This window comes from Pelodiscus sinensis, chromosome 20, assembly GCF_049634645.1.
Source record: "Pelodiscus sinensis isolate JC-2024 chromosome 20, ASM4963464v1, whole genome shotgun sequence".
In the NCBI taxonomy this organism is placed as follows: domain Eukaryota; kingdom Metazoa; phylum Chordata; order Testudines; family Trionychidae; genus Pelodiscus; species Pelodiscus sinensis.
Window position 1 is genome coordinate 25819405 of NC_134730.1, and position 261795 is coordinate 26081199.

The 261795-nt window shown below is 49.3% G+C and overlaps 1 protein-coding gene and 1 long non-coding RNA gene across 4 annotated transcripts; one reads left to right on the forward strand and one right to left on the reverse strand.

The window, feature by feature from the left end:
* Positions 1-12836: 12836 nt before the first annotated feature.
* On the reverse strand, positions 12837-208560 carry LOC112544943 (uncharacterized). Of its 3 annotated transcripts, XR_012896921.1 has the most exons (5): positions 207070-208560; positions 174975-175070; positions 172675-172847; positions 37331-37432; positions 12837-13085 (listed from the first exon to the last, which is right to left on the reverse strand). It is a non-coding gene; the product is annotated as an uncharacterized LOC112544943 (long non-coding RNA). The 3 variants fall into 3 exon arrangements; XR_012896923.1 differs by lacking the exons at positions 12837-13085; positions 37331-37432 and adding an exon at positions 153589-157711 and having other exon boundaries at positions 207070-208554; XR_012896922.1 differs by lacking the exons at positions 12837-13085; positions 37331-37432 and adding an exon at positions 168955-170473 and having other exon boundaries at positions 207070-208554.
* SOX9 (SRY-box transcription factor 9) lies at positions 62961-69383 on the forward strand. The gene is made up of 3 exons (XM_075904007.1): positions 62961-63930; positions 65681-65934; positions 66606-69383. Exons 1-3 carry the CDS (start codon positions 63500-63502, stop codon positions 67382-67384), a joined length of 1464 nt encoding a protein of 487 aa, XP_075760122.1. The 5' UTR covers positions 62961-63499; the 3' UTR covers positions 67385-69383.
* Positions 208561-261795: the final 53235 nt, after the last annotated feature.

A 261795-nucleotide genomic window follows, 5' to 3' on the forward strand; every position in this document is an offset into this window, starting at 1 on the left:
GGACGCTCTCAAAGGTAAGCACTGATTGGTACGCACAGAATGGCCACCAGTGCTTTTTCCTCTGTCCTCTTTTTGTGCAAACCTCCCCCCCCTTGCCCGTCCACACACGCCTTTTTGCAAAAGAACTCTCTTGCCAATGTAGACACAGCCTAGGTGTGTGGGTTACAGATGTGCTACCTTGGATTTAGAGCCACAGGAAGCACTGGGGAGTAATTACTCTGCGGCGTAATTATTTCAAAATAGCACCAGAGCGTCCATGCTATCGTTATTTCGAAATAACTATTTCGGAACCAGCATTACTCCTGATGCAAAGCAGGAGTGCAGGTTTTGAATTAAGCGAGCTGTTGATTTGAAGTAACAGGCTTGGTCGTGTGGATGCTTTGCTTATAAATTCGACCTAACGGGAGTTGTTACGAAATAAAGTTCTAGTGTGGACCAGGGCTCACAAAGCAAAACGTTTCACATTGAACGCTGCTGCAGTGCCTTGTGGGAGTTGTAGTTGGCCTCCAATGGGCACCTCATGTGCCCGGTCTTCTCTCCAGCCTGGCCCCATGGTATGGCTCCATAGTGAGGGGAGATATTCACATTGCAGGAGTCACTGGTCTTGATGACTCATGGGAGAAGTAGAGAGACAAGGCGGGTGAGGGAATAGCTTTTATCGGACCCAAAGTTTCTCTTGCTCATGAATAGAAGTGGGTCCAATAAAAGATATTACCTCACCCAACTTGCCTCTAATATCATGGAACCCTCTCCGCTACAGCTACTTGGCACAGATGGGAGACGTAGTCTAACAGGGCAGTTTCGTCCATAGAGGACAATGAGAACATGAGGACAGCAGACTACAACTCCCAGGAGGCACTGGGGGCAGTATAGGCGAGTCAATATATTTTAGCATTTGGAGGAAATATTTTGATATTTAGTCTACATTTTTAAAAAAAAAAGTCTTTTTTTTTCCCCAAAGAATCAAAATGTTCATTTGGCAAGAGGACACCTAGCGAAATCCCATTTTAACCAATAATTGAGACGCCAGAATTTTTCTTAGCACACCGCAGGCCAAGTAGCATTTTAACACATTGCCAATAAAGAAACAGCAGCCTTCTGCCATACATGGCTGGTATATTTTTCCTTTGGAAGTTGGCCACCCTAAGCACACACAGAGCTCTGTGTGAGCCAACCTTACCTTCCAAGAAACTCCAGAGGAGAAAAACGCAATGTGACTTGGATGGATTTTGTATGGGGGGGAGGGGTGAAATGGGCTGGGGCAGGCCTGCTGGGGTGGCGGGGGGGGGGGGGGAGGAAGGGAAGGAAGGGAGGCCCAGTTTTGAACTAGGTTCCTTTTTCTATTTTATTTAGATTAGGTTCTGCTCAGCAGGGTGATTTCTTAATTAGACCAGCCCAGTCTTACAGGCCTGTCGCCCTTGCCCCCTGCTCTGCCTTCTAAGGTTTCACGAGGGAAGTTGTCATGCCTTATTTCCTGAGTCCTAATATTTGAGCAGTGTGCGGTGATTTCAATGGGAGGAAAAGACATGTAATTTAATCATCTTTATTAGATTTTAGGTGAGGGAGGGGGCGGGGGAGTGGGAATTGTCTTTGGACTTTCTCTTCTCCTTCTAGTGGTCAGAGAGGAGATTTCATGGGTCCCTTGAAAAGAAAAAAAGGGGGGGGGGGGGCGCTGGAAACGTAAAGACTATTTAGTGAAGGATTCTCTGTCCCAAGTTCAGGTTGAATATGAGCTAATAACTAACAGCCCTTATCTCTGTCTCTGGAGAACGAAGATTTGTCTAAAATAAAGGTGAGGCGCAGACAAACATAACTAAGGGTACGTCCACACTGCGGGCTAAAGTCAAATTACAATATGCAACTTCCGCTACGTTAATTGCGCCGCTGAAGTCGAAGTACCTTAACTCAGCTTTTGGCGCTGTCTGCGCAGTAGGAAGTCGAAGGAAAAGCACTCTGCCTTGGACTTCCCTTCCTCCTCAAGACATGAGAGTTACAGAAGTCAGAGTAAGAAGCCCATTCTTTCGAAATTGTTTCAAAATAACAGGCTGGCTACGTCGACGCGCGCGCTGTGATTTCGAAATAACGGGAGTTACGTTGAAATACGCATGCAGCGTAGACGTCGCCTAAGACAGAATGAGTGATTTTTGCTGCACCAGACCTTGGAATTTTGCAAATTTTAGCAGCTTTCCAGAACAGGAGGGAAGGGCAGAAATTAGTTTTCTCATGGAGTAGGCCACTTTGCCTCCTGTCAAGGGAGTTTTAAAACTGTGTCACATTATGGAAGCTAAGGTTGTTTGCTTGGCAGCTACAAAAAAAATTAATAAGGCAACACACATTCCAAAGGGCAATGTTCTTTGTTTTTTTGGTGTGGGCGTGTGTTGGGTCAGGGGGTACTTTGAACCCAAAATCCAAACCAAAACTCAGAGAGCAAGAACCCCACAATGGTGAGAAATAAAAAAGGAGGTGGAAGTGAATGCCGGTGAACTGAAACACCGAATGGCATACCACAGCCATGGAATAGACTAACACATTTATTAGGGCATAAACTTTCGTGAGATCCCACTCTCTTCCTCAGACACTCCAAGAGAACCGATCGATGGTACTTGAACCGTCTCTTCTAGCACCTGAGGAAGTGCATGGATTCTTACAAAAGTTTATGCCTTAGTAAATGCGCTCGTTTTTTCAGGTGCTACCGGACTCCTGGATGTTCTAATCTGTGTGGTTTTTTGGGGACAGAGATGCAGCAGTTTGGAGACCCTTTCTCGCAGACCTGTCCGTGAGAGGCAGATCTCTCCGGCGAGCTGTGTGTGCAATTAAAGCTGTAGAACTTTGGCAGAATGGGAAGGCGAAGGAGGAGGCAGTCAGTGCACCCTGATGCGGTCACAAGCAAAAAAAGGCGTGGAGGTCACTTCCTCAAAGACACTGGTCTGCGTCAGTAAACCTCCGGAAAGGCACCAGGGACAAGCTTTGTGCAGGAGTGACTCTGGACCAGGAATAGCCGGGGTCATGCAGATCAAGGCTAAGGTGCTTTGGCAGAGACGTGTGTGTCCCCCATGGGACTGGGAGAGTGCAATGTGGCTGAGGCAAGGGAACAGGGCTTCGTGGGCCTCCCAAAGCTAGTGGAGTAGGAGATGATTCCCACCAGGAAGTGTTCCCTGTAAGCTGAGCAAGAAATTCGGGTGCCACCTAGCTGATTAGTAGAGAGCCCACAACTGCCCATAACTGGCAGCATGTGTTTGTAGGGGTGGTGCACATTCACACATGCCTTGGTGCACATAACAAAATTTATTCTGCACACAAATAGAAAAATCTTGCGGGAATGTTGCTGCCAGGTTTGGGATAGATGGGCAGTACTGTGTGGCGCACCTTATACAAATCCTGTTGAGGAAGGGCCTGCTTTTAAAAAGTCCTGCTGAGAACCTGTCCTCCATCCTTTCTTTGTCTCTGTCTTTCTCATGCAGATGCCCAGGAGACAGACACCATAACACAGAAGCACTTTAGACTGAAACATCTCCTCAAACGATACAGCCGTCACCAAACAACCTGGCGGTGGAACAGACCAGGTACCCAGCAGAACTCTGCAAAGGGATCCCCTACTTATACACACATACATATACATATACATATACATATACATATACATATACATATACATATACATATACATATACATATACATATACAGTGCTTTTTTTGTACTAGATCTTCAAAAAATTTGTTGAGCAAAAAAACAAAAAAGCTCCAAGAGTAACCAGAGAGACCTGGGAGGTTAGGGCCGAAAGCCAAAATGCAGTCACGGCCCCTTTAATTGCCACATGTCCCAAGCGGGCTTCCGTGCTCCCAGGCCCAGTTGCGAGCTGTGCCGGGGGAAAGCAGCGAGTGCTCCCACAAAAGGGTGCCATACCAGTGCAATCGTCACAAAAAAAGCACTGCATATACATATACATCTGAGCAGACTGAGGGGCAGAAAGGTGAGTCACGTACATAATGCCATACCTATAATCTGTGTGAAGAGGTAGCTGTGTGAGTTTGTTTCAGCAAAAACAAGGAGCCCAGTGGCACTTGAAACATATTCATTAGGGCATAAACTTCCGAGAGATACCACTCACTTCCGCAGACCCTCCGAGAGGCCCGATCAGTGATGCTTGAACTGTCTCTTCTAGCACCTGAGGAAGTGCATGGATTCTCACGAAAGTTTATGCCCTAGTACATGTGTTCGTTTTTCGGGTGCCACCGGACTCCTGGGTGTTCTAATCTGTCTGGGTTTTGGGGACAAAGCTGCAGCAGTTTGGAGGCCGGGTTCCGAGAAGCAGTTTGACTTGACAGAGGGACAAAGGGAATGTAAATTAAAACCAGCATGTTCTCTCTTCCCCCCCCCATCCCCGCTCAACTCCAGAGATGCATAATTATTATTTATGAAGGGGGAAAAGAGGGGGCCCATATAGTCCGTCTTCTTACCTCCGACTGCAGACATGACACCAAAGAGGAAATGTTATTGGCTGCTGTCAAGCCAGTTTGAGAACATTATCCCTGCCCTCCTCCCTTTCCTGAGCTGCAGGGGTAGGAAAGGAAAAGAAGGGAGCGAGGAAGGTCGCCTGACGCTGCCCTAGGAAGGTAACAAACCCCATGCAAAAGCCCAGCTCATGCTCTCTAGAGTCATTATCACCACAGTCTGCAAAAGGTTAGGGAGGAAAGAGCTTTTCGGAAGTCTTTGCCTGCTAATTGATTGCGAGGGGTGGAAGGAAGGATGTATCAAAAAAAAAAAGAAAGAAAAAAGAAAGAACCCCCTGCCATTTTTAATCCTTCTCCCCCCTGAAATGTACAATATTAGAAGGCAACAGGTTGTAGCTTGAACTGTAGCAGGGTAGAAAGGAAATCAGATAAAACAGGAGTGGGGTTTCCTTTCATCCTTACGGAGGAGCTAGAAAATATGTTCCCTGAAGCCTAGGAAGGATGAAATGTGCAGCAAAGAAAAGCACCAAGGCCAGATTGTGCCGGGTCCCTGCTTAACAATGATTCTCCGCTTCAGGGCCTTGATTTAGTAGCACTCAGGAAAGTCTATGGGCTTGTCCCAGGTCTGGCCCACAAGGCCTCCACGTGCTCTCACTAGGGCTGTGAGGTTTTAGCCTGACGTACTGGCCGACCAGCCCATGATCTGTTATGCTCTGGCAAGAGGAACAGGTGTGTTTCCAGAGGGAGGGGCTGCGTTTGGAAACCACAGCCCGCTGATCTGTGCGTGCAAACAGGTGTCTGGTGCACACGTTTGGCACGTTTCATCCTCAGTGTGCACACGCATCGGGCTTCTGAAACTCCAAAGCCAGAGTGCTTTATGGACCAGGCTTCGGCTCTGAGGCGTGTCTGAGGTCTGCAGCTCTGGGCTTGGTTGCGATTTCATTTCAGAACATGCAGAGACCTGGGCCTTTCCCTGGGAACCTGCATCAGGGGATAAAACACAGCCCTACTTCCCCTCCTCCCCCTGTGGTCCGGGAGGTTTTGAAGAGGCAGGGAGAGATCTGAGGAGCGATGTCTCTTCCTGGTTCCAACCCCAAGAACCTGTTGAACAGCATACGTGAATGTGCAGGAGGTCCATGAAATTATCCCTGCTGACTGCAGCCAAAATCAAAAAAGCAAACAAAATGTGGGGAAACGTTAAGAAAGGGACAGAAAACAAGACAGAGACGAGCTTATTGCTTCTATAAATCCACAAGATGCCCCCATCTAGAATACTGCATGAAATGTGGTCTCCTCATCTCAAAAAAGATATCTCAGCATTGGAAAAAGTTCAGCAAAGGGTAACAAATGATTAGGGATATGGGATCATAAAATCATGGAATGCAGGCAGTCCCCGGGTTACGTACAAGATAGGGACTGTAGGTTTGTTCTTAAGTTGAATTTGTATGTAAGTCGGAACTGGTGCATATTGTAGGGGAAACTCTAGCCAAACATTTCTCCAGAGCTCAGTTTTATTCTCCCACACCTCACTTCCCTCAGTCCTTTATTCTCAAGCTGAGGTGTCTGCTGAGAAAAGCCGCTCCGTGTCTCCCTGGTCTGCTGGGGAGAAGCAGCTAGTGCGGGGTTGCCTCACCCCGTTTGTAAGTAGGGATCCGATGTAAGTCGGATTCATGTAACCCGGGGACTGCTTGTACTAGAATTGGAAGAGACCTCGAGAGGTCATCGAGTCCAGTCCCCTGTCCTTACTGCAGTACTGTCTAAGTAAGGGCTTCCTTATGAAAGGAGATTAATAAGTCTGGGATTTTTCAGCTAAGGTAAGAGATGACTAAGGGGGGATATAAGTGAGGTCTATAAAATCATAACTGGTATAGAGAAAGTGAATAAAGGAAAGTTATTTACTTCTTCCCATAACACAAGAACTAGAGGCCATCAAATGAACTTAACAGGTAGCAGGTTTAAAGCCAACAAAAGCCAACCTGTGGAACTCCTTGCCAGAGGATGTTGTGAAAGCCAAGACTATAACAAGATTCAAAAAGAGCTAGATAAAGGTATGGAGGATAGGTCCATCAATGGTTATTATCCAGGATTAGCCAGGATGGTGTCGCTAGCCTCTGTCAGAAGCTGAGAAAGGGCAACAGAGGATGGACCCGGTTGATGATTACCTTTCTGTTCACTCCCGCTTGGGCTTCTGGCTTTGGCCACTAACAGAAGACAAAATAGTGGGCTAGATGGACCCATAAGGCCATTCTTATTTTCTTATGTCCGCCCAAGTGGCTGGAAAAGAAATGCTGCTACAAATTTGTCTCTTCTCTGGACCTGAAGCACATCAAAATGAAACAATTAATTAATTGTTTAATCCCCTTGAGTGACACCTAAGAATTTTATTCATGATGAATCGCTACTAGACTAACATTGCATCAGTTTCTTAACCAAACAAACAGCGCTGTTTTTCCTCTTTAGGTTCTCAGATAATTAATTCTTTGAAAAGAAAACAGACACTTCATACCATTCTCTCACCCACACGTTTCCTTAACCTTTTGATAAGATTTTTTTAGATGAAGAAGGAAATACATGCAAGAGATCAGCTGCTCTTAGCACACTTATGATTAGAGTCCTGCCTGGATACAAAATTTACATCGGCATCTGCATCTCTATCCGCAACAATGAGCCGCATTGACCTCCGCAGATGCAGATACCCACTGATATAACATGGATATCCGCGGATTTGCAGGGCTCTACTTATAACTACTTTAACTAGAAGATCTCAAAGCACGTTGCTTATGCTAATTAGTGGATCCTTCCAACAGTCTTGTGACATATATAACTATGAGGGAAGACTGAAAAAATTGGGCTTGTTTAGTTTAGAAAAGAGAAGACTGAGGCTACGTCGATACTGCAGCCTTCTTCCACAAAAGCTTATGCAAATGAAGCGTGGAGTAGAATATCGCCACACTTCATTTGCATAATTAATTAGCAACCATTTTTGCCCAAGAGGCTTTTGCGCAAGAAGGAGCTGTGTAGATGGCTCCTTTTTGGGCAAAAACCCACTCTTGCACAAGAGCCGTTCTTCCTAATTTTTTTAGGAAGAACGGCTCTTGTGCAAGAAGGGGTTTTTGCGCAAAAAGGAGTCATCTTCACAGCTCCTTTTGGCACAAAAGCCTCTTGTGCAAAAACAGCTGCTAATTAATTATGCAAATGAAGCATGGTGATAAACTACTCGGCGCTTCATTTGCATGAGCTTTTGCAGAAGAAGGCTGCAGTATAGACATAGCCTGAGAGGGGACATGACAGCAGTTTTCAAGTACCTAAGAGAGTGAGTGGTACAAGGAGGAGGGAGAAAAATTGTTCTCCTTGGCCTCTGAGGTTAGGAAAAGAAGCAATGGGCTTAAACTGCAGCAAGAGAGGTTGAGGTTGGACATTAGGAAAAAGTTCGTAACTGTCAGGGTGGTTAAACACTGGAATAAATTACCTAAAGAGTTGTGGAATCTCCATCTCTGGAGATATTTAAGAGCAGATTAGATAGACATCTATCAGGGATGGTCAAGACAGGGCTTGGTCCTGCCATGAGGGCAGGGGACTGGACTCGATGACCTCTTGAGGTCCCTTCCAGTTTTAGTGCTCTATGATTCTATGATCATCATTATTGTATAGAAAAGTGAACAAAGTGGTCAGAATCCAGGTGTCGAGTTACCTTGCTCTTACAACTGACCAACACACTCTGCTCGAGAAAACAGAATAAAAAGGTGAAGGCAAATATAAAATCAAACCCTCACTTTAAAAATGTGTCCTGCATAGAACCTGAATGTTCGGGGGGGGGGGGGGGGGGAGGAAGGATACAGTCCAAATTTTGACTTCCAGGCAAACATTTGAAAATTGACTTATAATGTACCCTTTCAGTTAGATTTTATATGAAGGTTTTACTTGAGGTTGTAATGAAGATGGAAAAATCTTAGGTTGCCATGGCTACTGGCACATTGCCTAACACACTCAAATCTTTTCCCCTAATAAAATAGATTTTAGAAACCCACCTATAAAAGGGGAAGAGTTAAAAATTCTATATATTTATGGAGGGGAAAGAATATTATTCAGTGTAAAGCAGCTTCTAAACAGCATTGCAGTGTAATTTTTTCAGGATTTTCTCCACATCACCCTACATCCATACTCCTGATGGACATGATTCTTTTGCTGATACCCGCAATACCACAAAACCACTAGACGTAAAACAGAAACACTAGCCAATGAGAATGGCTCTCTGCTATATCTAATCCCGCCTCCAGTTTTTGACAGTCACTGGGATCAAACATGTATGTGAGATATCCTACCACAGAGAAAGTTCTTTCCTCACTCACATTTGCTAGAGGTTGGCTCATGCTCTAAAGCAGGGCTGGACAAGATGGCGGCCTGGAGTCCGGATCCGGCCCCCCTCACATTTTGATCTGGCGTGTGGACTGCATCTGGCTGCTTTCTATTTATATCCTGCTGCCTGTGCCACCAAATTTCCAGGGGGTGACTCAGGCAGCAAGATCCTATTTACATGGTCGCAGTGTTACCCTGGCAGGAGCCAGAGACTCGAGCCCTTTAAATAGCTGCAGAAAGCCGGGGGCTCCCTAGGTAGTGGTAGAGCCATGAGTCTCTGCTGTGTTTTCAAGTCAAAGCCTCTAGCTCCAGAGAACTCTGGGGGAGGCTAGTCCTCAGCCCCGCCCCTTCCACCCCAAACTCCGCCCCTTCCAGGGATGGAGCTGACCGGTGACCATGTACCAAAATTAATTAAGTGGCCCCCTCTGTGAAAATTATTGCCCACCCCTGCTCTGGAGCGAGAGGGCTTACATGCCCTTCAAAACTCTCACCTTTTAAATGTGTTTACTCTCGTAACTCTGGATGTTCTCGTTCTTATACATCCTGCTAATGTCTGAGCCTCCGCAAAGACATCATAGCTAGTGGCAATGAGTTCCAAAGTTTAATTTGATTGCCATCCTTTTATTGGTTTTAAACGCTCTGTCATTCAGTTTCACTGAATGATGCATCACTAGAGAGGCTACTGGGCTGTGGGACTGGGTATTTGCAGGCTCACCTGACGGCAACTGGTGCGTGTTAGACTCCCACTGCCTTTTGGAGCAGGCCCTAAAAGGGCACTTCCAGTCAAGAGCAATATCTCGTGATCATTGCAAAGGGTTAAAACCAGAGGTTTGCTTCAGAACCATCCCATCTCCAAACAGGTCCTTGCTGTCCCTTGAACGCACTGCCCGGACAGGGAAGAAAGAACAAAACATATCAAGGGGAAATCGGGGGGGAAACCAGCTATTTAATTCAACTAAGCTTTGCAGATGCACAGCAGGTGAGTTTTTCCAAAGAGCCTGCATGGCTTAGGAGCATAAATCACAATGAAAGTTAATGGGACTTGTGCCCTTTAGTCACTTAGGTACTTTTGGAAATCTTGGCCTTTGCATCCTGCAGAGAGTGGGAAGGCAAGGGGGAGGAAGAAAATATTAGAGGATGCTGGTCCAACAAGTGTCACTAATGGGGTCATGTTTCTTGCAGAGGTAGGAGATGTGAGGGGTCAAAAATGCCTCGACAGTGATTCTCTAAGAAGCCCGAAAGGAAAAAGAAAGGAAAGAGGAAATGTGGTTAATTGAAAGCAACAAATCACATTCGTTTCCTCTCAAAGTCTCCGCGGCTTCTGCTTTTTGCCCTCACATGCTGTACAGACGCCTCTGAACCACCCCTGTTCAGCAGCTCCATCTAATCTGATTTCTGATTCTCATCTACATGAGAACATAAGAAAGGCCACACTGGGTCCAGCCAAAGGTCCAGCTAGCCCATTATTCTGTTTTCCAATGCCAGATGCCCAAGAGGGAGTGAACAGAGCAGGGAATCATCACGTGATCCCTCTCCTGTCATCCATTTCCAGCCTCTGTCAAATAGAGGTTAGGGACACCATTCCTACCCATTCTGGCTAATAGCCACTGATGGACCTATCTTCCATGAATGTATCTAGCTCTTTTTTGAACCTTGTTAAAATCCTGGCCTTCACAACATCCTCTGGCAAGGAGTTCCACAGGTTGACTGTGCATTGCATGAAGAAATACTTCCTTTTGTTTGCTTTAAACCTGCTACCTATTCATTTCATTTGGTGATCTCTAGTTCTTATGTTACAGGAACAAGTAAATAACTTTTACTTATCTACTTTCTCCACCCCAATCATGATTTTACAGACCTCTATCATATCTCTCCTTAGTCTCCTCTTTTCTAAGATGAAAAGTCCCAGTCTTTTTAATCTCTCCTCATATGGCAGGCATTCCAAATCCCTAATCATTTTTGTTGCCCTTTTCTGAACTTTTTCCAATGCCAAGAAATCTTTTTTGAGATGAGGAGACGACACCTGTACGCAGTATGTGGGTGTACCATGGAGGCAATAAGATATTTTCTGGCTTGTTCTCTATCCCCCTTTCTTCCCCCCCTCCCCCCCACCAGGAATGGAATTTTTTTCTTAAAAGGTTGGTAGTTGTTATTTTCAGCCTCTTCTTTATCTTAAAAAGATCAGGAAGGTGAAGTTTGGCCAATCCTGGTTTTGTCTGGAGAACTCCCAGGAGGCCTCTGAGGTAGGCTTAGTCTAAACTTGAACGCAGCCACGGCAGCCTGTTAACGCGGTCAAATGGGCATGGTGAGAGCGTTGGGACAGTTCTTCCAGCATAGTAGGTAAACCACCTCAGTGTGTGGAGTAGCTAACAACACTGGGAACATGATTCTCAGCACTGTAGTCCGGTTTACACTGATGCTTCACAGCAGGGCGCGTTGTTCCATTCAGGGTGGAGTGCGGTGTTCTTTCACACACCCCTCAGCCAGAAAGATGCAGCACAGTAACATGTCTGTGTAGCCGTAGACTGACCTACCTCAAACCCTTAAATGAAATGGTGGTAGCACCACATCTTTAACATCTTTCTTCCAGCTGTTTGCAAGGTGTTTGAGTTAAATGGCTCTTAATACAATCAGGCAAGAAAATGTGAAGCCTGGACTGGGTTGGGCTACACATGAACCTAAAGTTACTCCCCTGATATTGCACCTTATGGCTACGTCTACACTGGCCCCTAAAAACGGAAAAGCGATGCAAAGCAGGTAAGTCAGCATAGGGAAATCCGCGGGGGATTTAAATATCCCCCGCGGATTTAAATAAACATGTCCGCCGCTTTTTTTCCGGCTTTTCCCCAAGCCGGAAAAAAAGCAGCGGACATGTTTATTTAAATCCGCGGGGGATATTTAAATCCCCCGCGGATTTCCCTATGCTGACTTACCTGCTTTGCATCGCTTTTCCGTTTTTAGGGGCCAGTGTAGACGTAGCCATTATGTGTATAACTCTAGGTATATAAACAACGAGAAGTCTTGTGGCACCTTCTAGACTAAGGGTACGTCTACACTTGCTCCCTAGTTCGAACTAGGGATGCAAATGTAGGCGACCGAAATTGCTAATGAAGCGGGGATTTAAATATCCCGCGCTTCATTAGCATGATCTCGCCGGCGCGTTATTCCTCTCAACAGCTGTTTCAAAGGTGAAAGTGCGCGCCGGGACGCGTTAGTTCGAACCAAACCCCTTGGTTCGAACTAACCTTACTCCTCAAAAAATGAGGAGTAACGTTAGTTCAAACCAAGGGATTTGGTTCCAACTAACGCGTCCAGATGCGCACTTCCTGGTTCGAATCAGCTGTGATTCGAACTAGCGTGCCGGCGAGATAATGCTAATGAAGTGCGGGATATTTAAATCCCTTCTTCATTCGCAATTTCGGTCGCCTACATTTGCATCCCTACTTCGAACTAGGGAGCAAGTGTAGACATACCCTAACTGATTTATTGGATCATAAGCTTTCATGGGCCAAGACCCTCTTCGTCAGATGCATGTCGTAGAAATTCCAGAGGCAGGTATAAATACACAAACATATTAAAAGAAAGGAGTACCAATCTACGTATATAATCACCTCACTGGGTTTTTTTAAAACATACTTGTCGGAGCAAGTGGAAAATTGCTGCAGTTTGAGGGAAATACGGCCAGACCTGAAAAGCAAAGCAAACAATATAGATTTTTACCTATTAATAATATCCGATAGATTATTTCAAAGGTGATTTTAACTTCAGTGGACTGCAAATTTTTCAGGGACATTTGGATTTTAAGACCAAAATCCCGAATCCTAACATGCCTGAAAAGTTTGCATCCATTTCCATACTCCACTTTGGGCCCATGTTAGCGGGTAATACAGGAGTCGAGATGAGAGACAACGCTATAATCCAGAAAACTTTTCTTCCTCCGAGCCAAAAGTGGACTCTAGTAATCTAGAAGACCTTGCCAAGTTTCTAAAGCTTCATTAACACAGATTTCACCCTTGAAGGATTCTTGTTATCTCTCTTTATTCTTTATTATTATTACCACAGTAGGTTGTATTTCACATGCCATAACAGACTCCCGGGTTACGCACGGGAGAGAGAGCCGCAGAAGGACAGACACATCCACCGGATTGAAATGTCAGGCCAGTTGATTGCTGGGTCTGAATCAGGTATTCCGGGGTCTCAGAAGACGGGACTTCCGTGAGTGTGATGGGACAGACACAGTCTCAGGGATGTCACAGGCAGCATTTCCAGGTTGAAGCCTGAAAGAGAGGCCATAACTGTAGAAGTAGCCAGTCAGAGCCCGGGGCTCTCCCTCCCGGCTGATTTTCACACCAAAGACAGATCAAGTGCATTCAGAATTTACACCCCACCCGTCGAGGACCCAGCGGGAGGCGCTCGCTGCTGTCGTGCGGTTCGGTGGGCGGCCGGGATGCCGGCACACCTGGGTCCTTTCCCCAGCAGATTTGCCAGTGGTTCAGAATGTGTCAGTACGGTGAGGTGCTGCCCTTTTCTCCACTTCATATGCACGGGGACAGCAAAGTATCTGATTTGCCCCATAGGAAAATCTTAAAGCAAGAGACGGACAAACCCCATCTCACCCCACCTGGGGGTCTCTACACCAGAGGTGGGGAACCTCAGGCCCGGGGGCCAGAAGCAGCCCTTAGCTTGCCTGGATCCAGCCCCTGAGGCTCAGGGGTCCCTCCCTCCCCAGGACCGGGGAGCCTGAGCTGGTGTTCCAGCCCCCTTGCTGCCCCACTGCAGAGGTGGAGCACACAAAATCTACTCTCCTGGGCCCCCGTAGGCTGTGTTGAGCGAGGGGAATGTGGGGAGTGTCTTTCTCCTCAGTTGGGGGCTACGTCCGTTTTTTTGCTGCTTTGGTTTTGGGGGGATTGCTTCTCACTTGTGTGCGACTGATTTTTCTGTGGGCCAGCAGCCCCCAACCCCCAAAAAGGTCCCCCCCTCCTCCTCTGCACACTCACACACCCCGCTTGCTCTCCCAAATAACCTTGGCAGCCTTCTACTTGCGCCAAAGATCCCCAGACGGCCGGGCAGTCCAGTCCCAGCCATTTCAGTTTCTTCTCCGGCCGTAAAACCATTTCACTCTATCCCAGCTGAAGCATTAACACTCTGGTTTCAGTTTCTTTTATGACAGCCTAAGGCTACTGCTAATTAGGGCCCCCCCCAGTCACCCTGCCCCCCTCAGTAGCAACTCCCTGAACTGTCTTATAGTACGACCCAGACACATAACTCTCCTGTTCTCTGATGAAAAAATATAAAATAATAATAAACACGCCATAGAAAAGATTATTGGAGGTATTTGCCAACAGAAAATGGCTAGGGGCCAATCTCTGTTCCCACCACCCCTCTCTCCTCACCAAGTATCAACGGCCTCCCCCGAGCAGTTTCAACCACCGTCGTTTCTTAAAGTGAAAGACCCACAATTTGGGGCATGCTAGGAATGGCCATTCTTCTGTTGTTTCGGGCTACCGTATCTCTTCTTAGTCCTTTCAGTTACAGAGGGGAATAGATACGTTAATTGACCTGGGCTCAGAAGACCTTGTCTTCACTACCTGCCTCAGCCAGACTCTTCCAGTATGACTTTGGACCAGTCACATGACTGACCCCGTGCCTCAGTTTCCCATGCCTAAAATGGGGCTGGTGCATTTGTACCTGGCCAGAGCTATAAAGCTGACCAAATTCTTTATTATTCCTATCTCCCCAGCATGAAGATGCCGAATCTTATATGTGCCAGCAATGAGTAAAAGACAGGTGTAATGCATTGACTGCAGCTGACAGCTACGTTAACTGCTGGCATTTGCATGAGATGTTATTATAATGTATCCAGTGTGCAGTGCATATGCAATTGTAATGCTTTATCACCAGCGAGCAGCTCCAAACATACACCATGGTTCTGCCCCCAAAGAGCATACAAGCAGAATATATTTTAACTAGGAGCATAACAACAGCGTACTGCTTCACTTTCCAAACACAAAATGTTCAATCAGATACTATGTTAAAAGAAATTCCTTTTCAACAGCTTCTGACTGGTTTTTAGTATAGCTGCTTGGAAAATTTCCCCCAAATATTTTTTCAGGGATATAACTATATTTCCTCCCCCCAACTGTATTTTTTCACTATCAAAATTTTCTCCATTCTCTTGCTCAGAACAGCCATTTTAGAGAGGTTTCTCTCTTTTCAGCAGGTTGCAGGTCCAGATTTTTAACAACTATAACTTATCTCACATGTAATTCCATACACATTTTGTTGCAGGGACTCCAAAGTCTTTTGGCATCAGACCATTAATTCATGAAGATTTTCATCATTGTCCCATACTCAGTACTATCCTTATACCAAGGGGGAAACTGAGGCATGGGGCAAATTAAGTGTCTTGCCCAGTTAAGATTGAAAAGCAGGCCTATAGTACTGGCAGGAATGGAAACTGGGGATTTTGTTTCCAATGACTGTGTGTTAACCACTAGACAATGCTTGTGTATCTGGGCATATTAACCCTTCTATTTCTCATATGGAGACATATCCTCCCAATCTTTATAAACTGACTTCATTCTGCTCTTAGGGAATTGGTGAAGCAAAAACAAAGTTCCTGGTGGTGTGAACAGCTCTTCAAATTTGTTTCCACTTGAAGCCCTGCATGCTCGATACACACTCAAACACATGCACACCAATATGTTCATCAAACCACTAGCACGGACTCAACAGAATTCTATCATGAACCACACAAACATTATTAGATGAGATCACTATGCAAATGCTATTATACATATATACACATTGTATGTTTGTTCCCTCCTTTGCATCTACGTCAATATCGCAGACACGCACATACATACAAGCTGTGCATTATGGTCGTAGATAATACTTTGCTCGTTTCTTTCATGAATGTATTGAGTCTTAGCCAGGCTTCTTGAAAGAAATCAAAACATTAAGAGAAAATTGAGAGGGGGTAAAAAAAACCACTAAGGACATGAAAGCATAAGGTAATAACCTGGGAAACACTCAGCCCAATAAACATCTCTCAGCCATGGCCTATTTTGACTCAATTCACAGAAGCTGAGTTTCAACAGTTTTTAGCCAATCACATTGGGCGTGGATGTGTGGAGGGGGGAGGAAGGTGGATCCTGGGTCCTTTGTTGCTAAGAGCACTCGAGGCTAATTATTCGCCTTACCTTTCAGTCCTGTAAGCCCTCCACACATCCTGGTTTGATTCCTTTTTCACTGATCCTGAAGGCAGCTGATGGGGGGAGAAGGGTGGTAAGGAGCGGGCGTAAGAGTTTGCCACTCTAGATCCAGGCCAGGAGGAGGAGAAAGGAATGTTATTATGATATATTGCCAGCGGGGAGCCATTCCGTAATCAGAATCCTCACTTTCATCCTCTTCGTTACGTTGTAGTTTGGTACCCGAGCGGCACGTGACGAGCTATCTAGTCTCTCTGGAATAGCATGACAGCATCATAGAGACCGTGTTCTCGTTCTTTCAAAGGCAGACTCAGGGAAGCCATCTTGTTGCAGCTGCAGAATTCAGACCCAGCCTTGCCTTCAACAGAGAGAGCCAGACAAGCGTCGCCGTGAGGTGCAGGGACAGCCTTTTCCACGGGGCAGCTTCTTAACTAACATGTGGCTTTAGATATTTCAGACAAGGACACGTTACCCAAATCCCAGCTCCCAGTAAAGAGCCACCTTGACCAACCTAACCCACCCCGATTGCTCTGTCCAACATCCCGTTTCCAGTTGCTTTTCTGGGCTGGAAACCAGAAAGCGCCGCTAACCCAGCAGTGGGAGACGTACCCCGAGCTAAGAGAGGGCAGCCGGGTCCCCAGCCAGCCTCCATGGCTGCAAGCAGGGACCGCGGTCGGTGAGCAGCTTGGGTGGCTGCTGGCAGCAATGAAATGCGGCAGCCGCGTCCACCCAATCGGATCTTTTATAGGGCTTTGTTTATTAGCCGAGTGCCCTTATTTCATAAGGCAGCGCTAGCCTGGGAAGGATGAAGATGATGACTGTGAGCGGGAGAACAAGGGCACCTTTTCTTCAGCCTCTTTCAGAGCGGCAGACATGGACAAACAGCCTCCCAATTGTTCTCTCAAATATCACCATTCTAGGTAGGCCGCGGCGCCGGCGAAACCCGGCTCGTGGTGGGTTTTTTTTTCCTTCCCTCCCCCGCCTTTAAAAAAAAAATAACCGTATTCGCCTTTAACTATCACCAAAGGAATTCGGCCATCCGGGGGACGTTTTTTTCCTCTTGTAGGCCTCCCCGCCCCCACCCTTTTCTTTTTCTTCCCCTCCCTCCTTCACGCCGCTCGAACAATCTGCCTCTGTTCTGGGCACATTCTTGTGGCCTATTCTTTGGGTTGCTCACGCAGGGTTCACTCTTGGCGGACGGGGAAAGGGGGGGTGGGGGTAACACAAGTTCTGCATTCAGGTAGGGGAGGGCAGGAAAGTGAATCTAAGGTAGCTGGGGATTGTTGTGCCATCAGCTTAATACCTGAGCAGGGGAAACAAAGAGCCTTTAGAGAACATGCATCTCGGCTGTGACCCTCCCCCGCCCCCACCCGAAGGAACGCAAAAGATAACAAGGACTGAAAGAAATGGCACCGACATAATTAAAGCTCTCCAAGCAATTTCGGGGGGTATTAGATATGATGATAGAGAATCAAGACGTTAATAGTATTCCTGGTATTATTAACGATCCACCAGTCTGAAGGGACAGGTGTTTTGTGAAAAGCGTGCCACAAAATGATTCCTCTGCGGAGCATCTCAAAGCAGGGCTCATGCTCCCAGGCCAGGAGGAGCACCCGGTCATTCCTAGATTGAGCCAAAATATGTAGGGAACGAGGTGTCTAGTGAGGCCGCATCCGGAGTACTGCGTCCAGTTCTGGGCCCCCCACTACAGAAAGGATGTGGACACACTGGAGAAAGTCCAGCGGAGGGCAACCAAAATGATGAGGGGGCTGGAGCACACGACTTACGAGGAGAGGCTGAGGGAACTGGGTGTGTTTAGTCTACAGAAGAGCAAGGGGAGATTGGAGAGCAGCCTTCAACTCCCTGAAGCGGGGTTCCAAAGAGGCTGGAGAGAGGCTGTTCTCAGTGGTGACGGATGGCAGAACGAGGTGCAATGGTCTCAAGTTGCAGAGGGGGAGGTCTAGGTTGGATATTAGGAAAAATTATTTTACAAAGAAGTGGTAAAGCCCTGGAATGGGTTCCTTAGGGAGGTGGAATGGGTTCCCGCAGGCCATGTTTTGAGTAGCCCTGATCTAGATGGTGCTTGGTTCTGCCGTGAGGGCAGGGGACTGGACTCAATGACCTCCTGAGGTTCCTTCCAGCTCTAGGGTTCTATGATCCTACGACACAATCTCTGTACAATGTGTATGGTAACGTCTGGAGGCTTCCTTACGCAACAGCCCTGGTATCCAAGGCTGTGATATGCCAAGTCAAGGATGGCACTTGGTCCTGCTGTGAAGGCAGGGGACTGGACTTTGATGACCTTTCAAGGTCCCTTCCAGTTCTAGGAGATAGGCAATCTCCATTAATTTAATTTATTTATTTAAGTGGACTTAGAAGCATGATGAATGAGAAACATTCGCTGCTTTGGGAGTGTTATCCCCTGGTGGGTATCGTGTCCATCTGAAATGATCCAAGCCAGAGCAGAATGGCTTTGGGACAAAACAAAACAAGCGCAGGAGAGTAACAACACGGCCTATTCTTTTGCTCAAGTGAAAGGACGAATGAAGTCCGGAATCAAGCCATTCAACTCCTTATTAATCAGTGCCTCCATCAGTCCAATTTAATCTCAAACCAAGCTAGCAGCAAAAAGATCATCTACCTCTAGGTATCAACCCCCTCTACCTTCCTTTATATTCTGTAATGACGAGATGCCCTTGGATTGCATACCATTATAACAGGGTAGACACACGACCCTTAGAGCTGAGCACTGCCTGTGTCCCTCATTGAAACCACCTCTCCTGTGTGCTGTCAAACGCATTACAAGGTTTTTTCCCATAGGACCTGACCTTATTGGCTGGATCAGAGTTTAAAGGGATACCTCCATCTCTTTGGGAACTGCCTGTTGGCCACAGCATTCCTGGCCAAATGAAACTGTGCTCCGAGCCACTCACAAACCATCTGGCTACGTCTACACTGGCCCCTGTTCCGGAAGGGGCGTGTAAATTTCACCAGTCGTCGTAGGGAAATCCGCGGGGGATTTAAATATCCCCCGCGGCATTTAAATAAAAATGTCCGCCGCTTTTTTCCGGCTTTTAAAAAAGCCGGAAAAGAGCGCCTACACTGGCCCCGATCCTCCGGAAAAAGTGCCCTTTTCCGGAGGGTCTTATTCCTACTTTGAAGTAGGAATAAGACCCTCCGGGAAAGGGCACTTTTTCCGGAGGATCGGGGCCAGTGTAGGCGCTCTTTTCCGGCTTTTTTAAAAGCCGGAAAAAAGCGGCGGACATTTTTATTTAAATGCCGCGGGGGATATTTAAATCCCCCGCGGATTTCCCTACGACGACTGGTGAAATTTACACGCCCCTTCCGGAACAGGGGCCAGTGTAGACGTAGCCTCTGTGATTTTGTTTAGTGATTAAACAAATCTCAGCTTGAACATGGGCTTTTCTGCAAGTATCTCCTAGCTCTTGCAATTGTATCAGAAGCCTCATGGTTGTATCTTGGCCTTAACGCCCCTGTCGATGGAATTGGATAGGACGAGACTCTTTGTTTTCCATTTGAAAGAAAACAAGAAGATTGCTAGCCCTCTGGATCTCAGAGAAAAGCTTGAAAGCATGAAGCAAATGCAGCCTAAAGGCAAAGAAAAATAACCCAACGTGTATTCTATCTTTTTTAATCATGATTTTAAGTGAATCTCATGCATTGATGGAGGGTGAAAAGAGATTAAATAGGATGGGACTTTTCAGCTTAGAAAAGAGGAAACTCGGGGGGAGGGGATATGATCCAGGTATAAACGAGCGCAGGAGAGTAACGACACGGGTGTGGAGAAAGTTAATATGGAAAAGTGATTTACTTATTCCCATAACATAAGAACTAGGGGTTACCAAATGAAATGAATAAGTAGCACATTTAAAACAAACCAAAGAAAGCTTTTGTTCACGCAATGCACAGTCAACATGTGGAACTCCTTGCCAGAGGATGCTGTGAATACCAGAATGTTAACAAAAAAGGAGTTGTGAACAATGTGACGTGAAGTGAAATCCTACTTAGAATTGACCAAAATGTTTGGAAATAGTTTTCATCCTTATTCACCCAGCTCCCCAGCTACTAAAAGCCAAAAGCCATGCTGTTCCAGTTGCATAATGTAATTAATAGTCATTTAAGCTTACACTGTGATGCAAGAAAACTTGAGGTACTTTCTGCTCCAATTTCAGCTCTTCCTAATCAATGTTTTTCTGGACTGGAGTTCACACTGTTTGCCTTGCCCTGCACTCAGTGTATAACCACATTAAGCAAAAGCATAAAGTCTGTTATTTATTTTTGCTCCATGATAAAACCAGGATATTACTCACAGTGATAACACGGGTTAATTTTCAGTGAAGTCTCTTTTGGCAGGAGGTGGTAAACTTTTAATACAACGAATAACACCGCTATCAGATCCAAGATAAAAGGCTGTCATAATGTAAACTCATTCTGCTCTTTGGGCCAGGAACAGTCAACTTCAAGGGGCTGTAATTATCTTCCGTGGATTTTTTTATTTATTTATTTTGTTATTATTACTCATAAAAAAATCCGAAGCATAAAATTCAATTAGTGCAACAAGATTTGGCGTGAGCTTGGATGCAAAGGCATAAAAGGTGTCTACGCCAGTGTTTCTCAACTAGTGGTACGAGTACCTTTAGGGGTACTCCAGAGACGTCTGGGGGGTACGTCAACACAACTGAAAGTTGGGGAAAACTAAATTTTTGTTTTAAGTTTGACAGTGCTTTATTGTTTTTGTACTTTTTACACCCAAAAATGTCATTGTCCACCCGGCTACGATTAAGTTGTTTAAACAAATGTGTTGCAATGGTAGAAAAAAATTGTGTGTGTCTGAAAACTGTAGGTACTGGGGGTACTTATATTTTTTTTAAAGGGGTACTTTATAAAAAAAAGCTTGAGAAACACTGGTCTACATCATGTATATGAAGGACACCATCATGCCAGCTGGCTACTATGTGAATTTGACAGAGCGATTTAAGCCGAGAGAAAAAGTTCTTTGTGGAAGCTCTGACTGATGATGTTTATAACAGGAGCAACGTTCCCACCAAACCAGCAGGACAGAACATCTTGAAGAGCACCGGAACAGCAGCTGACAAGATCCATTGACAACCCATCTGTCCTGGTGGAAACCACTGGTGATATAGGACAGGTATATAATCCCTCCCAAATGTTTCCTCCAATCATAACCGTTTATGGCAGAACAAAATATGGAGGCATCGATTCAGGGCCAAATTGCACTGGACTGGGACTCAAAACAACTGGGTTCTGGGCCTGGCTGTGACACTGGATCACTCACCTCCCCTTTCTATGCCTCAGTTTCCCCCCACTGCCAAATGGAAAAAATGACCCTTCCTGGGTAAAACACTTGCTTATATGGGCTATGTCTACGCAGACGGGTTCTTGCATAAGAACAGCCGTTCCGCAGAGCATCCATACTGCCCGCCCGCTCTTGCGCAAGAAGTGTTACAGTAAAGTGTGGTAAGAGAGGGCTTCTTGCACAAGAGCTACACTCTTTTCTAACAAGTGTAAGCTCTCTTGTGCACTAGCTCTTGCACAAGAGGGCAGTGTGGACGTGCGGCAGGGATTTCTTGTGCAAGAAAGCCCTATTGCTAAAATGGCCATCAGAGCTCTCTTGCACAAGAGAGCGTCCACACTGCCATAGATGCTCGTGCGCAAAAGCACATGGCAGTGTGGACGTGTTCTTGCGCAAGGGTTCTTGTGCAAGAACCCGCCAATGTAGACAGAGCCATGATGTTTTTCATTAGTAGCTCTCAACAGTGTATTATATTATGGCTATCCCTCATCTATCAAGGGAAACCACTAGAAAAGGGCTCAGTACTACAGGCAACCCCCACACTTACGACCTAATTCGTGCCAGGAGAATCGTCGTAAGTCAAATCATAGAATCATAGACTACTAGGACTGGAAGGGACCTTGAGAGGTCATCAAGTCCAATCCCCTGCTCTCATGGCAGGACCAAATATTGTCTAGTCCATCCCTGATAGACATTTATCTAACCTACTCTTAAATATCTCCAGAGATGGAGATTCCACAACCTCCCTGGGCAATTTATTCCAGTGTTTGACTATCCTGACAGTTAGGAATTTTTTCCTAATGTCCAACCTAAACCTCCCTTGCTGCAGTTTAAGCCCATTGCTACTTGTTCATCTTGGCCTCTGAGGATCGAACAAATTTTCTCCCTCCTCCTTATGACACCCTTTTAGATACCTGAAAACTGCTATCATGTCCCCCCTCAGTCTTCTCTTTTCTAAACTAAACAAACCCAATTCTTTCAGCCTTCCTTCATAGATCATGTTCTCTAGACCTTTAATCATTCTTGTAGCTCTTCTGTGGACCCTCTCCAATTTCTCCACATCCTTCTTGAAATGCGGTGCCCAGAACTGGACACAGTACTCCAACTGAGGCCTAACCAGCGCAGAGTAGAGCGGAAGAATGACTTCTCGTGTATTGCTCACAACACACCTGTTAATGCAGCCCAGAATCATGTTTGCTTTTTTAGCAACAGCATCACACTGCTGACTCATATTCAGCTTGTGGTCCACTATAACCCCTAGATTCCTTTCTGCCGTACTCCTTCCTAGACAGTCGTTTCCCATTCTGTGTGTGTGAAACTGATTGTTCCTTCCTAAGTGGAGCACTTTGCATTTGTCTTTATTAAACTTCATCCTGTTTACCTCAGACCATTTCTCCAATTTGTCCAGATTATTTTGAATTATGAACCTATCCTCCAGAGCAGTCGCAACCCCTCCCAGTTTGGTATCATCTGCAAACTTAATAAGCATACTTTCTATGCCAATACCTAAATCGTTGATGAAGATATTGAACTGAGCCAGTCCCAAAACAGACCCCTGCAGAACCCCACTTGTTCTACCTTTCCAGCAGGATTGTGAACCATTAATAACTTCTCTCTGAGTCCAGCCAGGTATGCACTCACTTTGTAGTAGCCCCATCTAAGTTGTATTTGCCTAGTTTATTGATAAGAATATCATGCGAGACCGTATCAAGTGCCTTACTAAAGTCTAGGTATACCACATCCACCGCTTCTCCCTTATCCACAAGACTCGTTATCCTATCAAAGAAAGCTATCAGATTGATTGGACGTGATTTGTTCTTTACAAATCCATGCTGGCTGTTCCCTGTCACCTTGCCATCTTCCAAGTGTTTGCAGATGATTTCTTTAATTACTTGTTCCATTATCTTCCCGGGCACAGAAGTTAAACTAACTGGTTTGTATTTTCCTGGGTTGTTCTTGTTTCTCTTTTTATAGATGTGCACTATATTTGCCCTTTTCCAGTCTTCTGGAATCTCTCCTGTCTCCCATGTCACCTCCATCTCTGTCCTCCGCTACCACAACTGCAGAAGCACTGTTGTGATGTCCATATCATGGCGAAGGAAGACTGGCAGGCTGTTCTCTGGAAGGACCCAAGCTTTAGAATACCCTACCACATGAGTCTGAAATAGCCTGGAATTGCCAAATTTAGAGCATGCTCCAGGACCTATTTGTTGTATCTAGCCTCAGATAGGAGAGCCTGCTCATATGCTACAGTGTTTGCATTTGCATTTAGAGGCGCTGCTTGTTAAAAGAAGTGAAACGGTGTTTGAGCTTGTAGTTTTCAGTCACAGACAGAGCCCTCAGAACTTGTGGAGAAAGTGTTTTCCATGTCTTAAGATGAAAGAAAATAAATAATTGTCTCAACGTTGGATTCCAACCTCCCTCAGATTTGGGGTTTAAATGCAGCCGGCTGGTGTGGTTTTCTGGGGTGGTAGGGAATGGTAAAATCAGAATCTGAAGAGTGAAAGGAGTTTAGAGCTGGAGTTTGAGTGCATTTTCCATACCCATGGTGGTGGAAGGAAGATAACCTGGTAGGTGAATTGCTGGAGCAGTACTCTAGCTATGTGACTTCACCTCTCAGCTCCACATTGGGCTTTCTGTGCAACCCTGGCCAAGCCACCAGATCTCGCTGGGTATGTCTACATTGAACACTAAGCCTGAGGCCTGACTGGTTGAGTCCCCTTTCCGTCCACACACAAATCAGTTTCAGCTCCACAAGTTGGTGGGACCCGTCTGCTAAGGCCCTGCTGAGGGGATGGGTCAGACCTTGAGTCCTGTTGTGTCTCCGGTCCGTCATTCTGTAGTGTGGACTCAGGGTCATTCTGCAGTGTGGACACAGGTCCGGCCACAGACCGAAGTCGGAAGGTCTACGCAGAGCAACGTGGATGCATTCGCACAACCGTGAGACCCAGCTCCAACAGTTGTCAGGCCAGGTTTGCAAACCTTGAGTACAATACAGTGTAGACAGCGTTTCTTTGACTCCATTCCCATCTTCTACATGCCTGTCCTTTTCTCCTACCATGGCCTGCCTTTTCTGTGAGATTGGGGGTTGGTGGTTCACTGAGGTTAGCTCCTGTCTGGCTCTGGTGTTTTATTTACCTACACACTTGCAGGGATGGCCGTTTGCAGCGCCCATTGTCTGCAGGAAGCAGCACGGGCCGGAACACCATTTCCCACAACCCATTTGGCCAGGAATGGGGATCTACGACCAACGGGAGCTGCAAGCAGCTGTACCTGTGGACAAGCAGGTAAATAAAGCGGCCTGCCAGGGACTAATTTGGTGAACCACCTCCAGCCTGAGAGTTCCCGTTCCAACTTTACTAAATGTGTGTACTGCACATAACAGGATTGTGTTGTTATTTCACCAGGTATCTCTGTAATAACAACAGTAAGAACTGGGCATATGCAAGAATGATTTGAGCCACGTAACCCTGCAAAAGACCCCTCAGAAATAGCTCTGCAAATGATACCTCCATTCGTTCCAAACGGCATTTTTAAAAAGAACTTTTTTTTCAATGTTTTCACATTATCCAAATTAAAATAATGTTTCATTCTTTTGGGCTTCCAGCTTTTTCACGTTTCCTGTCCCTCCTTTTTCGCTTCCTTCCATTTTGCCACAAGTTGGTAGGAAAGAAAGAGAGAAAAACAGAACACAAGCAATTTGTCAAGGATTTTTGTTTTGGGGGTTTTTTTAAGCAGCGTCCTTATTCTTACATGAATTCTTAATTAATGTAATTCATTCTTAATAAATTATTTGCAGAAAACATGGGCCATTTTTGACCATGTCTACTGAGACATTTCAAAAAACAAGCCTTCCTGTGCAATTTCTATAGTTATCGCCTTTTGATAAACCCAGAAGTGACACGAGAATGGCTTTTCTTTTATTATTTGGTTTTTCCAGGCGCTCTCAGGGAAAGAATGAAAAATTATATAAAATAAATTAACAGAAAATTTCCTAAAAAAGTCAACAAGGTTTGGTTAACAGACAAAGTTGGCCTGATTCCTTATAAAAGTCTCAGAGATTTAAAAAATGAGTAATCCTGTGGCATCCAAGAGACTAACAAAAAGAAATTATAATGAGCTTTGATGGGCAAAACCCACTCCTTGCCCACAAAAGCTCATGATACTCTCTCTCTCTCTCTCTTTATATATACCGTATATTCCGGCGTACAAGACGACCTCTGAAGTTAAAAAACATCCCCCAAAAATCGGGGGTCGTCTTGTACGCCGGATGCCCCGCCGCCGGAGCCCCTCCGCGGCTTTGAAAGCCTCGGGGGAAAGCGGCGGGGGGGCATCCCAGGCGCGCATGGGCTGCCCCCCCGCCGGTTTCCCCCGAGGCTTTCAAAGCCGCGGAGGGGCTCCGGAGGGGGGGGGGAGCCCAGGCGCTCCTGGCGGCTTTGCTCCCGGTGCCTCTGGTCTGCTGGGGACCATCTCCAGCAGACCAGGGACACCGGGAGCAAAGGAGGCGGAGGGGCGCTGGGGTATAAGATGAAACCCTATCTTTTAATTAAAAAGATAGGGGGTCGTCTTATACGCCCAGTCGCCCTATACGCCTGAAAATACGGTATATAAAAGAAGAAGTGGGTTATGTCCACGAAAGCTCATGACACCATCTGCTTGTTTTGTTAGTCTTTAAGGTGTTATGTGTTGTGTTTTAAGTTTTTCCTGTTACAAACTTAACTTGGCGAGTCCTCTGAAGCTTTTGATATTGTATATAGTTAGTCTCTAAGTCTCTAAGGTGCCACAGGACGACTAGTGGATACTTCATGACAGTTTTGTGTAATTCCATTGATTTTGGTGGAGGAGTTTCTGCTTTATATTTTATGGGTGTAAATAACATCTCAATACGCGGTGCAATGAGAAGGTTTTAAGATAGAAATGCATTTTGATAAAGGAGTTCCTTATTTTTCAGCGACCTTTGCATCATAAGAAACTGGAAGAGGGGGGGAAAAAAATCAAGCAAGCGGTGGCATGAAACATACTGTTAAACCAGCGTAGCCTTCCAAAGGCGTGAGAGCTGTGATAAGTCCTGTTTAAACTTTACCCAGAGCTAAATACCAAATGTCAACAGGCGCTCATGCCCAAACTCTCTGATCGGGCCAATCAGGAGCATCAATCAAAGCTGAGACATAGTCGAAGGGAGGTGGGAATATTTAACTTCCCAGCAGGTTAGCCTCTGCCAGTTCTTTCCCCTGCATCTGTTTATACAAGACACCCTGCCGCATGCATCTTTTTTCCCCCTTCGGGTAAACATGGACAGGGCGTAATAGCTTCTAAATGGACATCATGTACCAAAGCTGCGCCAGTGCAAAAGGGCATCTCCCACATGCCTCATGCCTGTTCACCTGTCCTCCAGGCCCCGTCTACCTAGCAAGCATTAAGCCAGGCTCAGGAACTGATGTCTATTCAGCCACAGGTTTGAATACTAAGAGGAAAAACATCCCCAGCCGAAACCCCTCAGCTAGAAGAGGGTAACGGTTCAGGAGGAGGCCGAATGTTATAAACAGATGATGCTGCCTGACCTCACAACTTCAGGTCCTGCCTCTGTCTCGGCATATATGGCTGATATGATTAAATGTGGTTGTGAAAGGATCATATTACCGAGGGTGACCTCTTGTGTTTTGTGACAACACCCAATACATTTCAGATCTGTTCACAATGGCAAAAGCGCCGTCTGGTTTATAACCTGCTTCCCCTTCATTGGAAGCCTCTAATCAGGTTAGGACAATATAGAATCATAGAACACTAGAACTGGAAGGGACATCAAGTCCAGGCCCCTGCCCTCACGGCAGGACCAAGCACCATCTAGATCATCCCTGATAGATGTCTGTCCAATCTGCTCTTAAATATCTCCAGAGATGGAGATTCCACATCCTCCCTAGGCAACTTATTCCAGTGTTTAAGCAACCTGACAAGCAGGAAGTTTTTCCTAATGTCCAACCTAAACCTCCCTTGCTGCAGTTTAAGATGCTCATATATTCATGAGCATCTTATGACAACATGTTCTTTGATCTGATCCAAAGTCTTTTGACGTTAATGAAAATCTTTGCATCAATTTCGATGAGCTTCCAATCAGATCCTTCAGTCCTTAAGTGACTGAATATATTACACTCCTCTGGCAACACCTCTAAGGTTTTGTTTATTGTTGGGCTAAAGACAAATTAGAAAACACCATCTGTCACGGTAACATCCTGATTTTTATATTTCTTCTCCCCCTCCTCCTCCCGTTAGAAAGTGTGTGTCCGTTCAAAGCAAGCAACGAGCTTTATTAATTGAAGGCAAATGATTCAAAGATAAAATGGGCAATAAACTTTTTAATGAGAACATATGGTGGGGAAAACTGATAGGGCTGAGCCTTCGAAGGGCAAACATTCCTGGGGAGAGAGAAGGCCGTGGGCAGAGAAACCGGTGTGCTCCAAGATGAGATGAAAGTGGGAATTGGTTGGATCTATGTTCAGGAAGTAGGCTAGATGTATTAATGGCATAGCAGGATGGGCATCGGCACAGCCAGGCTGAGACACGGCCGAGGGGCAAGCTCTTGGGACTATCTGAGACGCGAGCCCTTTTATGCTCATTCAGGTGGGGCACACAAAAATGGAGGCACCTGCTTTGGCGAGTTTTTCCAGTCATTGTCATATGGGCCACAGGAAAGAGCTGAGGAAGGCCTGTCCATTTCAGCCCTTTCTTTCCCCTGCCTCAGGCAGTGTCACGGAACCCCCCCGACAGCGTCAGAAAGAAGCACAGGCCCCCTCTCGCCATGGGCCTGCAAACCTCCCCGCTCCCAGCCTCATTTATCACCTCAGCGAAGGTCCTGTGGCATTCCGCTCATTCTTCACGAGGACTTTCACCGTTCAGATCAAACACCGGAGTGACATTCCCTGCCAGCCTGGGTAGGCGGGGGGCGGGGAGGAGGCTCAATCAATCCAGCAGACTTTCCCACACTTTATTATCAGGATTTTGACAAACAGGTCAAGGACTTTCTAATGGTGCCAAAGGTGCTTTTCTGGCCTAACAGGCATCGGCATCGCGGGTGGAGATTTTTAACCTTGCCGCAGGTGGTCCTTCATAATTTCCCTGAGCAGCTCACAGGAATACTCAAGTATTATTTTAAGGGGCAAAATATGCCCGTTTGTTAGAATTCAGCTCTGAGAGCAAAGAAAAGCCACTTTTTATCTCACCTGCCACCATGAAACATCCTTCTGCTTTCCGTGCATAGACGCACAGAGACCCTGGAGCATTCTACTGAAAAGCAGTGAGTTCATGCAGACAAGACATACTTTCAGGAAGATGGGAGGAAATTAAAGAGGTCCAGTTTTCCTGTGAGTTACTGTCCCTTTATGTCACAGAATCATAGAATCCCAGGGCTGGCAGAGACCTCAGGAGGTCATCGAGTCCAGCCCCCTGCCCAAAGCAGGACCAACCCCAACTAAATCGTCCCAGCCAGGGCTTTGTTAAGCCAGGACTTAAAACCTCTAAGGATGGAGATTCCATCCCGTCCCCAGGGAACCCATCCCAGCGCTTCACCATCCTCCTAGGGAAATAGTTTTTCCTAATATCTAACCTAGACCTTCCCCACTGTAACTTGAGATTATTGCTCCTCATTCTGCCATCCGTCACCACTGAGAACAGCCTCTCTCCATCCTCTTTGGAACCTCCCTTCAGTAGTTAAAGGCGGGTATCAAATCCCCCCTCACTCTTCTGCAGACTAAACAAGGCCAAATCCCTCAGCCTCTCCTCTTAAGTCATGTGCTCCAGCGCCCCATCATTTTTGTTGCCCTCCGCTGGACTTTTTCCAACGTGTCCACTTTCTGTAACGGGAGGCTCAGAATTGGATGCAATGCTCCAGATGTGGCCTCACCAGTGTCGAATAAAGGGGAATAATCCCTTCCCTAGATCCACTGACAACACTCCTACTGATGCACCCCAACATGGCGGCAGCCTTCTTGTCCCTTGTAACACCGCTGATTAATATGGAGTTCCTCCGGCTGTACGAACCATAACCCTAAACCCAAATCTAACTGGAAAACAGTCATATTTATATGTTCCAGTTATGTTACAAAGCACCGGCTTAAGAATCGCAGCACATCTGTGGAACTCAAACGGCACTCTGGTTTCAAAGACAGGCAGCGTGGTTTTCTTGTGAAACAGGACATTTGAGAGTAGACTAGGACAGCTTGTTATGCCCAGATACCATGGTGAGGGGTTGACTAAGATGACAGATAGAGATGGGAAAGCTCTTGGATGCATAATATCATCTCATTATGATCAAAATAACTGATGGGGAACCCTTGCAAAGGTCAGGGCGAGGTTCTGGTTCAGACACACTTCTAAAAAACCCAAGCGAATCAACCTCCGAGTCTGCACACCTCAGCTAGGAAATTTGTTACAACCAGGCTACGTCTAGACTGGCATGATTTTCCGGAAATGCTTTTAACGGAAAAGTTTTCCGTTAAAAACATTTTCGGAAAAGAGCGTCTAGATTGGCATGGACACTTTTCTGCAAAAGCACTTTTTGCAGAAAAGCGTCCGTGGCCAATCTAGACACACTTTTCTGCAAAAAAGCCCCGATCACCATTTTCGCAATCGGGGCTTTTTTGCGGAAAACAAATCTCAGCTGTCTACACTGGCCCTTTTGCACAAAAGTTTTGCACAAAAGGACTTTTGCCCTAGCGGGAGCAGCACAGTATTTCCGCAAGAACACTGACAATCTTACATGAGATCGTCAGTGCTTTTACGGAAATTCAAGCGGCCAGTGTAGACAGCTGGCAAGTTTTTCCGGAAAAGCGGCTGATTTTCCAGAAAAACTGGCCAGTCTAGACACAGCCCCAGATTTCTCACCCACTTTCTTGGGCTGGAGATAAATTGGAAATGGTTCTACTCGCAGGTCATTTTAGCATCCCCGCTGGAATAAGGAGGCTCGGAGGGAAGATGAAAAATAACTCCTAGCAGGGGGAAGCGACTCCAACGTTTTTATGAACGTCCCCAAACTTTGGTTTCAGTTTTGGGCGGGCAGTTCTACTGTGATTCTTATTTTCCCCACCTTTCCCTAAAACTAAATGCCTATCAGGGACCTGACCCTTGAGTGGGACATCTAGCTGCACGACTAATAATAAATGGCTTCTTGGAACTTAAAGGAGAAAATTTACTCCAGCAGCCGGAAAAGGCTGTTTTGCAAGAAGACTCAATTAGAAACACTTTGCTTATTTCATACTGCCGGGTTGTGCAAGGTGCCACGTTCCTTCAATTTCCATGTATTAAAGGAGGCGCTGAGGGGGCCCGGCAGCTCTACGAAGCACTCAGTTCCTCACAGGATTGGGCCGCAGGATCTGAATGCGCTCCCTGGGGTAGAAACGCAGTACAGAGTGTTCTGTATCTTTTGGCATGGTCTCACTGTTTCTTTAGTTGGGGTTAAGGATACTTATCCTCTTCGTTGGCTGGAATGGCAAAGAAAATTCATAAATCTTATGTAATTTTCAGGACGTGTGTCTCTGCAAGGAGACTGGAACTGCAACTTGCAGGCCGGTCGTGTTTTGTTAGCAGCTTGGGCAGTAGCCTGCCTCAAAGTCGCTCTGCCAGGCTGAAAAAAACGTGACGCGCTCGGACGTCAAATGAATGTGAGCCTTTTGAGTGTCCAGGAGAGCCGCCAATACCATTGATTTCACGAGTTGCAGGCCTACACTAAAAAAACCACGTTCGCTTCACGATTGCAGGCCCATCTCCTCACGCTGAGCAGATTCAGCACAGGGCAGTGACATACACGGGTCTGCAGCTCCTTGAATGATAAAGCTGGAGGGGCCTTAGAAAATGTCACTTCATGGCTCGCTTGCAAGACAGCTTCACCGGCCACAATGAGAACAAGTCCCATTTCTAATGGCTAACGGAGGGGTGGGCCCCTTTCCCAGCCTTGCCACCTCATCAGTGCGTGTCCCTGGACAGGTTAGTCAACTTCTCTGGGCCTTTGTTTGCAAAGGGGATAAAGCAGGGGTGGGGAACCTACAGCCCAGAGGCCGGATCTGGCCCTTGACTTGCCTGGATTCAGACCTTGAGGCTGGTGCTCCAGCCCCGTGGCTCCCCTCATGCCTAGACCAACCCCGCTCTGCTCCTGCACCCGCCCAGACCCCACACCCCCAGTCTGCTTCCCAGCAGACCCCTCCCTCACACCGAACTCCTCATTTTTGGCCCCACCTCAGAGCGTAGGGGGGGCCCACAAAATCTACTAGCCCGAACCCTACTAGGCTCTGATGTGTGAGTGGAACATGGGAGGGTCTTCCTGTCTGCTTCTCAGTCAGGGTTTTGTTGTTGGTTTGGGTGGTTGCTGTTTTGCATGGGGGGGGGGGGTTGTGGTTGTTTTTGTTTGGTTTTTGTTGTTGTTGTTTTGTGTTGTTTTCACTTCTCACTTTTGTGCATCCCTCAACTGTTTTTTCTGCCGGCAGCAGTCCCCAACCCCCAAAACAGTTCCCCACCCCAGGGGACTAGTGGCGCCTACTCCGGTGAATGTGTCTCTCCCTCTCGATGTGCCCATAAAGGGAGAGCAAGAGAGCCACTACTCCCCTCACCCTCGCAAACACAGAGGGGAGCAGGGAGAGGGCAAACAACCAGCAAGGCCTTGGATAAACACCTCCACTGTCAAGGCACCCGTCTGAGGCCAGCACTCCTCAGCCAGCCCAGAGTGTGAAATTACTGGCGACTGCTCTGTCAATCCCACAATACCGCCCTCTGCAAGCAGAGCAGGAGCCAGAGACAGAAATGATTCTAATATCTCCCGGCTCTGTTCCTGGGGCGACGCAGCCGCATGCTGCTCCTTAGTTCTGGCCCTGAACAAAGTCACAATGTTGCCCTTTAGCGGTGGGCAATCCCTAGTCCTCGGGCCAGATGCGATTCACCAGGCTTTGACTCTGGCGGGCCGCCGGTGCTGTATTTACTTGCGTCTTCACGGGTATGGGCACTTGCAGTGCCCGTCAGCCACTGATCACTCTTCCCGGCCAATGGGAGTTGCAGGAAGCAGAGTCCCGGTCAACGCAGCTTCCCCATTGGCCAGGAATGGTGATTCGTAGCTAACGGGAGCTGCAAACATCCGTACCTCCGGAAGTGCAAGTAAATAAAGAAGTGGGGGTCTAATGCTAGCAAACCGCCTCCATCTTACTGCCCACCCCTGCCTTAACCAAAAGTTTTCTAAGTGCACTGGAATGTTCCGATAAAAGATGCAACGTAAGTGGTACTGTTCTGTCAGGAGCTTTCTGGTTTACATGGGCAGACAGCCTGTGATCTAAGTAACAAGTCCAAATTGTAGTCCACCCTGACAAATGTCCCCATAAAGCTGTTATTTCAGGCAGTGGATTTTCCAAGCGTGGCACTGTGCACTTTTGGCCATTGCCTTTAATAGCGCCTTTAAAAAAAATTACTACTGTTTTTAGAATAATCACCCCAAACAGCACAGTCCTGCTATTCTAAGAGGCAGCATTCAGTTCTGGCCTTATGTTTTCAGAACAAGGATGCCCGGCCTGGCTAATTATCTCAGTCTGTCTCCACTGGGTTTCGCCGACTTCTCATGAAAATACTCGTAAGGTTTTGAATAGATTTGTTTTTCCGTAGCTCTTTTCAGACTTGATGTTTCCCAAAGTGACTTACAAAGTAATGGACTTGCGCTATGCACTGGGAGCTCAGAAATAGCTCACCCGGGGCTCTGGAAATAGGAGACGGATCGAGGGGTCGAAGAATACTTGGCATTCTCCCAAGGAATGGAAACCCAGTGGAGCATTTCATTGGCAAGTGGATGACTCCAAGCGCACCATTCCGTTCCTGCACTCTGGGCACGTCTAAACTACGGGGGGGTTTCGAAAGAGGATATGCAAATTCTCTGGGATTCTGCATATCTTCTTCCGATCTCACTTTCAAAAGGGGATCTTTCGACAGTGAAAGTAGTCAGGATGTGATTTTTTCAGGAAAAAAAACCTTTTTTGGAAAAAAACACGCAAACCTCATTTTTTAAGGAAGAGCGGTTTTTTCCGAAAAAGGGTTTTTTTTCCCCAAAAAACCGCAGCCAGACTACTTTCACTTTCGAAAGAGCCTCTTTCGAAAGTGAGATCAGAAGAAGACATGCAAATTCCTGCAGAATTTGCATATTCTCTTTCAAAAATAGAACATAGTCTAGACATAGCCTCCGATCACTCTCAGGGCATTCCTACCCTTATTTTGAAAGCAAGTGTCCAGACTTCCAAGCCCATTATTTCGAAATAAAGGGGTTGTTATTTTGAAATAACAACTCCTGCTTGTGAAGAGGAATAGCTTATTTCTAAATAGTTATTTCGGGAGTTATTATTTCAAAATAACTTTCTTGTGGAGACAGCCACACTGGGCTGCAGCAAGAGATGGGAGACCATCATCAGATTCAGGCAGATAAGCACATCAGCTTAGAAACGTATCAGAACCTCCTGGGACAGAGCTAGTGCAACTCTCACGAGATTAGGTTTTTCCTCGCAAGATTTGCAGTGGGCAAGTTGATGAAAAAATCATAGAAACCACCTTTCCAGATGGGAGCTGTTCTCTCCTCTTCCAAGACCCAAGCACGTCTGCCCAGATCCACAAAGCAATCTCGGTGGAAGCTAGGTGCCTAAATACCGTTAAGTCTCAGGAAAGCATCTGACTAAAACTGTTATTCGGTAAAGTACTTAAGTGTGTGATAAACTTTAAGCCTCTGAGTTTTCCCATTGAAGTCAGTGGGAATAGTCATGTACCTGAAGTTAAGCACTAGTGGTCCAAAACAAAGCACTGTCCACCAGGAGTCAGGAAAGACTTTGTCGTATGACCCCGCCCCGTCCAACTAAGGCCCCTCCCCTTTGACTGGCTCCAGCGCCCCCAGAAGGGGCCTTAGTTGGACGGGGCGGGGCCTTAGTTGGAAGGGCGGGGCCTTGGGCAGAAGGGGCAGGCTCCCCCAGCTAGCCCTTCATTGCTGTTGCGGGAAGCAGGGTGCATGCTGCCGAGGGCTTCAGCAATTATTTAAAGAGCCGTAGGCTCTGGCCACACTAGCTGCCACCATGGAGCTGTGGGTCCTGGAGCAGCTGTCGCTTCCTCTCCCCCTCCCTCCCCACCAGCCCTGCTGTCCACCCACTCCAGATATTGAACACTGCAGCATACAGACCATCATCAAAAATAACAACCTGGCCTTGCACCTTGGGTTTAAATCTGCATTTAGGCCGTCGGAGCTGTGGCAACATGTAGAACATACATTTCAGCCTGGCTAACCCCATAGCTGCCTAAACTTCCACACCAGAGGAATCTTTAGGGCACTAGTAACTTGCCTTTTCTTGTCTGTGGTACCATTCTTTTGCCGTTCTGTAATAACGTCAGTAATAATAATTTATGCAGCACCTCTCATCTTGGAGGACCCCAAGCACTTGCCCTAAGGGTACCATTTTTCAGTAAGTGGCTAGTGATTTTGGGGGCCCGAGTTGTTGGGTGCCCAACATGAGACCTCTTAAAAGGGCCTTATTTCCTCATGGGTAAGGGCTCCGAAGTGCCTGAAAAACCAGGCCATGTGTCTGAAGCTTCCTCAGGTTCAGTGCCCCACTCACTTTGGAAAATCATGGCCAGTTTATCTGCCCCCTAGATCCCTTTGTCCACTTGGGAAATGACGCCAACTCTGGAGTGGAATACGGCTCCTGTAACCCCACACAGCCATGCAAGGCACCTGTTAGGAGGAGAAGTTTAAAAGGGCACCGTGTCCACCCGTAGCTGCCGGGGGAATGCCGGCAGAAAGAAAGTGATTAGCAAAACTAGCATACACAGGCCCCTGAATTCAACCAAACCCTGGTCTTTCAAAAAGTGCCAGTGTGAAACTTTAAAAGACAAGAAGGCAGGTCTAGTCGTTAGTGTTAGCCTGGGAGTTGCTACATCTGGGGCAGAACACGCAATTGAACCTGTGTGTCCTATGTAACGTGGAGCAAGCCAATTAGACCTAGATCCTCAAAGGAATTTAGGCTCCTAACTCCTACTGAAAGTCCTTAAGTCTCTCTGTGGTTCATTCCCCGCCTGTAAAATAGCACCGCCCTGCCTCACAGGAGGGCTATGAGGGTAATGCAGGAATAATTGTGACTTGCTCAGATACCATGATCATGCGGGCTATGTAATTCCCTACGATAGATACCAATTAGGACATTGTTTTATTGTTTATTGGAGTGTAGCAATGCTCAGTCAGACCAGAACAATCCCATGGAAGGTAGGGAATTCACAGGTAAAACCCGGGATGTAGGGTGTTGCCGAATATATAGCAATACCCATGCCTGGGACAAACCTGCACCAGCTGTGCAAAAGGGGTTGGGGATTGGAGGAAGCGCCGATTTGTCTGCAAAATGCCTGCTTAACATGTGGCAATGGTGCAGGGCTGACTCAGAGACAGACGCCTACTGAACCACCAGGACTGCTCCTTCCAATGCTGCTCATGTACCTTCCTTTCCTCCTTAGCTGACAACCACATCCATATTGCTGAAAGAGTCAAAGAACCAGGAAATAGAACCCATCCCTCATCCCCCCAACCCTGAAGTATTAAAGGGACGGTGAGGAGGTGAATTTTCAAAGTGATAGGTAGCAGGTTTACAACAAACGAAAGGACATTTTTCCTCATGCAGAGCATAGTCAACCTGTGGAACTCCTTGCCAGAGGATGTTGTGAAGACCAAGACTTTAACAGGGTTCAAAAAAGAACTAGATACATTAATGGAGGATAGGTCCATCAATACTTATTAGCCAGGATGGGTAGGAATGGTGTCCCTAGCCTCCGTTTGTCAGAAGCTGGGAATGGGTGACAGGGAGTAGATTACTTGATGATTTGCTGTTCTGTTCACTCCCTCTGAGGGCACCTGGCATCAGCTTCTGTCAGAGGACAGGACACTGGGCTAGCTGGACCTTTGGTCTGACACAGTATGGCCGTTCTTATGTGCCCTCATCATTGGCTTCACTGGTGTCCCCAATATAAAACCACGTCTGAGGCTGTAGAAGAATTAGGAAAAGGACTGACCAACCCAAAATTTGCAGGGAGCTCCGTCCTTTCCCCTCCCCTTCTGCACACCTGTCGCAGGTCTGTCCCAGACATAGGGCTTACTGTATATTCTGCATTACTCCACATTCTGGTCTTAACTCTGAATTCCCTCCCTTCCATTGGACTGTCCTGGTCTGATGAAGACCATTGCTACGCTCCAGCTTGATCACAGCTGGACATGATCACAGCTTGGACAGCTAAATTAGCTCTGATCCAGTCCATACAGCTAAACGTAGCGGTGAAGTTGAGGCCGTATGGAAGTACAGACCTCAGGTTCCGGGCTGGCTTGTATCTAGAGGTGGCCCATCCATATAGGCAAATTAGGTGGTCACCCAGGGTGCCAAGTTAAATGGGGCACCAAATGATGACGCAATATCGTTGAGGGGTTTGGAGGTGGGGGCACCGATTTCATGGTTCACCTAGGGCGCCAGTTGCTGGCAGCTAGTCTAGGGCCGCCCCTGCTTGTCCCACCCGCGTGGAAGCCCGTGTCACTGTCTTCCTAAAGTTAGCGTGGTTATGCCGAAACGATTTGTCACCCTACAGGCCAACAGCAGCGTACACACCTGAGGATCCACCTCCACGAGCTTCCAAAAGAGCAGCAGAACCATTGGACTGTCAACCCCATTGACAGCAGAGCCAGGTTTGTCCCCAAGAGCGGAATCTCTTTGCCACAAGAAAAAAGAATGACGGAAGGCTTGATCCTGTTCATAATAACGTACCCAACCCATTTATTCAAGATAAAGTTCTCCAAGTCCGTTGTTCTGATTTCTCCTACTACTAAAAGGGGAGTTAAACTGGTTCACGGTCATGCCGGAAGGCCATACCAAGTGGAGCCCTGCAGGGCTCTGTTCTGGTTCCATTCAATAGCGTCATACATGGCTTTGAAGAATGGCACAGAACTTACATGTACAACGTTTGCAGATGACGTCACGCTGGGAGGGGTTGCGAGCACTTTGAAGGACAGGATTCAAATTCAAAACGCTCCCAACAACCTGGAGAAAGCGATCTGAAAGAAACAGGATGAAAGTCGCGTAAGGACAAATGCAAAGAAGGAATAATCAGTTGCGCACGTACAAAATGGGAAATGACGGCGTAGGAAGGAGTACTGCAGAACAGAATCTGGGGACCACAAACTAACTATGATGAGTCATCCAGGTGGTAGCATTTAAAAAAACCCACCCATCACTCTAGGATATATTTGCAGGACTCTGGTAAATAAGACACACAGCTGTGTCTAGACTGGCCAGTTTTTCCGGAAAATCAGCAGCTTATTCCGGAAAAGTTGCCAGCTGTCTACACTGTTCGCTTGAAATTCCGCAAAAGCACTGACTTCCTACTGTCTGAAATCAGTGCTTTCTGCGGAAATACTATGCTGCTCCCGTTCGGGCAAAAGTATTTTTCCGAAAGACTTTTGCGCAAAAGGGCCAGTGGAGACAGCAGAGATTTCTTTTCCGCAAAAAAAGCCCTGATCACGAAAATGGCGATCGGGGCTTTTTTGCAGAAAAGCGCATCTAGATTGGCCACGATGCTTTTTCGCACAAAGTGCTTTTGAGGAAAAGTGTCCTGCCAATCTAGACTCTCTTTTCCGAAAATGCATTTAACGGAAAACTTTTCCGTTAAAAGCATTTCCGGAAAATCATGCCAGTGTAGACGTAGCCACAGAGTAATTCTTCCACTCAACACTAATAAGGTTTCAGACGCCCAAAATGTGGGCAAATTGGAGAACATCCAAAGAAGAGCAACACAAATGATTAAAGGTCTAATAATGACCTATAAGCAAAGATTGAAAATGCTGGGTTTGTTTAGTCTGGAGAAGAGAAGTCGGGTGTGGGGGAGACATGATAATAGTTTTCAAGTGCATAAAATGTTGTTTTAAAGAGAAGGGTGATAAATTGTTCTCCCTAAGCATTGAAGACAGGACAAGAAGCAATGAGCTTAAATTACATCAAGGGAGATTCAGGTTGGACATTAGGAAAAGCTTCCTAACGGGAAGTTAAGGTAGTTAAGCACTGGAAGAAAGCAGCTAAGGAGGTTGAGGTGTTTCTGAGTAAAAGCCTTCCGTGACAAATACTTCTCAGGGAGAGTCTAGAATACTTAGCCCTGCCTCGGTGCAACGGACTGGACTGGAACACCTATCGAGGTCCCTTCCAGTCCAACATCTCTATGATTCGTGCATGCAGTGGGTACGTCTAGACGACAGAGCTTTTCCGCTATACCTCCGCTATCCTGGAAAAGCTCTGCTGTATCCAAGGAATGCATCTGCTTTTCCGGAAAAAAAATTCAGACAAGCAGACTTTTTTTTCTGCATCCCTGTAAACCTCATTTGATGAGGAAGAAGGAATGTTCTGAAAGAGGGTTTTTTTCCAATACTTGGCCCCATGTAGATGGGCCAAATGGGTTTTTTTTTCCTGACATTTGGCCCCGTGTAGATGGGCCAAATGTCGGAAAAGTCTCGTTCGGAAGAAAAGCAGCCCTAAAATATGTCAAGTGTAAGAGGCCCCATAGCAGGGGTGAGCAATAATTTTTGCAGGGGCCCACTTCACAAACTTTGGTTCATGGTCACGGGCCAGCTCTGCCCCCCGGAAGGGGAGGGGCTTTGGGAGAAAGGGGAGGTATTCTGTAGGTGCCGCGCACCCTTGGAGGAGATTTCGGCTAGTCAGGGTCTGGGGGGAAGGGGAGCGGGAGGGTGGGCGCGGGCCAGATCAAATGGATTGGTGGGCCAAATCCAGCCTGCAGGCCATATCTTGCTCACCCTTGCCCCATAGCACTACCAAAAAAAAATGTGTAGCATTCTAACAAAGGGCAATGAAAATAGAAATAATAAAGCTTTATATTTGCATAAATACCAGTACATAGGTGAGGATGAAACTACAAACCAGTAATTTTTTAAATTTATTTAGAGGCCCCTCATAATCTGAGGCCTTAAACAGTAGCTTACTTAGGGGACGTGTACACTGAGCAGCTATTTTGGGATACCACAGGTATCCCGAAATAGCTACCCTGCTTCTTAACAAGCCGCCCGTTATTTTGAAATATGTTTCAAAGTAACAGGCGCGCTATTTCGGCATCCCTGTAACCCGCGTTCCATGAGGGCTAAGGGAGGTCTCGAAATAGTGCGTTATTTCAAAATTTGGTGCTGTGTAGATGTGCCAAATTTCAAAATAAGCTATTTCGAAATAGAATCGAAATAAGATACGCCATTTGAGCAGCGCAAATTGTGTATCTCGTTTCAAGTTTAGGGCACTGCGTAGACTCATTCTTAGTGTATAAATCTGGCACTGGCCAGCAGATAAACGTATGCCTGTATTAGTAGTTGCTGTAACTTATTCACATTTAGCACATCAATAAATGCTGCACCCCACCCCCCACTCTCAACGAGGTCCAATATTGGCTGAAGTGAGGCGGGGCAAAGGGGGTAGAATGAATTGCAGGTTTGGACACCCAGGTTCCAGCTGTTGTGGTCAAGCATCTGGGCGTGGAATCTGACTGGGGAGGAAAGGATTGCCGACCTGGGTTAGCAGTTTACCTCCAACATTTGTCCCGAATTTTTACGGAGAGGTTTGAAGTGGAGCTGAGAAGTTTCTCAAGCCCTTGTCCAAGCACAGAGGTCCGTCACACAAATGCCAACCCTGCTGTTTACCTCCACCAGATCAGGAGAGGAATTTTTCAGTCCCCCTCCCACGGCCAACACCACCGCCTCATTCCCTCCCCCAGCCTTTCTTGGCCACTGCTGCACAGTGCAGTTGGCGTGTCTTGGCAGTCAGCTGTCAAGGGATATGTACATAGTGATCAAAACGAATGGAGCTGTTGACCTCAGCGTCAACGCAAGACCCCTTCAAGAGGATAAAACACAGTCTACGATGCTAGAATTCTACAATTCTAGTTCAGGCCACATCTCTTCTCGATCCTGCCCAATCCTGGATCCAGGTTAGCCCTGGAAAGTTCCGGTCTCGGGACTAAAATAGGAGACGTCTGGGATGGGTGCATCGCTGAAGTAGCCGTTCGGACCCTTTCCTCTCCGTTCACCCTGAGCGGAATGGGTGAAAGAGGATCGGGATCATGAGTCCCCTTCCGTGGTCTTTTTCATTGGTTTCTAATTGCTCAGAATCAATAGGGCAGAATGACCCACGCACCAGCCCTATATGCAATAATTACCAAAAGCAAGTATTTTGATCTGAGGAAGTGGGTCTGGCCCACGAAAGCTCATCATCTAATAAACCATCTTGTTAGTCTTTAAAGTGCTACATTGTCCTGCATTTTACCAAAAACAAGGCACTGCATTGTGGGGGGAGAGGGGAGGGTGGCCCCAGACTGAGAACTAGGAGGATCCAGGCTCGTCGATTTTGTGTGATCCAGACCCGCCGGGGGGCAGTGGGGACTGGAGCTCCAGCGCAGGCTCCCCAATGCTGGGGGGGGGGGAGCCCTGAGGCCCCGGGGGCCGCATCTGGACCCCAGGCCTTTGGTTACCCTGCCCTGCTCTACCGCATGAGCTGAAAGCCAGCTGGCCGGTTGCAGAGCAGACTCCTTCTTCTCTCTGTAAGTGGTCTCGGCTCCACTAGTTGGGACAGCGCCCCACAGCCAATCAGAGGCAGGGGAAGGCAAGGCCTTCCCAGACAGCCTGGCTGGCCCTGGCTCTCCCCCTCCCCATTCCATGCGGCTCCCCCAGCGTCCTGGGGCTGACTGGGCTGCAGATCCCCGAGGCGGGGGCCGCACTGGCTGCCCTCCTGGGGCTGAGGAGGTTGGGGCCTGCTACCACCTGGGCTCTGGAGGCGGGGGGTGGGCTGCCCAACACAGGCCGCCTCCCCGGCAAGGCTGGGGGAAGGCGCTCGCTCTCCCTGTGCTCCTGGGACCGAGGAAGATTGGGGCCAGCTGCCTGCCACCCCCGTGCTCGGTATGTGTGTGGGAAGGCTGCAGCCACGTGCTTCCCGTGGGCAGGGGTGGCTTGTGCGTGTGTGTATGTGTGTGTGTGTTACCTGTCACCAAACCCTGCCCCTTCCCGTCCTTACCCCGCCCTCTCCCCCCATGGCACCCTGTCCCCTGAGGATGCATTTTTGGGGGAGGGCGGGGTAAGGATGGGAAGGCGCAGGGTTTGGTGGCAGGTAACAGATACACACACACACACACACACACACACAGCCACCCCTGGCCAGCGGGAGGCACATGGCCCCAGCCTTCCCACACAGACCGTGCAGGGGGGTGGCGTGCAGTTTTTTCGGAAAAGCAGATGCATTCCTTGCACGCGGCAGAGCTTTCCCGGGATACCTCTGGCCTCCCAAGACAGCTCTGTAGTCTAGACGTACCCACGTCTCCTCAGTGCTGGAACATCCCCCACTGCAACGCGTCCCCGACCTCAGCGTGGGCCTCCGGGCGTTTCTGTAGGATGAGCAACAGCTCTGAGGCGAAGCAAACGGGAGGGCTGGACACGAGAAAATCAGGTTCTGAAACCGGAAAGACCCCGTCTCGTCTTGACCCAAGTCAGAAGACCATACCATCTAAGACTGGGGTCTCAAACTTCCAGTCCCAGCCAGAACAATGGTACAATCCGTCCCAGGACTTCTGGCAGTTTGGGGGGGGGGCGCTGTCCATTATCAGCCCTCAAGTCCCACCCCTTCCTGCCATTCCCTGGCCCTCTCCCCGCCTCATTCCCCCTTGGCACTCTGTCCCCACGGATGGGGCTTTGGGGATGTTTGGGGGGGCCTGGCACCTCACAACAGCAGTGGCTGCACACACACCCCTGCACGCCCCATGGTGGCAAGAGCCGCAGGGGAAGTGAAGGCAGAGGAGCAAGGGTGCCTATCAAGTGCTCTTCACTTCCACTGTGGCTCCTCCCACATGAGGGGATGCAACAGCTGCTGTGGGTGGTACCAGCACCCCCCCCCAGGTGAGCCCCAAAAATGCATCTTCAGAGGATGGGGTGCCATGAGGGGAGAGGGCCGGGTAAGGATAGGAAGGGGCAGGATTTGGTGGCAGGTAATAGATATACACACACACACCCCTCCTGGCCTGCCCCAGGCTGGATTGTCCAATTGCTCCAGCCGGGACTAGCCCATGGACTGGGAGTTTGAGACCCCTGATTGCACCGACATACTGAGCTCTTTCAAAAATCTGGCCCGGATTGCAGGTACTGAGACCTTGTAAACATTCTGTCCATAAATCTCGTCCCTTTTGTTTTCTGTAATTGTGTTAATTGCCACATTTCTTCAGCCTGAGGCAAAGTTTGTTCTGATGCCATTGCCAGCAGCCAAGGGGCATGGGACATAGGAAACACAGCTCTCTGTACGGCACACAAATATTTATAAAAGCCCTACAAGGTCTCCTTAGGCCATTCAAATTAAACAATGGATTTTAGGGGGAGTCAACCTGACCCCCCCAAACAAAACCTGAACTTTTGTGACATCTTCCACCTTTACCACACACTTGCCATGAATATTTATTCCTAACAATTACCTACCAGCAAAAGCAATTCCCCCTATCGCAGATCCTAGCACAAACTGACCGGAGTCCTTAAAGCAAAGAGTTTTTCGCAATGATCAAAGATTGGTCTGAAGACATTCCCCATTTCTGAACACTCTGGAAGCTGGACTTTGGGATCCAAACCCACATCCAAATTTCACAATTAATCCCAAATGCTAAACATATGAGCCAAACCAAACTCCTCCAGCTCCTGAAGTTTAAACTCTAGATTTGGATCAAAACTTGATGGCTTGGGCCGGCCTCAAATATAATTAATTAGTATTGATTTTATTATTATTACTAGAGCGTTATTTTATAGAATGCCTCAGAGGTTCATGAGGATGTAAAGACCAGATGCAAAACCAGGCATTAAATTTACCGCTTGCCTAGGCAGCTGTGACGCCTTTGTTTTCAGTGAAGGGACTCATCTGACATTCTTCCTCAAGAATTGCATGTACTCAAGGTAGATGAAAGATACCCCTAGGAAGAGGGAGGGAGCATTAATTAAGCCTTTTAGTTATTTCCTCAGAGTTTCAGGACACTAAGGCCTTGTCTACACTAACCCCGGAGCATCTTATGTGCAGTATGATCAACGGGGGCTGCTCTCCCATCAACCCCATCTACTCGTGGAATATTGGTGTTGATGGGAGAGCACTCGGAGATTGATTTATCACGTCTAAGCAGAGATGATAAACCGACAGCCAGTAGATCGATCACTGCAGCGGTGATCCCCGATGTAGTGGAGATAAGCCCTGAGTGGTACGTAAGCCTTCTGCTGAGGGATGAATTTCACCTAGTAACACCAGGCAAGGGGGAAGCGCCAAATTAATTTGGTACATGTCAGCTCAAACTCTCATCAAGAACTTTGTTAGGGCTTGAATAAATAACCCACTCATTTGTTGTTGTCATTTTTATTCTCTTTCTTGGGCCCCTCCATTCCCCAGCCTTGTCCGAAGGGAGAAGCATTGACATATCATAGGAACGACTATTCCCATCCACAATCGACAACAACTTGAAATCCAATGAAAGGTGACACTTCCGGCCTAACTTCTGAAGTCTGGCTGAGTTTCCAAACATGTACACGTTTTTTTCCAAACCAAGCCTACATACCTTTGAGGTTCCCATCACTCTGCACACAGAGGCAGATGCAGGATTTCCACAGAGCTGCCCCAATTTACAACCGCAAAAGATCTTCCCAAAATACCCTAGGGAGCTCTGCCTTTTCCTCACACCCGTTCTCCTTCCATTGGAGTTTTAAAAACTCACGATCTTGTACCTCCTGGTATTCTTTATACCCAGAGCTGAGTTTTCGGATCGGTCACCCTCAGGCTAAACCTACTGGAAGAGCCGATTGAGTTCCTCAATCATATTTGCAAATGAGCTCTCATTTCCTGCTTACCAGGCTACAGCCAGCCTGTTTTGTCCCTTTAAATCATTGTCTTTGGCTGGTGATGCAAAACACTGAGCAGCCCTCGCTGCGGATGCTTGAGGTCATCAAATTCAAGGAGAGGATAATTAATATTGAAAGGTGTGATTGCAGCCAAGCAGGCCAGCTAATCAGCTACTGATTTCTCTATAATGTCCTAGATAGCTTGGAAATCTAATCTGGAGGGGCAGGGGGTGACGGGGACTGCCAGGAATTAGAGTGGAAATGCAGTATCCCTTTTCAAATATAAACACTGCACAATTAAGCCAGCAAGTTCGTCCCTCCTTATTCATTAGCCTATGTTCCAGGGATGGATCTTGAACAGGCATTTTCTCCAGAGCTTCCTACCACCACATATGGGACAATCCCACACTGAGATGCTTCCAAGACAGCGGCATGACCCCTTAGATCTCCTTGTAGCATAGTCACATCTGCTTTGCTAACACTCCGGGTACGTCTACAAAGCAACGTTATTTCGGAAAAACGGACGTTATTCCGAAAGAACAAAGAGCGCGTCTACACTAGGGATGTTAAATATCGGTTAACTGAATAGTCGAGTAACCTCATGAATTCTTATCGGTCAGATGACTATTCTATAGTCCCTGGGGCCAGGGCCAGCAGCCAGTGTGCTCCGGCCTCACTCCCAAAAAGTCCCCTGCCACTCTGCACTGCTGCATCTGTATCAGAGACAGCAGCACGAGGTGCCAGGTGGGAGCTGGTCATAGAATCATAGAACCATAGAACTGAAAGAGACCTCAGGAGGTCATCAAGTCCAGCCCCCTGCTCTAGGCAGGACCAATCCCGACTAGATCAACCCAGCCAGGGCTTTGTCAAGCTGAAACTTAAACACCTCTAGAGATGGAGATTCCACTACTTCCCTAGGGAACCCATTCCAGTGTTTCACCACTCTCCTAGGAAAATAGTTTTTCCTAAAATCCAACCTGGACCTCTCCCACCACAACTTGAGACCATTGCTCCTTGTTCTGCCACCCATCACTACTGAGAACAGCCTCTCTCCATCCTCTTTGGAACCTCCCTTCAGGAAGTTGAAGGCTGCTCCCAAATCCCCCCTCACTCTTCGCTTCTGCAGACTAAACAGACCCAACTCCCTCAGCCTCTCCTCATAGGTCATATGCTCCAGCCCCCTAATCATTTTGGTTGCCCTCCGCTGGACCCTCTGTGAAGACCTGTTCTGTCGCTATGTGCTGCTGCCTCTGATACAGAGGCAGCGGCGCAGGGTGGCAGCAGCCCCTGTCTATGGGGTGGTCTGAGCTCCTGGACCCAACGCAAGCCAGAATTGAGCTGGGCTGCTACACAGCCTGCTAAAAATGTACTGGCAAGTGGTGGGAGAGGCGGGGGGAAATGCATGTAGCCTAGAGCATTAACCTACTACTTTTGCTTATCAGTTAATCAGTTAATTGACTATAGACTTTTACATCCCTAGTCTACATGGCAAGCCATTTTTTTGAAATAATGGCGAACTAGAGGACTTCTTACTCCAACTCCTGTAACCTTCATTTTACAAGGGACATTGAAGGAAGAGTGCTCTTCCTTCGACTTCCTGCTACGTAGACAGCACCAAAAGCCCAATTAAGCTACTTCGACGTCAGCTACGCAATTGACGTGGCGGAAGTTGCCTGGCTTAAATTGAGTTTTGCCCTGCTGTGTAGGCATGCCTTATGACTGTCTGGGCAAGTTAAGAAATAAATACCAGGCACTTACACCTCAATCAGCTTAGAAAATGGTGCCACGCAAAAATAAGTCTACAACGGAGCTATTGGATGGCTGTAATTTTCAGTGCAGAAGTGAAGTACTCTGTTGCTTTGCAGAGCTGCCCTGCATTCAATGGAGTTTATTTTCTGGTGAACACTGCAAAACTGTCATGGCAATTTGCTCGGATAATGACATTACGTTCCTGTGTTCCACCGTAAAACGGACCCTTTAAATCTCTAAATCTATTTCAATGTATTCGCCCTTGTGACTCAAAGATGTAGGACAATTTCCAACAATGTAATAAAAGGACGAGTGTGATACAGCTGTACAGGGCTATTCTTGTGTCCTGCTAATCCTTTCATTGCTCCCAAGACCACACATAGTTCCTTGCTTTAGTTTTATACAGGGGGGAATTATAAGACTTCATCGGAATGTAGCCAATAGAGAGGTAGTGGGATTCTGGATTGCTCTACAAAAGCAAGTGATTTAAGTAGATCTTTTTGAAGATACTAGTAGGTGCATGTAAGCCCCTAAATTCCTTTAGAAATCTAGCCCTAGGAGGCTAGCCAAAGTCACATGAGAGTTTAGAGCAAAGGTGGGAAGTGAACACAGGGCCTTCATAGCCCTGTTTAATTTTCTAACACAAGTGTATCCAGTGCACAGATGAACAGTCAGTGCACAGCAAGCTAGAATAGCTAAGGCCAAATCTACACTCCTGGGAAAGTCAAATTAAGATATGCAACTGCAGCTACATTAATTACATAGCTGGAGTCAACATACTTTAATTTGAGTTTCCCTGCGGTCCCCTCAGCGGGAGGTCAAGATAAGCAAATGCTCCCCTCACGCTCCCTTACTCCTTGCAGAAGCAGGAGTACTGGCTCCAACAGGGGCACCCTCTGAGTTCGATTTAGCGGATCTTTACTAGACCCGCTCAATCGAACGCCAGAAGATCAATTGGGGCAGTGTTGATCTTCCCAGTAGTGAAGACATGGACTAAGATTACAGTGCACTAGCATAACATGCATCACCTGTATAGGCAGACCTTGTTACCAAGCAGATGTTCTCTAACGTATATTGACGTTCTCTTGTTTCAAAGCAGAGTAAATCAAGTACGCTAGGACCTGGAGTAATGTGTCCAGTCTTGGGCACCATATTTCAGGAAAAATGTAGACAAATTGAAGAGAAAAGCAATAAAAATAATTAAAGGCATAGAAAAAACGACCTATGAAGGAAGACAAAGAACTGGGTTTGTTTAACCTGGAAAAGAGAAGACTGAGAGGGGATGTAAGACCTTGCAAGTATCTAAAAGGTTGTTACTTGAAAATGTAGTCTCTTTAACCTCTGATGATAGGGCAAGAAGCAACTGGCTTAAATCACAGCAAAGGAGGTTTAGGTTGGACATTAGGAAAAACTTCCTGTCAGGGTGGTTACACACTGGAATAAATTGCCTAGGGAGGCTTGTGGAATCTCGATCACTGCAGATATTTAAGAGCAGGTTAGTCAGACATTTAATAAGGATGATCTAGACAGTGCTTGGTCCTGCTGTGAGGGCAAGGGACTGGACTTGATGACCTCTCAAGGCTCCTTCCAGTTCTAGTGTTCTATGATTCAGTGATGGACTTATCCTCCATGAACTTACCTCATTCTTTTTTTTTTAACCCAGTTCTACTTTTGGCCTTCACAACATTCTCTGGCAATGAGTCCTACAGATTGCATGTTATGTGAAGTATTCCTGTTGTTTGTTTTAAATCAGTTACCAGCAGGCTAGACAGACATCTATCCGGAATGGTCTAGACAGTGCTTGGTCCTGCCTTGAGGGCAGGGGACGGGACTTGATGAACTCTTGAGGTCCCTTCCGGTCCTATGATTCTATTAACTTTCAGGGGTGGTCCACAGTGTCCATATGGCCAGTTTGTGTGTGGTTTGGTAGTGCGCTGGAGTGTACACACCAGCTTCCCGCACACTAACTTTTTATCTAGACAAATCCCACATTTCCATTCGAAACCAGCTCCTGAGCCAGCTAGGACATCTTCATCTCCGTGACCACCTGCCTTCTCTATTGTCAATCTCCTTGTCCACATGTTGGCCAGAAAGCAGAGATGTCATCCGCCTGTAAATAGCCTGGGAATTTCTCTCCCTTCTGGAGGGCTGTCTCTGCCTCTCACCTAGCCTTTGTTGGGACAGCCAACATTCCTGTAGTCCCACAGCCGGCTGGGTGTTGTCCCACATTGCGCAAAAAGCTGGGATCTTCTACCCAAAACAATGGTGCTTTATTTGTCTTGGAACTCAGCAGGATTAGTGCGTTTTCCTTTTTGTTAACAAAAACAATTTCCCTGCCATAGGATTTTAATTTTCCATCCTGTGACGTTCTTTTCTCCCTTCACCCCCTCTGCTTTCCTGAGCCAGCACTCAAAATGGATGGCTTCATTTCACTGTGGGACGCCAGGGTGCTTGAGAAATCGCGTCATCTCCTCTTTGGGGCACCAGCGCGCTTGAGAAATCACATCATAGGCTCCCTCCTTGCATGCGGGAATCATCTTCGGGGCGGGCGAGGAGGGAGAGTTACACCGTTCACTGCGTCTTGTTTGGTTTGGATGCGAAGCCTGGTGCGTTGGTTTAGATGTTAGTCAACCTGACCTTTCCTGTTTTCTGAGTCAACGATCTAAGATCACTAAGTCAAGCACAAGATGTTGAAAATTAATCAGCATGCAGGACTGACAGGGAACGATATGGTTGGGGGACCAAAGGAGATCCAGACTGGCCAGCTTGCTCAGTCAAATCAAGCCCCTGTGCTTTTAAAACCTGCCCATGGGAATCCCACCAGAAAACCCACCTGGTGGGACTAGTGTCAGTATTGACGAGTTGCCTCCCCTCCCCCTTCCCTCCCACTGGACTCAAGGAATCCACACAGTGTGCGAGCCGGCCCCAAAGGCTGATGGCCTCCATTAAGAGGATAACCCATTGGATGGGAAGGATTTGGCCCTAAATGTGAATGAATAATTTCTTCCCTGGAAGGAGTCAACCAGAGGGAGACGATCCCCGGCATGGAGATTGCACTCGTATTTCAGATATCCATTTGGAGGCCCCTTTAGCTCTCTTGAAACGTTTTAGGGCATGGCGCCCATGGTCTGATGCATGCTTGAAGGGTGTGTTCCAGCAGGAAAGGATCTTTCCCAGACATACCTGTCTGTTTCATACTCCTCTAGAGACGCACCTCAGTTTTTTCTCACACCGTGCCACAAAGCCAATGGGTTGGACCTGGTCCGACGCCAACTCTGCAAAGAAGAACCTGGCTCTACGTTTTCCAAAGTAACAGATGATTTTTGGATGCTTGGATGGACGCACCTGAAAGGGGCCTGGCTTTGTGAATGTGATCACCTGTCACAGGCAACCATGGCTCTTCGGAACGGTGTCCACCACAGCTGTTTCTCCACCTAGTGGACTGAGTCATGCGAGCTCTATTCAAGCTACCACGCAAGAAAGAGCGGTGGGGAGACTGCTGTTCAACCTCCTAACAGCCCCCCAAGTCTGAGCCTGAGTAACAACGCAGCGTCTTCCCCCCCACCTCCCAGAGCCATAACGTCCACCCTGCTGGCTTTAACCCAGTCTGGGTGAAGCTAATGCCAGTCTGTCTAGCCAGTCTGGGAGACTTGTTCCCAGCTGCAGTGGAGATGTTCCCTTTGCAGTCACTCAAGTCAGGCACTCAAAAAATGCAAATGCCCCCCATCCCATGTCTTTGAAAATCTAGGCCCAACTGGACAAGTGGGATCCCAAGTCCTTCAGTCACTTCAGGCAAAGTGCTACGGTTGTGTAAGTATCCATAAATCTTACCATACATTTTAGCAATATGCATCTGTCTGTATGTCCATCTGTGAGGCTGTTTGTTCAAGAACTCCTCTAAACAGCACAAAGCTAGGACCACCACATGTAGTAGGCCGCTTCCTCTCATCATAACTTAAAGTAAGGCCAGGGTTTGGTTGTGCCAGGACAATGGGGTGCGCCTGGAATTTGTTTCTCATAAAATGGAAAGGGAGGGTCCGGCAGGAGGGACTGTTATACTGCAGAATGACCACAAGGGGGCAGCAAATGGGCCAGAGAGGGGGACCAGGATAGCTATAACCCCACTGAGCCAGTAGGAGGCAGGGGTGGAGAAAAGGACAGCTTATTACTATATATTTCAGAGAGTTTGTCTGTCTGTATATCTGTCTGTCCGACTGCCAGGGGACATGCACCCCTCCCCCAGCTGTGCTGGCTGGAGCTGCAGCAGCCATGAAGAGGCGCGTCTCACCTGGCCCCAACCTGCTCTGGTGAGAGAGGGTTGGGGTTGTCCTCTCTTCCCCGGGCAGCCTCCTTCCCAGCCCCACCGCAGAACAAGGATTTCAATGAAGAAAAACAAAACTTATTTGAGTTAAGGACCCGAGCAACGCTGGGCAGATCTTCCAGTAACAAATCCACAAACCTGAATCAATCCCTATTTTATAACGAGCAAATGCAAACCACTCTCACCCCTGTTCATCCAAGGGCCCTGCTACTTCACCAGATACAAATTCTATATTGCCAAGGAATCGTTCTCCGTCAAGGGATGAAATAATAAGTCATCCTTAAGTAATGTCAGCGCATTGCTGTCTGGGCTAGAAAAGACCCAAATTCCTCCTTTGTTTCTATACTCTGTTGTTTTATTTAAAAAAAAAAGTAACAATGCCTCCTTTCAGGCACTGCCAAATTCCGGCTCAAGCCCACTCAGATAAGAGCTGGCAGAAAAGATGACTGCCATCAATATTTTGGGGAATGTAGCTACACCTGAGGATGGGTTGTGTGCGGAGCTAATCACAGACACTTTGGTGCACAGGGCCTATGCTTCAAAGAGCTCTCTTATTGGAGCCCCCTGAATTCCTCGCACACTTCCTCCAACACCAGAGTTTGCAAAAGACAAGAGGTTAGCAAGAAGGAACCGAGTCGACGATCCTCCGCATGAAGGTAGGTTTTCATCTCTTGAGGCTGCTTGTTGCTGCTGGTTCATTTATTCCATTCAAATATTATTCTTCATCTGGAGTTTATTTTGGGTGGGTGGGGGAAGTAGATTTTTTTTTTTTGCTTCCTATATTGCAAGTTTCAAATCTGCAATGCAAAGAAGTCTTAAAGCAAGCTTACTCCTTCAGCTCTGCAAAATAACTCCACGGTATCTAACTCAGGCTCTGTAGTAGTTATCCGTTCTTATTCTTGTTTGCATTATTGTACCGCTTGCTTTCCTCTTTCTTCTACACACAAGAAAGAGAGACCTGGGATTGTTAGGAGGGGTGAGGTTAGGTTGAAAGTGAATGAAGCTGAGATCATATATACTGTTCTGAGACAGATTTACACTAGATTACTCCTTCTACCAGAAAATGTAATGATATTCCTTCAGCATCCTGCCTTGATTGTAGTAAATGTAATGATTATTATTTAATAGTGTATTTATTAAAGAATTGGGACATCTGTTATTCTCAGTGCAATCTCTCCCCACTTAGCAGTATGGTGAATTTTTAAAAAATCTTCACTAAAAAGGGTGGCATTTGCCAAGCTGAATAGCCAGCACCGTGGTTAAAATCTATCAGGGGGAAAGAGAAAAGTCCCTGAATTGGTTTTGACCATATAAATTCTGTGCTGCTTCTTTACCATTTTTCATGATTCTATTGACTTTCATGGGATGATTGTTATGTTATCTTTTTCTCTTCTACAGCCAGCGTTGCTATCTGTAATATAGCCTACTTGTCCTGGGAAATAAACATAGCAGATACCAAATGCATCCATGTCTGGTATAAAACAAATAATTCCCCCGGCAGGATTCTATTAGCCATTAAAATTGGAATGTGTGTTCTGGTTGCAGTTGTATCAAACATGAGGGGGTGCTCGTTGCTTTGAGCTGAAAGCTGTTATATTTTTCAGGGGCCGGTTTGAGTTTCTCTAGTGCCTTTTTCCAAACTTTTTACGCACAGATGATCAAGCAATTGGCAATCAGCAAGGTAGCATCCTGGAACGCAGATGAAGGACTTCATGTGAAAGGAAGGATGCTCTTGGTGTTAAGGCACTGGGCCTCAGGAGATGCTGTTCCTGGCTCTGCCACAGACTTCCCGCATGACCCTGGGGAAGTCACCATCTCTCTGAACCTCAGTTCCCCCTCTAGAGAGCAGGGATCATATTTCCTGTTGCCCACTCGTCATCTGTCTTGTCTGTTTAAACGCTGCAGGGTGGAGGTGTTCCCTTGCTATACGTGTCCATGGCCCCTTGCACAATCGGGCCCCTGCACCTGGCAGGTGCTACCATAATGCAAATACTTGTGCTGACCCAAAGCTCACTGAAGACAACATATAGATGTCCATTGATTTAGGCATGGCTCAGGTTAGGCCCAACATGCTCAGAAAGAGAGAATTTCAAACTCACTCAGCCCACATGGAGTAGGTTCTCAAAGGCACTGAAGGCCTCTCACTCTCATTGAAAGTCAATGGATACTGGTTGCTTGACCATCCCTGAGGTCAAGGGGATCCATCACCCTCAAGCTTCTGGCCAGCAGCAAATGGGGTGGGGAAATGGGGCAGAATTCACTGTTTTTGGCGTCATGTTGACAGACAATGTTTCTTTTTAAACATTTTTAACTGATATACATTTTCATTCTCGCATGAAATCCCTGGAGGCCAAGCAAAAATGAATGACACTGGTGTTTGAGATTAAAAGAGTGACAAAGTGTCAAACTCAAGAGCATTCTCAAGCAATATTTTCCATACTTTGCCTATCCAGGCATATTTTGCATCCGTTTGTGTGAGGACAGTGAAATCCAAGCCTGGGGAAGAGCTCTGTGTCAGCTCAAAAATCTTGTCTCTTCCTCCCGCTGAGGCTGATCTGTGAAGAAACATTTTCTCACCCATCATGTCTCCCTTTGGCGAAATCCATGTTTACCAACATTTACTGATAACAATTTAATCCTTGAAACCCTACTTCTTGGGGTGTCCAGCCAGCTCCCTAAGCAGTGTTCCCTGTGAGCTGGGAGCTTGTACAGCCTCTCTGGACAAATTCAAATGCCACCCAGCTGATTAGCAGAGCACCGACCACTGAGTTCTTTTATTTCTGTTGGTAGTGCACATGGTTTGGTGCATGTAAAAAATTTATTCTGCACATGAATGGAACAAATCTGCACGTATATGGAAAAAATTAGAGGGAACATTGTCCACAAGCTCCAGCTGCCTTCCCATGACTGAATTTAAGTTGGTCAAGGGGGCTAGTTAAAATCCTGACAGTGGCTCTTCCATTGGAATTAAAGGCAGAGATCGGTTTTCCTTAACTTACGGGCTTCCTATTCCCTTCACTCCATTTTTCCTCATTAAAGCTGAGAACAGAGGAACAAAATTAGGGCCCCAATTCAGCAAGGAACTTAGGTGCCTTCCTAGCTTCAAGTATTTCCCTGTTTTTACAGAACAGAGATGGAGTTACTAAAATGCTTAAAGTTTGTTTACTTGGGGTCAGGATCCGCAAAGGCATATGCTGTGAGAGAGGGATCAGTGAGCAAAATGTCAAGCTTTATCAGCAATCATAATTAAGGATTCACCATGTCTTTCATTAACAAGAGAAATATAAATGAGAAACAGAGAAAATGAGTTAGTTCTCCATATGCTGATCATGCTGTAAAAACTTCATTACGTCCTTTTCCAGTAATATAATACCATCTGAAAAGGAAATATTTTATCTGCCTTTAAATCATGTTCCTGCAAACTTATGTGAATATTATGTGTATAATGCGCACATATACATAGATATACACTCAGAGACAGACAGACACACACATAGATATGGGAGAAGGGGGGGGCCCTTGGTAGAATTTCATTGTTTTTATATAATTTCAGTGGATAATATTGACATTTTTATCAATTTAAATTTAAAATGTTCAGGGTCAAACAAAATTATGTGTATTAAGGGGTTGGGGTTTTTTTTTTTCAATTTTGATTGATCTAAATTTTCACAGTTGGTGGAAATTATGGTGGGCGCCAGTCAACAGTCATTGAATAACAAATGCTACAACACCAAAAGCGAAAGCTTTATAACAGCTGAAACACGCACAACTTGTCAACATTGCTTGCCAAAATATGCAAAGTACAAATCCTTCAATCAACTTCTAATAACGTCTCAGGGAGCATTTGTCTTATTTTGCCTCGCTACTAATTTTAAGTATCGTTAATGGAAATATTTATCATCGGTTTATGTGCACAGCAAAACTGACATTTACCAATAAAAACCTAATCCTTCCAAGTCTGTGTGTGTGTGTGTATACACATATACACAGAGTATATGCGCACATAAGTACATACATGAATCCCTATTTATTATGCAGTACAGAAAATTGAAGTTTTTAAATAAATAATTCCAGTGTAAATAAACTCCCCACCCTGAGCAAACAAAAACGGATCCCATTGCAGATTTCTCTATTTTTCAAATAAATCAGAGTTCCAAATGAACCTGAGCCTGGCAGTTAAAATTTATAAATGATTCAGGTTTTGGGGGAGGAGGCAAGTGAACTGGAAAAAGCCCCAAACAAACAATTTTACAAGTTCCAGAAGTGAATACCCCTTCCCCGTTGTTGTTTTTTTTTTTTTTTTTTTTTTTGAAAAGCTGGGAGGGGTGGCGGCTGAAGACATCTGCAAGCTATTAGGACACAGACTTCAGGTAGCTCCCAGAAACACGTGCTGTCCACATTACACCCTCCAAGTATATTTCCACAACTTTAGCTCTCCAAATAAACAGTCGAGTTCTCCCTGCATTAGCAAGGAGCTGCACAAACAGGTAGAGAGAATGGTCGTTTTATTCCCCCTTCCAATTCTCATGGATTTCTTGTAAGCCATTGCGGGGCTATGTAATATGAACTGTTCCTTGGAAATATATAATAGGGCCCGCCAGTTTTAAATTAACTCCCCTCCCCATTTATTAAGCTGTAGGTGACTTAGAAATATCAGGTACAATTTCTACAGCATGTTCGCTTCACTACACATAACTGAACAGCCCCTCGTATGAATGTGTTATGTTAGTTGAAAAACTTACAAAGAGACGAAGCAACCAGAGATGATTATGCTGCTGACAGATTTTTTTTAAATTTAAATAGTGTTTTACACCTTTTGAAACAATCATACTTAGTTTTAAGAGTTCCTATTGCTGATTAAAGGAAGCCAGACACAGCAGCCTGTTTGTTTCTTTGCCAATACAACTGAGCAACACAACTGATTGGAGTATAAAATACTCCCTCCTTTGGAATATATAAGGCTGTGATAGAGGTTGAAAGCAGATGAACAGGTGATCTGAATGTAGAGCATGTGTTACATTGAATGAAAGATCTTTTTGTCACACAGGAGTCATGGGAAAAATCAGGGAAGGTGTTTGTTACTATCGTGTTCTTGCTGTAGAGGGCTGACTGTAAGAAAAAAAAATCCTGGTTGTTCATCTTTCTCTTTTCCATCCATGTCTGTGCTGTTACAAATTTGGGCCCAGGTTTTTGGTCCCCTTAAGCAGAGGAGTTTGATCTTTTTTTTTTCTTTGATTGGTTTATAATAAAATTAATCACCACAAGTTGATTGATTGATTGATTGATTGATTGATTGATGCATCTGATTCAGATGAATTTCTAGGCAACATCCACTCCAAAGTGGGAACCAACATCAAATGAACTTGAGTTAGAAAAGTAGCTCCTGGAAACCTCTTCAGAGCTCACTGTTCTGAGCTAGTAGAAAGCCACATTTTCTGGCATGGTTCTTGTGCCTGGTGGCGTCTTTGGATCACACATCTCAAGAGCGCCTTCAGAACAAAATATCTATGTTCGCATCAGGAGGGGGAAATGAGAGCATGGGACCAGACCAACAAAAATAAGATGTGCCCTAGCTTGTTTGAACATGGCTTGTAAAAAGTCCCTCTTCCACTATCATGGGGGAAATTCTGCACTGTTGCTGTGCTTTCAACTGAGTCAGATACATCTTCTAGGCCTACCAAATTCACAGAGCTAGAAACCAATATTATTTTTTTAATGAGTCCTTAGAAGAGAACGTTGGTAAATTACAAACTTTGAGCGCAGTTGTTTCAGAGTGCGCAGGAAGGGGCAGAAAACAAAAACTGTGGGTGGGGGAGGTGCACATGTGCACATAATGGTAAAGTCTGCCCCTTGAGCCAAGAAGCTCAAATCCTACAGAACTACAGGCTGAACCTCTCTAATCCAGCACCCTTGGGATCTGACCGGAGCCGAACCAGAGAATATGCCGAAAAACAGGAGGTCACTTCCACTGATGACTGGGCTCCTAGAACATGCTTGGGGTAAATTAGAGCTAAGTAACAGCACAGAACACAGAGCCAAGACTGGTGGCTGTAAACAAACTTTATGGGATTGTGGAAAACTTGGCCTCACCCATGTTAAGTGAACATCCAGCTAAGTAAAGTTACACCGGACCCCGGATGTTACCAGACCAGAGTGTGTTGGACAAGATAGGCTCGGTCTGTAATCTCAAGCCACCAGCTCAGAAATCTGAATTCAAACATGCAAAATAGAATCAACCAGTCTCTGGAGTTTCTGCGCAGCTCTGCTATGGCTCAATTAAAACACCCTGTCTATTTCACCTGTTCCAATAATTGGTCTCTATACATTTGCAGTGCATCTGACACTTTTTGCCCAGCAAAAACGCTTTCGTAGTCAGGGACGGTGACTGTACTGGCTGCTGGCTGGGAGATGCAAGTGATTTACATGCAGCATAAAAAGAAGCAAATCTCAATTCTATTTAGAATGGTGTTTTTTCATAAGCAAGGTTCAGTCCACCGTTATTTGGTAGGGAAATAAAGTCCAGCCCTGCCACCCAAAAGTAGCCAACCCTTAGAAGCAGTGACAGAATTTTTACTGCAGCACTCCCTGCCTTTGCTTTACACTTTTATTAGGGAACTTTTACATTGTGTTCGGCATGGCGAGCGAAGAGAGGGAGTCATTTTCAGTGATTAATGACACCACCACACACCTAACTGTCCTTCAGGAAGTCCTCTTGTAATCTGTAGTCTTCCCTTCACCTTACAGTGCAAAGAAAGAGGAAAACGCCACTGGTCCAGCTTTCAGCCTCATTGCTTTACATTTAATTACAGCCAAAGCTTAAATCAACCTACATGTTGCCGGTTTAGCAGCAGTTTACAGCTGTAAATTACTTTGACAAATTGGTGATAGATAGATAGATAGATAGATAGATAGATAGATAGATAGATAGATAGATAGATAGATAGATAGATAGATAGATAGATAGAAACAGAAAGTCAGAAATTGATTTTGAAGAGTGTTGTTACTGAAGAGTTCGGGTTAATATAACAATTCAACTCAAATACCAAAGAATTCTTAGTTCAGGCTGCAAAAGAAGTCACAATTCTGCTAGAACGCAGCTACCACATTCACTGTTAAAACAGATCAGAGGCCCATGTTCCCCCTGACAAAGGCTCCTCCGAAAGCGATAAGAAATTCACAGGCATTTGCAAAATAAATAGCTACAGACCAAAAGGAAACCTCCCTGTGCTTTTTGGTTTCTCAGTAAGGCAGACTGATAACCCGGACAGAGGAGTATGTGAAGGGCTATTCCTAGACAAGATAATTCTTGCAGCCACTGATCACTTCCAGCCAAAAATGCCCTAGTTTAAAGCAGCCACTCTTCTGGCATCTCTGTAAGTGTCACAAGGGCCTTAGACAATTCTAGGCAACACAGCGGAGTCTAATATTAACCCTGATGTGCACCTTCAAACGGCATGCCTGAGTCCTGGAATGATTTCATGCTCCCCCTGTAACTCTCTCAGCTCAAGTGATATTTATTCATTTGTGTCCATTAAAAAGAGTGTAAAAAATGATTTATTGTTTCAGAGACAAGAACGTGTTTGGAAAAGTACACGGTCCCTGCCCCAGAGACCTGGGTACCCACAATGAGAAAGAGCTCAATTCACTAAAATGCTAACACCTTGCACCAAGAGATGAAAACAGTTACAAGGGTAACACGGACCTGCCCGATTTACACCGGTTCAAAGTGCACCTCCAGGCCCTCACTCCTTTGAGTAAGTGGAAATAAAAATGTGTCCATGTTTTAACATTGATAAAATTGCCTTATGCACGCTGACATGACCCAAAAACCCATTTCACCGCTTACAGATGGGCAAAATGATTAAAAAATCCATTCCACCCCCATGTTTTCCAGTTGTATATTGCCTTCCAAAGGGAGGAAAGCACAGAGGACTCTAGGAAGAGCAGTCTTATCCGGCCTTTGCTTTTGTGCCATGGAACAGCCATGAAAAAGTTTTGCATGCAGTAAAATTCCGAGAGAGATTTTTGCATGAGCTTCCTGGTGTGTATTTTTAAAGGGCTGCCGTCCATCCCTCGCCTCTCTGCTTTGCCCCCCAAAGCAGCTGAGCATAAACAATCACAGAGAGGGCTTTCACACGGCAGCAGAGATGAAAAGGCAAACATTTCTCCCAGGAAAAATGCAGTGAGCCAGCATTTCCCTGCGTTTCCTATCCTGTCAGGGAAGAACTTTTTGTTCAACTGAGGAGCCTATTCTGACCCAGGAGAGAGGTCCCAGGGTGGTGTTGGTGACATCACAGCCGGTAATATGCAAATGAGTGGCTGTCAGCTATTTCATGATGACAACTGGGGGGGGGCATTAAGTCTGGGTAGAGAAGAGACACAACATACTTTAGAAATTACAGTCCGAACATCATAAGGCAAACATGAAGGTGAATTCTCGCTGCGTTTTCTTCCCCCTCCATTCTCCCCTCATTTCAGTTTACTGCCGCTGACTGACATGTAAGTGCAGAAGCCAGCTCTCAGCAAACACATCTGATTCACAGCAGTATTGCTACGGTAAACATTTATAGGGTTTGAGAAAAACATCTTTATTTAATGTCTTGTGTGGATATTCGTCCTCTTGCTATTAAACTGGCGGTGTTAAATAGCTTAGAAAGAGAGTTTCCTGAAATAACAAAATGACCTTAATTGGGGAGGAAGGGAAACTCAAATTAGAAATGTAATTCCCATTTTTATTTGTCAAAAATCTCTCTTGAAACACACTAAGGTTAATTCTAAAACGCGTCCTCCTGTTGTAAAAAAACTGGAGGGCAATAAAACAATTGTACCCTTAAAAAGTGAAGTTGATTGATCCGATTGTCCAGAGGGGTCTCGCTATTCTGCAGATCAGGCCTTTTAAAAGAATAATATGCAAACTATGAAACAGCACAAGAGATCTGCTTTACATTTTTCTTTTGTTTATTGTTCAAACTTGTTAAGCTGCTTTGTTTTTTGTTGAAAGAATTCTGCCTGTCTCTGATAAGAGAATCTATTTTAACAAATGGACTTTTAGAATGAAAAAAAAAAAGTTCTATACCACATGTTAAAAAATAGGATTTCTGAAATAGCTAATCTGCATCTGAAATCGATAAGATTTTTTTCCCCAATAGTGCTCACGTTCATCCCAAATATTGATGCAGATCTCAATCTCTCTTCCAACTTAGTCTCCGCTGCCTATTTAGTCCAGTCATATCAGTAACACTGTGAAATGTTTTTAAGTGTTGCGGACCGTCAGAAGGAAAAACAAATCTTCTGGCTTCCCCTATTATTTCTGACAAAGGCTTTATAAATAAGACATACACTTACCTTTCAGCTCACCCAAATATGAGTGTTCTCCAGAAGCTTGCAAGCCAAAATTCCCAGAGAAAGATAGTAAATACAGAAAGGGTTTAACAGGGAGATGTTCTTCAATTTTTTTTTAGAGGTCCCTCCCCCCCCCCCCTTTTTTGAACACACAATTGGAATTCCATTTAAAAAATCATTGCACTTTAAAATAAAAGGCCCCTCCCAAATGTACCACTATCCAGCATGACAATGCTATCCATCGGAATTGTTTAACAGAACAAAGGCTGTGAACAGAGGCAGTTTCAGTAAAGCATTTAGGAGAAAACCCGACCTTAGGGCTTGAACTGAATTAAGAATTAGGCACTGTATATTTTAGAAGGAAAACTACAGCAAAAATGTGTCCCCCTAGTTTGACTCTAGTAGGGCTGATCACTTCGTTTACATGCAAGCGGGGAGGAAGACCCTCATATTAAATTCTCAATGTAGGCTTTAAAAGGATTCTGCTCTGAAACTCAGTTCTCAGTTTAGTCTTTGAAGTAGTAGCAAAACTTGCATCTTATTCCAAACTCTCATCACTTTATGCTCCCTGACAATTCGTTTGCTGTCTTGGGGGTGGGAGGGAGGACTGCGATTAAAAGTGTAGATGCTAAACATTTCACTACAAAGCGGAGGGAAACCCCTGGGGATTTTTTAAAGCACATCTCGCCACATATATTACAAGCTGCAGCTATACATTTATGGTTGTCCAATTTGCAAACTCTGTCGGAGGACAGGGACAAGTCTTTGTGAAAATGTCAATCTGGGCAGTGAGAAACGATAGATAGAAATAAATATCTCCCAATCTAAAGTTCCTAAGCAAGGCATAGAAACACGCAGCGAAATTGACAGAGACGTGCATTCGGAAATCGTACGTGCACGGTTCGATTATAAATCTGAATGATAGCATTTTAGACAAAGTGCGTTATGGTGTGGCCGAAATGCTGTATCCTTGGGTACATATAGTGTTTAAAAATTATTTAGTTCTTTCTCATTTTGCTCCTTAATTTTCCCAAATGAACCTTAAAAAAAGAATAGTAGGCGCTCTTTTAGAGCAACATCAGCAGTAAATTAGGGGTTAAGAGCTATTTAAACAAAAATGTACCGTCAGAAAGGAGGGGGGAGGAATGCACCAAAATAACCTTCATTGGAATATGTAGATTTTTACCCAAAAGTTTAAAAAAAGCCTTCCCCTCTGTATATACAGTATTACTATTTTGGTATCTTGTCAATTTCATTGATCACTGGCTGAAAACACGTCGGTCGGTTTCTCCTCCCGGTTTGCTAAGTAACGTTTGCTATTCAATCTTGTAAAGAGAAAAATTATTCGAGCTGATAAAATCTGATTGTCAAAGAGGAGTCCAGATTCAGCAAGAAGCCTGTTCTTAAAAAAAAAAAAATTGTCCCGAGGAAAAAAAAGTTAGCTAGTTTCTGGGCTTTTGGCGCTCCCTATGGACGAAGAAAAGGATTTCATTTTTAGCTCCAGAAAGGTGATTGTTGACAACTGTAGAAATCCACCCCCCCACCCTACCCCCCCCCCCCCCAAAAAAAGAGAAAGAAACGGGGGTACGAAATGTGAGTGTAAAAAGGCACAGAAAACAAAGCAAACCCCATTTAATGGTGCCTGACAGCTGTGGATTTAAATCGCTTAAAATAGAAGCACCCACATTGTTAAGTTTCCTTTGCAATAGCTCTGGTAAATATGTGATGATCTGGGATTGAAAGTGTGCGTCTGATATGGTTGTGCATCTACAGAGGTGGAGGTATTAACGTGTGTTATGAAAAGAAAGAATCACACAGGTGTGTTTAAAACCATGTTCGCTATTTTTATCACTCGGTAAACGTGTGTAAAGATCGCCGCTTTCTGAGCTCTATCATAAAATAGGGGGTGGGGGAGAGATCTCAAAAGTTTTCCCTTCCTGTTTCTTTCCGTAGCCCCAGCTTTTGCAAACTGTACCTACCGCTCTTTAGAGGCCGGGCAACTGGTGCAGAGCATCCGAGATAAAGAGCAAACTGAACTGGAGTTAATTTTTTACTAGCGAGCATCAAAAAGTTATTCAAAGCATTTAATGAAAACATAAACATTTGCAGCCAGGAAAATAGTCTTTCTGCAAATCTAGAGGCGACGATTTGCATTCTGTGTCAGCAAGAAAATCAACAGGAGGGGAGATTCTCGGTTTAAATAGTGGGGAAAGAGCGGTGCATGAGCGGTGCATTTTTACTGCCATTTTTTGCATCTATTTTAGATACAGTCTTTGCATATTTTGAAACGGTGTTCTAGCTTAGCAGTTAACTTGAGCAGGTCTGTCCGAAATGGCCTCGTTATTTCATTCTGAAAGCAAAGGGTGGTCCCTTTCCGGGATAGCTTAACTTTATGAAGATCTGGTATGCAATTAGCTCTATACATGCAAGTTACAGCGAGGGAAGAGGACTGTACATAGTGGGAGTGTATTAAAAAAAGGCGACCAACTTGTAGCTGGTATGTTTCGTACCACTGGATAGTTAAAGTTTAATTTGAAGACTACAGTACTAGCCCAATTACAGCACACTGACCCAGGGTAAATTACCGCAGTCTTCAAAACTACCGGAAGACCAGCCTCTGTACAAGGTCTCTCAGCCATAAGTTGACACATAACTTTGCAGAACTCAGCTATTACTGCATGTGTGTGTCGAGAATTGAAAGCCCTTAAGTAGCCACTAAGCCTTCGCGTGCATTTAAACCATGCTGGTTTTAATTAAAGAACAGCAGCAAAGCGGTGCGCATAACACCATCCCCTGGGTGACAACTTTATTTAAAGAAAAAAAACATCCCTCGGTTTTATAAGGCAAACCAAACAGGGGTGAATCACAAAAGCTTTCCCTTCACCGAAAAAGCTCGACCTTCTTTTCCACGCCAAAATCTGAGCAGCTCGGCAGCCCACAACCTGTCTGATGCAATGTTAGTTACCCCGGGTGTATCTTTGTCTAGAACAGGAGACTTCATGTCCATAGCCCCCCTGAAAACAATCAACATTTGCCTAGGCAAACACAACACGAAGAAGAGTTTACTTTTCAGGCATCACAAAAGTTCTGAAGTACAAAGAGTCACTCGGACACTTCTACTTGTCTGTACTTTTTTTTTTCTTCCCCTTCTCGGAGAGCTGCGCGCATTTCTCCCCACCCTCAAAAAACTTGCAGCCAATCATCCGCGTGCCAGCCCCCCAGGGGCAGGGCTGTCATTGGCTGAAAGTTTCTAAGGTGAAATAGTAGAGGAGAGTATTTATTACAGAGACTCGGAGACAGAGTTGGAGAGCCGAGCTTGAAACTGACTAGGTGAAATTGATTGGGAGCCTTCAAACTTTCCAAACGCCAGGAACTTTTTTTCTTCTTCTTCTGGGAGGCAGAGAGAAAGAAGGGACATCCGGGGGGGGAATCAGACTAACTCCCCACTTTGTTCCCCCACCCCCTTTTTGACTCTCCTCGGCAGGAAAACGCCCTGGGTCTTTCCACGTTACTGCTGCAGCAACTTTGCAGTGGGCTGGGAACAAACTTTTCCTCCCCCCCTCCCTCTCTCCTGCAAGCTGCAAGCGACCAGGCAAAACTTTCTTGTTTCTTTTGCAAACTTTTTTTGCTGCTTGATTTCTCCCCTTCCCCTTCCCCCGCCTCCATCCCTCCCTTGCTTCAGGCTGCTTTGCAAGAGGTTGTGCCGCTGTATTATTTTTTTTCATCCCTCCCTCCCACGCCTTCCTTCCCCCCCTCCCCGCACCCCTTGATTTTCACCCCACTGTCCCTACCCCCCCTTCCCCCCGCCGCTTTCTCGCATGAATCTCCTAGACCCCTTCCTGAAAATGACAGAAGAGCAGGACAAATGCGTCTCTGGCGCCCCCAGCCCCACCATGTCGGACGACTCCGCGGGGTCCCCTTGCCCCTCGGGCTCCGGGTCGGACACGGAGAACACCCGGCCCCGAGAGAACACCTTCCCCAAGGGCGACCCGGAGCTGAAGAAGGAGAGCGAGGAGGACAAGTTCCCGGTGTGCATCCGGGAGGCGGTCAGCCAGGTGCTGAAGGGCTACGACTGGACGCTGGTGCCCATGCCGGTGCGGGTGAACGGCTCCAGCAAGAACAAGCCGCACGTCAAGCGGCCCATGAACGCCTTCATGGTGTGGGCGCAGGCGGCGCGCAGGAAGCTGGCCGACCAGTACCCGCATCTGCACAACGCCGAGCTCAGCAAGACGCTGGGCAAGCTCTGGAGGTGAGCGGGGCTGCAGCCGGGGCCAGGGGCTTGCGCTGCCTGGCGGGGCCCAGGGCGCCCGGGAGGGGGATGCGGAGAGATGCTGGGAAAAGCCCTTTGATCGCCTGGCAGCGGGGCCACAAGGGTGTGTGTGTGTGTGTGTGTGTGTGTGTCCACAAGGGATGTGTGTGTGTGTGTGTGTCCACAAGGGATGTGTGTGTGTGGGTGTTGCCACAAGGAGGTGTGTGTGTGTGTGTGTCCACAAGGGGTGTGTGTGTGTGTGTGTGTGTGTGTGTGTGTGTGTGTGTGTGTCCACAAGGGGTGTGTGTGTGTGTGTGTGTGTGTGTGTGTGTCCACAAGGGGGGTGTGTGTGTGTGTGTGTGTGTGTGTGTGTCCACAAGGGGTGTGTGTGTGTGTGTGTGTGTGTGTGTGCACAAGGGATGTGTGTGTGTGTGTGGGTGTTGCCACAAGGAGGTGTGTGTGTGTGTGTGTCCACAAGGAGGTGTGTGTGTGTGTGTCCACAAGGGGTGTGTGTGTGTGTGTGTGTGTGTGTCCACAAGGGATGTGTGTGTGTGGGTGTTGCCACAAGGAGGTGTGTGTGTGTGTGTGTGTCCACAAGGGGTGGGTGTGTGTGTGTGTCCACAAGGGGTGTGGGTCTTGCCACGAGGAGGTGTGTGTGTGCCTGTTGCCGCAAGGGGGGGGTGTATTTGTATGAGAGGGGCGTGTGTGTGTTGCCACGAGGAGGGGCACGTGTGTGTGTGTGTGTTGCCACGAGGAGGTGTGAGTGTGTTGCCACAAGGAGGGGCGTGTGTGTGTTGCCACAAGGGCTGTGTGTGGGTGTCTGTGTTGTCACCTGGAGCGGGGGGGGGGGTGTTACCACGAGGAGGGATGTGTGTGTGTGTGTTGCCACGAGGAGGGGTGTGTGTGTAACCACTTGGAGGGGGGGGTGTTGCCACGAGGGCTGTGTGTGTGTGTCTGTGTTGTCATCTGGAGGGGGGGTGTTGCCTCGAGGAGGGGTGTGTGTGTAACTACTTGGAGGGGTGTGCCTGTGAGTGTGTTCCCACAAGGAGGGGGAGGGGGAGTGTGTATTAAACCCACACAAACCAGGCTGCTTCGCCCACATTGCATCAGATTTGCACAAGAGAAGAAATGATCCATGAAGGGGAGGAGAAAGCTGGCAAAGTTGTGCCAGGCTGGTGGTGGGTGGGTGTGGGCATGACCCGATGTCTTTAGCCTTAAAAGTGAAGGCTGGGCTGGGCCGGGCCGGGGGAGGGGGGGAGATTAGAAAAAAAAAAGAGTGAGTCACCTGCCCAGGGCTTATTCTGGGAGTGCAGGAGAAAAATCCAGCCACCCAGAAAGTGCAGTTTGCAGCAGACGGGAGACCCCCCGGGGTGACTTGGGACCTCCAGCAGCAGTGCCCGGAGCCATCCGCGCCTGTGTCACCTCCTCTCTGTATTGAATCAGCGTGTGCTCCCCGGCCCAGGGGAGCAGAGCCAAGTCAGCTGCCTGTTTCCTATGAGGCAAGGGGAGGGGAAAAAGGGCAGCCCCAGCTGGGTACCTCCGGGGGTCCTTCCCTTGCAGTTCAGAGAGACAGCAGATCGCAGCAAGGGAGCTGTGTGCAGAAGGGAGGCTGGGGGTGTGGATTATTAGGTGTGGGGCGGTGCAGGCGGGAGCCCCATCGGTGTGCATGGTTCTTCATGGCCGGTCAAGGCAAGGAGCCTGTGCTCTAGTGAGCCAAACTCACCCCCTGGCTCCTCGGTCTCTCCCCCAGGCTGCTGAACGAGAGCGAGAAGCGCCCTTTCGTGGAGGAGGCCGAGCGGCTGCGGGTGCAGCACAAAAAGGACCATCCCGACTACAAGTACCAGCCCCGGAGGAGGAAGTCCGTGAAGAATGGGCAGGCAGAGCAGGAGGAGGGGGCCGAGCAAACCCACATCTCCCCCAACGCCATTTTCAAGGCCCTGCAGGCCGATTCGCCTCAGTCTTCCTCCAGCATGAGCGAGGTTCATTCTCCGGGAGAGCACTCTGGTAAAGCCGCAACCTGACACCGCGAGACACACACACACACGCTCTCCTGGGCCCCGCTTGCTGGACAAGGCTGCTAGGGAGACACACCCGCGGCCGTATCTTACCGAGGGGCTGGGTGATAGCACCACAGCGAAAGCAGGGTGCTGAACCGGACTCGAAAAGCAATCTGTGTAGGGAGAGGGTGACAGTCAAGCAAACACTCTAGAGACAGCCGGGTGCAGCCTCCGAGACCCTCCCCCAAACAGGCTTCTGGCAGCTCAAAACGGTTCCCCCCAGCTCCTCTCTTAGTTTCAATCAACTTTCTCCCCTTTTTTTAGTTCGGAAATTCAATTCGAACTGACGCTGAGACCCGGGGCCGTCTCAAAAGCCCCGTGTTTTATGCTGCCTCTGTACACAGGTATAGATCACATTCGGGTTAGAAAGCGGGAAAGGTCGGTTACCCATCGCCAGGGGCTTCAGGGGCAAAGCAGTGATATCGGCCTGGGGCCCTAAAGATCCTGAGTTAGCCATTAACTGAGTTATCACCATTATACAACACCTCCAGCCTATAAAACTGGCTCACTTTAGATTACAGGGCCTCAGCTAAAGGGATGCTCGGGGATACAGAGCTCACTGAATTTCACTGCAAACCAGCCAGCTGACAAGGACATGTGCTCTCTTTCTCTCTCCAGGGCAGTCCCAGGGGCCCCCGACCCCCCCGACCACCCCCAAAACGGACGTCCAGCCGGGTAAGCAGGACCTGAAGCGAGAAGGGCGCCCGTTGCAGGAAGGAGGAAGACAGCCGCCCCACATTGACTTCCGAGACGTGGACATCGGGGAGCTCAGCAGCGACGTCATCTCCAACATCGAGACCTTTGACGTCAACGAGTTTGACCAGTACCTGCCGCCCAACGGTCACCCCGGCGTCCCGGCCACACACGGGCAAGCCGGGCCAGTCACCTACAGCGGGAGCTACGGGATCAGCAGCACGGCCGCCACTCCCGCGGGGGCGGGGCACGTGTGGCTGTCCAAGCAACAGCCGCAGCCACCGCCGCAGGCCCCGCCCCCACCGCAGCACACGCTGACCCCCCTGAGCAGCGAGCCAGGCCAGGCCCAGCAGAGGACACACATAAAGACCGAGCAACTCAGCCCCAGCCATTACAGCGAGCAGCAACAGCATTCCCCTCAGCAGCTCAACTACAGCTCCTTCAACCTCCAGCACTACAGCTCCTCCTACCCGACCATCACCCGCTCACAGTACGACTACACCGACCACCAGAGCTCCAACTCCTACTACAGCCACGCTGCCGGCCAGAGCACCAGCCTCTATTCCACCTTCACGTACATGAGCCCCACCCAACGGCCCATGTACACGCCCATTGCAGACACTACCGGGGTCCCTTCCATCCCCCAGACCCACAGCCCACAACACTGGGAACAGCCTGTCTACACACAGCTGACTCGGCCCTAAAGGCAGCCACCGCCACAAAAAGTGAGAGAGAAACAAGACTGTCTCCAACTTTTGTGTGTGTGTTTTTTTTAAAAAGACACTCGTGCTCAAGGTGATGAAAAAGAAGAAACCACGTCGGGCCTTCTGCACTACAGCTCCCATCAGGGTGTGGCCAGACCACTCTGCTGAGAACCAGCAAAACTCGGTACAGACATTGCATAGACTGGACTTTAACCTGGATGGGGGGGGCGAGAGATGAGCTTCCTCACCGGCCAACTCATCTGCCAGTGATTGGACTTTTGTAATTATTTTTTAGCAGTACTGAAAAGCGAGAAAAAAAAAAGGAAAAAAATACCCAGAGTCCTCTGTGAGGAATACTCTCTATTTTAAATTTTTTTTAGTATGTACTGTGTATGATTCGTTACCAATCTGAGGGGATTTATACGTATTTTTAGAGGGTTTTTTTTAATGCTCTTATTTTTCCGACCGCTAAAACGACACTTAGTGGAGCAATCCTTGCAGTCAGAGGTATTTTTGTATAGATTAAAATATTTTTTTCTTTAAAGAAAAATAAAATAAAACCGTGCACATTCATTAGGAACAACAATGGCTAAACGGTGATCAGCATCTGGCTAAGTTTTGGTCAGCGGAGCAACCTAGGAGACGCAAGGGGTGAAAAGCCAAATAGACTTTATTTTTCTAACGTAGAGAAGGGCAGGAGGAAAATGTGTTAGTTTTATTTTTTCAAAGATCGTGAGCCTTAAAGCAGAGCGCTGTTGAAAAGCCTTAATAGCAGCTAGGTTTTTTCCCCTCCCGGAGAGTCTTCAGTTGCTACCCTCCCATGCAAAAAGAAAAACAGAGCCCAAAAGGGAGGTAGATCTGTTTTCGGGGAAAATGAACGTCTGACCCTTTTCCCAACAATCAGCAACAGATTACGATGCCCCAACCAGCATCACCCTCCTCAGCTTCCTGCTTTGGACACCATGTGCCTGACAGATGCTGGAGACCCCTTGCATCACCTCCCCAGCCCTTGAATGGGTTTTGGATCAGGCCCTGATGTTAGCACTCAAAGCTCTTTAAAGGCCCCTTATTGGCTTCAATGGACTTTGAATGAAACCCGGAGGGCGCATTGGAAACATCAGACACGTTTTAAATTATTTATTTTGTGAGAAATGCCATTCTAATCCAGATTTTTTTTTTTTTTAATCTCCCTTCCATTTTTTAACTCCTTTAAAAACAATAGATTTGTTGGAGTCTTTTTTGGAGGGTACGATGCCTATTAAATTATGGTCTAAACTGTAACCAGTTCTTTATTTATCTCTAATTCCTTTGTATTATTATTATTATTATTATTTGGAATCTGTGTCCAAGGTTTGTACAAACGCGGTCTCTTCCTTTTTTTTTTTTTTCTTTAAGGATAAACTGGAATTTTGTTTTGTATGAACTAGAGATTGCAAATGTAGTGTATCACTGAATCATTTGCCTCGTTTTCTGCCTCAGCTCTTTTGGACACACGACCGTGTGTGTATGTGAGACACAAAACACCATTGACAAAATGTGGGGGGGTCACCTTGCTGACCTTCCCCCTGCCTCACCCCTGATGTTGTTTAGAGGTGGGGAAAATTGACTTTGGTAAAAGCTGTGGCCAAACAGTTATGGATTGCTTTTTAAAAAAGACAGCAAACTTTTTTTATTTAAAAAAATGATATATTTGTTAACAGTTGTGAGAGGTGTTTTTTGGTTTTTTTTGGAGGAGTTTGGTTTGGTTTTTTTGTTAGGGATTCAGTAGAAAAAAAATCTTAAAGCACTCATATTATGGCATCTTCTTATTTCTGTATAAAAGCAGATCTTTTTAAAGTATTTCTGTAACTTAAAAGACCTGTCATTTAAATCCTATTTTGTCTTTAGGTAAGTTTGTTTTATTTTGTTTTGTTCACAAGACCATTTGTTCTCTTTTTGAAACTTACCTTTTTTGTATATTATTGTTTGCAATAAATATACGTTGTATTAATGAAAAATACGCACTTGGTTTTTAAAAATGTTAAGTGCATTCACTGAAAAACAACAGGATGTGAGGGATACAGTGGGGGCTGGATACAGAGACTTGTAACCTTGATTTGCCTCCTGCCTTGATTGCAGGGCCGGTTTATGGGGGGGGTGGGAGGGCTAGCCACGCAGCTGCCCGGGGCACCAACCTATTGGGGACGCCTGATGGCAGCTCTAAGGGGGGCCATGTGCCCAGCCACACGGCACCCCTTAATCAGGCACTGCGCACCCGGAGCCGGGGGCCGCACAGCACCCCTTAGAGCTGCCATCAGGCGCCGCGCACCCTATTGCAGCTGTAAGGTGCGCAGTGCACCGGGGGTGGGGCTATGCATGCGCCGTGCGCCCAGGGGCGGAGCCACGCATGCGTGATGCGCCCGCTGCCTGGCTCGAGCCGGCCCTGCTTGATTGATACAGTGACTTGTAAACTTTTGTCTCCTGCCTTGATTAACTTTTATCACTATATAGTCTTGGGACCAGAGCCCGCTTAACTGAGCCCAATCCCACAAAGGTTCTTTACACAAGACTCCCATTAAAGCCAAGCACCTGTGTTAATTTCCTCCTACAGCCATAGCCCTCTGTGGTCAGTGTTAATCCCATGGAGGGCTTGGTAATTGATCGAAAGATGCCTGGTTCCTACTGCCTCTCAGAAAGGCCAGTATGCAAAACCTTCAAAAAGCTGCATTCCTAGTAATGTGTTGCAGGAAAATATTACAGTGGGTCAGATACTCCTCTGTGCTGGTGTTTGTGTCCTGTTCACATGGGATCCTACACAAGTCGGTGGTCTCAGGCCTGTTCCTAGTGGCCAAATGTCCCTCTCACAAACACCATGGTCACGTCTGAGGCTAAGTGTTGCCAGAGTGGGCGTGGGAATTGGGCAGCATCCCTTGTCGCTAAGTGGTTTCCAGTTTGGTACAACAGCTGTCAGCACCCCTCCTACCAAAACTGTTCCAGCGCCCCTGGCAGAAGGGGACCGAATGGAGCTAAAATTCCCCTCTTACCTTCTAGGAAGCAATCTCCCCAGCTCCAGAAGAGGCCTATTTAAATGAATCGGGAGTGGGATTTGCATTGCTGCTGCTGATTCTTGGGCCTGTTACTTTACGTCTACACAGCAGTGTTAGTTCGGAATAACATAGTCGGTGTCTACGCTACAAGCTGTTATTCCGACATAATGGCGAGCTGGAGGAGTTCTTACTCCGACTCCTGGAACCCTCACGTTACGAGGAGTACGGAAAGTCGGAGGAAGTGCCCTTCCTCGGACTTCCTGCTGTGTCGACAGCGCCAAAAGCCGAAATAAGCTATCGACGTAGCGCAAGAGGTGTCGCTTATTTCGGCTTTCGCCCTGCTGTGTAGACGTGCCCTTAGGCAGATAAATGGAGGAGACGCCACCTGCGGAGTTGTCAGATGGTCTAAATCGGGGTGGGGAGGCCCAGAGGCCGGATGCAGCCCCTGGTTTGCCTGGATCCAACCCTCAAGGCTTGGGGAATCCGTACCGGCACGCCAGCCCTCCTGCAGTCCCCCAGTGGGGCTGGAACACACAGAATCTACTACCCCCCTAGGCTTTGGTGAGCAAGAGGATGGGGGGCGGGGAGGCGTGTCTTTCTCCTTGTCAGTCAAGAGCCATGTCAGTGAGGTGGGTTTTTCGGGTTTTTTTTTTTTTTTTTTTTGCTTCTCACTTGTGTGCGGCCCCCGACTGATTTTTCTGTGGGTCAGTTGCCCCTGACCCAAAAAGAGTTCCCCTCCCCGGGCTAAAAGCACAAATCGACCAAAGGCTGAGCTCGTTTCCCCCCCCCCACCCCCCCAAAAAAGTGGGAAGCCACGAGAATTTCTTGTCAGTTTCTTCTCTTTGCAGAGACAGATTAATCCCTGGCATGGCTCCAGGAAGTGAAAGTGATTAAGAGAAAGGCCCAGCTGACTTGCCCCAGCTGCAAAGGAAACCCATTCACCAGAGCGGGGCAATGGGCTTCACATCGCCACCTGCAGGACGGGGCAGGAACCTGATTTGCTGTGCACCACCCGTACCTGCATTGCAGGGTTAGGCAATTCCTAGGGAGCTGGTACAAACCCATCACAGCGGAGGGGCGGGGGGGAGGAGACAGGGCGGTTATAGCAGATGGGACTCTGTGAGGTTTGGCATGAATCACTCGGGGAGTTTCCGAGATCGCATGGACGCTCTCAGGTCATTTTCACTCGAGCCGATGATCTCACCTCCTCCCCGCCCCCGAGCAGCAGAACAGAGCAGGTATCAGCCTCCGGACCATGATGTCACTGTTCCGCCCAGCCAGAGGGCAGGCTGGGGTTGTTAAAGGCCACGTAGATTCAGGTGTGTGTTATATTGACTCTGTTTTGTCAGGCTTCCTGCTGGAAGAATCTGAACACCAGCCATGAGCCAGGTTTCCATCAGGGCAGCTCCCGTAGCATCGGAAGGGAGCTGGGAGGAGGGACCGGGAGCTCTCAAGGTAATACCAAGCAAGGGATACACTTGCTTTCTCCTTTCCCTCTCTCAGGATTGGTTTGCTTCCATTCCTGCTCCTGCAACTCCTCACCCAAGTTGCCTGAGATCAGTGAAAACACACCTGTGAGCAAACACCACCTGCACGAGTAAGAATTTTGCAGGCGCCTTAGTCTGTGAGCCCTGGTCTGTACTAGGACCTTCATCTGAACTAACCGCCCCCTCCCTCGTTCGATTTAGCCAGTCGTGCATCCACACTCCCAAGCCTGTTATTCTGGAAAAAGGGGGCGCAGAATTAAAATTCTGAGGTCCTGCTTTTCATCAGGAATAACGCTAATTCCAAACACAGTCCGAAATAACGCTAGTGTGGATGCGCCGGTGCCGCTAATTCGAATTAATTGGCCTCTAGGAGGTCTCCTGCCACTCCCCCGTGCGTCCTGGGTTTCTGAGGCCAAGATAGCATGCCCCGTTACCAGAGCCTGCTTCGGATGACATTCCCCATAGCAAGGACATGCAAGTTCGAATGTGTTAAATTGGGAGGCTTTAAGTCGAACTTAGTCATTTTAAAATAGTTTCCTAGCGTAGACACAGCCCAGGCGACGTCTATACTGGCATGATTTTGCGCAAATACTTTTAACGCAAGAGTTTTTGCGTTAAAGTATTTGCACAAGAGAGCGTCTACACTGGCATGTGCCTTTGTGCAAGAGATGTGCTTTGCGCAAAAGCATCCGTGCCAGTGTAGACGCTATCTTGTGCAAGAAACTCTGATGGTTATTTTAGCCATCGGTCTTTCTTGCGCAAGAAATTCAGGTTGTCTGTCTACACTGGCCTCTTGCACAAGAACACTTGCGCAAGAGGGCTTATCCCTGAGCGGGAGCGTCAGAGTGTTTGCGCAAGAAGCCCTGATTTTCTACATTAGAACGTGTGTTCTTGCGCAAGAACTCGCGGCCAGCGTCAACCGGTGGCAAGATTTTGCGCAAAATCTTGCCAATATAGACAGAGCCTCTGAAAATGTCATCACTGCCCATCCAGGTTGACGCGGACATCACCAAGTGAACTGTGGGCAACGGCATAAATCCTTCTGGCTGGAACACTGGGCTTGCCACACCGCTCCTGGCCATGTTATATCGCAGCCCCGTTACCACCTCCCCAATCTGTGCAGTCACTGAGCTCGGCCAATTCACCTTTGGCCCGATTTGCTGCTCCTGCTGCTATTCCGGTGGTGGGAAAGCTACCGAGCGCTCAAGCCCAATCTACAGCTCGCGATTGACATTGTGATTCCAGGGCTACACATCGCTGTGCAAATGCACCTGAAAGCTGGCCTGCTGCCCCACCCCGTTATTCCAGGGTTAGATTATCCAGGCACAGCTCTGCCTATGCACCTGCAGATCCGCCCTACCCCTATGTAGAACACGCAACTGCATAGGGCACCCAAAAATGTGGGGCACCGCTGAGACTTAATGTCCACCTGCCCGCCTTCCTTGGGAGAGGATCTGGATAACTAAAAAGTGACCAAGCCAGCCAGAGCTATTAGCACAACACTGAATCTGTGAAAGAGCCGTTCAAATGGTAACAGAGGCATTGAACAGGCATTTTCCAAGCCTAGATCAAGACTGTCGGTTTCTGAATTGACTGTGTCGGTCGACAGGGCCTTAGTTTCAAATGGTTTTATATCATTAGGGCGTTGGTGAAGACGATAAAAGCACAGCTCTAAAACATCAGCCGCCGCAGGCACCGGGGCGCAGTTTAACAGTCCTGCGTAGGGCCCCGCAAACCCTAAGGATGGCCCCGGCTAAGCTGCAGGACTCATCGCGGCTTCTGTGGAGCCGGCCTTCCCCGATGTTCTGCCTCGTGGTCTCGAGAGACAGAGCAATGCGCACTCGCGCCAGGAGCGTGGCTTCACTGCAGAGGGGAAAGGCTACCGCAGGAACGCACGGCGTTACCTCACTCGTGTCGCGACAGCTCGGTCATCCAGCTAAGACAACCCAGAGGAGCGAGCCCCAGACGCTAACTGGAAGACGCACAGAGACAACCACATGCTGGGAAGGGACATGCGTTCCAGGTCTCCTCGGGAGCTGCCACCATGAACTGCCCACAACACCTGTTCTGCCATGTCCCTGAGTGTTTGACAGACTCCAAGAACTTCCCTGCCTCCCAGCTGGCTGCTCTATGTGGGACCATGAGCACAGGAGACAAAGCTGGATGCTGGACGTTGGCATTTCCATCCTTCAGTGGGTGGTGCCCATTACCAGTCACTTTTCTGCCCAACCCTTTCTTGGGTACCGGATGGATGGTCTTGAAGGCACTAGACAGGAAGCCATGAGCTCTGCAGTCACTTCCCCACTCTGCTACAGACTCACTCTGCCCTGGTTGGCACTAGGGCTTTATTTCGAAATAACCCCCCCTTAGGTCGAATGACTAAGCGGAGCATCCACATGACCAAGCCCGTTATTTCGAAGGAACGGGCTGCTTAGTTCGAAATCTGTCCTCCTGATTTCCTCGGGGAATAACGCTCATTTCAAACTCGTGATTTCGAAATAGCAGTCGTGTGGATGTGCCGGTGCCTCTATTTCAAAATAACGACTCCCCAGAGCCATTCAACCTAAGAACACTCCAGGGCTTCCACATTAACGGAGCTGGTCTCAGACTCATTTCAAGGCTCCCCCATAATGAAGACGAGCTAGTTCGATTTTGTTATTTTGGGAATTATTAAATCGATTTTTGTTATTTTGATTTAGTTTCCTCGTGTAGACCTGCCCTATGTGACCTTGGGCAAGTCATTTAATCTCTCCACACTGCATTAAAATGTGGATAAAATAATAAAATAAATAAAGCTTCCTTTTTCCCCACCAGTCTGCTGGCTGTTCTACTTCGATTGTAAGCTCTTTGGGGCAGAGGTTGTCTCTTACAAGATGTCTATGAAGCAACCAGCACAATGGGACCCTGATCTCACTTAGAGGGATACAGTCTAGACATACCCTGTCGGCAAAGGGATGCAGATTAGGCAGGTCAACATTGCAAATGAGGCAGGGATTTAAATATCCTGTACCTAATTTGCCTAAAAATGGCCGCTGCGTTTTTCCAACTTAGCACTTTCTCGAACCTAACCTTCATGAGTTTATCTAGTTCTTTTTTGAACCCTGTTCAAGTCCTGGTTTTCACAACATCCTCTGGCAAGGAGTTCCACAGGTTGACTTGAAATCAGTGCTTTCCTGACACCATGTATAATGATAACTAACCTAAAAGCTGTAGTGAACAACCAATAAAAATGCCTTTGTGCCACTTTGCAGCTGAAAATCATGGTGTAGGAGGGGAGCGTTGGGTTCCTAGGCAGATGATTGCCTTTGCTGCTGCTGCTATGTTTTTCCTTCCATTTTTATAGCAAGAAGAAAAGATTCCTTTGGAAGTAGGGCTGTGCAGGAAGAGAACACAGATGGCCAGCTCGCCTCGGTGTGGTGCATCCAGGAATAACTGGCTGGAAAAGCCAAGTCCCTTTCCTGCTGTAGCCATACCCCACCCTGGATAAGAGGCGCTGTACGTTCTACTGCAGCATTGGTTTCCATCTCTGCCACCCGGGGTGGACTTGGGTCGTGAATGGAAAATGGCTTCAGGAGGCTCTCTCCCGTGCCACTGTTCCTGGCATGCACCCCGGAGTAAACACACCAGATTCGCTCCGTAGCACCGAAGGGTACGTGGGCGCTGATGGAGGGTGCGGGGGAATGGATGGGGAGACCTGTCTTGCCGCAGGGCAGGGCTCCCGTAGAAAGCAGAGGCGACAAGGTGGTGGGGGGAGACGATCACAGCCCGGAGTGCAGGGGAACTGCTGCAATGCTTCAGGGCAGGCTGGAGCCGAAAAGCAGCTCCCAGAGCAAGGATGGTGGGGAACGCAGGCAATGCTGCAGGGCAGGTTTGAGAACAGGCAGGTGGGGGCGAAGCTACAGGGCAGGGCTGAACGGGGGAAGAAAGTGGGTAGAACAATGTGACCAGTCCCAGGTGTTTAGCTGGAACCATGGCCTTAGCTGTAGTCCAAGAACTGTTCCCGCCCCGCCCCCCATCCCTTAGTCTACACAAGGCCACGTCTACACTAGGAAACCATTTCGAAATTACTAAATTCACCTTAATAACTCCCGGTTTAGCAAGTTTGAACTAGCGTGGCCACGCTCCGGGGGAGTCTCAAAAGGAGTCTGAGGCAGGCTCCGTTAACGTGGACACGCTACCCCAGACTTAGAGCCCTGGGAAGCACTGAGGAGTCGTTATTCCAAAATAGCGGCCCAAGAGTGTCCACAGGATCTCTATTTCGAAATAACTCTTTTGGAATTAGCATTACTCCTGATGAACAGCAGGAGTACAGATCTCGAATTCAGCGACCCGTTATTTTGAAATATCGGGTGTGGGCGTGTGGATGCTCCGCTTATAAATTCGACCTAAGGGGGGTTATTTGTATATTATATTGTCTTAAAAGAATCAAATAATGAATTGATTTAAATGAAAAATTAATTATAAAGTAAATTAAAAAAATAAAAAATCTTTGTTTGACCCTAAAAAGAAGTATTCCTCTGTTTGTAGTTTCAAATCCTTTAAAAAACCAAACCCAGTTACCGAAAGGAAATAAAGACCAGGGCTAAGAAACTCCAAAAAGAGGGACAGGAGGGAGGAGATGGGAAAAGAGACCCAACTCCTGGGACCTCCCACCCGGCTTCTCAGATCTCTGCTCTGGAGCCTGAAAACGCCTCCCTGTCTCAAACTAGCGCTGTGAGCCGGCTACCTAGCTACCTCCCTGCCTGCCATGCTCTCTGTTCCAATAAATGCAGCTTGAGCGAGCATCACGTCAAACAGCTGTTCACAAGCCAGGGATTCTTCTGAGGGGGAGCTAGGCCACGGCCGGTTGGTTGCTGGGATCCTGCGACCCATGAGACTTCCTGCCCGCTCTAACCTTTGCGGATGCAGCTGTCCGGATTGTCTAACCCGTTGTGTGGCGGCTGGGATTTTGATTCTTCAAACCCCAGCTCCTGGAGTCCGGAGGATTTCTCAGCTGCGGTTGAGAAACAGCCAGCCACAATGCGGGCAACGTTTGCAGTGGCAGTAAACACTCAATAAGCTTGACACCGACATGCCTGCAAGCCAGAAAGGCTCCAGAAATGAGAAGGCCAATGAAAAAGAACCCAAAGTGGGTTATTTTCAAAAATCGCATGATTTTGAGGGATGCAAGCTGGGGACCTCAGGGCTGCGACAGCTGTTGCTGCAGGCAAGGATTGTCTCTGCAGAGCTGCTGAAGGGCCCACCCCAAACTGGGGGCTGCTGCGAATCAGGCATGGCAAATCTGTGTGTAGCCAGACCTTGCAGAAGACTGGGACTAAAACTCCCCTCTGCCTCTACCTTCTCCACCGGCCTCTAGCCAGCACAATTCGGCCGCCAAATTCACACCGAGTACAGCTTTGCATGGGAAATTGTTGAATACACTTTCCTACTGACATCTAATGCACACCACTGTAGGGTTGCCAGATACCTTCACAAAAAACAAACAAACATGGTGGGGGAAAAAAATTGGTTGAGGAGAAAAAAGAAAGGACAGGACCAAACTTGCTGGAAAAAAAAAAGTCACTGCGCCTTTAAATTCTCCCACTGTCCCGCCCCTGCCAGAAGCGACAGGATGTTCTCTCCGACAAAAAACAGAAAATACTGGACATTTTACCAGACAGAAGACACAATTACTGGACTGTCTCGGCAAAAACCAGACTCCTGGCCACCCTACCCCGATGGGGCGTGGCAAGGCGGAAGGGGGAGAAACCCACATCTTGCCTTTTCAAGGATAGAACCAGAACCATCCCTTACTGTATGGACCTTCCACAATGCTTCTCCCCCCATCTCAATAGCACCTAGTGGCTGCAGTGGTCACATAAGTATTTGATCACAAGGCAAACAGAGAGATGTATTTACTTAGAGTTGCGTTCTCTGTAAGCTGAGCGCTTGGGCAGCCAAAGGAGAGATGCCTCCCAGCTGATTAGCAGAGGCAGCATGTGTTTCTCCTGGTGGTGCACGTCCACCCCTGCCTCTGTGCACAGGACAAAATTTATTCTGCACATGGGTGGAAACAAGTAGAGGGAACACAGCTCTCTACCCAGTTACCATTGGCAGTTCTACAGAGGCAGTTCTCTGTGTTATGTGGGCCACATCCACACAATACAGACCACCTGTACGGCCCTAGGGATGTCACAAGGGCCCCAACTGTGGGCTGATGGGGCGCTGGGGTGGAAGACACTGACTTACGCAGTGGGGCAGGCACCACCTCCTGGTCCAAGGACCAGCAGAAAAGGGGCCTTGATCCCTGACGGGGGCCTTACCCACTGCCCTAATACAAATTAGTAACACATCATCTGTCGTCATTAACCACGCTATGAGCATTACATACGGCAGCCCTGTTAGGGTTACACCTTACAGGCAAAACTGCATGGACAGCAGTAGGGGCTTGGCCCTCGTGAGCATGGTTGGGGTAGAGCCACTGAGATAGGTCACTTAGGGTGAAACTCCACTGTTCGTGCTAAAGAATAAAATCCTGGGGCAGTTTTAATGCACTGAAAGAGGCAGATTCTGGTGACAGCAAAAAGCTTGGGTTACAGTGAAGCCGTGTGAAAAAAAATCCCCGACTTCCCCATAAAAAATTAAGGTTTCAATAAAAACCTTTTGAACTATGAAATAACAGGCAGCTGTGCACCTAAACGAAGGGCCGGGTTGCAAGCTTCCAAAAGCGCATTTTTTAGGAGTGACCTACCTGGGCGCTGCTCTCACTGTTCAGGGACTAAAAAGCCATCCAGGACTGGCATCCCTTCCTTCATTCTGATGATTGTTGGAGAGGTTTTCTGGAGAGTCTTGGAGGAGTTTTATCTCCACCTCATGCATTTCCCATTTTAAAAAGTTAAAAAAAAAAAGCCCTAACGGTCGTGTTTACTTTTAACTCTTGGCAGGGTAGATTGGTCGTTTAGAACATAAGAACATACATAAGAACGGCCGTATTGGATCAGACCAAAGCCCCATCTAGCCCAGTATCCTGTCTGCCGACAGTGGCCAACACCAGGTGTCTCAGAGGGGGTGAACCGAAGACAATGATCAAGCAATTTGTCTCGTGCCATCCATCTCCAGCCTCTGACAAACAGAGGCCAGGAACACCATTTCTATCCCCTGGCTAATAGCCTTTTATGGACCTAACCTCCAGGAAATTATCTAGCTTCTCTTTAAACTCTGTTATAGTCCTAGCCTTCACAGCCTCCTCTGGCAAGGAGTTCCACAGGTTGACTACGCGCTGTGTGAAGAACTTTCTTTTTATTAGTTTTAAACCTACTACCCATTCATTTCCTTTGGTGTCCTCTAGTTCTTCTATTATGGGAACTAATAAATAACTTTTCTCTATTCAACCTCTCCATACCACTCATGATTTTATAGACCTCTATCATATCCCCCCTCAGTCTCCTCTTTTCTAAACTGAAAAGTCTCAGTCGCTTTACCCTCTCTTCATATGGGACCCATTCCAAACCCCTAATCATTTTAGTTGCCCTTTTCTGAACCCTTTCCAAGGCCAAAATATCTTTTTTGAGGTGAAGAGACCACATCTGTTTGTTTACCTTTTTTCTTAGTCCTTTATTGGAAACACAAAGTCCGATCTTGCAGCCGGACCTTCACCCAATGGGGCACCCGTGTGGATCTATCTGCAAGATCTGCCTGGTCCGGAAATATTACATGACCCTCACGATGGGGTTTCAATAGGGGTGCCTCAGGTGGGCCAGTGGAATGGGAGGTGCAGAAGAGATTAACCCAGGAAAAGAGGAATGGTCTTGTAACAGAGGCATGTAGTCTAGACGTACCCTAAGGGGACAGCTACATTGTAAAAGTTAACCTTTCAAGTCACGTCTCAGAATTTAGGTCCACTGACTCAGGGTCGTGAGGCATGGGCTGTAGGGCCATCGAGCCTGAATGTGTACACTACAGGTTGTACCTCCCCTAACCGGGACTCGCTGGTCGGAGGAGGGAGTTCTGGCCCCTGCTGCCGGGAGGTCACGGGGGGCTGACAGTAGCAGCAGAGCCCTGCAGCCACAAAGCCTTGGTCCCGGCAGCTCCAGAAGCCACGGCAGCCCTGCCAGCCACAAAGCCCCAGCCTGGGGAGCCAGGGTCGGGCAGGCAGCAGCAGGCTCATCTGGAGTCCTAGCCGGGAGCAGCACGAGGAGGGTCCTCCCCTCATTCGGCAAATCCTCTTGTTCGAGACCTGGGTGCTGGATGAGGGAGGTCCAACCTGCACTATTTTTAGCTCCACAGTCCCAAGCCCCATAAGCGTCCCCCCGCCCCATGTAGACATATCCACAGTCCTTAGCTGAGGACCTAGGAAGTTTGGGTTCGATTCCTGGTTCTGCCAAGACTCTGTGTAGAGCCGTGGTTCTCAAAGTGTGATCCGTGGACCACTAGTCGACCACAATTATCTTGCAGTGGGCCGTGGGCTTGGGACGTGCCCTCCCCCACAGCACAGAGCCTGTGCTGGCGCTCCAGCCCCACACCGGTTTCCCACGGTGGGGGGAGGGGAGTGAGCCTCGTGGGGCCGATTCGGCTTGGAGGGCAAGGAAGCAGCTTTGCACTCTGCCATTCCCCCTCCCCTCTGGCTGGGGAATAGCAGCCCAAGAAACCACTCGCATGGAGGCTTTCCCTGCTGCTCCCATTGGCTGGAGTCATGGCCAATGGGAGCAGCGGGGGGTGGTACCTGGGAGAGGCAGGAAGCATGGAGCCAAGTAAGTGTCTTCCATCCTCCTCATGCCAGACCCCGCACCCTCAGCCTGCTCCTGCACCCTACCTCCCGGCCATCCTTCCCATCCTCAGCCTGCTCCTGCACCCTACCTCCCGGCCATCCTTCCCATCCTCAGCCTGCTCCTGCACCCTACCTCCCGGCCATCCTTCCCATCTTCAACATGCTCCGGCACCCTACCTCCCGGCCATCCTTCCCATCCTCAGCCTGCTCCTGCACCCTACCTCCCGGCCATCCTTCCCATCCTCAGCCTGCTCCTGCACCCTACCTCCCGGCCATCCTTCCCATCTTCAACATGCTCCGGCACCCTACCTCCCGGCCATCCTTCCCATCCTCAGCCTGCTCCTGCACCCTACCTCCCAGCCATCCTTCCCATCCTCAGCCTGCTCCTGCACCCTACCTCCCGGCCATCCTTCCCATCCTCAGCCTGCTCCTGCACCCTACCTCCCGGCCATCCTTCCCATCCTCAGCATGCTCCTGCACCCTACCTCCCGGCCATCCTTCCCATCCTCAGCATGCTCCTGCACCCTACCTCCCGGCCATCCTTCCCATCTTCAACATGCTCCGGCACCCTACCTCCCGGCCATCCTTCCCATCCTCAACATGCTCCGGCACCCTACCTCCCAGCCATCCTTCCCATCCTCAACATGCTCCGGCACCCTACCTCCCAGCCATCCTTCCCATCCTCAACATGCTCCGGCACCCTACCTCCCAGCCATCCTTCCCATCCTCAACATGCTCCGGCACCCTACCTCCCGGCCATCCTTCCCATCTTCAACATGCTCCGGCACCCTACCTCCCGGCCATCCTTCCCATCTTCAACATGCTCTGGCACCCTACCTCCCGGCCATCCTTCCCATCTTCAACATGCTCCAGCACCCTACCTCCCGGCCATCCTTCCCATCTTCAACATGCTCCTGCACCCTACCTCCCGGCCATCCTTCCCATCTTCAGCATGCTCCTGCACCCTACCTCCCGGCCATCCTTCCCATCCTCAGCATGCTCCTGCACCCTACCTCCCGGCCATCCTTCCCATCCTCAGCATGCTCCTGCACCCTACCTCCCGGCCAGACCCCGCAACCCTACCCCATCCTGCACCCATTTTGTCATCCTGGGTGGTTGGCTGGTGGTCTATGGAAAGGTCTGTGTTGAGTGTGATGGTCCATGGGCCAAAGAGTTTGCCCATGCTCTAAAGCAATGGTTCTCTAGGATAGCTCTGTGCCTCAGTTTCTTACCTTTAAGATTAGGAGGCTCATCTTTTGCCCATCTTGCCTGTTTCGCTCTTCAGAGCAGGGAACGTTCCTGACTTTAAATCTGTACCGCTCCTAACACAACAGGGCTCAGACCACAGTGTGGGACTGCCATTATACCATTGCCCTATCTTCTGACATCAAACTCCCATCCTGACACCAACATCGCTCCTCCGCAGAACAAATTGCCTTCCTAGTGGAGGAGAAATCAGTATGATCTAAGCTGAACTTGTTTTATTTACAGATATACCCCACTCGTGGAACAAAACTGTCCAAAACAGCATGCAAAGCAATTCCTTCTTTCAGGAAGCTCAGTCCAATCGCAACATTCTGTTTCAAAAGAGCCACACTGCATCAAAAACTTACTCCAATCAGAGACAAAAGCAGAGAGTAACTTTTCCTGTTGCCCTCGCTGCCCACAGAATATTGCAAAACAAAACCACCACCACTGTACAGCATGTCTTCCCAAGACTGAGCATTTGCTCATATACTGCTCAAAAGAACGAGGAAGATTACATGTAATGGTGCCACTTGGTATAATACAAAAAGAGATAGCAACTGTGGCACCCATTCCCAGTGCAGAACCAATCTCTTGGTTTTCAGTTTACCTTTTAAGCTCACAGACCATGAGAAAGAATCACATACATTCACTGGGTTTGCTTCACACCTTTGTGTAATGGGCTATGAAGCCCAACATAAAGGGAATTCCTTCAGGTATCAAGAACAAAGTTTTGACTCAGGCATTCGGGACAGACAGACAGACTGAACAACGAGAGGTCAGGTTGACATAGCCACACACAGAGAATATAGCTAAAGGGCTAAATCATAAATTTTTGGGTAAGAAAGGACCATTAAGCCCACCCTACCAGCAAAACACAGGGCAGAGAATTTTACCCACTAATGCAGCAGAAGGAATTATTCTCTGCTGGGAAGGTAGGACTTTATTGTGCCCACATTGTGGCTGACTATAGTCTTCCAATCTTGTTTTAAAGATGTTAAGTGATGAGGGTTTGCACTTCCCATGGTAGCTCGGTTAATGATCCTGACTGTTCACATTTCTCATCTTATTTCCAATGTGTATTTCTCTAGCTTCTGGATCTGGTTATACATTCATCTGCTGGATTAGAAAACTCCCCTTCAATTATGCACATCCTCTAACGTGATCTATGCCATCAAGTGCCAGCAATACCCCTCTGCCTCGTATACTGGCCAAACCGGACAGTCTCTGCGACAAAGGACAAATGGTCACAAATGAGACTTCAGGAATGGTAACACGAATAAACATATAGAGGAACATTTTAACTTTCCTGGCCATCCAATATTGGATTTAAAATGAATTTCACTACCCAATTACAGAGAGACACTGCTGAGCTGAAATTCATTTGCAGATTTGGCACTGTCTCCCTGGGCTTAAATAAAGGCATTGACTGGTTAACGCACTACAAATCCAATTTCAACTTCCTTTGACATTCGCATTTTCACATCGGAAGCTATGAATGGGACACATTCAGCCCACTTAATTAGCTTCATTAACACAAGTCCTACAATTGACAGGTAAATGCTTTTACATTTTTGCATATATATCTTGGCTTTTGTTATTTCCACTCCAACTTGTCTGAGGAAGTGGGTTTTATCCATGAAAGCTCATGATCCTACACATCAGATACTTACTGATGCTTTGTCTTACCCTCCTCCTTTTTTCTCCCTTCCCCCACTTTCCCTCTCCTATTTATTTTGCGTGTACATATCCCAAACTCACAACTCCGGTCATCTGAAGAAGTTGGCTGTGCCCACGAAAGTGATACCATCTACATGTGGGCTGTGTCTACACTGGGCCACTTATTCCGGAAAATCAGCCACTTTTCCGGAATAAGCTGCGAGCTGTCTACACTGGCCATTGAATTTCTGGAAAAGCAACGATGCTCTACTGTACAAAATCAGCTGCTATTCCAGAAAAACTATTCTGCTCCCGCTCGGGCATAAGTCCTTATTCCGGAACACTGTTCCGGAAAAGGGCCAGTGTAGACAGCCCAGTAGTCTTTTCCAGAAAAAAGCCCTGATCGTGAAAATGGCGATCGGGGCTCTTTTCCGGAAAAGCGCGTCTACATTGGCCACAGACGCTTTTCCGGAAAAAGGGCTTTTCTGGAAAAGCAGCCTGCCAATGTAGACTCTCCTTTTCCGGAAAAACTAAAAACGGAATAGTATTCCATTTTAAGCATTTCTGGAAATTCATGCCAGTGTAGCCACAGCCGTTTTGTTAGTCTGTTACTGAAAAAAACCCAACAAATGGTCTAGTAGCACTTTATAGACTAACTCGGCTACCCCCTAAAGCTTCTACATATTTTCGTTAGTCTCTAAGATGTCACAGGACTACACCTCCAATCAGATACCTACCTTCTCCTGGTGGAAGTGTTTAGGATGAAGTATCTCACTATAACACATGAAAAAGTATTCATAGATAAGGTGGAGATGCTCCAATCAAATTCATTCCATCACTGCCTGAGATTTCAACCCACATGGTTACAAAACACATGTGGATCTCAGATCCCCTGTACAACCTAGGCAGAGCAGGATGAATTAGAGGGTGAACAGGAGTCTTAAATTGGACTTTCTTCCCCTACTATGGGGATTCATTACACTGAGCTGTCTGGGCAGAAACTAACTATCACCAAGGCACATCTCACGCCATAAATTTTAAACACTAGTAATACGCTTGGACAGCAGGTTTTAGGCTTCAGCAGACAGTTTTACAATTAACCTACTCCTGTCAGCTGGAAAATCAACTTCCATGTCATTCCAGCTCACATCTGATTCACTTTGAGTTAGAAGTGTCCTTTGAAACCAAGTAGACACACAGAGGTCCGTATGTTGAGATGGGCCCAAGAGGCAAAGCTCAGAACCAGATCCTGTTCTGAACTTTCCCAGCATTTGCATTAATCAGGGGGTGGGCAATAATTTTCGATGGGGGGGGGCCCACTCCAGGAATTTAGAAAATGGTCAAGAGTCGCACTTGATATTAAGAGAGGGGGTGTGGGGGTCTGAGATGGAGGCTGGGTACAGAAGGGAGCTTGGGGTAAGGGAGGAAGTTTGGGTGAAGGCGGCAGTTGTGATCTGGGGCACTGAATTGGGGTGCAGGGGGTTGGATTGTGACCTAGAGAATTGGGGTACAGAAGGGGGTGCACTGGTGCAGGGGTTTGGGTTGTGAGCTGGGGCAGGAGGGGACGGTGATCTGGGGAAGGGAATTGGGGTGCCGGATCTGGGAGGGGTTACGGGTGCGGGGGGGGGGGGCAGAAGGTTGGGGAAGGGAGGGGCTAGAGTGCCAGAGGCGGGGTCTGGTCAGGAGACTTACCAGCCAGCAGCCCGTTCCTGAATCAGCCTCTCTACCAGCAGCCCAGCTTCACAGGTGATTAACCAGCCCCACTCAGTCACTCAGCTCCATGCATGGAGCTCGGAGCCTCTGACTGGGTGGAGCTAATTAGTCACCCATGAAGCTGAGCTGCTGTGCAATTTAGAGGGAACCCTGCTGCCTGCCGTGCCATGTGCTCTGGAGTTCCTTGTGCTGCCTGGCAGCCAGTTATTGAAACAGACAGCTCCCATTGGCTGGTTTCCAGCGGCCAATGGGATTATGCTGGGGGCGTGAGCAACTCCTAAAGCTTCCCCCCCACACACACACACATACCCCTCTGTACTCACAGTTTTTAAAGAAACACCGCCCCGCAGCTGCGTTTCTGAGCGAGTGGGAGGGGCGGGGCAAGCGGGGAGCCTGCCCGGGGCTCCCCACAGTGCCTGCAGGCTGGATCTGGTGGCTTGGTGGGCCGGATCTGGCCCTCGGGTCGTATTTTGCCCTGACCTGCCATAGAAGGACTTGGGGTGGTTTATTATAGGAATAAAGGCCACATGGGGAATTGGGATATAAACTTCCTCAACGGTCACAACTGTTTGGCCCATGGGCACAGCGGAGGGACTTTGTCAGGCCCTGGAGAGAGCTGGCTCTGCCCCCCAAGGGGCGGAGCTTCTGGTAGAAGGGGCGGGGCCACCAGTAGAAGGGGTGGGGTGAGGCTAAGCTCCACCAACCAGCCCTTCAGCACTGCAGTGTGCTTGCTGCCAGGGGCTTCGGAGGTCATTTAAAGGGCCCAGGGCTCCGGGCAGCTGCCCCCTTTTCCCCATCTCCCCCCCCGTCGGTGGCCCTGCCCAGGAAGTTGATTCAGCCCCATCTCAAGTGAGTGTATCCCCCTTCTCCTTGGCTTCCTCTGTCGGAGCGAACAGGAGTCCCCATCACAGCTCAGACCACAGGGAGGAACCGCCGCCCGTGGAAGAGCCAAAGCCACAAAGCGTGAGCCGCTCACACACCTCGGCGAAACGAACCTCCGTGGGGCGTATCGGCTGGCAGCAACTGGCCACCAAGTCATGAGACTTTCCACAGGCCTTCCCTGGCCTTGAAGGAGGGAGAAGGACCTGGCTCCGGGAGAGTCAGTCCACCCACCCAACAGCCCTCTGTCGTCTTTCAAACAACACGGCCCTTACGTACGGGGGGGGGGGGGATAAGAGGCAGGGGAAGGCAATGCCTTCCCAAACCGGGAGGGGTGGCTCCTCCCTCACTCGGCCCCCAGCTTCAGCACGGCTCCCGGGCTTCAGCTGCACTGAGGCTGGGGCAGTGGGCTCCCGTTGCGGAAGCTCCTGTGGTTGAGGGGGAGGCTTGCCCCTGTGATGAGGAGGTGGGTTTGGCATCCATGGGGGGGCAAGGCCTCAGGAAGAAGGGGCGGGGCTGGAGCTTGCCCCTCCTCCCCCACCCCTAAGTAAATAAGGAAAACTTATTTACTTGTTCCCATAACATAAGAACTAGGGATCACCAAATGAAATGAATGGTTTAAAACAAACAAAAGGATGCTTTTCTTCACTCAGTGCCAACTTGTGGAACTCCTTGCTAGAGGATGTTGTGAAGGCCTGGACTTTAACAATTAACTAGATGAATTCATGGAGGTTAGGTCCATAAATACTTATTATCCAGGCTGGGTTGGAATGGGTCACCTCTATTTGTCTGAGGCTGGGAATGGACGACAGAGGAGGGATCACTTGATGATTGCCTGTTGTGTTCACTCCCTCTAGGGCATCTAGCATTGGCTGCTGTCAGCAGACAGGATGCTGGGATGGATGGACCTTTGGTCTGTGGCTGCTCCTATGCCTACGTACAAAAACAAAACAATCACACCTCAGCAGCATCACTAGCACCAAACAATGCTCTGACAACACCGGTGCAATCATATTTATCTCCATGTCAAAACCACCCCTGTTGAAATGATGGTCACCACTCAACACTGGCTGTGGGAGGGGTATTGCGCCTTTTGAGGTGCATGGGCCGGGCTATGGAAGAGGCCAAGGAATGGAACAGCAAGCAGTGGCAGGCTGCAGTCAAGAGAAAAGTGCTCAGCATTGCTGTGTAAACGTGGAGCCTGGGGTGGGAAGGGATAGGCCCAGACTAGGGTGCATTGGACAAGTTGTAGCGGAGGAGGGGCGGGTCTGTCTGGACTGGTATGATAGGGAGCGCTGCAGGTTTGGAGGGAGGCGCATTAAGCAGCATGAAGGTAGCATAGAAATGGACCAGAGTTTGTACCACTGTGGCGTTTCAAGCGGAATTTATGCCTGGCCCAGGACTCTTTGCTCGTCCCATTCATTAGCACCAAATTCACTCCTAATTGTGTAGATACAGAATGCTTAGGACCGCTCCTTTTTTATGGGGCAAAACAGGCATTTCCTGAAGCTTGGCCTCCCCTCAGAGCCCCGGGCATTGCTGACCACTACGTGGAAGAGCAAGACCATGGGCAACTCGAGTCCATCCATCTCAGGAGCACGCCGGAGGCCTGGCGCTTCCAAGGGCCTCTAAGGAATGGATGATGCCAGAAGCGGTAGGGAAGCGAGGGGAGGAGTGTGAGGGGCGGATGGCAGAGGGGGTGGAAACAGGCGCCCAGGCATTGCTGTGATTAGAAGGGAAATTTCATTCCTCCAGGAACTTGGAACCAAGAGGGGCGTTGCCATGGTTTCCCACCCACTGGCTGGAAATGGCGATATTAGCAGGGTGACCTGGTAATTAGAAGCTGCGCCCCCCCGCATCCCCCCAGGTCAGCCTGCAGGGAAAATAAAGAGAGATTATCAAGCCCTGAAGACAGAGCATAATGCTGCAGGCTCCTGGGTCCCCTACCTTTTATAACCGGCCCATTGAAATGCAGATTATGACTTTCCACCTGGGGCTGCTAATCTGTCTCACAGGCAAATCCAACAATGGAGCATCTCTCAGCACTGGGGAGGGGATGGGGGGGGCTTTCAAATTCAGTCTATCAGCAGGGTGGGTTCCCCCCCTTTTCTCAGGAGACACCATATGCAAATATGGTTATTTCTCCCATTCCAACCCCCCTGCTCCCCTTATTTCAGAGTGGTAGATTCCCGTTTGCTCCCCAAGCTTCGGAGGGCGATTGAGAGGCAGGCGGGGTCCCGAATCACAGTGACACAGATGCTCCGAGCTGAAGGGAGCGAGGAGGAAGGCCGAGGAGTTAGTGCCCGTGTGCAGCTAAGAGCAGAATCTGAGACATGCCTTGGTTCCCTGTAACAGACCTACCTCCCAGCCACTCCAGGTCTTCTTCCCCCATTTACCTACCTCGACTGATGTGTCAGGATTGATGTCAAAGTAGGACTTGACAGGGAAAAAGGGAACCGTGGACAGAGCTGCCCTCCAAAGACCCTGGAACAATTCTCCCCTCCACTTCCTGTGTGATCCTGGGCCAGTTGTCGCCTCTTTCTATGCCTCAGTTTCCCCCTCTGTGCAATGAGGATTACACTACTGTTCTACCACGCCCAAGGAGGAGGAGGGCAAATACCCTAAAGATTGTGAGGGATTCAGATACTGTGGTGAAGATGTCCAGGGAGGCATCTTAGGTGAATTTGGTTTTTTTGTTGACGAGCACTCAGAGATAACAAAGTGCCGGCCCCTATTTTGCCTAAATCAGTTAGTCCGTTATGAGTGAAGTAGCAGGATTTTCCACAGAGTTTCACCAGTAACTATGGTAGTTAGGAAAGTCTCAGGGGGAGGGGGGGTGTCACTGTGTTAGTCTGTAACTTTAAAAATGAGCAGTCCTATGTGGCACCTTAGGCTGTGTCCAGACTCAGGGGTTTTTTCGAAAAAACTTCACCTGCGTCCAGACTCAAGCCGCGTTCTTTCGAAATTAAATCGAAAGAACGCAGCTTTTCTTTCGATGGCGGTAAACCTAATTCTACGAGGAAGAACGCCTTCTTTCGAAAGTTCCTCTTTCGAAAGAAGCCGTTCTTGAATGTAAATAGGGCTTCCTCGAAAGAGAGCATCCAGACTCGCTGGGTGCTTTCTTTCGAAAAAGCAAGCCGCTTTTTCGAAAGTTCCGCGTGTAGTCTAGACGCGCTCTTTCGAAAGAGGCTTGCAGTCTAGACATAGCCTTAGAGACTAACAAAACTATTATTTATAATACATTATCATGCCAATAAAAAAAACCCAGTGTGGACACAGTTCTAGCATCAAAAAAGCACTTTCAGCGCTACGGCATATTTCTTTTCCCATCCAGGAAGAAGGCAAATGAATATAAATGTTTTATACCGATATAGATGAGTGCCCACACTGTCTTTGTATGCTTTTACTGTACCCGCCTAGTGCACGTAGTACTTCTTGGGTATGTAAATAGGTCTCTAGGGTTTGATCCTCTGAGGCTCTAGTAATAAGCCCGATCAATAGATCTCAGAGCATTTTGCAAAGCAGGTCAGGACCACTGCTCCCATTTTATAGGTGGGGAAACTGAGGCCCAGAGGAGGGGGTTGACTTGCCTGAAGTCAAGTGGTAGAGCTCTGGATTGGACACAGGTCTCCATCACAGCCCAACAGCCACTCAACTACACGGCAGATGGGTAAAGAGATACTCCAACGTTCTCCATTCCTATTTCAGCCAATGGACTGCTTATTGCAGGGGTGGGCAATACGTGGCCGGTGGGCCAGACGCAGTTTGCCGGGGTTCTGTCCTGGAAGGCTGGAAGTGGTGTCCCTGTCTACGCCATTTCACACTGCTCCCATTGGCTGGGAACAGCAATCCCTAGCCAATGGGAGCTGCAGCCTGCCATACCTTCAGATGGGCAGGTAAATTGAGTGTCCAGCGGCCGACCAGGGGCTAGCCCTGGAAAACCGCGTTCAAACGGCAGGCTGTGTATTGCCCACTCCTGGCTTAGTAACTTGCCTGATCAGGAAAAGCTGGCTCTTTTCAGCTGTGCATTCCCTGGTCACTTCTGCCTACGGAAGGGAGAGGGCCCATGCTAGAGACATTTGCAGCATTTTCAGATTTAAGCAAAACAAAAAAACCAACAATAAATAAATATTTCATTTTAAACAGGACAATTAAAGCCAAGATCATTTTCAGCACTGGCAAATGCGTATATCATGGAAGCCCAGACACCGGTGTCAATGCAATCAGAAACTGGAAGATTTCATCTCCTTATTCCATGAATATGCTTTAAATCTGATGGGGTTTTTTATAAAGCAGGAGAGCATTTTAATGGGTTGTAATCATAGCAAAAAGTGAGCTCTCATCCTCTGAGCAAACCTGCACGGCACCTTCTACAGCTGAGCCTCTGAGCTTAAATTCATAACTTTCGTAGACGCTAAAAGATCATGGTCTTCATACACACACTGCTGTAAATCCAATCTGTAACCCACTAATCCCACTTCACAGTCCCTTGAAAAATGTTAACCACTTGCTCTACACACTATTCCACCAAATATTGAGCTGGGATGCTCTGAATACTTACCCCAGATCGGACAGAGAGTTCTGGGAAACCTCGAAAGCTTGTCTCTCTCCCCAACAGAAATTAATCCAACAACAGATATTCCCTCCCCAGCCTGGTCTCTGGAATCATGACCCTGAGGCTGTGTCTGCGCTAGAGAGCTAGGGTCACCACTCTGTGCAGACGGGAGAGAGCTCTCCCGTTGACATAATTCACCCACTCCCAAGGAGCAGCAGTAGCTACAGCGGCAGAAATTCTCCTGCCCGCTAATTCTTATGTCATCACTTTATGTTGCTCCAAGGCATGGACCGTTCCCACCCCGGAGTGGTTTTGTCGACACAAGCGGTAGCGTAGACATAGCCTAAGTTAGCCATTTTCATCCAAGGGTTTGAGCGATGTTGTCTCGCAGCCATGCGATAAGAACCTTCTCGTTGCCCCTTTTACAGATGGGGAAACTGAGGCACAGAGGTTTGCCCTCCCCACCTCCCTCCAGAGGCACCCCAGCCGGCCTGTGCCCAGCAGGGAAAAAGGAAAGGTGATGCTCAAGCCGGGGTAGGCTGAGGAGTAATGCTGGACATCTAACGTGGACCCATCCTCCCCAAGGGCAGGGCTGGCCCAACCCTATAGGCGAACAAGCTTTAAAGGGCACCCAAAACCTGTCCAGGGGAAGCCGGTGCTAGGTCCCTGCATGGGCAGCCCTGCCTGGCAGGGGAGAGGAAGAAGACCTGCCTCTGCGTGTGGGGGAAATCCTGCAGGAGCCCGCTTCTCTGAGCTGCCATTACCCCTCCCTCCTGGCCACGCAGGGGACTTAGCGCCGACTTCCCACTACTTCCCCCAAATTATTGAACGGGAGGCACCAAAGTTCACCCAGGGCGCTAAAACCCTTGAGCTGGTGCTACTCAAGGGAAAATGTCACAGTGATGATTGAGGCAGGAAGGGGGCATAAATGTACAGGGCTCCAGGTGAGTCAACGACCCCTAACGCACCGATCTGAAGGTCTGGAGATGCATCTGACACCACCACTCGCCACACGCACACTAATTCCAATAAAAGACTGCTCGGGAGAAAGGCAGGCTGGCCTAGCAGTCAGAGCGTTCGCCTGGGATTGGCAGAGACAGATTCATGTCAAATCTCCCCGGGGAGATTCTCGGCAAATAATTTACACCTAGGGCCTATAAGGAGTTAGGCATTCAAATACCATTGAAGGTTTGGGCCTTAATTTTTCCAGTATTGTGGTCACCCTGTGAGGCAGCCGCGCCCTGCAGTAATGGAAAGACAATGATGTGGTAGCCTGCCCAAGGCACCAAGACCTAAAACACCTATCCCAGCTCTGCCACTGATTCCCTCCACGACCTTGGGCAAATAAGATCACGTCTGTGCCTCGGTTTCTCCACCTGCAACACAGCTACACCCTGCACAGGGGAAATGAGGATTAACCATGCGATGTCTGAAAAGTGCTTTGAAGTGGAATAACTGCAATTTCACACACACATACCCCCTAATATTTCAGCAGTTTAGCAACCTGGTTTCACTTGCCATAAAACTTTAAGCAGCAGGTAACATTTCAAGATCCACCAACAGGAAATTACTCTTCTTCCCATGGAGAAAAGGCCCAGACAAACTGAGCTTGGGGTTTATTACATTCATCACACGCCCTCCCCTATCCCCCAGCTCCTCCGCCTCTTTGCCAAGCGGTCGTGGTTTAGTTTGTTTGGGTGGATTTTTTATTTTTGCAAAGAGATAGTTTTCCCATGGAGATGCAATGTGCCCTGTGCCTATTAGCATCTTTGTGCATAATTAGAGCCCCACGCATTGTCATGCAAAACAGCCTCGGATGACAACACTGAATCCTGGACGACACAAACACCCGCAAGGCAGTTTCTCACACTGTTTTAGCCAATGCAAACTGGAGTTTGCAAGGGGTTTAAATGAATTCATTTCAACTAGTTGGGGTCCCCCCCCTACCAAGTCTGGTCTGAGAAAGATGCATTTCTGCTCCCAGCTGTTCTCCTTCCATAGCCCAACGTTAATCTCTATGGTTGGGGGTTTTTTAGAATTGCAGCTCATTAAAATAAAACAAAAACCAGCAAAATCATTTTGTACCCCCCACAAACCAAGGCAGGGTCAGATCAGCATTTCAGTCACAGCGCTGAGTCCTTGCTAAGGACCTAGCTACGCTACACAGCTTCTAGCAATTCACACAAAGAGAGGAGTCTCTCGCTGACTTTCTGCTCACATCCAGCTCCGGCTGAAGTTGCTTGGTATCTTCCCATTAGCTGCAATAGGTAACGGATTGGGTCCAGGGCTCATGATTCTGGGGTTTCTTCTTCCAGTTGGATAGGAGTATAACTCAGCTTTATTCAGTGGAGTCACTCCTCCGAGTTATACCAGAGCAGAATCAGGCCCTGGGGTGTTCTCCCCATCATTAGAAAATGATATTTCTTTCCAAAAAAATGGCTGGTCAGATTTGGGGGTGGGGTTAGAACATCAATAGCGTGTTATAAAAATGCTGTCCGTGGAAGGAAGGGTTGGGGTCCAGAGAGAGTATTTAGAGCAGTGTTTCTTAAACTTTTTAAGACCAAGGAACACCAAACAATATTTTTTTTTAATGGGGAACATCAAGGATTTTTTGGTGAGCAAAACAAAAAAAGTCGGCGGGGGGAGGGGAGGGAAGTTATCGAGAAAAAAAAAGAAAAAAGGCCACTTGCCCCTTTAAGGGCAGCCATTTTGAATTCTGTTGTTCTCCACGGCACTCCTCCGACTGCCTCGAGGCACACCAGTGAGCCGCGGAACACAGTTTAAGAAACACTGGTTTAAAGGGAGCTGCCTTCTAGGCAAAGCAGGCAAAAGAGTCTACAGGTTGAACCTCTCTAGTCAGCCCTCTCTGGCCAGCAACATCCACGGTCCAGCATAATGTTAGTGAGCCAGGTGTCCACTTATCCTGGGTGTGGCCAAGTTTCCCACGGTCCCATAAAGTTTGTTGACAGCCACCAGCCCCGAGCTCAGTCAGCAGTGGAAGTGTGGGTCATGCTGCTAGACAATATTGACCCCCCATGGTTCAGCAAATTCTCTGGTTTGGCCCCGGTCAGGTCCCGAGGGTGCCGGATGAAAGAGATTCAACCTGTAGTAGACAGTGGACCAGACTGGGGCTTGGGACACTTCTGTTCCTGAACTTGCCACCGACCTACAGTGGGAACCTGGGCAAGAAATTTCTATTCTCTGTGCACCCACTGCTCCTCCCAGCCTGTCTCTGCCTTGTCTACTTCAGCCTCTCTCTTCAGGGCAGAGACTGTCTGCCATAAGAAGGGTGTGCTCTTGGTGGTCCTGCTCTAACCACTTGACAGCACTCTCCTCAAGAATTCCTTCTCTCTCCCCCGTCCCTCTTCCTCCTAAAACTCCTCTTCTCCATTAGCAACCTTCCCCAGCCTCCTGGGCAACGCCACGGGCGACATACGGTGAGGGGGTGGGGGTGGAACTAGTGACAACCCAGATGGTGCCCTGCAAACACCTTTTGCCATCACAACCGCTACAGCCTTCACCTGCATGGTACCACCTCATTCCTGCGACACCCCCTCTCCCTCCCCACCTCAGCCTCTGCAGAGCAGGAACGCGGTTTCTTCATACAACATCCCCCCCAGAGCCTGGATCCAGGAGCCCACATTAAAAATGAAGCAGGGGCGAGGAAGAGTAACACTCCAGTTACTCCAGCTGGAAGGAGCCGTTCTTATCTCCGAGGAGTTCTGGTTTCAGTGGGCTCTGAAGTCTCAGCTGAACAGATCAGCCCGCGACCACATCACTGCCCTGGAGTGGTTCCCGGCTGCTGCAGTGAACAGAGACGAGACCCTTGCACTGGCTCTTTGCACAGCTCTGGAGGAACTTTACAAGGCACCAGTTTCTGGCTTTGTGGGAGGCAGCGGGCACTCGTGGAAGCCATGGGGCAGGTCAGAGAGCTGCCCCGTCAGCTGAGAAAGTGACTCTTCTGCAAGGTCGGTGGGTTCGGTGGGAGAGGGGTGACGAGTAGAAAACACCACGAGTGAATGGGGAGAAAGGTCTGCGTGTTGGGCTGTTTGTTTTCCCGTTGCAATTTTGTACAGCCCACCAACCTGGTGCTGTAGGCCTGGCACACTGTAGCTTTGGCTCTCTCTTTCTCTACGCCATATAGTCTGCCATCACATGGCACTGCTCTCGTTTCTCTGGGGATGCCAGCGAGACTTAATGCGCACACGGAAAGGAACTAGAACGCCTGGGTTCTTTTCCTAGCCCTGCCACTGACTCTGCCTGCGGGGCTGATAGACTCACTGTGCCCCGGGCAAGGTGCATGGGAGCGGCTCTGAGCTGCCCAAAGGGGTGGAGCCTTGGGTGGAAGGGGCGGGGCTTCCATTGGAAGGGGCAGGACTGATGGCAGCCAGCCCTCAGTGCCACATGGAGTGCATCACACTGCCCCCCCCCCCCACTGCAGCCCTGTGAGCTGCCAGGAACACCTCCCACAGTGCTCCAGCGGTCATTTAAAGGGCCAGGGAATCCACCCGCTGCCGCCACAATTGCCAGGCCATGGGGCAATTGCCTCCTTTGTCCCCCACCCCATTGGCAGGCCTGCCCACTGTGTAATCTTAGGCAAGTCACTTCACTTCTTCATACTTCCATTTCTCTTCCAACCCTTTGCCTGTTTAAACTGAAAGCTCTTAAGAGCGGGCACCGTCTCTTAATTTGTGTGTGTCCCACCACCAGCACAATGATACCCTGCTCAGGGAGGGCCCTTTGTTCATCAGGACAAAACAGCTGATGGCAGGGACCACAATAACGTTACACGAATCAGGGTGGCAAAATTTGGCTCCAATTGTAGGGATGGGTGAGAGACAGGAATGATCTTCGATGGCTAGACTTTAGGTCTACCATGGGCTAAGCCAGTATTTCTTAAACTTTTTAAGACCAAGGAACACCAAACAATTTTTTTTTATGAGGAACACCAAGAATTTTTTGTTGAGAAAAAAAAAAAAGTCGCCTGCCCCTTTAGGGGCGGCCATTTTGAACGCTGTGGTTCTCCGCGGCACACCTCCGACTGCCTCGCGGCACATCAGTGTGCCTCGGAACACAGTTTAAGAAACACTGGGTTAAGCCAAATCTCCAGGCCCAAACCTCTTCCCTCAAATTCTGGAAGAAGATCCAGGTTTCATAGCACGCCTGTGACGGACCGGGCCGTGTCTGGGCACAGCTGAGGGCGTCCACTCAGGGCGACCTGCTCGAATCCGGGGCTACTTACAGCCCCCGACTGGCGACCTCTCCACACAGGCCACAAACCAGTCCCACAGAGCGCTTCAGCAGCCTGCCTGAAGCCTCCCGAGCAAAACCCTTCCGACACCCCAGCAATATCCGTGCCCCCGATGGCCCCGGGCCTCATACACAGGTGGGGGGTCCTAGCACCCAATCCCACCTACCCCGAACAAGTTCTGTCCGGTTCCAAGAAACCAGCCACAGATCCCTGGTCAATTTACCCTTTGGACCTTACCCACAAATCACGCTGGGCCAATCCTTTAGAATCTATATCTAAAGGTTTATTATTACAGGAAAGAAAAGCATGAGAGTGAGGTTATTAAAGTACAGTACGTTACATGCACCGAATCTCCCAGTTCTCGATGCAGGCTCTAGCAGAGATGTTACAGCTGCTGGTTTAAAAGTTCTTATTGCACATCCTGAGATCAGGATGGGTTCACAGGTCTTCCGGGCTCTTCAATCCCTGCAGTGCTGCCTCTGGGATGAAGTGCTGAGCTGAGAACAAAATGGCATCTACCACATGGCCTCTTTATACCCCCTTCCTGGCCTCTTCTGGTCTCAGCCGGTCACCTGGTCCTCAGCCTCTCTCTGCTGGCAGCTCTTGGGTCTCCGCCCTCCTGCTTTAGGTGTGTCTTTGGGCCATCAAGGGCCATTGTCCCACAGGGCTTTGCTACTCAGCCTGTCCATAGCAATGCTTAACCACATTCAGAGAAACATTCAGCTTCCACACAGATTACAGATTCCTACCTACACACACAGACATTATATACTCACATAAATAGCGTACATAAGATTAACAAACAATAATCTCCCATTCAATACCCCACATGGCTCCCTTTCATACCAATTTCTGGGGCCAACACCCCCACCTAGGGGTGCAGCAGCGATCTGGCTGCTTCCCTCCAATTCAGTAATGTGACAACGCTCCCTTAAAATGAGCCTACGCAAATACTAGACTGATCTAAGCCCAAAACTTCAATTCAGTTCCACTGAACTTTGGGGTCCTTTGGATCCAGGCTGATCTCTGCCAGGACAGGATCAGCTCTGCCTGCAAGAGATACAACCTCAGAGGCATAAACCGAATGAAAGAGATTTGCATCAAAATACAAGAGGGGTTTGGGGTTTGTTTTTTTAAGCAGAACCACAATGATACTCACCGCACATGCCGAGGGCTGCAACTTAAGTGTGGTTGCAGAGACATGCAAATCTATGTGCAAATATATGCAAATAGCTTCTTTCACACTGACGGGCATGAATACAAAAATTAAGGCAAGACTACACAACACGCAGGCCCCATGTAAGTCAGTTCTGCTGATATTAATAAAATGCAATATTTCCCCGATTGACACCCATACGACAGCACTTTGAATGAGCAAGGACAGTCCAGGGCTTTAACTACTAAAATGGACATCAACACAAGACCGTTATAGCGACTACTTTTTTGTTTTGGCTCCCACTCATCGGCCTCATGTGGAGCCCCACATAAGCCCAAACTGCATCGCAGGCCACAAACAAACATCCCGCAGGCCACGTGTTGAGTAGCCTTGTTTTGAAGGGTGGGTTTATTTCAAGAAAATCCGTTTGTCGTGGTGGATCAAAGGCTTTATCCCGCCGGTCCCAAGCAAGGCAAACGGTCCTCCTGACATGGAGCAGAGCTGAATGAAATCTGGCTAGAGAGGCCATGTACTGACCTGAGCACTAGGGAAAAAAAACTGGCTGGCACAGAACCGAGGCCTTAATCTCACATTTCAATTTTGCGCTCAGAGGAAGATAAATACGAGAGCACATTCACAGGAGGCAGCAGCTTGTGTGCTCAGAGAATGCATTTACATTCCCAAGCTCTTAAATCATAATCAAATACACAGTGGCACTTGGGCCTGATTTTCAGGGACTGGAGCCTCTGGATACAGAGGGGAAAAATACGAGCATCCGTAGAGAAAGTTTTTTCTGGCTGTTCATGCCTTGAACAGACACAGTCATCCCTCCTGGCTGGGACCTGGAGTCCCAGTCAGGTGGCTAAGAAAGCTCGTGTAATCCTGTGGTTGTTTGGAGGCCCATGACTCTGGGAAGAGGAGGAGAATCCACTAAGAAGCCCCCACAAAGGACAATCTGAATTCTTGGGGCCACACCCCAAACGTAAGGACATGTACAGGGAGTGGTTTGGAATTCCTACACCGAGAGCACGGGAAGTCCCCATGGCACCTGCTTACTCATTGAGCTAACTGCTAGGCTACTCAGCCACCAGCAACCTGGCCACACTGGTTCTAAAAAGTCGTGGACTGGGGCGAACATTTTCAAAGGTGCCGAAAGGCTCTTAGGCACTTGGGAGCCAAAATTTCACTGAAAGCCAACAAGAATCCTAAATCCCTTTGAAAATGAGATTGAGGAACCTAAGTCGCTCCTGAAAATGGGACTTTAGGCACCTCTGAAATTCGCCCCTCCCCACCAAGGGTGGATTGAAACAGCTTCCATAAACCTTTTTCATCAGAAAATTGGGTTCATAGAGCAACAGAAGAGCCCATGGAAAGTGCTTCAATATTTCACTACGCTGAAAATGTGAGTTTCCAGTTAACAGCTGATGGTTTTCCACTGTCAATGGGTTTTCAGTTTCTCAGTGAGAAGGGCTAAGCTTGCAGCAGAATAAAATCCCAGTTCTCCTCCCCACCCTCGACCCCCCATCAGTTCTTGGGTAGCCAGAAGGGTAAGAGTGGAGGCTTACTTGTTCCCATGACTGCTAAGCCGACAGGCTCTGGTTCGTGTCCTTAGACTACTGACTTAGGCTCCTGCCTCTTTGCCAGTCAGCCTCAAACTGAGCCAGGCTCCTTCCTTTTATCCTCCCTCCCGGCCTGGCATTGGCTGCAGGTTAAGTGAGGCAGGGGTGGGCGGGCCCAAAGGCTGAGGGTGGGCGGGCCCAAAGGCTGAGGAAGGAAGGAAGAACTTTTCTATCTCCCACAGCGACAGGTGTGACGGATTTGGGCTTTGCTCCTCAGAGGCATTTAGGGAGTGTGTCTGCAGACGAGACCTCATGGGGCTTTTGTAGAACTGCCGGTGAAGCTCCGCCCACCGACTGGCCGCCATCTTGGGAAAAACGAGTGGCTGTCCTCCCACCTACCAGCGAGGGCCCGCTCAGAGGGGCAGCCCTATGGATCTCCACAGGATGTTCCCTCCATCAGGCGCAGAGGGAAGAGACAGGCGGTCCACGAAGCCCAAGCAAAAAGGCTTCCCTGTAAGCACTTCTGCGTTGGATTCTTCCCAGGGTGCATTGTACCCTGAAACACTTGCCAATCAGCCAGCACAAGGCACTGGCTCCTGCCAGTCATCACCGGTACATCTTTCCTCACCTGCCCAGAGAGGGCTCTGCGGGATTCTGAGCCACACCCTGGCACGTCACCGTGTTCAGTGAAGGAGCAGGCAACTGTAATCCTGTGTCATGTAACACGCATCACTCCCCTCTCCTCCAGCCTTGTGGCGGGTAGTTTGCAAACATCCGTTGGCCGAGGGCAGGCTGCAAACCCTAGAACAGTGGTTTGCAAAGGATGGGACATGCCCCAGGACTGGAGGGTGGAATGTCCAGCCCTGGGTCTCCTTGTTGTAGGGGGTCAGGGGAGCAGTGGGAGGTCTAAGGGAGCTACCCGCCTGTCCTGGCACCACAGACTGCGCTGCGCCCCAGAAGCGGCCTGGCTCCTAGATGAGGGGCACAAGGGGAGAGCACACAGGGCTCTGTGCTCCTGCTCCAAACACTCGCTCCACACTCTCATGGGTTGGGAACTTGCTGCCCAGCGTGGTCTGCAGGAGGGGGGGCAAGCCGAGCCCACTGCCCCCCTTCAGGGTGATTGCAGACCACCAGTGGTCTATGGACCACACTTTGAAGACCCCTGCCCTGTAAAGCCTGTTCGCGGGCATTTCCTCAAGGTGCCAGCACCTCTCAAGGCCCAAACGGGGACGGCAGAGTTGCTGTCGCCAGCAATTTGAAATTGCCATTTTTTTTCTTAAATATGCTCCAGTTCAAAATGGAATTTATTTCGGAGGGGAGAGGGGGAGCGGGGGGGGGGGGGGGGGAGGGGGAGCTCAATGACCCGTGATCACACAGATGGCGCCTTCTGGCCTTGGAATCTCGGAAACCCTCTCCTAAGGCACCGTGGGGTAGACGGTGGGAACACACCAGTGCTAGCAAGGAGCTTTGCAAGGTGTGCTGGCTTAATCATTAATCCCTGAGCTCCACTCTTCAGTTTCGCTCTGTGAACCCGCCGCCCCGCCACCCCCACCGGGTCTGGAAGCAGAAGCATTTACAGCAAGAGCTCCAAAAGGAGCCGCATGCATCTGCCAGAAGGCATGGGGAGGGGGCTGAACAGAGGGCTGGCCAAATAAAAAAGAACACCTCCTATTTACAGTGCCTGCCCACGTTGGCGTCCCAACGCTCCCTAGCTAGGGTGGGGAGTGAACAACCTGAACAGGCGTCCCTTCTATCCCAGGGCCTTGTGCCAGCCCTGGATCTCTGAAGATTTCAGCAATTAATCGTGTCATCACTAACTTAAGCTACGATAACCACACCCTGCATCAGAGGGTCCTTACCAACTTTCCACCCATTCACATATTAAACTTAATACGATCCCCCGCGAGGCTGGAAAGGCTTATACCCATTTTGCAGACAAGCAAACCGAGACACAGAAAGCCAAAGTGACCTGCCCCAATTAATATCCTAAGTCAGTAGTAGCGTTGGGTATGAAACCTGAACTAGGGTTGCCAGATGGTTTAACAAAAATACTGAACACTCCCCCCCCCCCCCCAAAAAAAACCCCTCCACACACCACACACACTGGGAAAAAAATCTGTTGAGAAAAAAAAAGGGGGGGGGAGAAATCAAAGCTGCACCTTTGAATGGCCCCACACTCCTCACTCTCCGTCCCCCGTCCCACTCCCACCAGACGTGGCAAGGAAAAATTGTCCCCATTGAGCTTCCATCTGAGGGACACAGGAAAAAACCAGATGTTTCTTATGTCTGGGCTTTTCTGGGGTTTTGTTACTGGATGGAGGACCCGAATAACTGACAGTCCGGGCGAAAACCAGACACCTGGCAACCCTAACCTGGACCCAGGCCTCTCAGTTCTCTCCCCCTCCTTTATGAACCCTGGCACCCCTTGACAACACGGTCTAGCTTTCATGCAGCTGTGGCAGCAAAGAGGGGATATCCCAAGGAACCCGTAACTGTTTAACACTGACTAATTGGCTGACAGAAGGAAAAGACCAAGCAGCTGGTGTGTTAGACATGGGCCTAGAAATGGTCACAGGCAGCGGTTTAGCCACATAAAAAAGGGGATGGGACCCTTTGAACTCTGCAGCCATCTTCAGAGGCTTTGTGCCTGATGCAGAAAGCTGGAATTACACACACACACACACACACACACACACACACACACACACACACACACACTTCTCTCTGCACCATCCTGGACACACACACACACACACACACACACACACACACACACAATTCTCTCTGCACCATCCTGGACACACACACACACACACACACACACACACACACACACACACACACCCTTCTCTCTGCACCATCCTGGACACACACACACACACACCCTTCTCTCTGCACCATCCTGGACACACACACACACACACACACACACCCTTCTCTCTGCACCATCCTGGACACACACACACACACACACACACACACACACACACACACACACTTCTCTCTGCACCATCCTGGACACACACACACACACCCTTCTCTCTGCACCATCCTGGACACACACATACATACACACACACTTCTCTCTGCACCATCCTGGGCAAAACACAGGAAATTTCGATCACCGTGGAGACTCGAGGGGCAGAGGAGGTCACAAACTGCTTCTGACTGGAGCGCTCCACAGTGTTTGCTTTGCCTGCCCCATGGACCCTCTGACAGAAAGAGAGGACACAGGGAGAAGTCAGGGGCTGACCCTTCCAGTGACCCGTAACTGGGCCATCCGCGCTCCTGATTGCAACCTTCTGGATGGGGTAACGGCTTTTAACACACGCCACCTGGCTGCCGGGCACGCCAGAATGAGCTGCCAGCCAGTGACTCTGGTCCCACTGTGCACGCGTCAAGGTGGGGGGGGGGGGGCGGGAGGGGAGAACAACCAGCTAAGCCTGGCTAAAGAGTGACGGGGTAGGAGCCGTCGCACCCCCCCCCCCCACACACACACACCCAAGTATGCTGGCACTTAGCCCAAAGCACTCTGCAAATATTAATGCCTTCACCCTCCCGGTCTCCTGGCCCCTCCTGCACTGAGAAAAGTGAGTATTGGTCTCTCTCCTGACAGATGGGGAAACAGAGGCACACAGGTGACTTTTCAGAAGGTCACATGATAGGCCCAGCAGTAACTGCATGCAGGGGAAGCCGGTCAGTGGCAGAGCCATGTATAGAAACCAGGCGTCCTGTCCACACTTTCTCCCTCAGGCCTTTCGTCAGGTTCCTGCAACATGGATTGAGCTTACGCAGCCATGCTGGTCTTGTACCTGGAAACGGTCTTCTGCTTACAAAAGAGCTCCTCTCATCTGGTTGGTTTTCCATTCCCCTGTTTGAGGGCTCATTTCTGTAACAGGCCTATTCCTTTTTCTAGGGTTGCCAGGTGGTTTCAACAGAACTACTGGACACACTTGACATTACATCACAATCTACATTACATCTTAGTTAGAAAAGACCGGATGTTTATATTTTCCTCATTTATATTTTCTCAATTTGTTTCCCAAACAGAAAGCTCAGAAAGTTCAAAACCGGACACCTGGCAACCTTATTTTCAGCTCTTTTTGTATGAGGGCTTTGCTGTTTTCCTGCAGGGTTTCCTACAGGGAGAATATATTCTTGGCAGTGTATTCTTTTAATGGGAACTCACTTTAATGGGGCTCTACACTAGGAAATCATTTCATTTCAAAATAACTCCCGAAATAATAATTTCAAGTGAGCGTGCCCATACTATGGGGAAGCCTCAAGATTTGTCCAAGGCAGGCTCCGTAAATGTGGACACACTACCTTGGACTTTGAGCCCCAGGAACCACTGGGGAGTAATTCATTTGAATGACTTTGGGGAGTTGTTATTTCGAAATAGTGGCACGGGAGCATCCACATGACCGTTATTTCGAAATAACTTTTTTAAAATCAGTGTTCTTCCTCATGGAAAACAGGAGCAGAGATTTTGACATAACCAGCCTGTTATTTCAAAACAATAATCTTGTGGATGCTCTGCTGTTATTTCACACTAAGGGGAGTTATTTCGAAATAACTCCCTAGCGTAGACGGAAGCATGGCATTCGATAGTCAAGAAACTACCTCCTAGAGGAAAAGTAATAGATATGTAGCCATGTTAGTCTAGTCTAGAGGAAAAGTGATTGGAGAAGAGCAATATTCTCCTTTCACTCCACTCTCATTTATTCTGTAAGAATACGAGATGGCACACAGCCCGCCTTCAAGCTGTGAAAAGAGAAACGTCCCCACACTTTAACATTCATAAAATGACAGCACTTTAATTATCTTTATCGCACGGGAAAACTTTTTATAAGTCTGACAGTTTACATTCAATACATCCTAGCCAGCTCTCTCTCCTCCTCCCTCTTTTTCCTTGGGGTACTGGTTTAATCCTTTTAAGTTCAAGGATTTGCAAAGCAAATATTATAAAAGATGAAAGGTGGGACCGAGGAAATCAGCTTTGATAAGACGCTTTTATGGCTTGTAAACTCTATTCCGGCCCTTTGGGCTTGAAAGGCAATGCTGATTTCCAACGCCTGGTGCAAGCCGCGTCTTGAACTGAAAAGAATACCGGCCTGTAAATGATACTAAGTGAACTCTCCCCATTGCCTCTTTGGGTCAGACAATTCACTACTGGTCAGTCTCTGCCTTCTGCTTTTTCACGTCTTCGTGTGAATGCAACCGACTTCCCCCGCAAACTCTGAAGCACTCCTTTCCCAAACTAGCACAACACACCAGCAACGCAACCCTACCAAGACAAGCCAGCAGCACAGACGGCACTTAACCTTGTCGGCAAGCCTACAGTAACACAACCAATGCATGTGCCATAACCCTAGGGAGCAAAAAACGGCAACACACCACCCAGGTGCGGTACAACTCTCTGGTGCTGCCCTACAATCGCAAATGTTTGTCTAGGATAAGAGAAAGAAAATGCCATTCACACGGATTCGGTGTCCGGCTCCTTAAGGGTTTATAAATAGGGCAGACTAATAAAAGCTGAAAATCCCAGAGGTGCCCTTTCCGCTCTGGTGGGGCTATATGCACATCCATAGCCGTTTTCCACGCAACTTTGGTTTAAAGGGCATGTGGGTGTCCCAGGTAGGTCTGGCTGCCTCGGAGTTAGCCCCACCTATTTCTCCCTTCCCTGTTTACACAGCCTTTGCATTCCCCTGGCCTTTGTTTAATTTATATTACGGCTTTAACATGACAAGCCTCTTTCTGTCCACTGCAGTGCAACTGGGGGGGGGGGGGCGGAATGTACACGGGACATTGCTGAAGCATTGTGGTTTGTTACGCCTCAGGAAACAGCGCCGCCAACACCACCCATTCGAAACCCATGCACCCAGCCCTCCCAAACCCAGGATATTGAGGGCCGGTGATATCATTAGATTGTTTCAAATTGTACATGCAGGGAGTGGGGGGATCCTTTTATTTGTGGGTATTGAGCCTTCAGGTGTCCATGTCTTGACTTTTTTTCCCTGCAACCACAAGGGCCAGGAAAAGCACACCCATAGGCAACAGAGAGCAAAAGAAAAGAGGATCTAACGATTAGGTCCCCAGCCTAGAAATTGCTCCGGCACCGACTGTCTGAGACACCTTGGGCAAGTCACTTAACCACTCCATGATTGGGGACAGCCACACTGCTCTGCCCCATGGGGGTGTTGGGAAGGTCCACACTATCACAGCTTGTGAAGCACGCAGACACTATGGCTGTGGGGTGCAGCTATGGGCTTCTTCTAATGGCAAACCTTCACCTCACGGCTGAGCCAGGGTGTTAAGAAAACACCCAGGATTGCCACAGAGCTAAGAGAGTTGACAAAACTGGTGGGGAAGCACAAGGAGATGGGGGCGGCCTCTTTTCCCAGGAGGCTTTGCAGGCACCTTCCCGGGCAGGAAGGAATTGGTCGCGGTGTTCTCCTGCTCTGGGAATTCTGCACTTCCATCACGGCCGTTGTAGTGGAAACCACCACTCAAGAGCTGTAGCCTGAGCCAGTCTCAGGGATCCCAGCTATCTGGATGCGGCAGCTGCTGCCGGTATGAAACAAGGGAGGTTTAGATGGCCACGGACGCTATAACTCAACTCTTTCCAGCAGCGAAAAGGTGAAAAAGCCAGTTGATTAATGAAATCGTATCAGAGCCTGATGCTGAACTGCGTTTTCACCCAAAGCCAAGGGCTGGATGCGATTGTCTCTGTTGGGCACAGCCATTCTAACGGGAGACGTGGGGTGTGTGGACAGCATAGGACACATGTTTAGAAGAGGAGCGCTCTCCTTTGAGGATGTAAATAGGAGGAAGCATCATAGCTGTTTGAACAGAGGCCAGGTGACTGAAAAGTGGCTTAGCAGAGTAGACCCGGTGAGGTTTTCAAAAAACAAAATGTCTTCTAATGTCAGAAGTCCCACTTGTGCGTGCCCATCAGATCTCAAAGCATTACACAAAGGAGATCAGTCCGAGGGAGAAGCCAAGGTGCAGAGTAAGGAGGTAATTATGTAGTCAATTAACTGATAAGCAAAAGCTTATCAGTTAATTCTAGAGACTACATGCATTCCTCCCCCCCCCCCCCCCCCCCCCAGTAAATTTTGTAGCAGGCTGGCCAGCAGCCCAGTTCAGTTCTGGCTCGCGCCGGGTCCGGGACCTACCCGCACTGCGATTCTGCATTTAAAGGGTATTAGAAGCCAGGAATTCAGGTAGCCTGGCTCAGTTCTGGCTCAGGCCAGGTCCAGGAGCGTAGACACCCCCCTGAACAGGGGCTGCCACCATCTCTGTATCAGAGGGGCAACAGCTGGTCCGTGAAGGGAGCTGGTTTTTAAACCGGCTCCCCTCGTGGACTAGCTCCCACCTGGCACCCTGCGCTGGGGTCAGGGGTCTCCTCGGGAGTGAGGCCAGAGGGCACTGGCTGCCAGCCCCACCCCCAGGGACTATAGAACAGCTGAGTAACCAATAAGAATTGACGAGGTTAATCGACTATTCAATTCACCGATATTTAACATCCTTCGTGCAGATCAATCAAGTGACTTGCCCAAAGTCAACCCATTAGCCAGAGCCAGAGCCCAGGTCTTTAAAGGCCCAGTCGAGCACACGCTCCACCTGGTCACACTGTCACTCCGCGATCTTTCCCGCTGGGCATTCAGAAAGCGGGGCAGCCAAAATCAGAGGGCACGTGTAAACCTGTGGCACAATATTCCCTTTAATAAAAAAACCCAAACCACTACACAGCCAGCTGAATGAATGACTAGCAAGCCACCCCCCACGTCAAAGCAACGCGCAATGGCGTAACCGTTACACAAGAAGCACGAAGGGATGCAAATGCCCGTCGCACCAGGTGGGAACAACTATGCAAATGCGGGGCATTAATTAGGCTCGCACAGCATGTTCCTGGAAAAAACATTCTTATGAGAGACCAGGGTGCGGGTTCCCAGGAAAGTAGCATGGGCCCTGTGGAACCCTGAGGGAGAAGCTGCTAAAAGGGACCTAGGGATGCGTTACAGAAGCACAAGGGTGGCAGTGGGGGGTGTTGTGGGCATGTTATGATGCCAGGCTGCCAACGGGAGAAGAGAACCAGAGGCGCATGGCATAAGCAGGATTTGAGGTCAGGCAGATGGGAGGGGAAGATGGCCAGTGTTCATGGGTGGCTAGAACTGGCTCCGTAATAAAACGGATGAGACGCTGGGTTGGGACAAACAGGTAGTTTTGCATTTAGGGTCTGATTCTGCAAGACTTTGATTATTATTAGCAACTGAAGTGTAATAGCAGCCTGTCGTGGGGTTGGGTTTATTTTAGATCTGAGGGAAACCAGGACATTGCAGGGATACTTAACCACTTTCTTATTGATTGAGGTAATAGAGAGGTTCAGACTGCTATTCAGGTAAAAGGGGGGGGGGGGGAGAACAAGTCACAAGTGGCGCAAAGAACTGTAGTCATCTAGAATCTCACATCACCTTCTCCAAAGCCTGCTGAAGACAATGGACCGACTCCCATGGGCTTTAGAGGGTGTAAGCCCCGTAATGAATTATGATTGCTGTTGGAAAAGGCAGGCCCTCTTGGGGGAGAAGTGCTCTCTGGGATCACACAGCGCTACCCCTAACTCACTGTTCCTGGGGCCATCCCCTTGCCAGACCATCAATGTTTTTAAAACAAAAACAGCAAGTTTGGTGAATCTACCTCACGCTCTGGCCTTGGTACATGGATATGATGGCACCTAACAACTGGTAGAGGTCACTTCAGGGGGGAGGAAGAAAAGACTACAACTAGAACTCCTGGGAAGGTCACAGGAGACCTGGCTCTGCTACTGAATTCCTATTGGTCCTTGGGTGGGTCACCTCACCTCCCTCCACTCACACACATACACACACACCTTTTGTCTGTTTTGATTGCAAAATCTTCAGAGTGGAGACAGTCGCTGATCCTGCATTGGTGTGACACTTCGCACCATGGGGGGCAGTCTAGGTGCTACTGTAACACAAATAAACCAAACCAGCAAAAATCTTTCCTCTCCCGTGTGTTCTGCCTCTTCTTCTCCCCAGAGCACAAGAGGAATTTGTTGATCAGCTCCTCTCAGAGCCAGCTCATATTTCCATGTCAGAGGTTTTATCCTCTTTTCCAAGAACTCATGTTGGGTCCTGCCACAGAAGCAAAAATAAATGTTTAAAAGCGCAGCATGGGCCCGATCCAAAGCACATCGCAGTCAATGGGTTTCTCCAGAAAGGCTTTGGATCAGGTCCCACATGTGGCTTTGTACTCCAGGGACCCCTGCGAGGAAAGAAAGGGCAGATGAGGAAGTGAGAAAACCTCAAGATTCCAATTCCTTCTTGCAGACGCAGTCCCTAAGACATTCCCTGGAGCTTGGGTTCGGAACTTCAGAAAACCTCGTTAGCCTCCAAGGGCAAATTCCTGGGGCCACCAGCCATCCCAGAAGACTAAGGGCGCGTGGGCTTTGTGTGTGAAATATGTAGTGGGAGGGCTCCTATTTTCTTTCTGCCCTGCAACGTTGTTTGTTTTGTTAAGTAACGAGAGTTACATGTCTGAGCCAAGCAGAGAAGAAACCATGTTTGTTTTTTAACCAAGTCCCTTGCATAAGTAGGATTTGAGATCACGCAGATGGGATGAGGAGATGGCCGGTATTCATGGATAGCCAGGTAGTGATCTCTAGAACTGGCTCCGTAATAAAACCGATGAGACATTGGGTTGGGCCAAACAGACAGTTTTGCATATAGGGTCTGATTCTGCAAGATGTTGATTATTATTAGCAACTGAAGTGTAATAGCAGCCTGTCATGTGTGGTTCAATTTACTTTAGATCCAAGGGAAACCAGGGCACTCCAGAGATACTTAACCACTTTCTTATTTACTGCAAGCTTTAAGCTGTTAACATAGTTGTTTAAGTTTACAAGCCTTAAAAACAATGACTACACAATTTAAACCTTTAATACTGTCAATTCTAAAGCAATTAATACAGCGCAAAGCCATGCAAAAGCAATTAATAAAAGATCTATTAGAATAGAATAAAATCTAGTAGAATACTAGAGCTAGTAGAATAAAGCCTAGTTCGCTTACACTTCACCCATATGCTAGTTACAGTACCAGGCAGGAGAGCCTGAGTCCTTTTCTTCCCATGCACTGGATCGCCAGTGTGAAGGATCTATTTGCTTCTAGTTACATCGAGCAAGCCATGTGGGTCAACCCTGCTCATTCTCTCCCACGGATTGTTCTTACTCAGCCCATTTTAAAGCAAAGCGAGACTTGGTCATTCTAATAATATTTACCAATTGATTGCGTATTGTGTAGGATACGTAAAATGGCCAATGCCCCTATTTGGAGTACATGCTACTCCGGATGTTACTGCTGTGTGCGTAGTGGACAGTTGTATGGCTGCAGCTGTAACTTTTGCTGATCAGAAACAGAAGTACCAGTCCAAAGTGGCTTGTCATGTGTTCTTGACATGGTCTCGCTGTACCACACTTAATCTGCAGTGTTATTCAAAACATTCCTGCCTCCCAAGTCTCACCTAAGTGCTTACGTGCACCGGACTTGGGTTTTGCTTTTTAGCTGCCAATCAGCACCCCCTGCAAATTCCAGCTATGTAAGCACAGTTAGCAAAACGACCCGGTCACAGGAAACTGCCCTGGATTGCAACAACCTTGTGGCCTATGGAGATGGAGGGCTGCTCATGCAGCCCACTCACTAGCCTAGGTTGCCCATCGCTGAGCTAAATGAATAAATCTGATAAGGTTTCGTTTGGAAAAGAGAAGACTGAGGCTACATCTAAACTACACCCCTCTGTCAGGAGAGGAATGTAAATTAGATGTATCGAAAGTGCAAATGAAGCAGAGATTTAAATATCCCGCGCCTCGTTTGCATAATTGCGTCATGGCGCTGTTTCCAACAAGCGCCATGTCGAAAGTGAAACCGCGGTTTAGATGCGGGTTTTTTCAACAACGGGGCGCTTTTTCGATAGATCGAGAATGAGTACAGGATCTATCGAAAAAGCGCCCCGTTGTCGAAAAAAGACGCATCTAAACCGCGGTTTCACTTTCGACATGGCGCTTCAAAACAGCACCATGATGCAATTATGCAAATGAAGCATGGGATATTTAAATCTCCGCTTCATTTGCACTTTCGATACATATAATTTACATTACTCTCCTGACAGAGAGGTATAGTTTAGCTGGAGCCTGAGAGGGGACAGGAGAGCGGTTTTCAAGTATCTAAAAGGGTGTCACAAGAAGGAGGGAGACAAATTGTTCTCCTTGGACTCTGAGGATAGGACAAGAAGCAATGGGCTTAAATTGCAGCAAGGGAAGTTTAGGTTGGACATTAGGAAAAACTTCCTAACTGTCCGGGTGGTTCAACACTGGAATAAGTTGCCTAGGGAGGTTGTGGAATCTCCATCGCTGGAGATGTTTAAGAGCAGGTCAGACAAACACCTGTCAGGGATGGTTTAAACCAGGGCTACTGTGACCCATTTGTTTGAAGCCTGCGGTGCGGTTTGGGTTTTCACGGGGTTCAACATGCAGCCCGCAGGTGGGATCCTTTGAACATGGCCTCCACTGAGAACATGCTGCACTACGGCGAGGCGTCTCCCAGGTGGGGTGAACACTGAAAGACGCAAGCGGACGGGCTGGCTGGAAGAAGAAGGGTCCAAGGTGTTGGCGTTTCTAGCCCCCAGGGAGGAGGTGCCGGGAGCGCCGCGGCATTGTGGGAAGTGCTTTGTATGCATGCCTGACAGAGGGAAAGAAGCTATTTGCATATATTTGCATGTCTATGCAACCACACTTAAGTTGCGGCCCTCGGCACGTGCTGAGAGTATCATTGTGGCCTCCGAGGCTTCCAAAGTTGAGTAGCCCTGCTCTAGATGGGGCTTGGTCTTGCCATGAGGGCAGGGGACTGGACTCGATGACCTCCCCAGGTCTCTTCCATTTCTAGTGTTCTGTGAGTCTATGAAACGCTACAGCCAGAACAAGGACTGGGCAGAGCATGAGGGAGGCGAGCAATAAGAAACTCTCCTGCACTATAATCAAATCAGCTGTGAAAAAGCCCTGCCCTCACCTTTGCATCATCCTCATGCCTCTTACTTAAGATCAGGCACTTCCTACACATTGGCTCTTTACCGAGGCCAGGCTGAGAGATCTCAGCTTGAAACGCGTGTGCTCTAATAATCTTAAATATGCACCAGCTTCCAGAACTCAGCTTTCCCCTTTTCCCCATCTTTTTCCTACCCACTTGCACAGTTCTTTCCAGCCATTGCTCATTTTTTTGGCAGGGGGGCCTCCAGGCTTTGCAGGGATTTGGGCAATTAATCAGCCCCCTGCTGATTCTCTCACTGCCACCCAAGTGTAAGAACTCTAATATTAATATTGCAATCTCCCTTTCCTCCAATCTAATTTCGGCCCATTTAAAGCAACAGTGTAAGGCTGGCAAGCCCCCACCCCAATCTAGCTCCCCCCATCCCCAAAAGGGCCGAGAATTTCAAACATCTGAAGGATCAGCAAGGGAAAGCCCAGGTGAACTCTCTCCATGAAGCCTGTAAAACGCCTTCCTCTAAGTGCTTTCAAGAGTGTCCGTCGGTCTGTGCCATTAAAAGGAGGCTCCCCTGGCTAATATTCAGTTCATACTTTGCCCCTTCTGCTGAAGGCTTTTCACCCATGACCATGGGGGTTTTCCCACCCTGTCCCCCTGAGCGACTTGCCTGTTTTTTTATCATGATCTTCACAGTGGACTTGGCTGGGAGGGGTGAGAATGGGGCATGGCTTGAAACATGGTGCCACCTACACTGAGATGGAAGGGTGAAGTTTGCTCTAGAACCGCAGCACATCTCTTGCGCAAAAGCACATGCCAGCGTAGACGCTTTCTTCTGGAAGAGTTTTTGCATAAGAATTCTTCCGCAAAACAGTTCTTGTGCAAGAAGTTGCCAGTGTAGACGTAGCCAAAGTGAATTCAAGTCGAACTACCCTAAACTGCTACATATACATTTTTTCAGTTTCCACAGTCGTTCACTGCGTAAGTAGAACCTGTCCCATGTAAAGACATCGAGGCAGCCTCTCTCCCCCTCCATTTACCACCTCTCATGCCTGTCCCTCTGCCCTGCGTGAGCGGTGTCATGTACTAATAGCAGCTGCATTGAATTGGTGCCAACCCCAGCAGAACTGTGGGATGGGCACTTGATTATCTCATTGCAAGCCGCACAAAGGGAAAAGCACAGAGAGAGACTCACACACCAAACCCCAGCTTCTGCTGCAGCATAATGAAAACTCAGATAGCTGCAGCCATTTGTACAAATAACGTTTCAGTTTCACAGTTGGTTTAATTACCTGCTGCTTGTTCCTTTTCTGGCCCAAACAGGAATGTTTCAGCTGAGAGCATTTGCATGTATGAAGTCCAATCTCGCAAGGTTACTTTTTTCACGCACTATTTCTTCTCTACTGCTATCCCTGTCATTTATGCACCAGTGCCAATAACTCATATATGTACGCACGTATCTTTAGGGATGGAAAAACTGGTTTGAAGACAAAGCATCCCTATCAACTGTTCACCCCTAATCCAAACCAAAGTTAGATTTGCCCTTTCTCCTGAATCTTAAGGCAGAGCTGATTGTGAATTTGCCAAAATGTTGTGTTTCATTGTTGTGGTTGGGTTTTATGGGGAGTGGGTATCAAAAAAGCCAATTAGTCAGAATTGAAGTAGGGTTGGTTTGTTTTTTGTTTGTTTGTTTGTTTTTGTGGGAAAAGGTAATTTTGACAAGGGTTTTTTTACTCTCAAAATTTTGAAAAACAACAAAGAATTTAGCCATTGTTGAAATGTGTTGTTTCAAAAGTTTCTAAATAAAAGATTTCAATTTTCCAGTTTGAAATAACTTTCTGATTTGATCTTAAACCTAATAATAGCATAAAAGAGTTAAAAAAGATAAAAAGTGTTGAAATTGAGACAAGAGATTTCAGAATGGTTGGAATAAAACATTTCAATTCACCAGAAATTATTTTGTACATTTGATTTTATTTTCAGTTTCTGAAAATTGTCATCATTTGGACTTTTCATTCGGATTCAGAATGAGAGCACTGTTCAAACACTCAAAGATTTTCATGGAAAAGAAAAAAAATCATTTTCCAACTTCTAGCTCTACTTTGAAGGGACTGCACACTGAATATTCATGTCAAAATGTAAAAACAAACACATATAAAAACAAAGTCAAAAAGCTTTAACACTAATTTGTAATACTGGTCAACCATAGAGAAAATGTTTGAGATATATTCTTCCCCAGCTCTTTCATCCAAAATTCAAAGTTTTGATAACACATTAAGTTGGATTTTGAATTTCAAATTTTTTCAAGCCCTACTAGCACTCTAAAATGTTAAAATTTTGGAAATATGTTTTGCAATGGAAATATTTGGTTTACAATTAATCAAAAATACCCTGCAATGTCTACAAGCCAAACATAATATGCATTGTAGTTTAGGGGAACCAGAAATTGAAGTTGTCTAGAATTACAAAAGTACGTTTAACTGTGTTTTTTCATTATCCAAGGAGAGAAAAATGCTAGTTAGTACAAGTTAAACCTCTCTAGTCCAGCACCCTTGGGGCCTGACCGGTGCTAAAGCAGAGAATTTGCCAGACGCCAGGAGGTCCATATTGTCTAGCAGCGTTACCAACACTTCCACTGCATCCACTGGGCTCTTAGAAAACATTTACGGGTAAATTTGAACTAAAGAACAGCACAGAACACTGAGAGCCAGGACTGGTGGTTGTAAACAAACTTTATGAGACTGCAGGAAACTTGGTCACACCCATGATAAGTAAACATCCAGCTAACTACCATCATGCCGAACCATGGATGTTGCTAGACAAGAGACTGCCAGAATAGAGAGGTCCAACCTGTAGTTAAATAAAACATCTTAGGGTGCTTTCCCCTGGTTTTCTTTTCTATTCTTTTTTCAGTTTAAATGATCTTTGGTGTCATGTGTTGGCCTGGTTTGCCTGGGAAGGGGTTTCATGACCAATACAGATCACAGGCTGATAGCATCCCCACACTTTAACAATTCGGGGAATCTGCAGAACACCTTTCAAGCAAACTTTGTCTCTATTCCCAGGGAAGCTGGAAACTCAAAGCAAAACACAGGTGAGCACAAAGCCTGCGCACTGCGCAAGGAAGAACATTCCCTGCCGAGCTGCAAAGAAAAATCGACAAGTTTTACCTAGTGAGAAGCACCGCAACAAGATGCTACTGGGGAGCGAATGCACCTTCATCCGAAAGGCTCAAGCGGCAGGTAGAACACAAGTCCAAGAAGAGGTTGCCCTGCTCTAGGACAAAGTGCTCACGTCACACACCTCTTGCCACACCAGGCAACAAACTTCAGAAATCTCCACATTAGACGGGCGAAACAAAGACACATCCTGCATCTGGCCTGCCGAGCCACCCTGGACTGGAAACGCGGTGTGCTATCGATCATTATAATGTTCCCCCAACATTTGGTCACCAGACTTGCCCCTTAGTTCTTTTTCAAGGGGGAACAATTGCTCAACAGCTGTGGCAGAGCCCTGGTGAGGCAAAAACTCCTTAGCCCACGGCTGGGGAGCCACATGGCTTCACATTCATTTATTTGTATTATCTTAGCACCGGAGGGCGAGGGGGGGCGGGGTTCTAACCAAAATCAGGATACTAGAGAGCTGGCACCGTATGGACACACGGTAAGAGACTATGCCTGCCCTAAAGCATTTACAATTCATTCAAAGGGGCGGGAGAAAGACCCGGGGGACCTCGGAAGCTGAGAGCATGAGCCACTAAGGGTGTGTCTAGATTACAGGGTTTTGTTGACAAAAGTGGACTTTTGCTGACAAAACTATACCTGCGTCTACACTACCGCCGAGTTCTGTCGACATAATGTCGACAGAACTCGGCAGTTTTGTTGATGGTGGTAAACCTCATTCTACGAGGAATAACGCCTTTTGTCGACAGAGTTCTGTCAACTGACGGCGTTATTGCATCTACACTGTCCTTAGCGTCTACACTCTCATGTCGACAAAGCGGCTTGCTTTGTCAACAGAACTGGATGTAGTCTAGATGCTCTTTGTCGACAGAAGCTTTGTTGACAGTATCTGTCAACAAAACTTCTGTAGACCAAAGCCTGTCGTCTAGATGTACCCTTGGAGTTGTAACAGACTCATAGCCTCTGCAGATCAGGCCCCTATAACAGACAGTCCTCAGTGGACCATACTAACATACTCGTTGCTTTCTCAATAGCTCCCTTCCCTTTAGCCTTCTTGCTCCTTCGTGAATGATGGGTCACACCTGGAGCGGGGACCGGATCCGCCCTGGCTGATGGAACAGTCATGGCTACCAGGGACGGTCTCATTCTGCACGTCACAGCTACAGTTCCCCACCACCCTGCTCCCCAACCTTCTGGCTGGGGATACGCTGAACATTCAGTGGTCCCCGTTTCTGTCCCATTTCCCTGCTGTGCACCGAATCCCCAGCACCAATGGAGGTCAAAACGTTGCTTGTCTACATGCACATGCCTGTCCCTGCCAGTTGTTGACACATGGTTCTCTGCTCTGAATGGCTTTCACATCTTCCCAAAGCTGTCTCCTGAGGCGATGGGGGCAGTCCTTCTCTCTTCATGCCCAATGGATCCATACAAGTTCAGTCTTCTCATTGGTCAGTCCAAAATAGGCCTCGGAAGGTCTACATCACCCCCTACCGCTCACAAAGGCCGAATCAAGATACACAACTCCAGCTATGTTAATTGTGTAGCTGGAGTCAATATACCTTGATTCAAGTTTCTCCACCATTCCCACTGAGGGGGCTGATGGGAGCAAATATTCCCATTGGCTTCCCTTATTCCTCGCAGCAGCATCAGCACTGGCCGCTGACAGGGGTACCTTCTGAGTTAGATTTAGCAGGTCTTAACTAGGCCCACTAAATCAAACTCCAGAAGATCAATCACAGGAGTGTCAATCTTCCCCAGAGCGAAGACATGGCCTAGGGTTTATATAACACTAAGTGAGTTAGGTTCCTAACCTGCTTAGGCACTTTTGTAAAAATCTAAGCAGATACCAATCTGTATCTTCAGACATCTAAATAGCTTGGTGTATCTGCTCCCCTATCTTTAATTATAAGCCACTGAAGCTACAACATATGCCACCTCACAAACCTAGCCTTTACATCCTATGCTTTCTGTGAAGATAGTGTATCCAAAGACAAGTCCAGTGTATCAAGATTAAAAGCCCAATAGTGCCAGTGCTGCATACTTTACATGATTTCAAAAGAAACTCTTTAAATATTTTATGAGGCAAATAATGAGCAATTTCTCTTACACCCTTAGAGCCTTCTCTACTTTGTAGCAACAGTGGAATTCAAAATATTCCTGCAACTGCTAAATAAAACCCTTAATGCCAAAAGTTTCTACATATTTACATAAGGGTCTCAAACTTTAAAAATTATCTGAAGCCTTTAATACCTAAAGCTACATCTAAACATTTTCCCCCCCATGAGGTGCATTGTTGTTAAATTCAAGGTCATACTTCCAGTTTGAACTTTTACACGGTGTGTCCTAGAACCCAGAGGCTGGGTGCGAGTAACTCCGCACTTAACGCCGATAGGCTATTTTGCAAATTAGAAAGTAGCCAAAGTTCAGGGATAACCAGGGCAAAGCAAGGCCCATACTGTAACAATCTTCTCGTCACAGACATTAATTGTATCCTGCTGGCACGGCGCTTTCACATTCTGGACCGAATTTGTGTTAACCACATTTCCCACTTGCTAAAGAACTGTTAACCCCTTGAGTTCGGAGACGCTAGCAGAAAGCTTCACTCCACATAATGACTCCTGGATGAAAGCAACCATCTCTTAACTGCCTTCCTTTACAAAGGCAGGGACTCTGCTAGGACACATGTCTGTGGCAACCCACTCCTACGTCCCAATGTTGGGAGGATATCGTCCCGGCAGGAGATCTTCTCAGATGTAAGACCATCTATTTGCTGACCAAAGACTCCACATTTTATTTTATTTTATTTTTTGAAGGCCACGTGCAGTCAATGCCTGTAAAGGTGTTAGAACCAGACAGGACACTGTTTTCTTGCCTCGTACAGATGCCCCGCTTAAGATGCAATTAGAAAAGAGGAACAAATGCTTCGTAAAAGCTGCTATTGTGGCTCATTTCTCCCTTGCTGAGGACTGGCATTCGATTATGAAAGGTTTTCAGGGGTCAGCATGTACCAAACACAGTGGAAGAGCTTTGGGCACGTCATTTGTGAGGAAGGAGAGTCTAGTGTCTAACACCTTGGTCTCTGACTCTGGTTAAGTCCCAAACTCTAAAAACAGCCTCTCTCAAGACCCACCTCCCACATCCATAGTGCAAGTGTACGTTGCATGAATTCTGCCTACTACCCCATCATTGCGGTGGTCCCAGGAAGAAATTTAACAATGGAGCAGGTAGCAAAATGGTATTTCCCACCCCCCAAAAAAGGAATTTTTAAAAAATTTCCATTAAAACATTTCCAATGTTATTCCAGTTAAAGAAAACCCCAAGATGCTAAGTTTTTAAAGTCATTTTGGGGGTGGAGTGGGAGAGGGTTTTGGTTGGTTGGTTGGTCAGTCAGTCAGTTGGTCGGGATTTTTATCCCTTCCCTTTACTCTTTCCCCGCCCCTGACACACACAGGGTATGTCTACACTACAAAGTTAATTCGAACTAATGGACGTTAGTTTGAATTAACTTTCATAGGCGCTACACTAGCGCTCCGCTAGTTCGAACTTAATTCAAACTAGTGGAGCGCTTAGTTCGAACTAGGTAAACCTCATTCTACGAGGACTAAGCCTAGTTTGAACTTACTAGTTCGAATTAAGGGGTGTGTAGCCCCTTAATTCGAACTAGTGGGAGGCTAGCCCTCCCCAGCTTGCCCTGGTGGCCACTCTGGCCAACACCAGGGAAACTCTATTGCCCCCCTCCCGGCCCCGGACCACTTAAAGGGGCATGGGCTGGCTACGGTGCCCGTGCCAGGTGCAAGCCTGCCAGCACCCAGCCAGCAGACCCTGCACCTGGCACGGCTCGAGCCAGCCACCCGATGCCCCCCAGCCCCCCCTCTCTTCCCGGGACCAGGCTGGCGGCTCCCAGGAGCTTGCCCGGGACCGCAAGAGGCGGGCACCCGCCTGGTCTAGTACAGACATCGTGGACCTTGTCCACGACCTCCGCACTAGGCACAGGAAAGTGGCCGTCTAGGGCAGGAGAGCTACCAGCCTGGCCACCCAGGAGCAGGTGTGCATGAAAATCAAGGTGGTCCACTGAGACCCCCGACCCTGAGCCCTGAGCTTACAATGGCCGTACTGGTCAGATCAAAGGTCCATCTAGCCCAGTAGCCTGTCTGCCGACAGCGGCCAACCCTAGGGACCCTGGAGGGGATGGACCGAAGACAGTGACCAAGCCATTTGTCTCGTGCCATCCCTCTCCAGCCTTCCACAAACTTTGGGCAGGGACACCACTCCTACCCCCTGGCTAAGACTACTCCATGGACCCAACCTCCATCACTTTATCTCACTTCTCTTTAAACTCTGTTCTAGTTCTAGCCTTCACAGCCTCCTGCAGCAAGGAGTTCCACAGATTGACTCTTTGCTTTGTGAAGAACAACTTTCTGTTACTAGTTTGAAGCCTGCTACCCATTCCTTTCCTTTGGTGTCCTCTAGTCCTTCTATTATGGGAACTAATGAAGAACTTTTCTTGATGCACCCTCTCCACCCCACTCATGCTTTTATAGACCTCTATCCTATCCCCCCTCAGTCTCCTCTTTTCTAAACTGAAAAGTCCCAGTCTCTTTAGCCTCTCTTCATATGGGACCTGTTCCAAACCCCTGATCATTTTAGTTGCCCTCCCCTCTCCCACCCTCTCTCTTCCCCTCTCCCACCTCCTTTTCCCAGTCTCCCCCAGTTTTGTTCCATAAAGAGAGATTCTATTTTTTAACACAATTGTCCTTTATTTTGTACATCAGTAAGGGGGGCTAGGGAGGGGTAAGTGGAAGGAGGTGAGGGAGGAATGGGGTACGAGCCCCCGATGGGGAGGACTGGGCTGGCTCTGCGGGCTTCTGGGGGTGGAACCTCTCCTGCAGCCCCCCAATTGCCCCTTCTCCCCAGATGGCAGCCTGCGGCAAGTGCAGCCGGTCTGATGGCCGAGTGCTGTGATGTGCCCAGTGTGGGTACTCGGGGCAATCCAAGCCAGGACTGCTTAATTCTCAGGGATGCCCCGCTTGCAGTCTGTCCGGGGTGGGGGTCGGGTCCCTTTAAGCACAGCCCTCGGCTGGCCTGAGACAGCAGCTCCACGCTCTAAGTCCTACTCTGATGCCCTGCCGGCACTGCTTCCGGCCATCCTTAACCCCGGTTCAGGGTCCCCTCAATGTGGACTTGCTAGTTCGAATTAGCAAAACGCTAATTCGAACTAGTTTTTTAGTCTGGATGCGTTAGTTCGAATTAGCGCTGTAGTGTAGACATACCCACACACACATTTTTAGTAGCAAATTGGCAATGGAGAACTAAAAGTTGGAAAAGGCTCAAAGGAAAAAGCTGGGAGGAGGGGCAAAATGAGAAAAACGTTGAAAAGTCAGAAAACTTTACAAAAAAAATGTGTTGCCAAAAAAAAAAAAAAAAAGAGAGAGAGAGAATTTTTTGTATATGAAAAGAACAAAGCTTTAAAAAAAATTTCCAACTGATTCCATTAAATAACTTGGGGGTCGTTTTTGCTTGGGGGTAGGCTTGTGACTAACCATAAGCTATGACCAAGCCTCCAAGCTGCAATCCGATATCAAAGGCATCCCGAAGCCCTGTCACCACCTGTAAGCAGAACTTTATCGCTGCTGGAAATACCCAAGATCGCATCCTCTTCCCCCTCCCCTCTGAACATTGCAGACTACTGGTCCTATGCAATACGCACAGCCCAAGCAAACTCAGCTTTCTGGAGCCCGTGCTCGGACGAGCAGCTGCACAGCGAAGCTGACAACCGTGTTGAGTCACCTCCTCCCTGTCATCTCCCTGGTATGCCACATGGTAGGAGCAGAAAGGTCTCCCCAGTGGTTAGAGCAAGTCCCTGACTCACATATAAACCAATCAGCAAGGCAGCTGTGTACTCCACACGCCTGAACTATTGCATCTGGGAATGCAAATACATCTCCATTTCACTGTCTCGTCGTCCTTTGCTGTAAGCCAAGGACAGGCTATAAAACAGTGCTACATCTAGTGCCTATGCAAATGAAGCATGGATCAGCATGTTATATTGCTGCACTTCTTTTGCATACTTTAGTCAAGCCGTTTTTGCACAAAAACAAGCAGTGTGGACGGGGGTGGTTTTGCACAAAAAAAACCTGTTTTGCGCAAGAACCTCTCCGGGAGAGGCATAAGGATCTTGTGCAAAAAATGGGGGGGTTGCGCAAAAAAAAAAGTCCACACAGCTTGTTTTTGCGCAAAAACCCCTTGCCCAAAAACAGTGTGAATAAATTATGCAAATGAAGCCCATCAGTATGCTAATCCGAGTTTCATTTGCATAGGTACTGCCGGCAAAGCCAGCAATACAGCCAAAGCCTGAGGGTTCACCAGGGTAGCCCCTGGTAGGCTGGTGCCACTATATTCACCTGCACCTCCGCAGGTATGGACGATCACAGCTCCCAATGGCCAGGAACAGTGATCTGCAGCCAACGGGAGAAGGGATTCCTCATACCTGGGAAGGCGCCGGTAAATTATAGTGTTGTGGGGGGCCTGGGAAGGGATAATCCTAGTGGATCAGATCTGGCCTACGGGCCGGTATTTGCCCACCCCTGCTATAAGCCCTCATAGCATTGGCACCCTAGCTAAAGGCCAAAAAGGGCAACGTCCACTCGGCTACCCCGAGTTCCCAATGCCACTTTAGTAAAATATGGTGTTCTCCTTCATTTCCTTTCCCCGCCCAGCATTCTGTGTGCTGCCGAAATGGTTCCTGCATGCCACATCTAAGGTAGCTGCATTTCAGGGCAAAGTATATAAAGTTTCCAACCAGTTTGTAAAGTGCTTTGGGATTCTTCAGGGTGACACCTAGGCTACGTCTAGATTACATCCCTTTTTCGTAAAAGGGATGCAAATTAGACGTATTGCAATTGCTAATGAAGCGGGGATTTAAATCTCCCCTGCTTCATTAGCATAAAAATGGCTGCCGCTTTTTTTTCCACACGGAGCTTTGCCGGAAAAAAGCGCCAGTCTAGACGCGGATCTTTCGGAAAATAAAGTCTTTTCTGAAAGATCCCTTATCCCTTATTTCAAGAGGGATAAGGGATCTTTCAGAAAAGGCTTTATTTTTTGCAAGATCAGTGTCAACTTCAATTTCAGTTTCAATTTCAACCAACGGACGTATTAGAATTTCTAACCAGCTCTCTCTTTGTAACCCCCTATGACGCAGACGGGTCTGTTCTCATCCCTGGAGACAACCGATACCCACCGCTGCAATCTACCGGCGGTCCCTTTCTGTAGGTTGCAGGCCCAGGGGGAGAGCCCCAATCTGAAAAATTTCAGGGTTGCCACTTCCTCTGATTCTTTCCATATCTTGAAAAAAAATTCACGGGCAAAATAACCTTGAAAATAAAACAGAAAACTCCAAACCCATATGCACTCAGATTAGAAAAGCACAGTCCACAGAGATTCCTTTGAAGTTACTGGATGATCCAGGAGCCTGTTTATGCATCAACATGAATAGGTACGGCAGGAACACCCTCATTACAGATACACGCTGAGAAGTGCTAGAAAGAGTCCTGGCATTATTATGGGTCCCCACCTGCATGAGAAAGAGCTACTTGGTCCTACTTTCCGGTTGGAATAAGAGATCCTCCGGAAAAGGGCTTTATTCCGGAGGAGCGCTCCAGTCTAGACGCTTTTTTCTGGCTTTTCCCCAAGCCGGAAAAAAAGCGGCGGACATGTTTATTTAAATCCGTGGGGAATATTTAAATCCCCCGCGGATTTCCCTATTCTGACTTACCTGCTTTGCATCCCTTTTCCGGAATTTGGGGCCAGTGTAGATGTAGCCCTAGTGTAACGCCGACAGGCAGAACCGCGCTAGGGACCTCCGGTGCTTAACACGTGATCCTCTGCCGTGTGTGAGCTAAAAGCCAGCCGGACCTCAGCTAAGGCTGTAGAGCAAACTCAGTCTCTGTAAGTGCCATTACATGGGACAGTGCACCACGCCCAGTAGGTGTGTGGGTTACACAAGCAAAGCTGCGTTTTTACCCATATGGCTTGTTTCATTCAGGCCTGGAGGAATAAGCCATACAATGAGCTTCTCAGAGATCCACTCTGCGCATGCTAACGGTGCTTTGCTGGTAGAATATACCTGCATACCCATACCGGTAATGCACTGCTAATATAGACATCATGTCTGAGCCTTGGCCCCCCCATCTGCAAAGTGGAGATGATTAGAGCTGGTTGAAAAAAAATTCAATTTTCCACAGGAGATTTGGGGGGAATAAATCTCTTTCCACCCCCTTTCCCACAACTTACTTTGAGAGGGATTCCATAATACAGAGCAAAGTGAAATATGTACTGGTTTGGAACACCAAAAACTTTGAAAGATTTTGAAAACTTTTACATATACATTATGTATGTGTATATGTATATGTATATGTATATGTATATGTATATATTCCAGAGTTCATTAAAAAACTCAGCCTTCAGTTCTTGAAAACTGAAAATTTGAACCTAAACTCTAAAATGTCACCAAAATGTTTTTAGTTCCCTGTGTAATTGTACAATCTCCAGTAACATTTTAGTCAAGATGAAAATTTTCGAAGCAGATCATTTTTCCGTTTGCTCAAAAAGCCATTCCCCCATCCCCCCCCACAAAAAAAACCCCAACCTGATGGAAAGTTTTGAGGACACTCTAGTAATATGGTCCCTGTCACAGGCAGGAATTGTGGCGATACAACTGCTGAGGATCGTGGAAGGAATTCAGATCTACAGCAGTGGGACGTGTGTAATGAAGCACAACACCCAGAGCCTGGGTGTAAATTGGCTTAGATTGAAAGAAAACTTTCTAGCACTATACCTGGTGAAAAACATGGCCAGGAAGTGGGGGGAGGCGAGGGAGCAGAACTGATTAACAGATGCCTCACCCAGGGCTGCGAAGCTGGCATCTCTTGTGATTGATATGGTCCTTTTAAAAGATCTATATAAATTATGTTTCCTCTCGTTTGAACTTAATCATATCCAAACTGCACATGCCCCCTGCCCCCAACACCCACACACCCTTCACGGGTTACATTGTTCCTGCTGGAATTCCTACAGCACGACACATGTGGGGTACCCACTAAGGAAAGCCTGGCGTGGATCAGCCCATTCACTAGGCATCAGGACATTCCAGACCTAGAAGCAGGAATAGGGGCTACAGAGAGAGAGAGAGAGAGAGATGACCCCAAATCAAGTGCCACACCCCTGAAATCAATTTCAAGCCCCTTCCAACTTTGCCCTTTTCCCCAGCTGCTAGAATCCTCCTTCACCTTCAGTGACTAGTAACCACAATGCACTCAGTTCCTAAAATCCTCCTGCAACCAGTGTTCCCTGTAAGTTGTGTGCTTGTGCGGCCACTCAGGAGAGATTCAAATGCCGCCCAGCTGATTAGCTAGGTTTTTTTGTTTCTCTTAGTGGTGCACATTCATACATGCCTCAGTGCACATAAAATTATTCCACACGTGGATGGGAAAAATGCACGTGGATGGAAAAGATTAGAGGGAACACTGTCCTACACCCTCATTTGATAAATCAGACCCTATTCCACACCGCATCCACTGAAAAAGCCCATCCTGCTGCTATCCCAAGCAGCTGAAATCTACACACCTTCAGCAACAGGCACATGCTGCCCAGCACAAATTGTGTCTGCCAAACCCCTCTTGCACCTCATCATCCCCCATCGCTCCAGGGGCCAGAACTTTCATATCCCAGGATGTTGGGTTCCATGAGCTCAGGTGGAGATGCAGGGCTCTTCTGATCGACTCCTCCTGGCAGCTGAGACCAGAGTCTTCCCAGCAAGAATTTAGGCACCTAAATGTGCGTTGGCCCCAATCTCCTTCCCCTTCGCCTCATGTAGCAAAACGAAGATCAAATGCCACCAGATCAGAACAGCAGGGCGCTATATCCATGTTGCTCTGGCATGAAATTGGCTGCTTTGCATCTCTGACCCAGGGTATGTCTACACTGCAGAGATTTTCCAGAAAAAGGGCCGTTTTTCTGGAAAAACAATACTTAAGTCCACACTGCTATTGCATTCTTCGGACAGAAAGGCTCAAGAATGGAGGGTTTTTTCTGACAGGAGTAAACCTCATTCTGCGAAGAAGCCTTTTTCTGAAAAAGCTTTTCCAGAGAAAGGCGTGTGTGAACATGGAAGAGAGTGTTTTTTTGAAAGAAGAGGCCTCCAGGAAAAAGCACAGGTGCCCACAATAATCTGTCCACAATAATCACAACTGAAATGCAAGATAGCGTCCAATCAATGTGGACACTATCTTTCAAAAAAGCATATCGCTTTTTCGTTGCACTTTTGCTGTGCAGACACTCTTTCGAAAGAAGTTTTTCTGGAAGATCTCTTCCGGAAAAGCTTCTTCCAAAAGAAGTCTGCAGTCTAAATGTAACCCCAGAGAGATGAAAGCAGCAAGGCAGGAAGTCTTATTAGGGGAGAGGAATCCTGGGAAGACCTCTGGCTCAGGCAGGAGCTGAAGCTAAGTTTCACAGTTTGTTTTTTAAAGGGAAACCCCTTTGGAGTTTTGGACAGTAAGCCAGCACATGGGTATATATGTGGGGCTGAGAGGTAAGTAGCAACTCTCCCAGCCAGGCCGGGCACTGTGCCTTTTCGGGACGGCACCGGTTCACCAGCAGCCCAGTCAAGCTGGAGCAGTCCCCAAAGCTGGTCTCTTCTCCCATCTTTTTTTTGAGAGGGAAGGAGGCTGTTTTTTCCTGTTACCATAAGATGACAAACAAATCTAGTTTTGTGGCCTGCTTTGTGGCTCCTGATATCATAGGGTTGCCAGGTGTCCGGTATTCTACCAGACAGTCCAGTATTTGCACTCTTTGTTCGGTAAAAAAAAAATCAGAGAATACCGAACATGTGCAATGTCCGGTATTCTCTGATTTTTCCGGCTGCGCACTGGACGGAAGCCTGGTGGGGGTGGGGGGAGTGGCTGGGATTCCATCCCTGCCGGGCTTCTGTGCAATCACAGGCTTCCAGCAACGATAGTGGCCCCGCCTCCCAGCCTGGGACCAAAAAATACCAGGAGACGATCTGGCAACAATAGACGGTGAACTTCCACCCAAATGCGAACCTTCCCCTTAGCGCTCTGCTGAGCCCGGCGGCTTCTGCTGCCCCATGCAGACCCGAGAAGAAAAAGAGTCCATTCTGTGCCAGAGCATTATGACCCAAAGTCCCTATACCATGGACTGCAGGGGGTCCGGCAGCACTGGGGTTACACAGCCGGAGAGGCTTCCGGTGTTCCTTGCACTGCCTCAGCCCAGTCACCTCCGCAGCTCCCGAGAAAGAGCTTTCCCCCTGAGGAGTAAGGACATTAGAAGCCAGCGCAAAGAATCAAATGAACCTCTCCCAGCCGCCCGACTGACCTCATCTACCAGCTGTGGACGGGCTCTGGCAAGCTAGCGGTGCTACCCACCAATCACGCAGGAGATAAATCACCAGCCAGATCTTCCACTGCCTCCTTCGTCCCTCTCAGTTTCCGACTGTCCCCTTCTTCTCCCAGGTGTTTTCTGCTCTGGATCTGCGCTGGACACAGCTAGAACTAGGGATGTAAAATCCCATGTAACGGGTTAACCCAGCCGGAGCAGTCTCTGCGCTCAGCGTGCCTGGGACAGTCATGGATATGGGCTGCTCTGAACACCGGGAGCAGCCCCTGTCCACAGCAGGCCCGGGTGCACCACAGACAGGGGCACTGCGCCTGGGTTGGAGCGTCCCTGTCCATGCCGGGCCCTATGGGGCTGGAGCAGACTACACATAAAAGTCTATAGGTTAATGATATAGACTAGACATATTTTCCCCTTCCCGCTTGCCAGCAAAATTTTTAGCAGGCAGGCTAGCAGCCTGGCTCAGTCCTGGCTCATGCCGGGTCCAGGACCTACCCCCGCTGTGGCTCTGCATATAAATTGTATTAGGAGCCAGGTGGGGTAGGCAGCCCGGCTCAGTTCCGGCTCGCACACGCCTAAGGAAAAGCGCGGAGCAGAGGAGGGGCTCTCGGGTGCCAGGAGGAGAGATGCCCTAAAGAGAACACGGTAAGGCCCCCAGATCAGCAATGGCTCTGTTGACCGGACTGCCCAGATTCACTTCACAGTGTTTCAGAGGCTACAAGGGAAATTCTTTCATGTGGGCTTTATGAAAGCCTGGTTCACCCACCTCCTTAATCCTACAGCAGCTACTCCAGCTCCAGCTCCCAGTCCACTGTGAGCCACACAGGAGACATGGGGCAGACCCCCAGATATATCAACATGCATCAGACATCCATATTTAGAAAGGCTACCCCAGCCTGTTCTCTTTCTGGGATTACAGCACTCACTCCTGAGCATCTGGAGTGACACTTTAATGGCCACCAGGTGGATTTGAACCTGGGACCTCTGGAGCTGAGTATAGGAGCCTCTACCCTCTGAGCTAAAAGCCAGCTGGCTCCCAGCCCATGCTGTAGAGGGCTCTTGAGCTTAACCGTTGCTGTGGTGTAGGTACCACTTGCATTGCTCAGTAACCACACTAGGTTTGTGGGTTACAACACCACATTCCAATTTGTGTGGCTTGAGAGGGGAGGCCATCAGAGGGCTGGAGGACATCAATATGGGACCGGTGACAGCAATGCTTCTGAACCTTTCCTTTTCCATACGGGCATCCCCTCCCATCTAGGCAGGACCCCCGTAGGAGTCAGAAACATGGTGAATCCAGACTCTCAGCGTTGGGACCCACCAAACTGAGCCCCCACGGACTGCAGCTTGAGGGATGGTTTCCCTAGTGAGGCCTGTGGCTCTTCTCACAGCAGGCCTACTCCCACCCTGGTAACACGGACAGGCCACGGGCGGCAGCGCTGTCGTGTTGTCAGTATCCGTGTGAGCCCTGTAGCACCTCAAAGATGAAGAAATTCATTTGGGAACGAGGAAAGGGTTGCGGATAAAGACCAACCTCCCAAGACCCACAATTCACCCTTGGCCTAACTCCACCCAAAGGGGAATTATTTCTGGCCCAACAATAAAAGTGTCATGGCAGCGGCAGGCGGCCTCACGGCTCATGCATTGGTGTTAACGTCTGGGAGGGGCTGTCTCCTCTCCTGGCTGGGCTGTGGAGATCAAAGCTCAGGCGCTGGGTTTCGTTTCCCTCCAAAACCGGCTCGCCAGCTTTTCCCCACAGCAGGCCTATCAGACGAGGCCGCGTTGCTCCTCCTCGGTGTCACAACCGAGCGGGCCTACAAGGCCGAACAACACAGTGACAATCGGTGACAAACGGACTGCCCAGCATCCCGTTGTCCCTGTTGCCATGGGGACATCAGCCAAGCGCGGCCAGGCGATTGGGAAATGTCAATAAGGGACCACACAAGGGACACAGGTGCTTGCAAATCGATACCGATCAATCCACTAATTGAACCTGCCAAGGCCATCCAGGGAGGGGGCGGTGAGAACTCATTTCTCCTGCATGACAAAAGTCAGAGCGAGAAGCGGCAAGAGTCAGCAATCGGCAAGGTAAACTTTTGGTTCCTCTTGCACCTTTCAGCTAAACGATGTGAAGCCCAGGGCATTTCAAGGGAACTCTTGAGGGGCCGAGCGTGCTCCACATACACTGTGTATCAGCCCCATTGCCTAGCCCAGCCGCTTGCTCATTATCAGAGAGGGGAATGAACTGGAAACCAAACCACCTTGAGTGCACAGTCACCATGACGAGTCCTAGCAGAGATTCCAAGCAATTTAACTTCAATGCTCCTATGGCCTCAAAACCACAGTATCTTATTACCTCACACTTTACCACAGTCATCCTCACAACACCCTATGAAGTAGGGAACAGCTGTTATCCCCATTGCATAGGGGGGACACTGAGGCAAGAACCATGGCTGACTCAGGTCAGCTGACTCAGACTCACAGGGTCCGTGGAAGTCAGAGCCCAGGTACTAGACTGAGCTCTGCAGCCCAAGCCAGCTGGCCCAAACACCCCCAGACTCAGTGCTGGGTGGTGTGTGTGTGTGTGTGTGTGTGTGTGTGTGTGTGAATCACAGTGTAGAAATACTCTTAATGGCCTGCCTTCCCTCACTAAGAATGGCAAATTGATTAATGGTATGTCCTTGGATGAAGCTATTGTGAGCCATGAGACAATAATATCAACACCCAACAGAAAGCCTCTTGCTATTAGCCCTTAGCACTTCCCTAACGCCCTCCCATCAGGGAGCTCAGAAGCACTTTTCAAATAGTAACGAATTAAGCCCTGTGCTAGGTGGAGGTTAGTGTCATTCTTCCCATTTTGTGGAGGGGAAAACTGAGGCAATGCAAAGGGAAGTGACTATCTGCTCGAACAGGGTGCTCAGAAAGACCCAGCTCTTGGACTGTAAGAGATACCGGTGCAAACGCAACAGTGTGAGAAGTGAAGTCAACTTTTGGTTCTGCTCCGTATAACTTCTTCCCCAGTAGAACCTGAGACCTACGAACCTCTCGGAAATGGAATTGTCCAGAAGGGTGACCAAAACATTCTGGTTGTGCTTTCAAAAGTTCACAGCTGAGCAGTGACTTTAGACAGCTTTAACATTTGACTACGCAGAAGAAAAATGCTGCTTTCCCTTTATTATTTTAATAGTTTATGTTGAACACAGGACTGTAGTGTCCGAGCGAATGAGTCTGCTCTGCAGCCTTAGTACAGGCTCAGGCACGAAGGTAGGTGTGTGTGTGTGTGTGTGTGTGTGTGTGTGTGTGTGTGTGTGTGTGTGTGTGTGTGTGTGTGTGCGCGCGCTCAGTCCTGATTGTGTACTTCTGGTTCAAATGAAGTGTTTGGTTGACAGATCAGTTTGTAACTCTGGTGTTCATAACTCTGAGGTTCTACTGTATGCCCTGGTCTACCCTAGAGAGTTATATCTAAATAACTCCCCCTATTTTAAAATAAGCAGAGTGTCTACACTATGGCTACGTCTACACTGGAACGTTCTCACACAAAAACTCTTTTGCAGAAGAGTTCTTCTGCAAAAACTCTTCCAGAAGAGAGCATCTACACTGGCATGTGCTTTTGCGCAAAGGATGTGCTTTTGCGTAAGAGCATCCATGCCAGTGTAGACGCTCGCTTGCGCAAGAAAGCTCTGATGGCCATTTTAGCCATAGGGCTTTCTTGCACAAGAAATTCACGTTGCCTGTCTACACTGGCCTCTTGTGCAAGAACAGTTGTGCAAAAGGGCTTATTCCTGAGCAGGAGTATCAGAGTTCTGGCGCAAGAAGCCCTGATATTATACATTAGAATGTCAGTTTACTTGCACAAGAACACGCTGTCAGTGTAGACAGGCAGCAAGTTTTTGCGCAAGATCGCGCCATGAGTACATCTACAATGAGGCATTATTTCAGGATACTTCCAGTATCCCAGAATAACTATTACGCAGTTTTTAAGCAAGCCCGTTAGTTCGAAATATAACAGGCTCGCTATTCCGACGTCCCTGTAAACCTCGTTCCATGAGGATGTTTCAGAACAGCAGTTTATTTTGAAATTTGGCACTGTGTAGACAGCGACAAATTACAAAATCAGATATTTCTAAATTAACTCAAAATAAGCTATGCAATTTGCATAGCTCAAATTGCATAGTTTATTTCGAGCTAAGGGTGCAGTGTAAATGCACCGTCTCAAGCCGGTTATTTTGAAATACCAGGCTGGTTATTTAAAAATCCTGCTTTCCTCACGGAATAACGCTTATTTCAAAATAGTTATTTTTGAATAGCAGCCGTGTGGACGCTCCACTGCCACTATTTTGAAATAACGACTCCCCAGAGTAATTTGATGTAATTACTTCCCAGTGCTTCCTGGGGCTCTGAGTCGAGGTAGGGCCTTCACAATAATGGAGCCTGTCTCAGACTAATTTCGAGGCCCCCCTGTAGTGGGGACATGCTATTCCGATTTTGTTATATCGGGAGTTATTTCCAATTTAGTTTTTTCGAAACAATTTCCCAGTGTAGACATGCCCTTCATGGTTTACATTAGAGCTAGCAGAAGCTTCTTCTAAATTCAAAATGCCGACACATTTTTACATTCACCTTTTCAATTTTGACCCGACCAAAATAGGGAATAAAAGAAAAACTTTGTCTCATCTTCCAACCATCCCTACTTCCCGCATATTTGTTATTTCCTGGAAAAACACATTTGAGCTCTTTCGTTCACACTCCCATTGACTTCGATGGAATCAGGGTTTGGGTTTTGGTCCTTCCCATTTTCTATATTCCAGGGTTTCCACAGCAAGCTCCACCAGTTTCCAGGAGCGGGACTAATGTTTGGGCACTTCGGTTAACGCGGAGCATCCCGCAGTCTGCATTTTGGCTGATCCTCCTTCCTGCCCCACATCTATGCGGGTGGGCAAGAAAGAGTTAAGCGTGCAGCTGCCAGCCCGTGCAGTGTGGAGTTATGTTCAAACTGTTCCCATTGCTGCATGAAGTCAGCTGTCATTAGAGAACAAAGGCGCTCCGGCCCAGCTCAAGTTGTGTCACACTCGCAAGGCGCTCAGACTGCTCCCTGATTAGGATTTCTAAATCAGCCCCATCCAAGGCCCAAAGAATAAAGCTGCAGAACAATAAGCTGCTCACATTCACACAGCCAGCAGCCCCCCTTTCTTCCCCCCACCACGGATTACTCTGTTGCTTGAGGGAACATCTTTCTTGCTGGGACCAGGCTCCAAATTGCCACATTGCTTGGAGGCTCGGAACTCTGGCTTCCTGGCCTTTTCGTCTCTCCACCCCTCAGCTTCCTTCCTAGGGAAGGGAACACACATGTCTTGTCCTCCTCTAGCCAGCTGTGGCCTGCCACACAGAATCATTCACCCATAGAACACACAAATGGGAAGGGACCTCGAGAGGTCATTAAGTCCAGCCCCCTGCCCTCCCAGCAGGACCCGGCACCGTCTAGAACACTCCAATCAGGGGAACTTGTTATGGAGGTGGATACTTTTCATAGGTAGCCCCAAAGGAGGCCCTAAACTTCTCTCTCCTTACGAGCAGTCTGGCTCCCTGGCCACTTGACAGGGCCAAATGCATCCCCCGTGTTAGTCCAGGAAGTTGCAACAGGGATAAGATGAGCCCAGATGTTGCTATATCGTGGCAAAGCTCTACCCGTCAGCACACGTCAGGAAAGAGCACCAGAGCAGTGTGCAGGTGTAACCCACCCACTGCCTGGGTCTGGGGCACTGTCCCACTTCCAGAGAGACAACACGTCTGCTCTACTGCCTTAGCAGAGAGCATGGCTTTTAGTTCAAGGGGTAGAGGTGCGTGCACCAAGCTCCAGAGGTCCCAGGTTCGGTTCTGCCTGGCAACATTACACAGTCTCCTCTTCATTAACCTCCCACGGGCACAAGCAAGGAAGGCAGGAGCCAGCCTCCCCTGTGCCTAGCCGAATTACAGACACAACACCACATGGACCTGCTCCCCAAAGCCTGAGATGCCTTCCCCGCGGGGCTCTCCCCTGGGGGTGTCCATGGGGAGCAGGTGGGCAGCCCTGCCAGTCGTGGCCTTTCAGACTGTGCCACCTGCCTGTGTTTCCAGACAGGAAACCAGCTGCCTCCCTGGGATTGTGGGAAGTGGCATCGGGCAAGAGAATTGGTGGGCTCTCACCAGGGGATCGCTCACACGGCGCTGGGCTGCATGAGGGAAAGTTCGAAGTTTGGGTTCCCAAATCAGGAAAGCGCGAGTGCTCGTAGGACTTCACAGCAGGCAGGAGCTGGGCTGCAGAGGGTTCCTTCACACAACTTTGCCCAGGACTTTTATCCTGACCTCTGGAGTCCTTCTTGTTCTTCGAGCCCTGGCCTATCCTCGCCACATACTCCTGAACCCTCCGGCCCTGGCTATTCCATCCTGGATTCCCAACACACACCTCTCTGCCAATTCACTGCAGCCCTCGCCTAGCATAGCCCCGCTATGCCCTTGCTGGGACACCAACGGTGGCAGCTATTCCTCCTTGCAAGGATGATGGCAGCCGGGGAGGGGGGGGGAATGTCCTCACTGAGGCTTAAGATGGCCCTGAGTTACGAACACCTCGGAAATGGAGGTTGTTTATTAACTCTGTGCCGTACAGGACAGGGGGCTGTTTGAAGAACGCACACCTGCTGGCCAGGATGCTGGTCCCTTGTTTTCCTCCTCTGCCATTTCTCAGCCGCTTGAGCAAGGCGACGTTCTTCGAAACAGGTCGAGGCTTGATGTGCGATGTGACACCATTGCAGTCTAATGCCAGTCAGGGCATCTCAATTCAAGGGGTCCGCCCCTCTCCTCAAGACATACGTTCAGGAGAGAGCTCCCTCTGTCCTCTGACCATGACTAAACTGAGAAAAGAGGACTTGCTGCAGAAGACGAGTACAGGTGGAACCTCTCTACTCCAGCACCCTCGGGACCTAACCGGTTCTGAACCAGAGAATTTTCCGGACCACAGGAGGTCAATATTGCTAAGCAGCATTATCAACCCTTCCACTGCTTACTGGGCTGTTAGAAGACATTTGGGGGTAGATTGGAGCTAATTAACAGCACAGAACACTGAGAGCCGGAACCAGAGGCTGTAAACAAACTTGGCCACACCCGGAAGAAGTGGCCATCTGGCCAACTCACATCAATGCGGACGACAGATGTTTCCAGACCAGAGAGTTCTGGACTAGAGAGGTTCAGCCTGTATCAGCCATCTGCATACAATGGCCAGCCCAGCCAAATGGAGGTTTCATCAAAGCTGCCTCAACACTAGTGATGTTAATTACAGAGAGAACTTCCCCTCTCATACGGATCTGCCTGAGCTGGTGCTGTTTCCAGACCCAGACCCTTAAGATGGCTTCGGTCTGTCACCAAATATAGGACCCTAAACCCTCAATTACGACCCATAGTATTGCCTCTTTGTGCTTTCTTAGGCAGCGTTTTTCCTGTGAACTGGTGTATGTAGTGGACACAGGGACTGGGACAGAGCCCATCCAGGCTTGTTTTGACTAAGTGGGCTCTGCTCAAAGCTACAAACTCACCCACAATATAAGGCAGTATTTAAAAATAGGGCACAGAAACCAAACCATCCAAAAGTGCAAAACAGACCAAGTCGCAGTACAAAGCCTGACACCCCTTCTCCTACAGATTGCCTTGCCATTTTGATTCTCCATATGTAAAACTTTTGTTCTAGTTTGACCGGAAAGATCACAAATTTAGTGTAAGAAAATATTATATGAGCCCAATAAACACATAAAGCAAAGTCAAGATACTTTGAGAAGTGGTTACAAACACAGGGTGGGGAAACAGACTTCCTGGTTCTGAGGATGACTCTTTATGTGGCTTTAGCTTCGTCATGTTGACCCCTCCGTGCCTCAGGGTACGTCTACACTAGCCCCCTAGATCAATCTAGGGAGGATAATGAGGGCGACCAGAATTGCAAATCAAGACCGGGATTTAAATATCCTGCGCTTGATTTACATGTTCCCGGCCAGTCGCCGTTTTAGAAATTGACTAGCCCGAAGTAACTGCCCGTGTCTACACGTGGCAGTGAAACGGGATTCCGATTTAAAGCCCTAACTCGAATTAGCTGGTATTCCTCCTGCAAGGAGGTTTACCGGCTAATTCAAATTAGGGGCTTTAAATCGGAATCCCATTTCACTGCCGCATGTAGACACGGGTAGTTACTTCGGGCTAGTCAATTTCTAAAACGGCGACTGGACGGGAACATGCAAATCAAGCACGGGATATTTAAATCCCGGGCTTGATTTGCAATTCCGGTCGCCCTCATTATCCTCCCTAGATCGGTCTAGGGGGCTAGTGTAGATGTAGCCTCAGTTTCCCCATCTGCTAGAAGGAGATAACACATATTTAGTTGTCTTACCAGAATCCAAGACATTAACCCACAGAGGGCACATCATTAAGGATCCCACCTGCATTACACAGAGGAGCTGTGTTGTAACTAATTTGATTGTAACTGTGGAGTAGGTTGGCCCTCAGCGGAGACAATAGCGGGCAACCGACTGTGTGCATACAACGGAAGTTACAGCTATTCGGGAATATCTGCAGAATGAACACCAAGCAAAAAGTTAAGACCCTGGTATCCTACATAATGGATGGACCAAAGAGGAGAGGCAGACCCCACAGAGAATGGGTAGGTGATATAGTAGATTTGTGCAGAGCTACTCTACAGAAACTAAGCCACTCGGCACTGGATGGGGAAAGATGGAAGGGAATAGTGAGGACACCAATGGGCGCTGAGCCCATGGCTGTTGTTGATGATGACGACTGTGTACCAGAGGGGCCTCGGAGCATGGCGTATTAGCAGAGCTCCATGAGGAGTCAAGACGTATTGCAAGTAGGGTTGCCAGGTGTCCAGTACTGAACCAGACAGTCTGGTATTGTCAACTTATGTCCGGTATTTTCTGATTTTCTTCCCGGCCAGGAGGCGAAAATCCCGGGTGCTTATCGGGTTCCGCAGGGGAGCTATCTGGCCCGGCACAGGGAAGTAAGACGGCGGATGGCCGCTAGCAGCCTGTTAGGGCCAAAAAGCCTCAAAAGTGTTTCTTAAGGGGGCCATGCTGGTGGTTTGGGTTTTTTTTTGGAGGGGGGGTGTTTGGTTTTTTTGCTTAGCAACTCTCGGGGTCCTTTTTTTGCTTGTTTTGTTCGGTATTTTTTCAGAAACCATCTGGCAACCCTAGTTGCAAGTCAGGATTAACAGAGCGGCACATGCGGGTTTACCTAACACCAGCCATTCACCCATTGCAGTGATGACAAGGGCGCTCAAGAGACGCCTTCCCCGTACAATTGCGAAGATGCATTTTCCTGTCAACTCAAGGGGACCAAATTTCCCTCCTACAAAGTCACTGAGGTTGTCGAGCCTGCAGAGCAGAGGAGTACGCAGGGTTTTGCCTTCCTCCGCTGGAATAACATCCTCAGGATCATGCCCACCTCCCCTGCCCCACCACTGGTGGGCTGGGGATAGGCAGAAAGAGACGCCCTGGTGGGGGAGAAATACAGGCTGCCAGCAGGTGCAATGAGTAAACAACTCAGCAGAAAGCAATGTGGAAAAAAAATATGTGGAGATCGGTTGTTCCCTCCCTCCTCCCCTCACCCCAGTGTGACACACACACACACACACACACACACACACACACACACACACTTTCTCTCTCTGCCTCTCAATCTAATCACAGTGGCTTTGGCTACCACATGACAGGGCCAATCAGTCTGAGGGAGGGGATTGAAGGCACGCCTCCTTTTTCACGCTAGGAAAGGATTTTAATTTCTGGAGAGCACAATGACCAAAAAAAAAAAAAAAAAGCCAATCAAGCTGGGATCAGCTGTGGGCAGGGCTGCTGCGGGTCTGCTTGTCCCAGAGGGGGGTGCAGGGAGACATATTTGGCCGTGTGGGAAACCCACAGCCTCAGCTTCTCACACATTGTTCTCCTCTTCAGCTCCCCCCCCTTCCCCGACCAAAGCCGTTAATGCCACAAAAGATACTTTGCCCATTGTGTGGTAGACAGCTGAGAGGATAGAGTTCGCCTGACACGGCTTTAGGGACTCTCTCTTGAGAGGGGATGGAGCAATCCAAATGGAGAGTTTTGATGCTTATCATACAAAAGAATTCAATCCATTTAGACCCCTTTCTCGCTAATCTGGGCCTGTGGGGGGTTAAATATGGTTACATTTTCATTAGGTACTAATAGCGAAAGGGCAGCGAAGGGGAGCACGGACCCGGGTATTGTCAGACGGATGGTTCAGAAAAAGGCCGCGCGCTGTTGCAGCCCTGGTCCCTGCGCGGAGGCATGCTCGGAGTGGGAAATTGTGTCACACCGCACTGGTGGCTGCCAAATTCCATCAATGGAAACAGTCGTGTTTCTTCCGAGTTGAAATTGTCAGCAAGGGAAGGAGGGGGAAGGTGGTCGGGCGGGGGGAGGGAGGAACAGAGAGAGAAAGGGACAGCAGAGATGTGTCTATATGGCCAACGGCACCCACAGATCTGGCCTTACCATGAGGTAAACTGAGGCGGCCACCTCAGGTGCCAGACTGTGGGGGGCACCACTAGGACCCAGAGTGTAGAAAATTGTGTCTGCTGATGGTGTATTTGGGGGCGTCATTTGAGCTCCCCGCCTCAGGTGCTAAAAGGCTATTAGCCAGGGGATACAATGGTGTCCTTGGCCTCTGTTTGTCAGAGGCTGGAGAGGGCTGGCAGGAGACAAATCGTTTGATCATTGTCTTCGGTCCACCCTCTCTGGGGCACCTGGTGCTGGCCACTGTCGGCAGACAGGCTACTGGGCTAGATGGACCTTTGGTCTGACCCAGTACGGCCGTTCTGATGTTCTTATGTAATGTTGTGGACCAGACCTGTGCACCCAAACCTGCAGGACTGGTGGCACAAAACCTGGTGACACAAAATACCTCTTATCGGTGCTGGCAAAAAGGCCGGCCTGGGCTGGGAGAGAGGAAGGTCAGTTTTACAAACGTAATGTGGGTATTTTGAAGGGAGAATGTCCGCGGCTGCATGCAGCCTTGTGGTGAACACACCAAACGCCTGAATTGTATCGCCACTTCCTCCAGCATCTCAAATCCCAGCTTGTTAACAAGTGAGACAGGTCACCGATACAAAAGGAAGCCCCCAATGTGTTTGGGCCTCCTGTTGGGAATGTGAGCTGCCCTGTTTAAGCACCCAAGACACCACAGTGATGGGAGCCTTGCGAATAATAACAACTTTCAGCTCTGCCACCGACTTGCTCCGATCTTGGGTAAGTCACTTATCCCTCTGGTGCTGCAGTAAATCGGATAACGGGCTAGTCCTTACACACCTCGCTGGATTAAAGTTCCAAAGCTACTTTGAGCTCCTGAGCTGGAATGGGCTGTAGATACCAAGATACCATTGTATTTTGCCTCGGTGTGTTAATTCAGAAGGTGCTCAGATAAGAAATGCCTTGGCCCAGAGAGTGAGCTAGCCTCCAACACACCAGAGGCAGCTGATTTTCAGGCCTAGAGCACAGATAAAATTAATCAGGGAAGTGGAATAGGTGAAAAGGGGCATAATAGTTAATAGTATCAAAAAAGGCAAAGTACTAATTGTAGTTTGCTTGCAGACAGGCCATGAGCAACCACTCATATTTTTCATGTCATTTTCAGTGAAGAGAAAAATCAACCAAGAAAGAACAAAAGTAAAGTCTACAGGCTAAAGCACACAGAATATCCCTGCCCCCAGCTGACATCAGCAGTGATCCATAGATAGGAACTGAACACAAAGCAGTCCTTAAGAGATGTTAAGGTGCAGTGCAAAGAATAGAAGGACACAAGAGTGACATAATTAAATCCATTACACCAATCCTTCTGAAAGCCTCAGAGGGGTAGCTGTGTTAGTCTGTAAGGGTGCATCAACACGGCACCCGTAGCTTGAAATAATCTATGCAATTTGAGCTATGCAAATTGTGCTGCTAATTTCGAGTCAATTTCAAAATGGCTTATTTCAAAATTTGGCACTGTCTACACAGCACTTATTCCGAAATAAATCGCGATTCTGAAATGTCCCTTACTCCTCATGGAATGATGTTTACAGGGACGTTGGAATAGCAAACCCATTATATTTATATTCCACACTCAAAAGACGTGGACTAGCAGCTATTTCAGGATACCTCTGGTAGCCCGAAATAGTGCTGCAGTGTAGACATAGACTAACTGAAAAAAATCAACAAATCGTCATGCAGCACCTTAGGAACGAACAAAAATTGTAGAAGGTATCATGAGTGGGTTGTACCCAGGAAAACTCATGATGCCATCAGTCAATTTTTGTCAGTCCCTAAAGTACTGCAGGACTATTTGGATTTTTTTAAAGTTTTTTCAATCCTTCTAAGTTCTGGAAGAATTCAGGAGCATATCTTTTTAACCGTGACAAGTAAATCCCAGAGTAGAGTCCCAAAATCATTTAAGCTAAAAGTGGGTTCCTAAGTGGCTCCCCCTTGAGATTCTTACGATTAGGATAGACAAAACATGGGACAACGTTCAGCAGGGAACAATTCCCGTGTGGCTTGCTGAGGTGATAAGCTAATGGCCTCCTAGCAGAGCTGAAAGGAAAATGTATTTGAAATGTTCAGACAAAATTCCAAACCCATGATTTTGTTCTGTGAATTGGGGGGGAGGGGTAAGACTGAACATTACCCAGATCTTTTACGAAAACTAGAAAGTGTGTTCACGGAAACGTTACGTTATCTTGCCACGGTTTCTGAACAGACGTTTTTCACTCTGAAAGGATGCTTTGATGAGTCGTTTTCAGCCAGCTCTACTCAAGCTTTTTCCGACCCCTCTTCCTGATTATTCTATTGAGCCGGAAACTGGAGATGCAAAAGAGAAGTGGGGTCCAGCCCTGCGGGTTTGACTCACACCCACACGACGCGGCTGCCCCACAGATTAGACCCCGCAGGGTCACCGCCGCTGTGACTTTGGTTGTAAGGTTGGGGTCACCGCTTTCATCCTTGCCTGACTCGTCCCCAGTAACCTCCGCAGCAGCTGGGGCTGTTCTTTCCTCCTTTCATCCCACTCATATGACAGGCGGCAACCCAGCAGCCCGCTTCAAAGGAAAGGGGCTCAGGTCATCATTTCTGGATCCACGACAGGAAGGAGCCCGTCGCTTTGGGGTTCATCACAACAGGAGCCAGGGATGCCTGGTGGCTAAACCTCTTGGCCAGCAAAGGAGCAGGATCTGTGCTCGAGATGGTGGGTGCATTGACGCTGGTAGGTCTCTCCGTCCAGCACAGGGGTGGGCAATCATTTTTGATGGGGGGAGGCCACTCCAAGATTTTGGAAAGTGCTCAAGGGCCGCACCTGTCTACTGAGGGGGTGTGGAGGTTGGGTGCAGAAGTGAGCTCGGGGCAGGGGGTCGGGGTGCAGGAGAGGGAGTGGGGTCTGAGCAGGAGTTTGGGTGAAGGAGGGAGTTGCCACCTAAGGCAGGGAGCGTGCAGAAGGTTTGGGTGGTGACCCTAAGGCAGGAAGGGGTGGTGATTGAGGGCAGTGATTTGGGGTGCAGGAGGGGGTGGGGTGCCAGAGGCAGGCTCTGGCCGGGAGCCGCTTACATAGGCGGTTCCCTGCCTGCCGCAGCTCCAAACAACTCAAAGTCACATACCTGGGGGGGAAGGCTTCACACACTGCCCCCACCCCCAGCACAATCTCTCAGCTCCCATTGGCCAGAAACTGGCCATGGGACCTGTGAGTTTGTGCTGGGAGCAAGGGAAGGACACAAAGTCTCCTCACTCCCAGGCTGTGTCTACTCTGGCCACTTATTCCGGAAAATCAGCTGCTTTTCCGGAATAACTTGCCAGCTGTCTACACTGGCCTCTTGAATTTCCAGAAAAGCACTGACGATCTAATGTAAAATCGTCAGTGTTTTTCCGGAAAAATTATGCTGCTCCCGTTCGGGCAAAAGTCCTTTTCCGGAAAACTGTTCCGGAAAAGGGCCAGTGTAGACAGCCCAGTAGTCTTTTCCACAAAAAAGCCCTGATCACGAAAATGGTGATCGGGGCTTTTTTGCGGAAAAGCGCGTCTACATTGGCACGGACACTTTTCCACAAAAAGTGCTTTTCCGGAAAAGCATCCTGCCAATGTAGACGCACTTTTTCCGAAAATGCTTTTTACGGAAAACTTTTCCGTTTTAAGCATTTCCGGAAAAGGGTGCCAGTGTAGAAGTAGCCCCAGTGCGTGGCGCAGAGAGGCACATGCAAGAACCAGCCACTTTAAGCAATCTGCTCCCTGCGTGAGGGTCCCAGTAGGGCAGGCTGGATTCAAAGTAAGGCATTAGTAAGGCATTTGATACGGTCTCGCATGATATTCTTATTGATAAACTAGGCAAATATAACTTAGATAGGGCCACGATAAGGTGGGTGCATAATTGGCTGGATAACCGTAGTCAGAGAGTTGTTGTTAATGGTTCTAAATCCTGCTGGAAAGGGATAACAAGTGGAGTTCCTCAAGGGTCTGTTTTGGGACCCGTACTGTTCAATATCTTCATCAATGATGTAGATATTGGGATAGAGAGTACTCTTATTAAGTTTGCAGATGATACCAAACTGGGTGGGGTTGCAACTTCTTTGGAGGATAGGGACATAATTCAAAATGACCTTAGCAAGTTAGAGAAATGGTCAGAGGTAAACAGGATGAAGTTTAATAAAGAGAAATGCAAAGTGCTCCACTTAGGAAGGAACAATCAATTCCATACATACAAGATGGGAAGCGACTGTCTAGGAAGGAGCATGGCGGAAAGGGATCTAGGGGTCATAGTGGACCACAAGTTGAATATGAGCCAACAGTGTGATGCTGTTGCAAAAAAAGCAAATATGATTCTAGGTTGTATCAACAGGTGTGTTGTAAGCAAAACTCGTGAAGTCATTCTGCCGCTCTACTCTGCACTAGTTAGGCCTCAGCTGGAGTACTGTGTCCAGTTCTGGGCACCACATTTCAAGAAAGATGTGGAGAAATTGGAAAGGGTACAGAGAAGAGCGACAAGAATGATTAAAGGTTTAGAGAACATGACCTATGAAGCCAGGCTTCATGAACTGGGCTTGTTTAGTTTGGAAAAAAGAAGATTAAGGGGGGACATGATAGCGGTTTTCAAATATCTAAAAGGGTGTCACAAGGAGGAAGGCGAAAATTTGTTCCTCTTGGTTTCTGAGGACAGGACAAGGAGTAATGGGCTTAAAGTGCAGCAGGGGAGGTTTAGATTGGACATTAGGAAAAAATTCCTAACTGTCAGGGTGGTCAAATATTGGAATAAATTGCCAAGGGAGGTGGTGGAATCTCCCTCTCTGGAGATATTTAAGAACAGGTTAGATAGACATCTGTCAGGGATGGTGTAGACGGAGCTTGATCCTGCCTTGAGGGCGGGGGGCTGGACTCGATGACCTCTCGAGGTCCCTTCCAGTCCTATTATTCTATGATTCTATGAAAGGCTTGGCAGGCTGGATCTGGACTATCTTGCCCATCCCTAATCTATCACATAGTCATGTATTAGGGGAGTTTAATTCTTCTGTAACCCTCACTCTGCCAGTACCTTTCTGCCACGTTACTCAGAGCCCGGCAACATCTACCACCCGCCATGGGTAGCGTGATTTAGCAATGAAGGCAACAGACTAGGAAAGTCAGGAGACATGAATCCACAACAGAGCTGTGCTACTGACTGGTTGCATAACCTTGGGCAAGTCACTTTATTTCTCTCTCTGCCTTTGCTTTTCCTCCTGTCATTTATTTGTCTTGTCTATTTAGATCCAGAGTTTGGATCTGGAATTCTGGGACAAATTTACCCCCACCAAAAAGTGTAACTGATACATATTATGTACCAAGTTTACATGAGCTTGATTATCAGCTGGTGTAAGTCCACATGGCTCAACTGGAGTCCATGGAGTGCCACCAGTTTACACCAGCAGAGGAACTGCCTTACGTGTATTATTTACTGGTGACTTACATGAACGGCAAAAACATTTGCAACATTTTATAAGGTAGCCTGCACTGGTATTTTTGTTGTTGATGACGCATCTCAAGACTCTAATACTTTGGTGTTAACTGGCATAAGTCCCAGCTTTGTGGGAGGGAAAAGGAGGCAAGTAATTCATTTAACTGAATCTGGTCGCTTAAAAAAAATCCAAGCACAAAAACACAGCCCCTATGGCGGACGCTTTTGAGGGGAAACTACCTTCTGATTCCTGGCCGTGTCCAAAAATTACTACCGGTCTCTGCAATTATGAGAAGTAAAAGATTAAAAAACATGAGGCAAAGTGCATTTGCATGCTAATAGCTCCCGTTGGTAGTACCGGGAGGCTGTAGCTAACAACAAAGCAGAAAACTCCTCTGCTGGAGAAATATTAACCCTTGTGGCCACTTCTCACTTCTTTGCCCCGGGGTTTTAACAGGAAGGGATAAATTCAGGTATGTTCTTAGCAGGTCTTGCAACACCACCGTCAAAAGAGTTTCTCCCACTTATATCAGTGCTTGAGTATGGCCCCCAGGGTTTGAGTCCTAAAGTCTCAGCTGACTTGGAAAGTCAAGGGTTAAACTTTGCTTACTCACGCCATCTGCAGACTAGCCTTTAATGGGTTGGGGGTGGAATGGGGGGGGGGAGCTTTAAATAGTACAGGTTTCACTAGTGACTGGCATTCCAGTAAAATGCCTTCTAGTTCCTTATGAACTGCTGCTGCAATAACAGGTTTCCGTTTGAGTCAAAATAGCACAGGTGGGCAAGTTACCTGGAAGCCATAAAGGGGAAGCACCAACATCTCAAAGTGTTGCCTAAGATTTTAGCTGATCACAGAGGGGGAAGGGACCCTGAGAGACACAGACCCTAGCACCACTCAGTACAGCAGGATATCATCTAAAAAACACCCCCGTTTCTAAACATGACCCCATAAGAAGGAGGCTGCTTGAGCAAAAGCTGTGGGCAGATCAGGCCGTGCTAAGAGAAGCAACTGCAAAACCAACGGAAAGCTTTTCAGACTTTGGAAGGAGAGTCGGCTAAAGTTGAAGGGTTTGATTCTCCTCTCGTTTGTCAATCAAGAGTCACTCCACTTGAAGCCAACTGGGGGTGCTCAGTCTCTCTGAAAAAGCCATCCACTTTCATTGAGATGCCTCAATATAAGCATCCAAGCTTTGGCCTTTGCTGTCTTAAGGCGATGTCTACACTGGGAAGGGGTGGTGACAAAAGTGCTGTCGAGATGCAACAGTCGCGGAAAGTGAAAACTGGTCAAACCTGTTTTTCTGCCTCCCATTGTTGACATGTCCTGGCCACATCGCTAGCAAGTTGTTGACACATAGAGCAAAGCATTGTGGGTGAGCATCCCACAGTGCAGTGTTATGGGAAGACAGAGCTGATCCCTGCAACTCTTGGGATTCCCTCCTAGCTCTGGGAGCTCTCCGTGCTGAGGAATGTCAAAGCAGCACGGCCGTCTCTCCAGCCCTCCCTCTGCAGCGACCACCTGCCTGCCGCTGTGTTCCTAGCAGGGCAGAACAGAAGCAGTCTAATGATTTGTTCTTTGTTTGTTCCCTAGACAGAGCAGCTCCCTCAGGTGACAGATACTTCCCAGAGCTTTGAAAGGGCAGTGGGGGCGGGGCAAGTGTCTGCAAGGCAGCAGAGATCACAAAACACTGAGCACGGCATTGTGGGATACTGGCAGAAGAGTTCTCTCGACAAAACAAATAAGAGTCCACACTGGCTCTTTGTCAAGAATAAGGAGAGGTGAAAAGACAAGTCTCTTGCAGGGCTGGAAGTGTTTGTCACTAAAACTGGGTGTTTTTCCCAGCAAGTCACATTGTAGTGTAAATGCGCTCACTGTTTTGTCAGCAAAAGGCAGTTTTTGACAACAACACATGCTAGGCTGGACCAGGCCTTGGTCAGTTTCTCTAGCCCCCACTTTTCCCTGCAATCCATCCCATTCCCGGTATTCCATCCCATTTATCTGTACTATTTACCCTTCAGTTAAGGGTGAGCATGCCTGTTCCCCTCAGAAGGGGGCACTGGGCCTATGAGGCCCCTCACTTGGAGTTCAACTCAGCATGCATCCTAACATTCCAAGTCAATAATTCCTCTCCCTTGCCTCCAGGCAGTGCGGCCTAGCAGCCAGAGTCAATAGTACAGCCCCCTGCCCACAGGACAGTGCGGCCTAGCAGCCAGCATCCATAGTACAGGGCAGGCTCCAGACCCTTATGGGGCTGGTGTGGAGGGAGTAGGGGATCCCAGGCCTGCCCTCTCCACCCGTTCCCAGCCCAAGGCCCTGTCAGTGGTGGAGTGCATCACCAATAGCTCAGCAGAGAATCTGGCCAAAATATTCAGAGCACCCAGGGTTCAACTCCCCGCCCTGGGCTACTTCCTACCAGTTGCAGTCTGCTCCGGCTCCGTTTCCCAGCTTGGGGGCTTCTGCTGCTATCCCCGGCAGCCGCGTCTGCATGCACCTGTGCTTCTCCTTCAGGAGCTCCTGCGGCACCTCCTTCGTCCTCCGCAGTCGGCACAGAATGAGCTGCACCCCGGGGCCTTTATAGCCGGCCTCCATCTGGAGCATGCCCAGCAGGGTTGTGGGGGCGGGGCCTTCTCAGCCAGGAAGCCAAGCTTAACCCCTGCTGCTCCAGTGCGGGGTTGGAACACCCCATCACGCCTTCTCACAGTCCTGTTGTATTCCCAGTTCATTTCTGATCAGCTGTCTACCCTCGCCTCTAGCTTTCTTTTGCCATGCCAACTCCCAAAATGCTTCTGCCTATTGAGTTTGGGATTATTTCCACCTGCCGGGGTATTGGCTTCCACTTCTCCTAACAGAATCCCAGTGAGCTTGTCTTGGTTCACATTTCTCAAGTATGAAAGCCCCTTAACAGTATCCTTTCTCTTCGGAAGTATCTTCCCAACTCCTCCCATTGTCATCCTCTGTGAACTGCATTAGCACGCTCTTTAGGCATGCTAAATAAAACTCATTTTAACAATGGGCATGGCTAGAGTAGGGGAAAGGTTAGAATGGTAGTTAACACGGTGTAACTGACCTCAACCTTCTCCTAGTGTAGACACAGGATAACACCTTTTACCTCAACCTCGCTGGTTAAAGTCAATCGGAGAGTTACTCTGAAAGAGCTAAATTGGCGCGACCTAGGAGAAAGGTCATGGTTAGCAGGGGTATGTCTACACTATGCAGCTTTTAGCACCGGGGGTGGACAAAGCCCTGTTGCTAAAATGCCAGGCAGTCAGTGTAAACACTGCTGGCCTTTTTGCCAACAGAAAGCTTCCACGCCCGTATGAGTGGTGTTTGCTTTGTGGACAGGAGAACACTCCTGCCCACAAAGTGCTGTTTACACTAGTACTTGCCGTGACAACTCTTTTGTCATCGGGGGGGAAGGAGTTTAAGCACCGGGGAATGACAAAGTGTGTGTTTCGCTAATATCATCCATTTCTCCTAGTGCAGGCATCTCTCCTGGTTTCTCCCGTACCTTCCCTCCAACATGACATATTGCCATTTACCATGGGTGTTTATTAGTGGATCTTTAACTTATGTTCAGACTTCATGACAACGCCCCCTGTCCAAGCCAGTTTAAAAATTAATTTTTAAGTAATATTTTGTGTGTTAGCCTGAAAATTCAAATTCAGTCAATCATCTTCGTTCACCTTCCGCTGCTAACTTGGTAATTCTATCCCAAAAGAAGCAAACCAGTTGGTATGTTTGCAAACCTAGATCCATTGGCTCCTCCTAATCCTTTCTCTGCCAACCACCACTGCCGTACAGACACTTGATCACAGAATGGAAAAAAAAGGAGGCAGAGGATAGCTAGAAAAGGTGAGCAACTTTTGCATATACAGGTTGAACCTCTCTAATCCGACACCCTTGGGACTTGACCGATGCTGAACCAGAGAATTTGCTATAACACGGGAGGCTCATATTGTCTAGTAGCATTAGCAACACTTCCGCTGCTTACTGCGCTCTTAGAAGACATTTAGGGGTACATTAGCACTAAATAACGGCACAGAACATTGAGAGCCAGGACTGGTGGCTGTAAACAAATTTTATGGGACCGTGGGAAACTTGGCCACACTCATGAAAAGTGGACATCCGGCTCACTAACATCCTGCTGGACCATGGATGCTGCTGGACTAGAAAGGTTCACCCTGTACAGGCAATCAAGTCAATCAAAAATGATAGGACGGGATATGCAAAGAAAAGATGCAATAACACTGCAAAAATAGTCATCCAGGTGTTCATTTACAGCTGAGGATCAGAGCTGAGTGAAGCTTTGCAAAGGACTTTTGCTTTGCAGAGGATGTTTGCATCCCCTTCCCTCTTCCGACTTTGGTGTTTACAATGCAGACAAGTCTCCAACGTTCAAAGGGTATGTCTACACTACATGGCTCCGTCGATGGAGCATGTAGATAAGCTTTGTAGACATAATAAAATGTCCTGTCCCAAGGGTCATGAATGTGGGCTGACTTCTGGGTTGGCTTTTGGTTTCAGTTAGAAACCAGGTAGAGCGCTGAGGTTTGGACTCAATTTCACTTTGGGTATGTCTACACTACATGGCTCCGTCAATGGAGCCATGTAGATGAGCTTTGTAGACATAGCAAAATGAAGCAGCGATTTAAATAATCGCCGCTTCATTTACATCAAAATGGCTGCCATGCTGTGCTGATCACAAGTTTGGCGGCACCACGCGGTAGTCTGGACTCTCGGCGGTTGACATCAAAAGCCTTTGTCGACCGCCCCGGTAAACCTCATCCCACGAAGCGTAACGGGGCGGTCGACATAGGCTTTTGATGTCGACCGCTGAGCGTCCAGACTACTGCGCAGTGCCGCCAAACAGCTGATCGGCACAGTGCGGCAGCCATTTTGATGTAAACGAAGCGGCGATTATTTAAATCGCCGCTTCATTTTGCTATGTCTACAAAGCTCATCTACATGGCTCCATTGACGGAGCCATGTAGTGTAGACATACCCAAAGTGAAACTGAGTCCAAACCTCAGCGCTCTACCTGGTTTCTAACTGAAACCAAAAGCCAACCCAGAAGTCAGCCCACGTTCATGACCCTTGGCACAGGACTCCCTCTGAAAGGTTCAAAAGCCTCAGTGAATCTGGCCCTACACTCACGCTTGCCATGGTGAGGTGAGGGTGAACTAGCTGGCCTCCCAGGTCCCTTCCCACATTTCTATGAATCTATAAACTACAAATCTCTGACATTTTTTCTCAGTGCTAATGACGTTGTCCACACAGACCCAGTCAAATGGAGCAGTTGCTGAGCCAAATTCTTGTGTCGGCTATGCTGGCGTAAATGCAGAGCAACGCCAGAGAAAGCAGTAGGGTTCCTTGGGATTCCCTTGGTGTGTACGAGTGCAGAACTACCACCACCCCCGCCTACTCACGTGAGGTAAATTCAAGCTACAGGCTGAATAAAACACTGATGCTGTTCATGTCTCATTTCTCACCCTCCCCCCAACGTTTGTCTCAAGTTTGGGCAAGCTCAGTTTTCCTTTCAAGGGTTGATAGCTATCTGCTGTGATCTAAGGAGCAATTTCCTGAGCCAAAATGTAAAAGGCATTTTCCTAACCAACGATGACTCTGAAAGGGAGGCAGCCGGCAGTTTAGAGTTAACTGCACAGGGAGACGTTGAGTGAGTTTGCAAATGAGATAAAACAGCCCTCTAGAGACCTTTCCACGTGACATGAAGTCATTCTTCTGCTCTACTCTGCGCTGATTAGGCCTCAGTTGGAGTATCGGGTCTAGATCTGGGCACCACATTTCCAGGAAGACGCGAGAAACAGGAGGGGGTCCAGAGAAGAGCAACAAAAATGACTGAAGGTCTAGAAAACATGAGCTATGAGAGAAGACTGAAACAATTCAGTTTGTTTAGTTTGGAAAAGGAAAGACTGAGAGGGGGCATAATAGCAGCTTTCAAGTACAGGCAGTCCCCGGGTTACGTACAAGATAGGGACTGTAGGTTTGTACTTAAGTCGAATTTGTACTTAAGTCGGAACTGGCATCCAGATTCAGCCGCTGCTGAAACTGACCAGCGGCTGACTACAGGAAGCCCAAGGCAGAGTTTCTCTGCCCCAGGCTTCCTGGAATCAGCTGCTGATCAGTTTCAACAGCAGCTGAATCTGGATGCCTGGGACAGAGCAGCTGGGGCGCTGCTGGGTAGGTCTCCGCAGCGCCGCACCTCAGCGCTGCGGGGACCAACCCGGCAGCAACCCGGGTGCTCTACCCCAGGTGTCCCCAAGTCAGCTGCTGCTGAAACTGATCAGCGGCTGATTCCAGGAAGCCTGGGGCAGAGCAGCTGGGGTGCTGCTGAGTTGGTCCAGTAGCGCCAAGGAGCAGCGCTGTGGGACCAACCGGCAGCGCCCCAGCTGCTCTGCCCCAGGAGTCCCGAGAAAAGCCTGGTCTGCTGGGGGGGGGGGGGCGCACTAGCTGCGCCCCCCCCCCCCCCCCCCAGCAGACCATGGAGACGCAGGCGGCGGACCGAGATGCGCCACGGTCCCGCCGCCCAGGTCCTCCGCGGCTTTGCTCCACGTCTCCCTGGTCTGCTGGGCCCCCCCCCCCCCCAGCAGACCAGGGAGACGCGGAGCAGCTTTTCTCGCCCCGGAGGACGAGGGCGGAGGGACCTCGGCGCGTCTGGGCGGTCCTGCCGCCCGCATCCTCTGGGGCGAGAAAAGCCCGTTTCGTAAGTGCGGATCCGACATAAGTCAGATCCGCGTAACTTGGGGACTGCCTGTATCTAAAAGGGTGTTACAAGGAAGGGGGAGAAAAACTGTTCTCCTTGACCTTTGAAGACAGGACAAGAAGCCATGGATATATGAGCATCTTAAACTGCAGCAAGGGAGGTTTAGGTTGGACATTAGGAAAAACTTCCTGCTTGTCAGGGTGGTTAAACACTGGAATAAGTTGCCTGGGGAGATTGTGGAACCTCCAGCGCTGGAGATATTTAAGAGCAGGTGAGATAAACATCTATCTGGGATGGTCTAGATCAATGTTTCCCAACCAGGGTTCCGCGGAATCCTGGGGTTCCGCAGACCATCATCAGGGGTTCCGCGAGAAATCGTGGAATAAATAAATAAATGTTTTTCCTTACAATGTAAGCTGACATTTATATATATATATATAAATAAATAAATAAATAACAGCTCTTTACAAATACATTTTCTTGACAATAATTTAGCAGTAATTAAATTGTGCTCCCTGCTATCAACTTTTTCTGGCCAAGCAGAACGTTTTCATAGGTGGGGGTTCCTTGGGATATGAAAAATTATTTTAGGGGTTCCTCCATGGGAAAAATGTTGGGAATCACTGGTCTAGATGGTGCTTGGTCCTGCCATGAGAGCCGGGGACTGGACTTGATGACCTCACGAGGTCCCTTCCAATTCTAGTGTTCTATGATTCTATAAACTGTGGGAATAAATACAGAAGTGAAACAGTTAAGGAGCACCAAACAATAAAGGATCCAAGACCCATCCAGGATTTGCTATAGATCAGGGCTACTCAACTTTGGAAGCCCAGGGGGCCACAACATTGCTCACAGCACAGGCCAAGGGCCGCAACTTAAGTGTGGTTGTATAGACATATATATATATATATATATATATATATATGCAAATATATGCAAGTAACGTTTTTCACTCTGATGGGCATGAATACAAAGCACTTCCCACAATGCTGCGGCTCCCGGCACCTCCTCCCTGGGGGTTAGAAATGCCGACACCCTGTACCCGTCTGTTCCAGCCAGACTGTCTGCTTGTGTCTTTCCGTGCTCACCCTGCCTAGGAGACATCTTGCTGTTGTGGAGCGTGTTCCCAATGGAGCCCATGTTCAAAGGATCCCACCTTCGGGCAGTATGTTGAGCCCCGTGTAAACCCAAACCGCACCACAGGCTGCTTGTTGAGTAGCCCTGTTATAGATAAAGCCTCCTCACTGAGTATTTAAATCCACAGGGGGATTTGTAAGTTACAAGCTGCAAAAGAAACAGACCTTTTGGACTGAAAAAAGCCTTCAGATTCTGCACGCTATTGAGCGCACACTATTTCACAACAGCATAATTTCTCAATGATGCAACAACAGCAACCCACGTGAACGAGACTCTGTTTCAACGCAGAGCAGCCACTTTCCAACAGCTATCGCGCCTTATGCTTCGTGGCACAAGACAAGGCCTCGCTGGAAGAAGGCCGGATGACAGACCGCATGGGCCATCGGTTTGTCCAGCCGTTTCTTGTAGCAGTTTGGTCACACAATTAGCAATCAAACCCTCAAACAGAAAAGCGGGTTTTAAATTGCGTGACACGTCTAAATGGCCGTCAACAAGCGGAGGAAAGCCCACACTGAAGACCCACTCCCTCGTTACCGCACAGAGCCCTCTTTCAATCAGCCAAGACCCAAACCCAGGATGCAATCTTAAGAGAAAGCCCCCAGAATGAAGGGGTACGTCTAAACTACGGAGGCATGTAGATTAGACAGATCGGCAGAGGGAAATGAAGCCGCGATTATTTTAATCGCGGCTTCATTTAAATTTAAATGGCTGCCCCGCTCTGCCGATCAGCTGTTTGTCGGCAGATCGGGGCAATCTGGACGCGCCGCGTCGACAAAGAAGCCTTTCTTGATCGGCACAGGTAAACCTGGTTTCACAAGGCATACCTGTGCCGATCAAGAAAGGCTTTTTTGTTGACGCGGTGCGTCCAGACTGCCCCGATCTACCGACAAACAGCTGATCGGCAGAGCGGGGCAGCCATTTAAATTTAAATGAAGCCGCGATTATTTTAATCACGGCTTCATTTCCCTCTGCCGATCTGTCTAATCTACATGCCTCCGTTGACGGAGGCATGTAGTCTAGACACACCCAAGGACGTGGAGGAAACTCACAATGGCAGGGATGGGGCGGGAGTCAATTCTTCCAGGCAAATAGCTCGGGCTAACCCACCAGTTTTCTTTTTTTTCACCACTCAAAGCACGGGGGCACCAAATGTGCCTGAGACGGAGGTGACTGCCAGCCAAGCGGTTGCAAACTCTTCCCACTATGGACCATGTGAGGATTTGGCGTGGTGTGTCTGCTCTCGGCAGCAGCAGAGGACAGTTCGTTAGAAGTCGGTGCCTTTCCCCTATTTAAAACAAAAGATGTTCTTTTGAAGGTTGTTTTTTTTCCTCCCTCTTCTAAGCCCCCTGGCTCATCTCCTTATAGCCACTTGCGGCTACCTCATTACCTCCAGCTGGCCGAGCTGGACGCTCGCCAGGAACTAGCTCCAGCAAAGCTGCTGCCAAAGCCCCCTCCAAGGATCAGACGGCGAAGGCTACCACAATAGCACAATAGCACGGCCCCTCCTCCCCACCCACCTCTGTCCTGCCCCACCCCAGCCCCTGGGCCATCACTTCTGTGACACACACAGCTCCTGCCAAGCCCAGGGCCCTGGGAACGTAAATCCTTCTCCGTTAGAGCTCAGGGCTACGGCACGGCAACCCAGCAACCTGCACATGGGAAGGCAGAAACAGACAGTGGGGGAAGGGGAGGAGAAAGAGGGGACAACTGGAGGATCATCCCCACACTTTTTATTGATCCTATACGGGATCTATAGAGTACCTGGTCTTATGGCCTCTATGCTGGCTAAGCGCCCCACCAAATGGGAGTGATGCTGCATTGAGACTACAGGATTGGGTCCCTCTGGGGGGTTATCATTGAAACCCGAGGACATGAAACCATTCGGAGCTACACCCACTCCTCGAATGCCCCGGGGGTTGAGTCGAAGCCATGCAAACAGCTGGTTGGGACCCGGCGCCTTAAATTCCCCCGCTCCAGGTCAAGTCTCATCTGCTCAGAGGAACGGGGCAATCACACACACACTGCTGTCTGCTCAGACCCTGCACGTCACGTCCCTTTCCGCCCGGGGGGGGGGGCAGGATCTGCTGGCGGTGTATGGGCAGCCACATTTCCGGTTCCATTGTAGAAAACAAGGCTGAGACCTTCCCGCTCGTTCCGTCTCTGATTTTGTTATTGCATGGATCCCAGTCGCACTTGGAGGCCCAATGGAGATGGGGGTCCATTGTGTAAGGCGCTGCACGTTTTTAAGAAGAAGGAAGGCAAAAGGGAAGAGGGGCAGAGAAGGGCTACAGGTTGGACCTCCCTGACCCGGCATCCTCCCGACCTGACTTGTCCCGGATGAGGGATTTTGCCAGATCAGGGGAGGTCATTTCTGGCCCCCTGTCACCGGCCTTCCCAGCTCCCGGCTGACTCCTGCTGCTGGCCCCACTGTCCTGCCAGCCCCACTGGGCTTCCCTGCTCCAGTGGGCAGCTCCACTGCCACACACTGAGTCCCTAACCCTCCTGGGCAGCCTGCTGCCCAACCGGCCCACAGGAGCTCCCAGCCAACAGCCCTGCACCAGGGCTCTCTGGTCCTGGATCATCCATGCTCCTGCCAGACCACAGATGTTCCTGGACCAGAGAGTCCCAGTTTTGAGAGGCCCGACCTGTATTTGAAATGATCAGAGGAACGGAAAACCTCTTATCCAGGAGACTCTCAGAGCTTGACCTGTTTGGCCTGCACGAAAGGAAGTTGGAGCAAAACAGGGTTGCTCGCTGTGAGATCCAACAGAGGCAGGTAGGAGAGGAGTTATTTACATTAAAGGCCAACGTTGTCCCCAGCACAAATGGACATAAATTGGCCACCTCCAAGGTGACATTAGATGGAGGTTTCTAGCCATCAGAGAAGGGAAGTTTTGGAGCAGCCTGCCAGGGAGAGCAGGGGGGCCAAGAAACCGATTTCAAGGCTGAGCTTGATGAGTTTATTCCGGGGATGGTATAATAGGCTTGCTACAAACCAACTTCCCGCTAACCTTTTCCATCCGTGTGCGGAATACATTCTTCATGTGCACCGGGGCACGTGCGAACGTGCACTACCGGTAGCAACAAAACCCCCGGCAGTGGGCGCTCTGCTGCACCCCAGCAGCAGGTTCCCAGCCCATGGGAGTGTGGAGATAGTACCCCCCCCCCCCCCCACCACCACACACACACCTAGGAGCTGGGCCTGCTGCCGGCCACGTCTGGGGCGCAGCGCAGTCTGCGGTGCCAGGACAGGCAGGGAACTGCCTAACCGCCCTCCTCCCCCTTGGCCCCCGCTGCTCACCTGATCCCCCTGCAGCAACGGGACCTAGAGCCCGACATTCAACCAGTCCTGGGTTGCACCCTGTCATTTGAAAAGCACCGGACTGGATCATTATGATGATCCCATCTAGCCTTAAAACCTACAAGTCATGTCCAGACCCTGCCAGGGGCCGGCCCATATTTTGGCACCTGAGGCGGGGAGCTTAAATGATGCCCCCTCGCTTGGGCCAAAACTTTGAGAAGTCTCCATTCTCTGGGTCCTAGTGGTGCCCCCAGTCTGGCAACTGAGGCAGCCACCTCAGTTCGCCTCATGGTAAGGCCAGCTCTTCCCCTGCCCTCACAGAACTTACAAAGCAGAGCAAGTAAGGCCCATTCGCTCCATTGTGCAGATGGGGAGGTGAGGCACAGAGAGGCAAAGGCGTCTCCTGCGATCGGAGCCAGCTCCAAAGCCCTAATCTAGAGCTTTCACCCCACAAGGCCGAACGAAGATAGCTGCTTAGCCTGCAATCCTGAACTCAGAGCCTGCCGTTACCCAGCGAGCATAAATTGGAGGCTCATTATCATACCAACTGGACGCCAAGAAAATCAACCCCACTTCTTTGAAAGACAGACCCTTCCGTTTCCCCCTCTCTCACCCACTTCCTCCTGTCCCGATCTTTCTCTCTCACCTACCTTGCCAGCTGTGCTCATAAATAAAGCTGCCAGGGTAAAGAAGGGCGTGTTCCCCCCCTCCGGTGGTGTTGATATATGGTAGGGCCCTTCTTTCAAATAAATAAATACAATTTATTGCAGGACACATCTCCAAAGCCGCATCCCAGGCCAACAAACTGCAGCTGCGGTGTAATACGCACATAAAGAAAGTTTATGGCTAAACTGGCCTGACCTAGCCATGCCCTGCGATACAGAAGCAGTGTCTTGTCATTAGTATGCAGAACACATCACTCATTTGTTCTCAGACCATTGGGCTCTATAAATCTTCACAAAAGGGCAAGGCAGGGCTAGGGGAGAGGGGCGGGGGGGGAGGGAGATTGAGGCTGGAGTTTAACTACTGTAAGCAGCCAGTTCTGCCACCCTCAGAATGAATTATTCCGGGGGGGGGGGGGGGGGGCTGGGGAGGGAGGGAATTAAGTAGTTTAAGATGAACTTTTTCTTTCCTTCCTTCCGAGGCTGCAGCCAATACCGAAGCCTGAAAGGCCTTCTCTTGCTGCCTGTTTGTGCAGTGCCCATGCCAGGAGGGATGGTTTCCTTTGAAGAAGGAAAAAAAACCAAAGGGGTCATTTGCATTGTGTTTCTTAAAGGGCCCGGCCTTATTGTGCTAGGTGCTGGATACACAGAGAGGAAGAGCCAGACCCTGCCCCGAAGAGCTCAGAATCTACATAGCGTCACAGCGTGAGACCAAACTCAACTCCCGATCTGCCTGCTGAACGCAGAGACGTCTAGGCCTGTGGCAGGGAGTCCAGAAGGTGTGTGTGGGGGTGAGGGGGACGGTAAGTCTCTGGATTGCTCTGTGCTGCTCAACTCTGGCTGATCTGCAAACACCAGCTCCCCCACCTTCCCTTCTGGGTTTATTAATATAAGAACGGCCATACTGGGTCAAACAAAACTTCACCAAGCCCAGTATTCTGTCTTCTGCCAGTAGCCAATGCCAGGTGCCCCAGAGGGAATAAACAGAGCAGGAAATCATCAAATGATCCATCCCCTGTTGCCCATTCCCAGCTTCTGACAGAGGCTAGGGACACCGTTCCTATCCATCATGACCAATAATGATGGATGGACCTGTCCTCTATGAATTTATCTAGCTCCTCCTTTACCCTTTTATAGTTTTGGCTTTCATAGCATCCACTGGCAGGGAGTTCCACAGGTTGACTGTTGTGCAAATTATGTCCTTTCGCTTGTTTTAAACCTACTAATTCATTTTATTTGGTGATCCCTAGTTCTAGCATTATGGAAAGGAGTAACTAACACTTCCTTAGTTACTTTTTCCACACCAGTCATGGTTGACATAAAGCCTTTGCATAGGGCCATAAATGCACATTCAGTTTGCAGGGGGCCTTATTCTTGTGCATTGCAGAGTGGCTGCTTGTGAAATGCTGAGCATTCCCAGTTCCTACCATTCCGCTAATAAACAAAGCCTCTGGCCATTGGCCCCAGAGACGAGTAGCAAAGGAACCAGTAAAGCTACATCCATACAGTCAGCTGGTACCCACAAATTTCTGTCTCTCATCCACCCCCTGCCAAGGACTGCAGTATTACAATGGTTCAGAATGTTTCCATCAAAACGTGGCTTTTCAAGCTTAATGGAAATTTCCAGCTTGGTTTAATTTGTTTCTCTTTCTGGCTGAGAAACCAAAATATTTTTTCTTCCTTTTTTTTTTAAACCAAAAACAATTTACAAAAATTGCAGCATTTTTTGCTTCGTAGGAACGCCGCTTAGAAGCTTCTGGAAGATATTTTTACAAAAGCGGGATCGCCTATGAAGAAGGAGAACCTTCAACATAGACACTGAGGTGAGATGCAGGCATCAGAAAGGAGGGCTTATATGGAATGCATCATTTTAAAACTCCCCCTCTTTTTGCAGGTGTCTGCGCTATCAAGGGAGGGGCCGGACCACATCTTAACTGAGATCCAAACTCCACTGTGGTCTTGCTCCAGTGACTTCACTTTCCTCATCCTACCACCCTTTGCAGCGGTCATGAAACTCCATAAATGGATTTAAAAGTAGCCATCCTTCTGTCACGTTACTAGATTTTAAGGGGAGCAGCCAGAAGCCCATGGGGGGGTGTTTGCCCCAAAAGTGTATACAAAGGGGGCTATGTGAGGTGTCAAACAGAAGCTTATGTTCTACTGATTCTGCATAGGCTACTCATGCCCTTGTATAATGTTTGTATGTGGAGTTATACACATGTACTCTGTATGGATGCTGGAAAATTCTCTGTCCTAGGCTGAGCAATAAGCAAGGAATGCTCAGCCAATGGCTATGCTATTAGGACATAGGATGTACACCAGAGACTTTTAAGCCAGCAGTTATAACATCTTTGCTAAGAGTCTGCATTGAGAACTGGGTGATTCGATGCATGTAATGTATTCTCCTTTAACAGCCTTACTCTCATGCTTTACTTCCTTTTAGTAATAAAGCTTTTGATTGTAGATTCTAAAGGACTGGCCCAGCGTGATCTTGTGGGTAAGATCCAGAGTGTAAATTGACCTGGAACTGTGGCTGGTTTCTTGGGACCGGGAAGAACCCGTTCGGGGTAGGTGAGATTGGGTTCTATAACCCCTCACCTGTGTACAGGCCTGGGACTGATTGGGGCACAGGGAGAACTGGGGTGTCAGAGGGGTTTTGCTCATGAGGCTTCTAGCTGACCAGGCTGGCAGCTGAAATGCTCTGTGTGACCGGTCTGTGGCCTATTTGGCAAGGGCCTCCAGTCAGGGGTGTAAGGAGACCCTAGATTGAGCAATTCGCCCTAAGGGGATGCCCTCAGCTGTGCCCAGACCTGGCCCGGTCCATCACACCTTCTGCAAAAAACAAAACAAAAAAACCTTCCAAACCAAACTACAAAGAGAAACAGAAGAGCTGTGATTCATTTGCAAATGTATTACAATCAAATTAGGACTGAATAAGGATTTAGAGTGGTTCTCTCACTACAAAGGCAATTTTCCCTCTCTTGGTATTCACACCTCCCCATCAGCGGCTGGGTGTGAGCCATACCTATCCTGACAGAATTAACACTGGACCTACACTTGATAAGTAAATCCTTCTTCTGTCATACTAGTACTTGTATCCCTGCCTCTATAATTTCCACCCCAATGTATCTGATAAAAGTGGGTTTTACCCACGAAAGCTTATGCCCAAATAATTCTGTTAGTCTGTAAGGTGCTATCAAACTCCTTGCTGTTCTTGCAGATACAGACAAACCCGGTCATCCTGCTGAGACATGCTGCAGAGACACTTTTAAATTTAGCAGTTTGCTGTCAAATCTTATCCTGCAAAAAGCTTCGTTGCTTCCTAAATGTACATGCAACAAGCATGTTTTCTTTACAAGGGGAAATATTAACCGCTCTTTCTCTGCCAGCACTCTTGTACTTCCTTTCTCTCACCCCCTTTTGAAGAAGACAAGCCATTATTTATCATCTTACCAAAAAAAAAAAAAAAAAAGGGATAGAACAGGTGAGCCAAGCAGGTGAAACTTCTGGGGAGCAACCTGAGCGTGACATTTACAAGCAAGGAGCGAGACAAATGCAGCTGTTGGGCTAGAGGCAAGGGGAGTTGTAGAACCCGGGTAATGCTGCTCAGACAAGTGGATTAGTGCTGAGGCCCCTAATGAGTCTATTTTGTGCTACGTAACGAAATGGACCAGGCCATTGAGACCGGGGGAGGCCAGAAGCTGAACTCCGCTGGCAGACTGGAGTCACTCCAAGGATTAACTGGTGTAAACCAGAATCTGGCCCTTTTGCTCACTTTCCGATCTGCGGGCAAGGGGTTAGAAAGTAGCAGTAGATGAATTTCGGGGGGGTGCGGCACTTGTTCACCAAATAGCTCGAGTGCGGGTAACTAGGCTTGCCAACAGGGTGGGCACAGGAGGCTGTTGCCCCAGGACCCAGTGGTTCCTGGCCACTTGCCTACTGCTACTGCGGCCGTGGCTGGAGCCCTGGGTCCTTTAAAGTGCCACCAGAGCACTGTGTTGTGGGCGTGTTGTGAGGCACGGAGGGCTGGCTGTCCCACCTCACCCCTCCCACCCAAGACCCCGCCCCTTCCGGGAGCACAGGCCCCGCCCCACCTTGCCCAGGGGCCTATGGAGACTGTCGACTCCCCTGCCTATCACACAGAAATAAGCTGTGTTGATTCTCTTTCCAGTGGCTGGTGCAGTAAAGGATAATAGCCTAGTGTTGCTATCAGCTGAGGGAGTTCCTCCTTCAGTTCTGCAGCAAAGGCCAGTCCTTACTGAACTGAAGTGCCTAGGTCCAAAGCCCTGGTAATGGCCTGTCCTTAGGGGATCCGGAGTGTGAGACCCCAGCTGGAAATCTTACAGATGCCTGCTTTTCCGCACAATTCCTTGCAGCTCCCGCGGCTACTCAGGTTGGAAACGTGACTCACACAGTCTCTCTCTCTCTCTCGGCCTTCCCAAGTCTCTGCTTCTGGTCCCAGCCAGGGCGAGAGAAGGGGGCAGTAACAATGAAAGCGGCTTTTCGAAATAAAGACACACGGAGTCGCCACGCTTCTCTTCGTCACGTTTCACGCTGCGTTGCAAACCCATGCGAGTGAGTCCTCCCCTGGGGCTGGTCCCCAAGCTCCTGCCTACGAGACAAAAGATGGAGCTGCAGCTTTTCTCCGGGGGGCCCCTCCGGATTGCTCTGCGTTACAGAGCAGCCTCATTGCACAGCCCGGCCCAGGCCAGCTCGGCATGTTCTGACAAACGCAAAGTGACAGGCATGTCAGCCGGCTTGAGAGGCACCTTAATGAAGTCGTCCAGTAGGTGAGGCCTTTGTTAAAGGAGACGGGCTACCTACGAGCGGCTGGGGCAGCTGTTCAGGGAGCGTTTCCCAAACGGGTACTGCAGCCGCTGGGATTTCAGACGAGGAGCTCCCTTGTGTTCCCGGCTGGGATGCTTCAGTGAGGGGGAACCCCCTCCCATGACCTCTGGCAGAGGCAGCCCTGGCCTGCATGGCAGGGGAGAGTGGGGAACGGTTTGGGAGTCAATCACCGTGCCAGAGTCCGCTTGAGTGCCCCCGAAATGCCAGCTTTCCCCAGCACGACGATGGTCCTGTGCCCAGCAAGAGTAACAGCTAATGAACCATTCAAGGGAGGTGGGGGGTAAGGCCTGGGACAATCCGCTTGACGCCCAAACCGTTCCCAGCCCCCCCCCCCCCCCCCCCGCCAAGCAGGCGGGGTCTGCCTGTGCCAGAGGCGATGGAAGGGGTGAGGCCCTGGGCAACCCCCCCGCCGCAGGCCACGCCCTTCCCTTGCCCCACTCTACCCTTCCCCCAAACCCCAATCCTGCTCCCCCGCCAACCCTCCTCAACCCCTCTCCTGAGCAATGTGGCTTGAGGGGTTACGGGGGCCTGCCACAGGGGCAGCAGGAATTGACTCCCACCCCCCTCCACTCACCACAAGGACAGGGGACGCCAGAGAGGCCTGCAGCCTGCTCTCCCTGCCCCACTGCTGTCCCAGCCTGCTGTGCCTCGCTTCTCCACAGGCGTCAGGAACTCGAATGCCCTGAAGCAGGGTGCTCGGCTTCCTGCCCTCAAGGAGAAGCTGCATGCAGCGCGGCGGGAGATCTCATTTCCTTTTTCAGGACCTGATTCAGGAAAGCACTTAAGCACATTCTTAACTCCGACCCAATTCAAGAGAGCATTTACATGCTTAACTGTAACCATTTGCCAGAGTCCCCATTGCCCCCAATGGGACGTAACCCCCTGTCCACGTGCTTCATGAGATGGCTCCCCTGTTCTGCATTGGGACCTAATTGCACTTTGGTTGTTACATGTCAACTATGAAATACAAGGATGTGCAATGCAGCCACGTACAAGTTTTGATGAAATCCAGAACTGTTGGCATTGTGTAACCACCACCATAATGTTAGCATTGCATCGATGCCAATGTGAATTTCAGTCCATCCACGTAGGGACTGTGTACGTGCTGGTGGATGACAACTATATTAAAATGACGTCAGATCCATTAAAACTCCTGATGTGCTGCGAGCAAGGCGACCTTGCTTACCTTTAGAAGGAAACCACCAGCACATCTGGCCTTTGATGCATCTCAGATATGCAAACCTGTTAGATTGCAGACAAGGTGGAATAAACCCAGTATTTAACTCTGTTAATTACCAGTAAAGTGCTCATGAGTAACACCATATCATTAGGGTGTGGTAGGGTTTTGAGGACAGACTCCTATTCGCATGACTTCCATGAGAAACGCTCTCTCCTGGATGAATTTTGACATAAGAAATCGTAGCTCTAGTTACGCTTTTCCTGTCAAGATGCCCCCAAAGAATCTCCTCCCGCTCCCGTGTGGCTAATTCTACAGAATGGAATGTTTGGGTTATTTTCTCCCAGCTGTAGCCAATCAGCATTCAGAACCCTCATCCAAAGGGCGTGGCTACAGCAATTGGGGTGTGGCCAACATGATAGACATGGATAGATGGCATCATGCCTAAAAAATTAAGAACAACGCTATCCCAAACAAAGAGAGCGCTGGTAAAAAGGGTCAGAAGGGAACAGAGGAGCCTTCACAGGAAACATGAGCGCCACCGGGGCTCTGTCTAGACTGCATCCCTTTTCCGTAAAAGGGATGCAAATTAGACACATCGCAATTGCAAATGAAGCGGGGATTTAAATCCCCCCCCCGCTTCATTTGTATAAACATGGCTGCTGCTTTTTTCCGGCTCGGAAATTTGCCGGAAAAAAGCACCAGTCTAGACGCGGATCTTTCGGAAAATAAAGCCTTTTCCGAAAGATCCCTTATTCCTCTTAAAATAAGGAATAAGGGATCTTTCGGAAAAGGCTTTATTTTCCGAAAGATCCGCGTCTAGACAAAGCTCCGAGCTGGAAAAAAGTGGCAGCCATGTTTATGCAAATGAAGCGGGGGGGATTTAAATCCCCGCTTCATTTGCAATTGCGATGTGTCTAATTTGCATCCCTTTCACAGAAAAGGGATGCAGTCTAGACACAGCCCGTATGTTCTCTTAAGTTCTTGCTCCTATTAAAAGAAGGGGCTGCATTTCTAAGGAAGGTGTTTCAAAAAGTACAGGTTGAACCTCCCTAGTCTGGTCAGACAACATATCCAGTCTGGTATGATTTGAGTGAGCCGGATGTCCTCTTGTCATGGGTGTGGCAAAATTTTCTGTGGTCCCATAAAGTTTGTTTACAGCTACCAGTCCTGGCTCTCAGTGTGCTGTGCTATTATTTAACTCTAATTGACCCCCCATTGTCTCCTAAGAGCCCCCCAAGCAGTGGAAGAGTTGCTAATGCTGCCAGACAACATTGACCTCCCATGGTTTGGCTCTGCACCGGTCAGACCCCAAGGGAAGAAGTTCTACCTGTAGCAGTTTAATTCCTATGGGAAATTGAATTTGAAGTTTGAAATTAGAACTTGAATGTTTGAAGGTAGAAGATGTCAAAAATCTTGGAAACTTGGGTTTTTTCCTCCACAGGATGAAGAGAAGCAAGTAAAAACATTGAGAGCAGTTTCTCCCTATGACATGAAACACTTAAAAACATTTCAAAATATTGGTATTTTTTTCAATCAAAAAAAGAAAGTTCTACAGAAAATTTCAAACAAAATGAACAATTTGCATTTCTTACTCGATTTCACATGCACAACACTTCCCCTCCTCTCCCCCCCCTCCCGTCAGCGCTACGGGGAAGACATTTACCGTGCAGAATGAGAGGCAAGCCCTCCACAACAGCAAGGACACATGCCCAGGGGAGTTTCAGAGATACTGTCATAATTGCAAGCTGTCACATCCTGCCCCGTGAAAAGGATGGAATCCATAACGTCCCCTTGGACTCTGATGTCTTAAAAGGTGATAAGCCTACAAAGGAACCAAGCTGCTAGATAATGGTAAAAGGAAAGGAAATGAAAGGGAAAAAAAAGTCCAGAATGGGGGAAGCCCAGGGCTGCGGCTGGAGGTAGGAGGAAACAGACAGTTGAGCTTGGACCCAGTGATTTAAAACAGCCTGAGGGCTCCAGGCCGCTGTCCCTGCTGCTGCAGTGGTAACCAGAGATGTGGGCCCTTTAAATCACTGCCAGAGCTCTACACTGTGCAATTTGGGTGGTGCTGAAGGCTGGCTGGGGCAGGTATAACACATTCCAGGAAGCACTGAGGGCTGGCTATCCCAAGGCCCCGCCCCTTCTGCCTGAGGCCCCGCCCCTTTTGGGGGTCCCAAAGCCAAGGCCCCCTTAAAGCCAACAAAGTCTGTCCCCAGCCCTGGGGAAGCCTATGGGACATGTGTAAAGGGACAAGAGAAGAATGTGTTTCCCGAGATCGCAGCAGAGGTAAAACCGTGCAGCTCGAAATCTACACAGTGCAGAGCTTTTTGCTAGACCAGCGCCTTTCACTCAAAGTTTGCGATCCTGAACCGTACACTCCCAAGCGAAGCTGGTGCACACCTCCTGTTAGCCTCATTAATAACCACCTCTGGCTGCAGAGGCCTCTTTCACCTTTGTAAACTCTCTCAGCATTGACAGGTTTTTGTCAGAAAGCGTGAAGGAAAATGACGAAGGAACCTTTGGTTCCCACCTGGCTGCTTTCGTCTCCTGGAGTCACAGTTCTGCGGTGCAGGTATTTCAGTTCTTACAGTGCTGCGGAACAGGATGGGACAGGTCACCGGGGAGTCGGATTACAGACTTTTACCTTTGTAACTTTTCTTCTCAGCACGTAGACTGGAGAACTGACACCGAGGCAAGGGGGCAGGGAAGGGACAGGGCTGGGCAGGGGTGGTGGGGAAACCTCAGGTATTTCAAAAGATTTGCAAAGTCATCAGAAAAATCTCACCCTCCTCGCACATAAACCAAAGAACTGGGGGGGGGGGGGAGGGGGAGGGAGTTAAATTAAAGTGCAAAGCAGATATGAAATTTTTTTTCCAGGACACAAGGATAGCAAGGAGGTGAACGCAGAAGTAATTTGCACCATAGTTTATTCTGGGAACCCCCAAAGACATATGTAATTAATTCCCTTCCTATTTATACCTATAAGTCCCCATCCTGTTCTCCAGTCATTCACAGAGAAGTTAAAACTCACCTGGCGTACACCACAATGAAAAGTTTCATTGTATATTAGACCTGCACCAAGACTCTTACATTACCTGCAAAGGAGTCAGACCTTCAGTTATATCCAATACAGTTCACAGTCTACCTCCTCCCCAAACACTCTGGCTACGTCTACACTGCGGTGCTATTTCGGGATACCGGTGGTATCTCGAAATAGCTATCCAGCATCTTAACAGTGCACCCGTTATTTCAAAAGATAACGGGCTTGTTATTCCGACGATCTGTAAACCTTGTTCCACGAGGAGTATGGGACATTTCAGAATAGCGGGTTATTTTGAAATTTGGCATAAATTACGAAATAAGCTATTTTGAAATCGACAAGTTGCGTAGCTTACTATAGACGCCCCCTCAGAGAGCCGCGAGAGACAAGAACCAGGAGTTACAAACTCTCGTGGCCATAGATAATGAGTGGATTTTTTAAAGGCACTTTTAGGTTATCTGATCTGACCTTTTGTATGACACAGGCAGAATTTCATCCAGTTAATCCTGTTTTGAGCCCAAGAACGTGTGTCTAGCTAACGCGTCTCTTCCAGAAAGGTACAATTTCTTGATCTGAAGACTTGAAGAGATGAAGAATTCACTACTTCTCTGGGCACGTTGTTCCAGGGGTTACTCACACTATTACAGGGTGGCTGACAGACTTGTCAGGCCCCTGGGCAAGATGGGGAGGGGCAGCTGCATGCCCCTGGAAGGGGCGGGTGGTGGAACTAGGCTGCCCCAGTCGGCCCTTCGGCGCCACCTACAGCATACCATTCGGGGCTCAGGTGGTGATTTCAATGGCTCAGTGTTCCTGCTGCCACTACTGCTGATGGTCTTTTTAAATGGCCAAACCCCGGGGCACCTCCCCGTTAAAAACGTGCCTTATTTTGACTTTGACTGACTCCCCAGCCACTGGCTCTCATTAATTAGTTTATGTTTGAAAAGTTGCTCCTTCACTTGAGCCTTTCAGATGAAGCTAGCACTAGATGGGCTATCTATCTATCGATAGATGAAGGATTATGAAAACAGTGGCTGGCTTTGAGCACAACATTCCTACCCGTAAGAAATCAAGTTCTTGAGATTGTGATTTTAACAGGCCGGGCCATGTGGAATTACTTTACAATCAAATTAACTTTTCATCATGAAACTCTAGTCCAAGCCAAACCGACCTGAACTCTTAGTATTTGCATTGCCTCGGTGCCTGGCGAGCTTTTAACGTGTTTATTCAAACACCCCAGTGAGAGGTAGGGAATCACAATTTTGCAAACGGGAAACTGAGGGACAGAGAGATCATGTGACCTGACTGAGGTCACACAGGAAATGCCCCTCGGCCATGTAGAGTGGCCAAACTGGACAGTCTCTACAAGAAAGAATTAATAGACGCAAATCAGAGATCCAAAAAGGCAACACACATAAACCTGCTGGGGAACATTTTCACTTGCCCGGGCACTCGTTAATGGATCTCAAAGTCACCGTATTACTTCAAAGCAATTTCAAAAGCTAGCTCAACTGGGAAGCGACAGAACATAATTTCATTGACAAGTTTGATACATACAACAGAAGTCTAAACAAAGACATTGGCTGGATGGCCCACTACGTTCCACATCCTAATGACAAAAAAAACCAATCAAAGGGTACTTAGAGTGGGTAATAAGTACTGTTATCAGCTTCATTTAGCATGGATTCTCTAATTGACAATTTCTTTCTCCTTTTTTTCCTTCTCTCCCCCTATCCTCTCTCTGTGCTATTTATTTGAAAACTGGACACCTTAAATCCATTTATCTGAAGAAGTGGGTTGTGCCCAGGAAAGCTCATGATACCACGGCTACCTCTCTATTACCAATCTACATTTTTTGTTAGCCTCTATGGTGCTGCAAGACTATTCGTTGTTTTTTAAAGTGTAGTCCCACACAGGAAGTCGGCAGTAGAGCAGGGAGCTGAAACTGAGCTTCCTTTGTCCTAGAATAATTCCCAAATCTTTAAAGCCTCCTTCCTCTATTAACCTCTTGGTTGGGCTCACAAACATGACACCAAGATTTCAAACAAATTGAAAAACCGTAACAACCAGGGAAGTTAATTAGTGAAGAGTTTTTAGCCACATAGTTCAATTTTCATTTTCTGTTCACAAACTCTCTGCTAATACAGAGATTTTTACCAATTGGCTTCTTTTTCAAAGTTCCTTGATTCCTCCACGGTATGTCAGCCTACAGGCTGCTTACAAGCTAACCACCGCAATTAGGCATTTGACTATGCACCGTTCATAATGATTGGGCACCCGGGTCACATGGGATGTTTCCGATCCCTGAATGGAGAGTGAAATTTATCAATGGAGGGAAAGGGAAAATAGCCAATTATTTTCGGGGATGCTGCATGAAAATATCCAGCATTGAAAGCTTTTTCACCTAAGTGTTTGCACAACTTTCAGATTCCAGGAACAATTTTGGGAACAGCACCCTTGCAGTGGGTAGCAACATTTTCAGAAAGCACGTACCATGGGGCACTAACACAGCTGAATTCAGGCTCTTTATATGAAAGAAAGTTTGCAAAGGCTTCTGGACAACATCGGCCCCACTCTATTAACACCATCATCTTCTCTAGTGCCATGTGCTCACTTAAGGGCAACAAATTCTTCCGCATAAGGAGTTATACATCCACGGTACACCCACATCTTGAATACTGTGTACAGATGTGGTTGCCTCATCTCAAAAAAGATATCTACACAGAGGAAAAAGTTCAGAAAAGGGCAACAAAAATGACGGGGGGGTTGGAACGGGTGCCATATGAAGAGACATTAAAAAAACTGGGACTTTTCAGCTTAGAAAAGAGGAGAATTATGGGGGATATGATAGAGGTCTACAAAATCATAACTGGTGTGGAGAAACTGAATAAGGAAAAGTTATTTACTTGTTCCCATAACATAAGAACTAGGAAAATCTACTTGTTTTCTTAGTCTATAAAGTGCTACCAGACCATTTGTTGTTTTTTAAGTTTATCCTGTACAGACTAACTCGGCTACCCCCTGAAGCTTAAAAACAACAACAAATAGTCTAGTAGCACCTTAAAGACTAACAAAACATGTAGGCTGTGTCTACACTGCACCCCTTTTCCAGAAGAGATGCAGATTAGACCAGTCGGAATTGCAAATCCGCGGGGGATTTAAATATCCCCCACGGCATTTGCATTTACATGGCTGCCGCTTTTTTCCAGCTTGGGGATAAGCCGGAGAAAAGCGCCAGTCTAGACGTGATTCTCCGGAAAATAAACCCTTTTCCGGAGGATCTTTTATTCCTACTTGAACAGGGTTCAAAAAAGAGCTAAATACATTCATGGAGGATAAGTCCATGAATGGCTATTAGCCAGAATGGGTAGGGATGGTGTCCCTAGCCTCTGTTTGTCAGAAATTGGGAATGGGTGGGATCATTTGATGGTTCTTGTTCTGTTCACTCCCTTTGGGGCACCTGACAGTGGCCATTGTCAGAACACAGGACAGTGGGCTAGATGGAATTCTGGTCTGACCCAGTCTGGCCATTCTTACGAGTTGATTAGCACACATGTCCACAGGGAACTTCCCCTGGCACCCAGTGCAGCAACGTGCAATTGATCAGGTAAGTGATGAGACACTTTTGGCTTCAAGCACCGACACTGCCGGAAGAAGGACACTGTGGCTCCTAAGTCTAGCCCTACTCTACACCCGGCCAGATCTACACTGGAGAAATATGGTGTGATGTTTCTGACAACGCCCAGAGTCGCTGCATGGAGTGGATCGTTCCGCCACCGATGAAGAGTGGAAGATTTTGGTGGTTTACCTTAAGCTGTATCTTTACGGTCACACATAAAGCAACAGCCCAATGTGGTGAATGACAAGATGTTGAACGGCCTCTGGCAGATCTTACGTGGGCGACAGGTGTGAGGTTCTCAGCAAAGTGAAATAACCCTGTTGTTTAACTCTTAATCAGCAGCAGGGCGCTGTTGATGAGTAATGTTCGAGCACCGAGGGCGCGTCTGGCTTTTCACTGCTGTGCCCTCTTCGTAGGGGCGAGAAAGCCGCAGAGGGGAGCTTGCCCATTCTCTCTCAGACTCAACTCTGCAGATGCCGAATTTCTAAGCCCTTCCTAATGCGTGAGTCAGGGTTCCGTTTTTCAAAACAAACTCCAGAAGGTGGCTTAAATCAGAGCCCCATTCAGGGAAATGCTTTCAGTTCCGATCCATCTCAACCTGGCCAACACCCATTGACCTCCTGGGACAGAATAATAAGGGATTGTCAATAAGGGATTATAAAACATACACATGGGAATTAGGAGTGTGGGAAGTGCTGTAGCAGCCCTGGGCTCCTGGCTGCCACTCCATGCACCAGGTTGGCCCCGTATGCTGCCGCTGGCCCCGTATGCTGGTTCTTGGCTTCCATCAGGCTCTGCCGCCAACGCCGCAAACTGGGGTCCCGGTTAAAGCTCCACATGCCAGGGAGCAGCAGAGCTCCTGGTGCAGGGTGGCAGCCGAGAATCCAGTGCCCACGATCCCAGCTGCTGGCCCCACATGTTGGGGTTTTGCTGTCGGTGTCAGCTGAGGTTGGGGGGGAGGGGGGACACAGAGCGCAGCACCCCCACTTTGAAAAATGTTCCTGCGCCACTGGTTATACGCAGGAAAAGACAAGCATACTGAACATCACTTTGATAAGAAAGGCTCAACTAAATGGGACCACCTCTTAACAGCCATAAGTTGCCATTTCTAACTTGTTCAGGTGAGTGGTGCAGATTATTGTCTGTAAATCCTTCCTTTTGCCGAGAGACATTTGAAAAGAGGGCAAGTCGCAAACGACACTGGCTGGGAATCGCAGTTCCCAATGATACAGGCACCATCATTTCACAGCTGGTTTCTCACCGCACACGAACAAAAAAAGCCAGAAACAACAAATCTGGAATGAAAACAATGGTTTACACAGAAGCCCAGGGCTGGCAGATTGCTGCCTCAAGCTTTCGTTAGCGGTATCCCAGCAAAGCCTCTACAATCCAGGACACATTAGCAAACCAAACAGGGAACTCACCGTATCACCAGGACGGCATGAACACGGATGAAGCCCTTAACACAGAACCCCACCAACTTTTGGACTAGAGCTCCCTGAAGGCTGAGCGTTTGGGTGGCCATCCAGGACAGATGCCAACCAGCTGACTAACAGAGTGCCCACACCATGTGTTTCTAATGGTGGTGCACATTCACACATGCATTGGTGCACATGACAAAATTTATTCCACACGTAGATGGAAAAAATTTGTGGGGATATTGGTCCTATGCCTCTCCAGTCACAGGCATCCAGAGAGATATATGTTGGCAGATGAATTCCAGCTTCCCCTAGTAAAAGGTAATTCAAGGCCTTCCATATCTCCTTGGGTTTTTGCTTATAATGGTTTAAAAGATAAGTCACCTGCAACACCTTGCATCATGATTCGTTTGGGCAGTGGACACTGTGACATCTCACAAAGAAAACTTAGCTATGATCACCCACCAAGGTAACACTTATGAGATGCGCTGAGGCTGGCGCCCCCACAGAATGGACTGACGAGCCTCTCCACAGAACCGTATTAGCCAGGAGTCGCCCTCGCCAGTATGCTGGCTTTGTAGCAGCCTGCATGGAACATGGAGCATCGGTTGCTGGAGACACCACAACGTCAGACCTCAAAGAACACTACTCTGTGGCGAAAGGAGGCATTAGCGCCCCTTCCCCATGGCCGTTCGATCCATGAGCTTCCTATGGGGACTCCCAGCAAGGTGGATTGAGTGCCACGGAGATTCCGCCACCAGGCAAACAGTTGAGACCACCAACTCATTTCCTCCAAACACCATCCAACGTTAGCAACGTTCAAGCTCTACCAAAATGGGGTGACTTAAAAATGCCCAGACTGGGCCAGGTTTTCAAGGGAGCTCCCCAAGCTTTAGAAAACGTGGCCACAACTGGGAGCTGGACTCTGAGAAAAACTCTAGCCGAAAAGTTTCATTTCTTATGCCCACTCACTGGCTAACCAGGCCTGAAGGAGGTTTGTTCTTTATTATAGGGATGTTTCATTTCCATTAATTGACTAATCGAAGTGTCGATAAGGGCGCCTTTGCCTTTGAAGCGTAGCAACAGCCCCATGGCTGCAGGGAGCATGGGGCTAGCAAGGGTGTGACGGGGTGGAGCAACCCCGCCACCCCCCACTAGTGCAAGACAAAGAGGGGGGGTAGAAAATGGCACCGGGACCCAAACCGCCCCAGGCGCGCAACAGGACAGCGGGGTAACGCGGCATCAGCAGGCGCCAGAACAGGGTGCCTGCGTCACGAGCGCGCCCGAGCCGGCCGCTGACGTCACGGGCGCGCCCGGGTGCGTCAGAGGGGAGGGCGACCTGGAAGGGCTGGGTTTAAAAGCCACCGTTGAGTTAGCCAGGGGTTGGTGGTCGGGTGGCAAGCAGGAAGAGAAGAGGGGAGAGCACGCTCCCGACCATGACTGAGGGCGGAGTGACCAAGGCCCAGGGCGGGCCGTGAAACCCGAGAGCAGGCGCGTTTGGGGGAATCTCCCCGTCTGCTACCGCTGAGAGCCTCGCGCTTGGCGTCAGGGCCCTGGGCTGGGGTCCGGAGAGAGGGTGGGCCCGGACCCCCACTCCGCCCGGAAGGCGGTATCTACAGTCACACTAGCTGCCCTATGGGGTGACTTGTGACAAAGGGACTCAAACAGTCCCCCGCTGGCCCCGTGCTCCCAGCGGCATTTCAAAGCGGCAGCACCGCATGGAGACTGGGGTCAGCTGGGAACTCTGAGTCCGGGCTCCATGTGGATCTGCCACTTTGAAGTACCCCTACCTCTTCCCCTCTTCCCACCTTGCTGCCTCTTTTTGATAGAGGCAGCAAGGGGGGGAAGCAACTAGTCAACTAGTGTGTTGACCAGTCATTCACATCCCTACTTTATTATATGGTAATCGTGAGATTTCAACCTATCCTAAGAGTCTAAGATTAACTCTTTCACAAATGAACTAAAATTCCTCATCTCTCTAGTTTATACACAAGCTGCTATGTCAAAGAACTGTTCAGCTGGCCGGATCTCCTCCCAATAAAGCCATTTCCTTACCCCGCTTCTGTTTAACTATTCCATACAGTTGGCCAAAACCTTTTGTTGGAAAAACAGTTTTGATTTGTGGCCTCAAATGTTCATTTCCTTCAGAACTTGCCATTTTTTCAATGGAAACTATTTTTTTTTAGTTATATATTTCAATTGTTCATCATAACCAACAAATTCTCACAGCAAACGACCATAAACGTGCACGTGCACACACAAAATTCAAATTTCTCAGCAAAAAATAAAGTGACCATTTTGGACTTTCTCTGGGATTCAGCCAAGGATATCAGATCCAAGATCATCGGAAAGCTCCAAGAACCAATGCAAGTAGCATTTTCCAACCCTAACAAGGGAAAGAAAAGTTTTTTATTGACGTATCAATTTGTTGTATAAACTGCTATTACCTCAGCAGCATTGTAGCACACTGGCATGATACAGCTTTGGACGGTTTTGGCTAAATATGAGCTATTAATCTCAGCAGCAGTTTATGGCTTTGGGCACCACAAAACAGCAGAGCTTATCCCTAAATTAGACCAGATTTGCAAGCTCATCTCTGGCATTTTGAAACTAAATGGATAATTAGACAAGACCAGACCGAGGGGAGGGAGAAAGTAGGAAGGGTGAAACCACCATGTGTTGACTAGAGATGGTCTTCAACCAGAACATCAGATCCAGAAATGCCCCCTCAGCTTTCCAAAGTGTGGCTCCTGAGCTGCTGTTTGTGGCCAACCAGCTGTTCCAGGTTTGAACACTTGTGAATTTGGAGGAAGATTACGTGCTGCACCACATCCCAGCTCATGATCTAGCATTGTTGATGGCCACCATACTTTGCAAGCTTGTCAGGGCAGGGCATGCTTTTCACCATGAGTTTGTTCAGTGGCTTGCACCACGGGGCCCTCACCCTTGATTGCCGGTACTACTGCAACACAAGCAATAATAAATAGCCAAGGAAGTTGCACTCCATGAAGATGGCAGCCAACTCTTGAAAACAGCAAGATGAGACTTCATAGGACATTTGTAGAAGTGCTCATTGGTGGCCAGAGATGGGACCAGGTCTGCTCGATTCATGGAATCCCTATCTCGTGTCTAGATTACGTTGGTGAATCCTGCGCAAGATCACAGCAGAGGTTTAAATGAGGAACCGCCGGGTCCAAAGGTGGGAATAGAACCAGGTGAGTCAGGAAGGAGCAAAGCAGGCGGGAGCTGTAGGCAGCTGTTCATCGTCTCATCTAAGAATGAGAACAAATCAAAGTGCAGGAAGGGGACAAAGTGAAGACCCAAAGTCAGTAATGTTCATAAGTCATCGTACTGACTCATGCTTCAAGATCGACTCATGGACCTTCAAGGGGGGGGGGGGGGAGGGTCACTGTTCTTCATTTTAGAGATGCAAAGATGAAAATTAAATGTTAGGCCCCAAATTCTTTCATTTAAAATAAACACGTGCACACACAAAAAAAATCAATCCAATCAGATTGGTAAAAAAAACTGGATTGGTTTGTCCAAAACATGAGAGAATCGGTTGTATCGAAATCCCAGCTCCTTCTCAGAATGGCCACGCTCACTGGCACCATTTAGGTTAGGTCTGCACTGGGAAGGGATGGCAACAACAGTGCTGCCGACATGCAAAAGTCGCCAAAAGTGAAAACTGGTCAAACCAGGTTTTTTTGCCTCCCGTTGTTGACATTTCATGGCCACATGGCCAGCACCATGTTGACATTCCACAGTGCAGTGTTGTGGCAAAGCAGAGGTGATCCCTGGGTTTCTTGGGATTCCCTCCTAGCTCTGGTAGCTCTCCGTGCTGAGGAATGTCAAAGCAGCACGGCCGTCTCTTCAGCCCTTCCTCTGCAGCAGCTGTCTACCTGCCACTGTGTTCCCAGCCGGGCAGAACAGGAGCCTTTCTACAATTTGTTCTTTGTTCCCCAAGCAGAGCAGCTTACTCAGCTGTGAGATACTTCCTGGAGCTTTGAAAGAGGAGTGCATATCTGCAGGGCAGCTGAGATCATAAAACACTGAGCACAGCCATCAGGGCAGGCATGTGGGATACTGGCGGAAGCCAGTTCTCTCAACAAAACAAACAACAAAGTCCACATTGGCTCTTTGTCAACAATAAAGGGAGGGGAAAAGAAAAGTGTCTCTCAAAACTGGAAGTTTGTCCCAAAACCTGGGCGCTTTCCACGACAAATTCGCTCTCACTGTTTTGTCGTCAAAAGGCAGTTTTTGGTAACAAAACATACCAGTGTACACAAGGCCTTAGTCAGCCAGTTCTAATTACAACACCGCTTGATTAACTCAGCACCTGCCATTCCCCTGCAGAAAGGCACGCGAAACCACGTAGGTAGATGGATTACTGAAAATTAAGTGATGCTAATCCCAGGCAAGGACCTTTATTCCTGGGGAAAGTGACCGTCTCTTCCACATCACAACTCTTCCCAATCTCCTCTTAATAACATGCCCCTCCCCCCCGCGTGTTGAAAAGGTTAAAACCACTAAGTGATCTAATCCATGGCACCACTGACACGGAGCACTCAGAGCTGGACAAAAGAGGAAATATTCTTCTTTCATTTAGTGCTTTCATGAGGATCCCTCCTATTATTGTCACCTGAATGTGGCATAATGATGCAGTGCGTCCTTAGGTTCTTCCCGAGAGCGAAAGCAAGTGAGAAGGGAACGGGGGAACTTGAAGCATTGCTTTTGCAAAGACTGATTACCCTTTGGCACACTAATCCCAAAGTCTGGCTTGAGCTAAGAACTGATTATGCGAGGAACCAATAACCAAACGTGCACTGCTTTGTCAACGCCTTCCTACTGAACCCTACATAAGAATGGCCATACTGGGTCAGACCAAAGATCCATCTAGCCCAGTATCCCATCTGCGGACAGTGGCCAGCACCAGGTGCCCCAGAGAGGGTGGACCGAAGACAATGATCAAGCGATTTGTCTCCTGCCATCCCTCTCCAGCCTCTGAAACCGAAAGACAGCGAGCATACTTGGACAGAGAAAAAGTCCCAGGGAGGCTTCCCTGGAAAATCTCATATTGTAGCTATCTCAGGATTTCCTGAAAGATGAAGACCTTTCTTTGAGTAGGTTACAATCGAATCAACTCATGTTTACTTGGTACCCAGCATCTTCAACCCAGTAAGTGTCTAGGGATGTAAACGGTTAACCAGTTAACCAGAAAGCCTCACTCTTAACGTGTGAGGCTTACCAGTTCTGGTTAACCAGCCTGTGCCCGTGGTGGGTCCGGCCTCCCCTGACGCCGCAGGTTACATCCTGACTCCCCAGGAGCAAGAGCCCACAGCGACACCTCCCTGGGAGGAGGGACTAGCAGCCCTTGCCAGAAATGCCTGAAATGCAGCTACCTCTGCGGGGGAGCCACTGTGTGCCAGCAAAAGTAATAACATTTAGGAGACTCAGTGTAACCCACACATACCTAAATCAAACTCTGGAAGATCCATCGTGGCAGCAGCGATCTGCCTTTTAGTGTCGACAAGGCTGAAGCCTTTACGGTGCCCCAGTTGTGTTTTTGCCCACGAAAGCTTCTCTCCAAAGAAATCTGTTAGTCTTTACGGTGCTGCAGGACTCCTCAGTCGCTTGACGCTGAACCTAGAAAAAAAAAAATCAATCACACAACTACTTTATGGCACCTGGAACCTAAGCCAGGACTCAATGGTGGTGGTCTGGCAACATTTAAATTGGCTTCAGACGAGCAGCCGGCCACTCTTAGCTGAGGTAGGTGCCTGGGATAATAAAGTTTATGGAATCAAGGCCACTGCAATCTTTTTCACGGGGCTTCTCTTCGGTCATTATAAACCCATTACTTGGAGTTAATTGCATAGTGTTCAAGACAGGCTTATGTAGATGTGGGAAACCGTCTCACAAGAACCAAGTGCCTTTGGCCCTTCGGTCACTGACAGCTCAGCGTTTCCACACAGCAGCTCAGTGAGTTTCTTAGCTAACCGGGGAAGGCCCAGCAGCTGTGATGCAACACCTGTCGCTTGTGGGAAGGGAGGCACTTGCTTCTTAAAAACACCTCCCCAGACAGAGGAAGTGAGTTTGAATGGGGAAACCTCGGAGGGAGACGCTTCCATTGTCTCTTTTGCGGTTTAACCAACCATGGATGTCATCTGACTAGAAGATTTGCCCGGCATTGCTTGGGTCCTTAACGCAAATACGTTTTGTTCTGCTTCATTGAAATCGTTGCTCTGGGGTGGGGTCGGGGTGCAGGCTGCCTCAGGGAGAGAGGAGAACCCCAGCCCTCTCTTACCACAGCAGCTTGGGGCCAGGTGAGAAGCGCCTCTCCGTGGCTGCTGCAGCTGCAGAGGGCACAGCTGGGGGAGGGGTGCATGTCCCAACCAGGGCAAAGAAATACACACAGACAAACTCTCTGATATATATATAGTAGAGAGCTGTCCCTTTCTTCACCCCTGCCAGGTCCCTAGTATTACAGCTATCCCGGCTGTCTTGGTCTCCATGGGTACATCTAGGCTACAGGCTTTTGTCGACAGAGGCTTTGTTGACAGATACTGTCGACAAAGTCTCTGTCGAAAAAGAGCATCTAGACTACAGCCAGTTCTGTCGACAAACAAGCTGCTTTTTTGACAGAGTCTAGATGCTCTCTTTTGGAAAAAGCACCGTCTGGATGCAATAGCGCCTTTTTCAACATAACTGTCAAAAAAAGGCGTTATTTCTCGTAGAATGAGGTTTACCGCTGTCGACAAAACTGCTGCGTTCTGTCGACTTACTGTCGACAGAACTCGGCCGTAGTGTGTAGACAGGTATAGTTTTGTCAACAAAAGTCCACTTTTGTCGACAAAACCCTGTAGTCTAGACACACCCCATCTCTAGCCTTTAGCTCCCCCCCCCCCCCCATGGTCATTCTACAGCATAACTGTCCCTCTTACCAGACCCTTCCCTTTCCACTTTATGAGAAACAATCGAATTCCAGGCACAATCCATTGCCCTGGCACAACCAAAACCTGCCCTTGCTTTAAATTCTGATAAGAGGAAGCTGCATCCACATTTGGTGGTCCTGGCTCTTACTGTTTAGGAGGAGTTCTTGAACAAAAGGACTCACAGCTAGCTGGACGGACACACAGACAGAAGCACACCCTCTCTCAGATATATAGTAGAATAGATGTAGAACTACCCTGGCCAGATGCTCAGCTGCTGTAATAGGCATGAGTCCATTGACTTCAAGTGGAACTATCCACATTTATACCACATGAGGGTCTAGCCCTTTGTGTAACTTAGAAGGATAATTTAGATTTGACGACACGGGGTGGCTCACTTGAAGACTGCTTGTTCTGTGCATTCCCTCTGGGGCACCTGGCATTGGTCACTGTCAGAAGACAGGCTCCTGGGCTAGATGGACCTTTGGTATGGCCATATGTACTAGAGCAGTGTAGATCTTTCTTAAACTGTGTTCCGTAGCATGCATGCGAAGCAGTTGGAGGTGTGCCACGGAGAACAGAATTCAAAATGGCCACACTTAAAGGGGCAGGCAACCTTTTTTTTTTTGCTCAATAACTTTTCCCAAAACCGTTTTTTCCTCAATAACTTCCCCCTGATCCTTCCCCTTTCCCCCTCCCCGACCTTTTTTTCCTTGGTGTTCCTCATAAAAAAAAATATTGTTTGGTGTTCTTTGGTCTTAAAAAGTTTAAGAAACACTGTAACTTCAAACCCCAAAACCATGTAAGGGTAAAAGCCAAGTCAAGCGGCAACACCACATACCTGCCAAACAGCAGAGTCTCATTCACTGTAGTTGGATGCATGTGAGAGGCCAGGGCAAATCCTAATGAATGTGTTTTTCTGCTCTCTGCCTCAGGGCTGGAACAGGTAGAAACAGAAAGGAAAACCATTTCACAATGGGGAAAAAGAGAACTAGGGGCAGAGGGGGGAACCACTGAAAACCAGTGGGCAGGAAAAGCGACCCTGTAGTGAGGCAATAAAGGTGGTGAAAAAAGGGAGCAGAGGCAATCAGGTGTGCCCAGCAGGAGCAACCTTAACGACAGTTCTTGGAACACAGGAGTAGCTCCTTCTTTAATGGCAAATCAGCATAGCGCTATTCAGGTCAAGGCAGACCTACAGATTTTTATCAGCTAAGAATCCGGCCCACTAACTCGATGTTTTTTCCTCCATCTCATTTAAAGCCAGAAGAAACCACTGTGATCATTCATCTGAAATACCGCCCCCCCCCCCATCAATTTCAGCCAGTGAATTTCTGTATATCGCTCACCACCATGTGCTGGAATGACAGCAGATTGTTTAGAAAGATGTCCAGCACTAATTAAAGGCTCCAAGAAAAGAAGACCTGACCACCAATGTTTTCTCTATTTTTCCAGCCATGTGCGGAATAAAAGTTTTTATTTTGTGCACCAGCGCATGTGCGGATGTGCACCACCAGTAGAAACACACCCTGCCAGCAGTGGGCACTCTGCTAATCAGCTGGGTGGAATTTAAATCTGTCCTGGGTGGACGACCAAGCACTCAGCTTTATAGGGAACACTGCTGATCACATCCTGTGAGAAGCTCTTCCACTGGTTAATAAACGTCATGGTTAAAAATTGGTGTTTCCAACTTGAACTTTGTTGAGTTCAACCTCCAGACACTGGATATTGTTAAGCCTTTGTCTGCTAGCCTAAAGATCCCTTTTGTATTGAAAAATCTCCAGACCTCAATCGTACCCAGAGCTAGGCAAGATGCAGCCCGGGGGCCAGATCTGGCCCACCTAACACTTTGATCCAGTCCGGGTGTGGCTAGAGCTGTGAGCCCTTTGCTGTGTTTTTAATTCAAAGCCTCCAGCCCCAGACAACTCTGATGGGGGAAGCTAATCCGTAGCTCCCCCTTCCACCCAGGCCCGATCCCTTCTGGGAGTGGAACCAGCCCATGACCACCTACCAAAATTCATTAAGTGGCCCCCCTGAAAACATTATTGCCCACCCCTGCTCTAACCCCTCTAGCCATGAACTATGTTACATACCATTGGTACAATACTGAGTCTCTTTGCAATGTAACATTAGTAAGTGTGGGCTGCATGGCTTATGTTTTATCTTTTGGCCCACTAGGGACCCAGTCGTGCTACACTGCTCATTCAGGCATAAGTCCTTTTAAAGTCTTTAATGCCTAGCTGCATCAGCCACCATCCCATGTAGCAATCGCTGCCACAAAACTCATTACTTACCCCGGGTTACGCCTCACAGTGAAACCGAACTGCTACACTAAGTAAAGGCAAACCCCCATCTTCTGGATCCTATCCAGGCCTGCCCACAAGCTGGGGCAAAAAGGGGGAACTGCCCCAGGGCCCGGAGATTGAAAGGGGCCCAGCGCTTCTGTTACTATGGCAACAGTGCCCCAAACCCCTTTGATTGGTTGACAGAATGTAGGGACACCGCTCTGAGGCCTGAGGAGGGGTGCCATGGTGTGGGCAGTGCTAAGGGCTGACTGTCCTCTGGCCCACCCCTTCTGGAACACAGCCCCCGCCCCCGACACCTTGCTCCCTGGGGCCCACGGTGGCTGTCACCCCGCTGATCCTATCTATCCACCTTTCCATGTTATCCAAAGCTTGGTTCTGGCCTGAGTCGTGCAAACCAGATCTACAGCTGGTGAAAATCAGCAAGGCTCCATTGACGTCAGAAAAATGTCCCTTTACATAGCTGAGGATCTGGCCTAGTAATGAAGTAGTTGCCCTCTAATTAACTGAATCGTAAAATATTCTCCAATGGCCAGTCATCTGGTAATAGCCCCAGAGAGTCCGGTAGGTCTCACGTGCTACTTGGCACAACAGCCGGGTGAGGTTTTTGCTTTTGGAAATCCACCCTTCAAAATCACCAGAAGAGTTCACTGCTGTTGGCCTTATTTACTCACAAAACCACCGTGTGTGGCTACCCAACAGAGAAGTGAAACAATTTTCAAGAGACGTTTGTTGACCTTCCATACACTTTGTACAAGGTATAAGGCCAGTGTTTATTTACCCAGCAAAACAATAACATAGAAAGACGTTTTGAGATGAACCACGTGATTTACTTCTTAGAATCAAAGGTTGAGTTTAAGTCTCTTGCTTCCCATTTATTGAAACTAGCGTTTTACGATAAAAAACTGTTCAACAGCCTGCCTGGAAACAATTCTACTCATCCTTATAAATTCCTACTGCTGCCACAGAATATATTGTACATGGGCCCTTCTCAAGCACTTGTCAAGGAACCCAAGATGCTTAACTGATATCCTCCAAATTCCCGTGTGTCTGGAACGATTAAAATTGAAAAGTGAGTTTTATTGCACTCTGTTTCCCCGTCCCTTAAGAGTCAGTGATCTCACCATGAATTTGCAAGGCACAAGAAGACACTGTTTGGCTAATGCTTCGTTTCAGTTTTAAACATATTTGTATCATCAGGCATCTTCCAGAGAGCTATAAACTACAAAGCGCTTGGTTTGAGCAAGCAGACTGCTTTGCACCTAGACAAGAACGAACATGCCATTTCTATTTTGCAAAAGGGCTTGTATTTTGGGAGTATCTCTTCGGATTATACTTTTATCTAATCCATCGAAGGTAATAATTTGACATATATAATCTTACTAGAAGATTTACCCGGCATTGCTTGGGTACTGAACTCAAGTTTTGTTTTTCTTCATTTAAAATTATTGTTCTGGGGTAGGGCTGGGGATGAGGGGTTCAGTATGCAGGAGCCCCAGGGAGAAAGGGCAACCCCAGCCCTCTCTTACCACATCAGCGTGGGGCCAGGTGAGAAGCAGCTGCCCATGGCTGCTGCAGCTGGGGGAGGGGTCCATGTCCCTCAGCCGGGGGACACAGACAAACAGATACACAAACAGAAATATATAGTAGAGAGCTTTCCCTTTCGCCACCCTTGCCCCCAGTTGACCCAAACAGGTTATAGCTGTCCCAGTCCCCATCTCTGGCCCCTTGCTGCCCCCTGTGGTCATTCTGAAGTATAACGGTCTCTCCTGCCAGACCCCCTCCCTTTCCATTTTATGAGAAAATTAAATTCCAAGCACATCCCATTGCCCTGGCACAACCAAACCCTGACCTTCCTTTAAGTTAGGATAAGAGGAAGCTGCCTACCAAATCTGGCAGTCCTCACTCTTACCACTTAGGAGGAGATCTTGAACAATAGATTCACAGATGGACGGACAGACACACATGTCTAAAATATATAGTAAGACATAGTGTTTCATTTTCAAAGTGCCATGCCAACATTAACATTGTATTGTTCACATCCCTCTTAGAAGGGCTGGGGTTTAGTCATCCCTGTTTTGTAGAGAGGGAAACTGAGATATAGAGTGGATAAGAGACTTGCCCGGGGCCACAAAAGGATTAGCAGAGTAGAGATTGAAATCAGGAGGCTGCGACTTCCAGGGCTTTGCTCAATTCACTAGCCCGCTATTACCACCAATTACCATCGTTAAGATCTAGTAATTAAGGAGAAGGATTTTCTGAAGGATACAGAATTAAGAGCAGCTTCAGATGAAACACTAAGTATTATCCTTGAAATGAATGTTCCCACACATGCACTTCATATAATTAACAATTTAATGAGGTATTTCCAAATCGTCAAATATTGGATCATGAAGACACATTCACGGATCGAAGGTTGCATACTACATCCTATCTTCATATGTCTACCCTTTGCTACCATGCTGTGCTGTGTTTTTGACAGGTCCATTTGGCCATTCAAAGTGTCCTATTAAAATGAATGTATGATTCATGATCAAATGCAGGTGTTTGAAACATGTATTAGATAATCCTCACTAAGCAGAAGTTTAATAATTCTGGTTTATCAGGCAAAAAGGTGAGGAAGAGAAGGAAGATGGTCTTGAAGTGAGGGTACCACACTAAACTCGTTCTTGTCTCTGCCACAGTCTTCCTGTATGACCTCGGGCAAGTCACGTCATCTGAGTGACTCAGTTTCCAATCTGTAAAATGTAACTAAATAAAGACTATTTCTTCGGTCTTGTCCATTTAGAGCCAACAGACTCACCAGGACTCTGGGCAACGGGGGGTGGGGACTCAGGTGGAAGGGGCGGGGTCTGGACAGCCAGCTCTCAGCACCATCTGGAGCTCACAGCGCCTTCACCGGCAACCCTCAGCGCTTCTGGAATGTTCCATGCCGGGCTCCAGTGGCAATTTAAAGGGCACGGGGCTCCATCCGCCGCTGTTGCCATAGTAACAATGGCCGGGAGGCCTGGGTCCTTTTGAGCAGTCCTCCTTCCCTCCCCGTCTGCTGTTGACGGGCCTGTTAGAATGTAAGCTTTTAGGAACAGAGAGTGCCTCTTATCATGTGCATATATGCAAATCGTTCCACAGATGTCAGCGGGAGAGGAAGGCTTTCAACAATGGTTGAAACACAAATGAAATTCCTTCGTTTTTCACAGATATCCTTCCCTCGATTTTCAGAGCAGCCCTGCCTCTTGGATTAGACCTCAGGACATTAACACAAAAAGATCCAAGGCCCATGAAAGCCAACCGAAACACTCCCACTTACTTTTATACTGGGCCAATAGTTCACCTAAATAACGCTGATCCTGAATCCAGTTTGGGCATGCTGAATTTCATCTGGCTACAGGGATTCCTTGCCTGAAGTGCGACAACATGTTTGGAATCAAACTAAACCAGCACAAAATACAGGCTGGGGGGGTTTAAAAACACTGAGGCACAAAAGCCAATTAATCCAACTGAGGGGTTACCTGCCTCATAAGGTGGAGTCAGTAAAGGTTTTAAAAAAAAAAAAAAAAAAAAAACCACGACAACAAGACAACAGTCCCTCGTGTGCACCCGAGCGCTTTGCCACGGCTTTTGCCTAAACGTTGTCACGGCAACGTGTACCTAAGTCTGTCCTTGCTCTGAACCGCAATCTCTGACTCGACAGAGAACACCTATTTGGAAGCCAAGGACAGGTAATCATCAGGGGAACAACAGCTCGTTTTGTTCAGGTTGAAACCTGAGATCACTTGCCCGGCTGCAGGAAGTCTTGAGAGCTCCCTGTAATTCCCCCCCGCCCCACCACCACCATTTTCCCCAAGGGGAAAAAAAAATAAATGAAAAACCGCAAGGAGCCTGAGGGCTAGCTGATCTGGCACCACCTCGTCTGGATACTGATCCGCCCACCCCATGGCTGCTTGCCTGCTCGGGAGGAGGAAGAGATGGGCTTTAAAAACAACAGGGGTGGTGGAGGAAGAGGAGGGAAACGTCTCTTTAAAAAAGGACAATTTTCAGCTGTCTCTCGGGATGCCGTTAGTAACGAGCTCTTTCAGAAAAGGCGGAACCTTTCAGGGAGCAAGGCCCAAAAGGAATCTAACCAGCTGATGGCTGGCAAGCCACTAGAACAGGGCACTTTGCTTCCTGTCAGCGACACGGACGCCTGCAAGGGGAACGCCTTTGGAAACGACAGCCAGAAGGAACGAGTGCGCAACGGCAATCTGCCGACTGGGGGAGCAGCAACCGACCCTTTCATGCTAGTTAACAAGGGGATCAAGCTTGGGGCAAATTCAGAGATGAGGCCTTGGGACCCTGAGTGGGGCTACGGGATGCCTTGGTCCGTATAACTAATATGGTCTTCCAACAGCCCCAGCAACGCTTCACCCTGGATCCGTCACCGGTTCCCAACCCAGAACATACAGCACCCTACTTATGCATCAACTGTGCATGAGGCCCACTGAGCTGGAGAGAGGCTGGCTTGGGGTAATTCACCCACCAAAAGAGGCGCAGCAGATCGAGTAACTCACCCCAACGGGCACTGAAGTTGAAATTTAAACAGACCCGGGGCACACCAAGGGGAATGCGGGACCTGGGGGATCCTCCCCCAGTGTCTCCAGTATAGGGCCCATGGCAACCCCCCACCACTGGCCCCACCCCTCCTCTAAGCCCCCACCCACCCATCCCCCAACTGTGCCTTGCTTCTCCCTGGGTGGCAGGTGGTCAGTAGTATATCCCTTGCGGTAGGTGGTCAGTAGTATATCCCTACTGTTATATTCATATTATTAAAGCATGGAATCGTTCGGTTCATTTAAAGATTTTACGTCATTTGATTCTATGCTCTCTTTCACATACAGTGCCACTCCCCAACCAGCATGACCTGTTCTGCCCAATATATTTTGTACCCCAGAACTACCATGCCCCATTGATTAGCTTCAAGGAAAGGGCCGGGCCTCAGGGAAGGGGCGGGGCTAGGTGTTCAGTTTTGTGTGAAAAGAAAGTTGCAAGAGTGATTGGCAGGAAGGGAGAGTGACAGACAGACAGAAAAAGGCTGGCTTAGAAAGCAGTGCTAATTTGTGACTGGGAGGTGGTGCCAAATGAAAATTAGGAGAGATGTTGTGGAGAAGCGAGAGCAAGACCAGGGGAAGCCCTGAACAAGAATTGGATCTTACTATTCTGTGCTCTTTGCTGGACACTGAGCTATTATAATGGCTCACATACACCCCGCTCCCTGATAGTATAATCCACTGAAAAGCAGCCAGTCAGGATCCCTCCTTAGCCTGCCCATCCATCCTTCTGAAAGTTACAGAATTTATATAGACCTTAAGAAAGCCCCTTTGGAAATATGGAATAATGATTGGGCAGGGAGTAAAACGATGCTCCATTTGTTCAACAACCTTACCTGTCATTTTCTGTCCCCAAAAGGGACAGATTGCAACACAGGAAAGGTCATGAAGAGGACCAGATATGAAGACAACCCCAGTTCTCAAAGTCAAGTTGCAGTAACAGCGAAAGGCCGAACAAAACATGCAGGGCCGCTCCCCCAAGCCCTCAGACCGAACGTGCCGGGAACAGAGCATTCCGCTTGTCACGGGGCAGGCTCAGCCCTGCGGCGCCTCCTGCAGGTCGCTCTGGGGAATTAGTTCTTTAGCCCATAGGGCACCTCCGTCTGGCTGCTGTCTCCCCTGCCCTCACTCCATGTTCCGGTCCCGCTCCCCGACCACAGCAGCCTCTTTGGGACACTGCCCTCCGGCCGTGCCCACGTCAGCGGTCTTTCCTCCCCCGTCTGGGAGTTATCAACAGTCCTTCATGCAGCGCCTGCCACGAAGGCCAACTGCAGCCTCAATCTAGCCCCTCCCTGCAGGGGTTGCCACAGTCCTTCCAGGCCACGTAACCATGGTGGCTAGACATGGGGAAGAGGGGAACCCAGGCCCGCCCACTACTCTGGGTCCCAACCCAGGGGCCCTCTTGTCCTGTCCTCCTTTACTCCCCTCCACCACTTCTAGTTCCATGAGCCACTTCCCCTATGACCCTTTGCACCCTCCTGGCCCTTGAAACAAGTCCAGCAGCCTAGCAGGCGTCAGCCTCCCTCTCTAGCCCTCCCCCCAAGCCTGCCCAGATGGTGCTCCTCCAGCAACTGAGGCCTGCACCATCCCTGGTCATGGCCTAACTGTCTGCTTTGTGCTGAGCAGCTCCTTTTATATAGGACTGCCACAGCAAGCTACACCCTGATTGGCTTGGGCTCTCCGCAGGCTCCCCCCTGCCTGCTTTAACCCCTTCTGGCCAGTGCTGGACTGTCACCCCCACCATAGTGCTACTAAGTAAAGCAGCAAAGGGAACCAGATAATATAACCCACATACTTTAGTGTGGTTCACTGTTCCATATAGCGGCACTTAGACCACTTAAAGTGAGAGATACATGCAAGGGAGTTCTACAGGGTATGCTGAGAGCCTAGCTTTATAGATCAATCTGTAGAGGCTCCAAGGCTGAGGTCCTGGGTTCAAATCAACCAGGTGGTGGTTACCTTTATTTCTCAGCATTCTTCTACAGGCAAGTCCTATGCAGAAAATGTCTCTCTCTTCAAATCCCAGCATGTCATGAGGAACTATGGGGTAGGTCCAAGTGCTGATCACCATCATGTACCATGGCACAGGCAGCAGGCACCCAATGGCATGGTGACAAGCCAAACATTTCACGTTCATTACCCTCAAAGGAAAAAAGTCTCAGCAGGAAGCATCCGTCTATGCTCACCTGAAATACAATCCTTAACAGGAATGTTTGGAGCTGGGTTTTATATTTAAATGTTTAACAAAATAAAAAAAATTGGCAACTCTTTAGAAAGATTTTTTTTAAAAAAAGCTTGTCTGGTTTTATAGATGTACTTGGGAAAGGAACTCATCACTTTCAATAATTAGGCCATTTATAACATGGATAACAAGGGAAAGGGAAGGTGGAAATAGTTTTTAAGAAGCAGAAAAAATATTTTAATACAGTTAAGTTCTGGATTTATTTGGATTACTATAGATATCAGCAAATCTTGGTGTGGGATTTGTTTTCAGGAGCTAACATTTCCCCTCGAAATGGGCTTTGTTCCTTATTTCTCTCGGTACCCGCCTAAATTAAACCCAGAAATTTAAATGAGCTGCAGTGGGCCAAACTCTGCTCTTTGTTCTACAAAAGTAAGTTGAACATGAATTATTTATTTGTATCACTGTAGCATTTTAGTGTCAGACCAGGATCCTATTATGCTAGGTGCTATATGAACACTGACCACATGTGCACAGAGGACATGACTTGAAGACTTCTCAAGGTCCTTTCAAGCCAGAAATTTCTCTGATGCTATAGTTTTATAATGAACTGGGTGACCAGCAGTGTTCCCCGTAAGCTGAGCGCTTGGGGGAAGGGGAGGGGCCACCCAGGAGAGAGTCCAATGCTACCCAGCTGCTTAGCAGAGCACCCACAGTCTCCCACAGCCAGCACCATGTGTTCCTCCTGGTGGTGCACATCTGCACTTGCCTTGGTGCACAGAACAAAAATTACTCCACACATGGGTGCAAAAAAATTAAAGAGAACATTGGTGAGCAGACGTCCAGTTTTTGACTGGAACACCCAGTCAAAAAGGGATCCAGGTGGCCATTAAAAGTCCAGGCGGTGCTGCCGTGGAGCTGAGACAGGCTATCCTCCAGAAGTGGACAGCAGGTCCGGCTCCTAGGCAGGGGGCCCACGGGCCTCCATGCACTGCACCTGCTGACTCCATGCTCCCATTAGTGGGTTCCCAGCTGCTTGCCTTTTTGCCACAGACCAGGAGACACCCAAGTCCCAATCCCCCGCCCCCACACGCCTCTCAGAAAAATCTGAAACCCCTCTCAGACCCCCAAACACCAGGCCTGGGCCCCTCCCTGAACCTGGAACCCACTCTTGCATCCCAACCCCCTCATCCTTGGACTTACCTCAGAGCCCACAACCTCAGCCCAGAGCCTTCACCCCCTTGCACCTCAACCTAGTGCCCCCATACAGAGCCCCCTCCCCCACTTGCAACGCCTCATCCCCAACCCCATCTCCACGCCCTCACCCCTTTCTGCACCAACCCCCACCCCCCAAATCCTTTGCCCCCTTCTTCCCAGCCTGGTGCCCACTTCTGCACTCCAAACCGCTCATCCCCAGCCCTAACCCAGACCTAAACCTAGCCAGATCCCTCACTGTCTCCTGCAACCGGAGCTGGAACCCCCTCACTGCCTCCCTCGCCCCTTCCCCATTCCACCCCCACACAAAAAATCACACCACAGTACAAATCACCAATGGTAAATTAGATATCACTCTGTACAGAAAACCCACTGACTCGTACAGTTACCTATATGCATCCAGCTCCCATCCAGAACACACCATATGATCGTCTATAGCCCAGCCCTTCGATACAACCGCATCTTCTCCAATCCCACTGACAGAGACCAGAAACTTCAGGATCTCTACCAAGCATTTATAAACCTCAATTACCCACCCAGAGAAATAAAAAAACAAATTGAAAGAGCCAGACGAATACCCAGAAACCACCTACTTCAAGACAGCCCAAGAAAACCAACAATAGAACACCACTTGTCATCACCTACAGCCCCCTACTTAAACCCGTCCAACACTTTATCAATAAACTACAGCCTATACTGGAACAGGATACTACACTCCGAGAGGCTCTGGAAGACAAACCCATAGTCTCCTATAGACAACCACCTAACCTCAGGATGATTCTTGCCAACAACCACAGGACATACCACACTAATACCAACCCTGGAACTTTCCCTTGCAACAAACCCCATTGCCAGCTTTGTCCCCATATTTACTCTGCTGACACCATCATTGGACTTAACCATTTCAGTTATAAGATCAAGAACACATATTCCTGCTCATCCAGAAATATAATTTATGCCATCATGTGCCAACAGTATCCGTCTGCTATGTATATTGGACAAACTTCTCAGACACTTCGCCAAAGAATCAATGCCCACAAAACAGACACAGACAGTTTCACAAAGAAAAAACAATTTCTTGCTATTTCAACCAGACTGGGCATTGTCTCAACGACCTGACTACCTGCATCCTGCTTCAAAGAGACTTTAACACAAGACTTCAAAGAGAAGCCTCTGAACTGTCATTCATGCTTAAATTTGACACTTTACCAGTGGGCCTTAACAAAGATGCTAATTATCTTACCCATTACAAAGATAGCGTCCCCAATTATCACCTCTAATATCATTATCTCATAGACACTAACCTCCCCCCGCCGCATCCCCGCTCTGTTCTAAAATCTGATGTGTCTATTTTATGTGTTCACCTTTTTTGATTGTATCCCTTCGGTATATATGGTTGTGCCAATTTTCTTCCACAAATTGATCTGAGGAAGTGGGTCTGGCCCATGAAAGCTCATCACCTAATAAACCATCTTGTTAGTCTTTAAAGTGCTGCATAGTCCTGTCTTTTGTTTCAGCAAGACAAGACTAACACGGCTACATCTCAATTACCACCACCCCACACACACTCAATGAAAGTGAGGGTGTGGGAGAGCACGCCACTGAGGGGCGAGGAGGGATGGAGTGACTGGAGGAGGGACCTCAAGGAAGGGGCGGAGCCTCAGGAAGGGGCAGGGCTGTGTGTTCAATTTTGTACCAATAGAAAGTCGGCAACCCGAATAATAAATGCTCTTATAACTCTGGCCAGCCAATCACATTTGCAGCCCTTCAGACGTCAGCCCACAGCTTGTAAGCTGAAGAAAGCAAGGTGGTTTCAGTTTTCACGCTAGATGGGGAGCAGTAGGCAAAACCGAACGGGTTGTGCAGATTTCTTCCCACCCAAGCAGTTTGTTTCCCTTCTGCAAGTTGCCCAAGCACATCAAAATCCTAGAGGACACCAAGAGGCATTTGCTGCTGATTCTTGGGAATCCCAAGCAACTCCCTTCACTCAATTCCTTATTTCGAGCAACTCCCTTCACTCAATTCCTTATTTCAGTGGAAACAGATGGAATTTGATTTGTTCCCAGTTCCCACAAGCCCAGAGGAAGTGAAAAGTGATGCCAACAAGATAACAATAAGTCTGGGCCCCGGAAGTTTTGCAATATGACTTGCTGTGCAGAATACCCACAGCCGCCCATGATTTTCTGATTCAATTCTGTCATATGCCAGGCCTTCGGTTCTTTATTATTAATCCCAGGTCACATTCGTAAGTGCCAAAATGGTTCTTTGCACTGAATGGTGTTCAAGTGGAAAGCCGAAGGAAGAATAATTATTTTTAGCTGCACACGGAAAGCATTCCCTCAGGTGTTCATCTGCTATGCCACCACCAGTAGCGGGATGGGAGAGATTCTCCGATACCCAGATTACCAGATCCATTAGGAGACAGGGTTTAGGACGGCATGTAGGCAACTGAGTGGACAAGCGGAGAAAAAAAAAAAAAAAAAAAAAAAGAGAAGAAAGGTGGGCAAATATATCCGTGTCATAGCCTGTTTCTTGTAGAAGATGGCAAAGACCTCACAAGCACTTCACAAAACCACACAGTTGCCTTCCAGCAAAATCCCACCTCCCTCGGACATTTAGGATTTTAATTCCTGTTCAATGTTCAACCCAGCCTCTTGGGGCTGTCCCCAGAAATAACAGCAGCTGAGGGGATCCCTTACAAGAAAGCCAAGAGTTTGACAGGAGCAGCAGGTTCAAACTTTGTCTTGTTATGAGCTAGTGCTAACATAAGACTTATTGGTAAAGAAATTGCTTTTGTACTGCCCACCTTCCATTTCCTGAAAGCAGTGGTCACGAACTAGTAGATCAGACTAAGAACATAAGACCGGCCATGCTGGGTCAGATAAAAGGTCCATCAAGCCCAGTGTCCCATCTTCCGACAGTGGCCAATGCCAGGTGCCCCAGAGGGAATGAACAGAGCAGGGAATCATCAATTCTTCACTCAGTGCACTGTCAACCTGTGGAACTCCTTGCCAGAGGATGTTGTGAAGACTAGGACTTTAACAGGGTTCAAATAAGAGCTAGATAGATTCATGGAGGTTAGGTTTATCAATGGCTATGAGCCAGGATGGGTAAGAATGGTGTCCTTAGCCGTTGTTTCTCTGGAGGTGGGTGACAGGGGCAGATCATGTGATGATTACCTGCTGTGTTTCCTTCCTCTTGGGCACTGTTTCCCAAATGGTGTTCCACGGAACCCCAGGGTTCTGCAGAGTGAAAATAAGGGTTCCGGTAGAAAACTAGAATTATTGTAATGGAATGGAATTTTCATTCATGAATTTTATTGAAAACCATTTTCATCTGTTTGCCACAATAAGAATCCCTGTGGAATGCCAGCTTAGCCAGAGAGAGAGGTCGATGATGTCACTACTCAGCGCTGTGCACGCAGTCAGGGGTTCCACGAAATTCTTTCGAGTTCAAAAGGGTTCCGTAGCCAAATAAAGTTGGGAAACACTGCTCTGGAGCGTCTGGTATTGGCCACTGTCAGCAGAAAGGATACTGGGCCAGACGGACCTTAGGTGAAGGGTCTGACCCAGTATGGCTGTTTTTATGTTCTAAGTCAGTGTTTCTCAACCAGCGGTACGAGTACCCTCAGGGGTATTCGAGAGAAGTCGGGGGGAGGGGAATATCAGCACAACTGAAATTTGGAGAAAAATGAAGTTTTGCTTTAAGTTTTACAGCACTTATTATTTTTCTACTTTTTACACCCCAAAATTTCCCCTCCTGCACCCGGCTACGATTAAGCTGTTTAAACAAATGCGTTGCAATGGTAGGAAAAAAATCGTGTGCCTGAAAACTGTAGGTGGGGGGGGTACTTATAAATTTTTTTTAAAGGGGTACTTTATTTAAAAAAAAAAAAAATTGAGAAACACTGTTTTAAGTGATCCATTCGCAGCCCCTGACAGAGGCTAGGGATGCCATTCTGGCTAATAAGAATTGACGGACCTAACCTCCATGAATTTAGCTAGTTCTTTTTTGAAGTTGTGGCCTTCACAACCTCCTTTGGCATCTACTGGTAGATCCTGGCACCTCTGACAGGTGATCGTGACTGGTTTGGCCAGGAGGCTATCAAGTGCCGGCACTTCAGCTGCCCCTCCCCACCACTGCTGGTCTGCTCCTGCCCTCGGCATGTGTAAGGTGGGGGGCCGAAGGGTGGGTTGCGGATGTGACGGTGTCTCTCTCTGTGCCCCATCTCCATAGACTGAGCAGAGCAGGATGCCGGAGAAGGGGTGGGGCAGAGGCAGGGGTAGGGCCAGGGTGCTGAGCTCTGAGGTAGATCCTAGCCGGGGCAGCCCATCACTATAGGCCAACGCGGCCGTCGCCTTCAATGGTGCCCGATGATGACGTCACGGGGCGTCCGATGATGATGTCACTCCATTGATGGCCGTGCAGGCAGGGGTGCCGATCATGCGTTCTGCCTGGGGCGCCAGCTGCTGCAGCCCACCTCAGGCCGCTCCTGGATCCTGGACTGACTTAAATTCAAAAAGCGAGCTTGTGCTTCCAACGGTTGGAGGCCCCTGCCTGAAAGGAAGCTACCCAGCAGCTTCTCCTAGCCCCCCATGAAAATCCTTATGGGGGAGACCAGTCAATCGAGAGCCACGCTGGTGAACAGCATGCTTCGGGCCTGTTGAAGCCAGCGTTGTAAGTGGAGAAAGCCCTTTCTTCTTCGAAAGATGGCTGGCTGCAAGCCGGTGTTAACGCAAGCCTCTCTGGGGAGTTGAACCCCCCTGACCTTGTAAATAAGAGACCCACCTTAAGCCGTGTGCCACCCAACGACCTGTCAAGATGATTAATAACATCAAAAAGCTGCTTTTGCATTGGCCGCGCGCTTGGCCACCTGTGTCATCTGTCAGTCCTCAAGAAGACACCGTTCACCGCAGCTTTAAATTTCCTGAAACTGGAGATAACTGTTGATTTTGGCCGGGCTCTGAAACTTGCCTGGCTTACAACCGCACAACAGCCCCGTTGCACTCAGAGGGTCCTCGCGGCTGTGTGATTTCACAGGAGACCCAGGCTGACTGAAACAGCCAACTCGAGGCTGAAAGGAGACTGCTTTTCCTTCAACAGGCGGCATTAGTGGCTTCTCGGTATTCCCTCGGAGCCTGTTCCCATCCAGGATTGGCAATGTGAATGGAAGGGAAACCAAGGGGGCGATTCAAAACGAGGGGTTATGGAAAAAGGAGACGCCACACACTCTGCCAGCCAAACCGCATGTGCCCTCGGCCGCCCACCTGCCCCCAGGAGTGGAGGAGACTCGTGCATCCGCCTCTCCGCCAGCCACGCCGACCCCAGCTCGACTCAGGACACAGCTCTTCCATGAAGTAGAGTGGCGCCCGGTCAGCATTTGGGAAATGACCGTGGTGCTTCCCTCGCACTCCCCAGCAAATGAGTGAATCCTCGGGCAATGTTCCCGTACGAATCGGGGGGCAGGGAGGGAGCTTCAACCCCCCCCCCCCCCCCGTCATCCCTGCAGGGCACCTGGTGGGGTGGGAGGCTCAAATCAGGGTGGGGATGAGGAGTTAGAGTCAGACAAACTTTCTCAGATACATTTTGACCTCGACTAGTGCTTCTGTGCTACTAGTAGCCGTTCTGCAACACAGCCCCTATTTAGATGGTACAGTTCTGGAGGCAGGGACATGCTCTTCCCTAGCACAACGGGGCCTTGATCTCAGCAGGGCCCCTGCACTCCTGCAAGACAGATACATTATGGGACTGAGTCAGCCGAAGGTCAAGGGGATCGCAGTTCTGTCTAAAAGCACCAAGGAGGGAAGCGAAGAAGAGGAGAAAACAAGACCCTAATGGTCCCATGCTGCGTATTTGTTTTTCTTCCCTTTGCAGCTCCAGTCGGGCCGGGAGACAGAATGGAATTTTATGCTCACGGCAAACTCAGGACTCCTTAAGATCAGCTAAGAACAGGGGGGGTTGAAATATAAGAATGCAGAAACAAACGAGGTGGGATGAACAAACCGATCCAGGAGTCAAACTGTGGGGTCTGAGTCGAGGGGACACCGCGACCTTAGCTTCCAGGCCTCCTTACGATGCACAGTTCAGCATCTCTCATTCTCACCTGCATGGGGGGAAGTGACAGTTCTGACGGAACTCGAGAGTCAGACGGAAGGAGCTGAGGGGGGGGAGGGGAGGGATATCTGGCTTTTAAGTGTGGCTGTGATGGAGCGGGGGGTGTGCAGATCAGTCATCGCTCTGATTCGCTGGCTGAACCAAGAGCCTTGAAAAATAATTTCATTTTGGGTGAACCTGAAAGACTTTTGGGTTTTTTTTTTTTTTTTTTAACATGGGGAGGGGGACAAAAAAGCCGACAATGGTTAGTTTCAGGGAGAAAGCTTCTTTCTGGTTTTCAGAATTTGAGATCGGATGGGGGAGGGGGCATTTTTAATAGAAATCCTTTCAAATCAAAACAATCAAAAACTCTGGGGGGGGGGGGGGATTTTGGAGGGCAGAGGCTGAACAACCACAACCACAAAAATCAGTGAATTTGCCACGAATTCACAAAATGGTTTGGCCAAGCCAAAAACGCATGTTTTCAGGGCAGAAAGGTTTGCCCCAAACAATTTCACCTGGCTTTTCCGCTCAGGGCCCACGTTATCACCCGAGAGCTTGTGCGGAATCGTGGCCTCACTGGGAATGTGCAGAGCTACAGGGGAGAAATCTACCAAGTTTCCTTCCTCTGTCGTCCCTGCCAGCCTGCGCTGGGTCAACGCTGCAAAGTCTGTGCAATATTTTTTCGCTGTGTTCCAAACGCCTCACGTGCTCACGAGTTAAAGCAACCTCATTGCTGAGGGATTTCTCCATAATCTGAACACATGTCCTGAGGATCAGGACTGTGGGTGGCGGTGCTAGCCTGTGGCAGTCGTTCAGGCCCACGGCCTACCGCCTGACTCCCTCGGAAAGCCCTCTTAGCTGAGCCGTTTTCAAATTTAATTAAGAGGGACCTCTCATGGGCTTAACTCCACTGCCGTGCCAGCTAGAAAAGCTCTTTCAGGAGCTCTGCACAAAAGCAGGGGAGCCTGGTGCCATGTCGGCATGTTCATTTGCCGGCCCGGGGAGGTTGGAAAAGTTTGTGCCGGCCACGATTTCCCCCAACATGACCGTCTAAAGGGACACTCGGAAAAGGTCGGATTCATTCTGCAAATGCAGCAGTAGAACCGCGTGGGCCTGCGAGTTAATGAAAACTCAGCGCCACTGGTGTAGGTTTGCCTGTTACCCAAGAGTTGCACAGACTCGCTGCAGCGCATGGCTACAAAACCAACGCGCCCCAGTCAAATCACTTCTCACTCTGCTAGCGAGCCGACAAAGCAGGCAGCTCCAAAAGCAGGGGAAAGGGAAAGCCAGGCAAAAAGCAGTCAGCTGGCTGCAAAACCCAGCGCATTAAGTCTGGCTGCTAATCGGGGTGGGGTGGAGGGCTGGACAGAGGAGGGAGATTGTAGGTGGCTATTTTCTGATTAGACACACATTAGCTTTTGAATGTTCGATGTATCCGCCTTCAAGGATACGGGATACATGAGGGAAAGGAAAGCCGAAGATTTTTGGCGCGCGTCCACACCTACCTGAGAATTCCACCAACAGCTGACTCAGAAGGAGAACGCAGAGTGGCTCCCGAAAGGATGAATTGCAGGGGATCAGCGCCCACAAACTCACCGGTCCACAGTACCCCGGGAGTTATAAAAGGGCACTGAACATTCACGTGCCCACCACCTCAGAACATGAGCCTCGATTTGGAAGCTGGGATGGGAACTGTTTTTGGGTCAGGGGCCACTGGCCCAAAGAAAAATCAGTCAGGGGCTGCACACAAGTGAGAAGCAACCCCCCCCCCCCCCCCCGCAAGAAAACAAAACAAACCCTTACTCAGGCTGCCCCGGACAGAGAAGAAAGACACGCCTGCATTGCCCATGCACCCCAGAGCCTAGGGGGCTCCAGGGGGGAATCCCTGAGCTTTGGAGGACAGATCCAGGCAAGCCAGGGGCTGCATCCGGCCCCCAGGTCTTAGGTTCCCCATCCCTGTAACATAAGCCTTGCAGTCTGTAGCCTGCTAAGTAGTCCAAAACCAGAAAAGTTTGCATTGGAGAACAGGAACATGGCACAAAAAAACAGCAGGCATGAGCTGTGTGTCTATTTTCCATCCTTTTAACTGGGTCTCAATCAGAGAAGGATGGAACAGTCTAAGATAATTAAGGATGTCTTTATTTGGGGGGGGGGGGGGGGAAGGGTTCAAATCACTTAGCCAACATGTTCAGAGCAGCCCAAAATGAAGTCCAAACTCTGGGGAATTTTAATAGCTGCTGGATTGACAGTCTGGCTCTGTAATGTGCAAACAAGCTGAACCCTCCAATGAGAGAGCGTGCCGGTCTATGTGCTTAGAGCACCAGCGTGGGGGCCCAGATTTCCCCCATCTCAAATCTGCCACTAGCTTACTGCATGACCTCGGTCAACTTGTTTAACCTCTCTGCTGCCATGCGCCAGTCTAGAAAATGGGTTGAATCCGCATCAGCCTCACGGGCACGTTGTTTCAATCCAATGAGTGTTTGCAGCCCACTTCACAATCTTCCCAAGGGGGGGGCTGGGAAAAAGCCCAATCAGGAAAAAAAGGGATAGAGAATAAGACAGAAAATATCTTATTGCTGCAGTATAATTCCATGGGACGCCCACATCTTGGATACTGCGTGCAGATGTGGTTGCTTCATCTCAAAAAAAGATATATTGGAATTGGAAAAAGTTCAGAAAAAGGCGACAGAAATAATGAGCGGTTTGGAACGGCTGCCATATGAAGAGAGATGAAAAAACTGGGACTTTCAGCTTAGAAAAGAGGAGACTAAGAGCGAGGAGATATGATAGAACCATAATTGGTGGGGAGAAAGTGAATAAGGAAAAGTTATTCCCATAACGTGTTCCCATAACACAAGAACTAGGGGTCATCAAACAAAATGAATAGGTAGCAGTTTTTAAACAAACCAAAGGAAGTATTTCTTCAGGCAGGGTACAGTCAACCTGTGGAACTCCTTGCCAGAGGACGTTGTGAAGGCCAGGACTTTAACAGGGTTAAAAAGAGCTAGATACATTCGTGGAGGTTACGTCCATCAATGGCTATGAGCCAGGAGAGGCAGCAATGGTGTCCCTAGCCTTTGTTTGTCAGGGGCTGGAAATAGGTGATGGGAGGGATTACGTGATCATTCCCTGTTCTGTTCACTCCTTCCGGGGCACCTGGAACTGGCCACTGTCAGAAGACAGGACACTGGGTTAGATGGACCTTTGATCTGAGCCAGCCTGGTCATTTTTATGTTCCTTATTACTGGGTGCAGCAAAGAAGGAGCCGGATTAAAAGTAAAGAGCTCAGAGATCAACATGTGTCTGCTTGGTTGGTTTCCGTCTTGGTCGGTCCCACACCCACACAAGTCACCCCAGTGGCACTTCCTCCTCCGTCTCCTCAACTGTTTGCATTCTTACGCCCTTGGAAGCCACTTCGATCTCGGCAGACAAAGGCCTTTGGCACTGCACTCCCAGCAACGGGCCGAGTGTGTCCAGCTACATGTGCTAATCGGAGCAAGCCGCAGGAAGTCAAGACACAGCAGAACTCATTTTGATGTGCTCCCTGCCCACCCACATCAAATAAAAAGACCCCGGGGACCTATAGTGTATGCCACCCAGCCCTCCTCCTCTTACAAATTTCAGACGCAGCGGGGGGTTTCTGGTTTGCACTTTAATACAAATAGGTTACGGTGACTGACCACTGTGTCATGTTAGGAGACAGGCCAGCGGGCGAGCGAACACAAACGGCACATGTCCAAACACGTTGGCTCTGTGCATTTAGGGGGGCCAGCACGCTGCTGCTCAGATGGGAGAATTTGCTGAGTGGAATTTCTTGGAAGGAGCTAATGAGATCTATTAAAAAAAAAAAAAAGAACACCCCAAACCTATGGGGCTGTGGGCAGGGGAGGAACAGAGCAAGAATGGAGCCCGGGGGCCGGCAGGACTATGAATTTCTCTCACCTCTAGAAACCGTCCTAAGCAGAGAAAGGTCTTTTTCTTGTAACACAGAGATTTCAAACAGGCTTTTTGCCTAGCAAGGGGATGGGCTGAATGGTCTGGCTGAACTAAGAACAAATCAGACTTTTGAATTCTGTCTCTCCCACCCAGCAGACAGACAGAGATTCTCTCTCCACCCCCCTTTAATACTTGATGGGACTGATCCATGGCCCCCAGTGGGTTTTTGAAGATTGGGCCTTGGGTGATGTTTCTTTGAGACCTACCAAAGACTTATCTAGGCATTTGGTCTGGTGAGGTTTAAAATAATAAATAATAATAATAATAATCATGAAAGCAAAGGGGAGAAAATGGGGTTGGCTGATTCAACCTCTGAAGCGGCTGAGAGAAAGAAGAGGACAGGAATGCAGGGAATGAGAAAAAAAGCCTGCTTTTTTATTATTAAACTATTATCTCAAATTTCTAATAAGCGGGTTGAAGTTTAAATTACAAGATCCCTAACAAAGTCAGGATCCAAACAGTTCAGGAGCCTTCCGATAACAATCGCCTTTCCCCGGATAGGTTTCAAGTCATTTCTTTGCAAAGACAAAGCTTCTATTCAGAGTGGGGAGAGGAACCTCGCCGTTTTTCATTACCCTAGTCATTGTAGCGCCGAAGAAGGAGAAAAGGGAGAGGGGGCTCTGCATTCCCAGTGCATCGCTTGAGACGACAGCATGGAACGCGGCGCACACCTGATGTTCACAGCTGTGCGGGGCCCACTTGGAAGAGGGTAGCCAAGCCCCCGCTCAGTGCTTAGATTGTTACACAACCAAAGGAGAGAGGGAGCATCGGCGCTTCGAAGGGAGTCTGACACAAGGACGCTCATCTGATATTTCCTCAGGCTGTCCCTTAGATGCCTGGGAAACGACACTGGATTTCTCCTGAGCTGGGTCGTGTGAGCTCTAGAACGGAAAAATCCGTTTCGGAGAGAGTCTGTCATTTTCCTCTCCGAGCAGGGAAGGACACAGGGGTCGCAAGGCTCACGTCACTCCGCAGCACCCCCTGCTGGCAGGTCAGTTTTCAGAGCTGTCTGGACTGCAGACCTCAGGTTTGAGTCTGGGGGATAGAGAGGCGCATTATGTGCTAGGTTTGCCAAGAGAGACGGAGGCGGATTAAGCGATTGTGAGCAGGGGCGGCCCTAGACGAGCTGCCAGCAACTGTCGCGCGAGGCGAACCACACAATCGGCGCCCCCACCTCCCAACCCCTCAATGATATTGCGCCACCATTTGGTGCTCCATTTAACTTGGCGCCTGAGGCGACCCCCTAGTTTGCCTATATGGACGGGCCGCCCCTGATTGTGAGACCCTGGGCCAGAACAAGTGGGAGCCTCTGCCTATAGTCCCCCTCCCCCTCCACACACACTCTTCCCAGGGAAATGGGGTGGGGTGCAGAGGCTTCCCCCCAGGGGCAGAGAGTATAATAGGAGGGGGAGGGCACAGACTTCCCAGACTGCCAACCTGGCCCCGCCCCCAGAACACCTACTGAGACAACTTGGATCCTGTAGGGCGGGGTCTGAACAGAAGGGGCGGGGCTTGGGCTGGGAGCTTGCCCTACTTTTGCCCAACACCCATGCTCCTGGCAGCAATACCAGGCAGGCAGAACAGGGCAGGGCCCTATGCCTTGACCCCCAGCAGGAGCATGGGGCAGGCAGCGTGGGTCCGTATATGGGCCCCCCCCCATTTGGTCAGGGCCCGTTGGCCCAGTAGCTAATCGACCACTGCAGAGAGTCAGTGCCCTGAAAACCACATGGGCTGAGTTCATTCTCACCCACTAAATGATGGGAGACCCACTCAGCAGAGAGCGCCGATGTAGGTCTCCACCTTCCCAGAGTACAGCAGGCGGGGTTTGCACAAGCTGGATGGCTTTGTCCCAGCCCTCTGAGCCAGGCCCCTATCAGGTCAACCCATCACTTTCCACCTCCTTTTACTTGGTACACAAAGCTCCCTGGCATAGCCCGTGTGCTCCTGTCTCCACTGTAATTATACCCCGTATAAACTATAAACGAGGGGAGTGTGACTCATACGGCGATTAGCTCCTGCAGGGTGAAAGCTCCATTCACAGCGCACACTGGAATGGGAACATACAGTTCCGAAAACTCACTGCACTCCACAGCCTCCCCGTGGGAAGGGACACAGAGCCAACTCACACACACACACACACACACTTTTCACAGGCCTGGCTTCCAGGTTCCTGAATCTGCTGGATATTGTAGGATTCTCTCTGGTGTAGCCCTAATATTAAGATGAAAGAAGGAAGCCTCCTGGTTTTCAAAGTTGAAATTCACCAGAAAGGCGCAGTCGAGTGTGGACGGATCTAAGCTACACCTGTCTTAGGGCAGGTGTGCCCACATTGGTTACAAAATAGAAATTCAAAGCAAGGTTTTGGGGACTGTATCAACTCAAAAGCTAGCGTGTGTGGCAGGACCTTTTGGTGAGCTATGCACTTACGGGGGGTTTTAATCCGAGGAAGCAGGCTTTGCCTTTGCTAAGCAAGCCCAGCTTATGCATACAAAACATGGGGGAAAACTAAATTTTCAAGAGTGTTTTATATATATGCCCAGCCACAAGGTAAACAAAGCAAGCGAGTGCATTGGTTTTGCAGAATGTTTCTCAATGTCACATTTCTGCCTCTTTGTTGGCTAGGCTCTGAAAAAGCAGCCAACAGGAGCACAGGAAAATCTGCAATATTTAACTACAATTTGTTGCACAGCGGTAGTCCAGTGAGCGGAGGGAAGAACTGCAGATCAGAATGAGAGAGTTTTAACCCTGGCTTTTTCACGGCATCTATTCTGCAGGTTTTAGCAAAGCTAGGGATCTCAGGAATAAACTATGCATCACTCCCCTCATCTAAACCTCCAAAAAGTTAAGATGGTTACTTAAATTGCATTCAACACTTTGAATGTTTTATTTATTTATGTATTTATTTTGCCGTGTACATTCTATTGGTATGTCTTGCTATTCTTTTATCCAGGGATCTGTCAGGAAGTTAAATCAACATTAGCCACTTATTCATGGTCACTTGCCACTTTCATTCTTGGGTTAGCATTTCACGTACGCCATTGGAACCTCACTCTAGAACAGGGGAACCTTTTTTGGGCCAGGGCCGCTGACCACACAGGAAAAAAAATAAATCAATCAGTCGGGGAGGGAGGAGGAGCAAAAGAAACACACACACCAAGCCAAACGAGAAAGACACTCCCTAAATCCCACTCACATGCCAGAACATGGGGGGCAGGGGGAGGGGGCTGGGCTACTTGATTGTGTGTTCCAGCCCCCTGAGCCTCGAAGGCCGCATTAGAGTCCCCATCCTTGCCCTCGATGTTTACTTACTATGAAATCCAGTACATAATTCAGTTTTCAAACTGTAGGTGAGTCTGCACCTGCGGTTATTGCTCAAGTCTGTGTTTTATTTTTAATGTCCAAGAAGGAAATGGATCTAATCTCCATGATTTTATCTGTCAATGCCAAGATGATCAGGGATGCAACCCCACGCTCCCAGTGTCCCTAACTCTCCAAATGCCAAAGGTTGGGTCAAACGGCGGGGGATGGGTCATTTACTAATTACCTGGTTCTGTTTGTTTTGAAGATTTAGTGTGAACGTACCGAGATCGCTCAAGCAAACTTGCGAAACTTACTATCCGTCTGGGGCTATCAAAGGAACCTTGGAGAGGAATGGTCAGGCTCTACGGCGCTTCAGTAAACTTTGGGCCTCTACTTCAAAGCCCTTGTGTAGACCAGGGCTTAATATTTGGCAATACCCCCTTTAGGTCGATTTAATAAGCGGAGCATCCACACGACCAGGACCATTATTTCAAAATAACGGGCTGCTTATTTTGAAGTCGGCACTCCTGTTTTCCTCGGGAAATGATGCTAATTCTGAAATAGTTACAGTATTTCAAAATGGTGTTAGTGTGGACACGCCAATGCCTCTATTTTGAAATAACGACTCCCCAGAGTCATTTGAACTAAGAGCCCCAGGAAGCACTGGGGAATAAAGTCCAAGATAGCGTATCCACATGAACGGAGCCTGCCTCGGACTAATTTCAAGCCTCCCTCATAGCGTGTCCACTCTAGTTCAATTTTGTTATTTCAGAAATTAACTAAAAATCGACTTTGAAATAGTTTCCTAATGTAGACATGCCGTAAGACACCTTTGAAATCCCTCTCCTCAAATTTAAAATATTTTTAGAGAAAGAAAATGTGATCTAGAAACAAGACCAGGGTGGGGCTCAAAACCTAGATAAAGATTCCCCCCCCAGTTCCTGTGAACAGAATCCTGAGAAGAGATCAGCACTTCGAACCAGGCACGTTCTCCTAGAGGAGCACATCTCTTTGATGGCTCCACACCATTTTAGCGGTTTGCTGAATCTCCATAGCTAAGCTAGGTTGGGTCGACCTACTGGAATGAGAAACCTCCAATGCATACCAGGTTGCTGCAGGGAGCCGGATGGGCAATTCATACAGAGCCGATACCCCCGCAGGGTGTAACCAGCGGGTGTGCTGCTGGAGACGTGCCTATGCTCTTTACTACTTGATGTCAGTTAGGACTGTTTCTGCTAGTTTCAGGGTCCTGGCCAGATTACAAGCTGAGTAACTTAACTCTGCCTGGGTTTCCAACAGGAGATGTCATTCTTCATTTCCTGGCCCAACCTGTTTTGCTGCAAGTAGCGTGGTCTAGTGGCTAGAGCAGAGGAGTGGAGATGCTAGAAGCAGGTTTAAGGCCTAGCTTCACAGCTAACCTGCTATGGGACATCATTTTGACCATTTTCCCCTTCTTGCTTATTTCGGGGCTCGGTTCCACCAGTGCCTGCACAGAACGCCTAGCACCGGGGTGGCCAACACGGAGCTCACAAGCAGCATGCGGCTCTTCTCCCCCAAAAGCGTGGCTCGCGAAGCCACTCCTGTGTCTCTGCCAAACTGCCCCCCCCCGAGCTCCCCGGGGCAGCGATTCAAAATGGCAGCCAAGATGGTGGCTGTTGACAGGAGCCTAAGATTATTTCTTAAAGGGGCAGCCTCTTTTTTTTTTTTTTGCTTGACAGTTCTGGCACGGCTCTTCACATTTTTTCTGTTGCTGTTTCACAGCTCTCTGTTAAATGGCCACAATCTCAGCTGAGTCCACAACGTATGGCCGTGAAACAAATCATTCCATGGCATTGCTCTGCCCTGCGAACCCACGACAGCTTTCTCCCCCAGAGGTGGCTGCATTTCAGTGATGGGTGGTGAATGTACATTAGTGGGAGGCCTAAAGCAGAACGCTGGGATTGAAGACCCTGGATGGATCCAAACTTTACAGCTTAGGCTGCGGCTTCTACCTCTGTGTTCCTATGCGAGTCGCTAGCCACACGGAATCTTTAGGAGGGAAGGTAGTCGAGAAAGATCGACATTTCCCACCAAGGAGTCCGTGGGCCTCTCTCAAGTAGCCAGAGGACTAGCTGCTGTTCTGAGAGGCATCTCCCAGTTAGGGATGTTAAATATCAGTTAATTGATTAGTCGATTAACCTCAGGAATTTTTATCAGTTACCTGACTAGTGTGCTCCGGCCCTGCTCCCAATGGAGCTCCCTGCCACTCTAAAACAGAGGCAGCAGTGTGGGGTGCCAGGCAGGAGCTGGTCCACAAGGGGAGCCAGTTTAAAAACCAGCTCCCCTCGCAGACCAGCTGCCTGTCGCCCAGTGCTGCTGCCTCCGATACGGAGCACAAGATCAGCAGTGTCATAGCAGGGCCGTGCCCATCCCTTAACCTGGCCCAGTCCCACCAGCACAAAGCCTCTGCCAATGGAAAACCTTTGGCCTGTCACATTTTCTCAGCTTCTTTTCACTCCCCCCTCTCCCCACACAGTCTGATGCAGGGACAAAGCATCAGGTCTCAGCCAAGTTTGTTCTCAACTCTTTATTTTTCTGCTCCTAGTGCCGTCTCCTCCTTTCCCCACCCCCACTGGCCTGCACTCTCCTTTTTTAGACCCTCATCTTCCCCCGACTCCGAGCAGGCATGCACTCGCCTCTCGAGTTAGCCCCCCGCCCCGGAGCACTCTCCCCCTGGAAAGCTGCCTTCCTGCCTGGGTCTTCCCCTCTCTCCCGGCCCCCGCTTTCACTCCATCTTGAGGCGGATCATTACTGCTGAATAGCCGTCCAGATTCCCAGGCTTGTCAGTTTGGGTTCTCCTCCCACCCTTTCTCTGCCGGGAGGACGGATTAACTGCGAGCAATGGGCCAGTGCTGCTGGGGAGGAGGGTGCCTTTTGCACCAGTCCTCTTGCACGGGAGAAGCAGGTGAAAGGCAGGTGGGATCCCGACACCACCCCATCCCATCTCCTTTTCAGTTGCGCTGGCTGCAGGTAAGAGTCCGGAAGCTGGCCACCAGGGCCCAGAAATGCAGTGGCAGAGGAAAGACCTTCCCAGGAGAGATTACACCTAACCCAGCCCCTTCCCCAAAGCACCTCCATGCAGGGCCAGATGCCCTGCTGGTGTAAATCAAGCTAGCTCAGTTAAAGCCAAGGGAGTCATGCCAATTTACAGCTCAGGATTCCTCCCCCCACCTCCCCTACACGCCTTCTGGGTAGTTTTGAAAGGCTGCATGGTTCATCATCCAGGACCCTGCGCCCTGTCTCCGATTCGTATCCACCTCCCTTCTCATGACAGTTCTGCAGCTCAAATCAGACCACTGCTTACCACCCTCTTTTCTCCCCCAGCTCCTTGGCCTTTTGGGAGCCTTGCAAGCCCAGGATATGCCCTCTGAGGCGACTATATCCTCTTGACGGATAGAGAAACTGAGGCACAGAACGGCGAGCATGATTGGCCCACAGTCACTCAACAAGCAGAGCCAGGAAGAGAACCCAGCCCTCTCGAGTCCTGCACGGCACGTTTTGGCCTGCTTCCCCTGTGCGTCCGGAAGCCACAAGAGGAGAGCAGCCCACGCCTCAGATGTCACCTGCTTCTTGGCTTCTTCCTCGGCTTATCGTCGCATCTCAGAATCACTGGGCTGGAAGGACCCTCCAGGGGTCAGCCCCCCTGCACTGAGGTGGGACCAAGTCTCCCTAGACCAGCCCCAACAGGTCTAACTTGTTCTTCAAAACCGCCAGTGAGGGGGATTCCTGCTGGGGTAGGAGCTCCGGCGCCGACGTGGCCTTACAGCAGGGTTTTTCCTGGCACCTAACAAAAATGCCCCATGCTACAAATTAAGCTCAGTGCTTCTTGCCCTGCCTTCAGTGGACCTGGAGAGCAACAGAGTCCCATCCTTTCTAGAACAGCCCTTCCCGCGGGCCTGCTGACAGGGGGAGCAAAGGGGATAATTTCCCCGGGGCCTGGCAATTCGAAAGACTTACCCCAGGAGTGTCACCTGACTACAGAGCCCTGTGCGGCACACTCCGGCCTGCTTTGCGGGCCGCTGGGGGTGGGTGGCATGGGGGGGTTGGCCGCCCAGGCCTGCCCCCTCTGCCTGAGGTCTTGCCCCATCTGGAAGTGCTGAGCGGGCCCCCACACTCACCTCGCCCAGGGGCCCGGCAGTCCTGTCAGCTGCTCTGTCTTCACCTACTTGAAGGCTAACCTCGGGAGGTAGCCGATCTGTGACTGGAGAAGCAACGGGGATCCCTGTGGCACCTGGAATTCTCACGGGCATAAGCTTTGGTGGGTAAAACCCACTTTGCCGGGGGCCCTTTTCAAAGGGTGTTCTCCAGCCCCTCCCTTGGCCCTCTTTTCTCAAGACTAAACAGGGCCCCGTTGGGTGTATTACCACCATTGTGCTCTGCGCTTTAATTTCATCCATCTCTACATCGCCCTGGAAAAGCATCACCAAGTCCTTTCCTCCCTGTCCTTCCCCCCTCCCCCCCCCCCCCCCCCCCCCCCAGAGTCCTCTTATTAAATCAGGAGAAAGTTAACTACAGCAGGATTTCCAAAAACACAGCATCTAACGACCAACTCCCCCTGCCTTTAACCAGATAATCTCAGTCTCCTTTTTGCACTGGCAAATCTTGCTCCCTCCCAGCTTCCCATCCGGCTCCCAAGGCCACAGTCTGAATTAGACAGGGAGCGAGGCACTTGCTAAAGGCAAACTGAAGCGCTAAGGCCAGACATGAAAAAACTCTGCCACCCCCACCCCCGCCACCCCATGTTGATCCCAGCCATGTTTCCGCCAAAGATTCTCAACTGTTTTCTTCCTGGTCAACAAAATTCTCCCCATTGGTCTGTGAATTTCAGGACACAGCTGCTTAGTAATGCCAGGGGGTGAAAACGACGAGGTTTTCCCTCCCCTTCTCCACCTCTTCCCTCGGTTCTCTGAAGGTATTACAGGGTTTTATACGAAGCAATTGAAATCTGAAGGGCCATGAAGTGGCTTTTGTCTTTCACTGGTGCAAGGCAAAAATAGAATCAGACCTTCGTCTCTCTGTCTCCACCTAGCTGAATGGTTTGGGGTCTCAGTGGTTCAGGCCAGCCTTTTCTTTCGTTTCCCCCTCCATTTCCCGCCCCCAAGGCCTGAGTTTGGGGTTTCACCATCCCCCGCTCCCAAACGCCAAGCAAAACAGTTCCAAAGTGCCGAACGCCTCTCTGGTTTCACACCGAAACCGACAAGGTCCCGTCCAGCCTTCGCAGCTGAACCACAGATCTGCTCTGGGTTGTCTCAAAAGGTCTTGAGTCATGGTGGGAACCCAGCCTCTCCTGCACCCCAAGTTCAAAGTCTGTCAAATGTTTTGTCATGCGATGGCTTCCATCTCCTCCTCCCAGAGCTCCCCAGAATTCCTCACAAGCAGCAGCAAGGTACGAAACCGGATGGATCACACCTGATTCCAGGTTGTGGTGACCATGGCGCACGGCTCAGCGCCCTGTGACAGAGCTAATGCCAGGTACAGGAGGGAGCACTCCAGTCTTGGCTCTGACTAGGGGCTGCGGCAAATATGTAGCAATGAAGAAAGAGGGATGGGGGAAAACAGGTGCCAGATGATTCCTTTCCCATCAGTACTGTTGATGTGGGGGAAGTCACATAATTCATCCCCCATCTCCCTCCGGCCCCCGTCACAGAAGTGGCACACAATCAGCAGGGAATAGAATAACGGAGTCCCCCAAATATGAATCTGGGCAGACTCTGCATCTCTATCGGTTCAGTCTCCAAACCCCTTTGACTTGATCTGTGCAACTTCACCCCTCCCCCATCTGTAAAAATGGGGGTTAACATTCTTTGTCTTTCTTGGCTACTTAAATTGTAAGCTTTTGGGGGCAGGGACTCCCTCGTATGTATCGGCCCAGCGTCAAGAACGATGTGGCACCATTATTCTAGAGCTATGGTTCTTAACCAGGGGTATGTATTATACAGTCGCCTTCCAGAGGATGCATTAAGATATGTGCCTCTTGACAACAGGCTACATCAAAAGCACAAGCAAAGTCCATACAAACTAAAATTTCATACAATTCATGCTGTTCTAGAGACTATATACACTGATGAGTGGTAAGTACAATACTTATATTCTACTTGATTTTATTAGTAGTTTTACATGGGTTCTCAACTCTATTTTTTTTTATAAAGGAAAATGTACATGCTTTATTGAAATGATTGCATTTTTCAAAACTACAGTGTTATGTTTATGTAGTTAATCTTAGCAAAAGCAAAAGTTTTTACACGAGCATTCCATGAAGTGTATTTTTTCTTCAGTCCAATAAACTTTTATCATTTTCTATGTTTTAACAAAATGGCATAACATGATCTTCTAGTTTCCAACCTTTAAACATTGATTTAGCTTTGCCAAAACAAAGCACTATTCCCAGTGTTTGTTTTATCTCTTTTCTGAGAAGCAGTCCTATTCCAGGTTCATTTTATAGTTCTGACTCATCTTGGTTCAATCTCTTTCAACAGGTGCTCAGTGATGGAAGGGAGAGTGATAGCTCAGTAGTTTGAGCATTGGTCTGCTAAATAGCAAGGCTATTTAATCCTTGAGGAGGCCATGGGCAAATCTCTCAGGGATGGTACATAGCTCTGCTGTGAGGGCAGGGGACTGGACTCAATGACCTCTTAAGGTCTCTCCCTGCTCTAGGAGATGGTCTATCTCCATACACTATGTTAACTTTGAGGTGTGCTTGATATGGTGATTGTCTTTTTTCTGTATAGAGTTCTGAGAACCAATCCCATTCCAGGCACATCCAGGCTCCCTGGCACAACCGAACCCTGGCCTGGCTTTAAGTTATGATAAGAGGAAGCTGCATACCAAATTTGGTGGTCCTAGCTCTTACCGGTTAGGAGGAGTTCTTGATCAAACTCACCAACAGACAAACTCTCTAACATTTATAGTAGAGGATATGATAAAATGGAAAAGGAAGCCATTTTTAAGTGAGGTAAAAGTTGGGGGGATGCTAGACAAGTCAGACGCCTGAAAGGGGTCAGGTACACTGGAAAGGTGGAGAGCTGCCGTGCTAGGCAAATGAACACAATATGAACCCCCCTTTCAGCAAGTCTGGGGGAAGGCACTTCTCAAGCCATGCCCTGGTTCGTAATCCCGTCTTGGTTATTTGAACACGGCTAATCACCTCTCTTGCCACACAAAAGCAGCAGCCTGTCAAAAGCCTTCCACTTCAGCAGAGCCTGAGTCACTCTCTTGACAGTAGCATCAGGGACACGCCGTCCTAGCCCGTCCTGCTGATGTCCTTCCACACCCCCTCCCTACTCCCACACATGCACGCACACACACACACACACACACACACACACACACACACACCACAAATCTGCTGGCATTTAAGTCTTGACCCTGCAAAGGATGGAGAACATTCCACTGCCCCGAGGCGTGGTGGAAACGGACGGCGCATGGCCCCTTGCAGTAGCAAGTCCTTAGCAATCAGTTCCCTCCCCTACGTTCCTGCAGCTTGCTAGCTATTTCTTGACAGAACCCCGCCAGCTCAGCCTTGGCAACTAGACAGGCAGGAAATCATTTATCTGCATCATCCTCTTCAGGAGGCTCGGAGGCCTTTTCTGTGGAGGTTCACACACATCCAGCCTAATTGTTCATTAGTCATGCTCACCCATTATATAACAAATGAAAAATGCCTTGCCGAGTGTCAAGAGAAGCCCTGCCAGAAACCACAGCTAGGGAAGAGCAAACCTGCAGCTCTGGATTCTCCGCTTCCCACTCAGGGGGCAGCCACACCAGGAGGCAGTCGGGGAAGAGGATTATCACGTTAGCCAGTGTGTGGTCAAATCTTAGTGCGGACAAGGCAGTTGTGATTTTAACACTTTAAAGGGTCGAGGTAAACACGAGGAACAAGTCTACACGAGGAAATTATTTTGAAATAATTCAATGTGAAAGAATAACTCCCAAAATAACAAAATCAAAATAGAATAGTAATAGAGATGTAGCCGTGTTAGTCTGGTCTTGCTGAAACAAAAGACAAGGCTATGCAGCACTTTAAAGACTAACAAGACGGTTTATGAGGTGATGAGCTTTTGTGGGTCAGACGATCTGCGGAAGTGGGTCTGGCCCACGAAAGCTCGTCATCTAATGAACCATCTTGTTAGTCTTTAAAGTGCTGCATAGTCCTGTCTTTTGTTTCAAAATCAGACTAACGTGTCCCCGCTACAAAGGAGCCTCAAAATTACTCCAAGGCAGGCTCCGTTACCGTGGACACGCTACCTCGACTTAACGCCAGGAAGCACTGGGGAGTAATTACTTCTAATGACTCTGGAGGGTCGTTATTTCAAAATAGCAGCAGCGGAGCATCCACATGACCGTTGTTTCAAAATACCTATTTTGAAACAAGCGTTATCCCCCCCCGAGGAAAGCAGGAGAACAGATTTTGAAAAAAAACAGCCTATTTCAAAATAACGGGATTGGTCGTGTGGACGGTGCGCTTATTATTTCAAAATAAGGGGGGTTATTTTGAACAACTCCCTAGTGTAGACTTGGGCTAGGTTCCCTCAACCTGATAAAAGTGCCCTGTGCACATTAGGATGTTAACTAAAATGCAATAAAGCAACACCATTTTTTACTAGGGAAGGGTCTGAACGCCTGAAAATTTGTCCCACTCATCTGCAAAGGTCTGTGAGCACTCAGCTACAGCAGACTTTGCCACTTCAGCTTTGCCGCCACTAGCACAGATGCCTAGAGCCCTGCAAATCCGTGGATCTCCTCTTTATGCCCGCGGGTATCCATATTCGTGGACGTGAATGCAGTTATCCTCAGCTCATTCATACAGATACAGATTTTGTACCTAGACTACTGCAAATTTGTGAATAGCTACCGTGGCAGAGCTCTGGCCATATGCCCTGGGTCCTGCGCTCCCGGGTGGCTTTTTAGTGTGCCTCAGAGGCTCGTGGTGACCCTTCCACTGCCTCTTGTTTCTCCCAGAAGCAAAGGTCCCCCGCTTAATGAGCCATTTTCACATAGGGCAGGCACCAGCTTGGGAGAGGAAAAAAAAAAAAACTCTTCCGTGGTCCTAGGCCCCCTTTTTTCCTCAGGGACCATCCACCAGGTGTGAGAAGGGTTTGGGGGAAACCGGCCCAACCCACTTACTCCAGGTTCCAGCCCAGGGCCCTAGGTAGCAGCCACTAGTGGGACTCCTGCCCTTGTCCCCACAGAATAGCCCCCCTCTCCCTGGGCTGCTCCCCATATTACCTCCTCCTGGGCCACTAGAAGAGAACTTCTCCCAGGATTCATTTTCCATTCTCCTCCACCCCATGCTTCCTCCTCTCTGGTCCACCATTCTTCTCCTTCCCCTGCCTTACCCGAGGGGAAACCTTTTATAGCAGCCCAGCGGGCCTTAACAGGCTGCAGGTGTCCAATTAGGCTGCTGCTGCAGGCCGGTTCTTAATGAGTCCCAGGTGCCTGCCTGTCTTAATTGCTGGCCAGCCGTCTCTGGCAGCCTACACTGGGAACAGGAACCTGCCTACCCAGATAGCTACCGCTCATTTCTGTGGATAGGGCTGCACACGGTGTATCCGTGCAGGGCTCTACAGATGTGCCTGTGATAGGAAAGGCAGCTGTGTAGACAAAATCCCCCAGCCGTCAGTTTTAACAGCCTGCACTACCCCACTGGAGCTGGAGGGTGGTACCAGTGGCCGGAAAAGGCTCATGTAAACACCACCCGAGATTTATGAGAGCTGGTTAGTGACACAAAAAGGAGGAGGTAACATCTTTCACTGGACCAACTCCTGTCTCTCTCTGTCTCCCGCAGAAGTTGACCCAACCTTCCCCTTCTCGTCTATCTACTATCCTGGGACCTGCCGTGGCAAGGGAGAGCTTGTGGACTTGCTTTGTTTGGGGAGGGGCAGGAATGTGGTTTTATTTGGAGGAAAGGGGGGGGGGGAATGGAATGAAACTGTGACCAATATATTTTGTGAATGTTTTTGACCAGCTAACGCGTCTGTGAAATTTGAAACATCGGCGAACAAATTATTCTCATTTCAGGCATCATTAGAAAAGGGAGGAGGGCTTTGTGAAAACTCCAGTGGGAAAAAAAGAATCAGTGTTGGCCAGTTCTAGTCATTGCTAAATATTTGTTTAATAGCAGCACGGAGCCATTGTGCCCATACAGAGCTCTGTAAAAATGTAGCAGGCAGTACAGGAGACAAAAAGGACCCAGGGGGTGGGTGTCTTTTGGCAGGACAAGCTCTTGCGGAGGGGATGCACGGTGATAGCGGCCACGCCCACCTGCGCATTAGCAAAGTGACAACATCAGTGGCCGTAGACCAGCCAAAATGCCCCTGGTAAAACTTTCTAGTGCGGACGTGCCCAAAGGAAGAGTCTGTCTCCTGATGAGTTAAGCGCTTTCACCAGACATGGCCGTGGGGCCCATTTATGACCAGAAGAGGAACAGAGGCCTTCTGCGTCCCACCTGCCATCTGAGGTGTGATTGCCCTGTGGGTACACGTAGCTACACTAACGTTAATCGAGCTAGGTCCAGAACAGGCTAGCAAGTGAGTCCATAATCAGGCTCAGCGGGTGTGGCTATACTGCACACCAACCCTGGGATCTGATTCTGTGTTGAAACCAAGCCACCTTTCCGTCCACACACTCAGGGTCAGCAGGCACTCACGTATCAGGTCTGAGGAGATGGGGCAGAGCCCAAATCCTGTTGTGGCTCAAGCCCAGGGGAGCTGACAGCCTGTGCAGCCTCCTGGGCAAGGTGGAGGGGGGGCAGCTCCACTCCCCCAGAAGGGGTGGGGCCTCGAGTGGAAGGGGTGGGGCTGGGGCAGCCAGCCCTCTCCTCCATCCCGCCCCCTCCAGCCCTCAGAGCCTCACGGAGCGCACAGCACTCCAGCGGCGATTTAAAAGGGCCTGGCGCTCCAGCTGCCAGGAGCCACAGCCCCCTTTGAAACACCAGGCCTGCTCAGTTCCAAGCCCTGTCATTTCCACAGACCCGAGACAGGAGGTCTGCATAAAGCAGAGGAGGAGCCACAGGTGGGCCTGAGTGGGCTGTGACCCACTTTGCATCCAGGCCCACCCCATGGCTCTGTGGGGCTCTCCTCATGCCTCACCCCTGACCCCACTCTGCGAGCCCATCCGATGCCCCTGCCCAGGGCACCGGGGCCTAACCGATTAAATCGCTTGCCGAGGTTGCATAGGGAGCACTGAAGAGCTGGTAGCTGAAGTCCCAGATCTCCTCAGGTCCAGCTCAGACCAGCTCGTCCCTCGCTCAACCCATACAGGAGAGAAGACGCACCACTCGGCTTTCCATTTTCAACTGCAGTTCCCAGCCAGCGAAGGCAAATCTGTGACCCGCCTCCCGTGGTACATGGAACAGAGACACCCGTAGAAAGGGGAAAGAACCATGACAGGTCACACTTAGCATTGATACCACACTGACACCCTTTAATAGCTTTCATAGAACCATAGAGCTGGCAGAGACCTCAGAAGGTCAAGTCCAGCCCCCTGCTCAAGGCAGGACCAATCCCAACTCAATCAACCCAGCCAGGGCTTTGTCAAGCCGAGACTTAAAAACCTCTATTCCTCAACAGCTTCTTCCATGCCCCGTTCTGTTCTCTATGCTCAGTCTCTCAAGAGAAGCTTAAAAAGAAGATGCCCAAATGAGCCAAGACAAACCTGTGAAGGGGAAGAGGGAGTCCATCCTCTCTGTATTTCAAACAGTGCTGTTAAAATGGTGTCTGTTCAACTGTGCCACCGTCCCGACAGTTGTGCCTTCAGAAATTTGGCCTACAGTTGAGGGTTTGAGGTGGGGGAGGTTGTTTTGGTTTTGCAATTGTTCTCCTTGGCCTCTGAGGATAGGACAAGAAGCAATGGGCTTAAACTGCAGCAAGGGAGGTTTAGGTTGGACATTAGGAAAAAGTCCTGTCTGTCAGGATGGTTAAGCACTGGAATCAGTTGCCTGGAGAGGTTGTGGAATCTCCATCACTGGAGATATTTTAAGAGCAGGTTAGACAGACACCAGTCAGGGATGATGGTCCCTGGTCCCGCCGTGAGGGCACTGAATTCAATGATCTCTCAACGTCCCTTCCAGTTCTAGTGTTGTATGATTCTCTGCTTTCTCAGTAACCAAGCAGGCCAGTCGGTAAAGAAATAAAACCAGACACGTTAACTGCTTGGAAGCAAATGGTTTATCTTCAACCAATTTTACTCCTTAGAAGACAATTCTAGGGGAAGAGTTTTTGTTGCAGTGAGTTTGCCAATCGCCACACAATAGTCAAATTGCAGCAGCTGGATGTATGTGCACTGGCATTGGAGAGGGGCGCAAATTGTCCCTTCTGAAGAAGAGACGGGCAGTTACTTTTCGCTCACTTTTCAAAACCTGGCTAACATCTCAAGCTACCATGCCCCTTTAAATGTCGGGCTGGATTTTTAACTCCACATTGCTCCGAAAGGGATTCAACTTGCTTTGATGGGTGTTAGCTCAGAATTTTGAAGGGACTTATTGCTGGGTTGGTGAGGCAGATTTCAAACCTTTGGCTATGATGCTGGGTACCTTTTATTTCTGAAGTAGGACAGGGCTGCAGTCCTCTGCTAAAAATCTGCTTGAAATTCTCAGCCGGGAGTTTTGTTTTTCAAATGGGAGCCGTCCTAATGCTGCAGAGACCTTGGAGTGAAGAGGAAACTGAGTTGTTTTTATGCATAACTAAAAGTCTTCCTAAAATGTTGTCCGTTATCGCCCTCCCCATCATATTTCACGTCAACCAGCTTCTTAAAACATAAAACTATAGCTATTTGATTGGGGTTGCTTCCAAACCTACTTCCCACCCATCACAGATCCCCCCTTCCCTGTCTCCCCCAGTCCAGGTCAGACATATAATGAACAGCCATTCCTTTGGACAGCAAGCCTGAAAACTTGTTGTCGCCTTGGCAACTTTGCATCCCAGGGGGAGGGAGGGAATGATGGGCAGAGAATAAAAAAGGGGGCAGAGATGATGTCACCTCTGTGGGAGGCAGGCAGCCAATCAGCAGCTGAGTTGGTGATGTAATCGCCTTCCCTCCCCTCCTCCCCCGCTTGTTCCCCTCCACCCTTTTTCGCCAAGTCAGTCCCATTCAAAACTATAGAAGTGTGGTGAATTAAAGCAGCCGCGAGGTCATTCTCCCCCAGCCTGTGCGCAAAGAGGAAGGCGGGGGGATGGAAGAGAGGAAAAATTCCCCTCCAGCAGACTGAATAGATGCTAATAGTCTTGACCGGAGGCATCCTCATAAAGATGTCATCAACTTTGGCTCTCCCTGTTTTACAACACAATGGAAAAAATGTGGGGGGGGAAGGCAGGGAGGGAAAATTGTTATTTAATTGCCCTCTCCCCAGCCTCCCCGCTCCAAAAAAAATTGTGAATGAAATGTCAGAAAATTCCTCCCTAAGAATCAAGGAGCTAAGCCCGCCGAGGGGCAAATATTACGAGCTGCCTTCTCGGCCACCCGAGTCCTTGTTTGCTTTCTGTTGGACCAGACCAGAGAGTGGGGACACACAAAGCCACCCTTTGAGGGATCATATTTTGTGCAAAACTGAACAATATTGTTGCCTGAGCTTTGGACCGGCAGAAACGCAGGCTGGAGAGAGGCAGGCCCCTTGCTGCCAAAGCTAGAGGACAACGAACACGTCCACTTGCTTCCTGCGGCCACCGCCTGAGGGAAAAACAAGGGCTGAGGTTTGGAGAGGGGGCCCTAGCTTGGTAGGATTCCCGTCAGACTCATAGATGGGAACCAAGCTGCTGAGTTCTGAGTGGGATCCGAACATCCCTATAGTTCAGCTCAGCTCTGGTACAACACAGAAAGCAGCACAGTGTGGCCACTCAGGGGAGATTCAAATGCTTCCCAGCTGACATACGAAGCCCCCACTGCTAGTTGTTGGTTTGTTTTGGGTTTTTTTGTTTGTTTGTTTGTTTGTTTCTACTGGTGGTGCACGTTCACACATGCCATGGTGCACATCAAAATTATTCCGCACAAAATGGAAAAGGTTAGAGGGAACATTGGTATGGCTCTGGACATACAGAAGCTATTATAAAAAACACAAATCAAGCCCCCCAAAATCATGAGATTTAATAATAATAAAAATGTCAGACGGGTAGCCAGGTTAGTCTATAACAGGAAGAATTTAAAAAACAACAAGTAGTCTGGCAGCACTTTAAAGACTAACAAAACATGTAGATGGGATCATGAGCTTTCGTGGGCACAGAATAAAATTATTTTTATTGCCTTCTAGTCTTTAAGGTGCACCTGGGTCACATTTTCAACCTTTTCTCTACAGCCATAAAGGCAAGAAACTTCCTTTTTATTTTAATGAAGATGGAGAGTTGCAGACCATCCCTTGACCCCAGGAAACCCAGTCCCATGAGACCCATCATAAAATCCCCAGAATTGACAGCTCCGGCAGAAGAGAGGAACGGGGGTGGCTGGATGCAGTCTTTTGTCTTGGGCCAGGTGCTAATCTGGGCATGGCGGGCTAGCCGAGATGGGGGAGGAAAAGCAGTGGGACTGTTTTTGCTTTAGAGCGGGGTCTGGCAGGATGCGTCTACGTGGCAATACTAGTCCCTGGCGTGGCTGCAGCTGGCCCAGGTCCGCTGACGTGGGCTCCTGGGGTGAAAACTTGCGGTGGAGACATTCGGACGCAGGATGCAGAATCCAGGTGTGTGCGGGGTATGGCAGGGGGGTCTCTGAACTCAGACACCAGCCTAAGCCTGTATGTTTCCACTGCAATTTTGAGCCCCAAAGCCCAACGCCCAAATCTGCTGATCCCGGCTGAGACTCGACACCAGGGACAGGTTATTGCGGTGTAGATGTACCCATGGGATTTTTAACGCAGGGACCACTGGCGGGTGCCCGGGGGGGTGAGTGAGGTTCATTCCTGATCTTGACGAGCTCAGCAGTCCGGAGAGCGCACCCCATGCCTCCCCAGCCCTCCGACTCCTGCTCCGTTTTCCAGTCCTCATCCGGATCAGGAGCTGTGGCGGACCTGCCATCCCATAATACGCCCTCTCGCCCCCGTTCAGGCTGCCATGGTAGACGGTGTCAACTCACAGGGGCAAGGCCCAACAGAGTTGTGGATTCGCTTCAAGACAAAGTCGATTAGGAATAGTTGCTTTTATGAATCGCACTATGTCACTACTCTTACAGGCTTAATACTGCCAGATGGGTACACAGCTACTGCAAAGTAATACACCGATTAGCATAGGCACAGCAATGCATAAAAGAGTAACAGGCACTTGGAAATACTTACACCCCTTCAGTCTGTGGGGAGTGCCATTCCGGTCACCTCACACCAGGCCGCAATGCACGTGGCTCCAGTTGAGGGGATCCAGGGCACCCTTCGAGGTCTATGTCCCTGGTGAGACTCACAGAGGGGCGGGACTCCCAGTGATCTTATACTTTAGGGCTATGTCTACACTGGCATGATTTTCCAGAAATGCTTTTAACGAAAAAGTTTTCCATTAAAAGCATTTTCGGAAAAGCGCGTCTAGATTGGCAGGACGCTTTTCCGGAAAAGCACTTTCTGCAGAAAAGCGTCCGTGGCCAATCTAGACGCGCTTTTCTGCAAAAAAGCCCCGATTATCATTTTCGCGATCAGGGCTTTTTTGCGGAAAACACTACTGTGCTGTCTACACTGGCCCTTTTCCGGAAAAGTTTTCCGGAAAAAGACTTTTGCCCAAACGGGAGCAGCATAGTTTTTCCGGAAAAGCACTGATGATTTTACATTAGATCGTCAGTGCTTTTCCGGAAATTCAAGCGGCCAATGTAGACAGCTGGCAAGTTTTTCCGGAAAAGCGGCTGATTTTATGGAATAACTTGCCAGTGTAGACACAGCCTAGCTGTTTACTGAGGGTGTGCGACTTGGCCCAGTGCCACTTCCAACGTTCCCACAGGGCTGAGAACCGAGGTCATGTTATTTATCCCGTACTCGGCTCTCAGCTAGCAAACACAGAGAGTTGCGACTGATAAAGACCATCTGATAAAGAACACCTGGTATTTTCACCAGCAGAGCTCATGGCTGGCCTAGAGGAATACAAATTTAACCCCTGCAGGCCTACATATGGCTTTTTATGTGACAGATGAGCTCAGTGGCACACATTGGCTTGGCCTCACTACGCCACGTGTTGTGCTCGTTTTGCAGGCGAGGTGAGACCCAGCAAGACGGCAGTGACAAGAGCTGAGAAACAGATGTGCCAGATAGTTTAACCAAAAATACCAAACACTACCCCCCCCCCGTAAAAAAAAACCCACCGGTTCAAAATTCTGTAGGGGGGGAAGGACCCCAAGAGTTATTAAGCAAAACATAAAATAAACAAACAAGCAAATAAATAAATAAATAGAACAGCATTAAAACAGCATGGCCCCTTTAAGTGCATGCAGAGTCAGAATAGGGAGAGGGAGAGGTTGAGCACTAAGACCCAGGGAAGGCATTACTTCCCCTTGCTTCAGGTCTTTAGGCTTTTTGCCAGTGGCCATCTTGTTTTCTTGGTCAAGCCAGAAGACAGCTTCCCTGCAGAACCAGGTAAGCAGGGAATCCGGGGGCAGAGGCCCGGGAGCCCAGGGGTGGGGGGGCCAGGGACTGGGCCCAGTTGCTGAGTGTGTTGTAGGGTTGCCAGGTGTCCAGTATTTTCACCTCCTGGCAGGGGAAAAAAACAGAACACACTAGACATTTTAGGTGTCTGGTATTTTCTGAATTTTTTACTGGACAGGAGGCGAAAATACCGGACTATCCGGGTCAATACCGGACACCTGGCAACCCTACTGAGAAAAGCCAACCAGCCATGAGAGAGACTCCAGGAAGGCCCTGGTCCAACGTAAGCAAGCACATGATGAGTCCTGCTGCAGTCAGCCCGATGACTCATGCCTTGACTATCCAGCAACACATGGGTAAAAGGCTTCACTCATTCCGAGCCCAAGTTAAAACCAACCTGTCCAAGCCCCGAGAAAAGCAACATTCACAAGCATGAACGTTTCCTCTCTTCATTTGGCTTGATGGCGGAGCCAGGGCCCAAACCCAGAAAGCTGGGGGCAGAGGCGTAGGTTTCCGAAGGAAGGTCAGTGAAAGCGAGGGTGGTACTGAGCAAACCCCAGCAAAGTCACAATTCTTGCTGCAGCCAGGTGGGTCTGAGTCACCGTTCCCCTGGTGAATTACTCAAGCTCACCTGCTCAAACACTGGTGTATATGTCATGCCCTAATACCCTGTTTTCAAAACTTAGAGTCAGCCACTCCCAAGAGGTGGAAAAAACCAGGGAGGGAGCTTGCAGCAAAACACAAATGAATACTGCATATAGAGGTGGTCATCTTTTCTCTAAAAAGATACCTTGGCATTGGAAAAGGTTCAGAAAAGGGCAACAAAAATTACTAGGGGTTTGGAACGGCTGCCATATGGAGAGAGATTAAACAGACTGGGACTTTTCATCTTAGAAAACAGAAGACTAAGGGGGAACATGATAGAAGTCTATAAAATTATGACAGGCGTGGAGAACGTGAATAAGGAAAAGTTATTTACTTATTCCCATAAAATAAAAACTAGGGGTCACCCAATGAAATTAACAGGTAACAGGATTAATACAAACAAAAGGAAGTTTTTCTTTATGCAGCCCACAGTCAATCTGTGGAACTCCTTGCCAAAGGATGTTGTGAAGACCAGGATTTTAACAGGGTTCAAAAAAGAACTAGATACAATCATGGAGGATAGATCCATCAATACTTATTAGCCAGGATGGGTAGGAATGGTGTCCCTAGCCTCTGTTTATCAGAGGCTGGAAATGGATGACAGAAGAGAAATCACTTGATGATTATCTGTTCTGTTCAGTCCCTCTGGGACATCTGGCATTAGCCATTGTGGGAAGACAGATACTGGGCTAGATGGACTTTGGTCTGACCCAGTATAGCCGCTTATGTTCTTAACTGATATCGACATGATAGCGGTTTTCAAATATCTAAAAGGGTGTCACAAGGAGGAAGGAGAAAATTTGTTCCTCTTGGTTTCTGAGGACAGGACAAGGAGTAATGGGCTTAAAGTGCAGCAGGGGAGGTTTAGATTGGACATTAGGAAAAAATTCCTAACTGTCAGGGTGGTCAAATATTGGAATAAATTGCCAAGGGAGGTGGTGGAATCTCCCTCTCTGGAGATATTTAAGAACAGGTTAGATAGACATCTGTCAGGGATGGTGTAGGTGGAGCTTGGTCCTGCCTTGAGGGCGGGGGGCTGGACTTGATGACCTCTTGAGGTCCCTTCCAGTCCTATGATTCTATGATTCTAACTCTTTCTCCACTACAACAGATGCCTGCCGCACGGGTCCTGGGTTCAAATGATTGTGAGCCTCAGCTTCCCCATTTGCCAAACAAGTGAATACGTAACCCACTGATGGGGGGACAGGAGGTTTACACTGTGTGTAAAGCACTTGGAAATCATCACCTAGCAGGTGCTGGGGGGAAACCCCGAGTATTATCACTCAGGCATATGAAGAGACTTGTCGATAGCTGCTTTCAAGTGTAGCTTTCGAAAACAGGTCAGATTTTCACCACTTTCAGTGAACTCCAGCCAGGTTTCTCCTCATTAGCTCCACTGTTTAATAAACACCGAGACGAGCCAGCCACACCAACCTGGGAGAGCACAGATGTGTCTGCTTTGCTCCAGTTCACAGGGGCTTTCAGAAGACACTGTGATTTTTTCTTTCTTTCTTTTTTTTTTTTTTTTTTTTTTTGTTAATCTCAGCTGTATGGGACTGTCCGTCTGGCCCTGTTGTATTCCAGTTAGCGCTGTGGCAAGACATGCCCAGCGTGTCACCCTCGGACTCGCTCTGGCTCACTATTGTTAAATAGCGAAGTGCCACCAAATTTTGCTGAGCTCAGTAATTGTCAGTCTGATGGTTCTGATGGATGGGTGGGCACGATCCCCAACTATAAGTGTATTCGGGGTTGGGCTTTCCCGACTGATCACGGCCATTGAATGCAGAACCTATGCAGAGCCAGGAATAGAATCCCGAACATCCGTCTGTGTCCTACCCACTAGGCCACGCTACCCTCACTCTCACAACATTCCTGCCAGTTCATGGCTTCTGTTTCTCCTCTCTGCAACTGGCCGCAAAAACTCTCTGCTCTCGGAAAGCAGACTGAACTGCCCAGAGGTTGCCTGAGACAAGACATGGGTTGAAGGCTTAACACCCTAATGCAGAGACAGCCAGACAAGGATCTGATTCTGTTGGGCTGTTTGCACAAAATAAATTTGTGTGTGTGAGTGAGTGAGAGGACTTGTGTCTATGTGTGAGAGAGAGAGAGAGAGAGAGAGAGAGAGAGGACACGCATGTGTGTGTGTGTGTGTGTGTGTGTGTGTGTGTGTGAGAGAGAGAGAGAGGATGTGTGTGTGTGTGTGTGTGTGTGTGTGTGTGTGTGTGTGTGTGTGTGTGTGTGTGAGAGAGAGAGAGAGAGAGAGAGAGTGTGTGTGTGAGAGTGAGTGAGAGAGAGAGCGCGAGGACACAGAGCGAGGACACGGAGCCCCAGGAGGCACTGGGGAGCTGCAGGAAGCCTCCCAGAGGCCAGTAAGTTCCAATTAGCGGCACCAGAGCGCCCAGACTAACGTGATTTCAGACTTATAAGTTCGGGAATAGCATTATTTCTGAGGAAAAGCAGGGGTTCAGAGTTCGAATTCTGCGGCCACTTATTCCAGAATAACGGGCTTGGTAGGGTGGATGCCACACTTACAAATTCGACCTTGGAGGGTTATTTTGGACTAAGGTCCTACCCTAGACCAGGCCCGAAAGAGAGAAGGAAGACAGACAGACGGACGGAGGGAGGGAGGGACAGACCGACAAACTGGGCCAGTAGCTTGGGCATTTCCCCAGGATGTGGGGGTGAGAGTTTGAAACCCCTGCTCTGAGTCTCTCTCTGGCTCTGACCAGACAATTCCACCCTGGACCAGAGAAGCTTCCGGATGCAAGGGGGGCAGCTACTCCCTAAATGGCTCCGGGGCTCCCAGTCACCACCGCCGCTACCTCAACCACAGCAGAGGCCCAAACCCCGAGCCCCTTAAATCACCGCCAGAGCCCTGGGCAGCACTAAAGGGCTGGCTGTTTCCCGACGCCCTGCTCCTTCCAGGCCCGCACAGTCTTCCCTCAGCCCTGTGCTAGCTTCATCGAAACAGACACCTGGCCACAAACAGGGTCAGGGTTGACAAATCCAGTTTCCTGATGCTTTGCTGGAAAATTCCTGAGCTGCCTCCTTTGTGTGCATGTTCTCAAAGAAAGGCCCGGAGCGGGGCTTGCCCAGAATGTCTCACCTGCTGGTACGTCACACCTGATTTCAGCCACAGGTGCGCTTCCCTTGGGAAGGGACTCGTTGTGTTACTGGGTCATGCCGCAGAGCCCGGTCGTAAAAGGTGACGTATTGACTTGGGAGGCCGACGTGAGTGCACATGAGGTACTGGGCCTCAGCCGGGCCATCTTTCTCCTTTGTTAAAAAAGATCCCAGCGTCCGAGTGCTTGCAAGTGTTGGTTTCGGGCTCTTCCGGCAGCGTGAGCTCTATGGCTTTACACCGCTGCCTCATCACCGTGTTGCCAAAAAGACAAGGGCTTCTCAGGCCTGGACTCGTTTTAGTGGCCTGACATCAGATCTGACTCCAGCCCAGTGGTGTAGCTAGGACAGGAAAAGTGGTGGGGTGGGAGGGTGCAGCTTTCAGAGGCGTGGGAGGCAGGGGAGAGGGATGGCGGGCCTGGGGGGCAGGAAGGATGGGGTGTGCAGAAGGGATCTAGTGCTTTCTGGAGGTAGGAGAGGGGCAGGAGGCAGCCGGTGCTCTGGGGGGGGGGGAGAGATAGGGAGGGGTCACAGAAGGGATCCAATGCCCTGGCAAGAGGGGGCAAGAGGGATGCGGGATCTGCCTCAGGGGCATTCAGGGGGTGGATCACACTCATGGGGCGGGGAGAGGGAGGCTCACCGGGGCTTGAACTCCGCTCACCCTTCCCATCCCAGCTCAGTTGCTACCAGCCCATTCGCATCCCCCTCCTGCTGCACGCTGCTGCCCAGAGCTAGCCCTATCCAGCCCCACCCTCCTGGGACAGTGCTAGGGCCAGAGGCCGGGGCAGCAGCATACGGCGCCAGCAGGAAAATTATGCGGCCCAGCGGTGAGAGGGGGGTGTTCCAGCCTGTGGATTTGGGGTTTCCAGCCCTGATTTGGGTGGGCCTGGATGCTAAGGGGCAGGCCAAGGCCCACTCAGGCCCACCCATAGCCACGCCTCTGATCCAGCCCAAGATCCCATCAGGCAACTTGGGTTCCTTTGGCAACACCCTGGTGAGCACCGTTTCCAAGCCCCTTCCTTGCTTATGGCTTGGCTTGCCAGATGCTTTCAACAAAAATCCTGAACATGGCAAACTTGGTTGAACCAAAAAAAAAAAAAAAGAGAGAGACCAAAAAGGTCGCTGTGCCTTTAAATGGCCCCACACTCCTCACTCCCCTTCCGGACACCTGGCAACCCTACTTATGGCTCGCTAGATGGCAAAGGTCATACGAGACAGAGCCCTTCATCTCAGAGAGACTCCTGAACTCCGCTCAGGCGAGTAACACACAAAATACACGGGGCCTGGTCCCAAACTGGTGTAGCTCCACGGACAAACATGCTGGTCGACAATGGGTCCGGAGGTGGCCACCCATGGACTTCTCTGGGAAAACAAATCAGCGACGCTCAGTCTAGCTGCTAGTGGACAGGCAGCGTGTCGCCAAAACTGTCACCTCAGTTGGAAAGAACAGAGGCAAAGCCAAGGACTGAAGGGATCGCAGGAGCCTCCGCCGCTCTCGGGTGTCCGGGGGAAGATTATTCTAGACCAGTGGTCACCAAACAGTAGATCAGGATCTACAAGCAGAACCTCTCTAGTTCGGCACTCTTTGATCTGGCAACATCCATTGTCCGGCATGATTTGAGTTAGCCAGATGGCCACGTATCATGAGTGCGGCCAAGTTTCCCGCGATCCCATAAAGTTTGTTTATAGCCACCAATCCTGGCGCTCAGTGTTTTTAGCGCTAATTTAACCCTAAAGAACCCAGTCAGCAGTGGAAGTGCTGGTAATGCTGCTAGGCCATGTTGACCTCTCTGTGGTTCAGCAAATTCTCTGGTTCGGCACCGGTCAGGTCCCAAGAGTGCCAGACTAGAGAGGTTCCACCTGTCCTGGTCGATCCTGGAGCCTCTGACAGGGGATCCGGACTGATTTGGTCTGGAGGTTATGAAGCGCTGGCACGTCATCTGCCCCTTCCCACACTGCCGTGTTGCTTTCTGCTTTGGAGAGGCCCCCGGGAGCCTCCGGCTTGCCAAGCCAGGTGGGGGAAGCAGAAGTAACGGACGCTGATGTCAAGGTGACCCTCTGTCCCTGTACCCCATCTCCACAGTGTGAGCAGGGTGGGGCCTCAGAGAAGGGGCGGAGAAGGAGGCGGGGCAACAGTGTTTGGGTTTGCGATAGATCCTGGATTGACAAACTCAAAAAGCGATCTTGTGCTTTGAAAGGCTGGAGGCCCCTGTTCCAGGACAAGGCTTGGGCACATGGGGAGACGAGGGAAGCTGGTGCCGGCTGGCATGGACAGACGAGGTTTCGCTCTGGGGCTGACACACGAGCGCGACAAGTCCCTTGAGAAGCAGCTTTTAACAAGCATTCCCCGCCCCACCCTCCCTGGCAGCTGCGCCCCAGGGCTGGGGAATCTCCCAAGCTCCCCTGCGACTGCTTCTCCACCTCTCGGTGTCAATCAGTGAGACCATCCCCGTCGGGGGCTCCTCCAGGCTGCCATTCAGAAAACAAGTGGAGGAAGAGGAGTCGTGAGCTCCCATTTGATCCTGTTCCTGTCGAGCCGGTTTGCTCTCCCATCCCACATTGTTACTGTTCCCATGCAACCTCCTCTGGGCATACCGGGGCATGTCCGGAAATGATTACCATCAACTACAATAACGTTAGAGCTGCTCCAGAGCCCAGCCACTGCGAGGGGGGGGGACCCACTGTTCCTACATTTTATGAATGAGTAACGCCTGATGCTTTCTATAAACGTCAAGATAAATCACCTGTGGGCATTCTCCTCTCCGCACAAACAACCCATTCACGGCTGCAGCTTTTCATGGAGACGGCAGCCCAAGGGCCTTTCTCCTTCCCAGGAGCAGAAGCAGGGGTGGGGGGAGTTGTTGTGCAGACATTCTTCCCCATTTACTCCTTCACATTTGCCCAAGCACAAAGATCCTCATCTCAAAGCCGGGGGGGGGGCGTTTTAACTAAAGGCTGAAACTCTCTAAACCAGGACTCGGATGCTGCAGGACCAGAGCGCCCCGGTAGTGGGCCACCAGCAGGGAGCCCTGCGGGGCTGGCAGAGTTGCCAGCTGCTCACAACAAGCTGTGGGTGGAGCAGCCCAGTGCTCAGCACGGGGCTCGGAGACCCGGCGTGCGGCTGCCTGGTGGAGCTGGGAGCCGCAGTGCATGGCTGGCCGGAGAGGTCCGGAGCCATGGTGCACAGCTGCCTGGTGGAGCTGGGAGCCGCAGTGCATGACTGGCTGGAGAGGTCCGGAGCCATGGTGCACAGCTGCCTGGTGGAGCTGGGAGCCGCAGTGCATGGCTGGCCGGAGAGGTCCGGAGCCATGGTGCACAGCTGCCTGGTGGAGCTGGGAGCCTCAGTGCATGACTGGCCGGAGAGGTCCGGAGCCATGGTGCACAGCTGCCTGGTGCTGGGAGCCGCAGTGCATGACTGGCCGGAGAGGTCCGGAGCCATGGTGCACAGCTGCCTGGTGGAGCTGGGAGCCGCAGTGCATGACTGGCCGGAGAGGTCCGGAGCCATGGTGCACAGCTGCCTGGTGGAGCTGGGAGCCGCAGTGCATGGCTGGCCGGAGAGGTCCGGAGCCATGGTGCACAGCTGCCTGGTGGAGCTGGGAGCCGCAGTGCATGACTGGCCGGAGAGGTCCGGAGCCATGGTGCACAGCTGCCTGGTGGAGCTGGGAGCCGCAGTGCATGACTGGCTGGAGAGGTCCGGAGCCATGGTGCACAGCTGCCTGGTGGAGCTGGGAGCCGCAGTGCATGGCTGGCCAGAGAGGTCCGGAGCCATGGTGCACAGCTGCCTGGTGGACTTCTCCACCCCTGTGCTCGCCAAAGGAGGGGAGCACTCCAGTCTGGCCAGAGCAGCCCCCAGATACAGGGAGCTCAGCCTGGGTGCACCATGGGTAGGGGGCTCCAGCTGGACCCAAGCAGCCCCCAACCACGCTTTCCCCATGGCAGTGCGGTGGGTCTTTCACTTCCCCCATCTTTCCCCTCAGGCCTAGCCCCTGTCTCCGAGTTTTCTACCCGCCTCGCTCTGGAACTCAACTTTTATTTTCCAAGGCGTATTTGGAACAGAAATGGCTCCGTTTAGTAAACATGAGTCACGGGCTCGGCGCATCGCTAAGGCGTGTCTAAAAATACACTGCCTGATTGGGATCTCCCAGGCACCCAGGTGTCAGCCTCCCTGGCACGGCCGAGCGAGCCTGGAGAACAAGGCAATCAGTAAAAGCCAGGCTCTGCGGTCACAGGGGTCACGTGTGTGCGGCATGGCCCTGAGCAGAGGGCTCTCAGAGGGTTGGAGGAGGAAGATCCCACAGGAGAGAGCGGGAGTCGATTTCCATACTCCGCCACGGGGTGTTCAGTCGTGCAAGCCAATGGGACGTTCCACCGGAGTCCAGCTGTGCCGAGACACGTGGTTCATAGACACCCGCCTCTCCGGGGTGATGCGTAGCTAATCCCACGGCCACAGACATTAACACCCGTGCACAGCAAGGACCCCCGCAAAGTAGGGATCTTCCATAGCGCGTGTTTTAGTAATCGTGTAGGCTCAATCGGTTTTAGCGGTTGCACAGGTATTAAAGGGACAGGGGTGGCAGCCAGTGCACTCCTGGCTCCACTCCTGGGGAGTTTGCACGGCTGCTTCTTTTAAGCCAGCTCCCCATCCCGAGCATTGGCTCCCGCCTGGCCCCCGTGATACTGCCTCTGTGGGAGGCAGCATGGGGGTGGGCGGGCAGCCACATGGGGAGCTAGCTTAAAAGAGGCAGCAGTGCAAGGTGGCTGGGGGCTCCCAGCACTTTTAAGCCAGCTCCCCACGGCCCATGGGCACCAGCTCCTGCTGCCCCCTCCCCTTGCTGCCTCTGATACTGAGGCAGCAAGGGGAGGTAGGTTACATAAGAACATCACAACGGCCATATTGGGTCAGTCCAAAGCCCAGTCCATCTAGCCCACTGCCCTGTCTTCTGACAGTGGCCAATGCCAGAAGCCCCAGAGGGAGAGGGAATCTTCAAGTGATCCCTCTCCTGTCCCCCATTCCCAGCCTCTGACAAACAGAGGCCAGGGACACCATTCCCACCCATCCTGGCTAAAAGCCATCAATGGGCCTAACCTCCATGAATCTATCCAGGTCTTCCTTGTCGTGGTTTGGATGAACTGATAAGCCCAGGCTTATGCGTTAATTGTTGAACTAGCTATCCGCTGCCATCCCAACAGCAAAGGACTGAAATCAACACCCGTCCCGGCCACTTGAGCGAAAGGAGCATCCCCCTTCGCAGCTGTAATTTTGTTCCTTACGGTGCCTTGGGGCCGTCCGCAGGAATAACATTCCCCCTGGAGCCGGCAGCCCCACACAGAGGGGCTCCCCACGTCCATAACCGATCCCCAGCCTGTTCCTAAGCCGCCGGGCCTGCAGCTCTGCAGTGTTGAGTTTTCAGCGGGCCACCCTGCCGCCGCAGTGACGCCAGGCGTTGCAGACTGGGCCTACGCCACAGGAATGCCACAAGGAGGGCAGTGAAGCAAGCCCCGGGTGCCTCTCGCTGCCAGCTGGCCCAGCTGTGCCCCGCCACACTATGCAAAGCAAGGACGGCGCCAATGCTCAGAATGCAGTTCAGCGCGAGCTACCCCAAGTCTGTGAGCAGGAGGCCGCGCCTGGCGTGGGTCATGTTTGACTGGTTCCCGGTGGGGGCGGCTCCCACGCCCCTTCCCCCAGCTAAGATTTTTTTTTTCCCTGACACCACTAGCTTCCTTCAGGCCGGAACTTGTCAGGCAGGCTCGCTCCGGTATTGTACCTTAGACAAACATCTCTGTCTTTCATCCACTCGGTCTCTCCTTACCAGCCATCCAGAGCAAATGCAGACGTCTCCGAGCGAGAGGAAGAGTACAGCTTTCATTCACCCACTTTCTCCCTAGAGGTCACTCATAGGTCAGTCACTGGGAACCCACCTCTTCCCAGTCACGTGGCTGGGACTCAGTCTGGAGTTTTCGGAAAACGAGGATCTGGCGAGCTGAGCAGAGAGTTCAGAGTCACGTGAAAATTCAGTGCAACAGGACGGGCCGCTTGATGTCATTGATTTGCCACCCCCAACATGATAGCAACCAGGCCCCTCAATGTCTAATGAATTTACCCTCCCATGGCCCCTTAGCAACGCCATTTGACAGGTGGTGAGTGGAGGAAAAGTGACTTGCCCAAGGTCACGCGGGAAGTCAGTGGCATAGCCAGGAACCTGCTTGTTCTCCAAAACTTTCTTCTCCCCTAACTCTCAGGTCTGCCTCTGTCTGTCAGGATATTCCCCTGGCTCATTCCAACTAGTGGGGCAGATAGCAGCTCCCCCCACAGTTACGACGGTGCTTATCTTTTCCCCCAGGCAACACCAGCTGCAAAAGAAGGAGTTCTGTCCCATCTACTACCGCCCCTGAGACTCACTTTGGGGCCCCACTCCACAGCCAGGGAAGCGTGCTGAGCACTCTGCATGGATACCCATAACAGAGGAAGCAGTTTTCCAAAAGGGTTTTAACAAGCTCAGAAAGGCAGGCCTGGGTTAGGACATGCCTCATGGTAACGCCCTTATCAGCCCACCTCTCTAGGTTCTTTCCTCCCCACCAATCCTGGCACACCTCCCACACCTAACTGCTCTTCCTACAGCATGTGAGATGTCTGGCTTTCCAAGGCAGAGTGATTTGCGGGGTGGGGAGAGACGTGAACTCACCGTGACTGCCATGAAAAGGCCGTGAGATGGCTCAACCTTTGCTAGCCACAGAGGCACGCTGGAGGCCCTAGCACATCTTGAGGGCCGGACACAAAATGCGGATTTACTCCTGCCTCCCTCAAGCCTTTCACAACGGGCTTGGGTTCCGGGTCAAATTCACAGCTGGTTTCATTCCATTGACTCCAACGAGAGCACGGCTCTTGGCTTGCGGCCCGTGAACACAAGGGCTTTTGCTCTAAAGGGGTCCGTGATGTGGCTTGACGTTCCCAGCACACCCCCATTGTCTTCTCTCTCTTGCCCTTCTGTTTTGTTACCTACTGGCCCCTTGAGGTGAGCCCCCAAGCCCAGAGAACTAAGATATTCCTTTGGCCCCCATCACCAGCTTTGAGTGCTGGGTGCCCGTGTCCTCACCGCACCCCTGTGAAGAAGGGCAGTGCGGTCGTTCCCATTTTGCATATGGAAAAGAGAGACACCAGGAGATGAGCAGTAAAGGTGGCCCACCTAACCTTAACACTGCCCTTGACTGCCTTGAAGTCGCACAAAGACCTGACTGAGGAAGGAACTGAATTCAGACTCTGCGCTACCCTCCTCCCAATGGGCCATCCTTCCTCCTAACCAAACCCCACCCTTTCTTCATTAAATGCTCCATCCTCCATCCCACATGCCTTTGTTATAATTTCAGGGGAAATGAAAGCGTTTGGGGTCGGGAAGACCTGTCTGGATTTCCGAGACCACGTCGTCATCTTTCTCCATCAGAGATTCTCAAACTTCATTGCACCATGACCCCCTGCTCCACAGGCTTCAGTGCTGGCCCTGGATGGTGGGGCTTGGGGCACGGCCCTGAGCCCCAGCAAGTCTGCCACCAGCCCTGGGACCCACTTTGGGGTCCCAAGCCACAGCTTGAGAACGGCTGATTCAGTTTGCAAGCTCTTTGGGGCTGCATAAATGTACCACCCAGAAGCAAGCCCGTGACCAGCATCAGACAACATTAGTAACATCGGGGCTGGGTAGAAACACAGCTGGGAGATTAATGAAGATTAGGTTCTGCAGAATAACACCACCAGCTGAATATCGGGGGGGGGGGGGGAATTCCTCACGAGTGAGCTGTACAAAACTGGTGGGATAATTTCCTTAGGGAATAGGTAGCAGCCGCAGCATGTGAGTCATCTGAAAACAAGGGAGAAAACTAGGGTATACTGGAGGAGATGAGTGGGTGCTGGTGGGAGGGCAGACTAGATACCAGACCCATCTTCTCTCAGCTCTGGTGTCTTTAATTCTTTGTCATTCCACCTTGTCTTTTAATGAAGTCACAACAGCCCTTCTAGGGCACACAGGGTTAAAGATCTGGGGTGCACTAGGGATGTAAAATCCTATTTAATTAGTTAACCGGTGGAACATTAAGATTAAATTGGTTAACTGATTAAATGGGGTGGGCGGGAGGGGAGCCGTCTCCACGCCAAACAGGGGTTGCTTCCGCCTGGCTGCTTCAGATCCCGCACACGGTTCCAGGCAGGCCTTTCCCCGCCACCCCACATCCACCGCTGCGAGGCTGGAAAATCCCACCCCGTGGGGGAGAAGGGGCTGCTCCCGGGTTATAGTCACCCATGAAGGGTAATGCTTACCAGGTAACCAGTTAACCAGTTAACCGGTTACCCATTCAGATCCCTGGATGCCACGCAGCAGACCAAGTAGGTCCATGCGTACACCACAGCCCCTAGCACAGACACGGCACACATCAACAGAATGAGTTTTTCTCTTGGTGCAAGACCACCACCTCCGCAGGGGCTGTTCGCTATGCCCACATGTGCTCCAGCGGGCAGTCGCATCTACCCCCGGGTTGTGTATTATGTCACCATAGCTATCTAGGGGCAGTTTTTCACACCTCTGGCCAACGTAGCTAAGTAGGGATCATTTTGAAACCTAGACCAAGCCCTAGCGTCTGGTTTCCAGCAACTAGACACACAACCGGGCAGAAGAAACTCAACCGCCCACCCGGCCCGAAGAGCCCTTTTCTAACAGGCTTTGGTTTTAATGATGCACTCTTGTGTTCTTTCCACTCCCCCCGTAACGTGTGGGCCAGCCCTGAGATGTCACATACCAGCCATTCAGAGGCACTGAGTCAGCCTTATCTTGTTTTCTAGGAAATGAGTGCAAGGTGCTTTTGCCAAAGTAGAGCCTTGTACGTGGTCGGTGAACACAGCTGCTGCTGGACTATTTGGAGAGAGAGGAAAAGAAAGAAAACATTGAGAAAGGGCAGGTCTCATGCGGAGGGAGGTGAGAAGCCAGGGGAACGGCCCCGTGGAAAATGCCGACTGAGCTTTGAATCCGACCCTCCTCGTCCGCAAAGCGTACAGATTAAAAACAGGATGTTGTGCTCACAACGGGAGGCATATCAGTTAGACGCGACAGAGGAGAGAGGCCAGGCCGGCCGACACGGGCAGGCAAACGGAGCAGTTGCCCCGGGACCCAGAGGTTGAAGGAGGCGGTGACGGTTCTTTAAATCGCTGCCGGACTGCCACTCCACGCCGCGCCGAGAGCTGAGGGGGCACGCGTCATGATTGGGCAGCACAGAGGGCTGGCGGCACCCAGCCCCGCCCCTTCTGCCTGAGGCCCCGCCCCTTCTGGGAGCACAGAGCCGCCTCCCCCTCACACCTTGGCCAAGGGCCCACACCATCTGTCGGCTCCCCTGAGAAAACCTGCATTGGTCAATCACGGGATAACGACCACACACCAGCGTGAAGGGGCCAAGAAAACGCTGGGTGAGCCGGTGCCCAGATTTGGACCAGAACCCTGGTCAAAAAGGGGGTTCCAGCAGCTTTAGTTAGCGGTGCTGACCGGGCCGTTGGCTGTCCGGTTGGCAGTGCCACCGTGCGGCGGGGCTGGCAGGCTCTCTGGCAGCTGCCTCTGCTCGCAGGCCCAGCGCCCATTGGCTGAGTCAGGGCAGGGGCGGAGCAAGCGCGATGCGTGAGCACTCCACCAGTGGCCGTAGAGGGGCCACATGGCACACACCTCTCCCGCTGCTGCCTGGCCCTCTACACCTCATGCTCTTCATGGGGCTGGGCTCAAGGGGTGGCACATGCCCTGTGACGAATTGTGGTCTGGCACCCCTTTGCCGGGAGTTCAAGGAACAAGTATCCCTGCCTCCGCGTGCTGGGAATGGGGCTGCTCCCCCATCCCGCCTCATCCCAACCCCTCCCTAGCTGATCCTGTCCTGCCTCCATACCTACCCACACCCTTTACAGCGCTCTCTGCTGAAGCGCATGGCCAGCACCTACCAGCCTGGAGCCCTAATCTTAGTTGGGGCTCTAGGCACTAAACAATTGAAATGCCAAATAAGGGGGAAACCGTTCCCCTGTGGATTCCTAGTTGAGCCCCAGGAGTGGGCCTTTCATGGACTCATTGCAGCTGTGATTACGGGTGGTCCTGATGCCACACACAAAATTATAACCACTTTATTGGACCAAAACATGAAGCTGGTGACGAAAAATGAGAAGGGGGAGGCAAAGAATCATGGAAATCTTTGTGCAATTTCACTCATTAAAAAAAAAAATCACCCCTTGTGACTATTTTGCTGCCAGCTCTAGCATCCTGTAACAAATAAAACCTGAGCTTAGCAGAATACATCTGTCAAAACAATAAATAGGTCTCTTTGGGCTTTGCAGGGAAAATGAGCACGTGGGGGAGAACAAGTGGCAGAGGGAGGAGGGATGGAGTGGGAAGGGGCAAGGCCTCAGGGAAGGGGCGGGGTAAGCGTGTTCAGTTTTTTGGAATTAGACATCTGACAAGCCTATGAAAAAGGCTAATACAACCTTAGGCTACATCAGGCAAGGGGTTTCCCGTAGAAATGGAGAAGCGAAATTATTATACAGAGCGCTGGTGAACGTTCATCTGGAATACTGTGTGCATCTCTGGTCTCCCGCGCTTAAGAAAGATGAATACAAACTGGGACTGGTACAGAGAAAGGCTATAAGGAGGTTCACAGGAATGGAAAACCTATTATACGACTGTATGGCTAAGGAGCTTTGCTTGCTTAGCCTAATAAAATGAAGGACTAAGGGGGAGATAGGACTACCCTCCCTAACTATGTCAGAAGAATGAAAACCAGAGAGGGTGCAAGTTATTTAAGTTACGAGCCAATGCTGGCACAAGACGAGGTGGATATAAACTGGCCCTTGGTATATTCAGGCTTGAAATTAGAAGAAGGTTTCTAACCCTCACAGGAGCAAAGTTCTGGAACAGTCTTCAAAGGGGAGCAGTGGGTGCAAAAAAAAACCCAACTTGGTTTAAGACTGAGCTTGTTAAGTTTATGGATAAGACAGCTAAGATGAAATTGCCTACAGAGGCAGGTGGCTCATTTGTGTCTTAGCAAATATTTCCAAGGGCCTGAGATCGGTCACTAGATGGGGAAGATCGAGTCGCTACAGAGAACTCTTCCCCCCAGGTATGCAGCTGGTGGGTCTTGTCCACATACTGAGACTTTAACCGAGGACCATATTCGGGTCAGGACGGACTTTTCTTCCCCAGGTCCCACTGTGGGTTTTTCACCTCTCTCTGCCGGATGGGTCACAGGTCACCATCGAACTACACAAAATGGTGGATTCTCCGAAATGTGAAGTCCTTTAAATCAAGGCCTTAATGTGTACGACCTTGGTGTCCAACATGCTAGCCGCTAGCCACCGTGGCTATTTGGCTAGTTGGCTCACAAAATTACATTTTCAGAAACATGTGGCTAGTTTGTTACCGCAGCAGCCATTGTAGCGGCTACTGCTTCAGGACTGGTTGGACACCACAGGTCTACAAGGTAAAGATGGACAACCCTGCATGAACACACCATACAGCTATGACAGTGAAACTGGCAAGTTCTGCAGAGTTAGGTGAAGTTCCCGGTTTCCCAGTGTGGCAGGGCGTTGTCCTGCACTGGCCCTTTCAGGGGCTGGGAGCTGGAGTGAAGCCCAGCTGAGGCAGCTAACCAGGGCCCAGCTGGAGGCCATATAAAACAACTCCTGGAAGGAGGAGAGAGACCTGCCTGTCTGCCTGCAATGAGCAAGGCTTTGGCCTAGCAAACCCAGGCTACCCGGCCTGAGGCCCAGGGCTGCAAGGAGGCAGCCCTAAAAGGCCGGGCTGCAGGGAGGCAGCCACGGTTCGCAAGGAGGCAGCTGCGGTACCCTGGGGGAATTTGGGCCAGGGAAGCCTCAAGCCATAAGTCCACAAGGCAGGGTTGCAGGAGACAACCGGGCAGGCAGAGTGGGAGAAAAACTGGGGGTTCTAGGGAGTAGGGAAGACCCTGCAGGAGGTGCGGAGGAAGAACAATGACCTCCCCCCCTCCGAAAGGGGGTGCAGACCAAGAGCGGAGCGATCGCTGCCGGAGGGCAGTGACCTGAAGAGAACACCTCACCCCAAGGGGGCGCGTTGGTGTCGGAGCAGCCGGTGACAACCCCACAAGCCACCCTGAGGGAAGAGCCATGCAGAAAGTGAGTGAACCTGCTACACCAGCCATGGTCATTTTCCCGCAGTTAGATGGAAGACGACAGGAAAGGGGCACGGACCCTGGAAGACTAAACGAGATGCCAATGAAAAACCAGGGAGACAACTCTCAGCATTGTCCAGCGTCAGCCAGAACTCCTGCATCTCGTGGAGGGCAGCTGCACAGGGCTTGGCTGTGACCAGACAGTCACTGCAGCTGCTGAACAAGTTTCACAACAGGAATTAACCCGCTGAGTTACCAGAGGACGGTGCCTTTTGCTTTCTGAGCTTCCACAGGAAACCCCTGTATGGACACACGCCAACCAAGGGAGGGGAAAGTGGTGAAGGGAAAATGGTGAAACACAAGGAAGATCTGTAGAGGGCAAACCACATTCACTGCCGCTCTTCCCTCCTCAGACTGAGAATGATACTAGGTGTTCATACACAGACACACAGGAGATGGAGAACAACAACTTAGCTCCCTGGGCTTTACCCAATACCTTGTAGCATGCCCCTCCCCTTGCTGCGTTTTCCTCAGGCGCTCCAGACACACTTTTAATTGCAAACACAATGGCTACGTCTACACTGCGCATTGTTGCACAAGATGATATGCAAATGCACAGCATAGACATCACCAATGCGGAGTCTTGGGGCACCTTAAACACTAAGGCTACGTCTAGATGGGCATGATTTTCCGCAAATGCTTTTAACGGAAAAGTTTTCTGTTAAAAGCATTTGTGAAAAAGAGCATCTAGATTGGCACGGACGCTTTTCCGCAAAAGCACTTTTTGCGGAAAAGCATCCGTGCCAATCTAGACGCGCTTTTGCGCAAAAAAGCCTCGATCGCCATTTTCGCGACTGGGGCTTTTTTGCGCAAAACAAATCTGAGCTGTCTGCACTGGCCCTTTTGCGCAAAAGCTTTTGCACAAAAGGACTTTTGCCCAAACGGGAGCAGCATAGTATTTCCGCAAGAAGCACTGATTTCTTACAGTAGGAAGTCAGTGTTCTCGCGGAAATTCAAGCAGCCAGTGTAGACAGCTGGCAAGCTTCTTCTCAAAAGCAGCTGCTTTTGCGGAAAAACTTGCCAGTCTAGACACAGCCTAAGGGTGAGTCTACACAGCAGGGCTTAACTCGGAATAAGCTATGCAAATTGAGCTATGTCAATTGTGTAGCTTATTTTGAAAGAGCTTATTTTAAAATTGGGGGCGTCTACACAGCACTTATTTTGAAATCGAGCGCCCTTCCTCCGACTTCCCTTACTCCTCGTACAATGAGGGTTACAGGAGTCGGAGTAAGAAGTCCTCCAGCTTGACAGTATTTTGACATTATTTCGAAATAACTGCCTGCTGTGTAGACGCGGACTAACTTATTTCAAAATAATGCTAGTTACTTCGAAATAATGTTGCTGTGTAAATGTACCCTAACAGATTTATTTGGGCATAAGCTTTTGCAGGCAAAACCCCCTCTTTGTCATGCATCTAACAAAGCAGAGTTTCGCCCACAAAAGCTTATGTCTAAATAAATCTGTTAATCTTTAAGGAGCCACAGGACACATTGTTTTTGCAGATATGGACTAAACACAGATAGCCCTCTGGCACTTTTAATCACAGTCTAGTGAGAAATATGTGCCCTTTTATTTTGTGCACAGCTCCAGGTGACAGCGTACATGGCTTGGTATTCAGATACATTTTTGAAATACCTACAGAGAGAGGTGTTTCCATTAAAATCAGATTTTTCCAAGCCCTTCATCTCTTAGGCCAAGTCTACACTAAACGCTGCCATGATCAATGTTCCAGAGTTTGATTTAGTGAGTCTAGTTAAGACTTGCTAAATTGAATTCAGAGGGCACCCTCGCTGGCTGCTGGCACTCCTGCTTGCGAGAAGAGTAAGAGAAGCCAACGGGAACATTTGCTCCAGTCGGCCTCGCGCTGTTGGATGGCATGTAGGCGCAAAACAAGGTTCTTAACTTCAGCAACGTTAATTATATAGCTGGAGCCAGTGTACTTTCATTCAACGTTCCCTAAGAGTGTAGACCTGGCCTACAAGATCAGCTGCACCTCTCCTCTGAAACTTCCAGTCCCCAATTTGTATAGAAGGCCAGAAGGAAGCAATAGAACTATCTAGTCTAGCTGGCTGTGCAAAACAACCCAGAGAAACTCGCCCAATAACTCCCGCATCAAGTCCTTCATTTCTGGGTGATCTACTGTGTAAAAATCCTGATTTAAACACTTTCAGGAATGGAGACCCCAGACAGAGAATTTCTCTCAGTCGGTAGCTATGGAGAAGTGGGTAAAATGGAATCTAAGACTCTGAAGGAAGCAGGATTTGCCCGGTTACTCCCATGGCTGGTGGAGGAGTTTGGCAATTAACCCTTTCCTGCCACCCCTGTAAAAATTCACGGCGCAGCATTGCTAATCAAGGTGGTTAAAAAAAAAGCATAAATCCCCAAGTCATTCGTGAACAAATATCAATAATATTCAGTTCATTGCAGCGAGGAACTGCCCGCATGCCATGAGGAGGGAACACAGCCGCCGTCGCGTGGTCCCTCAGGCAAAGAGGTGAGGAAACTCGGCTCCACCTCCGTTCCTCCAACAACCAGCCTCCCCTCCATTCCCCGTATTCTAGCTGCTTGTTTTCTTAGAGGTGAGCCAGTCTCCCCTCCCTCCCACACTTCCTGTCCCCCGGTCCCTGCACTCACCACCACATTGTCAAGGGGGAAGGGTGCCAGGTCCTGCAAATTCCCTCTTTTTTAGAAAAAGTTCCCCTGCTCCTGAGGAATGATTAATTATCTGCCTGGTCAGAGTGTAAAATACCTCACTCGTGCTGCCGGCAGGGCTGAGTTATTGAGTGAGAACGCTCCCCCCACTCTCCGCCTTGAGATTACACGGCCAGGGCTGCACACTGAAAATCCAAGTGCATGCTGGGAAAAGGTAAGGGAGACACAAGGCGCCTTTTGTGAAGCAGAGGCTGGGGGCTCCCACCGTCACATGAAGTCAGTTTCTGAACAGAAAAGCGTTCGTGCTAATCAAAGCAGACGGGGGCTGCGTCGGAGCAAAACGACCCACCTTTCTTGTAATAGGGCAAGGCCATGTCTGCTCAAAGATGAACACCAACGAAGCTTTTCTTAAGGAGCTGCCCAGCAAAGAGAAATGCAACACTTAGCCCTTGCCACCTCGCTACATTTCACAAAGGGTTAAGAAGTATTATTTCCCCATTTCATGGGACGGGGAAACTGAGGCACTGAGAAACCAAGCTCCACATTTTCCAAAGTGGCTGCTGATTTAGGGTGGCAGACTAGAGATACTCAGAGTCTGATTTGTAAGAAGTTTTGAGAACTCCCTTTACAATAAGGGCAAAGGTCACCTCTGCAGGAGACGGAGCTCTCTCAAGGATTACTGAACCATCTTCCCCAAGAACTAGGAGCCATCATGCACACATCACATTTCTTTGACCTGGAGTTCTCTAACATCAATACACAGGGACAAGTCGATATGGAAACACCTAACCCCTTCCCCAAACAATACTGCACACATTTCTCCCCGGGGAAGAGGAGGAGAGAACTAACAACATGATAGTGGTTTTCAAGTATCTAAAAGGGTGTCACAAAGAGGAGGGAGAAAAATTGTTCTCCTTGGCCTCTGAGGATAGGACAAGAAGCAATGGGCTTAAACTGCAGCAAAGGAGGTTCAGGTTGGACATTAGGAAAAACTTCCTAACTGTCAGGGTGGTTTAACACTGGAATAAATTGCCTAGGGAGGTTGTGGAATCTCCATCACTAGAGATATTTAAGAGCAGGTTAGACAGATACCTGTCACGGATGGTCTAAACAGTGTTTGGTCCTGCCATGGGCAAGGGACTGGATTTGATGACCTTTCAAGATCCTTTCCACTTCTAGTGTTCTATTAAATAGATGTTGGCCAAGTCCCAAAGGATACGTCTAGACAGAGGTGCTATTTCGGGATACATCCAGTAACCCGAAATAGCATTTTCCAAGTCTTAACAGCATGCCTGTTATTTCGAAATGCAGTCGAAATAATGGGCTTGCTATTCTGACGTCCTGGCAAACCTCGTTCCATGAGGATCAAAGCACTTGTCGGAATAGCGGTCTATTTTGAAAATTGGTGCTGTGTAGACTGCACCAAATTTTGAAATAGGGTACCTGCCTTCAGAGCCAGAGCCTAACCTGGAACCCTGGAGAAGCCCCCCCCAACTCTACAATCTGGGCGCCCCTTATCCATCCAATGTCCCAAGTCCACATTGGTTGAGGGCAGGGCTCAAACTCTGGCTCAAACCCTTTGACCTCATAGCTCAAACTGCATAGCTTATTTCCAGCTAGCGCTGCTGTGTAGACGCACCCTTAATGCACTAATGGGAGGTGCTCAGATATTACAGTGCGGAGAACGATAGAAGATGCTACAGAGCATAGAGGAGGCTATGAAGGCTCTCAAGCCCCTCTGAAAAATCAAACTCAAGTGCAGCCCCATAATTCTTGGCCACTCTTGAAAACAGTGGGCAGAATGACTTACGCCACGTCTCTCTCTGGGTCAACGGTCAAAGGGGGAACAGAAATCGGATCAATAAGCTTCCTCTAACGTGGCACCGTCTGCATTTCTTGCTCCACTTTACAGTTGGACACACCAGATTTAACCGTGGCCTCGTGCATTGCTCAAATCCTGCTGCTTCAAAAGTCAATCTTCTCCCAACCCTTCTTTTCTCTAAATGATGCCCCAGCTACCTATGAAAAGCGGTTTATATGGAACAAAGACTTCCGTCCTTACCACATTTGTGATTAGAATGGATTATACCCTGGCACTTGAAATGGGTTTGCACATGTTACCATTTGGGTCAAAGCCAGCTCCGGTTACAGCACCATACCTAGGTTCCCCTCCGGGTGGATTTGATCCTCTGTAACTAGATGCTTCCCTCTTTAAGTAAAGGTTGTCAGCCCATGTCTGCCAAGATATTTTTCTTTGCCATGCAAAGCTGATGCTGCTTTTTTTTTTTTTTTTTTTAAAGGGAAACTTCATGGTGGAGATTTCGGATTTAAAACTTCCTAGCAGTGGTGATGAAATGGTGTCTAAAGGCTCCAAACCACATTCTTCTGCTGCCTTCTCTGACCAAGACATGGCTTTGGGACTCGGTGAAGGGATGGAGAGCTCTTCACTTTCACATGACCTGGCAATGTGGTACTTGCTTCCTGAAACTACTAGGGCCTCTGTCTCTAATGTTGCCTATATTTGGCGACTTTCTTAAAGCTCCAACTCCTGGAGTCACGTGAAAACATACACATTTCAGCTTTTATTTTAAAAAAAATAAGTATCTAGCCCTTATAGTTGGGGGAGGGAGAGAAACCCAAAGCAGGGGTAATCTACAGATTCAAAAGCCAGACATTACATTTAAAAGAACCCCAAAGTATTATTTTGTTTTTAAAAACATGGTAATTGAGGATCTAATTCATGATTCTTGAAGGCTGGGGATGCTATGGGAGTCATTAGCAAGTCAGTGACAAGGCAAGTCAAGGAGACAGAGCAAGAAATAGAATTCTAGCCCGTCTCCACTAACAGCATTCATAGCCTAAGACAGAAAATGCTCGCGAGGACATCGAAGTGAATGTCTGTACAGAAGGGACGAACTGCAAAGGAACATGGCAGCTGAAAGATTCAACTGTTTGGGGGAGGGGGAATTATTTCAACTAGCTGCCGGGGAGAACGCAAGAAGGGGCGCTCATGCTGGGCAAAGACGTCCACAACGGAAGTGGGGAGAGACCATGCAATTAGCAGATCCACTCTGTCCCCCAGGTCCAGTGGCTGCAGTCCCTCCATGAGCGAGCCAAGAGCTGTTCAGCAACAACAGCTGTGGGAGGGTTTCTCGTCCAGATTTGCTTAAACCCAACAGACAGAAGCCTGTGCTTTTTTAACTGAACGTAAGAACATAAGAATGGCCACACTGGGTCAGACCAAAGGTTCATTCAGCCCAGCGTCCTGTCTGCCAACAGTGGCCAATACAAGATGCCCCAGAGGGAGGGAACCCAACAGGTAATCCTCATGTGATCCCTCCCCTGTCACCCACCTCCAGAGAAACAGAGGCTAGGGACACCATTCCTACCCATCCTGGCTAATAGCCACTGATGGACCTAACCTCCATGAATCTATCTAGCTGTTTTTTGAACCCTGTGAAAGTCCTAGTCTTCACTACATCCTCTGGCGAGGAGTTCCACAGGTGGACTACATGCTGAGTGAAGAAAAACCTCCTTTTGTTAGTTTTAAACCTGCTGCCTATTCATTTCATTTGGTGACCTCCTGCTTCTTATATTGTGGGAATAAGTAAATATCTTTTCCTTATTCACTTTTTCCACACCAGTCATGATTTTATAGACCTCTCTCATATCCCCCTTAGACGCCTCTTTTCTAAGATGAAAAGTCCCGGTCTTTTTAATCTCTCTTCATACGGGATCCACCCCAAACCCCTCAGCATTTTCAGTGCCCTTTTCTGAACTGAAGGTCAAAGCCTTCCTGAGTCTGTTGTCTCCAATACATGGATGGGTTCGGATGCCAGTCCTAGAGATTACCGCAGCGGAGACATGACCCGTCACCCTGCAGCTCCACTGGCAGTAGCAGGGTGACCTCAAAAGGAAGTCTAACTTGGACCATGCTGTGCACAATTCATCGCAGCCTGTAGACCCAGGGTGGGGAGGAGAGTGGGGCCCATGGGGGATAAATTCCATCCCTCTCCTTCCACTGCAGCATTCTTGGCTGAGTCTCTGGAGGGGGGGAGCTTTCCAGAGGAAAGGAGGGAGCAGTTGCTCCTCGAACGATAAAATGATGCAGTGTGTTCTTTTCAAGGCCAACTTGCCGGGCCAGGCGTCTATGGGCAGCTACTGAGGAAAACCACCTCTTTGTGCCTGAAAAAAAAAATCACCTTACACTAAACCCCCCTCCCAGAGATGGGATGCCGTCTCTGATCCTGGCACATCAGTGTCCCATGCGTGGCCTCCTCCCTGCACACCGCCCAGCTGAAACACACCCACGGCAATGGAGTTCCCTCAAGCGGATGGACAGGAATGGAGCATGAATGGAGGTCAGGCTTGCTCCAGAGGGGCCGGGACTTTAACAGGCTGAAAAAGGAGCTAGATACATTCATGGGGGACAGGTCCGTCAATATTGATTAGCCAGGATGGGCAGGGATGGTTTCCCTAGCCTCTGTGTGTCAGAGGCTGGGATTGGGCGACAGGAGAGGAATCACACGATGATTCTCTGTTCTGTTTACTCCCTCTTGGGCACCTGGCATTGGCCACTGTCGGAAGACGGCTAGAGGGACCTCTGGTCTTACCCACTGTGGCCATTCGTATGTTCTCAACGAGAGTAGCATCAGAAAGGGGAGATGCCCTACAGAACAGAACACACCCCTTGAGAGCAGAATACACCACTGCCCAGGCCAACAGCACACGTCAGGAATGCATGGTCACTGCTGTGCAGACCCAGCGGAGAGAGGACTTTAGGGTCCTCTCCTCCCAGCACTTTCCACCCCCAGATCTTTCAGCAGGATGCCGACCCTGCTGTCCTTATCCCGCATCCTGTGGCCAGCCCACTTGCTTTATTGTTTTGCAGCATCTGGCTTGGGTTTCAGGCCCCGGCCTTTCCTCCGTCCCTGCCACGAGTCTCAGCCGTTTCCGCCTGGAGTCCAGCTGTACCACTCCACCTCCTAGCCGCAGGCGGCAGAAAAGTAGGGATTACGGAGAGGAGTAGGGGTGGGAATTCTTGGGGGAGGGGAAGGCTGTGGTATGGGTCAAAGTGCATTAACCCCCGAAACAGGGAGAAGCACCCTCAGAAAAGCTTCTAATGGGGCCCTATGCTTTTGAGCGGAGTAATGGGGTTGGGGGGAGGGGAGCTTGGAGGCATTAAGGCCACCACGTCGCAGCAAATGAAGACAGCCACGTCTTGCAGCTGCACGGCGGCTTAACAAATACGGTGGCCAATCCTGCAATTCCTCTCTCACACGTGGGGCCTAGAAACAAGCCATGTGCAGCTCCTCCTTTTCCCCAGCCCCATGCTCACTCTGACCAGTTCAGTGCAGCAGCTCCTGCTGGATGTCTCTGGCACGCTAGCAGGACCATCACTGGACCAGAGAGCCTCCTCACTTGTAGGTCTGGACTCTCCCTGCCCTGCAGGGGAGCGAGCGCTCATTACCTTAGACTTCACTACATCCCCACTGGACAAATTCCCCCCTCCCCACAGTGCGAGTGGACTCTCCAGGCTAGCAGAGAACGCTTTAATATGACCCACTGGCCGGACGTTGCAGTCAGAGTGGAGATGAGGGACGTAAAATCCCATTTAAAAAGTTAACTCGTTAAACTGGATGTTTAATCGGTTAACCAGGATCCTACTGGCAGGGGTTTGCTCCAGCCTGTCCAGGCCCACTGTGCCACAAACCGCTCCAGCCTGGCTGGGCCAAGCCGGCCGAATCATGCCAGGCCAGGCACTGGTTAACTGGTTACCCTGGTAAGCATACCGGTAAGAAGAATGCTTACCTGGTAACCAGTTAACCCTTTCCATCCATAGTGGAAACGGGGTTTCATTTTTACCACCAGGGGTAATTAACCACTGGAGCAATGTGCCAGGGGCTGGGGTGAATTATTAACATTGGGTATTTTTCTCACAGCTCTAGGAATTATGTCGGGGAAGTTTTGTTACATGGGAGGTCAGACAAGATGTTCACAGTGGTCCCTTCCGGCATGGCTATCAATCATTCTATGAAAACCCAGACGTTTGCACAAAGAAATCAAAGCTATTTCACCACCAAAAGCACCAGCCCATCCGGGGAAACCCTGGAGCCAACTTCTCCGTGCTCCAAGACAAACGCTGAGCAGCTGTGAATTAATTTAGGCCAGCTAATATTTGCATTACTCTAGCACCCGCAAAGGCCCACTGTGGTAGGAAGATGGTGAGAGACAGTCCGACACATTTCTATGGCCACGTCTGTATGTACACACTAGAAGCTCGATCTTCTGGCGTGCGATTTAGCAGGTCTAGTTAAGACCAACTAAATTGAATGCCGAGGGCACCTCCAATTGGCACCAGTACTCCTACCAGTCACGGGGAGTAAGGCAAGCCGAAGGGAGCCTTTGCTCCCATTGACCTTCCACTGTGAAGACAGCACCAAGCTCAATTTAAGGTATGTTGACTTCAGCTACGTTATTTAGGCAGTTGGAGTGACGTCCCTTAAGCCAACCTCTGGGTCCAGTGTAGACCTGGCCTTTGAGATGATGCTCATATGACCAGAGAATAATCCCGGTTTGGGGGGTAGACTCTTCTTGAACTAAGTCGCTGTTTGACTTGATTGCGGAGCAAAACAAGAACCCTACGCAATCGACACACACAGCCTCACAGAGTGTATTTAGAGTGATGTGCGGCTAGAGACACCCCTGAGCACTGTCGTTCAAATCCTGAATCCGAGGACGTTTGCTTTGTGATTTTGGTTCAGCCCATCATAGAAACAAGCCCCGGACCAATTCCAGACCCGAGGGCTACTGCCTTCCTTGGTCCTTAGAGGTCCAGAGTTTTGCTCCATTTTCTAACAATAGTTCTTCCTCCTGGGCTTTACCCGTCTTCATCGAATTGCTTTCCTGTGGTGCACCATGCTTCTGCAGCGATGCCATTCACTGGCAGGGTTTTCCCATCGCCCTGCGGATGCTCCTTAAAAGAGCAGCAGAAGAGCAAGACCAAAAGGAGAGACCGCTTCCAGCAGCACCTGGATGTCTCTCCTGTTGGATCAGGGAGCCGAGGAAGGCTCCCTGCTGGGAAAAGCAAACAGCTCCGGGAGACGGCGAGGGGAGGAATCCGCTCCCTGCATTCTGCCTTGCCAACAGCCGCCACCCACGCCTGGCCTGGCTCCCGCTCCCAGTGCTGAACTCCTGACCCTCCTCCCCCCACCCCAGGCCGAGGGAGAGTCCTGGGACAGCCTGCGCCTGGCTCCCCCATCAGCCTATCCTGGGCCGCGAGCATTAATGCCAGCAGCAGCCACCACGGCATCCCCCCAGCTCTCCAAATCAGATTAAACCCACAGAGCGGCTGGTGCCTTGTAAGCTATAACACTGTAATAATCCCCCCACCCACCCACACACACGCGCGCTCTGCCCCCCCCCCCCCCCCGTTCCTGTTGAGTGACTGTAGAGGAGGGGGATGGGAGAGAAGAGCAGCTAGTTTTAGACCGGGCTGGGCAATCATTTGTGATGGGGGGGAGGGGGAGGCACTCCATGATTGTGGTAAGGGGTCAAAGGTCGCACTTTTCTAGGGAGGGGTGCGGGGTGTAGGATGGGTGTAGAAGGGAGCTCGGGGTGCAAGAGAGGATGTGGAGTCTGGGAGGGAGGTTGGGTGAAGGGGGGGGTTGTGGCCTGGGGCAGGGGATTGGGATGCAGAGTTAGGGAGGGGATATTGCTGCAGGGGAGGATTCTGGCCTGATGCAGGAGCCGATGCAGGGTCTGGGTGGGAACTGTAACCTGGGTCAGGAGCAGCAGGGGGTGTAGAGAGTTTGGGCGGTGGAATGGGGCAGGGAGTTTAAAACATAAGAATGGCCATGCTGGGTCAGACCAAAAGGTCCATCTAGCCCAGTATCCTCTCTGCCCACAGTGGCCAATACCAGATGCCCCAGAGGGAGGGATCACAACAAGTAATCCTCACATGATTCCTCTCCTGTCAAACATTTCCAGACAAACAGAGGCTAGGGACACCATTCCTACTTATCCTGGCTAATAGCCATTGATGGACCTAACCTCCATGAATCTATCTAGCTCTTTTCTGAACCCTGTTAAAGACCTAGTCTTCACCTCATCCTGTGGCAAGGAGTTCCACAGGTTGACTGTGCACCGAGTGAAGAGAAACTTCCTTGTGTTTGTTTTACATACAATCAATTTTGTTTGCAACGTGGTTCTAGCATGTTGGTCCCCAGGACATGACAGAGACAAGGGGTGGGGGGAGGGAATATCTTTTACCGGACCCACAAGTCCTCGAGCTACACAGAGCTCTTCCCCGGATCAGCTCAAAAGCATCTCTTCCAGCTACGGCCACCGGTCCATTAATCAGTATTACTCCCCACCTCCTTGTGTGTCTCAGAAATAAATGAGAGAGTCATAAGCGAAGAGGACTCAGAAATTCCACAGCAAAGGGTCGCATTGGGTGAGATTAAGTTCCATTCATGGAGCCTGGGAATTGAAGCAGCAACGATGTGCAAAGTCTTGGGATTTTGATTTCTTTGTACCATAGCTGCACCTAGGAGGCCCTCGGGGACAGACCCCACGGCGGCAGGTGCTGTGCAGACTCAAAGCAAAGTCCATTTCCCTCCCTCGAATGCTGCAGCAGCCGCCTGGGTGCCAAGCCACGGCCAGACACAGCATGGGCGGTAGGTGTGCTAGGAGGGGGAAGCATTGGCACCCCAAACCACCAGCCTGGCCCCACCAGTACTCCGCCCCCACTGGGCACAGAGAGGCCGCCTGCCCTCCTCATGCTCTAGGGCCGGGAAGGAGGCAGGAATATGATGGAGGACTCACCCTGCTGGAGCAGCAGGCCCCATTTTATTCACCTTCAGGTCGCCTGCCTCCTCCCCTCCACTTAATTTCCCTCTCTTATGGCTCCCCGTAGCAGAGACCAGAATGTTGCCTTTTCTATGGGAAATGCTAAAACGGGGTGACACCTTCGCTGCCTGCCATCCGATTTTTTTTCCCTCCGCTCTCTTTTCCTCCCTCCTGTGCTACCAGATTTTGCTACAGAGCCTCTAAGCCTGTCTAATTGAAAAAACATGACTGAGGCTAATTGACAGCAGAAAACGGAGGGAACATTTGCCCAACATGATTTACGGCAGCAAAGCAGCCACCTTCCCCCACTCCTGTGCCTCGCTCGGAGCCCTGCTGCCAGAAACAGCTCAGCCAGGGGGAGCGAAAAAAAAAATAATTAGTGTTTAATTTTTTAACCATTTTTACCCCCTTTTTAATGGCTTTACATAAACCTGTCCCGGAGTTTTATGGCTTCCAAAGTTATGCCCCAGTCTAGTCCTCCTCACTGGTTTTAATTAGAGCGAGACATGTCTGGCACCGCGAAGCAGAAGAGGAAGAATATCGACACAAAAGCCCCATTTCAGAACTGTGTGGCTGTTGTAAGGGCCCAGACCAGCACAGAGTGGGTAGCCCCGAGCCGGAAGATCACGGCTTGGGTGAAAGCTACAATGAAAAGGCTCTCTTGCTAATCGTTAACACGCCCAGTTTCGAAGCAGGTCCGGCTTTAGCTGGCCAGAAAACGTCGCTAGGTATTCAGACTACCTCGGCCACGCCGGAACCTGCCCCACCACCTTACCATCAGGGCACCCCTTATCCCGCCTGCCCCGGGGTCGGCCAGCTGTTGGCCTTCCCGTCTGCACCCAACCCAACCCGACTGGACCCATCCTGGGGAAGGAACGGAGAGGTTTCCAAGGGGATGTTGGTTTGTTGCAAGGCAACGGTTACAGGAAGGTTGAGAGGGAAAAACGAACACAGGCCTCAAATTTTGCCACAAAATAGGGTTGCCAACACTCAGGTCGGGCTTCACTCTTCTGGAAATCTGGGGCTATTAGATTTAGGGAGGCCCCCGGGCTCTGCAGTGGGGCCAGAGATGAGGAGTGTAGGGAGCCATTAGGGGCTCCAGGCTGGGGCCAATGGGTTTAGAATGTGGAAGGGGACTCAGGGTTGGGGGGCGGCACAGGGTGGGGCGCTTACCTGGGGCAACCTCCCTTTGGTGGCCGGGGGCGGAGGGGGCCAAGTATCTCTGCATGCTGCCAGGCCCTCGTTTACATTCCAGCCCTGCAGCTCCCAGTGGCTGCCATACCCGAGGGTAGAGCCTGCAGGTGGGGAAAACATGTAGGTAGGGCACCTGGTGCTTATAGTTCCAGCCTAGTGGGGGGGGAAGGGGGCGAACGGGAGCGCCTGGAGCTGCTTCCCTCTCTCCCACGAGGCAGGGCTAGAACGCATGGGCTTTGGTGTCTACAGCCCCGGCTAAGAGGGCTTTACATAAAGATCTGCACTTTAGGCTGCCTGGAGATCTTTTTCTGGGGGCCCCTCTTAGCCAGGACCTGGGCTTCATCCCCTGAAGCCCCCCTCTTAATCCAGCCCTGCAAACACTTCAGGATGGGCCTGGAGTCACCCAGAATCGGCATCAATCTCTCAGTGACGACTGAAAGCCAGCCTGAGGAGTCTAACAGGATAGGCTCAGAAAATAAGGAGGTCACGTTGGTGAAGGGGGGAAAAAACCCCTCTCGCCTGGAATAGCTTCAGTCAGAATGGGCAACCCGCCTGAAAAACTGATTTTCAACGAATTGGCATTCGCGAGCCAGTGTGCGTTTGCTGGGTCTCCTCTCCCTGACTCAGGCCTGCACAGGCAGACGCCCCATGTGAACGGTGTGAGAAGATGTTCCCACAACACACCCAACCGAAGCCACGGGGGGAAGTCCTGGCCCACCGGCCCTGAAGCTGCCTCAGCGTCCGTGGGATGGGAGGACAGTGTGGAAGGCCTCTAAAATCCATACACATGCTGGAGGAAAGTAAAGGGGGGGGTGGACGAGGGAGGGAGGGGGGAGATTTCAGCCTTCAGCATCCTGGTAGGCACTTGACCCGCTGCATCAAAGCCTCCAGGATCAATAGCAGCAGAAGGTCCCTGCCGTTTCTCTTCAGCAGAACCAAAGTTCCTCTCCAGCTCAGAGCCTTCAGAAATGAGACAGGCCTCCAGTCTGGCCATAGGCCCGGGCTGCCCAGGGGTAGGCCAGCTACTGGAGGGGGAAGCCGTCTCTGGCAGGGTCATGCACACATGCTGGGCTGCCCCGAGGGAAAGGCTGGCGATAGCTCTGACTGCAAGCCCACTGACATCATACTCCATGGGGCTTTGGATTAGACCCTATATTTGCCCGTGGTCCAGGAGGTGGGAGGCCTAATCCCTAGACACCGGGGCGTGAGGTACCTGCTGCTCCGAGGCATACATTGACCCACAACAGGACATAAATTGCAATAGCTTCATTTATCGCTGCTCAGACTCGACTATTTACCTCACAGCAGCGACCTAAGAGCTTGTGCTAGGGCAGCCACGCCAACGCAGAGCACCGCAAGGCCACGGCTCTGCTTTGGCGTAGGGCAGGAGGCACGCTGCAAAACGCCACGCCTCTCGGCTCCCACCGCCTCAGCGGCAACGCAGGGTCCCGTTGCGCCATGCCGGCCAAAGCTCAGCCGCTCCCTGCGCGTGCAGCCCAGCCCCAAAGCGGAGAGTCACCTGGCACCACGGAGCAGGGCGCTCAATCCGGCTCCGTGCACACGGTAACGAGCACACGGACACCCGGCCGCTATTACAATTACAAACACAACTCCCGAGGAAAGCACTTTAGGATTAAAATAAATTAGAACCATCTCCATGGCAACGGAGCCGCCAGTTTAGACGCCATGATTATTTGCAAAGGTGAAGGGGAGAGAATTTTGCAGGGGCTGGTAAGTTGCAGTGCACGGTAAATGGGAATGCACATTGCCTCCCCTTCTTAGCTGTTAACCCCTTAGGGTTTCCATCCCAAGTGAGGGTCCAAACACCGTCTACCTCCTTCCCCAAATGCCTACCAGCCACCACCGTTCCTTTCCTGCATAGCCTACAGCAAAAGCCCATGCAGTCTGCACAGATCCTCACCAATGTTCCCTCTTATTTTTTCCATCCGTGTGTGCAATGAATTTTGTTATGTGCACCAAGGCATGTGCAAATGTGCACCACCAGTAGAAACCCAGGCTGCTGGCTGTGGGCTCTCTGGTAATCAGTGGGGTGGCATCTGAATTTCTCCCGGGTAGTCACCCAAGCGCCCAGCTTACAGGGAAGACGGGTCCTCACAAACCCCTGAGCACACCAGGGCAGCTGTATATTTAAACATCCTTTCAGCACAGACTCCCACTGACCTGCAGCTTCAGCTCCTGAAATGCTGATGCTATAGTACAGGGGTGGGCAAGCATTTCAGCTGGGCGGCCGCTCCAAAAATTGGGTAAGTGGTCACACTCTTCCATGATCTCCACGGAGGTGGTGCAAGGTCTGGGATGGAGGATGGGCGCAGAATGGAGCTGGGAGTAAGGGATTGGGGTGTAGGAGTGGGTGTGGGAACTGGGAGGGAGTTTGGGTGAAGGAGGGGGGGTTGTGACCTTGGACAGGAGACTAGGGTGGAGGAGGAGGTGGAGGGTCTGGGAGGAAGTTGTGACCTGGGGCAGGCATGCAGGCGGGGGTGCAGGGTCTGGGAGGTGGTAGGGATGCTGGAGAGGATTCTGAGCTGGAGGAGGGATGCAGGCGGGGATGCAGGGTCTGGGAAGGGGTTGTGACCTGGGGCAGGCATGCAGGCGGGGATGCAGGGTCTGGGAGGGGGTTGTGACCTGGGGCAGGCAGGCATGCAGGCGGGGGTGTAGGGTCTGGGAGGGGATAGGGATGCAGGAGGGGGCAGAGGGTTGGGAGGCAGGAGGGAGGGGCTGGGGTGACAAGAGGCAGGCTCTGGCGGGGGGGCCCTTACCTGAGTGGCTCTTGGCCAGCAGCCCAGCAGGTTCCTCAGCCAGGCTCCCTGCCTTCCATGCCCCCGTCGGTCACAGGGCCCATGTGCTGCTCTGAACACTGCGAGCTGGCGGGGGGAAGAGGGGAAGGGTACTCTGTAGCCCGAAAAAGCACTGCAGCGTAGATGTAACCTTACTGTGCATGTGCAAGCCATGCTGCCCCTTTGAAACGCCGCTGCGGTGTTTCAAAGGGGCAGCGCCACACAGCTGATCCCGGGCTCCGTGCACCAGCGTTTCAAAGGGAGTGATCCCAGACTCCCCGCATATAGTACTTCAGGGAGGTGAACTGAAGGTTGGGTTTTTTGGTTTTTTTACAGTGTAAATGTTTTGTCATAAAATATAAAGTGAACACTCTACACTTTGTATTCTGTGTTGTAATTGATGCAGAAAAGGCGGGGGGGCATTTTCCTCCTTTTTCTGAGCTTGGCACTGAACAAATGACCAAATCTCGGGATGTCTGAAAGGGATTCCTCCTAGGGGAAACAAAGGATTAGTCTCCTAATGAACCACACCAGCCCTGGATGTGCTCAGCTGTGTGCTCTGAAGTACCAATAAATAATAAATAATAATAATAATAATAATTAGCCGTTTCATTCCTAGGTTCTGTCATCTTCGCCCTGGGAGCGCCCTGGGAGCACGCCTGTTTCCCAGAGAAAGCATGTAGGGCCACCCACCCCGACTGCTCCACTGCTGGGCACACTTTGAACTACCTCCACCTCAATCAACTTTGAATTCCTCCACCTGCAAACGGGGCCTCAATAGGAGACAAGCTCCCCAACATGAGGGGCAGAAAAATTAGCCCCGCAGGCAGGTTAAAATGCCTTCCTTTGGTCTCAGTAACTTAAGAGCATTGGAGTCCTGACTATTTCTACTAAAAAGCCTCGACAGTGAGAAACGTGAGGGGACACCAGATTGGCGGGGAACATACGGACCTTGGAGACTGAAACGAGGGCCTGTCCGGTGGGATCTCTCAGAGGTTAAATGTCGGCTGCCAAGTCAAATCTTCAGAGCCATCTGCTATAGGTAGAGCTTAGGGGTGTCATGCATTAACTCACTGCTAAGAACGTAAGAACGGCCGTATTGGGTCAGATTAAATGTCCATCTAGCCCACTGTCCTGTCTTCTGACAGTGGCCAATGCCAGTTGGCCCCAGAAGGAATGAAAAGAACAAGGAATCATCAAGCAATCGTATCCCTGTTACCCATTCCCAGCCTCTGACAAACAGAGGCTAGAGACACTATTTCTACCCATCCTGGCTAATGGCCATTGGTGGACCTAACCTCCATGAACCTATCTAGTTCTTTTTTGAACCCTATGAAAGTCCCGACCTTCACAACATCCTCTGGCGAGGAGTTCCACAGGTGGGCTTTGCAGTGCGTGAAGAAACTTTCTCCACACCTCAGTGCCGTGGAGGGCATGTTTCTGAACATCTGCAGTACAATGGTTAGGGTGGCAGCCTGGGATCTGTGTCAGCGATGGAAATAGAGACCTCACATGCAGCCACTGCTAGAGAGTGTTCCTTGCCCGAATTGGCCTAATTTCTCATCTTCACACTCATGAGTTATAGGCATCTAAGGGGAAATCTTACCCGATTCAAGGGATGCAGGGAGGGGGAGAGGAAACCTGGGTTCAGATCCCTGCCTTAGCATGGACTTTTGGTGCTTCGAGTCCCCATCTGGCCAATGGGGCTAATAGCATTTTCCTACCTTACAAGGGCTCCGATACCATGGTAACGGAAGCCATAGACAGGAACACTGATGGGAGAGGCAAAGAGTCTCCGCCCCTTTTACCCGAGCCCCACCCCTTTCCTGGAGCATGTACCCATCCCATCCTCTCCCTCCCGCCCCACAGACCCATCAATTCTGTCAGCTCCCATGGAAGTACCTGTACCTGCGCGACAGTTAGAACCACATTAGAAGGGACCGCAAGGGTCAGTTCGCCTCAGCCCCTGCCAAGCCGCAGGAGGAGTTGTGTCCAAACCATCCAAGACAGGTGGCTCTCCAGCCTCTTTTTGAAACACCCCCAGCAAAGGAGCATCCACAACCTCTCGAGGCGGGCTGGTCCATTCTGCTATTGCTAGGACAGTTAGGAAACTTTTCCTGACACTTCCTCTAAATCTGCTCTGTGGTCGTTTAAACCCGTTTCCTCTGAGGTGAAGTAAAACACTTGATTTAACCAAACCTAAATGGGGGGGGGAGGGTCTTAACTATTTGATAGCATCCCTACCACACCTGAGCCAGGCTGTGAAAGCTGGGACCTCATCAGCACATGGTTGGCTGTATCCCCAGGTGTCAGACCTGAGGGAAATAGAGTCAAACAGAGCCAGCCTCTCTATCTACATTACTCCTCCAGTGCAAAGGGCCAAGCAAAGGGGAAATTGGTGGTGTCTACCCATCTGTCCTCTTCAAGTGAAAAAACAAGCCAGATGCGCCAAGAATGAGACACGTATCAGAGGGGTGGCCGTGTTAGTCTGAATCTGCAAAAGCAGCGAGGAATCCTGTGGCATCTGACGAAGTGGGTCTTTGCCCACGAAAGCTTATGCTCCAACACTTCAGTTAGTCTATAAGGTGCCACAGGACTCTTCGTCGCTTTTGAAGAATGAGACACGTTCCCCTCCTGCCCCCTCACCCTGGGCTCTCTCCCCTGAAATCGGAGAGTTGTCGCCTGAGTGCTTCACAGTTTAGTTACCATCGTTCTGTTCAACCATCTAAACCAACAGAAGCAAAGTGCTAGAATATAATCTCATCTCTTTAAAAGTTAGGTGCGGAGCAAACCCTTCTGTGTGCAGGCAGAATATGAAAAGGTGATGAAAAGGGATGAATCTACTTTTCTACTGGCCTGCTTAAGCAACTCTCAAAGTGCTTTTGTAAACCTACCAGGGCATCTTGCGGAGCAGAAAAACTGTCAGAGACCAGCACCTGAAAATTTGGGGCCCCGCAAGGTCTTAATGTCCATCCACCAGCCTCTTCCGCTCCCTGGTCGGTGGCTCTGCTTCCGAGAGAGAAGATCTAGTGAACTGAAAAGTGACAGAGCCGGCCAGAGCTCTGAGCAGACACTGAGCCCGTGTAAGAGCCGTTCGTGTGGTAATGAAACCATTGAACAGGCACTGGCCAACCCCCGGTCTAGACTATCAGTTTCTGAATTTACTGTGTGAGGCGACAGGGCCTTTGTTTCAAATAGTTCATTAGTGTGTTGCTGATGATTGTAAGTAAAACCATCTCTAAAAATCATCATCCGTCCCAGCTGTTTCCCAGCACAGGGGTAGCAGTTTAATAGCCCTGCGCTGGGCCCCATAAATCCTAAGGACGACCCTGTCTACCATTCAGCACCTCCGGTTATTCCCTCCCCTCCCAAGAAAATCGCTCAGAGATCTGGTGTGTGGCCTCATCAATTAAATGTCTGTCCGGGCGGGTTGAGATCCTCCAAGGACAGAGGCAAACAAAATGGCCAAAGCGTTATCCCGCCCTGAAGGGGTCAGAACGGCGTATGGAATTCCACCGCAGAAATCGATCCATTAAACCGACGCTAACAGTTTAGATCAGGGGTTCCCAACCTGGGGTACGCGTACCCCCCAGGGGTACGAGACGCTTGTCAAGGCGGTATGGGGAATATTTGGTAAATAACTAGATTATCCTAATTGAAATATTCCAGAAGTAGTTGTGTTAGTGAAAAAAGTTGTGGATTCTACAGTCTAGAATGTATTTCCTTTCATATTGAATAGGGGGTACGGGAAGGTCTACTAAAAGCCAAGACGGTACGGGGACCAAAAAAGGTTGGGAACCCCTGGTTTAGATGGTATCTTTTTTTGGGTGGACATTTTCTGGTGTTTAGACTTGTCTGGACACGGGGAAATTCAGCAAGAAAACGTCCTTGCCAGAAAAAAAGGCCACTTTGCACCCTCCCCCCCAACATGTCCACCCGCTCTACATTTCACTAAAAGGCCTCAAGCATTTTTCAGAGAAAGCTTTGTCAACAGGCCCCCCTCCCTTCACCTTGTTTGGAGACATCCGGCACACACCTGCAGCCCCCACGCCCGACAATGTGAAGCTGTCAAAACAAACAATGTAACAGAACGCGCGGCGTCCAAATCTGCAAGCCAGCGGTGGAAAGGACCACCCCAAGGCCTGGGAATTCCCCCGGAGCTGGCCAGCCGCTCCAGCAGATGGGTTTTATGAGCCCCGGAGGAGAAATAACATCTCCAAGAGCATCGAGCATGGCTTCTAAATACACACCAGATGATGCAGGGACAGATGACACAGGGAGGAGATAGGGGTTAGGATAGAAAGCGGGGTAGGCGGGGGGAGTTAACCACAGGGGAAAAGCAGCCTACAGCTCCCTCCTTTCCCATCCTTCCTGGCTGCAGCTCATTCAGAAATCCAGCCAAGTTCCCTCCCTCCTACCTGCTGAGATCTATTTTTACTTTGCTGGGTTTCTTCAAACTGAAATCAATTGTTACTTTACAGTAAAGGTAACTGCCTGGACATCCTTCCTTCCGTGGGCAGGAGCGAAAAAGCCCCTTCTCCCCCTGTATTAACACTGCTCCTCCTGAGGTCATTTACACATTGCTGGAGGGGGTGGGGGCGTGATCTATCGCAAACGGATTTTGCTTTAGCAGCAATATTGGATGCGGGGCGACCCCAGCCCCGGTGCCCCTCTCTTCCTTTCCCGTAGTGACCCCGTCTGGAGTAATAGGATTGCGCTTGCTTCTAAAAAGCAGCCCAGCCCTTTCTGCAAACACCGATGGGGAACGCCTCCCGTGGTGCGTCTTCCGGAGTTCAAGCTGAACTAGGTTCAGACTCAAGCCGGGCAGTTCTGTCCCAGATTCCTCCGAGGATTATTTGGGGATTTCTTTGCAGTGGGGGTTTTTTTTTTTTTAAAGCGTGGAAAGAGCAAAAGCGCCTTGTGAAGGGGTGGGGGAGGGAAGGAGAAATGAAAAATAGAAACAGGACTTATAATAAACAAGGGGCTAGAACAGCGATGGGCAACCACGCCTAGTGAGCGGGCCCCCCCGTAAGCTCAGAGGGCCATGTGATTGCCAGTGGGGGGGCAACCTGGGGGCCACTGAGGCCTGCCCACCTCCTCTCTGCTCCCTTCCCCTTTCGCACATGGAAGCGCTGCACGGCCGACTCTTCCCCCTTGCCGAAGCGCCGTGTATCCACCAACTCACGCCCCGCCCTGCTGTTCCCCCTCCCTCCCAGAGCATGAACAGCAGACTCACGAGGCTCCGAAAGTGCGAGGAGGAGGAAGGGCGGGGCTCCGGTGCCCCAGGGCGCAAGACACACACTGGGGAGAGGAAGGGAGCAAACAGGAGGGCCGCAGGTTGCCCGCTCCTGGGGTAAGAGCCCCCTTCCAAGCAAGCTGTGCATAGTGGAGGTGGTGGGAGAGGTTAGCTACAAGCCACGTCTCTACTCCTAAGGAGCCAGGGGGTCATTTAGAGCAGCCTCGAGGCTGAAGTTCTTAGTTACAGCAGTTGTGACCGTCCCCTCAGTTCCTGCTCTGGCCTTGCTCCCTCCCTCTGCCCACACCAAAGCTGGAGTAGAGAAAAATCAGAGGCATTCTTAGCTGCCCTGAGCGGCTGGCCTCGCCGCTGCAAGTTTTGAAAATACAGCGAAGAATAAAAATAAAGAAAAAGCGAAAAGGGTTTTCTCCCTCAGCCCGAACGGCCAGCCTCTCTGTTTTTGAGAGAAGGAGCTGGGCAGAGACACCCCGGACCGGCCAACGTGCGTATCTGCATGGACAAGCAGCAGTGCCGAGACTGCAGGGCAATGCTCCTTTTCCACACAAGTATTTAGTCAAAGCGGCCTTGGTCTTGTTTCAGTTGGGAGCAGAACCTGAGCAGCTGGAGGCCTACGGGCATGGCTCCCGCCGACAGGGTGAGCGGTGCTGAGTCCTTTCTTTGGGTGATGTTCTCATCTCCGTGGTAACCAGACAGCCAAGCTAGAAGGACACAATTGGCCCTTTCCCGCCTTCAAATCTAGGACGGAGTCTGGTATCTGGAAGCAAATCTTGTTGATTTACAAGGAATGGTCCAACGCCTGCTTCCGCAAATGCAAGAGGAACCAAAAACAGAATTCAGAGAGGTGGCCGAATTAGTCTGCATCCGCAAAAACAAGGCGCCCGGTGGCACTTAAACTAACACTTATTCGGGCAGACGCTTCGGTGAGATACAGCTCACTTCCTCGGACGCCGCCGAGAAAAGGAAAGGAAAGAGGAAGGGATACAGAGATGGGAGTGTGACACGAGCGCTAATGAAATCCCAGTGGATGTGGCTCACCTCTAACAGCGATGAGAAGAAAGAGGACCCATTGTTATGGGAGAACCACTCCATGGGTCTATTTAAACCTTTTCGCCGGGGCCCACGTTTGCCTGGGAATTCCAGCTCGGCTGTTTCGCTCTGCCGAAGAATGACACCGTGCAAGTCAGAAACTGCGTGGCTAGGGAGGCGACAGTGCTCCCTTGCTGGTTGTGGGAGGTTGCGATTCGGACTGGTGTCTATTTATTCTTTTGTGGAGAGCCAGTCCGGTTGGCCCGATGTACATGGCCGAAGGGCGTTGCTGGCACATCGCCCATTAGCAGATGGGAATGAACTTGTGATGATGTCACTAGGGAAGATGGGCAGATAAAGTTGGCAACGGGAACTGGTTGCTGGTTCTGTGGAGGGGTGGGAAGTTTCTGGAAGGGGCGGGGCTTTGGCCAAAGGGGCAGGGCCAGGACACTTCCTGTGCTCCCCTGTCCACGGACCCTGATTAGCCTAGGGGTGGGAGAGCGCGTGAAGTCTTTTCCCGGCGCCTAGAGAGAACCGCCAGCTGTTCAAAACAGCTGTCGATTCACTCTAACCGCCGCGCACCCCTAGCAGGGCAGGGGGTTAGAGACTTTACGCACTTCTTCCACCCCCAGGCCAATCAGGGCTAGCGAGACCTGCCAGCTGTTCTGCACAGCTGGCCGTTCCCTCTGGTGCTGTGTGCCCCTGGTGGAGGGAGGAGACTCAACCAGCTTGGCGGGCCCAATCCGGCCCGCAGGGGGCTCTCTTGCCCACCCCGTCCTTGAGCAACCAACTGGCAGACTATGTATCATGTCCTCAAATGGTTGGCATATAACAACCTACTATCGCTAGCCACTAATGAAGCTACCGCAGTAGAGAGGCCCGTGTGGAAATGCTAACATCTCCTATTTAAACCACACAGCATGTATTTACAATACAAGCAAGAACCAGAAAGGGAAGCAGCACAGTCTAGTTTCACAGGCCAAGAGGAGAGAATTTCAAAAAGGAACCAATGCACGTCAGTGGTGAAGAAAAGCAGGAAAAGGGGTGAAAGGGATTGTTTTGGTTTTTAGCATATTAACAGTACCCCTTTAAACTGGGTTTCAGCGATCCATGGCGAAGGGTCAGAGCCAAGTAAAATCAGCAGCCATTCTTATTTCTTTTCCTCTCCGCCACATCGAGCTCAAAGCAAAAGAAAAGTGCTGAAACAAGAAGTTTCCTTCAAGCCTTCTTTTCCTGGTGAGCTGGTTTACAATAAGTACCTGCTGGGGTCACAGAAACATGAGAGAGGCGCCTTTCACCTCTCACAAAAGCGGGAATGGGGAGGGGGGGAGTCACTCTGAAAAGCTTGCAAAATGGAAAAAAAAAAGGCACAGAGAAAAAGAAACACAACATTACCCCTTTTTTCATCTTCTGCAGCTTTCATGGGAGACCATTTCTATCCCGCTTTGGCTCAGCATCTCAGAGCCAAGTTTTTTGGATACCCGGCTCTCTTCCAGGGCCATAAGCGTATTTTTGCCAAGCAACGAGGTGAAAATCAAAGAATGTTTAGTGACAGGAAAAAAAGGGAAAGTTTTTCCGCCTTAAAAGAAAAAAAAAAGGGGGGGGGAAGGAAATGGGGCAGATTGTCTGTTAAATCAGATGAGCAATGAGGAACCCCTCAAAAGAAAGGCTCAAGTTAAGGCTATGTCTACATTTGAACTCGATCAACAAAACTCTGTCATTTACCGGTGCTTAAAATCATGCCACCCCCCATGGACAGAAAAGTTTTGCAGCAGCAAATGAAAGTGTCAATGCTGCTTTCTGGGCAGGAGCGCTCTGCTGCCAATCAAGCAAAACCCCCTCATTGAGGGTGGAAGTATTTTGTTGACAAAAGGACAGAGCATCCACACCTGCTTGTAGTGACTGGGCTGTGTCGAGGCAGCCTTGTTGTTAAAAGCTGCATAGCGTAGAGAGGACAAGAAGCAACAGGCTTGAATTTTGCCAAGGGAGGTTTAGGTGGGATATTAGGAAAAACTTCCTAACTGTCAGGGTGGTGAAACACTGGAATAAATTACCTAGGGGGGTTGTGGAATCTCCATCTCTGGAGATATTTAAGAGCAGGTTAGACAGACCTGTCAGGGATGATCTCACCGGATTCGAAGCCTGGTAAATTTCACGTTTCCGGCTGTTCCAGCCTGAAATTTCATGGTGGTGTAACCGCGAGGTCCACACCCAAAAGGAGATGGCAGGGAGCTGGTGGGGGTCATGGGATTGCCCTCCTCTCTTCTGTGCGGCCTTCGGAGCTGGACTCTGAAGGCAGCAACCTCAAAACTTCCTGCAGCTGCAGGAAGTCGCAAGAGGTAGAATAGGGTCTGGTCAGGCCCCCTACTTTCTACCACCAGAGCAGTTTGCAAGAAAGGGACAGGTCTTGCCCTTCTCCAGCCCAGTAGGAGGTAGGAAGCCCCCTTGAAACCAGGAGACATCACAATTCACTGGGAAGGGCTTATTTCATGGTCTGTGACATGGTTTTCACCACGGAGACACAGGTAAGGGGCCCGACTGAGGAGGTTTTCAAAATTCACACTCAGTTTCCAAAGGGAGAAATATTAGATCAGATTTCTTGCCTGTCTCCCTCACCAGCTGAGGTGCCCCACTCCCGTAGGGCAAAGCAATACAGAACCGGGGGGGGGGGGGGAAGGGTGAGGAGCTGCTTTTTCCACTCCATAGACCTAGGTGCCAGTGGAGTGAAAAGTTTAGTGAGTCTCAGCCGCCTCGTTGCTGTTGGACCTGAAAACCGCACGCACATGAATCGAGGGCAGGGCCGGCTGCTTTAAAGAGCCTGGTCTGTTGAATAATCAGTAACGAAACTGGGATGTTGTGAAGGCCAAGGCGATAACAAGGGTCCAAAAAGAAATGGAGACATTCATGGAGGTTGGGTCTATCGATGGCTGTTAGCCAGGCGGGGCAGGAACGGTGTCCCTAGCCTCTGTTTGTCAGAAGCTGAGAATGGGCGACAGGAGATGGACCACTGTAGGGGATGATCACCTACTCTGTTCCTTCCCTCTGGGCCACCTGCCATTGGCCACTGTTGAAAGACTGGATCCTGGGCGAGATGGACCTTTGGTCTGACCCAATCTTCTATTCCATCTCTGGCTATCTTCAGATCAAGATTGAGGGTTTAGCAAAATATAAGTTATTGGGCTTGTTACAAAGGTATCAATATAATTGAGGAGCTTGTGCTCTTCAGGTGATCAGACGCAGTGACCTTAAGACTCCCTTCTGTCCTTAAAAATCTGTGAATCAATTCAAGACCTAGGCCACATCTTCACTCATCAAAGCTTGGCACCACTGTGATCGGTCTTCCGGAGTTTGATTTAGCGGGTCTAGTCAAGACACGCTAAATCAAACTCAGAGGGCACCACCAGCCACGGCTGGTACTCCTGCTTCTGCGAGGAATAAGGAAAGCCGGTGGGAGTGTTTGCTCAGGTCGGCCTTCCACTGTGGGGACGGTGGGGATACTCAAAACAAGGTACACTGGCTCTAGCTACTTAATTAACGTAGCTGGAGCGGCGTATCTTGATTTGACCTTTCCCTTTAGTGCAAGCCTGGCCTGAGATGTGCTGGCAGCACCGGGTGTGGAGTTGAGAGGTATCACTGATCGTGTGTGTGTGTGCGTGCACACGCTAAGGCCACTGCTGTCAGCAAAATTCCATGTGAATTTGAATGCTTGTGAAAGCTAGACGTGAGTGCCAGTTTCCATTCATGCTCCTTCAGTCTGCAGCCTAATAAGCATTAATAGAGATGACAGTTTATCTAAGGAATAGCCCGTGCAAGCTTTTAAGCGCCTATAATTATGTTCTGACAGCATCCGAGGGGAAGGGAAGCCTCCAGAGCCAGGCATTGACGCATGGGGCTGTCTCGCACACAGGCTGTATCAAGGTGGAAGGCTCTTTCTTGCAATCGCACAGCAAGCAGCAATCTGGGGCTTAGGAAACCAAGCGGCCCCACACAGCTCTGCACTCAGGCCTGGATACGCCCGTGGGTGGCATAGCCCTCCCCGTAACCGACTGCAAAATGAAAGGTGGCACCTGGCAAGGTGCCGAATGCCCAAGATGGGCTGGAGGTGGAGGTGTTCTCCCATGGGAGCGGATGGGCACGGAGGGCCAGTCGCACCCCATTGGGGCTGCCTGGCCTTTTGTAGGATCCGGGCCAGAGACAGGTAGACAAAGGCATTTCAAAAGCACCTCCTTTAGCAAAAACCGGCGCACCCCGGAGAGCCCTCTTATCGGACAGAGCAGGCGCCAGCCAGCACAGCGCACACAAAAGCCCAAAAGCAGCGCTCAGGCCGAGCGAGCCTCGACTGATTATTTGCATTTCATCAAAAGCAAACTTATAAATCCCCACGGGTTTAGCCGCGCTTCCTGCTTGTATTTATTAGCAAGAACAACAGGTCGGTTTTCCTCCTTAGACACACAGGTTAAAAAAAAAAAAAAAAAAAATCACATCACAGCTCCTACACCTCCTTCCCTTTCCAATGGCCCGGCCTCGTGTTGACTTTCCATCTCTCCACAAGCCTGGATTACACGCCCGACAAGAAGAGCAAACAGCCTTTGAAGTCAATATTAGTTATGAACTTCAAGACGGCCGCAGCAGGAAGCGTCTTACCCTGCGCAGTGCTGGGACCACTTCCCCGGAGCTGCTGGGGGAAATAATTCACACAGTTCAGAGAGCCGGCAGAGCCCAGGCAAGGCTGTCTACCAGTGGTTCCCTCTAATTTCTTTCCATCTGTGTGCAGAATAAATTTTGTTACATGCACCAAAGCATGCAAGGATGTGCACCGCCAGTAGAAACACGTGCAGCCAACTGTGGGCACTCTAAGCATGGAGCAACCTAGGAATCTCTCTTGGGTGACCACCCAAGCTCTCAGCTGTCCAGGAATGCTGCAGCATGCATCCCCCTGCCCTGCACAACCCCCACAGTGCTGTCCACTAGCATGAACAGGAACCAGACGCCACCACCACACGGCAGTATGTGCGTGGAGGCGTAGATTCATCCAGGAGCAGCTCCCTGTAAGAACATTAACTGCCAAACTGAGTCAGGCCCATGGTCTCTTCTATACCTGAATCCAGCCTCCACCTCTCACCAGTGCCCAAACTTCAGGAGTAACATGCAGAACAAGGCAAATACAAAGGGCTCTGCCTCTGCTTTCTGCTCATAACTTCTAGCAGTCAGATTTAGGGGTCCCCTAAATATGGGGCTGCATCACTGGCCATCTTGGCGAATAGCCATTGTAAAACTGGTTTCAGAAAAGAAAACGTCCAACTTTTGGCCACACCACCATCCCACAGCAAGGAGTTCCACAAGTTAATTGTGCTGAGTGTGAAAAAGTATTGCCTCTTGTTTCTGTGCCACCTGCTGTCTATTAAATTAACTGGGTAATCTTTGCTTTTTGTATCATGGGCAAGGGTGAAGAACCCTTCTCTATTCCCTCTTTTCCTCGTGGTTTGTGATTTTATAGACGTCATATCCCCGCTCAGCTGTCATTTTTCTAAGCTTAATAGTCCCAGTCGTTTTAGTCTCTCTCCTCGAAAGGAAGCTCTTCCAGAGCTTTGATCATCTTTGTTGCCCTTCTCTGAACTGTCTCCAGTTTCACTATATCCTTTTGGAGCTAGGTCCTGCTTTGGGGAGGGGGTTGGACTTGATGACCTCCTGAGGTCTCTTCTAGCCCTAGGATCCTAGGAGATTGGGCAACCAGAAACGGACACATCATTCCAGGTGTAGATATACCCTGGATTTGCATAACGGCATTATGATTTTTCTGTCTTACTGTCTTACCCCTTTCCTAATAGCGCTAACATTCTTATTGGACTTGCCGACTGCTGCAGTGCATTGAGCTGAAGTTTTCAGAGAACTGTCAACCGTCCCCCCAAGATCTCTTTCTTGAGGGGTAACAGCATGAGGTAGGCATGGTTGGGACTATTTTTCCAAGGAGCATTACTTGGAACTTACCCGTGTTTAACAATTTACATCCAATTTAGTTTACGCCATACCTGCACGGGCTATTGGCGTAAGTGCAAAGCAGCACCAGTGAATGCATTAGCTCCGATCTGCTCCAGCACCGAGTTCAAACCTATGCAATCAGTGAAATGAGTCTACAAGGGCTCACTGGCAGACATGGTCTTGCCCCAGTCTACGCTATTTTATTTTTCACTTTTTATTCAAGTTACACGGAATCATCATCATCATAGAAACCTAGAAATGGAAGGGACCTCGCAAGGTCATCAAGGCGAGTCCCCTACCCTCACAGCAGGACCAAACCCCATCTACATCATCCTTGATAGGTGTCTGTCTAAGATGCTCTTAAATATCTCCGGAGATGGAGATTCCACAACCCTCTTAGGCAACTGATTCCAGTGTTTCACCATCCTGACAGTGAGAACGTTTTTCCTAATGTCCAACTAAACCTCCCTTGCAGCGATTTAAGCCTGTGAACATACAACATTGGCTGGTGCTTGTGATGGATCAGACTAATATTCAAAAAGAAGCTGGCCGCATGACTGGAGCACGGTCTTCTCGCAAAGGGTGGCCACATTTCCAAAAACCTATCCGCTTTCTGAGGCTTCTCTTACGCGCCCACTTGGTATGAACTTTGCCATTACAAAAACGGCCCCTAGTTTACCATCACACAGTTCCGTCGGAGGAGGAGCTCATCGTTTTTCCAATAACGTGCAATACAAAATCTTGCTGCTAACAATGAAAAAGTAATTAAGTTGTCATTCTGTTCAAAATGTAGCGTGGTAGACTCTTTCCTAGAGCATTACATTAGCTGGGATAAGGCACCTTCAGAAAGCTGGCAAAAGAACATCAGAACGGCCAGACGGGGTCAGACCAAAGGTCCATCTAGCCCAGTATCCTGTCCTCTGACAGTGGCCAATGCCAGACGCCCCAGAGGGAGGGGAAAGAACAGGAAATCATCAAGCGATTCCTTCCCCTCACCCATTCCCAGCCTCTGACAGACAGAGGCTAAGGACACCATTCCTACCCATCCTGGCTAATAGATTCATAGACGATAAGTCCATCTGTGGCTATCTAGCTCTTTTTTGAACCCTGTTCAAGTCCTGGCCTTCACAACATCCTCTGGCAAGGAGTTCCACAGGTTGACTGTGCTTATGCCTATCGTCATAAGCTGGATCTCTTTAAAAATGTCCCCAAAGCCCCATCTAAATCCTGGACATAACTCACCACATGTCTAAGTATGTTCCAATTTCCCTACAATGCCTCCAACAGAGGGCATCCCCCTATTTCAATAAGCAGAGGTGATTTTTTTTTTTTTTTTACACTAAAATAGTTTTATCAGCACTGTCTAGATGGATACAGTTATTGCAGTAGGGAGGTGCTGGCTTGTTTCCCTTTTCTTCTAGGAATAAGCCACACTTGTTTAAACACTGTTTTAGCCTGTAACTGGGAACAAATTAGGATGATGGTGCATGAAGACATACAGGTAACACTGGAGTAAAATTCAGGGTAAGTGGAGCGATTGGGCGGCCATCCAGGAGATATTCAAAGACTGCCTAGCTGAGCAGCAGAGCACCCACAGCAGGCAGCATGAATTTCTACCGGGGATGCACATCTGTACGGAACAAAATTTATTCTGCACGTGGATGGAAGAAATGAGAGGGAATGCTGGTTGAGATCTAGTAGCAGAATAGCAGGGCTTGGTGCAGAACACGGATGAAAAGAACCGGTCCCGATATACCTACATGCGTCTCCCCCAGCTGTCAATGTCATTCAATCATTTTTAAAAGAATTGTGTTAATACAAGAGCAGCATTGGAACCACACTGGGGGTAAGACATACTGAAGTGACAATTCAAGACAAGCAATACAAGCTCCCCTCACCTCCGCTCTAGAGGCAGCCTCTGCTGCTTAACTGAACACTTAATTAGCCTCATTAACACAGGTCTTACAACTGACAGGTACTTCTGTTGTTTTTTATATATCTTAGTTTTTTCTATTTCTACACCAATTCATCTGATGAAGTGGGTTTTACTCATGAAAGTTCATGATCCTATATATTTTAAAACAAGGAGTTTTACCCGGACTTTCTCTTATAATTTCAGATATAAATTCTGGGTTTGTGTTATCCCTTTCTGAGGAAGTGGGTTTTGCCCACAAAAGCATATATATGTTAGTCTCTAAGGGTACGTCTAGTCTACAGGGTTTTGTCGACAGAAGTTTTCTCGACAGATACTGTCAACAAAGCTTCTGTTGACAAAGAGCGTCTAGACTACATCCAGTTCTGTCGACAAAGCAAGCCGCTTTGTCGACATAACAGTGTGGACGCAAAGGACAGTGTAGATGCAATAACGCCTTCTATCGACAGAACTCTGTCAACAAAAGGCATTATTCCTCGTAGAATGAGGTTTACATACATCGACAAAACTGCTGAGTTTTGTCGACGTTATGTCGACATAACTCAAAGGCAGTGTGGACGCAGGTATAGTTTTGTCGACAAAAGTCCGTGTTTATTGACAAAACTCTGTAGTCTAGACACACCCTAAGGTGCCATAGGACGTCTCGCCATTTTTAAAGTTACAGACTAACACGGCAACCCCTCTGATTTTTCTGCTCCTAGAAGTTCCTTTAGTCCCCGTGCCTCCCTGCTAGCAGTAGGATGAGTTCGTGCCAGCTGCGAGGGTAGCTTCTTTTGGACATGCAGAGGCCTGTCCTCAAGGCAGAGGACTAAAACCGTGCAACTTATTTCCCAGACACCACCCAACTGCAGAGAGGTAAACCTCAGCCACTCTGGCTGTTTTCCATCCCTTTGTCTCTGATCGAGCCTGGGTTCGCCAGCGTTCCTACAGCAATGCATGGACGGGTGGCGTAAGGAGAGAAAAGGATCGGAGAATAAACATTCACCACCATGCACGCCCTCGATTTGAACTACCTTCTGAACTCACGTCTTCCCTGGCAGAGATCCAAACCAACATTTGTCGGTTCAAAACACAGCAGCTACAAAGGACAAAACTGGGTTGAGTTGCCGGAAGAGAGATGGGACAGTTAAAGAGGCGGTGGGTGAGTGCATGGCACACAGGTAGTAGTGTCAAGGGGCATTAAGGAAAAGGACAAGGCCATCAGTGGAGACATGTGGGGTCTTTTTTGGGCACTGCAGCTCAGTTGTGTGAGTTCCCTTTGCCAAGCCTACACAAAGCACAATTCAACCAAGTTTCGGCTGGGGGTGTGTTCCAACACCACCTTCTATCCTGGCTGGTATCGTCTCCTTCAGCTCCCCTGTCTGTTGTCTCTCGTCTTGTGCTTCGGCTTGGTCTCCACTGCCAATTGAACATCACCCATGGGTGCTTTAAAAAAGCCCCATCCCCGCCGAAAAGTTTAGACAAAAGTTTGGCCCCGGCAAGCGGCCGTGTAAATGGGTGGTTGGCAGCAGACGCACTCTCCTGTCGAGAACGCGAACCCCGCACCTAGGGGACGGAAGTATTTTGTTGGCAAAGTACCAGCAAGCGGAGCTCACACTGCCAGACTTTTAGTGAGATGGCTGTGTCGACACAGCCGTGTCACTAACAGCTGTGGACTGTAGACAAAGCCTTCGATCATAAGCCTTTTGGGCAGGCAGTCTCTCTTTGTTCAGTGTTCGTACGGTCCCTAGTCCAGTGGGGGCTGGGCTCCTCCTTA

What these genes read in the sequence shown, in the direction of transcription:
- SOX9 (XM_075904007.1), top strand. Translation starts at nt 63,500, where the DNA reads ATGAATCTCCTAGACCCCTTCCTGAAAATGACAGAAGAGCAGGACAAA. An exon ending in ACGCTGGGCAAGCTCTGGAG is followed by an intron (nt 63,931 to 65,680) that starts GTGAGCGGGGCT and finishes TCTCTCCCCCAG; the next exon opens with GCTGCTGAACGAGAGCGAGA. An exon ending in TTCTCCGGGAGAGCACTCTG is followed by an intron (nt 65,935 to 66,605) that starts GTAAAGCCGCAA and finishes TTCTCTCTCCAG; the next exon opens with GGCAGTCCCAGGGGCCCCCG.